The sequence below is a fragment of the Coregonus lavaretus genome (assembly GCF_964263955.1).
Source record: "Coregonus lavaretus genome assembly, chromosome: 19".
NCBI classification, from domain to species: Eukaryota; Metazoa; Chordata; class Actinopteri; order Salmoniformes; family Salmonidae; genus Coregonus; species Coregonus lavaretus.
The window spans coordinates 32,694,777-32,983,134 of NC_140006.1; the positions used below are offsets into that span (position 1 = coordinate 32,694,777).

The 288,358-nt window shown below is 44.4% G+C and overlaps 5 protein-coding genes and 2 pseudogenes across 14 annotated transcripts; 2 read left to right on the forward strand and 5 right to left on the reverse strand.

Annotated features, from left to right (window-relative positions):
- Window positions 1-39,246: 39,246 nt before the first annotated feature.
- LOC311146269 (zona pellucida sperm-binding protein 4-like) lies at window positions 39,247-42,550 on the reverse strand (the record flags this gene model as incomplete). The annotated part of the gene is made up of 8 exons (XM_084182765.1): window positions 39,247-39,329; window positions 39,586-39,661; window positions 39,908-40,055; window positions 40,416-40,608; window positions 40,878-41,035; window positions 41,292-41,389; window positions 41,805-41,992; window positions 42,205-42,550. The coding sequence occupies 8 exons, from the start codon at window positions 42,548-42,550 to the stop codon at window positions 39,247-39,249; spliced, it is 1,290 nt and encodes a 429-aa protein (XP_084038891.1).
- Window positions 42,551-43,360: 810 nt separating this feature from the next.
- On the forward strand, window positions 43,361-100,589 carry LOC311146712 (chloride channel protein 2-like; the record flags this gene model as incomplete). Its single annotated transcript, XM_084183265.1, has 23 exons — window positions 43,361-43,514; window positions 56,524-56,655; window positions 56,901-57,029; window positions 57,420-57,553; window positions 57,892-57,972; window positions 58,509-58,532; window positions 58,848-58,926; window positions 59,039-59,164; window positions 59,631-59,715; window positions 59,839-59,940; window positions 83,465-83,549; window positions 83,843-83,998; window positions 84,464-84,533; window positions 84,627-84,737; window positions 88,176-88,389; window positions 88,575-88,708; window positions 89,615-89,880; window positions 96,374-96,586; window positions 96,891-96,956; window positions 98,236-98,274; window positions 98,756-98,860; window positions 99,476-99,562; window positions 99,995-100,589. The coding sequence occupies 23 exons, from the start codon at window positions 43,361-43,363 to the stop codon at window positions 100,529-100,531; spliced, it is 3,129 nt and encodes a 1,042-aa protein (XP_084039391.1). The 3' UTR covers window positions 100,532-100,589.
- On the forward strand, window positions 65,561-67,550 carry LOC311146700 (E3 ubiquitin-protein ligase TRIM39-like; annotated as a pseudogene). The gene has a single exon. The product of its transcript is annotated as an E3 ubiquitin-protein ligase TRIM39-like (transcript).
- Window positions 100,590-104,002: 3,413 nt separating the features above from the next.
- LOC311146270 lies at window positions 104,003-117,209 on the reverse strand (annotated as a pseudogene). Its single transcript has 5 exons — window positions 117,186-117,209; window positions 109,007-109,168; window positions 104,670-104,795; window positions 104,385-104,470; window positions 104,003-104,191 (listed from the first exon to the last, which is right to left on the reverse strand). The product of its transcript is annotated as an uncharacterized misc_RNA (transcript).
- A 533-nt stretch (window positions 117,210-117,742) lies between these two features.
- On the reverse strand, window positions 117,743-162,057 carry LOC311146691 (eukaryotic translation initiation factor 4 gamma 1-like). Of its 8 annotated transcripts, none has more exons than XM_084183234.1 (32): window positions 161,659-162,057; window positions 159,101-159,219; window positions 158,471-158,557; window positions 156,082-156,114; window positions 155,284-155,304; window positions 154,815-154,985; window positions 152,865-152,964; window positions 148,875-149,029; window positions 145,194-145,280; window positions 144,498-144,576; window positions 143,354-144,346; window positions 143,103-143,191; window positions 138,164-138,344; window positions 136,603-136,736; window positions 136,217-136,363; window positions 134,895-135,296; window positions 134,482-134,628; window positions 133,870-134,103; window positions 133,562-133,666; window positions 130,463-130,786; window positions 129,989-130,118; window positions 129,613-129,712; window positions 128,777-129,072; window positions 128,378-128,502; window positions 128,030-128,202; window positions 127,439-127,564; window positions 121,822-121,903; window positions 120,037-120,135; window positions 119,632-119,769; window positions 119,386-119,467; window positions 118,702-118,842; window positions 117,743-118,173 (listed from the first exon to the last, which is right to left on the reverse strand). In XM_084183234.1, the coding sequence occupies exons 2-32, from the start codon at window positions 159,173-159,175 to the stop codon at window positions 117,992-117,994; spliced, it is 5,238 nt and encodes a 1,745-aa protein (XP_084039360.1). In that variant the 5' UTR covers window positions 159,176-159,219; window positions 161,659-162,057; the 3' UTR covers window positions 117,743-117,991. The 8 variants fall into 8 exon arrangements, with proteins under 8 accessions (XP_084039360.1, XP_084039356.1, XP_084039354.1 ...); XM_084183230.1 differs by having other exon boundaries at window positions 129,613-129,715; XM_084183228.1 differs by having other exon boundaries at window positions 158,471-158,587.
- A 31,453-nt stretch (window positions 162,058-193,510) lies between these two features.
- LOC311146271 (serotransferrin-1-like) lies at window positions 193,511-211,530 on the reverse strand (the record flags this gene model as incomplete). Its single annotated transcript, XM_084182766.1, has 15 exons — window positions 193,511-193,614; window positions 193,761-193,953; window positions 194,276-194,457; window positions 195,502-195,569; window positions 195,740-195,890; window positions 195,993-196,154; window positions 196,318-196,338; window positions 196,455-196,551; window positions 197,144-197,304; window positions 197,396-197,512; window positions 204,327-204,476; window positions 210,243-210,434; window positions 210,621-210,813; window positions 211,228-211,379; window positions 211,491-211,530. The coding sequence occupies 15 exons, from the start codon at window positions 211,528-211,530 to the stop codon at window positions 193,568-193,570; spliced, it is 1,926 nt and encodes a 641-aa protein (XP_084038892.1). The 3' UTR covers window positions 193,511-193,567.
- Window positions 211,531-214,631: 3,101 nt separating this feature from the next.
- LOC311146272 (uncharacterized protein) lies at window positions 214,632-255,827 on the reverse strand. Its single transcript, XM_084182767.1, has 35 exons — window positions 255,717-255,827; window positions 255,454-255,605; window positions 239,642-239,744; window positions 239,174-239,365; window positions 238,722-238,851; window positions 238,458-238,513; window positions 238,113-238,276; window positions 237,206-237,356; window positions 236,808-236,971; window positions 236,387-236,483; window positions 236,250-236,270; window positions 235,925-236,086; window positions 235,660-235,810; window positions 235,422-235,489; window positions 234,949-235,130; window positions 234,452-234,644; window positions 234,291-234,333; window positions 221,717-221,771; window positions 221,253-221,301; window positions 220,990-221,141; window positions 220,497-220,599; window positions 220,029-220,220; window positions 219,577-219,706; window positions 219,313-219,368; window positions 218,968-219,131; window positions 218,061-218,211; window positions 217,685-217,848; window positions 217,264-217,360; window positions 217,127-217,147; window positions 216,802-216,963; window positions 216,531-216,681; window positions 216,293-216,360; window positions 215,740-215,921; window positions 215,243-215,435; window positions 214,632-215,120 (listed from the first exon to the last, which is right to left on the reverse strand). Exons 1-35 carry the CDS (start codon window positions 255,754-255,756, stop codon window positions 215,074-215,076), a joined length of 4,206 nt encoding a protein of 1,401 aa, XP_084038893.1. The 5' UTR covers window positions 255,757-255,827; the 3' UTR covers window positions 214,632-215,073.
- Window positions 255,828-288,358: the final 32,531 nt, after the last annotated feature.

A 288,358-nucleotide genomic window follows, 5' to 3' on the forward strand; every position in this document is an offset into this window, starting at 1 on the left:
TGATGGTCAACAATATCACTAGACAACTAGCCTACAGCTAGACACCAATGCACATCCAATCCATCCAACAAGTAGGCTATATGTTAATGACAGTAGGCCTATAAGGTGACTATTTCGGTTAGAAGAGGTTAACGTTCGGTTAGAAGCATTCCATTTTGCAATGGCATAAGCCTACATTATTTTGGATTTGTGTGCCCATGAGAACTGTTTTCACGCCGAAACATAATGAAATGTTACGTAGGCATAGTTACACCTATAGTGCATTTTCTGAGATCTCCAAGATCATTACCGCTACACAGGCAGTTATGAGTCATTACCGCAGTAAAATTCCACGTGACCGTTGAGTCACGGTAATCTCCTCTTATGCACTCTGGACATGCTTTGGTAGTAGTACCCAACTCACTAACTACCATCAGGTCTTAATGGCCTGGTAGTCAGGGCTCTATTGTCTCTCTAACCAATCTGACATCAATGCAAATGCAATCGAAAATCACATCAAACACTTCATCAAAACAGTATCTTGCTTTTAAAACTGACCTCACTGTGATGATCAATAAAACAAAATTAGTTCAACAGCAGGTTGAATCTGAGTGTAAAACATGTTGTGGATGTTGCTTCAATGCCTAACACAGCGAAATGGACAGTGCTTTCTAAGGTGATGATTAATTCAAAACACCCATACGCATAGGCTTATGAGCCCAAGCCCGAAAAAACTGAATTGAACTGAAAGTTATGATTGTGCGTTATAGAATACTTGTGACATGATGAGGTTGGACCCAGGAGCAGAGAATAGACCAAACGAGGAATCAGTGGTGAAAGTAAACGTAAATTCTTTACTGAGAATAGGTAACAGCAGGATTACAGTAATGCTGAGAAAACAACAAACACTAGAACATTTACTCAGGAGGCAAACACACATGACAAACCAATCAAGCTTCTGCAAAGGGAAACAGAAAACACACCTCTCTTAAAGGGGAACTCATAATTAGAAAATAAAAAAACACCTGAGTGTCATAATAGTCTCTAGGATGGTCTCTGTCCCTCTGGTGACAGGTGGAACCATGACAGTACCCTGCCTTCTAGAAGCGGCTCCAGCCGCAGAGCCAGGGCGACCACCAAAGAGTTGGTTGAAATCCCGAACCAGTCCCGGATTCAAGATGTCCCAGGCAGGCACCCACGCCCGCTCCTCTGGTCCGTAACCCTCCCAGTCCACCAGGTACTGCAGGGCACCACGGACCCGACGAGCCTCCAACAGACGCCAGACAGTGTAGGCCGGGTGGCCATCAATAAGTCGAGGAGGCGGAGGGGCAGGTGTGGGGGGGGAGAAGGGACTGGTTCTTACCAGCTTGTGTTGGGAGACATGGAAGGATGGACAGACCTTCATAGACCTGGGAAGCTGGAGACGGTAGGTGACCGGGTTGATGCGACTCAGGATCTTGAATGGTCCAACGTAGCGCGGAGCGAGCTTCAGCGAGTTCACCTTTAAAGTAAGATCACGGGTGGACAGCCATACCTGTTGACCCGGTCGGAGGAGCCCAAGAGGCCTTCGGTGTCGGTTTGCCTGGTGTTGATGTCGGACAGAGGAGCGGAGCAAGGTGGATCACGCTCTGATCCAGGTCCGGCGACATCGCAGAATGAACGCCTCGGCTGATGGCTCCCCCACTTCAGCCTCCTGTTCAGGAAACGGGGGGAGGGGCAAACCCGAACTGACACATGAACAGCGACAGTCCAGTGGATGAGTTCGGCAGTGTGTTGTGAGCATACTCCGCCCAGACGAGGAACTTGCTCCAGTTGACGGCCTGAGAAGAGATAAAACAGCGGAGGAACTTCTCCAGCTCCTGGTTGACCCGCTCAGTCTGCCCATTCGACTGTGGGTGGAAACCCGAGGAGAGACTCACCGAAGCCCCCAACAGGGAGAGAGCAGAAGGCTTTCCAATACCGCGCTACGAATTCGGGCACACGATCCAAGACAATGTCCTGGGGAAGTCCGGGTAGTCGAAAGACATGGGTAATCAAGAGATTAGCGGTCTCCCTCGCTGAGGGCAACTTGGGCAAAGCGATGAAATGGGCTGCTTTGGAGAACCGATCGACGACCACCGGGATAGTGGTCAGCCCTTGGGAAAGAGGTAACCCTGTGATAAAGTCTACAGACAGGTGGGACCAGGGCCGGCTGGGGATGGGCAGAGGTTGGAGCAATACAGCCGGTCGCTGTCGTGAAGATTTACTTTTGGCACAGGTGGAGCAGGCCGTCACGAAGGACCTCACATCCTCAGTCATGTTGGGCCACCAGAATCTCCGCCTCAGGAACTCCAGTGTCCGATTATCCCCTGGGTGCCTAGACAATTTAGAGGTGTGTCCCCATTGTAGTACTTGGGAGCCTGTTAGTGGGACCCTCACAGGGGTCAGGTTCTCGGCTCTGGGCTTGTCGGACCGAGGTCTCAATACTCCACATCACAGGGCCACGATGAGGGAACTGGGGATGATGGGCTCAGAGTCCCTCTCCTCGTTAGAAACATCGTGCTGACGGGACAGGGTGTCTGCCTTCTGATTTTTGGATCCCGGGCGATAGGCTAGTGTGAAGTTGAGCCTGTTAAAAAACAGAGCCCACCTAGCCTGGCGAGCGTTCAACTTCTTGGCTTCTTGAATGGAGACCAAGTTCTTATGGTCCGTCCAGATCACGAAAGGATGAGGTGCCCCCTCCAACCAATGTCTCAATCCTTCAAGAGCCCACTTTACTGCCAAGAGCTCCCGGTTTCCTACATCGTAGTTGTGTTCCACTGGTGAGAACCGCTTGGAGAGGAAGTCGCATGGGTGCAGTTTCATGTCCTCCTCATTCCTGCTCCGGTGTCTGAGGCGTCCACCTCGGCGAGGGTGCAGAACTCAATGGTGAAGTCAACCATAGGTCTGGCCCATTGGCGGAGTCTGAACAGTCAGCTTGCTGCTTCTCGTCCGCCGACTGGGTGGTCGAAGACTCGTCGCAACTCGGCAGTGAAGGCCAATATGGAGCTGCAGAATGGTGGCTGCTGTTTCCACACCGCCATAGCCCACGCCAGAGCCTTGCCCGAGAGTAGAGAGATGATGTAGGCGATCATGGCTCGATCGGTGTGGAACGAGGAGGACTGTAACTTGAACACCAGAGCGCACTGAGTAAGGAACCCCTTGCGTCCTCCCGGGTGACCATCGTACCGCTCGGGGGGCAGGGATCTTGGGTTCCCGGTGAAGGTTCCCTGGAGGAACTATGGCGACGCCTGTAGTACTGGGCAATGAGACTTGGGCATTTGCTCCTCCTGGGTTGGGGTTGGGCTGTGGTCGGAGGGAGTCGGTAAGTGCTCCTTGGTGGGTTATAACATTCTTGATGAGGGTGATCTCTGCTGGGTTCATGTTGGTGGCAGAAGCTTGCTGTGACATGATGAGGTTGGACCCAGGAGCAGAGAATAGACCAAACGAGGAATCAGTGGTAAAAGTAAACGTAAATACTTTACTGAGAATAGGTAACAGCAGGATTACAGTAATGCTGAGAAAACAACAAACACTAGAACACTTACTCAGGAGGCAAACACACATGACAAACGAATCAAGCTTCTGCAAATGGAAACAGAAAACACACCTCTCTTAAAGGGGAACTCATAATTACAAAATAGAAAACACCTGAGTGTCTTAATAGTCTTTAGGACGGTCTCTGTCGCCCTCTGGTGACAGGTGGAACCATGACAAGACATAGCCTACCGCATATTACGCATGTCAGAAAAACATAAAACTGATTTAAGATGTCTTTGGTACATAATTGGTCTAGCCTATACTCAAATTAAACACATTTGAGTAATCGCCTTTGCGTGTGGACTGTATTATTATGCATACTCCAAAATTTCTATCCAGGAGTCTGGGAGAAAACGTATAGCCCTAGGTCCTAGGGTGATGCTGTTGGTTCATTGATTGTGCAGGGCGGCTTACAGTTAGCCTACAATTATAGTGAATTTTTATTTGATTTTGAATAGTCTAGTAATAGGGAATTTTCATAATTAATTGGGTGACACATTACCTTTAGCTATACAGAATATCTCATCCCACCACCATGCGTTTCCATCTCCTCTCTCTCTTCTTTATTCCTTTCTTGAGCGCAGTTTAGTGAAATATGTTTGGTTGCAAAAACATGTTACTATCTATGTTCCCGAACAGATATCACTTGGTTTCCCAAATTAAGCACTGGGTAGCTGCAGGAACAGGGTTGGAGAGTCCATGGCATACAGAGTTTGTGTCACGAACGTCGTATGAAGGAGTGGACCAAAGCGCAGCGTTAGTTGCGAACATCCTTGCTTTATTTAATTAAAGCATACACACGAAATAACAAAACAATAAACGACTCGTGAAGTCCTCAGTGACAATGACCGAACACGGAACAAAAACCCACAAACACAGTTAAATATGGCTCCCAATCAGAGACAACCAGCACACAGCTGACACTCGTTGCCTCTGATTGGGAGTCACTCAGTCAAACATAGAAAATGACGAACTAGAAACACCCAACATAGAAACAGAACACATAGAATGAACACACCCTGGCTCAACATATAGAGTCCCAGAGCCAGGGTGTGACAGTTTGGGTGGAATATCATGTGTTGCGGAGCGAGAGCATGCTCCTCAAACAGTGGTTGATGCGTGGAGTGAAATAAGTGTTCTTATATTTATTTCTCAGCAGCTCATATTAAGCACATGCTCCGCTATAAAACCGAAGTAGCCTACCCAGCATCATTTAAAAACGGACCGGAGGGAAAGTGTGCAGCCTCCATTCGCTATTCTAGTGCATACAGATTATGTATTTTTTTCCCCTACCCCTGTTCCTGCCCATTTGATAATGGGCCATTCTAAATCTAAACTAAATTTAGCCTACATGTTAGTAAAGACAAGATTAAATTGAGAATAGTCTGATGGGTGAAAATATGATCACTCGATGAGAGAACAGCTGTGCAGCCTGAGGCAAGGAACAGAGCGCAAGCTTTTTTTGCAGACTTTCTCAAATCCATATATGTTTTGACAGGTTTGTATCATTCATACAGTCGTCCGGAACAGCTGGTGCTGTCACGCATAGTTCAGTGTTGCTTTCCTCTAAGCGAGTATAGAAGGCATAGTCCTGTATTGACGCTTTGCATGTTTGATGATTTGTCAGCGGGCGTAGTGAGATTTCTTATAAGCATCCGGATTAGTATCCTGCTCCTTGAAAGCAGAACACTGCTTTCAAACTCAGTGTTGCCTGTAATCTATGGCTTCTGATTAGGATATGTACATATGGTCACTGTGGGGACAACGTCGTCGATGCACTTATTAATGAAGCCGGTGCCTGATGTGGTTAACTCCTCAATGCCATCGGATGAATCCCGTAATATATTCCAGTCTATGTTAGCGTAACAGTCCTGTAGCTTAGTGTAAGCTTCATCTGACCCCTTTCGTATTTGTATGCATCACTGGTACTTTCTGTTTGAGTTTTTACTGTAAGCATTAATCAGGAGGATAGAGTTATGGTCCAATTTGTCAAGGGCGGAGGAGAGCTTTGTATGCGTCTCTGTGTGTGGAGTAAAGGTGATCTAGAGTTTTTATCCCTCTATTTACACAGGTGACTGGTAGAAATGAGGTAAAACCTATTTCAGTTTTCCTGCATTAAAATCACCGGCCACTAGGAGCGCCGCCCCTGCATGAGCATTTTCTTGTTTGCTTATGGCCCTATACAGCTCATTGAGTGCGGTTTTAGTGCCAGCAGCGGTTGTGGTGGTAAATAGACAGCTACGAAAAATACAGATGAAAACTCTCTTGGTAATTAGTATGTTCTACCGCTTATTATGAGGTATTCTAACTCAGGCAAGCAGAACCTCGAGATTTCCTTAATATTAGAGTTTGCGCACCAGCTGTTGTTAATAAAGAGACACACACAACCCCACCTGATCTCACCGGACTCTGTCGTTCTGTCCTCCCGATGCATAGAAAAACCAGCTAGATGTATATTATCCATGTCCTTGATCAGCCATGACTCAGAGAAGCATAGTATATTACAGTTCTTAATGTCCTGTTGATAGGATAGTCTCGAACGGAGCTCGTCCAGTTTATTCTCCAGCGATTGCACATTGGCCAATAGAACAGAGGGTAGAGGCGATTTATTCATTCGCCGCCATAGTCTCACCAGGGTGCCCACGCGCCAGCATTTATAGCGCCGTCTTCGCCTCCTTCAAGTGTCGGGGATTAGGGCCTGGTCCAGGATAATCACATATGAGCCTCTGACTCATTGAAGTAGAAGTCCTCATCCAAATCGAGGTAGTGATAGCTGTTCTGATGTCTAGAAGCTCTTTTCGGTCATAGGAAACGATGGCAGAAACATTATGTACAAAAAAAAGTTCAGATCAGAGCAAAAAAATACACAAAATAGCTAAATTGGTCAGGAGCCCGTAACACGGCCGTCCTTACCCTCCACCGCCATTCTGTCATTAATGTAAGGAAATAAAGGTAGTGTTTTACGTCACACGATCTGTGAAGACTCCAAGCATCATCTCATGAATTATGGACAACTCATGAACTAGGGTGTAAAACACAGGGACGCAAATTTCACTGGAATGTGATACAAAACGAGGCAACGGTGTGCTTTAGGACCATGTGGACGCTTCCGAGCGGTCGTATAGGCTGTTTGGAGTGTTTATCCGACTGGATAAAAAAAGAAATATAATAACTTTTTTAACCAAAGTTGCGTAAAACATGTTTTGATTCAACTCATGTATTAGGCCTATTTTTAATGTAGGCTACCTGTTCTGCGTTTGTTCATGTGTGTAAAATTGCCTCGGCTGAGAGGGTAGGCTACCGGAAGTGGTGTAGGCCTAGTGGAGGGTAAACATCACAATTTTTTTTACCGCAACCGGCAATCAGAGTTTACCCACCAATTTGTTTTACCACTACATTACTGGCTACCGGTAGGCCTATTTGAAGTTCATGGTAATACACATTGCAGCCTAGTCTAGTAAGTTGACCGTGTGTGTTAGGGTGACATCCCGTTTTTCCCGGGACAGTTTCAGCCCCATTTCAGGTGTCCCGACTTTTCAGGCTGCAAAAAATGTCAATTTGTCAGCAAGACGCATCAATTAATGTCGGCCTAATCAATGGCAAATTGCCGAATGTCATTATGCACACTTTTCTGTGTTTTGTAACAGATGTCTATTTCCATTCGTCAAATGGAGCGAGTATACATGCAGTTTAGATGCCAGAATTATTTTGGAGTGGACGAACATGCACAGGTAGCCTACTTTTTGAAGTGATTTGTATGACAATCAGATGGAAATATCATGACTGGTTGTGTTCATGCCACATTAAAAGGTAATTCATTTTGACCGTTTAAATTATGTCTTTATTATTAGGCCCAAATGTTTTTTTCTTCCCAATAGAGACCTCCGAATGTCATGGTGTAATTCACACTCTGGTTATAAGGATAATTTAGTTGCTAATGGCAGCCTGCAGTACCCCGGTCGGCCTTCAACTTGAGTTACTTAATGAGAGAGGGCAGCACTGAGCTAGCCTGCAACATCACTTCCTGGAGTAGCTCAAACGGCGCGTGTTATGTCTCCATAGACGGGTTGGTTGTTTAGCAACAAAACCAATGTGTGCGCAACTATGGGGCAAAACACACAGGGTTGGCTTAGATTGTCATGTAAACTATATTTCGTCTCCAATGTTTATCGAAAACAAATACATTTATACAATGAGCACTTGTTGTCTCTCAAATACATTGTTACAGTTGTTGATTAGCTAGCTAGCGAATTTTTGCTGTATGAGCATAGACATGACAACAGTCAAAACACCTCAAAACAAGACATGGTATCAAGAACAAGATAAAACTAGCTGAAACAAGCCACCTACGATTCCTCACATGGCAGCTTCTTTTCATAGTTGCTAGCTATCTAGCCATTCAGAATCATAACAACACACAGACTTCTGCCCCATTGAAGCGTGCACATTGTTTTCGTGACTTTGTCAGCTAACCCGTCTGATACGCCATCTTTACTGACGTCATTTGGCTTCAATGCGCTATTGATTCTTCACTTAGGAATGAATGGTGTCACTTGATTGATGGCTTTGTCCATTCAAATATACAGTCATTGGTATGTGTGCAGGCCTGTGGTTCTGTTGGCCTGTGGTTCTGTTGTTCTATTACCATGAGCCAGAGCCATGTATTCAGAGAGTTGGGCCAACTTTTAGAATTTTTTATATTGTTCTTATTCTAGACATTCAGTTACATAGTTAAGTGATAATGCCCGAGAAGCCATGGTTTGGAGGACATATTGGCATGGGTGTTGTTTGGCCCAAGACGACATTGGTTACCAACATATTCCATAAATGATTGACATATTTTCATAAAAAACGTTATTTTGATGAATGCATTTCGCTGTCATAGCCGGTGGTAGTCGTGAAATACACACCGGCTTGAACACGGTTTTAATCAATCAACATCGAGGATTAGACCCACCTGTTGTATAACATTATTTTTAATATTACCCATGTAATGTTAATGGGGCGCTGCCACCGCTACCATAAAATGTTGTAGTGCCATGTAAATGCAACATAATGCAGAAATCTCAATGGCCCAACTCTCTAAAGACCTGTTTCCATTGGCACTTTGAAGTGAACCCAGGATGGGCTGGCCTTGGTGGGCTAGCTCACATTGCGTTTCCACTTCCTCCAGAAATTAGAAATGATGTCATGTTGCTAGGTAGCCAATGTGTGACTGCAGCTGGCTTTGCTAATGTTGCAAGATGTTGCTAGCTAGCAAGATGTTGAAGTATTTAATTCACCCTCACCATGCTTTAACTAAAGTTACCCTATACTCCTGCCAGTGCCAGCCAGACTCAGAGCCATATATTTAGCTTGCTGAAGTTAGCTAGCTAGCTAAACAGTTAGCATCATCGCTAGCATAACAGGCTAGCTAGCTATCTTAATTCCTACCTTGCTTGTCGTGGCATTGGCTATTAGCTAGCTAGCTAACCAAGCAAACCAGATGATAGGTTCGATATGATGTAGCTAGCTAGCTATCTAGCTTTCAATACGACCTGGCCAGCTAAAATTCCTGCCAGCTCACGTTAGCTAGCTAGCTTGTTTCAACTCTGATTTGCTAGCTAACGTTAGGTAGCTAGTGTTTGAGGGCTGACTGTTCTCATAAAAGTTTATTGTGTAGTGCAAAAATGTATGAAGGATCCAGCTATGGTGGTAATTTGTGTCATGTCTGACAACCGCAGTACTGCTTGTCCATGTGCTAGCTAACAGCAACAAGCCCAGACGAGCTAGCTAACATTGTGTCAGCATCCAGCAGTGATCAGCTTGGTGGTTGCATAGTAAGGGCGTCACCAGCCCAAATTCTAATCGAGCTGGCACCAGTTGTGAAATTTGAGAATTCCATTCGAGCCAGGTCAAATTTGTCCCTAATTTTAAGTGTCAGTGTAAACAGGGCTTAAATACATGGCTCTGCCATGAGCCAATTCCATTACCGTGCCAACAGCCTATCAACAGCCTCAACACTGCAGTGGAATTCTTCTGTCCGCCTCAACACTGCAGTGGGATTCTTCTGTCAGCCAATGAGGCTCTTTCTCTCAGGGGAATTCAGTCTTTCATCTCATAAAAGATCAAAGCCACTGATACCCGAAGGCCCTAAAGGCCTGGAGCTAAACTGCACAACATACAGTATATACAGTGGGGAGAACAAGTATTTGATACACTGCCGATTTTGCAGGTTTTCCTACTTACAAAGCATGTCTCTACATGTAATTTTTTATCATAGGTACACTTCAACTGTGAGAGACGGAATCTAAAACAAAAATCCAGAAAATCACATTGTATGATTTTTAAGTAATTCATTTGCATTCTATTGCATGACATAAGTATTTGATCACCTACCAACCAGTAAGAATTCCAGGTCTCACACACCTGTTCGTTTTTCTTTAAGAAGCCCTCCTGTTCTCCACTCATTACCTGTATTAATTGCACCTGTTTGAACTCATTACCTGTATAAAAGACACCTGTCCACACACTCAATCAAACAGACTCCAACCTCTCCACAATGGCCAAGACCAGAGAGCTGTGTAAGGACATCAGGGATGAAATTGTAGACCTGCACAAGGCTGGGATGGGCTACAGGACAATAGGCAAGCAGCTTGGTGAGAAGGCAACAACTGTTGGCGCAATTATTAGAAAATGGAAGAAGATCAAGATGACGTCAATCACCCTTGGTTTGGGGCTCCATGCAAGATCTCACCTCGTGGGATTATGAGGAAGGTGAGGGATCAGCCCAGAACTACACAGCAGGACCTGGTCAATGACCTGAAGAGAGCTGGGACCACAGTCTCAAAGAAAACCATTAGTAACACACTACGCCGTCATGGATTAAAATCCTGCAGCACACGCAAGGTCCCCCTGCTCAAGCCAGCGCATGTTCAGGCCCGTCTGAAGTTTGCCAATGACCATCTGGATGATCCAGAGGAGGAATGGGAGAAGGTCATGTGGTCTGATGAGACAAAAATAGAGCTTTTTGGTCTAAACTCCACTCGCCGTGTTTGGAGGAAGAAGAAGGATGAGTACAACCCCAAGAACACCATCTCAACCGTGAAGCATGGAGGTGGAAACATCATTCTTTGGGGATGCTTTTCTGCAAAGGGGACAGGACGACTGCACCGTATTGAGGGGAGGATGGATGGGGCCATGTATCGCGAGATCTTGGCCAACAACCACCTTCCCTCAGTAAGAGCATTGAAGATGGGTCGTGGCTGGGTCTTCCAGCATGACAACGACCCGAAACACACAGCCAGGGCAACTAAGGAGTGGCTCCGTAAGAAGCATCTCAAGGTCTTGGAGTGGCCTAGCCAGTCTCCAGACCTGAACCCAATAGAAAATCTTTGGAGGGAGCTGAAAGTCCTTATTGCCCAGCGACAGCCCCGAAACCTGAAGGATCTGGAGAAGGTCTGTATGGAGGAGTGGGCCAAAATCCCTGCTGCAGTGTGTGCAAACCTGGTCAAGACCTACAGGAAACGTATGATCTCTGTAATTGCAAACAAAGGTTTCTGTACCAAATATTAAGTTCTGCTTTTCTGATGTATCAAATACTTATGTCATGCAATAAAATGCAAATTAATTACTTAAAAATCATACAATGTGATTGTCTGGATTTTTGTTTTAGATTCCGTCTCTCACAGTTGAAGTGTACCTATGATAAAAATTACAGACCTCTACATGCTTTGTAAGTAGGACAACCTGCAAAATCGGCAGTGTATCAAATACTTGATCTCCCCACTGTAGCTATATTTAGTATGCTAGTTGAAAACCACAACATGTAATATTAATAAGGAAACAAATGCAGTGATCGATTGCCCAGTTTTGTACGCTGCAGATTGGGTGAGTGAAAGGTCAATGTTGAGTATCTTCAAAAGTTGACAAATTCGGTTTTGAATATAATAATAATAATATGCCATTTAGCAGACACTTTTATCCAAAGCGACTTACAGTCATGTGCGCATACATTTTTACGTATGGGTGGTCCCGGGGATCGAACCCACTACCCTGGCGTTACAAGCGCCATGCTCTACCAATTGAGCTACAGTGGACCACGATGGGGTATGACATCACATTGTCCTTCAGCAGATTGAGTTTTCCGTATTCTGTCTTGTTCTAAGGGCAGTTCGAACGAATGTGATTGGTTGAAGCTCAACGGTCAGTGGGCAGAGCTAGCGCTAGGTGGAATGTTGATGGTGGATGTGGGGCGGAACACGCAGGTTGCTAAACATGCTATACAGGGTTGCTGGTTCAAATTCCACCCCAACTCTAAACTAAATAAATTGGAATTACTTGCCTAAACTTAACCAATCAAATGTCAAGGAAAACTCCACGGAGCATTCATGAATGTCTTGAAACTTGGTTCAACCTGTTCAAATCTCCCATTGCACTCATCTCTTGCGCTCGACAGAAAAGAAAAGCCTTTTACTCCCTGTTTATCTTTAGCACTAAATTATCCATTCATCTTCAAAATGGCCTCATGTCAAAAAGTGCCTTTTGATTGTTCGTCTTGACATCTCTTTTCACTCTGATTGACTCACTGACTCTGCGACGATGGATGACGACGTATACAAAGCAGTACTGTAAATTAACGCTGTAGCTTTAGTGGGTGATTCAAAACACTGCATAGACTCAATGGGCTAGTATTATATGACCCTGCATAGCTACCAGCATAGCAACTAATCTACAATCCATTTAAATTACAGTGCCTTTACTTTATTAGGTGAAACAGAGCTGAGGGCTCTTATTCCAGCCCTGGTCCCCCAAGCACTTATCTACCCCTATTCCCCACTAATCCATTGTGGAGAGACTCTGGTTCTAAATGCTGTTATTGGGATTGTACTACAGTCTCCTTTTCCCTGAGCACTCAGTGTGTTAAAAGCATAGCTGTGTGATCTGTATGGCTACTGTGCTGTACATCTGAGAGATACTTTGGCGTATAGACAGGCCATGGTTAGTCAGTGCTCCTAGACCCGGACATCGCTTATCTGAGCTGAGATCCAATTTTTACCACACATGCAGACAACAGAGGCTAAAGTGTAGCTTTATGTATCAGGGGAAGCCATGGACTATGCATGTCATTTGGATGTGGCTATACAGACAGTATCTCCTGTGTATATTATAGGCTGAGAATGAGTAATGGCGAGTATATGTGTGGAAACCGCCCTCAGCAAGGACAATTGTCCAGAAGAGAGAGCATGTTCCATTCTTTTTGCCATCCTCCTGAGAGATAAGTGGATGTTTTCGCTATTAAATAAATAGAAAATCCTCAGCAATCTACACACAATACCCCATAATGACAAAGTGAAAACAAGGTGTAGAAATATTTGCAAATGTATTAAAAATAAAAAACAGAAATACCTTATTTACATAAGTGTTTAGACCCTTTGCTATGAGACTCAAAATTGAGCTCAGGTGTATCCTGTTTCCATTTATCATCCTTGAGATGTTTCTACAACTTGATTGGAGTACACCTGTGGTAAATTCAATTGATTGGACATGATTTGGAAAGGCACACACCTGTCTATATAAGGTCCCACAGTTGACAGTGCATGTCAGAGCAAAAGCCAAGCCATGAGGTCGAAGGAATTGTCCGTAGAGCTCAGAGACAGGATTGTGTCGAGGCACAGATCTGGGGAAGGGTACTAAAACATTTATGCAGCCTTGAAGGTCCCCAAGAACACAGTGGCCTCCATCATTCTTAAATGGAAGAAGTTTGGAACCACCATGACTCTTTCAAGAGCTGGCCGCCCGGCCAAACTGAGCAATCGGGGGAGAAGGGCCTTGGTCAGGGAGGTGACCAAGAACCCGATGGTCACTCTGACAGAGCTCTACAGTTCTTCTGTGGAGATGGGAGAACCTTCCAGAAGGACAACAATCTCTGCAGCACTCCACCAATCAAGCCTTTATGGTAGAGTGACCAGTCGGAAGCCACTCCTCAGTAAAAGGCACATGGCAGCCCGCTTGGAGTTTGCCAAAAGGCACCTAAAGGACTCTCAGACCATGCAAATCAAGATTCTCTGATCTGATTAAACCAAGATTGAACTCTTTGGCCTGAATGCCAAGTGTCACGTCTGGAGGAAACCTTGCACCATCCCTACGGTGAAGCATGGTGGTGGCAGCTTCATGCTGTGGGGATGTTTTTCAGCGGCAGGGACTGGGAAACTAGTCAGGATCGAGGCAAAGATGAACGGAGCTAAGTACAGAGAGATCCTTGATGAAAACCTGCTCCAGATCGCTCAGGACCTCAGACTGGAGCGAAGGTTCACCTTCCAACAGGACAACGACCCTAAGCACACAGCCAAGACAACGCAGGAGTGGCTTCGGGACAAGTCTCTGACAGAGCTTGAGAGGATCTGCAAAGAAGAAACTCCCCAAATACAGGTGTGCCAAGCTTGTAGCGTCATACCCAAGAAGACTTGATGCTGTAATCCCTGCCAAAGGTGCTTCAACAAAGTACTGAATAAAGGGTCTGACTACTTATGTAAATGTCATATTTCCGTTTTTTTATTTTTTATAAATTAGCAAAAAATTCTACAAATGTGTTTTTGCTTTGTCATTGTGGGGTATTGTGTGTAGATTGATGAGGGGGGGGGAAAACAATTTAATTAATTTTAGAATAAGGCTGTAACGTAACAAAATGTGGAAAACGTCAAGGGGTCTGAATACTTTCCGAAGGCACTTCAGCAGGCCTTCCTGCAGCCACAGCTCCATACACAACTAGCCTGTCTTGCGTCTTCATTCATTTGGGTCTGTGAGACTTGCGTGGTGCTGTTCAGCGGCAGAGGTGCTGAAATCGTCGATCAACTGTCTTCTGTTTAATTGCCGCTGATTGTGGTGTTCTCCATGGTGCTGAATGCTAGTACGCCAGTATTAGGGCACAAACAGGAATTCCTGCAGGCCAGTTTAGATGTCTTCATTTATTTTCAGCTTTTTCCAGAAACTGTAGTTAGGCCATCAGCCAGTTTGACAGTCCCTTACTAGGACTATTCTGGATTAATTAGCACTTTTGTGATTATTTTGTTTTAATCGACAAGATAGTGGACTAATCTTTATACAGAAAGTCACAAGTTGCATATATTCCAGGAGTCCCTAATACATAGTTAATTGGTGATCATGAAGTCAATTACCTCTTAATTAACTGAGCCTAAATTAAGCATACCTACTCTCCTGACCTGAGGTAGGATGAAATTGCTTCTTGACAATGATTTAAGATCAGTTTAGTGTTTTTCTGGCCAGTATAAACTATGTACTGTTCTTTAAACAAGTGTAGCCAATGTTATTTATTACCAAACCTCAATGATGACTCATCAGTTCTCACCTGCAGGCAAAAGAACACCAGAGCGCCGATGGATAGATTCAAGGAGAAACAGATGAGGTATTGGAACTAATACAATACGTCATTGTAAGGTCATTGTGCTTGGACCCTGCACCACCCCTGCAAAACACAAAACATTAACTCTGCTCCCTGCGAACTCCGCTGGGATCGACTGTACCAACGAGTGGAGGAGGGAATCGGGGTTGAAACAACCCGCATATGCGGCTACTCATCTGACACAGATCGCACTAGTTATTCAGTAGCAGCGGGGGGATTAGGCTATGATAATAACCTCTTACACAGCACATGTATCGATGGCTATAGCTGTCTAAAGGCCAGGAAATTCACCTGCTGAGTGACAAATGAATGCGCACCGTGGATAGGTCATATGGATGAGGATTTTGCGACGATGCCCGCAAAGGACAAAGCCGAGAATCAGTCGCTCCAGTACCAGCAAACTTTGGTGAGTTTTTGTGGGATAAGCCCTAACCCTTCATTATTTGTTCATGTAAAGTTATGAGTGTAAATCACGTGCCGATATGCACCATGAATTTTAAATCCCGGGACACAGTCATTGCTGAAGTGACGGTCAGTTTCAGAACAATGTCATTCACAGAACATTGGATTCCCAGAGAGTCTGATGGTGCTTTTTCCTCTGTATAATTGTTGTGACTGGGCTGCTGCGCTGCTTGAGAAAATATGTGGCAGCGACAAATAGATTCAAGACAAACATCCATTTCAGAAGCCGGGCACCGGCATTGTGTGTGTGTGTGTGTATGCGTGTATGCGTGTGTGTGTGTTTGATTGCATGTGTGTGTGTGCGCATGTGACAGTGATTTGTGGTTTGTATTCCAGTGTGAAATGTTGATCTCAACCCACTGGGCACAGAGGTCAATTAAACATCTATTCCACGTTGGTTCAACGTCATTTATTTGCAATGACGAGGAAACAACGTTGATTCAACCAGTGGCTAGTTGGACTTAAGAGGCTGGTTGTCAATAACGCACTCAGTCGTGACCATCCACCGTTTAGCACGCTATTTTGAGGCCTGCGCGCTCTGGAGTGGAGCACAGCATGAAAGGTGTTTGCCAGGTTTCACTGATTTATTAAGTGATTGACTGGTTGGCTGTTTTTTAGAATTCACCCATGCATAAGGTAGGGTAGTGTATATAGAGCTAGGCTATATCACTGCAGAGGCCGACTCGCTTTCTCTCTATCCTCCTCTCCTTTTCCACCATCCTCTCACTCTCTCCAACCTATTTTCCCCACTTTCCTCTCCCCAACTCATCTTCCTTCCCTCTTTTCCACTTAATCTTCCTTTCCCCCCCTCACTCCTTCCTTTGCTTGTTCACTCTGCCCCTCAATTATTCCACCTGTGTGTACATATTTCAACCAAAATCTCAACTGCCCCTCCATCCCCCCCCCCCCCCCCCCCCCACTCCTTCCCTGCTCGATCTGCCCATCTACACATTAACTAAAAGTGTATCTGATCTCAATAATAATTGCTTCATGCATCAGTTAAACCCACTTATGTGATTGACAGATGTAGCCTGGAGCACTTATAGGGATATCTATAGATGGAGAGGGAGGGATGGAGGGGAGGAGGGGAGGGAGGGAGGGAGGGAGGGAAGGAGGGAGAGAGAGATATTATTTTACTCAAGTCCAGCCTTTTGTGTGTCTGTGTGAGAGGGAGAGAAACACTGCAATCTGTTCCTCTGTCTGCTTCATCCGACTGCGTTCCTTTATCTATATGAGACTGCAGTAGTTGTCTGTCTCTGTGGCTCCTATGAGTGTGAGAGAGAAAAAGAGAGGGAGAGGGGGCCCTCGATGCATTTCTAGGAGGTTTTGTGCTATTTGTGCTCAGTAGTTAGGCGTCAAGTGGCAACAGAACACCCGGACAACATGCTAGTGGTGTATATGTGGGAGTGTCTCGTATATGTGTGAGAGAATCTGTGTATTTTTTGTCTCTTCATGTTTTGTGTCTATAGGTTTTTTTTTTGTGCACATTAGTGTTCAAGAGTATGTGCATTCACTGGTGTGTGTGTGCATGTGTTAATGTGTGATGGTCTGTGCCCCTGCCTCTGCACATGTATGTAGCGTGCTGCATATGAGACAGAGGGCTATTTTCAGTCTCTACGGGTGTTGAGATCCATGTATGTTATGTGTCTTAGTGAGGCGTTCAATAGTAATGTAAAATGGCGGTCGGAGTCTCTCCGCTACGTGTTGTCTGGTCTGCGCTTGTCTTCTCCTCAGACCGCTATCCAACAGCACCATGATTGATGGCCTCATCCTTCACTAGCTCTGAACCTCCAGTTCATTACAGAGAAATAGATGGCCTATACAATTGCATGTGTAACGTGTGTATGCTTGTGTGCCTGCATGTATGTGTGTGTGTGATGTATGGTGTGTGTACATACATGTGTGTGATGTGTGGGAATGTATGTCTCAAACTCTGATCGCAGCCTGTGCTTTCTATACATTAAACTCCCTTCATTTGAAATGGAGGCCTTTTTTCTCCTCAGGGAGAATTGATTGACAGATGGCTCATATTTCAGATATTAATCCAAACATGTGAGAGAGCTAGCTGACATTTACTTTGAAGCCAGCGGGCCCAGTACCTTTTGAAAACACATGTAAAAATCTAATATGGGGTTTAAGTTTGACAGATGCCTCTGCTGTGTATTGGTTTTTAAACAGAGCCTGGAGCTCGGCGTTACAGATGGGGCTGAAACCGAAAATATCTCTTGTTTTACTAGACCAAGGGTGGGCTGTTTTACACTGTCAGGGCTGGTATCCATCAGTGATGTAGTGAAATACACATATACACCATTTATATCCTTTGGAGAATAGCCTAGCATTTAAAATGAACCAATAATGGAACAAAAATGACCTTTGTTACCATTAGCGTTTAGCGTTGTTTACCCACCTTTCTCTTTACCACTACATTACTGCAAGTGTGGGTGCAGGCGTTTGCTCCATCCAGGCAGTAACACAGTCAACTAATCATAATCAATCTAGCCTTTGATGAGTTATAGTCCCCTGTAGCTCAGTTGGTAGAGCATGGCGCTTGCAACGCCAGGGTTGTGGGTTCGTTTCCCACGGGGGGCCAGTATGAAAATGTATGCACTCACTAACTGTAAGTCGCTCTGGATAAGAGTGTCTGACTAAAATGTAAAATGAGTTGAATCAGGTGTGTTGCTGCTTGGCTGCAACAAAACCCTGCATCCATACCGACCCTTGCAGGGTAAGATTTTCAAGACCGTTTCTCCCACTTAGGGAGTGCAGGAATAGTGTTGGATGGGATGTGGGAAACACATAGAGCGTAGTTCAGACAGAGTACAGTAAAGATCTTTATGAAAACATATACATACATATATACAGTGGGGAGAACAAGTATTTGATACACTGCCGATTTTGCAGGTTTTCCTACTTACAAAGCATGTAGAGGTCTGTAATTTTTATCATAGGTACACTTCAACTGTGAGAGACGGAATCTAAAACAAAAACCCAGAAAATCACATTGTATGATTTTTAAGTAATTAATTAGCATTTTATTGCATGACATAAGTATTTGATCACCTACCAACCAGTAAGAATTCCGGCTCTCACACACCTGTTCATTTTTCTTTAAGAAGCCCTCCTGTTCTCCACTCATTACCTGTATTAACTGCACCTGATTGAACTCGTTACCTGTATAAAAGACACCTGTCCACACACTCAATCAAACAGACTCCATCCTCTCCACAATGGACAAGACCAGAGAGCTGTGTAAGGACATCAGGGATAAAATTGTAGACCTGCACAAGGCTGGGATGGGCTACAGGACAATAGGCAAGCAGCTTGGTGAGAAGGCAACAACTGTTGGTGCAATTATTAGAAAATGGAAGAAGTTCAAGATGACGGTCAATCACCCTTGGTCTGGGGCTCCATGCAAGATCTCACCTCGTGGGGCATCAATGATCATGAGGAAGGTGAGGGATCAGCCCAGAACTACACGGCAGGACCTGGTCAATGACCTGAAGAGAGCTGGGACCACAGTCTCAAAGAAAACCATTAGTAACACACTACGCCGTCATGGATTAAAATCCTGCAGCGCACGCAAGGTCCCCCTGCTCAAGCCAGCGCATGTCCAGGCCCGTCTGAAGTTTGCCAATGACCATCTGGATGATCCAGAGGAGGAATGGGAGAAGGTCATGTGGTCTGATGAGACAAAAATATAGCCTTTTGGTCTAAACTCCACTCGCCTTGTTTGGAGGAAGAAGAAGGATGAGTACAACCCCAAGAACACCATCCCAACCGTGAAGCATGGAGGTGGAAACATCATTCTTTGGGGATGCTTTTCTGCAAAGGGGACAGGACGACTGCACCGTACTGAGGGGAGGATGGATGGGGCCATGTATCGCAAGATCTTGGCCAACAACCTCCTTCCCTCAGTAAGAGCATTGAAGATGGGTCGTGGCTGGGTCTTCCAGCATGACAATGACCCGAAACACACAGCCAGGGCAACTAAGGTGTGGCTCCGTAAGAAGCATCTCAAGGTCCTGGAGTGGCCTAGCCAGTCTCCAGACCTGAACCCAATAGAACATCTTTGGAGGGAGCTGAAAGTCAGTATTGCCCAGCGACAGCCCCGAAACCTGAAGGATCTGGAGAAGGTCTGTATGGAGGAGTGGGCCAAAATCCCTGCTGCAGTGTGTGCAAACCTGGTCAAGACCTACAGGAAACGTATGATCTCTGTACCAAATATTAAGTTCTGCTTTTCTAATGTATCAAATACTTATGTCATGCAATAAAATGCAAATTAATTACTTAAAAATCATACAATGTGATTTTCTGGATTTTTGTTTTAGATTCTGTCTCTCACAGTTGAAGTGTACCTATGATAAAAATTACAGACCTCTACATGCTTTGTAAGTAGGAAAACCTGCTAAATCAGCAGTGTATCAAATACTTGTTCTCCCCACTGTATATATACACATATCCTTTAAAAATATATATTTTCCTTTATTACTTTCCAACCCTAGCACCCCTCCCCTAATTGGAGTAAACTAGTGAACAACAACGCTTAGGCCTCTACTTCCAGCTTATACATACTATATACATTTTATGGACACAGTCAATTTTACAATAGTTATATTTTGTTTGTTTTTACTCTTGAACTTCCTCTACCCTCAACCTCTCCGATCATTTTCATGATGTCCATCCGGTTTGCTTCTATATGCCATATCTTTTAAACTGTGCTCTTTCACATAAGTTCTTAACCTATAACCTATATACTTATTATGGACACAGTATTTTTTACATTAGTTATCTTGTTGTTATTATTTGTTATTAGTCCCAACCTTCAGCTCCATTCAACCCCTCCCATCTATCTCTTAACACCATCCATATTGGATTTCTATTTGCCATATATTTTTCAACTGTACTGTGATGTTTCACAAAAGTTCTGAACCCTTCTATTCTCATTGTTTCCACAGATTGTACATTGAAATTTTTTTTTTTTGCTAAAAGTATTATTATATTGTTGATCGATTGACTATGACTTTTCAGATCACCCAGTAGTGCTATCTGCACAACTAGTATTGCTTTAGAGCCTACTACTACTGTTCAAGTGTACAAAAACGAATCTGAAATGTAGCCGTACACAACAACCATCGCTTAATATAATAACACAAGAAAGATATGAGCCCCACTACAACGTGTGTATCTGAAATGCAGCCGTAGCTACAGTAGGCCTAGGCTACACATAACTTGCGCCTGCCAACACACACAGATCACCTCAACAGGATGAGCGCCACTAGCTTATCAAAGATTCTTACAGGCTTCATAACTTAAACTTCAATAATTAGATCTATAGGCTACGTTCCTGTCGAATTTGTGACACTACGCAATGAGCGTAACCAAGCCACCACTTCTCCAGGTGTGGGAGAGTTTCAGAAATCTAACTACAGTGGGGAAAAAAAGTATTTAGTCAGCCACCAATTGTGCAAGTTCTTCCACTTAAAAAGATGAGAGAGGCCTGTAATTTTCATCATAGGTACACGTCAACTATGACAGACAAAATGAGAAAAACTAATCCAGAAAATCACATTGTAGGATTTTTAATGTATTTATTTGCAAATTATGGTGGAAAATAAGTATTTGGTCACCTACAAACAAGCAAGATTTCTGGCTCTCACAGACCTGTAACTTCTTCTTTAAGAGGCTCCTCTATCTTCCACTCATTACCTGTATTAATGGCACCTGTTTGAACTTGTTATCAGTATAAAAGACACCTGTCCACAACCTCAAACAGTCACACTCCAAACTCCACTATGGCCAAGACCAAAGAGCTGTCAAAGGACACCAGAAACAAAATTGTAGACCTGCACCAGGCTGGGAAGACTGAATCTGCAATAGGTAAGCAGCTTGGTTTGAAGAAATCAACTGTGGGAGCAATTATTAGGAAATGGAAGACATACAAGACCACTGATAATCTCCCTCGATCTGGGGCTCCACGCAAGATCTCACCCCGTGGGGTCAAAATGATCACAAGAACGGTGAGCAAAAATCCCAGAACCACACGGGGGGACCTAGTGAATGACCTGCAGAGAGCTGGGACCAAAGTAACAAAGCCTACCATCAGTAACACACTACGCCGCCAGGGACTCAAATCCTGCAGTGCCAGACGTGTCCCCCTGCTTAAGCCAGTACATGTCCAGGCCCGTCTGAAGTTTGCTAGAGTGCATTTGGATGATCCAGAAGAGGATTGGGAGAATGTCATATGGTCAGATGAAACCAAAATAGAACTTTTTGGTAAAAACTCAACTCGTCGTGTTTGGAGGACAAAGAATGCTGAGTTGCATCCAAAGAACACCATACCTACTGGGAAGCATGGGGGTGGAAACATCATGCTTTGGGGCTGTTTTTCTGCAAAGGGACCAGGACGACTGATCCGTGTAAAGGAAAGAATGAATGGGGCCATGTATCGTGAGATTTTGAGTGAAAACCTCCTTCCATCAGCAAGGGCATTGAAGATGAAACGTGGCTGGGTCTTTCAGCATGACAATGATCCCAAACACACCGCCCGGGCAACGAAGGAGTGGCTTCAAGGTCAAGCATTTCAAGGTCCTGGAGTGGCCTAGCCAGTCTCCAGATCTCAACCCAATAGAAAATCTTTGGAGGGAGTTGAAAGTCCGTGTTGCCCAGCGACAGCCCCAAAACATCACTGCTCTAGAGGAGATCTGCATGGAGGAATGGGCCAAAATACCAGCAACAGTGTGTGAAAACCTTGTGAAGACTTACAGAAAACGTTTGACCTGTGTCATTGCCAACAAAGGGTATATAACAAAGTATTGAGAAACTTTTGTTATTGACCAAATACTTATTTTCCACCATAATTTGCAAATAAATTCATTAAAAATCCTACAATGTGATTTTCTGGATTTTTTTTCTCATTTTGTCTGACATAGTTGACGTGTACCTATGATGGAAATTACAGGCCTCTCTCATCTTTTTAAGTGGGAGAACTTGCACAATTGTTGGCTGACTAAATACTTTTTTCCCCCACTGTAAGTCGAACTAAGTGCATAGCTGATGTGAAATGTCCTACATGGCAGTAGCTAATTTGAATCTGCCTCGAATAAGAGTAAATACCCATTCCGAGAGCAACACACACACACACACACACACAGTATAGCAAGAGAGCAGGTAGGGAGCGAAAAAGTAGGCCATGTGTCGTTTTCATAGTATTGACATCACTTTTACATAGGGCTGTCCCCGACTAAAAAAAATCTTGGTCGACCGAGAGGTGTCTGTTCTTTCGACCAATCAACTGTATGTACTGAGCTTGATTAAATAATTAAGACAAACATATGACTACAGGGAATCCAACTGCAATTGATTTGATTGTGCCGGGCGGGGCTCAGACTTGCTGAGCTGTTTAAAAAAATAAATAAAATGACAGCGAGTGGCTGTGTGACTAGCACTCGTTCTCTCTCTCTCCTCCCTGCTGCAGCGACCACCACAGCACATCAACAGGGTTGTCGCGCTGTCCGTTTTGCTGAAGCTGCAACATAATTACAGCCATTTCTGACTGAAAAGTTCTGGTACCGAAATCCCTCATTTGTTTAGGAAAACCATTCCCTAATCCCTCAACCCTTGCTCTCTTTATGTGATGCATGTATGCATCGCATACACGTGACCAATAACACCTGAGCTATAGTATATCATAATCACATCAATAAATTGGTTATAACAAACTCAGAACGCCGTAACAAATGTGAAAGCAAAATGGATGCAGAGGACGTGACAAATAAACTTGAAATGGGAGAATGTTTACTGGTTGCTCAGGAGGTAAAGGGGAAGTCAGATGTGTGGAATAAATTGGACTAGTTGTGGAAAATACTGGTGATCAAGAAAAGGAAGGTAAGGAGCAAGCGATGCGTGCATATTATGTGTGCCAAACAGGGGCTGTTAGATTACAATATCATTTTTCTGACCGTTTGGAACAATGTAAACAACACAAAATAAATTGTAAGTGTACCAGAGAGTTTGTTGTAATTTTTTTTCTTTTTTTATAAAGCCTTTATTACAGCAAAGACTAAAACAGTTGCATGCATTCGTGAATACAATTGCCGAAATAGAATGGTTTATTTATTATTTAGGCTAATCATTCAAGGGTTGCTTTCCTATTTTAAAACTAAAATACTTCATTGCATTTAAAATCATGAATGACTCATATGCTGCGTGATGACATGAACGAAGATAGCCTAAGTAAGTTACGGTATTAAGACTAAACAGGATGTGCTCTTACGCCTACAGCTCGATGGTGGCTGCTATACTAAGCCTACTAATGCTAATAACATGACTTATTATTATAATGATGATCATAATAATAATAGTAACAATAACAATAAGAAGGAGATCAAGAAAAAGGAGCGTTATTATTATTATTATTATTATTATTATAAATATTATTTCCCGGAAAATTTGGGAACAGTGTAAACAACACAAAATAAACGATAAGTAATACCAGAAAGGCTGATCTAACGAACATAAGTGTAAAGCCTTTATTACAGCACAGCAAAGATTAAAAACAGACGCATTTGCTTGGTGCTCACGGAATCAGTAGAATATTAAACAAACACTCAAACAGGCAACAGAAGCAGAATCTATCTTATTTCTGCAGATATATATGGATGATTCATAAAGCCAGGAACATTTAACAGTTAGGCTATTGATTATAGACCTAATTAAGTTGGGGTTTCCTCTCTCCTCACTTTCTTAGATAATTAAGGCAAGGGCTGTTTTCTCGTCTCCTAACTCCGCTGCTGCCTCCATTGCATTTTTCTCAACAGCAATAACTATTATGCACATAGCAACATGGTCTAGGAAAAGGCACCTGTTCAACAGCGCACTGATATTTAAGAACTGCGGACAGCAACCGCTAACAAACAAGGGAGAAAGCGCATTTGTAATAAAATATTTTTGTTATTAGTGTTGCACTATTGTCCTTAACCATATTCAATTTCAGTAGCACATGTCTTAGAGTGATGTACTGTGCCATCCTCACAGGGCCTCCACAATGGATCAGTCCACTCAGACTGGCGCGAATCAGACTGGTGTCTTGTACATTATTTTGTTTTTGCTACTTTTTATTTTTATTTTATTTCACCTTTATTTAACCAGGTAAGCCAGTTGAGAACAAGTTCTCATTTACAACTGCGACCTGGCCAAGATAAAGCAAAGCAGTGCGATAAAAACAACAACACAGAGTTACATATGGGGTAAACAAAACATAAAGTCAAAAAAACAAACAGAAAATATATATACAGTGTGTGCGAATGTAGTAAGTTATGGAGGTAAGGCAATAAATAGGCCATAGTGCAAAATAGTTACAATTTCGTATTAACACTGGAATGATAGATGTGCAAAAGATGATGTGCAAATAGAGATACTGGGGTGCAAATTAGCAAAATAAATAACAATATGGGGATGAGGTACAGGTGCAGTGATCGGTAAGCTGCTCTGACAACTGATGCTTAAAGTTAGTGAGGGAGATAAGAGTCTCCAGCTTCAGAGATTTTTGCAGTTCGTTCCAGTCATTGGCAGCAGAGAACTGGAAGGAATGGCGGCCAAAGGAGGTGTTGGCTTTGGGGATGACCAGTGAGATATACCTGCTGGAGCGCAGAATACGGGTGGGTGTTGCTATGGTGACCAGTGAGCTAAGGTAAGACGGGGATTTGCCTAGCAGTGATTTATAGATTACCTGGAGCCAGTGGGTTTGGCGACGAATATGTAGTGAGGGCCAGCCAACAAGAGTGTACAGGTCACAATGGTGGGTAGTATATGGGGCTTTGGTGACAAAACGGATGGCACTGTGATAGACTACATCCAATTTGCTGAGTAGAGTGTTGGAGGCTATTTTGTAAATGACATCGCCGAAGTCCAGGATCGGTAGGATAGTCAGTTTTACGAGGGCATGTTTGGCAGCATGAGTGAAGGAGGCTTTGTTGCGAAATAGGAAGCCGATTCTAGATCTAACTTTGGATTGGAGATGCTTAATGTGAGTCTGGAAGGAGAGTTTACAGTCTAACCAGACACCTAGGTATTTGTAGTTGTCCACATACTCTAGGTCAGACCCGCCGAGAGTAGTGATTCTAGTCGGGTGGGCGGGTGCAAGCAGCGTTCGGTTGAAGAGCATGCATTTAGTTTTGCTAGTGTTTAAGAGCAGTTGGAGGCTACGGAAGGAGTGTTGTATGGTGTTGAAGCTCGTTTGGAGGTTTGTTAACACAGTGTCCAATGAAGGGCCAGATGTATACAAAATGGTGTCGTCCACATAGAGGTGGATCCAAGCTTCACCAGCAGCAAGAGCAACATCATTGATATACACAGAGAATAGAGTCGGCCCGAGAATTGAACCCTGTGGTACCCCCATAGAGGCGGCCAGAGGTCCAGACAACAGGCCCTCCGATTTGACACATTGAACTCTATCTGAGAAGTAGTTGGTGAACCAGGTGAGGCAGTCATTAGAGAAACCAAGGCTATTTAGTCTGCCAATAAGAATGCGGTGGTTGACAGAGTCGAAAGCCTTGGCCAGGTCGATGAAGACGGCTGCACAGTACTGTCTTTTATCGATCTCGGTTATAATATTGTTTAGGACCTTAAGCGTGGCTGAGGTGCACCCATGACCAGCTCGGAAAACGGATTGCATAGCGGAGAAGGAACGGTGGGATTCGAAATGGTCGGTGATCTGTTTGTTAACTAGGCTTTCAAATACTTTCGAAAGGCAGGGCAGGATGGATATAGGTCTATAACAGTTTGGATCTAGAGTGTCACCCCCTTTGAAGAGGGGGATGACCTCGGCAGCTTTCCAATCTCTTGGGATCTCAGACGTTTATGAAAGAGAGGTTGAACAGGCTAGAAATAGGGGTTGCAACAATTTCGGCGGCTAATTTTAGAAAGAAAGGGTCCAGATTGTCTAGCCCAGCTGATTTGTAGGGGTCCAGATTTTTCTGGGGGGGGGGGGGGGGGGCATGGGCAAGTTGCAGCGGAGGGTGCAGAGCTGGTGGCCGGGGTAGTGGTAGCCAGGTGGAAAGCATGGCCAGCCATAGCAAAATGCTTGTTGAAATTCTCGATTATTGTAGATTTATCGGTGGTGACAGTGTTTCCTAGTCTCAGTGCAGTGGGCAGCTGGGAGGGGGTGCTCTTATTTTCCATGGACTTTACAGTGTCCCAAAACCTTTTAGAGTTAGTGCTACAGGATGCAAATTTCTGTTTGAAAAAGCTAGCCTTTGCTTTCCTAACTGATTGTGTATATTGGTTCCTGACTTCCCTGAAAAGTTGCATATCGCGGGGGCTGTTCAATGCTAATGCAGTACGCCACAGGATGTTTTGTGCTGGTCAAGGGCAGTCAAGTCTGAGGAGAACCAGGGGCTATATCTGTTCTTAGTTCTGAATTTTTTGAATGGGGCATGCTTATTTAAGATTGAGAGGAAAGCACTTTTAAAGAACAACCAGGCATCCTCTACTGACGGAATGAGGTCAATATCCATCCAGATACCCGGGCCAGGTCAATTAGAAAGTCCTGCTCGCTAAAGTGTTTTAGGGAGCGTTTGACAGTGATGAGGGGTGGTCTTTGACCGCGGACCCATTAAGGACGCAGGCAATAAGGCAGTGATCGCTGAGATCCTGGTTGAAGACAGCGGAGGTGTATTTAGAGGGTAAATTTGTCAGGATGATGTCTATGAGGGTGCCCATGTTTACAGATGTAGGGTTGTACCTGGTAGGTTCGTTGATAATTTGTGTGAGATTGAGGGCATCTAGTTTAGATTGTAGGTTGGCCGGGGTGTTAAGCATATCCCAGTTTAGGTCACCAAACTGTACGAACTCTGAGGATAGATGGGGGGCAATCAGTTCACATATGGTGTCCAGGGCACAGCTCGGGGCTGAGGGGGGTCTGTAGCAAGCGGCAACAGTGAGAGACTTATTTCTGGAAAGGTGGATTTTTAGAAGTAGAAGCTCAAACTCTTTGGGCACAGACCTGGATAGTACGATAGAGCTCTGCAGGCTATCTCTACAGTAGATTGCAACCCCACCCCCTTTGGCAGTTCTATCGAGACGGAAAATGTTGTAGTTGGGGATGGGCATTTCTGAATTTTTGGTGGCCTTCCTAAGCCAGGATTCAGACACTGCTAGGACATCAGGGTTGGCGGAGTGTGCTAACGCAGTGAATAACTCAAACTTAGGGAGGAGGCTTCGGATGTTAACGTGCAAGAAACCAATGCTTTTACGGTTACAGAAGTCAACAAATGATAACGCCTGGGGAGTAGGAGTGATACTGGGGGCTACAGAGCCTGGGTTAACCTCTACATCACCAGAGGAACAGAGGAGGAGTAGAATAAGGATACGGTTAAAGGCTTTAAGTACTGGTCTTCTAGTGCGTTGGGTACAGAGAAAAAAAGGGGCAGGTTTCCGGGCGTTGTAGAATAGATTCAGGGCATTATGTACAGAAAAGGATATGGAAGGATATGAGTACAGTGGAGGTAAACCTAAGCGTTGGGTAACGTTGAAAGAGATAGCATCACTGGAGGCACCGATTGAGTCGGTCTCCGCGTGTATGGGGGGTGGGACAAAGGCGCTATCTATGGCAGGTTGAGCTGGGCTGGGGGATCTACAGTGAAATAGTACAATAAGAAATAACCGAAACAGCAATAAGCAAGGCATATTGAAATGGGAGAGAGGCATAAAGCAATCACAGGTGTTATTCGAGAGCTAAGACAACAGCTGGTAATGGCGACAAAGTTTGGGCTGAGGCTAAACATAAACAGGATGCGGTACCGTATAAAGGAACAGTCCAGCAGGCATCAGCTGTATAGCTGAGTTATCATAAGGTCCGGTGAACAGCAATAGGAGAGTTCGGAGGTAGTTCGGGGGCTGCTATAGCACTAGCAAGCAAGAGGCCACGGCTAGCGTGTGCTAGCAGGCCGGGGCTAGCAGATGGATCTTCGTGGTCGACGTCGTAACGGGAAACCTGTTGTAATCACATCAGACTATTTCGTCGGCAGACTAGTCGTGTTGGATCGGCGGGGCTCCTTGTCAACACTAGAAATATGTTCTGGGTCGATAACGCGCTTTGCAGACAGTGCAGACTGGCGGATAATAGTCCAGGCTAGAGCTGGCTGGTAGGTAGTGCAGGCCACGGACAATGGTGAGAAACCGCTAGCGGTGGCTAATGGCAAGTAGCGAGTTAGCTGGCTACTCCCGTCCGGTAGACAGAGAGGTAGATAGCCGGGATATGGGCCTGGCTCAAGGCTAACTGGTGCTTGCTTCAGGGGCGGTGGTGATTAGCCAAACAGCAACATCCAATTCGGTTGCGGCTAGCTAGTTGCGATCCGGTGTTAATGTTAATCTGATGTTCTGGGTGAAAACCGCTAACGGTGGCTAATAGCAAGTAGCTAGTTAGCTGGCTAGCTGGTATCAACTGGAGATTGTAGATAAAAGGTAAGTCAATAATAGAATCCGTTCCACATTGAGTGAGGCGGGTTGCAGGAAAGTATATTTTGTAGAAGGATGAAAAGTGTGATAGGGAAATATGTACGAAAAATAAAAAAAATAACGCAAAGCTGTATATCTATCAATAGCAATTACACCCACTAAAGCAAGCACTGACATTAAGAATCACAGAAAAATATGCCAAACAACCAGTAGGCTTACGAGGGATAACCAATGAATTAATCATTCTGGCACGGCGGTCAGGGCCATTTAGACGAGTTGCAGCCTCCTCCATGCTGTGTTGAACCTCATAAGAAATTCTGATTCCATTCTCCTTCCTGGCGAAATGTACTTGTCAGGTCCCTCTCAAATGCCAGCTGGACAAGCTGGGCTTTCGTTGATGTAACACTGAATACGTTCTTCAGAGTGGAGAAGGAATTTTCACACATTGCTGTAGATGTCCCAAATGTTAATCCAAATTCATGTTTCAGTGCCAACAGCACAGTCGGCATCGCAGACAAAGGCCCGCCATATCTTTGAAGAACACTTATTGGGGTCCATTTGTTGTTGCTGGCTGTGACTGCAAAAATCAATAAACTCTGCTTCCACTGGTTCAGTTTTTGTTAGATCCAACAGGTCGTCAGGTGCTAGTGGGTGGGGTAACAGAGTTGCAAGTGCTTGTTGTGATGTTACCCTTGACCTGTTGGCACTACCTGGCTCTTCTCAATCTTATTGATCAGCAGGCAGTGTGGGGGGTGGGCGGGTATTACATTTGCTGCTAGGCTCCTCAATCTTGATGGTCAGGCCAGCAGGCTGCTGGGTGAGCTCAACATCGCACTCGACATGGTGGTCCTCCATTTTTTTGCTCTTGGCAGTGCCCAGCCATTTTCGGATATCCATTTTGATTAGCTAGCTATAATTATTCCGCTCGCCGCTACCAAAACGTAATGACGCTAGTAGCTACTAGCTAGCCTATTATTAGCTGTAGCTGTCTGGAAAAATTAAAAACCTTTTTTCCCTCTCTGTGCGAAAAAAAACGTTACATTTGACCCCGCCCTGGGTGGGATCCAATGAGCTTCCTAAACAAGGTAATGAAGGCGGTACCTTATGACGTTGCATGGCTAGGTGCCCAATTTTAACTACTAAATACACTACTGTATATGTACAAAAGGATATGGACACCTCTTCAAATTAGTGGATTCGGCTACTTCAGCCACACCCGTTGATGACAGGTGTATAAAATCGAGCACACAGCCATGCAACCTCCATAGACAAACATTGGTAGTAGAATGGCCTCACTGAAGAGCTCAGTGACTTTCAACGTGGCACCGTCATAGGATGCCACCTTTCCAACAAGTCAGTTCGTCCCTGCTAGTGCTGCCCCGATTAACTGCAAGTGCTGTTATTGTGAAGTGGAAACGTCTAGGTGCAACAATGGCTCAGCCGTGAAGTGGTAGGCCATACAAGCTCACAAAAAGGGACCGCCGAGTGCTGAAGCACATAGCGCATAAAAATCGTCTGTCCTCGGTTGCAACACTCACTACCGAGTTCCAAACTGCTTCTGGAAGCAACGTCAGCACAATAACTGTTCATCTGGAGCTTCATGGCCGAGCAGCCGCACACTAGCCTAAGATCACCATGCGCAATGCCAAGTGTCGGCTGGAGTGATGTATAGCTTGCCACCATTGGACTCTGGAGCAGTGGAAACGCGTTCTCTTGAGTGATGAATCACGCTTCACCATCTGGCAGTCTGATGGATGAATCTGGGTTTGGTGGATGCCAGAAGAACGCTACCTGCCCCAATGCATAGTGCCAACTTTAAAGTTTGGTGGAGGATGGGGCTGTTTTTCATGGTTTGGACTAGGCCCCCTAGTTCCAGTGAAGGGAAATGTTAATGCTACAGCATACAATGATATTCTAGACGATTCTGTGCTTCCAACTTTGTGGCAACAGTTTGGAGAAGGCCCTTTCCTGTTTCAGCATGACAATGCCCCTGTGCACAAAGCGAGGTCCATGCAGAAATGGTTTGTCGAGATCGGTGTGGAAGAACTTGACAGAGCCCTGACCCCCCCATCGAAAACTTTTGGGATAAATTGGAATGCCGACTGCGAGCCAGGTCTAATCGCCCAACATCAGTGCCCGACCTCATTAATGCTCTTGTGGCTGAATGGAAGCAATTCCCCGCAGCAGTGTTCCAACATCTAGTGAAAAGCCTTCCCAGAAGAGTGGAGGCTGTTATAGCAGCAAAGTTATAGCACCATATTAATGCCCATGATTTTGGAATGAGATGTTTGACGAGCAGGTGTCCACATACCTTTGGTCATGTAATGTATTACATTATTATTGGACCCTGATGGTGCTTGTTTGGTCATGTGACCCCAAGGTGACATCTGCAGTGCAACTTGAGACAGGTGTCTGTGTCAGCGAGTTCTGGAACTCTTGTCTGGTGCAATGCATGCTGGGACAGCTGGCTGCCACTGTCACCATCTGCCTCCTGTATGACTCATGGGATGGTTAGAGGGATGGATGGATAGAGGGATGAATGGATAGAGGGATGGATGGATAGAGGGATGGTTAGACAGATGGTGTCTTGAAGTGTTATAACATTCCTTCTCATGTGTGTGGAAAGCCTCTGTCAGAACAAATGTTAGACGTAGCATGCTCATGTACTTATGGCCAGCGGGGGTTCAGGAGGATATCCTGCTGCTGCACGGCTCAAAGTCATGTACAACCTGAACTGGAGAAACACCCCGCAGAGAACTGCAGATGCATCCGAATACGATCTGCGTGTGTGTGTGCGTGGATGTCTGTGAGTTTGTGTTTGTGTGTGCAAGGTGTGTGTGTGCACATTAATAGGTGTATGAGAAAGAGCAAGTGTGTGCTGTGTGTGTGTGCAAGGTGTGTGTGTACCGTGTGGTGTGCGTATGCATGTGTGGGTGTTCATGTGTGTGATCGCACTATTGCCAGTGATTAGAGCATTAGCAGGAGATGTGCCCCAGAGAAAAACACCTCTAAATCCCTTTGTGTCACACATGCACACACACAAACACACACACACACACACACACACACACACACACACACTATTTTTCTCTTCACGGGGATCTACCTTCTCATAGTCAGCATTCCTGTCTCTGCACACACACAGAGGTGGGCTCAGTTCCACTCTAGCTCCTGCCAGAATAAAGCTACCTGCTCCCCCTCCCCCACTCCCCACTCTCTCTCTCTGCACACCTGACCCGATGATGAAATACTGCAGGTGTGAAGGAGGGACAAAGAATGATACAATCTCTTCAGACACCAGAGGAGGCAGGTGGGAGGAGCTATAGGAGGACGGGCTCATTGTAATGGCTGTAATGGAATAGATGGAACGGAGTCAAACATGGTTTCCATATGTTTGATGTGTTTGATACTGTTCCATTTAATTCCATTCCAGCCATTACAATGAGCCTGTCCTCCTATAGCTCCTCCCACCAGTCTCCTCAGTCGGACATGTTGGAAAGAAAGAGTTGATGCAACACTGCGTATTGCACAATCAGCATGCTTCAATTATACATTTGGGTTTGATTGAGTGTCAGTTAAATTTGATCCAGGAAATTGATTCCTGAAATGACTGGAATGGCCATTTCTGGCACACACCACAGGTTAGAGGTCAAATGCCTTAGGTCCAAGGATTAGAACCAATCCAGGGAACAGAACCGAAAACCGGAAAATAATGAAATTATTAGAGGAACAGAATCCGAACCGGAAGCGAAAGTGATCTATACTGTTCTGGAACAGAACCGTTATTTTAAAAGCATGGGAACCGGTGAATAACGTTCTTTTAAGTTCCGGTCATTTTTTTCCAGTCCCACAAAAATCACAACAAAGCACCTATGCAAAGCCCTCACTCTATCAGTCAGAAACTTATTCCAGTGTCTGCCTGCCAGCTGGAAATATTTGCCAGTGTGTGTGTGTGTGTGTGTGTAGGCTACCTGCCCCTACCCCTCTGAAGCATAGGTTCCTGTAGCCTACTGATGACAAAATTAGGGAGAGAAATGTTTCATTAGAAAATAATGGATTAACTTTTTCAAAGCTAGTTAAGGATACTATAATTATCACATTTAACATACAAAAAGGTAAGAAGTGTTTTTCATTGTAGTGTTGCTCTGCACACACAAGTCCAACATTAAGCCAACTCGGAAGTTCAAAGACATTAAAAGTTCCTCCATAGAATCCGCTCCTCCGTAGGTATAATTCTGTGGGCCTAATTCACATAATACATGTCATAACAAGATGCCCAGTGCTTCAAAGCAAGCTTCCCAACCAGCAGAACTTCTGTTGCATATCACGCCCTACGCTGGTTTGTCTATAGTGACTGGCAGCAGAGTGTGTTAGTTTGTCTTTCATTATGATTAAACCATGCTGTTACGGCAAAATACAATTTGCTCTTAACGACTTTCCTATACAGATTAAATTGCTTACCCGCTCCATAGCAAGCTACTCTATCCACACTAATTGGTGAAGTAATTTAATGTTGAACTAAATGTAAAAAAAAAATGTATTTCAGAGGTAAAAAAATGAACAGAAAGGAAACAAAAAAGTTCAGAACTTTCTTTTGCTGGTCGTAACAGTGGAACGACACAGAAAAAATAATGGTTCTGTTCAGATCGAAACGATTGGAAAATAATTTAAGTTTCAACTTCCTGCTTAGGTCATTCTATGGGGCTGTGTTGTGTTTTCGTAGGTCATTTGTAAGACCTGGCCCAGGCTCAGATTTTGTGACTTGGTTAAAGATGGTATCCACATTAGGGGAAACAGCGGCACTGTCCGCCCCAGCACCTTTGTTATTGTTTTTGTTTTGTGGACGAAACAGTGGAGAGGTGCGTCGAGCAGTGTGGTCCCAAATAAATCTGTACATATTCTGCTGTTGCGCGTGCAGTGATGTCTGAGGGAAGAAAAACAGTGTTAGTTGCTTGCAGTAACTACTTTGTTGTTGAAATATCCCAAACGGACGTGGAAATTTCACATTCACCATTAGGGATTCCAGCTTTAAGGCTCAAAATCAAATCAAATCAAATGTATTGGTCACATACACTTGGTTAGCAGATGTTATTGCGAGTGTAGCGAAATGCTTGTGCTTCTAGTTCCGACAGTGCAGTAATATCTAGCAAGTAATATCTAACAGTTCCACAACAAATATCTAATAAACACAAATCTAAGTAAAGGAATGGAATAATAATATATAAATATATGGATGAGCAATGTCATTGTCAGAGCGGCATAGGCTAAGATGCAATGGATAGTATAGATGACAGTATATACATATGAGATGAGTAATGCAAGATATGTAAACATTATTAAAGTGGCATTATTAAAGTGACTAGTGATTTTCAAGTCTGTATGTAGGCAGCAGTCTGATGACCTTGAGATAGAAGCTGTTTTTCAGTCTCTTGGCCCCAGCTTTGATGCACCTGTACTGACCTCGCCTTCTGGATGACATTGGGTGCTGCAGGTGTCCTGGAGGGCAGGTAGTTTGCCCCTGTGATGCGTTGTGTAGACATCACCACCCTCTGGAGAGCCCTGCGGTTGTGGGCGGTGCAGTTGCCGTACCAGGCGGTGATACAGCCCGACAGGATGCTCTCAATTGTGCATCTGTAAAAGTTAGTGAGGGTTTTAGGTGACAGGCCAAATTTCTTCAGCCTCCTGAGGTTGAAGAGACGCTGTTGCACCTTCTTCACCACACTGTCTGTGTGGGTGGACCATTTCAGTTTGTCAGTGATATATACGCCAAGGAACTTAAAACGTTCCACCTTCTCCACTGCTGTCCCGTCAATGTGGATAGGGGGGTACTCCCTCTACTGTTTCCTGAAGTCCACGATCATCTCCTTTGTTTTGTTGACGTTGAGTGAGAGGTTATTCTCCTGACACCACACTCCGAGAGCCCTCACCTCCTCCCTGTAGGCTGTCTCATCGATGTTGGTAATCAAGCCTACTACTGTTGTGTCGTCTGCAAACTTGATGATTGAGTTGGAGGCGTGGATGGCTAGGCAGTCATGGGTGAACAGGTAGTACAGGATTGTATTGCAGAATTCATACAAATCAAATCAAATCAAATTTTATTGGTCACATGCGCCGAATACAACAGGTGCAGACATTACAGTGAAATGCTTACTTACAGCCCTTAACCAACAGTGCATTTATTTTTAACAAAAAAAGTAAAAATAAAACAACAACAAAAAAAGTGTTGAGAAAAAAAGAGCAGAAGTAAAATCAAATAACAGTAGGGAGGCTATATATACACAGGGGGGTACCGGTGCAGAGTCAATGTGCGGGGGCACCGGCTAGTTGAGATAGTTGAAGTAATATGTACATGTGGGTAGAGTTAAAGTGACTATGCATAAATAATTAACAGAGTAGCAGCAGCGTAAAAAGGATGGGGTGGGGGGGCAGTGCAAATAGTCCGGGTAGCCATGATTAGCTGTTCAGGAGTCTTATGGCTTGGGGGTAGAAGCTGTTGAGAAGTCTTTTGGACCTAGACTTGGCACTCCGGTACCGCTTGCCGTGCGGTAGCAGGGAGAACAGTCTATGACTATGGTGGCTGGAGTCTTTGACAATTTTGAGGGCCTTCCTCTGACACCGCCTGGTATAGAGGTCCTGGATGGCAGGAAGCTTGGCCCCAGTGATGTACTGGGCCGTACGCACTACCCTCTGTAGTGCCTTGCGGTCGGAGGCCAAGCAGTTGCCATACCAGGCGATGATGCAACCAGTCAGGATGCTCTCGATGGTGCAGCTGTAGAATTTTTTGAGGATCTGAGGACCCATGCCAAATCTTTTCAGTCTCCTGAGGGGGAATAGGCTTTGTCGTGCCCTCTTCACGACTGTCTTGGTGTGTTTGGCCATGATAGTTCGTTGGTGATGTGGACACCAAGGAACTTGAAGCTCTCAACCTGCTCCACTACAGCCCCGTCGATGAGAATGGGGGCGTGCTCAGTCCTCTTTTTTTTTCCTGTAGTCCACAATCATCTCCTTTGTCTTGGTCACGTTGAGGGAGAGGTTGTTGTCCTGGCACCACACGGCCAGGTCTCTGACCTCCTCCCTATAGGCTGTTTCATCGTTGTCGGTGATCAGGCCTACCACTGTTGTGTCGTCGGCAAACTTAATGATGGTGTTGGAGTCGTGCCTGGCCATGCAGTCATGGGTGAACAGAGAGTACAGGAGGGGACTGAGCACGCACCCCTGAGGGGCCCCCGTGTTGAGGATCAGTGTGGCAGATGTGTTGTTACCTACCCTTACCACCTGGGGGCGGCCCGTCCGGAAGTCCAGGATCCAGTTGCAGAGGGAGGTGTTTAGTCCCAGGATCCTTAGCTTAGTGATGAGCTTAGAGGGCACTATGGTGTTGAATGCTGAGCTATAGTCAATGAATAGCATTCTCACGTAGGTGTTCCTCTTGTCCAGGTGGGAAAGGGCAGTGTGGAGTGCAATAGAGATTGCATCATCTGTGGATCTGTTGGGGCGGTATGCAAATTGGAGTGGGTCTAGGGTTTCTGGGATAATGCTGTTGATGTGAGCCATGACCAGCCTTTCAAAGCACTTCATGGCTACAGAGACCGAAACTCAAGGTGCTGTACATAATAAAATACAAATAGACAAAGAAGCATGGTAAATAGTATAAGCAGCATAGAATAATACAAAATATGTGCAAAATAAGAAATAAGACTGCTAGCCAGACTAATTAATAGCCAAGCTAAAAAGGTGAGGGGGGGGACCTGTTCCTAATGCAATGATGCTTTCCTGGAGTGTTTTAGATTATGGAAATGAGAACCCCCCACAGGTAAACTCGTGACGGCATGACAGTCTCCCAGTTGGATTTTTCAATCTCTCTGACAACATTCCTGGCCTCATGGTTGGAGTGCAGAACCACTAATAGGATGATGGGATGTGTGTGTAAGTGTATGCTGATGGTATGCTCGTGTGTGTACATGCATGTGTGGGTTTGTGTGTGTGTGACTATCCGTGCATGTGTGTTCACTCTAGCTGACTCATATGATAACTACAGTACTCCAACACCAGCCTCCATTACCTATATTAAAGCAGATCTTCAGACAGATGAGTCAAATCTCTCTCCTCCTACTAATTCGATTTCCCAAGCCTGTCCCTCGAGCCCTGAGGGTTTTGGATAAGCTGCACTGCTCTGAGTTTCAGTACTTCGTAATACGTAGGTGTGTTTGGTGATTATATTACAGCAGTGGAATGTCATTTTAGTGTCGTTTCTGCTCTTTGACGCACCCATATTGTGTGCAGGGTTTTGTTCAAGCCAAGTACTAACACTCCCGATTCAACTAATCAAAAGGGACATAACTACTGTAGTCAATCTAGTCAAGGGGGCCTGATGAGTAATAGATGAGTTGAACCAGGTGTGCACCTTGCCAAAGTAACGGTAGAGGAAGCACTGCTGTGGTGTTGCCAGTAATCTTAAAGTTGCTATATCATTGTTTTTTAACCTGATGACAATGAGACAGATAATCTCTGTGGTAACCTGAGTGGTGACCACAGTTCTTCCAGATCATCTGCCGCTATCCCAGGGGGCCGTGCTCCAGATGGCCTCTGATTGGCCACTAACAGGCAATATTAAGATCACGTGTGCGGTACTGGAGGTGTGTTCTTGTGCACATGGAGTTCATTATCATTTAGCCTACATATTCATATCACGTATGTGTGTTTCCACAAACATCAGCCAGTGTGTGTCCTTTCAGGATGTAACTGGCTGTCTACACAGTAGTGGTGGCTGGGATGTTGAGTGGTTGGATGAGGTATTGCAGAATGTGATCGGTGGAGCTGCCTTGGTTAAATGGGTGCTATGGGGAAAGGCAGATGATAGTAAAGTGATGTGAGATGGGCTGTTGAACACATTCAATGGGCTTTATTGGCATGGGAAACATGCTTACATTGACAAAGCAGGTGAAATAGATAAAATGAAATACTCTCCCTATCATTCAGACAGAAGCCATGGCTGTTCAGTTTCCCTCTGTACCTCAGCTGCTCAAGCGTGCAGAAAGAGAGAGTCTGGAGGAATTGTGATGCCCATCTCAATAGAGTGGTAGAGAGGGAGATGAGAGGGAGGGGTATAAGGGAAGTGATGGTAGCTGAAGAGAGCAGATAAAGGGATGGTAGAGGAGTGTGTCTGGGGGAGGCGTTATGCTCATCTCAATGCACCTCTGGCTTCTCAGATCACAGCACTGTACTTAAAGGGGGAGGGAGAGAGTAGAGAGGAAGAGGAGGAAGGAGAGCAGAGAGATGAAGGCACTGCGCTGACCCTATGAACTGGTGTTTACACAGGTTTCAGAGAGATGGTATTTTATTAGGATCCCCTTAGCTGTTGCGAAAGCAGCAGCTACTCTAAGTGGGCTACACACATTACAGAACACCTGAATGGACAGAACTACAGCAATTTAAAGCACACATACAAACTAGGTCAAAGGGAGTCTTTGCTTTATGAAACCAGGTTTGCTGTTCATTTGAGCAATGAGAAGGTCCATGCAATAATGGCTCTATATAATACTGAAAGGGACTGCACTGACCCCATGAACTGGTGTAGAGAACACGTCAAAATATTACCAAGCACGTTTGAAACTCCATGCAATTGAAGGATGACATTTAGGTGCAGTCATGTGAGATTAGCGCGTGCTGAGTCAGTGGTTGGGTACAGGTGCCCAAGCCAGATGCTAGGGAAGGTACAGTAAGTTGGCAGATGGTCCACAGCTGGCTCTCCGTAGACATCCCTTTCAAGACACACATTACCCTAATATTATACTCTGCAGGATCTTTCAGACATGCCACCTCTGCTATACTGAACCACAGCCATGTCACTGATGCATTACTCAGGCTGCAAGTATACTCTGTCCTTTTAGCACATTCCCTCTGCTTGTTCAGCCGATGCTGGGACGCAGAGCACATGTGAAGCTACCCTCCATATGCACTGTAGGTCAGTGGTTACAGAACATTAACTAGTGTCGCTTCCATTCATCATCTTAACTCCTGTAGTCAAGGCATTGACAAATTACCCTTATTTGAGAAGCTAAATGTTAGTGGCATGTAGGTGTCAAAATACCTGGTTGAAAGTCCAAGCCAGTGTGTTGCTTTAGTAACCTTCCACTGAGAGGGGGAGTCTTAAGAACCAAGCAGCCAGCCAAGGTTATTGAAAGGGTGCCAAAAACAGTATTCTTAGCGCAACAACCCTGCACCCAAAATGTTGATAGAGTTCTAGTAAAGGCACTAAGCTTTCAGACAAATACATTTTGAAGAATTTTATTAAACAAGCCAATGGATTACAAGTCACAATATGCGACAAGGTCAACAAGTGATGCATTCATCCCAAGCTGAAGTACTTCTCAGGCCTGGACAGGCGGAAGGAGTTATGGTCGGCTCAGAATGAGCTCCCCACTGGACACCACTGTAGTCTCTCCATCCACAGAAGTAACTGTAGCCACATCTCTCCCTAAAGGAGCAACAGAAGATCATGAGGCACACAAACCGGCTTGACGCCAAGGCCCTAAATCCCAACTTGAAAGTCACAAAATATCTTTAGCATTTACGTCAGTCGCCAAATAAAGGTTGAGCTATTGCGTGCTGGGGCCGGAGCCAAGGCATACACAGCCCTCTAGGACCAGGGTTGATGACAGCTTTACAAAATTAGGCTAGATGAACAGTACTTCAACCCTAACTGGAAGATTTAAAAAAAATATACATCTTACTTTGCCGGTTGCAGCTCTGTTGACAAGAGTGGGTCCTAGTAGGGTGGCACACCTCTGTACTACAGTGGATGTACACCTGGATAGAAAGCAAACTACGGTTAGCATGGTATCAACTACATTAGCCATTTAAACTGTAAGGTCATTTCAAACTGGTCTGAGGTCCGCAGCACTGCTTTCCAACATATTGACTGAGTCAGACTTGTTAAAGAGGAGCATGGACTCTGGCAAGTCAGTCAACCATCAGGGAGGGGAAAAACCCAGCAGTCCTGCAGACCATGAGACCCAGATTCGAGTACACCTGCTATAATAGAGTAAGGAGTACCCTGTCCTTCAGAGGGGCCAGAGTGTCGGCATCCACAAATGTGAACATCTTGACCACAAAGCGTTTGTAGTGGGTCGGGAACTCAAGGCCAGAGGAGCCATCCACAGGGATCACGTTGGTCAGGTATCGGTCATCCAGGTACGGACACCTGGAAAGAGTCATTGTTAGGAATAGGTTGGGACAATTGCAGAAGCAATCCCAAAATGCCCAGGTTTCAGAAATCCTGATTGGAAGATGCCAGTTAGTTTACAAGCTTCACGTGTAAGCACAGATTCAAAATTAAATTCAAACACATGAAGCAAAGGATCTTAGTCCATGTCGCTCTGCCATTGCTTGTCCATATATGTATACATTCCAGTCCTTACTATATATACACTGAAATAAATTGTTAGATATTACGGCACTGTCAGAGCTAGATGCACAAGAAAGTCACTACGCCCACAATAACATGTGACAAAATTTGATTTGAAATCAAGCAGCAAGGCAACCATCTTGGTTCTCTAGTTACCCATCAACCAGGAGGTCCCACTTGGGCAAGCTGAAGGGACTGGGGGTGGAGGTGGCCCAGCAGTACTCCAGATTCAGGACCAGGTTAGAATCTGTCCTCCCCAGGATGTGAACCCCTGCATACACTGGCTCCTTCAGGAGCTTTGCGACTGGGTAGTCTGCCTCACTGTAGTATGACCTGTAGGCTTCCACTTCTGTGGAGAAAGAGTAGAGTTCACACAAAACTGAAGTGTAGAACTTTCAAAACAGTGCTAGCCATAGAGAATGTTGGAACAAGCATTTGTTCCACCCAAGTAGTAACCCATCTGATGCAACTAAGTCTTAATTGAAAACTAGGATTCATAGAATCAGGTGTTAGTTCGCTTTTAATGAAAGCCTGCACCCACCCCCTTGTATGCCACAAAGCAACGTAGCATCACAGCAAGATTTGATTCTTCTAACACCAACCATTTCTCCAGCTTACCTTCCACACATCCCTTATTGTAACATTGTCCGCTGGCCAGTTGGAGCTCCACTCGGACAGGTCCAGGAGCAGCGACTGGAGCAGGTGGAGGAACAGCGTTCACCTCAACAACCAAAAACTCCACCGCAGTGTCAGAGTACTTGCACTGGAACTGCAGCCTAGAAGAATGAACATTTTGACACAAGTACTTTAGGCCAGTACTGAGTCTCCACATTGGGTAGGCTAGTACATTTAGGGTATTCTCACTCAAGCTGTGAATCAAGGAGACTAACAGAAAATGACTTTAGAAATATTTCAAGGCATGAAAATAAACATATCTGTAAGTAGTTAAATGGCCAGTTCAGTTAAGCCTTGAGTGGAATTGGCTGAAGGGAACTTTGTAGTTTTACACCACTTCATGGAGAGAAGACTCACTCAAAATGGCTGTCTCTGGTGATTGAGCCTCGAGGTCCAATCCCTACTTCATAGGAAGACATCATACTGTTCCCATAGACCACATAGCCACTTTCCTCCTGCAAGGGACAACACAGCATTCAGCATAAGCCAATGGTATATAACAGGCTTTAAATTAATGCAGGGCCCAGTTTTATCTATCAGATAGTATTAAATGCATAGAACAGAAAAAATTGACTTGAATGGGACAACCTTCATATTTAGTCTATGCATTTCATCCTAAAATCTAGACATTTTCCAGAACTGGGCCCTGGTGTTAATTGGGGACTAATTCAGAGGAAGAAAATTACATCAAGCACACCAGGTGAGAGGACTCAATCAATTAACTACCAGGCAGAATAGAACCCCAGCAGTGTTGACCTCAAGCCCTAAATATGAACCCACTGGAAGCAATTGATTGGATTCATAAAGCACTTTCCTAGATGCTCAATAGATTTACATTGCATGGCACATTAAGAGAAAGTATCTACCCACCATCAGAGTGGTGCCACAGGCAGTGACAGGAAACTGGTATATGGCAAAGGCTTTCGTGGTGCCAACAGGCTTACAGGGGGCATCTTGTGGTCCTAGCAGACTGATTGAGTCAAGGTCCAGGTTGGGCAGAGTGGCATCCCTGGCCACCACCACAACAAACTGACCATCTCTGGTACACTGCACAGTCACTTGGGAAGGAGTGGGCACAGAGGAGATTAATTATAGCTCATGCGCCATTCTGGAAAGGTATGGCATGATAGTGCCAACATTTAATTCACTACCTTTATGTTGACACTAATATAACTCTAAATAGTCATCTTACAAGATAGGCAGGGACAAGCGCAAAGAATTAAGCAAATTGTAAAATTAACTTAAGGGAGAGCCAAAACAGTTGACACACCTGCTTTCCCATAGTAGCACCGCCGCCCATCAAAGCAGCAGTTGATCACCTCACATTTAGCAAGAGTAAGATCCGGGGCTCCACAAGTAATCCGCTCTTCCTCCTTTACTTGGCATTTCTCAATAGGAGTTGTGGCTACTGGTCCCTGGGTAACCTGCTGAGGCAGCCACTGGGGCTGCGGTTTCAGCTTCTTGGCCTGCTGGTCATAAGTTACTGGCCTCGATTGTCTCACCTTCTGAACTACTTGAGCCTGGGGCTTCTGTTGTAGCATTCCCCAAGTATGTGCACTAGTGTAGCACACAAACACAGCCAGCAACACAACTACACACCTCCCTGATGACACCATAGTTCAACACAATTGTATCCACAGTACTTGCTGAGCGCTCGCTGAGGCTTTTATACCTAATTGGGCGCTTTTGTTTGGCAGGAGCCCCGCCCCTCCTCGTTAAGAGTCGAGCTGTCACCATCCCTGGGTAGTTAATCAGGCAGGGCCTGGCAGGTGCAGCTCATTGATGGCTCGTTTGGCTCAACGGAGCGATCGTCACCTAGGGATTGTTTCTATCGAATGGAACCATTTGAATACTTTGAAATTGATTAATGGTATACTCCTCCTCTTTGAATCCATCTCAGTAGTCTAAAGTTGCTTCCTATTCTTGTCCCCTCTCTTTCATAAAAAAATAAAGAATCAACACCTTTTAGATATTCCTTTAGACCACATGTGTCAAACTCATTCCATGGTGGACCAAATGTCTGCAGGTTTTCGCTCCTCCCTTGTACTTGATTGATGAATTACCCTCACTGATTAGTAACGGGCTCCCCTCACCTGGTTGTCTAGGTCTTAATTGAAAGGAAAAAATTAAAACCCGCAGACACTCGGCCGTCCGTGGAATGAGTTTGACACCTCTGCTTTTTTTATACTATTGAAATGTAGCTGCTATTTCTCCTTCCTTCCCCTTCCATCTCTCCCTCTCTAATTTTCTCTTGACCTCCCCCTCTTCTCCCCCCTCTATCCTTCTCTCTTCCATGGATTAATGGATTATATTAAACAGAACTCAGGAGCTGGTTGTGTATGATGAGGGTCACTTTGAATACTTGAAAATGAGCTAATATTCTGTCTCCCTCCCCACCTCTCCATCCCCCCTTCCGTCTTATTCAGATGTATGGGCGTTACACACAGGAGCTCGGTGTGTACGCCAAGGAGGAGGCGGCTCGCCTGCGTGATGGCGGGGGGCTGCGGAGATCCACCAGCGTTCGCAACAGGTCGGCAGAGCTGCTGGAGTATGAGAAAGACCCCTGCGCCAAGTGTCATGGTGAGTGACCGACTGACCTCAACATGACCACTCATATTTACTAACCTGTCTAATGAGCTCGACATGACCACTCATATTTACTGACGTGTAATGACCTCAATATGACCACTCATATTTACTGACGTGTAACGACCTCAATATGACCACTCATATTTACTGACGTGTAATGACCTCAATATAACCACTCATATTTACTGACGTGTAATGATCTCAATATGACTACTCATATTTACTGACGTGTAATGACCTCAATATGACCACTCATATTTACTGACCTGTGTAACGACCTCAATATGACCACTCATATTTACTGACGTGTAATGACCTCAATATGACCACTCATATTTACTGACGTGTAATGACCTCAATATGACCACTCATATTTACTGACGTGTGTAATGACCTCAATATGACCACTCATATTTACTGACCTGTGTAATGACCTCAATATGACCACTCATATTTACTGACGTGTAATGACCTCAATATGACTACTCATATTTACTGACCTGTGTAATGAGTGAGTGATCACAGTGATCCAATGACCTCTCCTATGAGTGCACCACAACCGCTGAACTGACAGCGTCGACCTACGCTGAGTGTACAAAACATTAAGGACACCGGCTCTTTCCATGACATAGACTGACCAGGTGAATCCAGGTGAAAGCTATGATCCCTTATTGATGTCCACTTCAATCAGTGTAGATGAAGGGGAGGAGACAGGTTAAATAAGGATTTGTATGCTTTGAGACAATTGAGAAATTGATTGTTTATGTGTGCCATTCATAGGGTGAATGGGAAAGACACAATATTTAAGTGCCTTTGACTGGGGTATGGTAGTAGGTGCCAGGCGCACCGGTTTGTGTCAAGAACTGCAACGCTGCTGGGTTTTTCACGCACAACAGTTTCCCATGTGTATCAAGAATGGTCCACCACCCAAAGGACATCCAGCCAACTTGACACAACTCTGGGAAGCATTGGAGTCAATATCAGCCAGCATCCCTGTGGAACTCTTTCGACACCTTGTAGAGTCCATGCCCCGACGAATTGAAGCTGTTCTGAGGGCAGAAGAGGCAGGTGCAACACAATATTAGGAAGGTGTCCTTAATGTTTTGTACACTCAGTGTATGTTGCACTTAACCACCACACTGACCATAACCTGACCTGACCTAACCTGACCATAACCTTACCCTGACCTAACCTGACCCTAACCTGACCGCTCTACTGTATTGAACACAGAACACATTCTTATATTAGTAGTGCACCCTATCAGCCTCTAGTGTGATAGATGGGTAAAGTTGGAGTTTATGAATATGATACAGTATAATCCTGTGCTGTGATGTCGAGGGTGACAACACTGCGCCTCTGTCAATGTCAGAACAGCCCCCTCTGCTGGTGATTAATGGTAATTTAGTGCAGGACCGAGTTTGGGAAACCTTGACTTAGTTTGTGGATGTGTTATGGTGATGGCTGCTGTTGTGCATGTCAATAGGTCCTCTGTCTCTATGGGAGATTCTTAATTGGTTTGCTCAACTCCGCCATCCTCTTCTCGCCTCCTTTTGAAAAAGGTCAAAGGTAACCGAGGACAGGAGGGGAGTAGAGGAAATGTGGAAACAAATGTGTTTGTATGAAATGAGACTGTCCTTCTTCACTCGCGCATCATTATGCAAATGACGTTTACAGGGGTGGAATCCTATTAAATGTTTAAAGTAGTGAAAATACATTTAGCCAGTTGTGTAAGCCTTTTTATAGATTCAAGAATAAGTGTCCCGTGTGGCTCAGTAGGTAGAGCATGGCGCTTGCAATACCAGGGTTGTGGGTTTGATTCCCATGGGGGACAAGTATGAAAGTGTATTCAGTTTCTCTGGATAAGACTGTGTAATAAGTAGCATATAGTTTTTAAATACATGCTTTTCTCCTCTGAGTTAACAACAGCTGATTTGGGGGGGGGGTTATTGAGGAGGCGAGGACACTTCTCCAGAGAGAGAGAGAGAGAGCCCAAGGAGGCTAAAATAACAACGGGTGAAAGTTCACAGTGCGATATATATAAAACTATATCGCACTGTGAGCCCAGCCATCCTCCCACCTACACCACAATACCTCATAGGAGTAGGATGAGTGTGTGCCTTTGTTCTGTATACGTGGGTGTGTGTAGGAGTGTTCTACTCCAAATCCAGAGGGTTTTAGAGCCCAGCCTACACACTCTGTCAAAAGGCTGAGTGGCTCATCGTGACGGTTAGCTTTAGAGAGTGAGAGCGGGTTAGCTTGGAGGGAGAACTCGCTAACATGCTAGGCTAACGTGTAATTCAGTGTGACTGACTCCTCTCACTCACCACCATCGGCCATCTACTGTGTATTTATTTTCCCATTTGTACTTTAACTATTTGCACATTGCTACAACACTGTATATACAGTTGAAGTTGGAAATTTACATACACTTAGGTTGGAGTCATTAAAACGTGTTTTTCAACCACTCCACACATTTCTTGTTAACAAACTATAGTTTTGGCATGTCGGTTAGGACATCTACAGTGGGGAAAAAAAGTATTTAGTCAGCCACCAATTGTGCAAGTTCTCCCACTTAAAAAGATGAGAGAGGCCTGTAATTTTCATCATAGGTACACGTCAACTATGACAGACAAAAGAAAATCCAGAAAATCACATTGTAGGATTTTTTATGAATTTATTTGCAAATTATGGTGGAAAATAAGTATTTGGTCAATATCAAAAGTTTCTCAATACTTTGTTATATACCCTTTGTTGGCAATGACACAGGTCAAACGTTTTCTGTAAGTCTTCACAAGGTTTTCACACACTGTTGCTGGTATTTTGGCCCATTCCTCCATGCAGATCTCCTCTAGAGCAGTGATGTTTTGGGGCTGTCGCTGGGCAACACGGACTTTCAACTCCCTCCAAAGATTTTCTATGGGGTTGAGATCTGGAGACTGGCTAGGCCACTCCAGGACCTTGAAATGCTTCTTACGAAGCCACTCCTTCGTTGCCCGGGCGGTGTGTTTGGGATCATTGTCATGCTGAAAGACCCAGCCACGTTTCATCTTCAATGCCCTTGCTGATGGAAGGAGGTTTTAACTCAAAATCTCACGATACATGGCCCCATTCATTCTTTCCTTTACACGGATCAGTCGTCCTGGTCCCTTTGCAGAAAAACAGCCCCAAAGCATGATGTTTCCACCCCCATGCTTCACAGTAGGTATGGTGTTCTTTGGATGCAACTCAGCATTCTTTGTCCTCCAAACACGACGAGTTGAGTTTTTACCAAAAAGTTCTATTTTGGTTTCATCTGACCATATGACATTCTCCCAATCCTCTTCTGGATCATCCAAATGCACTCTAGCAAACTTTAGACGGGCCTGGACATGTACTGGCTTAAGCAGGGGGACACGTCTTGCACTGCAGGATTTGAGTCCCTGGCAGCGTAGTGTGTTACTGATGGTAGGCTTTGTTACTTTGGTCCCAGCTCTCTGCAGGTCATTCACTAGGTCCCCCCGTGTGGTTCTGGGATTTTTGCTCACCGTTCTTGTGATCATTTTGACCCCACGGGGTGAGATCTTGCGTGGAGCCCCAGATCGAGGGAGATTATCAGTGGTCTTGTATGACTTCCATTTCCTAATAATTGCTCCCACAGTTGATTTCTTCAAACCAAGCTGCTTACCTATTGCAGATTCAGTCTTCCCAGCCTGGTGCAGGTCTACAATTTTGTTTCTGGTGTCCTTTGACAGCTCTTTGGTCTTGGCCATAGTGGAGTTTGGAGTGTGACTGTTTGAGGTTGTGGACAGGTGTCTTTTATACTGATAACAAGTTCAAACAGGTGCTATTAATACAGATAATGAGTGGAGGACAGAGGAGCCTATTAAAGAAGAAGTTACAGGTCTGTGAGAGCCAGAAATCTTGCTTGTTTGTAGGTGACCAAATACTTATTTTCCACCATAATTTGCAAATCAATTCATAAAAAATCCTACAATGTGATTTTCTGGATTTTTTTTCTTCTCAATTTGTCTGTCATAGTTGACGTGTACCTATGATGAAAATTACAGGCCTCTCTCATCTTTTTAAGTGGGAGAACTTGCACAATTGGTGGCTGACTAAATACTTTTTTCCCCCACTGTACTTTGTGCATGACACAAGTAATTTTTCAAACAATTATTTACAGACAGATGAATTCACTTATAATTCACTGTATCACTATTCCAGTGGGTCCGGAGTTTACATACACTAAGTTGACTGTGCCTTTAAACAGCTTGGAAAATTCCAGAAAATGATGTAATGGCTTTAGAAGCTTCTGATAGGCTAATTGACATAATTTGAGTCAATTGGAGGTGTACTTGTGGATGTATTTCAAGGCCTACCTTCAAACTCAGTGCCTCTGCTTGACATCATGGGAAAATCAAAAGAAATCAGCCAAGACCTCAGAAAACAATTGTTGACCTCCACAAGTCTGCTTCATCCTTGGGAGCAATTTCCAAACGCCTGAAGGTACCACGTTCATCTGTACAAACAATAGTACTCAAGTATAAACACCATGGGACCACGCAGCCGTCATACCGCTCAGGAAGGAGATGCGTTCTGTCTCCTAGAGATGAACGTACTTTGGTGCGAAAAGTGCAAATCAATCCCAGAACAACATCAAAGGACCTTGTGAAGATGCTGGAGGAAACGGGTATAAAAGTATCTATATCCACAGTAAAACGAGTCCTATATCAACATAACCTGAAAGGCCGCTCAGCAAGGAAGAAGCCACTTCTCCAAAACCGGCATAAAAAAGCCAGACTACGGTTTGCAACTGCACATGGAGACAAAGATTGTACTTTTTGGAGAAATGTCCTCTGGTTTGATTAAACAAAAGTAGAACTGTTTTACCATAATGACCATCATTATGTTTGGAGGAAAATGGGGGCGCTTGCAAGCCGAAGAACAACATCCCAACCATGAAGTACAGGGGTGGTAGCATCATGCTGTGGGGTTGCTTTGCTGCAGGAGGGACTGGTGCACTTCACAAAATAGATGGCATCATGAGGTAGGAAAATTATGTGGATATATTGAAGCGACATCAGTCAGGAAGTTAAAGCTTGGTCGCAAATGGGTCTTCCAAATGGACAATGACCCCAAGCATACTTCCAAAGTTGTGGCAAAATGGCTTAAGGACAACAAAGTCAAGGTTTTGGAGTGGCCATCACAAAGCTCTGACCTCAATCCTATAGAACATTTGTGGGCAGAACTAAAAAAGCGTGTGCGAGCAGGGAGGCCTACAAACCTGACTCAGTTACACCACCTCTGTCAGGAGGAATGGGCCAAAATTCACCCAACTTATTGTGGGAAGCTTGTGGAAGGCTACCCTGAATGTTTGACCCAAGTTAAACAATTTAAAGGCAATGCTACCAAGTACTAATTGAGTGTATGTAAACTTCTGACCCACTGGGAATGTGATGAAAGAAATAAAAGCTGAAATAAATCATTCTCTCTACTATTATTCTGGAATTTCACATTCTTAAAATAAAGTGGTGATCCTAACTGACCTAAGACAGGGCTTTTTTACTAGGATTAAATGTCAGGAATTGTGAAAAACTGAGTTTAAATGTATTTGGCTAAGGTGTATGTAAACTTCCGACTTCAACTGTAGTACAATGAGCTTAAACTGAGTGTACAAAACATTAAGAACACCTTCCTAATATTGAGTTGCACCAGTGGAGGCTGTTGAGGGAAGGACGGCTCATAATAATGTCTGGAACAGAGCAAATGGAAACCATGTGTTTTCTGTATTTGCTACCATTCAACTAATTCCGCTCCAGCCATTACCACGAGCCTGTCCTCCCCAATTAAGTTGCCACCAACCTACTGTGAGTTGTCTCAAGGCTTAAAAATCCTTCTTTAACCTGTCTCCTCCCCTTCGTCTACACTGATTGAAGTGGATTTAACAAGTGACATCAATAAGGGATCATAGCTTTCACCTGGATTCACCTGGTCAGTCTGTCATGGAAAGCGAAAGTGTTCCTAATGTTTTGTATTCTCAGTGAATGTGTAGGCTTACTGCTTTTTGTGTGATGATCTATGTGCATTTCAAATTAACTTCCATAGACTGTGTTTACTGTTTATATACAGTATATACCAGAAAAAACATTTGTACAAACTGGAGTTGTGTGGTAAAGACTTGAACCCAGATAACAGGTTGTGATTTCCAAAACGTTTCCAGTAAGTTAGGGGATATCGCTCCTCCAATCTCTATTCATCCTGTTCGAAGTGTTCTTCAAGACTTTATTTGAGATGAGGCAGTGCTTTGTCATAAAATAGGCTTTTCCCATTTTGCGCACTACTTGCTAGTGACTGTTCTGCTGAGGGACTTTACACTCACATTTGTTTTGATATCTTTGGCCTACATGTAATTATATAATTTACAGTATGTTTGTACGATTCATATTCCGAAATACAGAATGAGCAATTCATTACGCAGTGATAAAAATGTGTATCTGGCAGACTGTCTGTGTTTTGGCTTTTGGGTTGAAAAGAAGACTGGAGACTGTCACGCTACTGTGGCTGCGGATATAAGGAGGGGCCAAGTTGCCCATGGAAGCACTGGGCAGAGGGCCACCCACCACATGCCAAACTAGTGTGTGTGTGTGTTCATGTGTGCATGCATGTATGTGTGTGCGTGTGTACAGTATGCCTGTGTGTGTGACCATCTGCGTGCGTGCTTGTGTGTGTGTATGTGCGTGTGCATTCCCATGCGCAGGTGTGGGCGAGGTGCCATTCAGCAGGTGGGTCATCTGGCCTTGTCATGCTGGCACGAACACAGTTGTGCTCCACTACTGCCCCCTGGGGGGACCTCAATGTCCCTGTGTAACCTTTCCTCTCAACCCCATCACTGTCTGTCTATCAGCTGCTCTCTCCGTCTCTACGCCTGTCTGTCTCTCTTGCTCCACTCCACTGTCAACTGCAGTTTTGACTGTCTTGATTTATTGTTTCTTTCTCTCTTCTCTATCTATTTCCTTTCCCACCTCTCCCTCTATCTTCCTATCTGACATGTCCATCTCTCTCTCCCTCCCTACATCAATCTTTCTCTCTCTATCTCACTCCAAGATAAGAAATGTTTGAATTTCAAATCAGGAGTATGTCTATCTAAGGAAAAAATAACATGTACACTACCGGTCAAATGTTTTAGAACACCTACTCATTCAAGGGTTTTTCTTTATTTTTACTATTTCCTACATTGTAGAATAATAGTGAAGACATCAAAACTATGAAATAACACATATGGAATCATGCAGTAACCAAAAAAGTGTTAAACAAATCAAAATACACTGCTCAAAAAAATAAAGGGAACACTAAAATAACACATCCTAGATCTGAATGAATGAAATAATCTTATTAAATACTTTTTTCTTTACATAGTTGAATGTGCTGACAACAAAATCACACAAAAATTATCAATGGAAATCAAATTTATCAACCCATGGAGGTCTGGATTTGGAGTCACACTCAAAATTAAAGTGGAAAACCACACTACAGGCTGATCCAACTTTGATGTAATGTCCTTAAAACAAGTAGTCAAAATGAGGCTCAGTAGTGTGTGTGGCCTCCACTTGCCTGTATGACCTCCCTACAATGTCTGGTCATGCTCCTGATGAGGTGGCGGATGGTCTCCTGAGGGATCTCCTCCCAGACCTGGACTAAAGCATCCGCCAACTCCTGGACAGTCTGTGGTGCAACTTGGCGTTGGTGGATGGAGCGAGACATGATGTCCCAGATGTGCTCAATTGGATTCAGGTCTGGGGAACGGGCGGGCCAGTCCATAGCATCAATGCCTTCCTCTTGCAGGAACTGCTGACACACTCCAGCCACATGAGGTCTAGCATTGTCTTGCATTAGGAGGAACCCAGGGCCAACCGCACCAGCATATGGTCTCACAAGGGGTCTGAGGATCTCATCTCGGTACCTAATGGCAGTCAGGCTACCTCTGGCGAGCACATGGTGGGCTGTGCGGCCCCCCAAAGAAATGCCACCCCACACCATGACTGACCCACCGCCAAACCGGTCATGCTGGAGGATGTTGCAGGCAGCAGAACGTTCTCTACGGCGTCTCCAGACTCTGTCACGTCTGTCACATGTGCTCAGTGTGAACCTGCTTTAATCTGTGAAGAGCACAGGGCGCCAGTGGCGAATTTGCCAATCTTGGTGTTCTCTGCCAAACGTCCTGCACGGTGTTGGGCTGTAAGCACAACCCCCACCTGTGGACGTCGAGCCCTCATACCACCCTCATGGAGTCTGTTTCTGACCGTTTGAGCAGACACATGCACATTTGTGGCCTGCTGGAGGTCATTTTGCAGGGCTCTGGCAGTGCTCCTCCTGCTCCTCCTTGCACAAAGGAGGAGGTAGCGGTCCTGCTGCTGGGTTGTTGCCCTCCTACGGCCTCCTCCACGTCTCCTGATGTACTGGCCTGTCTCCTGGTAGCGCCTCCATGCTCTGGACACTACGCTGACAGACACAGCAAACCTTCTTGCCACAGCTCGCATTGATGTGCCATCCTGGATGAGCTGCACTACCTGAGCCACTTGTGTGGGTTGTAGACTCTGTCTCATGCTACCACTAGAGTGAAAGCACCGCCAGCATTCAAAAGTGACCAAAACATCAGCCAGGAAGCATAGGAACTGAGAAGTGGTCTGTGGTCACCACCTGCAGAACCACTCCTTTATTGGGGGTGTCTTGCTAATTGCCTATAATTTCCACATGTTGTCTATTCCATTTGCACAACAGCATGTGACATTTATTGTCAATCAGTGTTGCTTCCTAAGTGGACAGTTTGATTTCACAGAAGTGTGATTGACTTGGAGTTACATTGTGTTGTTTAAGTGTTCCCTTAATTTTTTTGAGCAGTGTATATTTTCAAATAGCAACCCTTTGCCTTTGTGACAGCTTTGCACACTCTTGGCATTCTCTCAACCAGCTTCACCTGGAATGCTTTTCCAACAGTCTTGAAGGAGTTCCCACATATTCTGAGCACTTGTTGGCTGCTTTTCCTTCACTCTGGGATGGCGTATCACTGCAGAATGCTGTGGTAGCCATGCTGGTTAAGTGTGCCTTGAATTCTAAATAAATCATAGACAGTGTCACCAGCAAAGCACCCCCACACCATAACACCTCCTCCTTCATGCTTTACGATGGGAAATACACATGCGGAAATCATCCTTTCAACCACACCACATCTCACAAAGACACGGCGGTTGGAAACAAAAATCTCAAATTTGGACTCCAGACCAAGTCCAATGTCCATTGCTCGTGTTTCTTGGCCCAAGCAAGTCCCTTCTTATTATTGGTGTCCTTTAGAAGTGGTTTCTTTGCAGCAATTCAACCATGAAGGTTTGATTCACGCAGTCTCCTCTGAACAGTTGATGTTGAGATGTGTCTGTTACTAGAACTCTGTGAAGCATTTATTTGGGCTTCAATTTCTGAGACTGGTAACTCTAATGAACCTATCCTGTGCAGCAGAGGTAACTCTGGGTCTTCCATTCCTGTGGCGGTCCTCTTGAGAGCCAGTTTCATCACAGCGCATGATTGTTTTTGTGACTGCACTTGAAGAAACTTGACTGACCTTCATGTCTTAAAGTAATGATGGACTGTCGTTTCTCTTTGCTTATTTGAGCTGTTCTTGCCATAATATGGACTTGGTCTTATACCAAATAGGGCTTTCTTCTGTATACCCCCCTACCTTGTCACAACACAACTGATTGACTCAAACGCATTCAGAAGGAAAGAAATTCCACAAATTAACTTTTAAGAAGGCAAACCTGTTAATTGAAATTCATTCCAGGTGACGACCTCATGAAGCTGGTTGAGAGAATGCCAAGAGTGTGCAAAGCTGTCATCAAGGCAAACGGTGGCTATTTGAAGAATCTAAAATATATTTTGATTTGTTTAACACTTTTTTGATATTCACTATTATTCTACAATTTAGAAAATAGTACAAATAAAGAAAAAACCTTGAATGAGTAGGTGTTCTAAAACTTTTGACCGGTAGTGTATATCTCTGTGGCAGTGAAGGGACATTGGTTGAATACAGAAAATGTACAGCAACTGTGTCAGTAGAAGCAATTGCTTTTTGTTTAGTAATTATTATTATAATTTTTATTTTTTGGGGGTGGAGGGTAGATCAGCTTTAATATTGCAGATAGAGTGTAGGTTCTAAAAATGGAATTGTTTTGCATAATTTCTAACCCCCCTTATTTATTTATTTATTTAATAAAAAAATGTATCTATACTTTTCCCCCCTATCCTACCACCCCTACCCTAATTGGAGTAAACTAATGGACAACAATACAGTTCCTTGCAAAAGTATTCATCCCCCTTGGCGTTTTTCCTATTTTGTTGCATTACAACCTGTAATTTAAATTGATTTTTATTTGGATTTCATGTAATGGACATACACAAAACAGTCCAAATTGGTGAAGTTCCACCTGTGTGCAATCGAAGTGTCACATGATCTGTCACATAATTTCAGTATATATACACCTGTTCTGAAAGGCCCCAGAGTCTGCAACACCACTAAGCAAGGGGCACCACCAAGCAAGCGGCACCATGAAGACTAAGGAGCTTTCCAAACAAGTCAGGGACAAAGTTGTGGAGAAGTACAGATCAGGGTTGGGTTATAAAAAATGATCAGAAACTTTGAACATCCCACAGAGCACCATTTAAATCCATTGTAAATTTTTTTTTAAAGAATATGGCACCACAACAAACCTGCCAAGAGAGGGCCGCCCACCAAAACTCACGGCCCAGGCAAGGAGGGCATTAATCAGAGAGGCAACAAAGAGACCAAAGATAACCCTGAAGGAGCTGCAAAGCTCCACAGCGGAGATTGGAGTATCTGTCCATAGGACCACTTTAAGCCGTACACTCCACAGAGCTGGGCTTTACGGAAGAGTGGCCAGAAAAAAGCCATTGCTTAAAGAAAAAAATAAGCAAACATGTTTGGTGTTTGCCAAAAGGCATGTGGGAGACTCCCCAAGCATATGGAACAAGGTACTCTGGTCAGATGAGACTAAAATTGAGCTTTTTGGCCATCAAGAAAAACGCTATGTCTGGCGCAAACCCAACACCTCTCATCACCCCGAGAACACCATCCCCACAGTGAAGCATGGTGGTGGCAGCACCATGCTGTGGGGATGTTTTTCATCGGCAGGGACTGGGAAACTGGTCAGAATTGAAGGAATGATGGCTGGCGCTAAATACAGGGAATTCTTGAGGGAAACCTGTTTCAGTCTTCCAGAGATTTGAGACTGGGACAGAGGTTCACCTTCCAGCAGGATGATGACCCTAAGCATACTGCTAAAGCAACACTCGAGTGGTTTAAGGGGAAACATTTAAATGTCTTGGAATGGCCTAGTCAAGGCCCAGACTTCAATCCAATTGAGAATCTGTGGTATGACTTAAAGATTGCTGTACACCAGCGGAACCCATCCAACTTGAAGGAGCTGGAGCAGTTTTGCCTTGAAGAATGGGCAAAAATCCCAGTGGCTAGATCTGCCAAGCTCATAGAGACATACCCCAAGAGACTTGCAGCTGTAATTGCTGCAAAAGGTGGCTCTACAAAGTATTAACTTTGGGGGGTTATGTACGCTCAAGTTTTTTGTCTTATGTCTTGTTTGTTTCACAATAACAAATATTTTGCATCTTCAAAATGGTAGGCATGTTGTGTAAATTAAATGATACAAACCCCCCCAAAAATCCATTTTAATTCCAGGTTGTAAGGCAACAAAATAGGAAAAATGCCAAGGGGGGTAAATACCTTCGCAATCCACTGTAAGTCCCCAATCAATACTTTAAATTGCATGAATGGCACGAGAACATCAAGATTAATTGTATTTCAAATTTTGTTCCACCAATACGGTGCATTAAAACTAAAAGCAGATTTACCTAGCTCGTTGGAGACCCTAGGAACCTCGAGTTAACCAATCCTGTGACCGGGTTAGGCAACTCAGGTGTCTATACTTCAACACAAAGTTGGATAATATGGACGTTTACGAAGTAGGGTCTTGTAAACAATAAGGGAATAATGTAGAGCTCTATGGGTCTTTAGTGATGTCTAGCCAACCTTTTGATACAGAATGCAGTGATGAGTATCAAAACTGTCACATGTAACAAAATGAAGGGCACTATGGTAGATGGCATCCCAAGGTTTAAGAGTAGTAGCAGCTGCACTTTCATAAATATCACCATATTCAAGAACAGATAAACAGGTTGACTGAATAATCTGCTTCCTACTGCTTAGAGAATGGCATAATCTGTTTCTGTAGTGCACTACTTTTGACCAGGGCCCGTTGTGCACTATATAGGGAATAGGGTGCCATTTGGGACATAGCCTTTGAGAGGCTATTGGCTGATACTGTATGTCTGTGTAGTAAGACAAAGACAGACATATAGAGCACCCAAGAGAATCATGAAAGAAACAATGTTAGGTCAGCTAAAAGAGGCTTAATTGGACCCAATTTATTCTCATTTTTCTGTGAACTGGCAAAGTCTGGAATTCCACCGGTTCAGTATCTAGAGCATTCATATACTGTGTCCCTCAAGACACTCAGTGTTCTCCTCAATGTTTGATTGTGTCCTAAGGGACATCCAGTTCCTCCTATTTCCGTCCACCTTTCCTCCCTCTCTCAATACATCCCTATTATCTCTCCATCACTCGCTTCCTGTGTCTCTCTTTCCACCGATCTCTAAGTCCACTCATTCCCTTATTCATTCATTCAGCTCAACAAGTTGTAATGCATTTCTGTCCGTCTCTCCATCCCACTGGCTTTTCACACAGTGTTCCTTCTGTCTCCATTTCTCATCACTCCATATCTGTCTTTTTTTTACGTGCTCTCTCTCTCTCTCTCTCTGTCTTGTTACACTGACTATTTCTCTCTTATTTTATGCTGTTGTCTTTTTAATCTTCCTCTCTCCTCTCTCCTCTCTCCCACCCCCTCTCCTCTCTCTCCCTCTCCTCTCTTTCTCTCTCCAGTGTGTAAGTCTCGCTGTCAGAAGTTCCTGATCTCTCGTGTGGGTGAGGACTGGATCTTTCTCATCCTCCTGGGTCTGGTCATGGCCCTGGTCAGCTGGGTGATGGACTACGCTATAGCCTTCTGTCAACAAGGTGAGAGGGAGGAAGGGAAGGAGAGTGAGGGAGAGATATTCCTGGGTCTACTCATGACCCTGGTAATGGTGGTCAGCTGGGTAATGGACTACACCATAGGGGAGGGAGGGAGGGAGGGATATTCCTAGCTCCACTAGTGTAAAAAGTTCTGGAATGTGCCCTTTAATAGGTTTTGTTTGTGTGTGTGTGTGTGTGTGTGTGTGTGTGTGTGTGTGTGTGTGTGTGTGTGTGTGTCTGCACTGTAGCTCAGAAGTGGATGTACGGGGGACTGGACAGTAACATGCTCCTTCAGTACCTAGCCTGGGTCACCTACCCTGTGGTGCTCATCACTTTCTCAGCAGGGTTCACACAGATACTTGCCCCGCAGGCTGTGGGTAAGATACTCACACACACACGCACACACACTCTCATTCAATTTAATCTTACACCTACATTTATTCCTAATCATGCACACTCTCACTCTCATATATTTAAATAGCTCATTTGCATACAGAATAAAACACTGTGCATGATTATTTAAAGGTCACAGATGTATGGAGTGGACTCAGTCCACATGGGTAGTTGACAGAAGTTTTACAACTTCAGGACATCCTTGACTATATCCTTGAAACCACTAGTACTGACTGCCTTGAATTCATACATAATCTTGAAGTTGACCAATGAATATACATTTTACCACACTCTACGTCCTCCCCCTCCTCCTCTCCCACCTCCCTCCCTCTCCTCTCCTCCACCCCCCTCTCTCATCTCCTCCTCTTCCTCAGGTTCGGGTATCCCAGAGATGAAGACCATTCTTAGAGGCGTGGTACTGAAGGAGTATCTCACCTTTAAAACCTTTGTGGCCAAGGTTATCGGGCTGACCTGTGCTCTGGGCAGTGGCATGCCCCTGGGAAAGGAGGTGGGAAACCCCTAGTGGACTGTTAAGGAATAAAAGTGAAATGTTTGAAATTCCTGGGCTCTTATTTAGTGCTGATCTAGGAGCAGTTTTGCCTTTACATCATCATGAATACGGTTATATGGACAGGGGGGACCTGATTCTAGATCAGCACTCCTACTCTGAGACTCTTTATGAATACGGGTCTGAAATTGGTTTAGTTCTGCCTTCTTTCCCCCTCCTTTATTACTAACTCTGCATTTCCATATTCTTTCTCTCCCTCATCCTCTGACCCCTACCACTACATCTCTCTCTCTCTCTCCCCTCCAATCTCTCTCTCTCTCCTCCGATCTCTCGCTCAGGGCCCGTTTGTTCATGTGGCCAGTCTGTGTGCAGCTCTCCTGAGTAAATTCATGGCTGCCTTGTTTGGTGGGATTTACATGGTGAGAGACAGCACCACACACCACACACACACACACTTACTCCCACTCAATTTGGTTTTAGTATCTGTGTGATATCTGTCTGAACAGCCTGCCACCCCTCCAGGACACACTCTCACCCCCACTCACCTGAGCCCGACCCTGGGCTCCAGCACACAGTACGACTCCTGTCTATGGCTCTCAGTCTGCCAAGAGATTACTCTCTCTGCCATACACCACCCAAGAACTGGAGGAGGAGGAGGAGGTGGAGGCGGGAGAGGATGAGGATGAGGAGGAAAAGGGAGATGGAGGAAGAAAATGTCAAGTCAGCAAGCATCAAATCAGACTGTCTACTTTAGAACAATTCCATATTGATCAGGGTTGAGGTTCATCCTATTTGAACCCATTCACTATAGGAGATTGAATGCATCTTCTGTCCAAAAACAAAGCAATGATGCGATAAAGAGAATATCTCCCAGCAGATTTTCGTCTCTGCTTTTCTTCATTTGAACTCTTAGGTACTCACTCAGATTTCTGTCTTTTCCCACTTACTGCTTAAGGAAGAGCCCTTTGAGGGAAACAAGGTACGAGTGCACGTGTGTCTAAGTATGTGCACGTCTCAGAGTGTCCACTTGTTTCATGTTTGTTGGGTCGTCATGTGAGCGCCATTCCATTTCAATCAAGGATTTATGTTCTGTTCTATGTGAATGCTATCATGACACATAAGACAAACAGTACATGACATCTCCCTTTACTTCATGTTATTCAGTTAATTTAAATTCCAACATTCCTATCTGTGATTCCATTATGTATTTGTATGTGTGTGTACTATGTGTGCTTGCACATATGTGTTTGTGTGTTGGTCTGTGTGTGTGGGTGTGTGTATGTTCCTATTACAGAATGAGTTGAGGAACACAGAGATGCTATCAGCAGCGTGTGCAGTAGGGGTGGGATGCTGCTTCGCTGCCCCTATTGGAGGTACGTAACCATGGGAAGTCCATGTACATTACAATACATGAGGGGGAGAAATACAGTAAGTGAGGAATGGTTTTACTGCAACAGTGATTGTGCGTGTGTGTGTGTGTTGCAGGTGTGCTCTTCAGCATTGAGGTAACGTCAACATTCTTTGCGGTGAGGAACTACTGGAGGGGCTTTTTTGCTGCCACCTTCAGCGCCTTCATCTTCAGAGTACTGGCTGTGTGGAACCAGGACGAAGGTGAGGAGGTGTGTGTGTGCCGGGGGGGGGGGGGGGGGACGTTGGTAACCAGTTTATAATAGCAATAAGGCACCTCAGGGGTTTGTGATATATGGCCAATATACCACGGCTAAGCGCTGTATCCAGACACTCCACGTTGCGTCGTGCATAAGAACAGCCCTTTGCCATGGTATATTGGCCATATACCACACCCCCTGGTGCCTTATTGCTCAAATGCACCATGAGCATCTCTTTGTACTATTTTCATTTAAACAATCTAACAGTAACACACGTCTTGACTCCTGCAGAACACAGGTCAGAGAGGACACCCTCTCACCCTCCCAACCTCCTTCCCATCTGAGCTTGGCTAGTGGATATCTGTGGGTCTGTGTCACTGAGCCAATAGTTAGTCAGAGCTGACTGATGTTATTCTCTCTCTCTCTTCTCTCTGTGTCTGTCTCTGTCTTTCTCTCTCTCTCTCTCTCAGAGACCATCACGGCTCTCTTTAAGACACGTTTCCGTCTGGACTTCCCCTTTGACCTCCAGGAGTTGCCAGCCTTCGCCATCCTGGGGTACGTGTGTGTGTTTCCTGTGTCCTGTGTGTTCTACACACCCTGCTCAAACTCCTCAGTATGGTCCCTGTAAATGGCTGTTAACCTAGAACTGTGTGTGACTCTGTCCCCTGTCCTCCTCAGGATTGCGTGTGGGTTTGGTGGGGCCCTGTTTGTCTTCCTGAACAGACTGATAGTAGAGTGTATGAGGAAACAGAAGACAATCAACAAGTTCCTGCTTAGGAAGTGAGTCTCTGAATATTATACTATTGAACTGTTATACACTGCTCAAAAAAATTAAGGGAACACTAAAATAACACATCCTAGATCTGAATGAATGAAATAATCTTATTAAATACTTTTTTCTTTACATAGTTGAATGTGCTGACAACAAAATCACACAAAAATTATCAATGGAAATCAAATGTATCAACCCATGGAGGTCTGGATTTGGAGTCACCCTCAAAATTAAAGTGGAAAACCACACTACAGGCTCCCAGCAGATAAGTGGACAGTTTGATTTCACAGAAGTGTGATTGACTTGGAGTTACATTGTGTTGTGTAAGTGTTCCCTTTATTTTTTTGAGCAGTGTATATTGTACACACACATATGGAGGACCAAATCTGCTGTAATTCGAAATAAATAAATGCACATATAAATAGATAAATAAACAAATGCACACGAATAGATCAATCATAATTTTAATAATTATTCCCACTTTCTTTCATTTTATTCATTTATATTATTTCTTAATATATTTATCTCTGTATGTCTTCCTCCAATATGATAATGAGGAGGTGTCAAGCAAACGTATGTGGGTGGTATCTAACACACCATTGGTGGATCAATGCCAATGCGCGTTTCTCGATTGCACTTCCCTGGGCTGCGTTCAGTATAACGGATTAGCACCCCCCAAACAATAATGTGTAGCGCATATAGCTATGTATCAATATGATATATCACTGTTTTTTTGGTGGATGTTGGAGATAAAATCGATTATATGCTGCTGTGACACACGTGCACCATAAAAACACACAAAAAGAACAGTCCTTCCTTGACGTAGAAGCAGGTAAACAGTTTTGGAACACTGAGCCATTGACTGCACCATGTGGCTGTGTTATGAGTGGGTTGCTTTTGACAACAAGGCACCGGACTTTAGCCAAATAGTTTTGAACCTAGAAGAAGACCAAGAGATGGGAGTAGGCAAGAAGGGGTTGACCGGGATTGCCCAGAAAATCACTCACTGTAAACTAACGTTACTGCGTGAGTATCAAGCTAGCTAGTATGGCTACAAATGATGAAGTCGAGTTGGCTAGCTAGCTGCGTTTTACAGCCAGACTCACACTTAGCTAGCTAATGAACTAAACTGGAATTATTATAAATCATTATTATCTAGCTAGCTACGGTACCTAAAGATCTGTCGGATGTAAAGCAAGCAAAAAAACTGCTGACTAGGCAGTAACTAGCTAGTCTTTCAAATACAGCTTCCAATTATATAGTTAATTGTTATTTTCTACAAACCTAGCTACAGTGAACTGATGGTGGGAGTAAACTAACGTTAGCTAGTTTGGCCCCAGCAGTTTCAAGATAGCTGGCCAGTTAATGGCATTTTTTTAAATCAACTTTATCAATCGGATGAATAGCTAACAAAGATATTCGTTCACGTATGTGTCCCTTGTAACAGCTAGTTGACCCGAGTTTTCGATGCATGCCTCCACACGGAAAGCAGGAAATCTGGAGATTCGTCGTTTTCAGCAGCGGCCAGCACTGCCAAAACAACCCATGTGAAGGTAGCCCCAATAACGTTTAGCCACAATAGAGGAATTTGCGGTTCGCTTCAAAATAAAAGCCCTGCATTGAAATTGACGCAAACGGATACAAATAGTGGAATCATGCCGTATTTGGACTAGTTAATGCATACAAGTTTCGAATATGTTCGGGATAAACCTCAACGTTCTGTACATTACCTTGGAAATAATGGACGACGCAATAAATCAATAATAAAGCATACATTTACCCGTACAAATATATATATTTAGTTTATTTTCATTTTAAAGCAAATTCATACTTTCTCATCTTTTGGTTGATAGAGACGCGACCCAGTCGTTCGTTCGATATTAATGTTCCGTTGCCATGCTCAGTGGCAAGGTTCTTATCCCTTGCTTGCTAGCTAGCCAACTTGGCCAGGTCTCCCTTGAAAAAGAGACTCTGGGTCTCAATGGGCTTTTCCTGGTTAAATAAAGGTTAAATAACAAATATTTTTAAAAAGCTAACGTTACAGCTGCACAGTCACGACCTCTGTAGCCAGAATAACAGCAAAATGTATTGCGCTGCATTTGTTTAAGCTGTTTATCCTGCTTATATCACAGTTGCCAAAGAAAAGAATGCTAAGCACACATTTACCAGTAAAATAAAAATCGTAATATATATGTATAAGCAAATTCAGACTTTCAACTTTTGGTTGCTAGAGACGCAACCCAGTCGTTCCTTAGATATTTATGGACGCTACCCAGTCGTTTGTTCTTTATGTTCCATTGCCATGCTCACTGGCAACGTTCTTATCCCTTGCTAGCTAGCCAGCAAGCTACGGCTAACACAGTCACAACCTCTGCAGCCAGAATAACAGCAAAGCAGCTGTTTGGATACATCCATAGAAATGAGCTGATAATGCCCGATTTTGTCTGGCATAGCTTGAAAAGTTTGCATTCTCGTCAGGACACTCGACACTGTTCATTATGAGGAGATTGCACTCTCCCGAGTGGCGCAGTGGTCTAAGGCGCTGCATCGCAGTGCTAGCTGTGCCACTAGAGATCCTGGTTCGAATCCAGGCTCTGTCGTAGCCGGCCGCGACCGGGAGACCCATGGGGCGGCGCACAATTGGCCCAGCGTCGTCCAGGGTAGGGGAGGGAATGGCCGGCAGGGATGTAGCTCAGTTGGTAGAGCATGGCGTTTGCAATGCCAGGGTTGTGGGTTTGATTTGATTTGACAGCAGAGCGCCACTTGCGTCATGACTGCAACATAGGGACCAGAGGAATGTACAGTGAGGGGAAAAAAGTATTTGATCCCCTGCTGATTTTGTACGTTTGCCCACTGACAAAGACATGATCAGTCTATAATTTTAATGGTAGGTTTATTTGAACAGTGAGAGACAGAATAACAACAACAAAAATCCAGAAAAACGCATGTCAAAAATGTTATAAATTGATTTCCATTTTAATGAGGGAAATAAGTATTTGACCCTTCTGCAAAACATTACTTAGTACTTGTTGGCAAAACCGTTGTTGGCAATCACAGAGGTCAGACGTTTCTTGTAGTTGGCCACCAGGTTTGCACACATCTCAGGAGGGATTTTGTCCCACTCCTCTTTGCAGATCTTCTCCAAGTCATTAAGGTTTCGAGGCTGACGTTTGGCAACTCGAACCTTCAGCTCCCTCCACAGATTTTCTATGGGATTAAGGTCCGGAGACTGGCTAGGCCACTCCAGGACCTTAATGTGCTTCTTCTTGAACCACTCCTTTGTTGCCTTGGCCGTGTGTTTTGGGTCATTGTCATGCTGGAATACCCATCCACGACCCATTTTCAATGCCCTGGCTGAGGGAAGGAGGTTCTCACCCAAGATTTGATGGTACATGGCCCCGTCCATCGTCCCTTTGATGCAGTGAAGTTGTCCTGTCCCCTTAGCAGAAAAACACCCCCAAAGCATAATGTTTCCACCTCCATGTTTGACGGTGGGGATGGTGTTCTTGGGGTCATAGGCAGCATTCCTCCTCCTCCAAACACAGCGAGTTGAGTTGATGCCAAAGAGCTCGATTTTGGTCTCATCTGACCACAACACTTTCACCCAGTTCTCCTCTGAATCATTCAGATGTTCATTGGCAAACTTCAGACGGGCCTGTATATGTGCTTTCTTGAGCAGGGGGACCTTGCGGGCGCTGCAGGATTTCAGTCCTTCACGGCGTAGTGTGTTACCAATTGTTTTCTTGGTGACTATGGTCCCAGCTGCCTTGAGATCATTGACAAGATCCTCCCGTGTAGTTCTGGGCTGATTCCTCACCGTTCTCATGATCATTGCAACTCCACGAGGTGAGATCTTGCATGGAGCCCCAGGCCGAGGGAGATTGTCAGTTCTTTTGTGTTTCTTCCATTTGCGAATAATCGCACCAACTGTTGTCACCTTCTCACCAAGCTGCTTGGCGATGGTCTTGTAGGTCTACAATCTTGTCCCTGACATCGTTGGAGAGCTCTTTGGTCTTGGCCATGGTGGAGAGTTTGGAATCTGATTGATTGATTGCTGCTGTGGACAGGTGTCTTTTATACAGGTAACAAACTGAGATTAGGAGCACTCCCTTTAAGAGTGTGCTCCTAATCTCAGCTCGTTACCTGTATAAAAGACACCTGGGAGCCAGAAATCTTTCTGATTGAGAGGGGGTCAAATACTTATTTCCCTCATTAAAATGCAAATCAATTTATAAAATTTTTGACATGCGTTTTTCTGGATTTTGTTGTTGTTATTCTGTCTCTCACTGTTCAAATAAACAAAAAATTATAGACTGATCATTTCTTTGTCAGTGGGCAAATGTACAAAATCAGCAGGGGATCAAATACTTTTTTCCCTCACTGTATGTTTGTCACTCACCACGTTGGGTCATCAGATGCTCCAAAAAAATAAGTCCCTGCAAAAACAAAACAATGCCAGCTAGCTGCTAGGTTTTTCCTCGTTGGAGCTGCGTTTACAATGTATCCCATTTCAGTTTGTGTGGTTGTTGGTTTAACTTTCTGTAACTTTGTATCAAGTACGGTCTGCATGTTTAGGTGCATATTGCGTCATGTAGCTCAGTTGGTAGAGCATGGCGCTTGGAACGCCAGGGTTGTGGGTTCGTTTCCCACGGGGGGCCAGTATGAAAATGTATGCACTCACTAACTGTAAAGTCGCTCTGGATAAGAGTGTCTGCTAAATGACTAAAATGTAAAATGTAATGATTGCAAGGTGTCCCGATATCTTTTCCAACTGTCCCGTTATCTGGTTTTAATGTCTATTCTAGAATGCCCTTCTAGCCAATCAGAAACGAGTATTCAACAATGTAATGGTATAATTAAGCAATAGGCAAAAGATCAGAGGAAGTGTGGTATATGGCCAATATACCACGGCTAAGGGCTGTTCTTAGGCATGAAGAAATGAACTAACGTTCTCTCAAGTCCTGTTTTTGGTCCATTTAACAGGTTTGTTGCAAGGTATCGTCTCTATAATTTCGCTAGAGGCCTGAGTTCTTTCATACATGAACAGCAGTGTATTATAGAGAAGAGAAACACTGTAGAACAGAATGGGAGAGCCAAGTTGTAAAAAGTGGACACCATTCCTTTAAGAGCAGACGTGTCAGTAGGCAGGGAGGATCTTAGTCACATTGATGAAGTGAAACCAAACTGGAAACCTGCATGTTATGAACAGGAACAATCCTTTAGACTTATTCACAAAGCTACATCTACTCTCCAGTCACTCTTTACCTTTTTTCTAACCATAAGAAGAGAAAGAACAAGTCAACACACGCTGAGGTGAGTAGAAAGTAAGAAGAGAGAATAATGTGATAATTGTTTGATTTGATGTGACATGATAAAACAGTATATAAAACAGTGTATTATTATATTGTTCACACTGAGAAACCAATTTAATTATTTAAAAAAAGATAGAATGACTGATTTCAGAGGGGCTATGACAGATTTTGTTTTCTTTGGTCTGTTCCCAGAAATGGCTTCCTTCGCCAATCTCTTGTGTGAAGAGCAGCTCCAGTGTTCTATCTGTCGAGATGTGTTCACTGAGCCTGTCACCACTCCCTGTGGACACAACTTCTGCAAGGCCTGTATCAGTGGATACTTGGATAGCACTAACGTGTGCCAGTGTCCCACATGTAAAAATACATTTGATAAGAGACCAGATCCCTTTGTCAATACTTTCATTTCTGAGATGGCTGCTCAGCTCAAGAAGTTAGCTCCAGTTCATGTCACACCCATCACCCCAGGACAAACCCAAACCATAACCCTTGACAAACCTGCAGAAGGACCATGTGACGTCTGCACTGAGACAAAGCACATAGCCCTGAAGTCCTGTCTGGTGTGTCTGACCTCTTATTGTGAGACTCACCTGGAGCATCATCGGATAGTGGCGTCTTTAAAGAAACACAAGCTGATCGACCCTGTGGAGAACCTGGAAGACAAGGTGTGTAAGAAGCATGAGAGACCCCTGGAGCTGTTCTGTAAGAGAGACCAGGCATGTGTGTGTCAGTTCTGCACCGAGACAGACCACAAGACAAATAAGACTGTCCCCATAGAGGAAGAGTGTGGAGAGAGGAATGCTCAGATGGGGAAGAGTAAAGGTACATTTCAGAAGATGATCCAGGAGAGACTGAAGAAGGTTAAGGAGATCGAACAGGCAGTAGAGCTCAGCAAGAGAGATGCAGAGAGAGAGATAGCAGACAGTGTGCAGGTCTTCACTGCTCTGCTTCGCTCCATTGAGAGAAGCCAGGCTGAGCTCATTGAGGTGGTTGAGGAGAAGCAGAAAGCAGCAGAGAGACAGGCTGAAGGGCTCATTGAAGAACTGGAGCAAGAAATCACTGAACTAAAGAGGAGAAGCACTGAGCTGGAGCAGCTCTCAGATATTAAGGACCACCTCCACCTCCTTCAGATCCACACATCCCTCTATACCACCCTTCCACCTACCAAGAACTGGTCTGAGATCAGTGTTCACAGTGACCTGTGTGTTGGGACTGTGAGGAGAGCTGTGTCTCAACTGGAGGAGACACTCAATAAAGAGATGGAGATGTTTCCTCAAATCAAGCTGAAGAGGATGCAGCAGTGTGCAGTGGATGTGACGCTGGACCCTGACACAGCATTTCCTTATCTTATCCTGTCTGAGGACAGGAAAGAAGTGAGATATGGAGCCATAAAGTAGGAACTCCCTGACAACCCAGAGAGGTTTGATTGTCATCCCTGTGTATTAGGAATGGAGGGATTCTCCTCAAGGAAATTCTACTATGAGGGACAGGTGAAGGAGAAGACTTGGTGGGCTTTAGGAGTGGCAAGAGAGTCCATCAACAGGAAGGGGATGAATTTACTGAGTCCTGTATTTGGAGCCTGGACTATAGAGCTGAGGAGTAGGAATGCGTATGGAGCTCGCACTGAGCTTGTAGTTCCCCTCTCCATGAGAGAGAAGCCCCAGAAAGTGGGGGTGTTTGTAGATTATGAGAAGGGTCACGTCTCATTTTACGATGTGGAGGCCAGGTCCCATATCTACTCTTTCACTGGCTGCACCTTCACTGAGAGACTCTACCCACTGTTGTCTTCACCAGATCCTTCTGGTGATAACTCAGCTCCACTTATCTTCTCTCCCATCAAGTCTGACTGAGTTTAGTCAACAGGAAATTCAGTCACAGGAAAGCACAGCAATGTGCCTTAATGAATGTGTTGATATCGATTTTGTTATTTATGATTGTATAATTAAGCAGTAAGGCCCGAGGAGGTGTGGTTTATTGGCAAATATTTTTTTCTTATTTACAATTTTATTTATTTATTTCACCTTTATTTAACCAGGTAGGCCAGTTGAAAACAAGTTCTCATTTACAACTGCGACCTGGCCAAGATAAAGCAAAGCAGTGCGGTAAAAACAACAACAACACAGAGTTACATATGGAATAAACAAAACGAACAGTCAATAACACAATAGAAAATCTATATACAGTGTGTGCAAATGTAGTAAGTTATGGAGGTAAGGCAATAAATAGGCCATAGTGCAAAATAATTACAATTATAATTTAGTATTAACACTGGAGTGATAGATGTGCAGAAGATGATGTGCAAATAGAGATACTGGGGTGCAAATGAGAAAAAATAAATAACAATGCAAATAACAATATGGGGATGAGGTAGTTGGGTGGGCTAATTACAGATGGGCTGTGTACAGGTGCAGTGATCGGTAAGCTGCTCTGACAACTGATGCTTAAAGATTGTGAGGGAGATAAGTGTCTCCAGCTTCAGAGATTTTTGCAGTACGTTCCAGTCATTAGCAGCAGAGAACTGGAAGGAATGGCGACCAAAGGAGGTGTTGGCTTTGGGGATGACCAGTGAGATATACCTGCTGGAACGCATACTACGGGTGGGTGTTGCTATGGTGACCAATGAGCTAAAATAAGGCGGGGATTTGCCTAGAAGTGATTTATAGATGACCTGGAGCCAGTGGGTTTGGCGATTTAATATGTAGTGAGGGCCAGCCAACAAGAGCGTACAGGTCACAATGGTGGGTAGTATATGGGGCTTTGGTGACAAAACGGATGGCACTGTGATAGACTACATCCAATTTGCTGAGTAGAGTGTTGGAAGCTACAGTGGGGAGAACAAGTATTTGATACACTGCCGATTTTGGTTTTCTTTGAGACTGTGGTCCCAGCTCTCTTCAGGTCATTGACCAGATCCTGCCGTGTAGTTCCGGGCTGATCCCTCACCTTCCTCATGATCATTGATGCCCCACGAGGTGAGATCTTGCATGGAGCCCCAGACAGAGGGTGATTGACCGTCATCTTGAACTTCTTCCATTTTCTAATAATTGCACCAACAGTTGTTGCCTTCTCACCAAGCTGCTTGCCTATTGTCCTGTAGCCCATCCCAGCCTTGTGCAGGTCTACAATTTTATCCCTGATGTCCTTACACAGCTCTCTGGTCTTGGCCATTGTGGAGAGGTTGGAGTCTGTTTGATTGAGTGTGTGGACAGGTGTCTTTTATACAGGTAACGAGTTCAAACAGGTGCAGTTAATACAGGTAATGAGTGGAGAACAGGAGGGCTTCTTAAAGAAAAACTAACAGGTCTGTGAGAGCCGGAATTCTTACTGGTTGGTAGGTGATCAAATACTTATGTCATGCAATAAAATGCAAATTAATTATTAAAAATCATACAATGTGATTTTCTGGATTTTTGTTTTAGATTCCGTCTCTCACAGTTGAAGTGTACCTATGATAAAAAATTACAGACCTCTACATGCTTTGTAAGTAGGAAACACTGCTGATTTTCAGGTTATCAAATACTTGTTCTCCCCACTGTATTTTGTAAATGACATCGCCGAAGTCAAGGATCGGTAGGATAGTCAGTTTTACGAGGGCATGTATAGCAGCATGAGTGAAGGAGGCTTTTTTACGAAATAGGAAGCCGATTCTAGATTTAACTTTGGATTGGAGATGCTTAATGTGAGTCTGGAAGGAGAGTTTACAGTCTAACCAGACACCTAGGTATTTGTAGTTGTCCACATATTCTAAGTCAGACCCGCCGAGAGTAGTGATTCTAGTCGGGCAGGCGGGTGCAAGCAGCGTTCGATTGAAGAGCATGCATTTAGTTTTACTAGCGTTTAAGAGAAGTTGGAGGCCACGGAAGGAGTGTTGTATGGCATTGAAGCTCGTTTGGAGGTTTGTTAACACAGTGTCCAATGAAGGGCCAGATGTATACAAAACGGTGTCGTCTGCGTAGAGGTGGATCTGAGAGTCACCAGCAGCAAGAGCGACATCATTGATATACACAGAGAATAGAGTCGGCCCGAGAATTGAACCCTGTGGCACCCCCATAGAGACTGCCAGAGGTCCAGACAACAGGCCCTCCGATTTGACACGTTGAACTGTCGTAGAAATATTTGACTCAAAAAGTAGTCAACTTATGAATTTAGACTTTTATTATTTGCATAACAAAGCCGAGCTTGCTCCATGGAGCAACAACTGTCTCTCTTTGGCTTAGAGCTCCCTTTTATACACACAAATGCATAATCATGTTACATAGCATATACAGTCCCTCCCCTTAGGGCAAATGATTAACTTATTTTAGTGCCACTCTACCCTTATCTTTCAACGTCCAAATGTCACATGTGGTTTACTCCAAAAGGTCATGGGCGCTTTTCCACAGGAAGCCTCTTCCCTAATCTCATTATATTGGTAGCAGACCCTTTCCCTAATCTCATTATATGTTTGCAGACCCTTTCTTTACAAATAATACACGTACATACATTAAGGCATTTATCATTTACCATCCTCCCTGGCCCTTGAGATTATGTGCATGTGGCCATGTGTCAGGTCATAGGGTCATAAGCAAAACAAATGATAACACTAGGTCCATTGTTACTCCAATCTCCACACAGCCATCACATGTCATTGACATACCCAGACCAGCTGCAGGGAGTTTATGAAAAACACATAAATGTCTCTGCTCTGTATTAACCCTTCAACTGGTTCTCAATCCATAAACATTTTAAGGCATATAGGTGTTTAATTCTACAACATATGTACTTGAAAATCATCCATATATTCTCCCCTTTGGGACATTCCAATAATGTCCCAATAATACAAAGATAATTTTTTTAAATGAATGTAAGCCTGTGCATTTACTTATTCTTAGCCTTGCCATATGTGGTTACTTTTCATATACATATATTTAAACCAATATATATTCCTCATTGTTTGACCTATCCTGATGAGGACCCAGAGCCCAGTCAGGTATTGGATACAAGTTTGGAAGGTTTTCCTCTAAACTAACCTCCAAGTTTTTCTATTAGGCTTTGTAACCATGGCAGGCCCATCTACCCCCAGGAACAACTTCATACAAACATTCAGGATTCCCAAATTCCCAAAATGTCCCATATTCATTTACCTACTGTCATGGCGCTCCCTGAACTGGGTGTATTTCTTTATAAACAATGCTCCCCACTTTTGTTTAGTTATAGCATTTCCCATATATGTGTTAGTATCCTATCACATCAACATATGCAACTTTGTCTTAACAATAATATCTATGACATGTTTAAGAATGGTGTCAACATCTTTAGCTTACATAACCTTTTTTACCCATATCACAATTATTATAACAATCAAAAGAATCAATATCAATATCTAATCCATTAATTGCAATGTCAACATCATTAGTTATTAACATATTAATAACTTATTCAAATCAATCAGTCACCTTATAATTCATAGTCATAATAACTATCATAATTCTAGAATTAACTTCCTCATAACAAGAATTACAACAGATCATTATCTTAATACATTCCTAGTCTAAATTACTATAAATTTAGCAGTGTATAATACCTCCTTAATCAACATACTACCTTAACTAACACTCCCTTACTCTACCGGCACTCAATCTTCTGGCGTCTTCATTATGTTCTTCAGATAGCTTCATAGTTCATCTTGGATTGCCCATGGCAATATCCCAATTCCAATGTCACACCTGAGCCGCCCCACCTCCACCATCATTCTGTTTTGTCAATTTGCAAACCAGTATACCCTATGAAGAACGTTGCATTTGCATAGACCTCTCACTTCCTGCTCATTCCACATAGACTCCTGTCACATTCCTGAGAGAAAAGGCACAAAAGAGAAGGCAATTGATTGCCTTGATTTGATGCTGGATTCAGGTCTCCTGGCAGAGGTGGTGTCGGACAGGAACGTTTTCAACGCCTTTGTTGTTCCTCTTCAGCTGGGTAGAGGTCTTTTGGTTTTTATTGTGGTTCACACCGCTCTGGACCAAATTATTTCTACTATGCATTATAACACCATCTGTAATAACATCTTGAATGTCTGGAATCTCTCGGTGGTCTGGAATCTCTCGGCGGTCTGGAAGGTCTTGGAAGTCTCGGTGGTCTCCTAGTCATCAGTTCCCTCACTCTGGTACAATGGTTTAGATGATACCCGATCACACTCCCCTCTATCCGTACCGCTGTTGGTGTAACTGGGACGATGATGTATGGTCACCTTTAGCTGTTAACCTTCTCCCATCACTAGTGTCTCCGGATCAGCCAGAGTCCCTCTCAATCTATCGACATCGGTCTGCGATGAGTGTCCTTCTATCAGCCTACCCATAGGGAAGCTCGGAGTTACTGCTGCAAAGACACAAGCACAGACACACACAAAAGACAACAATGCTACCCAATGGCTGAGGTTGGAACACTCCTATAGTGGGAAACATGGATCTAAGCATCTGTCTCCACCACTTTTACCATCATTAAGGTAGCCAACAACACCTGGTACAGGCCCCTCCACATAGGGTCTTTCCAGCTCTTTCTTCTGTAGTCTTTTGCCATCACATAGTCTCCAGGGCACAGAAAATACTCAGATTCTCCTACTCAGTTGGGCAGAGTTATCTTCACCCATGAAAAGAAAATCTTAGGAACATTGTTAGGTTAGGTGAGACACAGTATGCTACTTATGTCCTCTCATCCGTCAAGAGAAGCCTTGAAATTATGAAGCACACCTTCTTCCAGCTTGTTGTAGTCCACTTATTTCATGCCTCCTATCACAAAAACAAAAAAGATTTAACCTAACCCATAACACATTATTACTACTGCTCATATCCTTAATACACCCTGCATATTTCCCCACAAAACCATTATAAAACATTAAAACCTCCCTTGGACACATGCATCACATCGTGATTCATGTGTTCAAAAAACAATACAACAACAATATTGCCTATTAAACCAAAAATAATAACTAAACTGAAAATGACAACCCTTGAGCATATCTTTACTTAACTGTATCCCATAACACTATTCAAGGAATACCTCTCCTTCAGGACTAACTCTCTCACTTCATCCTTGTCCTGTTTGGACTAATATATATAAATATATAGGATTTTGTCCAAATTATAAACTTCTTCACAATTATCCTTATTATATCTAACCCCCTAATACAGCATGCCTCTAGAATTTATAGTGCGGGTGATCAGGTCACACTATAAAGCCAGGACAGATTTCAGAGGTCATTGAAATCATTCAATTAATTGTTTCATCCAATAGTATACTACTCATTAATAACCATCAAAACATTTCATAAATGTTCTATCCCGAGTGTACAGTAAGTCCTTAGTACAGCTCTTTTCAAAATAAATCACACATATTTACTTATCACTCAGTAAATAAAACCCAAATTACATGCGTATGCCCCTTTAAGATATTTCACTTCCATCCTGTCAAAAAACCCAAAATAGAAATAAAAATCCTATACAGCTAACATTTCATACTAAGTAGTTTGTTTGTGGTTATTCGAACACCATATAGTAAAACAATAAACAAACAAAAATGGCCAGGCCTTATTTATTTTGGTAGCTCCCTATGACAACCTAAAAATAAAACTACTTAATTTTACTAACTAGTTCCACCCTAGCCTACAGACTTTTTTAACCTCCCAATAAAGAAATCCCCATGTTCCTGGAAGAGAAAGTATACATGTCGTTAACATATAATCAACAATCCAAAGATAGTAATTACACACAAAACATCATACATGTATCCCCAGTCCTATCTCATCAACAATCATTAACCCCAGCATCGATTTAAAATTGTTTGAAACGTCGTGTCCTACTTTACCCCTAACATAATATTATAGGAGACTCCCATCAATCCTTAAAAGAAAACTCCCACTTAGAAGACACTAGATAATAACACCATTTTATTAAGTTAACTACACCTTCCACTATAAACCTATAACCCCTTTTTAGTAATTTAAACGTCGCAAACTGTTGCATTGATGTTTTTTTAAAAATATAAACTTATTTCATAATCCAAAACCCATAAAAAGATGTCTACTTAATCCATCAAGCCAACAGCAACAACTACCTCCCAAGGTTCAATGTACTATAAACAAATTATCGTTATCTGAAGTAATAAAACATCATCATAACTCACTGCTGTTTAAACAAACTATATAATGTCATAATAAAATGATCAATTATAAAATATCGTTCCTTATTCAACTATCGAGACATGTTCTTCATTAGTAAATCGTCTCCACAAAGCAATACTACCTAATAACATATTCTCATTCTCCTAAATATAAATAATTACTTTTATTAAACAATCCCATTCAACATCAAGTCAACCTGTCTCATCACCCAATTAACTTATTTTTTAAACCCTCTACAATATCTATCATACTCTACCGCTAATTTCCCTTATAACGGTGCCTCAAAAGATGACAAATAATGTTATATTTATAGTAAAAACCAATAAAACATCCAATTCATCAATATGCAATTTTAATTACTATGTTATCCAATCCAACATGGATTGGTAGGACAACATCTTTCCTATAATGTTATCAATGAAACCAGTAATTCACATCAATAACATCAATGTAAAAGATTTGCTTTCTGTCCCTTACTGGATTCGAACCATGGACCCTCTGCACACATCGACAACATTCACCATCGAAGCACCGTTACCCGTCGCTCCACCAATGCCACACAAAGCATCTACTTCCAGTTCATAGAGCAAGTGACGTCACCCAACGAAAACCGCACTAGCTCTCTCCGCTAACTAGCTAGCAATTTCCTGCCGATAATATTCAACCTTCTACGACTTCCTACAAAATACGCGATCCTTGTACACCTAATTTAACCCATAATGTCCCTTATAGCGCTCTCGCGTTTCAGCAAGCCCCAATGTTTAACACCCACAGACAAAAATGGAAATTCTTCAATTTTACTAGCAGACCTAATAAAACACACTTTCAAACAGCGTTCTGCATTTACCTCTATCATAGGGTTTAAAAACGAACTTAACAACATTAACCATGCTAAATTTCCATAGTAACGTCATGTTTGGTTCAGTTGATCTATTACCATATAAGACATTCACTTCTCCATGCGTCGTAAACTATATCCTATTTCTCTTGTAATCAACTAAAATCATAGCCACGCAATTAAACCATCACTCCGCCATTATCAGAATGAATTAACTATCCTTTCTAAGTAAGCTACAAGTAACACCAAACACTTGCTGTAGTTTACCATCATATATTGAAATCATCCATTTGTTACAATCCAATTTATTTATAGACATATTCCACCATTGTCACTCGTTTAATCTAGCAAAACCTTATTCAATGACTAAAAATTACTACCACGCACTCTTCTCTCCATACCGGTTAGGATTTTTACATGTTAGTCATTTAGCAGATGCTCTTATTCCAAGCGACGCACAATTAGTGAGCTCATACATTTTTATAAGTAAACTAGCCCCCCTTGGGAATCGAACACTCAACCCTGGCGTTGCAAGCACCGTGCTCTACCAACTGAGCTACAGAGGACCACAGATGAGCGTATAGTGCCTTTTTCTGATAATGTTATAATTGTAGCCTATTGCATTACTTTAGTTTAAAATATAAGTTTATTTATTCAACAAATCTAGAACCCACTCTAAATTGGTGCTATTCACTCAGCATAATAGCCAAAGCTCCTTGCATCCCCTAGTTCACGTAACGAAAATACATTATCATTCTAGAATTCATCTATTCGCATACATCACTAGTGTCACGCAAACTATAGAATAAAGTAATAACAATTAGAATGTGTCAAATAAATGTTTTCCATCCAACTATTCAAACTTGCTTCAAATATCTCTTTCAGCTCGATACAGTCAAGCAAGTATGACTCTCTTTTAACCGGAAACTAGTTCATGTCATTAGTAAAGTCTATTCACATCCCAACAATAACTAATAATACATTTATATTCATATTATTAAAAGACCTTACTTTCATTCCAGTCTACCTAAACAATTCAAATTATGGCCATAACTCTATCGCAATTACCAGTCCGCTATTCAAATGTATGTAACTGTCCTTTCTGATTTAGACTATAGACACTCCTCCTTCTTTCCCGTTGAATAAGAATAAATTCAGTCTGAAAAGACTCAGGCTGCTAAATCTTCCAATCTTATCCTGACTGTTCCTTCAATCTAAACAACCCACAACTATAGCTAAACTATACTTAGAAAACCTAGACTCTGTTCAGCGATGCAGAATCTATGCTTTATTGAAATGACAAGTTAATCCTCCTTTATTCCAATGATAATGGTCAGTAGTTATAGTATCTGGCACATACCACACCTTATCAGAAAATAGCTTTGAAGGACACAGATCTCACACGCTCAACGTATACAATTTAACAGTCAACGAGTCAAACCCCACATTCATTGATTTGGCACCAGATCTAACGACCTAACCAAATGAATTATATTTTCCCCTAATATACTAAAATTCCTTGACTATCTTACCTCTGCTTCTGAAATAATAGATAGTTTATTATAATGCTTAATTCTACCACGTCCTATGTACTCTCTCCCATTTCCACGTACGTCTACGTGTTTGGGCAAGTCAACACCTATAATTTTATCCAATCCCTCGTATTAAATCACACTCACATAAAATTCATTATATTCCAATATATTCATATCTACCAAACCATTCATGTTTCTAATTATTCTTTATTGCCACAAATCAGTTAATCACCATCTAGTGTCAGCGGAACAAACAACAAATTACCCAAATCCTTTCCCTCAGTCATAGAATCCTCCTAGAATCATATATGCTGGTCACTATTCCCTGATCTTACAAAATTCTATGACAGGCATTGTTGTACGAAACTCCAAGATATAATTTACAAGAAAAGCTTATTATTCCAACGTATATATAATTATCAAACACACCTCTATATCTCATCATTCAAACTTCAGAGTGCGACTAATTTACACCATTATACCACTCTTATTCCATATTTATACAATGTTGTTCTCAAACGCCCTTAATTACTATTTGTATAACCTACAGGAATATTTTATTCTATCAAAGGGCCCAAATTTGGAATGTTAACCCTATCCTAGTTATTATTTTACTGTAGTCAATTTATCATAATACTACATCACCTCTAAAGTTTCTAAATATAATGTCAGAAACATACCCTAAAAGATTTATCAAAATACAATGCATAGACGTCATATGACCACACCGGTACACGTGACCTGTTCCTCCAACAGGATTTATTCTACGCCTCCTGGTAACGTGAATTTTCTACACTCAGTTGGTCAATGAATATCCACGCACCATTCACTCTTCCTCTCTTGGTGTGAGACCGGGTGCGTCCTTCCTACCAGGTTATACTCAAACAACGGTCCAGGAAAGGTGCGCCAACCTTTCTCCACCAAACACCGACACTTCAAACGACCTCAAACACAGCTTCTCTCCTCAACACAGAAAATAAGCTGTTATCTGCAGGATTTCTTATTATTCTCATTCATACAGATGAGCAGCCACTTGTGCCCAAATGAATCAGACAGTTGAATGACTCACAGCCGCCCAAGCAACCCATTCACCCATACGAGATGAGCAGACCTACTCTATTTAACACTTTCTCAATATTTTGAAGCCCTTGTAGCTATTTAACCCGTTCACCTACTCAGGATGACCGGTGTTACTCCAATTTATGCTGTCACCTACGCTGGATGACCTAACTTTTTTACCTGATCGACCCTACCTAATTTTGGCATCACCACAACACAGGATGATGCCCTACCTACCCGAGCAGACCTCTAACAATGAATTCCTCATTAGAGCGGTACCGTAGGTCCCAAATTTAGCTAGCCACCTGCCCATTCAGACCTCTGGAGTGCTAATTTTAGCTCTCCAAAGTGGTATCCACAGGATTTCTATTTATTTAGCCCAGGTGTTACACTTCCTCTACACACCTGGACTTCTACTACGCTTTCCTAAGCGACCTGTAAATTCGGCCCTCTTTCTCTGATACACTTTCACGACACAGAGCGTTATTGCACAGGATTTCGCCTACCTAAGCAGTCCTCAAGACGATTCACTTCCACTACACGTCTAGAGCGGTATCTGTAGGTCTTTTTAACATGTTATTGTCTGATCGCTCAACCAGCTGGACAGCCGCCCGTGTCGAAATGACCCAGACAGAGCGATCAGCAAGATGAATCAAATGAATCAAATCAATTGAACAGACGGTTCAGACAAACAACAGAGTGACATCGACATGTATTCTTAAATTCAAAAGCTCCTAGCCTCTAATGTTCTGGTTCTTAAATTTGGAGAGACCTACTTTGGTATTTCTTTAGATGTTGCCGAGCCCCGGATCGGACCACACAAACGTTATACTATATAAGTAAGAACTTGGCTTACCTGTTAAAAGCGGCCGCTTTTGTTTGTATGGTCCGTCCAAGCCGTTTCACAACTGCAGATGTATACCGTCTCTGGTCCCTATTTTTCAACTCCTGGCAAAGCTCGCCAATTATGTCGTAGAAATATTTGACTCAAAAAGTAGTCAACTTAAAAATATTTCTCAAGAGACTGGAACTTGTGAATTTAGACTTTTATTATTTGCATAACAAAGCCGAGCTTGCTCCATGGAGCAACAACTGTCTCTCTTTGGCTTAGAGCTCCCTTTTATACACACAAATGCATAATCATGTTACATAGCATATACAGTCCCTCCCCTTAGGGCAAATGATTAACTTATTTTAGTGCCACTCTACCCTTATCTTTCAACGTCCAAATGTCACATGTGGTTTACTCCAAAAGGTCATGGGCGCTTTTCCACAGGAAGCCTCTTCCCTAATCTCATTATATTGGTAGCAGACCCTTTCCCTAATCTCATTATATGTTTGCAGACCCTTTCTTTACAAATAATACACGTACATACATTAAGGCATTTATCATTTACCATCCTCCCTGGCCCTTGAGATTATGTGCATGTGGCCATGTGTCAGGTCATAGGGTCATAAGCAAAACAAATGATAACACTAGGTCCATTGTTACTCCAATCTCCACACAGCCATCACATGTCATTGACATACCCAGACCAGCTGCAGGGAGTTTATGAAAAACACATAAATGTCTCTGCTCTGTATTAACCCTTCAACTGGTTCTCAATCCATAAACATTTTAAGGCATATAGGTGTTTAATTCTACAACATATGTACTTGAAAATCGAACTCTATCTGAGAAGTAGTTGGTGAACCAGGCGAGGCAGTCATTTGAGAAACCAAGGCTATATAGTCTGCCGATAAGAATGCGGTGATTGACAGAGTCGAAAGCCTTGGCCAGGTCAATGAAGACGGCTGCACAGTACCGTCTTTTATCGATCGTGGTCCTCTGTAGCTCAGCTGGTAGAGCACGGCGCTTGTAACGCCAAGGTAGTGGGTTCGATCCCCGGGACCACCCATACACAAAAAATATATATGCACGCATGACTGTAAGTCGCTTTGGATAAAAGCGTCTGCTAAATGGCATATTATTATTATTATTATTATTATATCGTTTAGGACCTTGAGCGTGGCTGAGGTACACCCACGACCAGCTCGGAAACCAGATTGCATAGCGGAGAAGGTACGGTGGGATTCGAAATGGTCGGTGATCTGTTTGTTAACTTGGCTTTCAAATACTTTCGAAAGGCATGGCAGGATGGATATAGGTCTGTAACAGTTTGGATCTAGAGTGTTACCCCCTTTGAAGAGGGGGATGACTGCGGCAGCTTTCCAATCTCTGGGGATCTCAGACATTTACATTACATTTTAGTCATTTAGCAGACGCTCTTATCCAGAGCGACTTACAGTTAGTGAATACATTTTTTTTTTTTTTTTCGGCGGCTAATTTTAGAAAGAAAGGGTCCAGATTGTCTAGCCTAGCTGATTTGTAGGGGTCCAGATTTTGCAGCTCTTTCAGAAGAGGTAGGGTGGAAAGCATGGCCAGCCGTAGCAAAATGCTTGTTGAAATTTTCGATTATCGTACATTTATCGGTAGTGACAGTGTTTCCTAGCCTCAGTGCAGTGGGCAGCTGGGAGGAAGTGCTCTTATTCTCCATGGACTTTACAGTGTCCCAAAACCTTTTGGAGTTAGTGCTACAGGATGCACATTTCTGTTTGAAAAAGTTAGCCTTTGCTTTCCTAACTGATTGTATATATTGGTTCCTGACTTCCCTGAAAAGTTGCATATCGCGGGGGCTGTTCGATGCTAATGCAGTACGCCACAGGATGTTTTTGTGCTGGTCAAGGGCAGTCAAGTCTGGGGTGAACCAGGGGCTATCTCTGTTCTTTGTTCGGAATTTTTTGAATGGGGCATGCTTATTTAAGATGGAAAGGAAAGCACTTTTAAAGAACAACCAGGCATCCTCTACTGACGGAATGAGGTCAATATCCATCCAGGATACCCGGGCCAGGTCAATTAGAAAGGCATGCTCACTGAAGTGTTTTAGGGAGCGTTTGACAGTGATGAGGGGTGGTCGTTTGACCGCGGACCCATTACAGACGCAGGCAATGAGGCAGTGATCGCTGAGATCCTGGTTGAAGACAGCGGAGGTGTATTTAGAGGGTAAATTAGGTAGGATGATATCTATGAGGGTGCCCATGTTAACGGATTTAGGGTTGTACCTGGTAGGTTCCTTGATAATTTGTGTGAGATTGAGGGCATCTAGTTTAGATTGTAGGACGGCCGGGGTGTTAAGCATATCCCAGTTTAGGTCACCAAGCAATACAAACTCTGAGGATAGATGGGGGGCAATCAATTCACATATGGTGTTCAGGGCACAGCTGGGGGCTGAGGGGGTCTGTAGCAAGCAGCAACAGTGAGATACTTATTTCTGGAAAGGTGGAGTAGTTTTAGATGACAACCTGTCAAACACATCAATAAACAACACTTACACTATACATACTGTATCTACACTACCGGTCAAAAGTTTGGACACACCTACTCATTCAAGGGTTTTTCTTTATTTTTACTATTTTTTACATTGTAGAATAATAGTGAAGGCATCAAAACTATGAAATAACACATATGGAATCATGTAGTAATGAAAAAAGGTTTAAGCGAATCACAATATATTTTATATTTGAGATTCTTCAAATAGCCACCCTTTGCGTTGATGACATTTTTGCACACTCTTGGCATTCTCTCAACCAGCTTCATGAGGTAGTACCTGGAATGCATTTAAATTAACAGGTGTGCCTTCTTAAAAGTTAATTTGTGGAATTTCTTTCCTTCTTAATGCGTTTGAGCCAATCAGTTGTGTTGTGACAAGGTAGGGGTGGTATACAGAAGATAGCCCTATTTGGTAAAAGACCAAGTCCATATTATGGCAAGAACCGCTCAAATAAGCAAAGAGAAACAAAAGTCCATCATACTTTAAGACATAAAGGTCAATATGGAACATTTCAAGAACTTTGAACGTTTCTTAAAGTGCAGTCGCAAAAACCGTCAAGCGCTATGATGAAACTGGCTCTCATGAGGACCGCCACAGGAATGGAAGACCCAGAGTTACCTCTGCTGCAGAGGATAAGTTCATTACAGTTAACTGTACCTCAGAAATTGCAGCCCAAATAAATGCTTCACAGAGTTCAAGTCACAGACACATCTCAACATCAACTGTTCAGAGGGGACTGTGTGAATCAGGCCTTCATGGTCGAATTGCTGCAAAGAAACCATTACTAAAGGACACCAATAAAAAGGAGAGACCTGCTTGGGCCAAGAAACACGAGCAATGGACATTAGACTGGCCGAAATTTGTCCTTTGGTCTGGAGTCCAAATTGGAGATTTTTGGTTCCAATCGCTGTGTCTTTGTGAGACGCGGTGTGGGTGAACGGATGATCTCCGCATATGTAGTTCCCAACATAAAGCACGGAGGAGGAGGTGTTATGGTGTGGGGGTGCTTTGCTGATGACACTGTCTGTGATTTATTTAGAATTCAAGGCACACTTAACCAGCATGGCTACCACAACATTCTGCAGCGATACGCCATCCCATCTGGTTTGTGCTTAGTGGGACTATCATTTGTTTTTCAACAGGACAATGACCCAGGTGAAGCTGGTTGAGAGAACGCCAAGAGTGTGTAAAGCTGTCATCAAGGCAAAGGGTGGCTATTTGAAGAATCTCAAATATAAAATACATTTTGATTTGTTTAACACTTTTTTGGTTACTACATGATTCCATATGTGTTATTTCATAGTTTTGATGTCTTCACTATTATTCTACAATGTAGAAATAGTAAAAATAAAGAAAAACCCTTGAATGAGTAGGTGTGTCCAAACTTTTGACTGGTACTGTATATACACATCAATAACACAATACATGAAAAACAAACACAAAAAGCAAAACACAATCATATGAAACAAACACATTCTTCAGTAAAACATACTGATACAGCCCTTAGCAGTGGTATATTTGCCATATACCAAAAGGGAAAGGCGATACCTAGTCAGTTGCACAACTGAATGCATTCAACATACATTTTTCAGCATTTAACCCAACACCTCTGAATCAGTCCACGTTATCAGCGCCCGGGGAGCAGTTATTGTGGGGGTTAATTGCCTTGTTCAAGGGCAGAACTGCAGATTTTTTCCAGCTTCCCGGCTCGAGGTGACTTATTGCTATTATAAACCGGTTACCAACATAAATATAATAGTAAACAAGTATTCTTGCATCATACCTGTGGTATATTGTAAGATATACACACAGCTGGAATGCTGTTTCAGCCAATCAGCATCCAGGACCCAAACTTCCCGGTTTATAATGATGGATGCTTCTCTGATGTCTTAACTGTATAATGCTATGAAAAAATAAAAATGTTGTCTCTAGTCCATGTGCCATTATTTTCTTCCTGTATGATTTACAATATATGTATGCCCTTCATCCCTCCTCTCATTGTATAAAGAGTCAGTGCCAGCTCGCCTTACCGCTAGGGGGGCTCCCAATTAAGAAAGTTATAGTAGTTTGAATTGCACAATGTGCAATTTCGGAATTTGGTAGTGCATCAGCTTCTTATGTCAGTAACTGAGGCAGCATTTTCACAGGCAGCCCAATTATACTATTTTTCCAAAAATTGGTCTTTTGGCCAATCAGATCAGCTCTTTTTCCAAGAATTGGGCAAAATATCAGAATTGGGCTGCCTGTGTAAACGTCACAAGGGTCGTTAGGTGGGGGGCAGGGCAACCAAATCTTGCTTGGTGCCGCTGAAAAGGCTAGAGCTGGCCACACACACACATTAATGAACCCACAGCTGAAAAGGCTAGAGCTGGCCACACACACACATTAATGAACCCACAGCTGAAAAGGCTAGAGCTGGCCACACACACACATTAATGAACCCACAGCTGAAAAGGCTAGAGCTGGCCACACACACACATTAATGAACCCACAGCTGAAAAGGTTAGAGCTGGCCACACACACACATTAATGAACCCACAGCTGAAAAGGCTAGAGCTGGCCACACACACACATTAATGAACCCACAGCTGAAAAGGCTAGAGCTGGCCACACACACACATTAATGAACCCACAGCTGAAAAGGCTAGAGCTGGCCACACACACATTAATGAACCCACAGCTGAAAAGGCTAGAGCTGGCCACACACACACATTAATGAACCCACAGCTGAAAAGGCTAGAGCTGGCCACACACACACATTAATGAACCCACAGCTGAAAAGGCTAGAGCTGGCCACACACACACATTAATGAACCCACAGCTGAAAAGGCTAGAGCTGGCCACACACACACATTAATGAACCCACAGCTGAAAAGGCTAGAGCTGGCCACACACACACATTAATGAACCCACAGCTGAAAAGGCTAGAGCTGGCCACACACACACATTAATGAACCCACAGCTGAAAAGGCTAGAGCTGGCCACACACACACATTAATGAACCCACAGCTGAAAAGGCTAGAGCTGGCCACACACACACATTAATGAACCCACAGCTGAAAAGGCTAGAGCTGGCCACACACACATTAATGAACCCACAGCTGAAAAGGCTAGAGCTGGCCACACACACACATTAATGAACCCACAGCTGAAAAGGCTAGAGCTGGCCACACACACACATTAATGAACCCACAGCTGAAAAGGCTAGAGCTGGCCACACACACACATTAATGAACCCACAGCTCCTCTCTCTCCCTGTCAGACGTCTGGTGTTTCCTGCCATGGTCACCTTGATCATCTCAACCCTCACCTTCCCCCCTGGGTTTGGACAGTTCATGGCTGGACAGGTCAGTAGTTCCATTTTTTTATATATCTGCGTCTGTCAACAACAATGTGTATGATACACCTTTCAAAGTATTGAAACAGAGATGCATTTCAATTGTCTAAAGCAGCCTCCTCTCCTCGTCCCCTTCCCTTCATTTTCTCTTTTGTGAATGGACCTGTCCTGTGTTGTCTTCACCTATCCTAACCTCTTAGATCAGCGAAGGGAAGGAGATAAGGAAAGGAAGCCAATTTAGACTATTGAGATTGATACAGTATATCCCAGTCCTAACAGTTGTGTCTCTCCTTGTCTCCTCAGCTGACGCAGCATGAGTCCCTGGTGGCGTTGTTGGACAACCGCACATGGTGTCGCCAGGGTGTTGCCGAGGAGTTTGACTACATCAGCCACTCCCACGCCTGGAAACACCCCCAGGTCAATGTCTTCATCACTCTCATCTTCTTCATCGTGATGAAGGTACGTGTGTGTTGTTTTAAAATGGAGAGTGTTTTTGTGCGTGGGTTTAGGAGAGGCGAGTCTGATTTGTTTGTGATTGTCTGATTGTGTTGGTGTGAAAATTAGGATATTATGCCTCTTCTGTGTCTATTCTCAGTTTCCTCTACCAAACTTCTCTCTCACACACTCTTTCTCTCTCTCTCTCTTTCTTTCTTTCTTCCGCTCTCTTTCTTTCTTTCTTTCCCTCTCGCTTTCTCTCGCTTTCTCTCTCTCTCTCTCTCGCTTTCTCTCTCTCTCGCTCTCTCTCTCTCTCTCTCTCTCTCTCTCTCTCTCTCTCTCTCTCTCTCTCTCTCTCTCTCTCTCTCTCTCTCTCTCTCTCTCTCTCTCTCTCTCTCTCTCTCTCTCTCTCTCTCTCTCTCTCTCTCTCTCTCTCTCTCTCTCTCTCTCTCTCTCTCTCTCTCTCTCTCTCTCTCTCTCTCTCTCTAGTTCTGGATGTCTGCAGTAGCTACCACCATGCCTGTACCATGTGGGGCCTTCATGCCAGTTTTCCTCATTGGTAAGTCACTTGCTGTGTGCGAATGTATGTATTTAGCCATGCACACTAAAAACACCTGCATGTACACAAACAATTTATTTGTGTGATGTGCAGGTGCAGCATTTGGGCGTCTCGTAGGAGAGACCATGGCAGTCATGTTCCCTGATGGCATCCATGCCGATGGCAGTGTCTATCCCATAGTGCCTGGCGGCTATGCTGTAGTGGGTGAGTAGTGGATGTCTCTGTATCTCACTCCACCAGTTGCATTCAAACTAACCTGTTTTGTTTTCTTTAGGCTCCATTACGGCTCTAACGTGTCCGCTTATCACTGAAACCAAATGTGAGACTGAACTTCTTCATAGGCTCTATCTTGGCTCTTTCTGTTCTCTGAAGTGATCGAAACTGGAGGCTGGTGTGATGCCAAAGCTATTTTTGTCAATTGTGCTATCTTATTGAATGTGACTGATGAAAATGAATTCTGCTACGATAGAAAAGTCAGCAGGTTTTGGGTTGAAATAAAAAAAAATCAGGTTCTCATTGATTTCTTGTTTAGTGGGCCATAAGCGATACATGACCTTGAACAATCCATTAAAAATGTTGGACATGAAAGACTTGTTGGATAAATGTGACTAGTGCAATCACAAATCACTAGCTTGTGCTTTCATTTGTTTTGTTGTTTAGAACAGTGAAGATAACAAATACACTTGAAATATGCATTAACAAGTTTGGACACACCTACTCATTCAAGGGTTTTTCTTTATTTTTACTATTTTACACATACAGTGCTATGAAAAAGTATTTGCCCCTTTTCTAATTTTCTCTATCATATTTGTGATACTAAATGTTATCAGATCTTCAACCCAAACCTAATATTAGATCAAGGGAACATAAGTGAACAAATAACACAACAATTACATATTTATTTCATTTATTTCATAAACAAAGTTATGCAACACCCAATTCCCCTGTGTGAAAAAGTAATTGCCCCCTTACACTCAATAACTGGTTGTGCCACCTTTAGCTGCAATGACTCCAATCAAATGCTTCCTGTAGTTGTTGATCAGTCTCTCACGTCGCTGTGGGGGAATTTTGGCCCACTCTTCCATGCAGAACTGCTTTAACTCAGTGACGTGTGGATTTTCAAGCATGAACTGCTCGTTTCAAGTCCTGCCACAACATCTCAATTGGGATTGGGTCTGGACTTTGACTAGGCCATTCCAAAACTTCCAATTTGTTGCTTTTTAGCAATTTTCATGTAGACTTGATTGTGTGTTTTGGATCATTGTCTTGCTGCATGACCCAGCTGCGCTTCAGCTTCAGCTCACAGACGGATGGTCTGACGTTCTCCTGTAGAATTCTCTGATACAGAGCAGAATTCATGGTTCCTTCTATTAAGGCAAGTCGTCCAGGTCCTGAGGCAGCAAAGCATCCCCAAACCATCACACCACCACCACCATGCTTGACCTTTGGTATGATGTTCTTACTGTGGAATGCAGAGTTTGGTTTTCGCACTTGAAGAAACTTTCAAAGTTCTTGAAATGTTCCGTATTTGCCTGACCTTCATGTCTTAAAGTAATGATGGACTGTCGTTTCTCTTTGCTTATTTGAGTTGTTCTTACCATAATATGGACTTGGTCTTTTACCAAATAAGGCTATCTTCTGTACCTTGTCATAACATAACTGATTGGAAGGAAAGAAAGAAATTCCACAAATTAACTTTTAAGAAGGCAAACCTGTTAATTGAAATGCATTCCAGGTGACTACCTCATGACGCTGGTTGAGAGAATGCCAAGAGTGTGCAAAGCTGTCATCAAGGAAAAGGGTGGCTATTTGAAGAATCTCAAATATAAAATATAGTGTTATTTAATAGTTTTGATGTCTTCACTATTATTCTACAATGTAAAAATAAAGAAAAACCCTTGAATGAGTAGGTGTGTCCAAACTTTCTGTAGTTGTATGTATGTCTAGGGAGGCTGTGGAAAGCAAAAAGAGTGGGGAAAAAAAATATTTAGTCAGCCACCAATTGTGCAAGTTCTCCCACTTAAAAAGATGAGAGAGGCCTGTAGTTTTCATCATAGGTACACGTCAACTATGACAGACAAAATGAGAATTTTTTTTCCAGAAAATCACATTGTAGGATTTCTAATGAATTTATTTGCAAATTATGGTGGAAAATAAGTATTTGGTCAATAACAAAAGTTTCTCAATACTTTGTTATATACCCTTTGTTGGCAATGACACAGGTCAAACGTTTTCTGTAAGTCTTCACAAGGTTTTCACACACTGTTGCTGGTATTTTGGCCCATTCCTCCATGCAGATCTCCTCTAGAGCAGTGATGTTTTGGGGCTGTCGCTGGGCAACACAGACTTTCAACTCCCTCCAAAGATTTTCTATGGGGTTGAGATCTGGAGACTGGCTAGGCCACTCCAGGACCTTGAAATGCTTCTTACGAAGCCACTCGGTGTGTTTGGGATCATTGTCATGCTGAAAGACCCAGCCACGTTTCATCTTCAATGCCCTTGCTGATGGAAGGAGGTTTTCACTCAAAATCTCACGATACATGGCCCCATTCATTCTTTCCTTTACACGGATCAGTCGTCCTGGTCCCTTTGCAGAAAAACAGCCCCAAAGCATGATGTTTCCACCCCCATGCTTCACAGTAGGTATGGTGTTCTTTGGATGCAACTCAGCATTCTTTGTCCTCCAAACACGACGAGTTGAGTTTTTACCAAAAAGTTATATTTTGGTTTCATCTGACCATATGACATTCTCCCAATCCTCTTCTGGGTCATCCAAATGCACTCTAGCAAACTTCAGACGGGCCTGGACATGTACTGGCTTAAGCAGGGGGACACGTCTGGCACTGCAGGATTTGAGTCCCTGGCGGCGTAGTGTGTTACTGATGGTAGGCTTTGTTACTTTGGTCCCAGCTCTCTGCAGGTCATTCACTAGGTCCCCCCGTGTGGTTCTGGGATTTTTGCTCACCGTTCTTGTGATCATTTTGACCCCACGGGGTGAGATCTTGCGTGGAGCCCCAGATCGAGGGAGATTATCAGTGGTCTTGTATGTCTTCCATTTCCTAATAATTGCTTCCACAGTTGATTTCTTCAAACCAAGCTGCTTACCTATTTCAGATTCAGTCTTCCCAGCCTGGTGCAGGTCTACAATTTAGTTTCTGGTGTCCTTTGACAGCTCTTTGGTCTTGGCCATAGTGGAGTTTGGAGTGTGACTGTTTGAGGTTGTGGACAGGTGTCTTTTATACTGATAACAAGTTCAAACAGGTGCCATTAATACAGGTAACGAGTGGAGGACAGAGGTGCCTCTTAAAGAAGAAGTTACAGGTCTGTGAGAGCCAGAAATATTGCTTGTTTGTAGGTGACCAAATACTTATTTTCCACCATAATTTGCAAATAAATTCATAAAAAATCCTACAATGTGATTTTCTGGAGAAAAAAAATCTCAATTTGTCTGTCATAGTTGACGTGTACCTATGATGAAAATTACAGGCCTCTCTCATCTTTTTAAGTGGGAGAACTTGCACAATTGGTGGCTGACTAAATACTTTTTTCCCCCACTGTAAATGTCACTTTCCACCACATTGGACAATAAAAGCCATATTCATCATCGTCATCATCCAGACTCTGTGTATTCCTCCTCCCCAGGTGCGGCGGCGTTGTCGGGGGCGGTGACTCACACGGTGTCGACGGCGGTCATCGTGTTTGAGCTGACGGGTCAGATCAGCCACATCCTGCCGGTGATGATAGCGGTGATCCTGGCCAACGCCGTAGCCCAGTCCCTCCAGCCCTCGCTATATGACTCTATCATCAGGATCAAGAAACTACCCTACCTCCCTGAGCTGGGTATGGGGCACCACGAGTGAGTCTGTCTTTCCATCTGTTTGTGTCTCAATCTCCCTCACTTGATATTATACTCCCTCTATTCTTTCTTATTTCTTTTCAACTTCCGGACATTATTTATTTTCCTGTTTTTCCCCATTTTCCTCCTTTATCTCCTCTTTCATTCTTACCCTACCCCCCTCTTCTCCTCCCCTGCTCCTTCAGGAAGTATAACGTCCGTGTGGAGGACATCATGGTTAGAGACGTGCGTTACATCACTCTCTCCTCCTCTTATCGTGACATACAGGAGGTCCTGCTGACTGGACAGCTCAAAACACTGGCCCTGGTCGAGTCCACGGGTAAGGGTGTGTGTATAGTCTGCTATAATTTAAAGATGCATCCTTCCTCCATTACACATTGTCACTCTACTGCTTCCCTTCTTCTCTCCCATGTCTTTCACTTCTTCCAGCTTTTTGACTTTGTGTCCTATTCCATCTATTCTGTATTCTGCTTAGTACTCTCCCTTACTGTTTCCTCTTTCGCTCTTCTCTTTTCTCTTCCCTATCCCCTGCACCCCTTTTCTCTTCCTCTGTCTCCTCTCCCTTGTTCTCCTTTGCTCTTTTCTCTCCTCTTTCCCTCTCTATCTCTTTCTTTTTCCCTCTTTATCATCCTATCCCTCTCTCCCCTCCCTCTCCCCTCCCTCCCTCTCTCCCCTCCCTCTCTCTGTCTCCCCCTCTCTCCCCCTCCCTCTCTCTATCTCCCCCTCTCTCCCCCTCCCTCTCTCCCCCTTCCTCTCTCTCCCCCTTCCTCTCTCCCTCACCCCCTCTCTCCCCTTCCCTCTCTCTCCCCCTTCCTCTTTCTCGCCCTCCCCCTCTCTCACCCTCTCTCACCCTCCCTCTCTCTCCCCCTCTCTCCCTCTCTCCCCTCCCTCTCACTCCCCCTTCCTCTCTCTCGCCCTCCCCCTCTCTCCCCCTCTCTCCCCATCCCTCTCTCTCCCCCTCCCCCTCTCTCCCCCTCTCTCCCTCTCTCCCCCTCCCTCTCTCTCCCCCTTCCTCTCTCTCCCCCTCCATCCCTCTCCCCCTCTCTTCCCCTCCCTCTCTCTCCCCCTCTCTCCTCCTCCCTCTCTCCCCCTCCATCTCTCTCCCCCTCCCCCTCCCTCTCTCTCTCTCCCCCTTCATCCCTCTCCCCCTCCCTCTCTCTCCCCCTTCCTCTCTCTCCACCTCCCTCTCTCCCTCTTTCTCTTTCTCTTTCTCTCTGTCCTCCAGACTCTATGATCCTGTTGGGTTCTATAGAGCGCTCCCAGCTCCAGTCACTCCTGTCCCTCCAGCTGGGTCCATTGCGCAGGCTAGACCACCTCCAGAGGCACGCCCAGGACAATGGCACACACACACACACACTGGACATACACACACACCTGGCCAGCCTGGGCACCATGGACAATCCCCTAAGCCCACCCTGCACACACACACACACCAATGCCTCCAATACCAGCGCACACCATGGGGTCCGCTTTCTGGTGAGTGTTACGGAGGTGAGTCGGACTCACGCTCGCGTGATGAGGTAGCACTGCCTGCGACTTAAAGTCACTGTCACCCTCGAGGGTGGGGGGTAGGTAGGGAAGTTATGTGTGAAGTTCATTACATGTAATGTGTGGATATGTGTTGGGATGGACTTACATTGGTTACAGTAAATGTGTGAGTGAAGTAAGTGTTTTAGGGGTATTACAGAGTGTGGTGTGGGTTGGTTTGGTGTATTTGGTAGGGGACGTCTGTGAAGTTTGTCTGATTTCAGTATGTGGGGGATCTTCAGTACTTCAGCATGCCTTCTACTGTCTACAGTACCTCTAACCACTGTGTATGTGTGCTGTGTGTGTGTTTGTGTTTGTGTGCGTACGTCTGTGCCTGTACGTGTGCGTGCATGCATGTATCATGTGTAGAGCTGTGGTGGTCATTACATTTTGTCAGCCGGTTATTGTCATGTTAATGCCTGCCGGTCTCACGGTAAATTACTGATAATTAACTAACACGTTTGGCATCTCAGGCCTCCAGGCATACAAGCCGCTGATACGTGCCTTTGGAACATCTACATTTAAAAAAAGTATAATAAATCCAGTTAATGTACACCATCACAATAAATCAATTATTTATTTTAGGCAGGTCTAAACAAACATGATATTGTCGTGACGTGACTTACTTTAATGTATGACTGTTATTTATCGAATCAACTAACTATGTTTAATTGTCACTCGATTCAATTAATCATGTAACAATTAACTCATTAGGAATTTGGGGCTCCACGGAAGAAGTTGTTTAACGAGTTACCATCTCCCGAATTAAACTCTTAGAAGATATATGTTATATATCATTTACATTTTAGTCATTTAGCAGACGCTCTTATCCAGAGCGACTTACAGTTAGTGATTACATATATATATATTTTTTATACTGGCCCCCCGTGGGAATCGAACCCATAACCCTGGCGTTGCAAACGCCATGCTCTATCAACTGAGCTACATCCCTGCCGGCCATTCCCTCCCCTACCCTGGACGACGCTGGGACAATTGTGCGCCACCCATGAGTCTCCCGGTCGCGGCCGGCTGCGACAGAGCCTGGATTCGAACCAGGATCTCTAGTGGCACAGTTAGCACTGCGATGCAGTGCCTTAGACCACTGCGCCACTCAGGAGTTCATATCGATAACAGTCACTAATTAAATAATTACCTCTTATCAGTCTCATTCTGAACGTTGCATAATCCTTGAACCTGCAAGAACCCTAACCTTATTGATGAATCAGCAATACACAAATTGTCTTAAATATTTATTTACTAACTAACTAAATAATAACACCGAATACACACACACACAGGTTATTGATTACTAACGTAATACAATGAGAACAGGACCCTAGTGGACTGGACGAACAATAGCATGAATGATTGGGTAGAAGGAGGGTCAGAGTGGAAGGGAGAGACAGAGATTCAAACTATCGTTGTTACTTTGGAAACTACACTCACGGAAATACAAATGCTTAGAACCCTAATAACCGCTCATTCGGATTAGAAATGCAACTTGTATTTACGTGTAGCTGTCTTCGATAGTTGAGTTGATGATGTAGGACTCTCGTTTGCCCACCAGAGATCCCAATGTCCATGGTAGAGTTTCTGGTCGTAGTGGTGATTAGAATGGATACTTCAGCGTACCCTGTAGTTCGTAGAGTTGATAGAATAGATACTTCAGATGTACCAACGGTTGTCTGAGAGGGATTGTCCTTCCCAACTTGTGTCTTTAGTGAAAGTTCTCTAGATGACTATACATGCCAGCTGCAGACTGAGATGATAAGGTCTAGTGTGTTGTCTTCTTCTTCACCTCGTGTAGAGGTTGAGAGTTTCAGAGTTTCATCATTTTGCCATATTCAGCTCGCACTGTATGTCGGCTGGTCTGTAGAGTACCAACCATTTTAAGCCGTGGGGCTTCCTGGTCTAATGTTAATTTGTTTTTCAAGGCTTTTTATGCCCTCGGGGTAAAAGGGGTGTTCCATCATGTTTGTGCTCATCTGGGCGTGGCCATTGACTGAGAACAAATCAATATGGAAAACAGTCATCTCATCTAGAATGCTACAATCACATTGTTATCTTCACAAAAGTTGTATTATACTTAATCATTAGTTTTATACAACAATTAGATGCAAACCTCATAACTGGGAAGTGTACACCCCCAGAGATACAGTTATGTTGTTCCAACGTCTTTAATGACATCACAACATAGTAACGAATTTGACATGATTGTTCTTTAAGTCCCCACCGACCATTTCCCAGATGTTCTTTAAAAGCGCTTTCCTCTCCATCTTAAATAAGCATGCCCCATTCAAAAAATGTAGAACTAAGAACAGATATAGCCCCTGGCTCACCCCAGACTTGACTGCCCTTGACCAGCACAAAAACATCCTGTGACGTACTGCATTAGCATCGAACAGCCCCCGCGATATGCAACTTTTCAGGGAAGTCAGGAACCAATATACACAATCAGTTAGGAAAGCAAAGGCTAGCTTTTTCAAACAGAAATGTGCATCCTGTAGCACTAACTCCAAAAGGTTTTGGGTCACTGTAAAGTCCATGGAGAATAAGAGCACCTCCTCCCAGCTGCCCACTGCACTGAGGCTAGGAAACACTGTCACCACAGATAAATCTACGAAATCGAGAATTTCAATAAGCATTTTGCTACGGCTGGCCATGCTTTCCACCTGGCTACCCCTACCCCGGCCACCAGCTCTGCACCCGCCGCTGCAACTTGCCCATGCCCACCCCGCTTCTCCTTCACCCAAATTCAGATAGCTGATGTTCTGAAAGAGCTGCAAAATCTGGACCCATACAAATCAGCTGGGCTAGACAATCTGGACCCTTTCTTTTTAAAATTAGCCGCCAAAATTGTAGCAACCCCTATTACTAGCCTGTTCAACCTCTCTTTCGTATCATCTGAGATCCCCAGAGATTTGAAAGCTGCCGCGGTCATCCCCCTCTTCAAAGGGGGTGACACTCTAGATCCAAACCGTTACAGCCCTATATCCATCCTGCCCTGCCTTTCGAAAGTATTTGAAAGCCAAGTTAACAAACAGATCACCGACCATTTCGAATCCCACCGTACCTTCTCCGCTATGCAATCTGGTTTCCGAGCTGGTCATGGGTGCACCTCAGCCACGCTCAAGGTACTAAACGATATTATAACCGCGACCGATAAAAGACAGTACTGTGCAGCCGTCTTCATCGACCTGGCCAAGGCTTTCGACTCTGTCAATCACTGCATTCTTATTGGCAGACTAAATAGCCTTGGTTTCTCAAATGACTGCCTCGCCTGGTTCACCAACTACTTCTCAGATAGAGTTCAATGTGTCAAATCGGAGGGCCTGTTGTCTGGACCTCTGGCAGTCTCTATGGGGGTGCCACAGGGTTCAATTCTCGGGCCGACTCTATTATCTGTGTATATCAATGATGTCGCTCTTGCTGCTGGTGACTCTCAGATCCACCTCTACGCAGACGACACCATTTTGTATACATCTGGCCCTTCATTGGACACTGGTTAACAAACCTCCAAACGAGCTTCAATGCCATACAACACTCCTTCCGTAGCCTCCAACTGCTCTTAAACGCTAGTAAAACTAAATGCATGCTCTTCAATCGAACGCTGCTTGCACCCGCCCGCCCGACCAGAATCACTACTCTAGGCGGGTCTGACTTAGAATATGTGGACAACTACAAATACCTAGGTGTCTCTCCTTCCAGACTCACATTAAGCATCTCCAATCCAAAGTTAAATCTAGAATCGCCTTCCTATTTCGCAACAAAGCCTCCTTCACTCATGCTGCCAAACATGCCCTCGTAAAACTGACTATCCTACCAATCCTTGACTTCGGCGATGTCATTTACAAAATAGCCTCCAACACTCTACTCAGCAAATTGGATGTAGTCTATCGCCATCCGTTTTGTCATCAAAGCCCCATATACTACCCACCATTGTGACCTGTACACTCTTGTTGTTTGGCCCTCACTACATATTAGTCGGCAAACCAACTGGCTCCAGGTCATCTATAAATCACTGCTAGGCAAATCCCGCCTTATTTTAGCTCATTGGTCACCATAGCAACACCCACCCGTAGTCTGCGCTCCAGCAGGTATATCTCACTGGTCATCCCCAAAGCCAACACCTCCTTTGGCCGCCATTCCTTCCAGTTCTCTGCTGCTAATGACTGGAACGAACTGCAAAAATCTCTGAAGCTGGAGACTCTTATCTCCCTCACTAACCTTAAGCATCAGTTGTCAGAGCAGCTTACCGATCACTGCACCTGTACACAGCCCATCTGTAATTAGCCCACCGAACTACCTCATCCCCATAGTGTTATTTATTTTGCTTATTTGCACCCAAGTATCTATTTTTGCACATCATCTTCTGCACATCTATCACTCCAGTGTTAATACTAAATTGTAATTATTTTGCACTATGGCCTATTTATTGCCTTACCTCCATAACTTACTACATTTGCACACACTGTACAGTGGGGAAAAAAAGTATTTAGTCAGCCACCAATTGTGCAAGTTCTCCTACTTAAAAAGATGAGAGAGGCCTGTAATTTTCATCATTGGTACACGTCAACTATGACAGACAAATTGAGCATTTTTTTCCCAGAAAATCACATTGTAGGATTTTTAATGAATTTATTTGCAAATTATGGTGGAAAATAAGTATTTGGTCAATAACAAAAGTTTCTCAATACTTTGTTATATACCCTTTGTTGGCAATGACACAGGTCAAACGTTTTCTGTAAGTCTTCACAAGGTTTTCACACACTGTTGCTGGTATTTTGGCCCATTCCTCCATGCAGATCTCCTCTAGAGCAGTGATGTTTTGGGGCTGTCGCTGGGCAACACAGACTTTCAACTCCCTCCAAAGATTTTCTATGGGGTTGAGATCTGGAGACTGGCTAGGCCACTCCAGGACCTTGAAATGCTTCTTACGAAGCCACTCCTTCGTTGCCCGGGCGGTGTGTTTGGGATCATTGTCATGCTGAAAGACCCAGCCACGTTTCATCTTCAATGCCCTTGCTGATGGAAGGAGGTTTTCACTCAAAATCTCACGATACATGGCCCCATTCATTCTTTCCTTTACACGGATCGGTCGTCCTGGTCCCTTTGCAGAAAAACAGCCCCAAAGCATGATGTTTCCACCCCCATGCTTCACAGTAGGTATGGTGTTCTTTGGATGCAACTCAGCATTCTTTGTCCTCCAAACACGACGAGTTGAGTTTTTACCAAAAAGTTATATTTTGGTTTCATCTGACCATATGACATTCTCCCAATCCTCTTCTGGATCATCCAAATGCACTCTAGCAAACTTCAGACGAGCCTGGACATGTACTGGCTTAAGCAAGGGGACATGTCTTGCACTGCAGGATTTGAGTCCCTGGCGGCGTAGTGTGTTACTGATGGTAGGCTTTGTTACTTTGGTCCCAGCTCTCTGCAGGTCATTCACTAGGTGTGTTTCTGGGATTTTTGCTCACCGTTCTTGTGATCATTTTGACCCCATGGGGTGAGATCTTGCGTAGTGCCCCAGATCGAGGGAGATTATCAGTGGTCTTGTATGTCTTCCATTTCCTAATAATTGCTCCCACAGTTGATTTCTTCAAACCAAGCTGCTTACCTATTGCAGATTCAGTCTTCCCAGCCTGGTGCAGGTCTACAATTTTGTTTCTGGTGTCCTTTGACAGCTCTTTGGTCTTGGCCATAGTGGAGTTTGGAGTGTGACTGTTTGAGGTTGTGGACAGGTGTCTTTTATACTGATAACAAGTTCAAACAGGTGCCATTAATACAGGTAACGAGTGGAGGACAGAGGAGCCTCTTAAAGAAGAAGTTACAGGTCTGTGAGAGCCAGAATTCTTGCTTGTTTGTAGGTGACCAAATACTTATTTTCCACCATAATTTGCAAATAAATTCATAAAAAATCCTACAATGTGATTTTCTGGATTTTTTTCCCCTCAATTTGTCTGTCATAGTTGACGTGTACCTATGATGAAAATTACAGGCCTCTCTCATCTTTTTAAGTGGGAGAACTTGCACAATTGGTGGCTGACTAAATACTTTTTTCCCCACTGTATATAGATTGTCTATTGTGTTATTGACTAATTGTTTTGTTTATCCCATGTGTAACTCTGTGTTGTTGTTGTTTTTATCGCACTGCTTTGCTTTATCTTGGCCAGGTCGCAGTTGTAAATGAGAACTTGTTCTCAACTGGCCTACCTGGTTAAATAAAGGTGAAATAAAAAATATGAAAAAATCTGGATATGTGCCATGCCATAGGCTGTAGCCTTGTTCATTTAGCAGACAAGATATGCTTATAAGTCCCATGCCATTATCTTATATTAATGATTTTATAGAAGAATATAAATGACCTTTGAGTAATAGTTTGACTGTGGTCATGACTGCCGCTGTGGCGGTAATACGGTCACTGCAACAGCCCTAATCATGTTTCTCTACCTAGATCTCAACAGAAGAGTCCTCCTTCAGCCAAGCTGGGTCCAACTCTCAGCTGCCACTCAAGTCTGCTATGAAAACTGTCCCTACTACTCACAACACAGAGGCACCCAACAGCATGCACACTCTTTCAATTAATAGAGACACGCCGACTCTGTCTCCTCTCTCAGGCTCTCAGCAGACACTCTCCTGTGGTGACCCTGAGAGAGTGCTACTCGAGGTGAGTCTATGCTTGTATCCTCATATTCTACAACAACCACTTTCTCCTCAGAGAATCTTTAGTAACTATAAGCCCCAGCGTTGCTGTAGCGTAAACAGAGAAGCATAACAAGCTATATGTGTTGCAGTAATATTGTATTAATATTTTTAAATATCCATTATCCGTCTTCTCTCTCTTTATCAGCTGCTATGCCCATTATAGAGTATAACGTTGCTGTAACGTTGTTTTTTAGGTTGTGCTAACGTTGTGTTAACTTTATCCTAACATTGTGCTAACGATGTGTTTGTTATTCTCTTCCTATAAGAGCCTGGCAGAGCCGGAGGCTCCTGAAAGCAGGGGGCCCAAACGCGTCAGGATCTCCATGGCGACGGTAAGACTGCCACCCTCCTTAGAGACAGTTGCTAAGTAACCGTTGCCTAGCGACCTAGCATTGAGCAAGAGACCAACCAAAATCATTTTGGGTACTTCTACCAACCCAAAATATACTGTAGCTAATAGCACTTGTGGGAGCGAGGGAATGAGTAATGAAGGGAGAGACTGATGTAGGAAAGGAGAGAAAGCGAGGGAAAAAAGGAGAGAAGAAGGCAAAGTTGACCAAACCTGAGTTGAAACCGGAGTCATTTTAGTGATTCATCTGATTATTTACAGTGAGTAGTTACAGGGGCAGAAGCATGCACTTCTGAATGTGGTTATGTGTTAGTCTTTCATTCTCCTATGCAGTGGTGGTATGTTAATTAAGGAAATATTGAATATGTGTGCATGTGCCGGGTAACATAGATATAGTTAGAGGATGCAATATTATATCTGTCCCATTATGGCGTCTGTGAGAGCATGGGCAGTGCAATTGAAGTCATCTCCATAGAGCTCACCAGCTTGTAGTTCTAAAAAACGGAAATTAGTATTTTCTACCGTTGGCCATTCCAATGGGGGAAATTAATGGGGAAATAATGTTTTTGGGGGGGAATATACGCCGAAAATAAGGTCTGAGGTTAACACAGGCTTAGGAGATCTTATACGTTTTGTTCTATGAGATAATATCAGTCAGTTAACATGCCGTTATTTCCGGCATTTATTTTAAAAAACACATTAATTTCCCCATAGGCTTTGGCCAACGAGCCATGGCGGAGTTAGCCTCCGTTAGTGCCCACAAAAAGATGCCATTACTATTGCTCTCTATTTTGAAGTAGTCCATTTTCTTCTTCTACTACTTCTATATGTTTTTATTTAGTATTTATTAGGGATCCCCATTAGCTGTTGCCAAGGCAGCAGCTACTCTTCCTGGGGTCCAAACAAATTAAGGCACTTATATTACAAATAAAACAAAAGACAAAACAGTACATCATAGTTGGTAAACAAACTGAAAGGGTGCATAATGCTACCTGGAGTGTGTTGTTTGAACAGGTATAAAGCCAAGGTTTGTGATTTACTGCCTCCTGCAGTTAAGGAATGTTTGCTCACAAGTACAATTCATTGGCTGATCCCTCCTGAGGACCTGGATGGAATTCTTCCTTAAGGAAGTCCCACCCAGTTGACTACTTAAAAATGGTGAAAGTCCTCAATGGCGCTGCCCATGTTAAAACTGGCTTTGGGGCACTAGAGTCCTCTATCTACCTCTATGGGGTGTAACTACTGTCTCTCTTTGTTTTCAGGAGTCTCCTGAAGTAGAGGATGACATGACCACAAACGAAGTAAGACTGAACTCTAATTGGTTAACTGTCATGTCAGTCAATAACTTAAAAATGCAGTGATTGGTGTAAGTGTTGTAAGAGTTGTTAGACGGTCATCATTGAGGGATTTTGTCAGCAAGGCAGCATGGTGCATCGTCCAGAATCGTACAACATCTCTTTTCCATAAAATAAATGTTAGAATTCTCTAACAAATTTTCATTGGGAAGGCAGATAAAGCATTTTTTTATCTAAAGCAATCCCTTTAGCATGGGAAAACACAGAATCCTACAAAATACTACACGTGCTTAATCATGTCACTTTTGTTTTGAGCCGGCTTCGCCATCGGACAGAGTGGGGCACAATGGCTCACGCCCGGCAGGCAACACGGGTTCCAAATCGAATGTAAACAAATTTCATCCGGTGCAAAACACACCAACACGGGCGCCCGGCGAAGTTAATCTAACACCCTCATTGGTTGAGAGTTCTGAATCCCCTCCCACAGATAGCGGAGTGGGAGGAGCAACAGTTGGACGAGCCAGTGGATTTCAACAACTGCAAGATTGACCCTGCCCCTTTTCAGCTGGTGGAGCGGACGTCTCTGCACAAGGTGTGTCATCATCAGTTCACCTGTCAATCAACCTGTCCCTTGTCAATCTGCACAACCAACCTAGCTGTCATCTGTTATTTTGGAGGAACGCTTTACTTGTAATGCTTAAGTGTCATTGAATCCACTGGATAAGAGTGTCTGCTAAATGACTCAAATCTAAAAATGTAACCATGCAACAAGTGCAGACAATGGCTGAGTTCCATCCCTAAAACATGATGTTCTCTTCCCTCTGCCCTTGATGACATCCCTTTAAATTGATGGTGTTGGTGACAGAAATGTGATGGCACGCAGCTCCACTAGACCAAGGCTCTGCACTAGACTGTGTGATTGTTTTAATAGACAATTTGTTCTCAATTACATTTTAATGGATGTCATCTATCGTTCTTTCTACCCACGCTCTCTCTCATTTTCTCTTTGTCTCCATCTCCCCCATGTCAATGTAGCTACCATGTAAATACAGCACATAGATTTTATAGGCCACTGAACCTAAAGTGGGACCCTCCTTTCTCTTTCCTCTCTCTCCTTTGCTTTATCCCTCTATCTTGTCATGTTGTTCCTTCTGATCTGCTCTCTTGACTGCAGTCCTCTACCCTCTCTCTCATTCTTTTTCTTCAGACTCACACCATATTCTCTCTGCTGGGGCTGGACCATGCCTATGTGACCAGTATTGGACGACTGGTGGGAGTGGTCTCCCTCAGGGAGGTGGGTGTTCCCGTGCACTAGAACTCTGATGTCACTGTGATGTCATGTAGTTTGTGTAGTTTGTATTTTCAACACTGATGTCATCATGCTATGAGTGATTTAGGGCAGTTCATCTTAAAATCCCCACAAGCACATCACAGGAAACCTTCCTGTTTACTTTGGCTGTGATTGTGTTTGAATATTGCCATCACCTTAGATCAGTCCTAAGGACAATATTGCGCTTAATGGATCAGCAGTAATCTCAGGCTAATCAATTTGCTCATTACAGAAATTGCTGCAGATTGAGGTTGCCTTGGCAACAACCCTGTGAGTTTGGAGATCTGTAATATGAATCACCACGTTGTTTACTCCAAAGTGACTCCATAATGTTCCATCCTTGCTCCCTATTTTATTCCTCCATCTCTCCCTCTCCTCTCTCTGTCCAACGTCTAGCTTCGCAAGGCCATAGAAGGCTCAGTGACTGTGACAGGGGTGAAAGTTCGCCCCCCACTGGCCAGTTTCCGTGACAGCGGCAACAACACCACCAGTGTTTCGGAGGTGACAGAGCTACACAAGCTTTGGAACCGCCACAGAGGCCTCTCGTTACCACAGGAACCCACCCCGCCTGACATGGAGGACCAATTGGACGATATGTATGAGGAGAGTCCTGTCCACTTCACACAGGACCAATCAGATTTGGAGTTTGAAACCAGCCCCGCTGACAATACGGACCCGCCATCGGAATTGGTTATTCAGGAATGCCTCTCACTAACAGAGGACCAAACAGAAGAGTTTATCTTAGAGTGCAGCCCTTCCCACACTGACGAATCAGAGCTGGCCTGTGATTTTGACCCCCCCCACCTCCCTGAGATTTGCCAATCGGAGACGGCGAAGGAACATGGAACCCTGCCCGAGAACATACAGCAAATGGACCAATCAGAACTGCAGTGTGAGCGAAGTCCCACCCGCACTGAGGACCAATCAGAATGACAGAAGGGGTGACGGAAAATTAGGAGATGATTCATGGTTCGTTGAGGTTTCTATAACCTTACAGGTCATTTTCACCTCAATCTTCAAGCTGGTGTGTGTGCGTGTGCGTGTGTGTGTGTTGGTGTGAATGAGCTTGTATTCCTGTGTGAGTGATAGAATAAGTGAATGAATGTGACAACATGATTCTTTAAGAGAGTGTTTTGGGGTGTATGTGTATGCGTGAATGTGTGAATTGGTGGAACCTTGCCCATGCACCCATCTGGTGCTGACACTTCTACTTTCACCCAAATGAGTGAGTGAGTGAGTGAATGAATGAATGAATGAATGAATGAATGAATGAATGAATGAATGAGTGAGTGAGTGAGAGTGAGATTAAGTGAGACTGAGTGAGAGTAAGTGAGTGTGTGTGTGAGAGAGAGAGAGCAGATCAGAAGGAACAACATGACAAGATAGAGGGATAAAGCAAAGGAGAGAGAGGAAAGAGAAAGGAGGGTCCCACTTTAGATTCAGTGGCCTATAAAATCTATGTGCTGTATTTACATGGTAGCTACATTCATATCTGAGGTGGGGACTTTAAAGTGGGACGGAAAAGGGATATTTTTGATGAAATTATAAGTAACTACCCAAAGGCAGCTGAGAAAAGACCAACGCATTGACATCGCTCAGTCATAAAATGGCACCCCACAGGGTTAAGAACATTTGTGAAGCACATTGTAATTAACATGCATTTAACTCAAAGTACAAGTAGCCTTGTCTGGCATTAAGGTAGTAGGGCGGATGTTAGAGAGAGAGTTTCTTGTAACAGGGTGTTTTGGTCACAGTACATTTTGTATCATTACATTTCTTGCGATTGGTAACGATTATTCACACATCTACTGTACTGAGTGTTAAACATGTCTCTGGAATGATTTTAGTGTTAATGACAACAGTGAAACTCAGAATACATAGAAGTTAAGCACGCACACACATACACACTGACACATAGTAATACATATTTGTTAACCAACATACACAATATTATCCCTAAGACATAGCACACACACACACACTGAACATTATTTATACAGTCTTCCTGGCCTCAAAACCATTTTAGAAATAAGTACTACCAACTTAGAAGCACAGTCATAACTCTCCCAAGTCCACAGACAAGCAATAAAAGCCTCGATAGAAAATTAAACAACTGTCTGTTGTAGAGAAAGTGTGTGTGACTGTTCTCCACTGTCTCATTATAAAATGGGTTCATTCAAGACGGATGTTAAATCATTAATCACTTCAATAACGCCATTGACAGTTTTGAGCCATAATATATTTCAATTCTATGTAAAACCATTGCATCACAACTTTGGTTCATTTCCGTCTTTTAAAAAAATCAGTTGTGCAATAAGTTGTCTTACTTTTGTATGCAGATAGAATGTGAAGTAGTGCTCGCCATATAAAATATAATGTAAAAGAGTTTAATGTAGAGAGTGTATAAGCTAATTAACAGCGCATCTAGTTAAGCAATAAGTCTGCCGTTTCTCCCTTTATATTGCCCTGGCCTGTATATGCGTTGGACATAGGAAATCTAAGCACACCCTGTTGTGTATAGGGTTAGGGCATAGGAGAATATGCATTTGAGATGAACGGCCATTGTTATTTTTCAGAGAACATGACCATTTGTTTTTTGTACATCAGTAATGGATTAAATTTCAACAAAAACTTTGAGATGCAAATCTGTTTTTCAAAACTCTGTTCTGTGTGTGTGGTGTGCGTGCTTGTGTTGGGCAATTTCTCCTCCTTCTTGTCTCCTACCAGAGATGAGTAAAATGATCAAAGAGTGAAAATCATATTTTTTAAATCATGTTTATTTGTCCAGGACAAACCCATTACATGACTTCACAGCATGGTCCAACAACACGAACAATCCATAGAAAACCAATGAAATAAGAACATAAATCTACACAGAAATGTACAAAACTTTTCTCAGTTTGAACAACACGGTACTCAGTAATCCAGTTTCAACTCTCCAATACAGAGTAACATCAGCAGAAATGGCGAGAAAGTGGGAGCAGTAAGAGAAAACGCAGAGACAAAGAGAAGAAAGGTACAGGGTAGGGGAAGCGGGGAGACAAGAGCTGAGACAAAAGGAAGGAAGGATTGTAGGAAGGAAATAAAGAAGGAAGAATGGAAGGAAGATGGGTAAAGGCTATACATCACTAAGTTCTCCCTCTGTCCCTCCCCTCCCGGAGGACCTGAGTCCTAGGTCCATGCCTCAGGACTATCTGGCCTGATCACTCCTTGCTGTCCCCAGTCCACCTGGTTGTGCTGCTGCTCCTGTTTCAACTCTTCTACCTGCGGCTATGGAACCCTGACCTGTTCATAGGACATGCTACCTTGTCCCAGACCTGCTGTTTTCAACTCTCTCTCTACCACACCTGCTATTTCAACCTATAAATGCCCGGCTATGAAAAGCCAAGTGACATTTACTCCTGATGTACTGACCTGTTGCAACCTCTACAACCACTGTGATTATTATTTGACCCTGCTGGTCATCTATGAACGTTTGAACATCTTGGAGAAAAATCTGGACTTAATGGCCATGTACTGTTATAATCTCCACCCGGCACAGCCAGAAGGGCCACCCCTCAGAGCCTGGTTCCTCTCTAGGTTTCTGCCTTTCTAGGGAGTTTTTCCTAGCCACCGTGCTTCTACATCTGCATTACTTGCTGTTTGGTGTTTTAGGCTGGGTTTCTGTATAGCACTTTGTGACATCTGCTGATGTAAAACTGGCTTTATAAATCAATTGGATTGATTGATTGACATAGTGTCTTCAGAAAGTATTCATACCCCTTGACTTATTCCACATTTTGTTGTGTTACAGCCTGAATTCAAAATGGATTAAATGGACACCTGTATCTTGGTAGTGACTGGGTGTTGATACACCATCGAAAGTGTAATTAATAACTTCACCATATTCAAAGGGATATTCAATGTCTGCTTTTATATTTTTACCCATCTACCAATAGGTGCCCTTCTTTGCGGGGCAATGGAAAACCTCCCTGGTCTTTCTGGTTGAATCTGCTTTTGAAATTCACTGCTCGACTGAGGGACCTTACAATTATCTGTATGTGTGGGGTACAGAGATTAAGTAGTCATTCAAAAATCATGTTAAACACTATTATTGCACACAGAGTGAGTCCATGCAACTTATGTGACTTGTTAAGCAGATTCGTACTCCTTGCCATAACAAAGGGATTGAATACTTACTGATTCAAGACATTTCAGCTTTTCATTTTTAATTAATTTGTAAAAAGATTCTAAAAACATAATTCCACTTTGACATTATGGGGTATTGTGTGTAGGCCAGTGACAATCTATATTTAATCAATTTTAAATTCAGGCTGTAACACAAAATGTGGAATAAGTCAAGGGATGTGAGTAACTTCAGAAGACACTGTAACTAAGAGTAGACAGACTATCCAAGGGGTACACCTACAAGACAAAACAACACATCACATTTAAATGCTCTCTCTTCCTCTCCTCCTCCCCCTCTTTTTCCTCCACCTCCTTCTCATCTTCTTCATCGAACGAAGCCACGCCTGACGAGCCTCTGTCGGAGAACAAGCTTCTCTGGCAGGAGTGCCTCTCTCTACCCTCCTGAAACACACTCCTATCCTCTTCCTCCTCTCCAAGAGAGGTTGAATAGCAGGAGTCATACCTACTGCTTCTGATTCTCGGCCTCCAGTCAGACTTGTGGACGATACAGACTTGCAGTGGTACAGGCTGATCCTCACCATCCACTAGTTCCCCCTCTGTGGGCTAGCCCGGTCACTCTCTGGAGTGGGCGGGTCGTTCTGAGATGTGGGCCTATCACAGTGCAGGCTGTTGCTGCTAGAACTTCGAAGCTGTCAGTCTCAGCCTGGAATAGCACTCGGGGCTCGTGCTTGGACGCTGCGGTGTCTGAGGGAGAAGCAAAGAGTCAGAACACCTGGAGATGGATGAGGAGAGAGAGATGGGTGGATGAGGAGAGGGTGAGTAACGGAGGAGGGAAAAAAAGAAGAGAGAGATTTTGGGGCATAGCACAGTCTAGGTGGCACACACAATGAGTATGACAAAGGTACGCAATATTGGGTGATGTTTACTGTATGCATGTGTTTACCTGAGCTATGGGTAGAGTGTGTTTTGTTGTTCTGGAGGAACTCTTCGTCATCTTCTTCCTCGTCATCATCCACAGAGGCCCAGGATTTCAGCTTTGCTTCAGCGATAGCAAACTGCTCTGCCACTCCTGGAGAAGAACACACACTTGTCAGAAAAACACACACACACAAACCTTACAGGTGGTTATCAAACACACCAAGCACAGGAAAGAGTGACAGACAGTAGCCTCAGAGATAGTTAGGGAGTGAACAGGAGAGAGGCTGTATCACTATGGGGACAGTGAAGTGACAGTCTCTAATTGGCTACCATCTGTTGGGCTCTCATAGGACAGGCCGCCATCGCCTAGGTGACAGCAGGAGGGGGTGGGGCACAGATCTGAGCTGTGACATGCAGGGGTTAGAGAGGAGCTATGGGGCAGGTGTAGGGATGAGAGAGGGGGGTCAGGACACACACGTACAGTGAGGGAAAAAAGTATTTGATCCCCTGCTGATTTTATACGTTTGCCCACTGACTAAGAAATGATCAGTCTATAATTTTAATGGTAGGTTTATTTGAACAGTGAGAGACAGAATAACAACAAAATTCAGAAAAACGCATGTCAAAAATGTTATAAATTGATTTGCATTTTAATGAGGGAAATAAGTATTTGACCCCCTCTCAATCAGAAAGATTTCTGGCTCCCAGGTGTCTTTTATACAGGTAACACACTCTTAAAGGGAGTGCTCCTAATCTCAGTTTGTTACCTGTATAAAAGACACCTGTCCACAGAAGCAATCAATCAATCAGATTCCAAACTCTCCACCATGGCCAAGACCAAAGAGCTCTCCAAGGATGTCAGGGACAAGAATGTAGACCTACACAAGGCTGGAATGGGCTACAAGACCATCGCCAAGCAGCTTGGTGAGAAGGTGACAACAGTTGGTGCGATTATTCGCAAATGGAAGAAACACAAAAGAACTGACAATCTCCCTCGGCCTGGGGCTCCATGCAAGATCTCACCTTGTGGAGTTGCAATGATCATGAGAACGGTGAGGAATCAGCCCAGAACTACACAGGAGGATCTTGTCAATGATCTCAAGGCAGCTGGGACCATTGTCACCAAGAAAACAATTGGTAACACACTATGCCATGAAGGACTGAAATCCTGCAGCGCCCGCAACGTCCCCCTGCTCAAGAAAGCACATATACAGTGGGGAAAATAAGTATTTAGTCAGCCACCAATTGTGCAAGTTCTCCCACTTAAAAAGATGAGAGGCCTGTAATTTTCATCATAGGTACACGTCAACTATGACAGACAAAATGAGAAAAAAAAATCCAGAAAATCACATTGTAGGATTTTTAATGAATTTATTTGCAAATTATGGTGGAAAATAAGTATTTGGTCAATAACAAAAGTTTCTCAATACTTTGTTATATACCCTTTGTTGGCAATGACACAGGTCAAACGTTTTCTGTAAGTCTTCACAAGGTTTTCACACACTGTTGCTGGTATTTTGGCCCATTCCTCCATGCAGATCTCCTCTAGAGTAGTGATGTTTTGGGGCTGTCGCTGGGCAACACAGACTTTCAACTCCCTCCAAAGATTTTCTATGGGGTTGAGATCTGGAGACTGGCTAGGCCACTCCAGGACCTTGAAATGCTTCTTATGAAGCCACTCCTTCGTTGCCCGGGCGGTGTGTTTGGGATCATTGTCATGCTGAAAGACCCAGCCACGTTTCATCTTCAATGCCCTTGCTGATGGAAGGAGGTTTTCACTCAAAATCTCACGATACATGGCCCCATTAATTCTTTCCTTTACACGGATCAGTCGTCCTGGTCCCTTTGCAGAAAAACAGCCCCAAAGCATGATGTTTCCACCCCATGCTTCACAGTAGGTATGGTGTTCTTTGGATGCAACTCAGCATTCTTTGTCCTCCAAACACGACGAGTTGAGTTTTTACCAAAAAGTTATATTTTGGTTTCATCTGACCATATGACATTCTCCCAATCCTCTTCTGGATCATCCAAATGCACTCTAGCAAACTTCAGACGGGCCTGGACATGTACTGGCTTAAGCAGGGGGACACGTCTGGCACTGCAGGATTTGAGTCCCTGGCGGCGTAGTGTGTTACTGATGGTAGGCTTTGTTACTTTGGTCCCAGCTCTCTGCAGGTCATTCACTAGGTCCCCCCGTGTGGTTCTGGGATTTTTGCTCACCGTTCTTGTGATCATTTTGACCCCACGGGGTGAGATCTTGCGTGGAGCCCCAGATCGAGGGAGATTATCAGTGGTCTTGTATGTCTTCCATTTCCTAATAATTGCTCCCACAGTTGATTTCTTCAAACCAAGCTGCTTACCTATTGCAGATTCAGTCTTCCCAGCCTGGTGCAGGTCTACAATTTTGTTTCAGGTGTCCTTTGACAGCTCTTTGGTCTTGGCCATAGTGGAGTTTGGAGTGTGACTGTTTGAGGTTGTGGACAGGTGTCTTTTATAATGATAACAAGTTCAAACAGGTGCCATTAATACAGGTAATGAGTGGAGGACAGAGGAGCCTCTTAAAGAAGAAGTTACAGTTCTGTGAGAGCCAGAAATCTTGCTTGTTTGTAGGTGACCAAATACTTATTTTCCACCATAATTTGCAAATAAATTCATAAAAAAATCCTACAATGTGATTTTCTGGATTTTGTCTGTCATAGTTGACGTGTACCTATGATGAAAATTACAGGCCTCTCTCATCTTTTTAAGTGGGAGAACTTGCACAATTGGTGGCTGACTAAATACTTTTTTCCCCCACTGTACATGCCCGTCTGAAGTTTGCCAATGAACATCTGAATGATTCAGAGGAGAACTGGGTGAAAGTGTTGTGGTCAGAAGAGACCAAAATCGAGCTCTTTGGCATCAACTCAACTCGCCGTGTTTGGAGGAGGAGGAATGCTGCCTATGACCCCAAGAACACCATCCCCACCGTCAAACATGGAGGTGGAAACATTATGCTTTGGGGGTGTTTTTCTGCTAAGGGGACAGGACAACTTCACCGCATCAAAGGGACGATGGACGGGGCCATGTACCGTCAAATCTTGGATGACAACCTCCTTCCCTCAGCCAGGGCATTGAAAATGGATTGTGGATGGCTATTCCAGCATGACAATTACCCAAAACACACGGCCAAGGCAACAAAGGAGTGGCTCAAGAAGAAGCACATTAAGGTCCTGGAGTGGCCTAGCCAGTCTCCAGACCTTAATCCCATAGAAAATGGGACTTGGAGAAGATCTGCAAAGAGGAGTGGGACAAAATCCCTCCTGAGATGTGTGCAAACATGGTGGCCAACTACAAGAAACGTACTAAGTCATGTTTTGCAGAGAGGTCAAATACTTATTTCCCTCATGTAAAGCGGACCACCACTATGTGTGCAAATCAATTTAGAACATTATTCTGTCTCTCACTGTTCAAATAAACCTACCATTAAAATTATAGACTGATCATTTCTTTGTCAGTGGGCAAACGTACAAAATCAGCATGGGATCAAATACTTTTTTCCCTCACTGTATGCAGGTACGTACGTACGCACACAAACACATAGTGGTGGTCCGCTTTACATTTGACCCAATTGACCCACAAATCATATGCTAATGATTCTAAAATCCACAGAGTGAATTAGCCCACTGCCAGCAGCGTACCACCCTGCATCCCACTGCTGGCTTTCCTCTGAAGCTAAGCAGGGTTGGTCCTGGTCGGTCCCTGGATGGAATACCAGATGCTGCTGGAAGTGGTGTAGGAGGCACTCTTTCCTCTGGTCTAAAAAAATATCCCAATGCCCCAGGGCAGTGATTGGGGACATTGCCCTGTGTATGGTGCCGTATTTCAGATGGATGTTAAACAGGTGTCCTGACTCTGTGGTCACTAAAGATCCCATGGCACTTATCGTAAGAGTAGGGGTGTTAACCCTGGTGTTCAGGCTAAAGTCCCAATCTGGCCCTCATACCATCATGGCTACCTAATCATCCCCAGCTTCCAATTGGCTCATTCATCCCCCTTACTATTCCCCAGGTCAATGCTGTAAATTAGAATGTGTTCTCAGTCAACTTACCTGGTAAAATAAGGGTAAAATAAATACCAAAAATTAAACTGCCTTGGACACATTTCTGCTAAGATCCTTTCTGAGCTATTGACTAAAAACAAATTGATCACAGAATTTGTTGGACAATAGAAACAACACCAAGGTGTAAACATCACTCTAAAAATATAAACTAGATGAGATAAAATATATTAAAAGAGGACAACATTCAATTACTATTCATTGGTCTGTATCACCTGACACCAGCTCTACTTCACTAGCTGAGCTGGCAGAGGGACACACACCTGCGGCGAAGCTAGCTTCCTGTTCTCCCTCCGTGAGGTGGCAGTAGGAGTTGTAGTGTGTGGAGGGGGGTCGGTGGGTTTGGGCCAACCCTTCCACTCTATGAGATGGACGACCCTGCCACCCTGCAGGGATGTTGGCTTGGTCACATGGTCCTTCATCGTCTGGAGAGAGAAAAGTAGGAGGCCTGGGTTAGATAGATGGTCTATGTGTGTGTCTTTCTGACCGTTATCATTTAAGAAGGATCTGGCCAGAACAGCAATCTCATGGATGCTGACTGCCTTTCTTGAGTCTGACGCTTTTCTTGACTTTGAGATCATTTCAGAGTCCTCAAATTTAACCTGGAAAAAAAGCAGTCATGCTCAGTATGTCAGTAACACCACAGCGCTTGAGTGTTTTCAATATTGGTGTGGTGGGCAATCGGCCTCAAATGTTGCTCAGAGCCCAGTTAGATATTATGAAATCGATGTGTGAATAGCGAAAAAAACAGAGACAATCCTGCGTGAGTTTCAGCATCTGGACACTTGACAGCTCCCCAGAGCACGTGATGGTGCAGGTCTAGCCGTTGATAATAACTCTCAGTTCCATTCCATTAGACATAAGAGCCATTGGATGAAGGCATCTTCTGTAGGGGGGAGTTTTGTTAAGAGCCGCAACGCTCAGTCTGAACATTAACACGCATCGCTTGTGGTACATTTTTGGAAGTACAAGGACCTTATCTATCATATCAGCGACAAATTATTAAAAAAAAATTTTTTAAATAAAAGGATAAATTGATACACACCTTTATAGGGTTAGGGGTTCCCAAACGGCCATATTTCCATGTTACAGCGCAGAAGCCAAATTGGACTACCTGTGCTAATTAGCTATCTGTCTCCGAACACCAGTGTGTAAACAGAAGACATGTGCATAGGACAGCTCCACCCTACCTTCTCTCGCTGTCGCCCCCCTCTTTCTCCCCACCGAGAAGTTAACAGCATCTTTGACATGAAGAGAAGACATACAGTATCAGCGCCAAACGCATGAACCAACCCCATAGATTGTATCTGCGAGTTAACGCCACTAACGACTATGGCCACGACCGATGCCAAATCTACGGTAAGCCGGTGAAACCATTTGGCTCAAATGGTTCAACGGTGGGCGTCCACGAGACCAGACAAACATATAGCCGAGGCGAAATCAAAAGGCTACTGCTGCATAAGCAGCTCAAGAACCCTATTTGCTCATCCTACTGTGAAAGGCTACGGTCCTCATTAAAATAGAGATGCAGGCTACGTGTGCTTCACTAGGTCAGTGTCCAGGGATAGGCCCTATTAGACAAAGAATACCTATCATGAACGGGACTAGGAATTGGCTGGAAATCAGTCGGTCCTGATGTAGGCTACATGTGCATGACATGACCACGCTAATACCAAACAGATTGGCGCTTATACCGCTAACAGAAAAGCTGCCACTATGGAGACCATGCATTGTATAATGACGTCCATGCTGACGATTTCTGGGTGAAATGCAAAGTGGACCACGACCACCATGGCCATGACCTGTGTGTGCGTGTGTGTTGGGCCTATGGAAAGAGAGAAAAATATAGACCATAGGCTAAAAGCCTATAGGCCTACATAGAGCACATACATTTAGAACCACAGCCATTTATACTGAACAAAAATATAAACGCATCATGCCACAATGTCAACGATTTTACTGAGTTACAGTTCATATAAGAAATTAATCAATTGAAATAAATTCATTAGGCACTAATCTACGGATTTCACATGGTTGGGCAGGGGCACAGCCATGGGTGGGCTTGGGAGGGCCTAGGCCAACCCACTTGGGAGCCAGGCCAACCCACTGGGAGCCAGGCCCAGCCAATCAGAATATTTGTTCCTAACAAAAGGGCTTTATTACAGACAGAAACTCTTCAGTTTTATCAGCTGTCCACGTGGCTGGTCTCAGACGATCCTGCAAGCGGAGAAGCCTGATGTGGAGGTCCTGGGCTGGCGTGGTTACATGTGGTCTGTGGTTGTGAGGCCGGTTGGACGTACTGCCAAATTCTCTAAAATGACAGCTTAAGGTAGAGAAATAAACATTCAATTCTCTGGCAACAGCTCTGGTTGACATTCTTGCAGTCAGCATGCCAATTGCACGCTCCCTCAAAACATAAGACATCTGTGGCATTGTTATGTGTGACAAAACTGCACATTTTAGAGTGGCCTTTTATTGTCCCCAGCACAAGATGCACCTGTGTAATGATCATGCTGTTTAATCAGCTTCTTGATATGCCACACCTGTCAGGTGGATGGATTATCTTGGCAAAGGAGAAATGGTCACTAACAGGGATGTAAACACATTTTTGGCCAAAAGTTGAGAGAAATAAGCTTTTTGTGCGTTTGGAAAATGTCTGGGATCTTTTATTTCAGCTCATGAAACATGGGACCAACACTTTACATGTTGTGTTTATATTTTTGTTCAGTATAGAACATATGCCATTTATAGAATATAGCCAAAAGGATGAAATGGAGCATTCAAACAAATAACCTAATACAACAGACATGGTTGCCCATGTTGATTGGTGCTGTAGCCTCTCTATAGAAGAGATGAACTATAATCTTGGATAAACATGAGCCATAAGGTCTACTTGGCATAGAGAGAGAAGCAGCAAAGGATGGCAATATGCGACCTCCCACGCGCCTTTTCAGCACCCGGACAGCTCCAGTGAAAACCCACTTCTCTGAGTGTCATGACGGTTCGGAAGCTGGTTCCACCATTGGTGTGCCAGGACAGAGAAGAGCTTGGACTGGGCTGAGGGGAGATGCTGCCCTCCCGTAGGGCTTGGGAGAGTCAAGAGACCAGAGGTGGCAGAACGAAGTGCTCGGGTTGGCGTGTAGGGTTTGAGCATAGCCTGAAGGTAGGGAGGGGCAGTTCCTCTTGCTGCTCCGCAGACATGTACCATTCTCTTGTAGTGGATGCCAGCTTCGACTGGAAGCCATTGGAGTGTGCGGAGGAGCGGGGTGACATGGGAGAACTTGGGAAGGTTGAACACCAGGCGGGCTGCAGCGTTCTGGATGAGTTGCAGGGGTTTGATGGCACAAGTGGGGAGCTCAGCCAACAGCGAGTTGCAGTAGTCCAGACGGGAGATGACCAGCGCCTGGATTAGGACCTGCGCCGCTTCCTGTGTGAGGTAGGTTCGTAATCTTAATGATGTTGTAGACTAGAGCATGAACCTACAGGAGCGAGTGACTGCTTTGATGTTTGCAGAGCATGACAAGGTGTTTCCCCTCTCCCCTTCCTAAAAACACAATTAAAGAAAAGTATAGAATACCGATCGCTGTCCATGGTGCTAAAATTGCGACATCGATGCGGCTGCATGTATATCGAATCGATGAGAGGCTTTCTGTGGTGCCAGGGCATAGCTTTGCTTTAGCTAATGGATACATGTTTATTGCTAGGCCTATTTGGTTGTCATCTTCTCAGGTTAAACCTAACATTTCATGAAGCTATACACGGTGTAGCAATGCTGCCATTTTTAGTCTGCTGGCTGGTGGAAATAATGTAATTACTTTTTCAGTAATTACAGTTGGAAATTCAACATTGCAGATTGTCAAATACTTTTTCGATACAACAGCATACTAATCCGCTTTTATATATATATCAACAACTGTTCTATATAGGCTACCTGAACCTGCATGACATAATTCGTCCTCGCGCTCTCTCCCAGCTTGAATAGAAAGTTGTGCGTAAAACCAAATAATAGTCAGTCCACCCTCAAAACAGTAGCTTACTAGGGATTGTTTCATTACGCAGTGTACCATCTATAGCTATATTCGGTATTTAGCTGCTATGTATAAACGTTTTATAAAAATGACATATCAAATAGCCTATGAGGGAAAGGGTAGTTGGCTTGAGCATAAATTCAGTCACTATTTATTGTTAAACTTAGCGGGTTTTGTCTGGCTAATAGCCTACACAAATGGGCTGCAACATTGTAGGAAAATTCAATTAAATCAAGTTAAATTCAACTTGAGACTCCCCTGGTGTGCTAAAGTCCTCCTTTTTGTGTGCAAATGTTTTCACCACGGCCTGTAGGTCCAGGTTGTGGTCCGACTGTTTTCTATACTGAGTATTGCCAGGCCAGACTTTCCTGAGACATTGTGAATTATGTCTATTGCGCTGCACACAATTTAAACTAAGTCTTGAATGATTCATGCCAAGATATACCAGAGATAAGGAACTGTTGATATTGCAACCACACAACTCAAACGCCTGTTCACCAGTTTGAACGAAATTGCAGACAGCTTTTTTTGTTCAAGCCCTCAAGAACTGTTGTCTGCTAAAGATGATAATCTATTTGCGTCTGCCAATTTATTGCCTGTCCAGTATCCAGACGACCTGTCCCCAGAGCTTCCTATGCAGTTAATCTCTTTCCGTAACATGTTGAGGCCGGCAGTTAAAGAGAATGAGAGGCTCAATTAAATATGTTACAGAACTGCTGTATTTGAAGCACAACTCCCTTATGCCCAGTTTCCCTGACGTTGCTATGGCAATCAAGCTGCTTTTACCATCCCTGTAACTGTCGCTTCTGCGGAGAGATCGTTTTCTAAACTAAAACTCATAAAGAACTACCTAAGGAGCATTAGGCTCTCGGTCTGATATGGCTTTGAACACCTGAGTAAGCTCCACTCATTGCACTGGCGGCATAGTAGCCTTGACCATGGCATTTGTTCACTTATATTTTTATTTAACTAGGCAAGTCAGTTAAGAACAAATTCTTATTTACAATGACGGCCTACCCCGGCCAAACCCGGACCACGCTGGGCCAATTGTGCGCCGCCGTATGGGACTCCCAACCAAGGCCGGATTGTGATACAGCCTGGAATTGAACCAGGGTCTGATATCCCCTTGTACTTTCAATCAGTATTTTTTTCTTTTTCAGTCACATTCCTGAATCCCAAGAAACAAAAACTTAGTTTCCTAGTACTTTTGGAAATTAAAAAGGTTTATGAATGACTTGGAGGTTTACTGTCAAAATGACCTATTCAACAATCACTCATAGGGACACTACTTCACAGCAAAATCTACAGGTGGAGCTCGAAAATTCAAGCCCCTTTGGTGCTGCCATAGATTTAGATTAGAAGTGCCCATCCAATAAGGCTCAAGGTCATTGGCCACAGATAAAATGAAGTCAAATCATGTTATATCTACCGTAGCTTTGATTGAACTGATCTAGTCAACATCATACTTTCAAAATCTTAGCTAGCAAGCTAGACAAGCAGTCAACATCATGCATCAAGTTGGCAATCTACTGGAAAATCATTTTCAATCCTTGTCATATGAAGCAAAATTATAGATAAAACTTATTGGAGCTCATCGGCCATTGGACATAAACATTACACAAGTTGGAAATCGCAAATTCAACAATGAGTGCTAAGGCGCCCCTGCAGACCCCGGGTTTGATCCAAGGCTGTGTAAAGGCCGGCCGTGACCGGGAGACCCATGGGAAGGTGCACAATTCGACAGGGTTTCCTCCTACACATTGGTGCGGCTGGCTTCCAGGTTAAGCGAGCAGTGTGTCAAGAAGCAATGCGGCTTGGCTCTCGACCTTCGCCGAGTCCGTAGGGGAATTGCAGCGATGAGACAAGATCTTAACTACCAATTGGATATCACGAAAAAGAGGGTAATGCCACGGGCCAGAATAGTTTGAATACATTGGCCATGCTGTCAATCCAGCATGACTTCTGCCACATTCAAAACAACTGGAAACTCTGAAATCTCAGACTTCAGTGAGTTCAAGACAACTGGGAATTCGGATAAAACTAGCTCGACTAGGAAAATACGAAAAATAATTTTGACAGGTCATCCAACTCGGAATTCCAAGTCGGAATTTCGGGCCTCTTTCTAGAGCCCACAAGAAGGACCGCCACGCCACCTTCCTGTTCAAGTGAGCACAGCACAAGGTCAGTCCAAAAATGTTTTGTATGCTGCTGCATAAATTATGTAATATGCCAGGGAGATATGTATACTGTAGCTAAGAAAGTAATACTAAGTGTATGTTGTGTACTAAGCTGTTAGTAGCCCATGTGCCTCACCCTAATAATTTGCTCCCTTTTCACCTTATAACTTAGCCTACTGTTCTGACTTGATGGTGTACATTTAGCCTACAGCCTGTTTTAGAGAAATGTCATCATCAAATATTGTAAGAGCTTTCATTGTCTGCTTATATGCCCCCTTTATTTATCCTACGTTTCTAACTTGGTGTGCAGGGAGAACACTGTAAGAACGGTCCATGTTCTGAATTCTGTCGCTGTACATTTCAAAAGTGCAGAACAAATAGTTATTGACTACATCCCTCCTCGCTCGTTCATTGTCTTAATCGAAATTACGTATTGCCTCTTATCCGCTCGTCGTCCCCTTATGCCATAGTTTGTACATCTTAATTGTCAGTAGAAACCACATTTGTTTAAGCAAGTCAGCCATGTTTTATTTTTAAAGGGCAGTAAATGAGTTTGAATGAACTGTTTCGCTGCCAGACAAGGCTCGGCTGATAGCCAGGTATAGCAGGTGTTGGGACTGTTGGGAGCTTTATGTAGGCCCTAACAGTTTGTTGGTACCGTTTGTCACCGTTATAGGCCTAGTGCAATTAATGTATTGTTTAGTGTTGTGGCTTTGCATTCATCCTTAAAAAAAAAAAAAAAAAAAATGTTTTGCCCCACCAAGATTTAAATGCTAAAATCGCCACTGCCTGTAAACCGAATGGAGGTGGTGGCACCGTCGAGCGTCGCACATGATCACAATGCGCTTGTCTCAAATCCCATCAACAGACGCTAATATGGTGCCCTGTGCGGTTTTGTTCCCCCGGTACTAAAACACTGTCTTGTTGTGAAAAACGTCCAGCTTTCACACTTCAAGTATACGCACTCTGTCAAAATGGTTCGCTCTGATGTTGGCAGGCGTCATCGACGCAAGCGTTGTCATAACCAATTCTGTTCCCCCCATTGATAACTTCTTGCAAATGTTTTGTTGTTGCCTACTATTACTTGTGGTAAGTCGGTCGTCTGTCAATGTAGGCTACCTAGTCGACATCTACAGTACATTTGTAAAGTATTCAGACCCCTTGATTTTCCCCCCACATTTTGTTACATTACAGCCTTTTTCTAAAATGGATTAAATAGTTTTTTTTCCCGCAATACTTTCCGAATGCACTGTAATTGGAGACTAAATTAGGCTATTAATCATTATAGGCTACCATTATCATAACCAACTGCAAACCTTTAAACCCGATGGTTGATTGACCTACATTTCCCAAGTCCCAACATGTGCACCACCTGATGCAACAGTCATCCCTGTTATTCCCACAGGGAATGAGAAAGCTACCCATGCAAAAAACAGATTTAGTATTTTCTGTCAATAATGGAGTGCTTGAGCCTTTGATAAACCCCTGAGGTGGCTCTCTGCTAGACATTTCAAGCCTATACGTAACTGCTACACCTAGTGGGCATGTACAATCCTTCACACAGGCTAACCTAGAGAAGCAAAATAAGTATACTAGTGACCATACAAACACTATTTCTTCCACAAACTCCACTCAGGTATTTTATTTGCAATGTTCTGTTTCCTCATCTTTTCCAGTTTCCGATGCAAAAAGAAGCAGTTATTCCTTAAATAATAAAGTAGAGGAAAATATATTTACAAAATTCCAATAAAACGAATCAATGGAACACCTAAAGTAGCCCTTCCTGCATCTGGTCAATCTGCCACTTTTGTTGGAAAAAGATACATGGCATTTTAAAGTTTACCGTACATCAGCAATTTATTTTTATTATTTCTGAAAAATAAACCAGACAACAAAAAAAAGTGTAATATATATATGTATAGAACGCTCCTGAAATGTGATTCTACTTAAGAGTAGAAAAAGCTTTCAGATCATTTCTGTCATTTATTCTATTTCATCAAGTTGTTTTCTGTAGCTTTCAAGTTTTAAATGGTGATCTTGTCATTAAGTTTCCTCTAGTTAGGGGTTTCTTTACACATACCACAGGGGTCTCGAGAGAGAAAGCACCCAACAGTTCATCATGTAAGTACAAGAGAGGTAAAAGATGCAGAATCTCAGTCAGGGTTGACTACTGGGGTTGGAAGTGAAAGGATGGGTTTAAAGAAGCATACAGAAGACCCCCCCCCACCCCCACCTACCTCTTTCCCTCCCCCAGTAGCCATGGTCAAAGGTCACAATCAGTCCTCCATTTTGTTTCTCTGTCCTCACACAGGTCCTAGTACTGAGGTAAACTGGAAGTGAAAAAAAAAAGAGGAAAAGACCACATTCGCTCAGAACTCCATTCAGCGTCTCCATAGTCGGCCACATACATTTGATGTCAGCTGATCAGCAAACATACCACGTCCGTTGCTGCTGCTTCTCCGCCTTTCCCCCCATTTTTATCATCAATAGAAACACTTCAACCATGCTGCACTCTCCAAAAAAACAAGATAGAAGAGCTCGGTGTTCGATCGGACGTCACGCACACGCAGCATGATACCCCACTCCTGGGGAAAACCATGCTACATGACACCTCTACCATTGTCTCTATGCGTTTGCCTGTCATATAGTATGTTGCATAATAGAATTGTGTCTAGAACCATAAAAAGAGCAGCGTGGTGGCTTATGTTTTTCAAGAACAAAAAGTCAAAAGGGTTTTATATGCAATGACCGTAGTAGTTATTCCACACGTTTACACAAGCAAAATCCAGCAGAATCATTTTTCAGGTTTATTTCATTTTCGGCGGACACTCGCCATCACAAAACAGGGAAAAGAGAGAGAATGACGAAGCGAGAGATAGAGGAAAAGAGAGAAAGTGATTGTATATCCCTCTCTCAATAGCCTCGTTGAGGATTGGTATCAGTCCGCAACATTAAAGGGCCATAGAGTCCAAATCTCTCCTTGGCCCCCCTTGCAATACCCCTCCCTGGCCATAGAGGGGTGGTGATTTTAGAGTGAGGCCGTTTAGTCTTTGTCGGACTCTTCTTCGGCCTCACGGAGCCAGGTGAAGAAGGCGGTGACCGACTTGAGGGCCACGCCCTTTCCAGTCTGCTCGGCTGGGTCTTTGCTGGACTCCCACTTGTAAAAGGCCTCCTCTTTGATCACGTCCTCGTCGTAGAGCGTGTCAAAGAACATCCTCAGCAGATCTGGTGGAGGGAGAGTGACACAGGAAGAGGTGGTGGTTAAACTTCATAATCATGACTCCTGAACGATGATCGAGAATAGCCACAACACATCAGATAGGCCGAGAAATGCAAATAAATATATACTCCCTCCACCCCATTTTTTATTCACACAAACTACCAAAGCTCATCTTTAAAAAATAAAATAAAATAAAAATAATTGGTTTTGTGTAACAAGACTGGAGACAAGACAGTTGGCCGGAATGTGAAAGACAATCAATCAAACTCTACACAGAATGTGAAGAAACTGCAGCGATGTGGATATTCACAATAAGAAAACATTAAAATGGAGGTTCTGTATCTGAGCTGGTGACTGGCTGGGCCACAAGGGACTACAGCCAATGAATAGGCAAAGATGTTTACTCTGCGAGTCCTCTAGTGCACCAGGTTAATGGGGTTGGAAAGGCGTGACTCTAGCCTCGCTATCCACAATCATACACACCCTCAGAACTGAGGTGACACACACACACTGCGGTGCTGTACTGTACTCACTGGCCGGTTGCTCCATGTGCACCATGAGGGCCTGAAGGGCGTACAGGGCCTGCAGCTCCTTCTGCTCCTCACTTAGGTACCGCTGCAGCAGCTTGGCCCTCTGGGTAATCTGTTCCACGTCCACCTTGTACGGGTTCTCACCTGGACGGAGGGAAGCAAGGAGAGAGGAAGTGAGTGACTAGAAACAGATAGAGGGGGACAGAGAAACAAAGAGATTCTGAGAGTTTAATAGTCACATGTACAGGGTTGCAGTTGTGATTGCAGGGTACAGTGAAACTCTTAGGCGCCGAGCTCCAACATGCAGGACTAAGTGATATACAAAGGGAGGGGGAAAGGATGGATGGGTTTTCCTCTCTTTCTTCTTACAACGTACCGTCTCCAACCAGTTAACCCTATTCTTAGGGATATTAACCCAAAGTTATTAGACTTGCACGAACTACCAACACTCATTCTACACTCAACTTGATACCCTCATTGCCAATCAGACGTAGATATCAGCGACTGAGGATAGAACCAGAAAATGGGAACGTTCTGGCACCGAAGACATAGCACTGGACTTCATATCCCTCCATAACACACACATACCAGTACAGGAAGACAGCGTGCATACCAAGAAAGGAGGTTGGGATTTTTAAGCTATGCAAACAGAAGGGCCAGAGATAGGGGCTCGGACTGCATACTCACATATAACGGCTGACTGGCAAATGGATGTCATTAGAGTGCGCACAAACTGGTTAGAGGCCGCCTGCTGTTCGCCCAGGTTGGCCTGTAGATGAGATGATAGTTACCACACAGAGCCTGGTTTCCCAAGAGTAAAATGGTCTAGAACGCAAATCAAACTCATTCAATTGACCTGTTGATACTCAGACAGTTGCATACGCACACACCACACGCGGACACACACACACACACACGCACGAGAAGACGGACCTCGACCCAGTCTCTGATGCGCTGGTTGTTAGCCTTGTCCTGGATCAGTCTGTCAAGCTGTTTGCTAAGCTCCTCCCCACTCATGGGCTTCTTCTGAATAGTCTCCTCTGACTCCTCCCCCAGGGTAAATGCAATTTTCTGGACAGAGAGAACACACCATAGAATTACATTAAGAACACTATCTCTATGGAACACAAACTCAGATCACACTCATAGAACGACAGTAAACCCATCAACTTTTCTTTACCAAAAAATAAATAAATTCCTCGTTTATAAAGGACAGTCACATGTTCAGTCGTCCAATCTTAAATCTTACATGGCAGTCAGATTGCGTGGCCCTAACTAACCATTTCATTAGCAAATATTTACAACAAATAAGTGATTGACCCATTCTCCCCCACTGACCTGTTCAGTCACAAACTTGTTGATGTCCTCGTCCTCTGGCAGAAAGTCTCTCCAGTTGAGCCCCGCCTCCGTCCACAGACTGCCCACCTTCTTATGGGTCTAACACAGAAACACACAGAAATTATATTTATATATACACTGAGTATACAAAACATTAGGAACACCTCTTTCCATGACAGGTGAAAGCTATGATCGCTTATTGATGTCACTTGTTAAATCCACTTCAAATCAGTGTAGATGAAGGGGAGGAGAAAGGTTAATTAAGGATTTTTAAGCCTTGAGACAATTAAGACATGGATTGTGTATATGTGCCATTCAGAGGGTTAATGGTCAAGACAAAATATTTAAGTGCCATTGAACGGGGTATGGTAGTAGGTGCCAGGCGCACCGGTTAGACTGTGTCAAGAACTGCAACGCAGCTGGATTTTTCACACTCAACAGTTTCCCGTGTATATCAAGAATGGCCCACCAAACAACTATTCTTGCCATAGATTTTCAAGCAGATTTAAGTCAAAACTGTAGCTCGGCCACATTCAGTCTTCTTCGTAAGCAACTCCAGTGTAGATTTGGCCTTGTGTTTAGGTTATTGTCCCGCTGAAAGGTGAATTCATCTCCCAGTGTCTAGTGGAAAGCAGACAACCAGGTTTTCCTCTAGGATTTTGCCTGTGCTTAGCTCCATTCAGTTTATTTTTTATCCTGAAAAACTCCCCAGTCCTTAACGATTACAAGCATACCCATAACACATTTTTGTATTGTGGAGTAACTATGTTGTTGAACCATCCTCCGTTCTCCCATCACAGCCATCAAACTCTAACTGTTTTAAAGTCACCATTGATCTCCTGGTGAAATCCCTGAGCGGTTTCCTTCCTCTCCGGCAACTGAGTTAGGAAGGACGCCTGTATCTTTATAGTGACTGGGTGTATTGATACACCATCCAAAGTGAAATTAATAACTTCACCATGCTTTTATTTGTTTTTTACCCGCCTACCAATAGGTGCCCTTCTTTGCGAGGCATTGGAAAACCTCCATGGTGTTTGTGGTTATATCTGTTTGAAATTCACTGCTCGACTGAGGGACCTTACAGATAATTGTATGTGTGGGGTACAGAGATCAGGTAGTCATTCAAATATCATGTTAAACACTATTGCACACAGAGTCAATGCAACTTATGTGACTTACATTTACTTCTTAAACAAATGTTTTACTCCTGAACTTATTTAGACTTGCCATAACAAAAGGTGTAGAATACTTAGACTCAAGGCATTTTAACTTTACATTTTTAATTAATTTGTAAAAACAACAAAAACGAACATAATTCCACTTTCACATTATGGGTATTGTGTGTAGGCCAGTGACTAAAATCTCAATTTAGTCCATTTTTCATTCAGGCTGTAACACCAAAATGTGGAAAAAGTCAAGGGGTGTGAATACTTTCTGATCTACACATACAGACAACTGTGCACCATTCATTGACATGTTCACAAGTATACACACTCATTTCAAACATATACAATTCATATACATACAAAGTTGAACAAAACCACACCATCTATCTGGTACAGGGTTCTCCAACCCTGTTCTTTCAGAGCTACCGTCCTGTAGGTTTTCACTCCAACCCTAATCTAGCGCACTGAATTCTAATAATTAATTAGCTGGTTGATAAGCTGAATGAGGTTAGTTACAACTGGGGCTGGATTGAAAACCTACAGGAGCGTAGCTCTCCAGGAACAGTGTTGAAGAGTCCTCATCTAGTATAATACACATGGCGTTCATACAGACACTCACCATTCCTTTGCAGAGTAAGTTGAGGATGTGCACCAGCAGCACACCGGCCTTACCCAGGGGAATCAGGGGCTTGGAGATCTCCCTGTAGTCACACATACAGTGTCAAGGTTATTGAGGGTTCTCTAAAGTGGAACTGACAGTGTTTTAACTACTTTGCAGATATGAAACACAGACAATCATAATATCAGTCAAAAATATAAAATTCCCAGTTTATGCTACAAAACCAACTTCGTAAGAGGTTTTAAAAACAGGTTATATTTGATTTAAAATTCCATGACGTACAGTAAGGCATTGTTGGCAGAATAGATGCTGTTGAATGCATAATTAATATAATTCACCAATAAATGTCTTGATAGTCCAACAATTATTGGAGCCTAACGTTAGCTAGCTAACTGCTGGGAGGATGTTGTCATTGGACGAGTGGCCGACTTTTCCCCCCATATCATTTTTCTGTGGCTACAGCTAGAGATGCAGGTGCCATGTGGTTTCCTAGCAAGAAATGTGAATCACTTATCTAGTTATACTGAATTTGAACGTTTGTACAATCTACGGCAATTACACTTTATTTTTGTGAGACGGAATCTAAAACAAAAATCCAGAAAATCACATTGTATGATTTTTAAGTAATTAATTTGCATTTTATTGCATGACATAAGTATTTGATCACCTACCAACCAGTAAGAATTCCGGCTCTCACAAACCTGTTAGTTTTTCTTTAAGAAGCCCTGCTGTTCTCCACTCATTACCTGTATAAAAGACACCTGTCCACACACTCAATCAAACAAACAGACTCCAACCTCTCCACAATGGCCAAGACCAGAGAGCTGTGTAAGGACATCAGGGATAAAATTGTAGACCTGCACAAGACTGGGATGGGCTACAGGACAATAGGTAAGCAGCTTGGTGAGAAGGCAACAACTGTTGGTGCAATTATTAGAAAATGGATGAAGTTCAAGATGACGGTCAATCACTCTCGGTCTGGGGCTCCATGCAAGATCTCACCTCGTGGGCCATCAATGATCATGAGGAAGGTGAGGGATCAGCCCAGAACTACACGGCAGGACCTGGTCAATGACCTGAAGAGAACTGGGACTACAGTCTCAAAGAAAACCATTAGTAACACACTACGCCGTCATGGATTAAAATCCTGCAGCGCACGCAAGGTCCCCCTGCTCAAGCCAGCGCATGTCCAGGCCCGTCTGAAGTTTACCAATGACCATCTGGATGATCCAGAGGAGGAATGGGAGAAGGTCATGTGGTCTGATGAGACAAAAATAGAGCTTTTTGGTCTAAACTCCACTCGCCGTGTTTGGAGGAAGAAGAAGGATGAGTACAACCCCAAGAACACCATCCCAACCGTGAAGCATGGAGGTGGAAACATCATTCTTTGGGGATGCTTTTCTGCAAAGGGGACAGGACGACTGCACCGTATTGAGGGGAGGATGGATGGGGCCATGTATCGTGATATCTTGGCCAACAACCTCCTTCCCTCAGTAAGAGCATTGAAGATGGGTCGTGGCTGGGTTTTCCAGCATGACAACGACCCGAAACACACAGCCAGGGCAACTAAGGAGTGGCTCCGTAAGAAGCATCTCAAGGTCCTGGAGTGGCCTAGCCAGTCTCCAGACCTGAACCTAATAGAAAATCTTTGGAGGGAGCTGAAAGTCCATATTGCCCAGCGACAGCCCCGAAACCTGAAGGATCTGGAGAAGGTCTGTATGGAGGAGTGGGCCAAAATCCCTGCTGCAGTGTGTGCAAACCTGGTCAAGACCTACAGGAAACGTATGATCTCTGTAATTGCAAACAAAGGTTTCTGTACCAAATATTAAGTTCTGCTTTTCTGATGTATCAAATACTTATGTCATGCAATAAAATGCAAATGAATTACGGTGCGGCTAATCTATGGATTTTTACAGCTAATGGCCACTAGAAGACCTCCTAAATCTATGGATTTTACAGGTTACAGTCCACCAACTTTAACTCTATGGGCTCTATGACCGGTCCGCGCCACCCACCTTTAAGCGCCGGGCTCCGGCAGGAAAAGCTGGAGGCCGGAAAAGAGTGAGACAGGTAGCGCGCAAAAGTAAAAGTGGAACCGAGAGAGAGAACGAGAGACAGAACGAGAGCAAGACAGACAGACATTACGAGAGCGAGACAGTTTGTCTCTTTCCCGACAATCCCCTCTGTGCACGAACCCTTACATATGGTAATTAAACATTAAAACACCTGCGGCTTATAGTCCAGTGCGGCTTATATATGTACACATCATTCAATATCATTCAATTTAGCTGCTGCGGCTTATACTCCGATGCGCCTTATAGTGCGGAAAATACGGTACTTAAAAATCATACAATGTGATTTTCTGGATTTTTGTTTTAGATTCCGTCTCTCACAGTTGAAGTGTACCTATGATAAAAATTACAGACCTCTACATGCTTTGTAAGTAGGAAAACCTGCAAAATCGGCAGTGTATCAAATACTTGTTCTCCCCACTGTATATCTGCACAATCTACAGTAATTATATTTGTATTATTTAACTTTGGCTATTTTCTATGACTTATTTCATTATATGTCAAAAATATTGCCTTAGATTGTATTGACGATGTTCCTGAACCAATAACAGTTGGTTGAATTCATGCAAGTGATATGGGGTGGAAGCTATTGAAGTATTATTTATACATTACGCAAATATTTTTTTTAGAAAACAGCCAAAGTAAAAACATACTAACGTAATTGCCGTAGATTGGACAGGCGAGGTCCCTGAACCGATAACATTTGGTTGTACTCATGCAAGTCCTATGGGGTATAGCTAGATAAGTGATTCACATTTCTCTGTAAAGTGATTAAAAAAAAGAAAAAAAGTTTAACTTAACAAATTGCTGTGGATTCGAGAGAAGAGGTCTCTGAACAATGTCAAATTTATTTGAGAGCTATATGTCATGTGATTGAGAAGCTATTGACATTAACCTGCAAAAGTAGGCATTGCAGTTTTAAGACGGTCCCTTAACCCTCTGAGTGGAGGACAGCAACGTTTTAGCTACATTTCACCTCCAAAAAGAAAATGACACCAAATTGCAAAAAACAAGGGATGTAACTTGTTCGCTATCGACAGACGATTCAGAATATGTCATTTATATCATTCTTGTACTTTCTGTTAGAGGTATTAACGAGCAATGTCCGAATATTTAATATACAACTACACCACACTTTGGCAGGCAAGGTGCAGAATGGCGAGCAGGCTACTATTCCCCATCGTTCATCAGTGCAATTTTGATGTCCAACTACAAGCTGAAAACATTTGATAGGGTTTATCTACTGTCCCTTGGTAGATTTTAGCTCATCTCGCTCTGGCTAACAGTTGTTGATCTTGTTGATGTGCAAGGCAACTGAGGGAGAGAGCCTACCTTTTCATGGTTAATTGATCAATAGGACTGTAAAGTTCCCAAATGTAAGAGGACTCCCTGTGGGATTTACATATTCATTCAAATCCATTCAGGTGTATTTTGTGGCTTTTGGCAAATGCTTTCTAATGATCTAAAGTCACGCTGTTGCTACTGCCTGTAAACACACAGTCCAGTTCAAAGTGAATGATGGCAACTACTTCTCAGATAGAGTTCAATGTGTCAAATCGGAGGGCCTGTTGTCTGGACCTATGGCAGTCTCTATGGGGGTGCCACAGGGTTAAATTCTTGGGCCGACTCTTTTCTCCGTGTATATCAATGATGTCGCTCTTGCTGCTGGTGACTCTCAGATCCACCTCTACGCAGACGGCACCATTTTGTATACATCTGGCCCTTCATTGGACACTGTTAACAATCCTCCAAACGAGCTTCAATGCCATACAACACTCCTTCCGTAGCCTCCAACTGCTCTTAAACACAAGTAAAACTAAATGCATGCTCTTCAATCGAACGCTGCTGGCACCCGCCCACCCGACTAGAATCACTACTCTCGACAGGTCTGACCTAGAGTATGTGGACAACTACAAATACCTAGGTGTCTGGTTAGACTGTAAACTCTCCTTCCAGACTCACATTAAGCATCTCCAAAACAAAATTAAATCCAGAATCGGCTTCCTATTTCGCAACAAAGCCTCCTTCACTCATGCTGCCAAACATGCCCTTGTAAAACTGACTATCCTACCGATCCTCGACTTCGGCGATGTCATTTACAAAATAGCCTCCAACACTCTACTCAGCAAATTGGATGTAGTCTATCACAGTGCCATCCGTTTTGTCACCAAAGCCCCATATACTGCCCACCACTGTGACCTGTACGCTCTTGTTGGCTGGTCCTCACTACATATTCGTCGCCAAACCCACTGGCTCCAGGCCATCTATAAATCACTGCTAGGCAAATCCCTGCCTTATCTTAGCTCATTGGTCACCATAGCAACACCCACCCGTAGTATGCGCTCCAGCAGGTATATCTCACTGGTCATCCCCAAAGCCAACACCTCCTTTGGCTGCCATTCCTTCCAGTTCTCTGCTGCCAATGACTGGAACGAACTGCAAAAATCTCTGAAGCTGGAGACTCTTATATCCCTCACTAACTTTAAGCATCAGTTGTCAGAGCACCTTACCGATCACTGCACCTGTACACAGCCCATCTGAAATTAGCCCACCCAACTACCTCATCCCCATATTGTTATTTATTTTGCTCATTTGCACCCCAGTATCTCTATTTGCACATCTCTTGCACATCTATCATTCCAGTGTTAATACTAATTGTAATTATTTTGCACTATGGCCTATTTATTGCCTTACCTCCATAACCTGCTACATTTGCACACAATGTATATATATTTTCTATTTTCTGTTGTATTTTTGACTTTATGTTTTGTCTACCCCATATGTAACTCTGTGTTGTTGTTTTTATCGCACTGCTTTGCTTTATCTTGGCCAGGTCGCAGTTGTAAATGAGAACTTGTTCTCAACTGGCTTACCTGGTTAAATAAAGGTTACATTTAAAATGTTAAATTAAAAAAATGCCTGTGTAAGTAGCTGAATTTGTCACTTGAGTCTTTTACCAATAGAAGCCGCTGGAGGGGTCTGAAAACTTGCTAAATATTCTAGGCAACACTGCCTGTGTGGCAAACGGCTTATTAGCATATAAACCTACTGTAGCTCTGATTGACTATGGTGTGGTCTGTGTAGACTCCGGTCCTGGACAAGACAGATGTTTTTATTAGGTTTTATTTACTGCAGTGTCTAATAATTGTCCAAATACAGGGCCACTTTCTCACTCTATATTGATATAGAATTTCCTCAAATGCATTTCTATACGTCATTCCCAAACATTCTATGAATTTATGAATTTTTTATTACCATCTCTCTCGTCAGATATTGTAAAAAAAAAAAGTGTCATTCTTCCTGGGGGTGTATATGAACAGATTCTCATGTTGCTAAAATGCTGTCAGTTCCGCTTTAAAGTTCTCATTCATTAAAGTTCTTAATTAATATATCTATTACATCAGTCAAATTGAGACTGAGTTTGCCCATCACTTCTTAACTATTCATCCATAAGTGAAGCATCAGTCAAAGCCTTTCTGGCATCAACACTATGACAATGACCTCCAGAGTTGGAACCGAGGCAGCCTATAGAGCCTGGGCCTCACCTGAAGAGCTGTCCCATGGGGATGCCTCCCTCGTGGAGCATGGGGTTGATGAGCTCAGCCAGGTATTGCCAGATGTGGGGGATGTCTATGGCCATGTCCTCAGCCACCTCCAGGATCTCTTGGAGCCTATGATAAAAAACACACAACCAGGTAAAAAACCTTACTCATAGCATACACACTAACAGTGAACAAAGCAAACTAATAATTTATTTGGAAAACTATCTTGTGTGGAGGATTCTCTCGCTCTCCGCCTCCCGACTCTCTCTCCCTACCCCTCGCTCCTCCCTCGTGCTCTCCCTACCTCTCGCTCTTCCCCCCTCTCCCCTCTTTCCATATAGCCCTCTCTTGCTCCCCCCACCCCTCTCTACCCCTCCCCACCCATCCCTCTCGCCCCAGAGCCATCTCTCTCGCTCCCCCCCACCCTCTCTCTACCCCTCTCTCCCTCCCCATAGCCCTCTCTCTCTCCCTACCCCTCGCTCTCTCACCCTTCTCCGACCCTCTCTCGCCCTTCCCCCTCTCTCCCGTGTCTGTCTCTCCCTCCTAGCACACAACCTGGTCTACAGGGAAGTACTACACACACACCCCCCTTACCCTTTGTAGTACTCTGTTGTGGGCAGGGAGCCAGCCTTGATGAGCTGGTGCAGTAGCAGGCCCATGCGTTCTCTGGCGATGGCGCTGCGCTCCAGAGTGTTCTCCAGACCGTTCCGCACAAACACAAAGAGCAGCGAGGCGCTGTTCAGCTCCACTACACACTGCAGTGCCTCCTACAGGGCCGGACGGGGAACGACAGGGGTTTAGTATAGGGCAGTTAGCTTTGCTAAGGCCTCCGAATGTGTGTGTATCTTTGTCATGAAACGGATGTGTGTGTGTGTGTGTGCGCGCATGTCATTGATATGGGTGTGTGTATACCGTCATGTCATTGCTGTGGCCTGTGTGTACCTTCATGTCGTTGAGGTGGAGGTACTCCTCGATGATGGCGTTGGACTTCTTCTCCAGCTCCTCCTCGGTCATGGTCGGTTTGGTCAGAGCAGTGGGGGGAGGAGTGGGGGCTGTCTCACGCTTCACTGCACAGATACAACACACACATTATAGATATAAAGTAACACACTAGTATATACTAACAGACAATTATACACTAACACATATCATACACTAAGTGTGTGTGTGTGTGTGTGCGCGTGCGTGCATCCAATGTGTGTGTTGCAGCATGTGTGTGTATGCACTGTGTGTGTGTGTGTGTGTGTCTGAATGCAGTGTGTGTGTGTGTGTGTGTGTGTGTGTGTGTGTCTGAATGCAGTGTGTGTGTGTGTGTGTGTGTGTGTGTGTATAGTCTCCTACCAACAGCCTCCTTGCTGGGAGCCCTGTCCCGGCTACCGCTGCCTCCCCGGTCTCTGCTGCCTCGGTCTCTGCTGCCTCGGTCCCTGTCGTCAGTCATGCTGGCTATGTGCCGGACAGGGGGTTCCGTAGGGGTGCGACTATCGCTCCTACGCTCCTCTGTCTCACGGCTGAAGCTGCGCTTGGTGATAGAGGGGTGGGTGTCGCGACTGCCGCCACGCTCATCACGACTGCTGTCGCGCCGCTCGAAGCGGTCAAACCTGTCCCGGTCCCCGCCGCGGTCACGACTGGAGCTGGACCTACAGAGGGTTAGAAGAGGGGGAGATATGAGAGAGAGGAGGAGGAGAGAGGAGAGTTATGAGAGAGGAGGAGAGTTATGAGAGAGGAGGAGAGTTATGAGAGAGGAGGAGAGTTATGAGAGAGGAGGAGAGAGTTATGAGAGAGGAGGAGGAGAGAGGAGAGAGTTATGAGAGAGGAGGAGAGTTATGAGAGAGGATGAGAGTTATGAGAGAGGAGGAGAGAGTTATGAGAGAGGAGGAGAGAGTTATGAGAGAGGAGGAAGAGAGAGGAGAGAGTTTTGAGAGAGGAGGAGAGAGTTATGAGAGAGGAGGAAGTGAGAGGAGAGAGGAGAGAGTTATGAGAGAGGAGGAGAGAGATTATTGAGAGGAGAAAGAGGAAATAGGAGAGAGAGAGAGAGGGAGGAGGAGAAAGATATGAAAGAGGAACAAGGGAGAGAAAGAGAAGAGAGTGGGGAGAGAGAGAGAGAAAGGGGTAGAAAGTAGATGTGTGAGTGGGTCGGGCAGAGAGAAGAGGAGTGGAGATAAAGATCAGGAAGATACCTCTGGGGTACCCTGCGGTCAGCGTCTGAGGAGGATGCTGGGGGTGCAGACTGCTGCAGGGCAGAGAAACGGTTGCCGGTGGCCGGACGGCCAGTCTCCGCTGCTAGAGAACAGACCAAGAGAGAGAGAAAGAGAGAGAGAGAACGAGAGGTCAATACACACATAATACAAATGGTAGGTGTTAACTGTCTGTGTATAGGTGTGTGTGTGTGTGCGTGTTAAGAGTGTATAGGTGTGCCATTTCTGTTGAGGTTTTTCCCTTATGTGAGGGATATCTGTGTGTGTTTGAGGTTTGTATGAAGTAGGCCTCTACCCGACTCCATGTTAAGTCTTGCCCGTGTGTTAAGCGTGTTTGAACGTCCGTATGTGTCCCTACCTGGTTCAGCTCCGGCAGCAGGCTTGGCTCCTGTGGTGCCTCCACTGCTGCCCTTGCCCCAGCTGCCCCACATGCCTTTACCCCCGAGCTGGGGCGCAAGGAGCTGGTTGCTGAAGTCCAGAGCACCAGGCTAGTGGGGGAGAGCTCAAAAAGGTTAAGAGCGCAGAGGTGATATACCAAAACGATATCCATCTCAGTTGGACTTGACTTGGTATAAAAATTGATGAAAAATGTCTAATAAAGTGAAGAAAGTTCACCAGGATGACATCTAGGCAATAGCATTGACAACACAACTCTTCACCTTGTCATGCTCTAAATGACAAATACAAAAAGCATCCTTGTGATCCACAAAAAGGCAATATGTACTCTTTTGTTTACATTCTCCCCCCAGAATTAGGAACCCCATGTGTTCGTAATGTAGTCAAAACACAGGTTCCTTTAGTAGTTCTAAACATTAAGAAACTCTCCCCTCACCTTGGTGATCTTGCTGAGCCGGCTGGTATCGATAGGTCTGTTCTTGGTGGAGATGGGCACTGTGTTCCAGCCCTCGTCCTGGGGCTGGCTGCCCCTTCCCCCCTGGCCCCCGCGGCCCCCCTGATCCCTTCCTCCTCTGTCTCTGTCTCCCCCCCTCCCGTCTCTTCCTCCACCACCACCTCCTCCTCGTCCACCTCCGTCGTTCCTTGACATGAGCTGCTGCTGAACCTTGATCTGCTGCATTTGTTCCTCCTGCTCAGCCTCCTTGTGGATCTGGTCAATGGTCTTAGGGCCCTGCTCCCCTCGCCGGGGCACCCAGCCACTCTGGAGGGAGGGAGAGAGAGAGGGGGTGTGAGAGATGACTCTTTAAAGTCTAAGATAAGCAGGGGGGGGGGGGGGGGGGGGCGTTAGAGCCATATGGTAAATTACTATGGTAACTACTGTGATGCCATGACGTTAATGATACTATTGCACAGAAGACAAATAAAGGGAAGAAGGAAAAGTGAAAGAAAGCTAGAGAGTTAGAGAGAGAGAGAGAGAGAGAGAGAGAGAGATACTTGAATCAGTTCTAGAACACATAGCCCTTTACAGTTGTGAGGTCTGGGGTCTACTCACCAACCAATTCACTAAATGGGACAAACACCAAATTGAGACTCTGCATGCAGAATTCAGCAAAAATATCCTCAGTGTACAACGTAAAACACCAAATAATGCATGCAGAGCAGAAAATCCAGAAAAGAGCTGTTAAATTCTACAACCACCTAAAAGGATGCGATTCCCAAACCTTCCATTACAAAGCCATCACCTACAGAGAGATGAACCTGTAGAAGGGTCCCCTAAGCAAGCTGGTCCTGGGGCTCTGTTCACAAACATACCCCACAGAGCCCCAGGACAGCAACACAATAAGACCAAACCAAATCATGAGAAAACAAAAAGATAATTACTTGACACATTGGAAAGAATTTACAAAAAAACTAGCAAACTGGAATGCTATTTGGCCCTAAACAGAGAGTACACAGTGGCAGAATACCTGACCACTGTGACTGACCCAAAATGAAGGAAAGCTTTGACTATATACAGACTCAGTGAGCATAGCCTTGCTATTGAGAAAGTCCGCTGTAGGCAGACCTGGCTCTCAATTGAAGACAGGCTATGTGCACACTGCCCACAAAGTGAGGTGGAAACTGAGCTGCACTTCCTAACCTCAAATGTATGACCATATTAGAGACAGATATTTCCCTCAGATTACACAGATCAAAGAATTAGAAAACAAATCCAATTTTGATAAACCCATATACAGTGGGGAAAAAAAGTATTTAGTCAGCCACCAATTGTGCAAGTTCTCCCACTTAAAAAGATGAGAGAGGCCTGTAATTTTCATCATAGGTACACGTCAACTATGACAGACAAAATTAGAAAAGAAATTCCAGAAAATCACATTGTAGGATTTTTAATGAATTTATTTGCATATTATGGTGGAAAATAAGTATTTGGTCAATAACAAAAGTTTCTCAATACTTTGTTATATACCCTTTGTTGGCAATGACACAGGTCAAACGTTTTCTGTAAGTCTTCACAAGGTTTTCACACACTGTTGCTGGTATTTTGGCCCATTCCTCCATGCAGATCTCCTCTAGAGCAGTGATGTTTTGGGGCTGTCGCTGGGCAACACGGATTTTCAACTCCCTCCAAAGATTTTCTATGGGGTTGAGATCTGGAGACTGGCTAGGCCACTCCAGGACCTTGAAATGCTTCTTACGAAGCCACTCCTTCGTTGCCCGGGCGGTGTGTTTGGGATCATTGTCATGCTGAAAGACCCAGCCACGTTTCATCTTCAATGCCCTTGCTGATGGAAGGAGGTTTTCACTCAAAATCTCACGATACATGGCCCCATTCATTCTTTCCTTTACACGGATCAGTCGTCCTGGTCCCTTTGCAGAAAAACAGCCCCAAAGCATGATGTTTCCACACCCATGCTTCACAGTAGGTATGGTGTTCTTTGGATGCAACTCAGCATTCTTTGTACTCCAAACACGACGAGTTGAGTTTTTACCAAAAAGTTATATTTTGGTTTCATCTGACCATATGACATTCTCCCAATCCTCTTCTGGATCATCCAAATGCACTCTAGCAAACTTCAGACTGGCCTGGACATGTACTGGCTTAAGCAGGGGGACACAGCAGGATTTGAGTCCCTGGCGGCGTAGTGTGTTACTGATGGTAGGCTTTGTTACTTTGGTCCCAGCTCTCTGCAGGTCATTCACTAGGTCCCCCCGTGTGGTTCTGGGATTTTTGCTCACCGTTCTTGTGATCATTTTGACCCCACGGGGTGAGATCTTGCGTGGAGCCCCAGATCAAGGGAGATTATCAGTGGTGTTGTATGTCTTCCATTTCCTAATAATTGCTCCCACAGTTGATTTCTTCAAACCAAGCTGCTTACCTATTGCAGATTCAGTCTTCCCAGCCTGGTGCAGGTCTACAATTTTGTTTCTGGTGTCCTTTGACAGCTCTTTGGTCTTGGCCATAGTGGAGTTTGGAGTGTGACTGTTTGAGGTTGTGGACAGGTGTATTTTATACTGATAACAAGTTCAAACAGGTGCCATTAATACAGGTAACGAGGGGAGGACAGAGGAGCCTCTTAAAGAAGAAGTTACAGGTCTGTGAGAGCCAGAAATCTTGCTTGTTTGTAGGTGACCAAATACTAATTTTCCACCATAATTTGCAAATAAATTCATTAAAAATCCTACAATGTGATTTTCTGGATTTTTTTTTCTCAATTTGTCTGTCATGGTTGACGTGTACCTATGATGAAAATTACAGGCATCTCTCATCTTTTCAAGTGGGAGAACTTGCACAATTGGTGGCTGACTAAATACTTTTTTTCCCCACTGTATGTATGTATATATATATATATAGCCCTTTGAATTGAATGAGAGATAGTGAGAGAGGGCGAGAGATAGTGAGAGAGAGAGAGGGGCGAGAGAGGTAGAGAGAGAGTAAGAGAGAGAGGGGTAGAGAGATAGTGAGAGAGGTAGAGCGAGGAAGATACAGAAAGAGGGAGAACATTGTATAGAGGGATGGAGGGAGGTGTAGTTGTACCCGTCTGAGGTCGATGACGTCCTGCAACATGAAGCGGATCCTAGACGAGGTCTTCTTCTCCTTGATGATCTTGTCCATCTGGGTAAAGTACTGGTCCATACGGGGCTGGGGGGGACAGAGGGACAGTCAGACTGGGGGTGGGTGTATGTGTGTGGCCATTCTCATTTCTGCAAAGGAAATTATGTCAGTGTGAGTGCATGTTTGTTTCTGTGTGTGTGTCCCTGTGTATTAGTGAGTGTGCGTGCCTGTGTCCATCTAACTGTGTGTGTGTATGTGTGTGTGTGTGTGCGTCTCTCTCTTCTACATACCTTGGCTTTCTCAAAGTCCAGGTCCTTGCCGATTGTGGACAGCAGTCTACAGAGGCACTCTATCGACTCCTCGTCGTGGTTCTTCAGCAGCTTGACGATGCAGTCGTGCATGATGGCCTCCGTCAGCATCTTCAGCTTGAACAGCTCGCCGATGAACTTGATGTTGCCCAGCGACCGCCGCCGCGCCTTGTCTTTGGCCTCCTCCAGCTCCGCCTTCAGACCGGCTTTCTCCTCCTGGGAGAAGAGAGGTCCGAGGTTAGTTTGAAAGTTCACAAAGCTTTATTGTGCATGGAGGGTGAAACGGAATGGAAACGGATCTATTACACAGGTTGTCTATCAAACTAGCTTGTCGAATCTTGAATTTTTAAAAAGGAATGCCTGCATCGATTTTCAATATTACATATTGAATCCCCCCCCACCAAAAAAAAGCCACTTCTCTTTTCCCACTAGTACTGATTTTGATGATAAATATTTTGAGGAAAAATTTACTTGATATGATTGTGATGTGTTCTCACCTTGCCATCTTAAGATGAATGCACTAATTGTATGTCGCTCTGGATAAGAGCGTCTGCTAAATTACTAAAATGTAATGTGAAATTAATCATCCCCTACCTCTTTGGCGGCTTCCATCTCCTTCTGTTTGGCCTCAAAGATCACGTCATCATCCTGGTCCTTCTCAAACTCCTTCTGACAACGGTTGAGCAGCAGCTTGCGGAAGTTTACCGTCACTCCTGGTTTGTCTGTGGTGGGCACTTTCAACTGGGAAGAGACAATGAAAGGAAACAAGGAAAAATACAAGTTTAGTTCAAGGTCTGTTTGGTTTATGTCCAGTAGGATGACGACAGAAGCAAATATGCAAGAGAGTGCGAACAGGAAAGAAAGAGGGCTTGTCCTCAGCTCCTTGAGTTCTTAAAGTCCATCACTATACTGCAGTGGTCCTAACACACGAGAGAGAGAGCGAGAGCGAGACTGGACAGAAAAAGACTAACATGGAACGCCCAAACAACGTTGGTCGCTTCACTCACCCCCATAAGGCAGCGGCACATGTTGGCGTAGGCCACAGAGAAGTTGGGCTCGGAGATGGCCTTCTCAAAGATCAGGTCGATCACTCCCTTCAGCCTCTCCTCCGTGTCGATGGTCAGCTCTGTGACCTGCTTCATCAGCTGCTGGAACATCTGAGGGGTCAGCTTGTTGAGGATGGAGCGGACCCTCTTGAACAGCTCCTGGGTCTTGGCCTGCTCGGGGTTGTCGCTCTCCTCATCCTCGGGGGCAGCCCCACGGCCCTGGGTCACCGCCTTCTTCACTGTGGGCTTCCAGGCCTTCTCCGCCTTGTTGAGCTCCACGTCGCCGCCTAGCGATGAGGAGATTGTGATGATCTTGCGGGGCTCCTTACGCTGGCCCTGCTGGGAGCGCCGCGGTCCGGGGGGCTGGGGGAGGTGGAGAAGAGGAGAGATGAATTGTAAGGGGAGAGAGAGGGAGGGGAGGGGGAGGAGTGGGAAGGGGGAGGGAGGGAGACGGGGGGGGGGGGGGGGGGGTGTAAGGAGGGAGAAAGGAGGAGGGAAAAAGCAAGAGAGGTGTGGGTGAGAGGGGTAGAGAGAGATAAGAGAGACAGAAAGGACAGGTCAGGACCTCATGTAGAGGAGATGAGGTCTATGAACTCTACAAACACACAGGGCTGTCAATCATTCACTACCAGAGCACAGCTTTAGACAGCAACAAGGTAGAGAGCAGGGCCAGTTCCACTCAATGGCAGTGTCAGAACAGTATTCAATTGAATGGTTATCTTTAGATGCTCACAATAAATCATTGGTTGATGATCAAATCAAATAATTTGTTTGAAAGAAACACGTGACAAAAGGGTGAATGCAATGATATCTCCTTTCTCCTGAAGTCACTCATTCCCTACTTCCCACAAATATAATAGCATTGGATTGGTGGAGGCATGGGCTAGTGGGAGTTTCCACCATATTTATTACACCAGTCATTTCCTTCCAAATCAGTGAACACTTTGGGAGGAAGGATAGATAGACATTTGGAGAGTGACATACTATGATGTACTATGAACTATGACTAATGCTTTCCAAGAGACACACCAACAGCCCACATACCTAACAAATACACAAAACACACTCTGAACACACACAACACACTGAATCAACAGAAATAAATAGAACACTATATGGGCATCTTTATTACTTTGACCAAACAATCGTCCATCTTGGTCTTGAATTATAGGATATCTATGCACTGACCATAGAGTTAGACACTGGATGGCTATAACCTGTTTTAGCAAAGATGAGTCCTCTAATTATGCACTGACACACACCCAACACACTGCCATACTCACTCCCATATGGTCCCTTCCAGGGCCTCGTGGTCCCCCTCCTCCGGAGGACTGTCTGCCCAGGTTACCCATGAAGGCGGGGGTGAAGTCTGGCCCGGCGTTCATCATGTTGCGACCAGGCTCTGCTGGGCGCATGGGGGTCTTATTTGCCTACATAGAGAAACAGAGAATTAAGTACTTATGATTTTGACATTGAAATTAACATTGGGACAGAGATAGTAGAAAAGCACCTGATTGAGATATGGGATGTGTTAAAATTTGCACTAGAGCATAATCGCTTTTATTTCAAAGCACCGTTATTAGTTGTGAATAATACATTTCTAACTGGATGCCTATAAAAAGTCACCATACTGGATCATAAAATGAATTGATTTGATGGTATAGCTTACCTTCTCTAGCACCACGTCGCTGATGACAGGTAGGCCCTCTGGCTTGTTCATGCTGGCACTAATGAACTGGCAGCCCAGCAGGAACACTCTGTCGTACCTCTTCTTCTCCTCTGGGTCGATAGGCTTCCATTGCTCTGTTCGGAGGAAAAGGGAGTGTGAGAGTTTGAATGGTTGAATTTGCTACGAAGGACTCTATACTGCTTAGCTGTTGTTGTAACACACCCAACCAAATCTATAAGACTACTCTTGAAGAGACATGTATTTCATTAGGGATAACGCTGGCCGTACACATGAGTAAATGGGGGTCTTTGACAGTAGCTAGGTTTCCATCCAATTTGCGATAGATTTTCAAGCGAATATTATAATATCTGCATTAACAAACTGTCCATTTTCCCACCAGAGGTTTGTTTCCAGATAAAAGGCTGGGCGATGACCTAGTGCACATAGAACACTTTTGCGCTAAAGTTCTCATGCACCGAATAAAAAAACAAGTTCAATGCGTTTCCATTGCATTTTCCACTCTATCGATGGTTTAGTCACAAAAACTGTTGCGATAAATGGCAAACTTGCCCAATCTGGTTTTTGCGCATGCTCTCTAGACAACAGTTCGCTAATAAAGTGGACATGTTAGGTTTTATGATGAGATGGATAATAGCAAGATCATTCATTTGTTAACTGGCAGCGATCATCATGTCACAAGACCCTCAATATTTATTGGAAAGGAGCATCAAGCTCTTCACTGTGTACTTTCACCACCCTGTGAAGTTCATCATCATTTATTTAATCTGTAGCCCTTTAAACTGTGCCTGCTTTTCCAAGTCATAGTGGGAGGACCACACAACATAGCATCGCATGACTGCAAATTTACCTCGGCATTATAGTTATTCTATCAACAATCACACAATAAATTGTTTCCACCGCAATTTGTCGCATAATTCATTTTACCGACAAAAAGATCCCACCATTTCAAACGAACATATTGTCTGTCGATAACAGCTGTGTTTCCATCACTGCTGTTGCGATTTATTTTTATACGCTATGACTTGACTCGCATAAAATCCGTGGTTATAGAAACAGACAGTTCATTGCACATTTCAACGATGAGACATTTCAAGTGAGGGGAAAAATTAGGATACCTCTCACAAAGAATCAATCAACGAATATTAGCTATTCATTGTCACATTTACATTTTAGTCATTTAGCAGACGCTCTTATCCAGAGCGACTTACAGTTAGTGAGTGCATACATTTTTTTAATTATTTTTTTTCCATACTGGCCCCCTGTGGGAATCGAACCCACAACCCTGGCGTTGCAAACGCCATGCTCTACCAACTGAGCTACATCCCTGCCGGCCATTCCCTCCCCTACCCTGGATGACGCTGGGCCAATTGTGCGCCGCCCCATGGGTCTCCCGGTCGCGGCCGGTTACGACAGAGCCTGGATTCGAACCAGGATCTCTAGTGGCACAGCTAGTACTGCGATGCAGTGCCTTAGACCACTGCGCCACTCGGGAGGCCATGACTTGACTGCTATCTTCAGTAATTTCTAAGGGGCCACCCACCTCCTTTGTACTGGTACTTGAGGTCGCCCGGTTTGAGCGGGGGCGTGTCGGCGTTATGCTTGTCCTCCTTCTCTTCCCACGTCTCGTCTGGAGCTTCAGCGGGCGCCACGGAGGGAGGGGCCACAGGGCTGGGCTTTGCCGGAGTTGACGAGGGCTCGGGGGCGGGTGCCGCCTCCTTCTCCTGTATGGACGAGAGAGGGGAGAAGGGACAGGAAGATTGAAGGGTAAGAGAGTAGAAGGAAGTTGAGACCCCTACATGCTGACCTCAAGTCAGTTTTGTGGTTAAGGTTAGGGGATTTGGGGTGAGTAACCAGTGTTTTCCACAAGCACATGGAGTAGCCAGCCAAATAGAAAAAGTAGCCAGCCAGGCTCCCCTGGGCTGGGTTATGACATTTTTGCAGAACAAGCTCTATTTGTGGCCTCTAGTTCATTCCAATGCCTTGATTCCATCCAAAATACACAGTGAAATTGTTGAATACTTTATTGATTTTACGTCCCAGATTGGAATAATTTGTTGTGGTATTGTGTTTACAATTTAAATTACTGAAAATGTATGAATTCAGTGTATTGTTAGTTGTTTTGGATATTGTCTAGGCCAATATGACCTTTAACCTGCCTTCTCTTGAGATTAAAGTATTTTATTGCAAGATATGAATTGCCACAATTATGTTTGTTCTTCAAATTATGTAATTTACCTTGAAAAAAAGGTATTAAAGGTTCAATTTTAAAATTACATTTTACATTACATTTTCATCATTTAGCAGACGCTCTTATCCAGAGCGACTTACAAAATCAAACAAATTGTGTAATGGGCAATTTTTCTAATGAATAAATGGGTCTAAAATAAACAGAACAGATGCTCAATTAAGTTCTGGGTCCATACGTATTAAGAGAAGAGTTAGAACGACAATTCTGAATTGCAGCATGTCATCTATAAATAAAATATTTGTTTAGCAACTGACCCACAGAAGTACAGGCTTCAAGCTTCCTTTTAAGAGGCATTTTCTCAGCTATCTGCAATACAGGTATGATTGAAAAATGAAGCAGGTACCTACAGTGAGGGAAAAAAGTATTTGATCCCCTGCTGATATTGTAAGTTTGCCCACTGACAAAGAAATGATCAGTCTATAATTTTAATGGTAGGTTTATTTGAACAGTGAGAGACAGAATAACAACAAAAACATCCAGAAAAACACATGTCAAAAATGTTATGAATTGATTTGCATTTTAAATGAGGGAAATAAGTATTTGACCCCCTCTCAATCAGAAAGATTTCTGGCTCCCAGGTGTCTTTTATACTTTATACTGGGCTACAAGACCATCGCCAAGCAGCTTGGTGAGAAGGTGACAACAGTTGGTGCGATTATTTGCAAATGGAAGAAACACAAAAGAACTGACAATCTCCCTCGGCCTGGGGCTCCATGCAAGATCTCGCCTTGTGGAGTTGCAATGATCATGAGAACTTTGAGGAATCAGCCCAGAACTACACGGGAGGATCTTGTCAATGATCTCAAGGCAGCTGGGACCATAGTCACCAAGAAAACAATTGGTAACACACTACGCCGTGAAGGACTGAAATCCTGCAGCGCCCGCAAGGTCCACCTGCTCAAGAAAGCACATATACAGGCCCGTCTGAAGTTTGCCAATGAACATCTGAATGATTCAGAGGAGAACTGGGTGAAAGTGTTGTGGTCAGATGAGACCAAAATGGAGCTCTTTGGCATCAACTCAACTCGCTGTGTTTGGAGGAGAAGGAATGCTGCCTATGACCCAAAGAACACCATCCCCACCGTCAAACATGGAGGTGGAAACATTATGCTTTGGGGGTGTTTTTCTGCTAAGGGGACAGGACAACTTCACCGCATCAAAGGGACGATGGACGGGGCCATGTACCGTCAAATCTTGGGTGAGAACCTCCTTCCCTCAGCCAGGGCATTGAAAATGGGTCGTATTCCAGCATGACAATGACCCAAAACACACAGCCAAGGCAACAAAGGAGTGGCTCAAGAAGAAGCACATTAAGGTCCTGGAGTGGCCTAGCCAGTCTCCAGACCTTAATCCCATAGAAAATGGGACTTGGAGAAGATCTGCAAAGAGGAGTGGAACAAAATCCCTCCTGAGACGTGTGCAAACCTGGTGGCCAACTACAAGAAACGTCTGACCTCTGATTGCCAACAAGGGTTTTCCCACCAAGTACTAAGTCATGTTTTGCAGAGGGGTCAAATACTTATTTCCCTCATTAAAATGCAAATCAATTTATAAAATTTTTGACATGCGTTTCTCTGGATTTTTTGTTGTTATTCTGTCTCTCACTGTTCAAATAAACCTACCATTAAAATTATAGACTGATCATGACTTTGTCAGTGGGCAAACGTACAAAATCAGCAGGGGATCAAATACTTTTTTCCTCCACTGTATATGGTATTCACAATCTTAGTCTAATGTTTTCATAATTTAATCCACAAATAATTGCCAAAAACACTACCAGTATGCAAATTAGGGAGCCAACTGAACGTCTCTCTTACCGATGCGATTGGCTACTGACGAGTCATTCACTTTAACGTCACTGTCTGGCAAGTCCTGATGGACTTCATATCGAAAATACAAACGAGATCTTTAGTTTACGATGCGATACCATGGATATAATACACTGACTGTACAAAACATTAGGAACACCTTCCTAATATTGAGTAGCACCCCCTTTTGCCCTCAGAACAGCCTCAATTCGTTGGGGCATGGACTTTACAAGGTGTCGAAAGCGTTCCACAGGGATGCTGGCCCATGTTGACTCCAATGCTTCCCACAGTTGACAAGTTGGCTGGATATCCTTTGGGTGGTGGGCCATTCTTGACACACACTGGAAACTGTTGAGCGTGAAAAATCCAGCAGCGTTGTAGTTGTTGACACACTCAAACCAGTGCGCCTTGCACCCACTACCACACCCCGTTCAAAAGGCACTTAAATCGTTTGTCTTGCTCATTCACCCTCTGAATGACACATACACAATCCACGTCTCAATTGTCTCAAGGCTTAAAAATCCTTCTTTAACCGGTCTCACCCCCTTCATCTACACTGATTCAAATGGATTTAACAAGTGGCATCAATAAGGGATCCTAGCTTTCACCTGGTCAGTCTATGGCATGGAAAGAGCAGGTGTTCCTAATGTTTTGTACACTCAGTGTAACTTTGTTCTATGATTTATGAATGGCAAGGATACGAGATCGACTTTATTCAGTCAGTTCGACACCTTTAATAAACTAGTCAAGCTTATTGCTAGTCAATAAATCAAAGCACAGTAAATATCCCATGCGCCACCCCTCTGTGGCTGCATATGAAACAAGCTAAAGAAAATAAATGAATGTGCCAGTAAATAGGTTAAGTGGATTTCGATTCATTATTACCACATTATATTGGATGTGCAAATTCAATCACAGAGACGAAGGAGCATCATGCCCTCTCCCTCCGTGTAAAGAAATGTGACTGCAACCACAGCGCACACACCCAGGTACCGAGAGGCAGGACAGACGGCAGACTGTCAAACCAGCAGTGTTTCCCTGTCAGCGCTCACTTTGTGACTGACAGGAGTCTGTCCTATCAATAGATCGCTAGAAGATGCATATCGTTCATGAGGGCTCGGCAGACTTTTTTCTGACTATCAAATTGAAAAGTAGCCTAGTTAATTCAAGTGGAAAAAGGAGCCGGCTGAAAATGAGTCTAATCGGCCATTTAGCCGACGCTAGTGGAAAACACTGCTGAGTAACAGTCCTTTTTCCCCCTTCTTCTCTTTTGAAGATACAAGTTTCAATTAGCAAATCGGACGCTTACTGATAAACTTGCTGGGAAGTGAAATGTTTGTCTCGACAGACATACCAGGGCTCCAGGCACAGAGACATGGAGACCAACGATGCCATATGCAGAGTTGCTCTTGCACTGACTAACGAACAGTAGGCTTGGGCAGTATACCGTATACCGGGGTATTTGGAAATAGCCACGGGATGGTTTTTCAATACATTTGAAACTATTTATTTTAAGTTGAATAAATTGTTATATTTGTAGCTACTTTAAGTAATTACCTGCAGTCAACTTGTGCAATACGTTAGGATATGAAGCCGATGGCGTTCTTAATTTCACTCAGTTATATTACATTGTGCATCTTACCGTAGTTCCCCAGAACAGTTGAGCCAGTCACGTGTTTGTTTGGAAATAGCACAACGGGAGAAACCGGTAAAAGGTGAGTTCAGCGATTAATTTTGTTTAACTTGCTAGTTATCTAAGTAAGTGGCTGAATTAATAAAGAGACGGGCCTCATATAGTGTAGCTTTCTGCCGTGTTTGAGAAGTCAAAGCGCTTTGGATGAGTTCTGTACAGCTGCCAGTGCTATCCTGATTTCCTTGCGTTTGTTCTCCTCTTGGTTCTTGGCCCTGTCTGCTTCTACCCATATTCAGTGCATTCGGAAAGTATTCAGACCCCTTCATTTTTTCCACATTTTGTTACGTTACAGCTTATTCTAAAATGGATTAAATCGTTTTTGCCACTAATCAACCTACACACAATCCCCCATAATGACAAAGCAAAAACATGTATTACAAATAAAAATCTTGGTCTGAAAATAGCTGTGCAGCAATGCTCCCCATCCAACCTGACAGAGCTTGAGAGGATTTGCAGAGAAGAATGGGAGAAACTCCACAAATACAGGTGTGCCAAGCTTGTAACGTCATACCCAAGAAGATCCCGGGATAAGAGAAGGACGGTAAGACTATATGAAAATGTGGATACCGCCCAACCCTAATGAACAGTCCAACCGGAGTAGCGGCTGGCTGCAGATACACGTTTTCAAGCTTTACTACTGGTGCACCTTGAAAGGTGGTCACGGACAACTGTTTAGGATAGTTTCTGACTTCATAAGGCCGCTCTATTCAATGCACGAACGCAGACACACCTCTTTGAAGGCATCCAACATGTCTCCGATGGCTTCCTTCTTGTTCAGCTCCTTCATGTTCCTCTTCTTCTTTGGCACAGACACAGCAGCTAGAAGAGAGAAGACAGGAGCATTACATTAAAGTTCTTACATCAAAACCTGAAGCCACACCACGAAGAACCTCTGGGTGCCTCAGCCAAACCAAAACCTTGGTGCACATGCTAGTTTTTCCTGACCAAGTGACCTGACCAGAAAGAAAACGTCCCTCTTACCTTGCATAGACGTGTCCTCTGAAGGGCTGCTGGACGAGGGCACTGGGGATGCATCCTCCTCCTCCTCTGCCACTGCAGCAGCCGCAGGGTTAGAAGTTTCCTGAGGTGGGGGAGTGGCAGGCTCTGTGATTGCCGTTGCGGTAGGCTCTAGTGCAGCCACGGGGGCGTCTACCTCGTCGGGGTCCTCCTGGGGGAGGCCGTTGGACAGGGGCGGCTGCTCCACCTTTTGGGCCACGGCAGGCTCCACCTCCGGGACAGAGGGAGTGGCGGCAGGAGCGGGGGCAGAGACGGGCTCAGTCACGGGAACAGCGGCTTTCTGTTTAGGCGCTGGCGGCAACACCACGCTGTCAGTTTTAGTGGGAGCTTCCACAGCCGCCACCAACTTCAAGGACGGGGCGAAATCGTTGACCGTTGCCATAGCGATGGGGGTCACAGGTCGTGGAGCAGGTTTAGTGTCTTCTTTTGCGAACGCCACCGCAACAGCCGCCACTACCTCTGGATTGGTGTTAACTGCAGGCTCCTCCTTGACCTTTTCTACCTTCTTCTCCACCACTACCTCCTCCACTACCCGGGCAGGAGGCTTCTCCACAGATGCTGGGGCAGCCAGAGGCTCGACCTGTGTGGAAGGACCTTCGGGGGTCACTACCATCACCGCGGGGGTCATACCAGTGCCCACCGTGTGGCTGGCCTGAGCGATGGTGGTGGCGGGGGGTGGAGTCTGTACCTCTGCAGGGGGAGGGGAGGTAGAAGCTGCCAGGGGGGAGGGGGCAGGGGCCTGGTCTTCCCTTGGTGGGATGGGCACCTCGGCCCTCATTCCCGCCATGGGGGCAGCTGATTCGCTGACGACCTGTTCAGTAGGCGGGGCAACCTGGCCATCGGTTTCCTGTTTGTCCTCCAGTGGGACAGTGGCGGTGGCAGGCTCTGGAGTTGCCGACACTGGAGGCGGGGTTTCGGCGGCCGTCGCTGTGCAAACCGCGGGTTCTGCGTTTTCATCTGCAACAAAGAAGGAAATCAGTTGGGAACTGTTTTGGACCTTTAACGTACTGCAATCAATCCCTGACGATCAAGTTAGTTTTTCAATTCATGCTGGCAAAATGTGGCTGTAAAGACATTGTAGTACCACAAGACCTGAGAGGAGGCTCACCTGTTCTCGTCACGATGGTGACGGGTTTAGTAACTTCTCCGTTGGTCTGGGCAGGACCTTCTTCCTCTGTGGTGAAGGACTAGCGGCAGAAAACAGGAAGCAACGTCAAAACTAGCTTTGCAAAAATATACTAGATACAAAATACTAACAGTTTTTTTCTAATGCTATCCCATTGCCTGGTTGATCAAAACCAGCCGAGTTGAGAGTTGGCGACAACACACAACAACCGTAAAAATAAACACTAACTGCATGGAACTGTTTTGGAACATCTGGCTTCCATTCCAAACTTCCTGGTTTCCTCTATGACATCATCGCTGTGGAATCATCTCAAAGCCACAGGATTCCAAACTTGCATTTTGAGCTCATCACTGGGAATGATTCCAATGAGGAGGAGAAATCAGGGGATGTATTGAGTGATGTGAAACACTTAACGTTGAATGTATTGAACTAGAATGTATAGAGCTGACACGATTCCCTGTTCTATCTGACTGACAATCATATCGGTTCCATATGATACATTTCTGCTTTTTTTTTTTTTATAGTTTGATGATGATGTCCTCATATGATAAATACCAAATCACAAAGTTTCAGGATGTTAACAGCAAGAAATCTAATAATTGGACAACAATGTTCCTATCTGTGCATTCTGTAACGTTACATGCTCCTGAACAGGCCCCAGTGGGTTGTGATACGTACCTGTGGGGGGGTGGAAGAAGCCCTTCCCCCGGACATTATCTCCTCTGTGATGTCACGGCCCCCCTGGTTGGGGTCTCGTATTCTGATCTAGGAGGGGTGAGAAGGGGGGGCAGGATGAGGTTAAACAGTCTATACTGTAGTTCTAAAAATTACTTTATAGTATTAAGACAATTACATCGCCCCAAGCGGTCATTGCAAATATAAATGTGCTATTAACTGACTAGCCTGGGTCTTATTCACTAGGCGCCAAACAGAAGAAAACTGACCGAAACTGGGAGGGACTGAACTTTCAATATGCATGAAATGCTAGTTTTCATTTCCTGTTGCAAAACGTTTTGCACCGATGACACTGGTTAAATAGGCCTAAATAAAGTCCCATTCTCTTCTCCCGTCACCCCTCCTACCGTCTAAACTAGTCCTACACTGGCCCAGTCTGAGCCCATGTCAGTGTAGGTATTTTTTGGCTCATATGGTGCTTTCTCATTGAGATTTATCCCCACACCAGTGGGCCTCCAGTGTTTTATGTGAAATGTAAGCTCTAGTGTTATTGTGTTTCCGTAAGTAGTGTTAAACTTAAGACATTAAATCGGCCGATATGAACCTTTCACAGAAACATTTGTATCTGTCTTTATTCCACCAATAACGCGCCAATATTATATACATAGAATTAACAAATACGTGTGCTCATTTGCGGTCATTTTTGGAATTTTCAATGGTTGCCTGAAGAGGGCGCTCTACAAACTGCTCATTGAACATCATTCAGCCCATAAGTCAACAGCGTATTTGAATAAGTAAATAATCACAAGTACACTTCACCAAACAAGTAGCCCTGTCATCACATGCTCACTTGATTAACGTTAGCTGGCTAGCTGGCTAGCTAACCAGCAATGTAGTTAGGCTCCATCTAGCCAACAAGTTACTTAGCCTAGCTAGCAAAGCAAGCAATCTGTGCTGTTTATGCGCAAACACTGGATTGGAGCCAAAGTGAACACAGACTCATCCTTGATACAAAAAGAACACTTACTGTCTGGCCTATTATGTTAGTGGTTTACTTAGTTGGTACAGATCTATTATTCAGGCCATATGCTTACACTCATGATGAGATGAGATAAGATTGTTAGCTAGCTAAATTAGAACGTGTGTGGCTAAAACCAGTGCGGCAAGCTTTTTCCTGCATTAACATTCAGTCATCAGCGCATGCCATTTGCAGCTGAAATATATAGCCAATAGATTGTCAGTCAGATTGCATCGTCTATTTGCGCCTCTACCGGATGGAAACTACAAGTGTAACGGCTGTGCTCAATGCAATGGCACTTACAAATGTAGATCCTTCAAACACCCCCAAACAGGGAAACAGATCCCAATCAAAGGTGTTATTACGTGTTCCACTAAGGCAGTTATTTATCTTATAACTTGTCCTTGTGGTAAAAATTATGTGGGTAAAACAAAGCGCGAATTAAAAGTACGAATCTCGGAGCATCGTAGCACCATTAGGTGCCAAAACTCGACATACCCAGTCGCTGCCCACTTTTTGGAATCGAACCACTCGATTTCTTCCCTACGTTATATCAGCATCGAACATGTCACCCTCCCTAGGAGAGGGGGTGACCTCGACAACTTATTGTTAAAACGAGAGGCTGCCTGGATCCTTAATTTAAAGACCCTTGCTCCCTTCGGTCTCAACGTAGACTTTGATTTGAAGCCATTCTTGTGATTTAGCTATTCATTGTAAATGTTGTGGGCCTATGTAGCTATGTATCTATGATCATATGCTATCCATGTTTTTTGTATGTTGTTTTTATCTGTGAATTGGCCAATGCTATTAGGCCACACCCGGCCATGATTACAGACACCTGCGTGTGTCCTTTGACACTATATAAACCAGTGACCCGCAGTGTTTGTCATTATACCCTGATGAAGACAGCTTGTCTGTCGAAACGTTGGTTATTAAGATATTAAATTATTGCATCTGAGCTCCTAGAGTGTGCGGCTTTCCTTTTCTTTTTGAAGTGTTTTACGCCGTCAGCCAGCACCTCGCCTAAATAGGTGTGCGTTTCTTTCACCTTTATCTACATCTTTAAGTTGTACCTAAGAAGGTAAACTGAACAAGTGTTTTGTATTTACTTTCTGATTTAGAGGATATATCGTTGCTTTTTGGTGGATATCATGTAAACCACAAATAAAATGTTCTAAAATTATTTAGTTAAGAAATCATCAGAGTATCTGTTAATCCTTTGGAGCAGAACTTCTGAAAAAAATACATACTTATGCAAATATACCGGTAAACGGTGACTGTTGCCTCCCTAAAAATCGGTATCGGACCCAGAAATCCCATATCGGTCAGGCTCTAGTAAATGCCAGCTGAAAAGTACCCAGGGCCTTGCTTCCAAACTAGAGCAGGTCCACCGGAGCCATGGCCCAGTGAGACACGGGTGATAGTCCGCGTAGACGGAGACAGAAAAGTCTGAGCATTTTGGGTAAAACATTGGGGTAAATCCTCAGTGGAAATGCGCAAATAATATACTTAGTGGAAACTAAGGATGCCGACTAACTGACCCTCATTAACCGTTTAACAAACGGTTAAATGACTTCCAAACAGTAAAATACTATCAGAGATCTGCTCTAATAATGGTAGTCGTCCCAAGGCTGGAAGGCAGGCGACATAGAAACGCATTGGGCTTGTTTTAGACTGATTTTGGCGAGAGGTCTCGCTTCTGTTCTTCCTCTCTGATACTATGCATGCATACAAGGACCAGACATTTTTCATGAAGCGCTTAATGGAAACATGCAATGATAGCAAGCCTATCGTTTTACAGTCAAAAGGCTACAGCCAAAATGCAATTCTCTGGAAAACACCAGTCTAAACAGCGCACCTAATGCGAGCGGTTCCATATGTGACAGAGATTATCAGTTAGAAACTTAGAAAGAGGGGGAATCTATAACAACAACTAGGATGGGTTGCTAATATAACTAGGATTGTGCCTTCGGCTTCTGGACAATGAAAGAAAGTTGATATGAAAACAAATAGAACAGGAGACAAAAGCTGGTTAATGGCATCAGGAACTCTTTATAAAATAATTGTCTCCACGTTTCTATGGATGGATTTTCGCAAGGCTACTTTGAAGCAAGGTAAGACATGCCTCATTATTTGAAGTAAAGTAAAACGTTCAGCTTTCAGACAATTACTGCCTCAAGCTCACATTGCAAAGAGGTGGGTGACGCGCTGATAGCCTGCATACCGTTGACTATAGCCTATGCACTCGAATGGCGAATGGGAAGCGCCCTTTAATTTACGAGTTGATTGACAAATAAAAATAGCTCCATTTAAATAGTGGCCATCAAAGTTTAACACGCGATTGCATTTAGAATTTGTTGCGCAATGACTGGGCTTACAAAAGCACATTTCACTCCAGTGAGGAGCTACTCTCGCACTGTCTGACAGGTGATAGGATATTCCACTCCTCAAACTAGGCTCTGTATGCTGTGCGCATGTGATAAATAACATGCATGACTACTAACGAAAATACACACTCGCCAATTTAATTCCGCTAAATTATGCAAATTGCCCGATAAGCATGACCGGTCAAATGTATTTTCGGCGGCTAACATCCCTAGTGGAAACTCAAAAGTCTGAGTGTTTAGGCCAAACACCGGGGTATAGTCTCAGTGGAAATGCAGTACCGTTACACGCTCCCTCTTGGGTGCAGGTGGTTGGGTCGGCGTCGGCTGAGGGGGCAGGGCCTGCTGCTGGGGCTGGGCGGGGCTTATCATGACGGGCGCGGTCTGGACAGGGGGTGTGTGGCTGTACTGGGGCTGGGCCGGGTAGTAGGCACCTGCTGTAGAGGGGAGGGGGGAGGGAGAAAGGGAGGGAAGTAAAACACACCGCATGGAACGCTACACACCCTAAAAAAAGAGCCACAGACATTCACAGCCTAAAAAAAAGAGCCACAGACATTCACAGCCTAAAAAAAAAGAGCCACAGACATTCACAGCCTAAAAAAAAGAGCCACAGACATTCACAGCCTAAAAAAAAGAGCCACAGACATTCACACCATAAAAGAGCCAAAGACATTCACACCCTAAAAGAGCCACAGACATTCATACCCTAAAAGAGCCACAGACATTCATACCCTGAAAGAGCCACAGACATACCATACAGACTAAACACGCATTGAAATAACCACACGCTAAAATAACCACATGCATCCGCAACAAAACACAAGGGGAAAGAACCTCTACAAACCAAACAAAAACACCTACTATGTGCTGGGCAGACAAAGATGCAGCCCAGCACATACTGAGCAACACACACATGCGTACACACACACACGCAAATACACACACACTTACTCACACACACGCAAATACACACACACTTACTCACCGGGGTAGCGCTGGGAGGTGAGAGGAGCACCGTGGAGAGAGAGACGCCCGTTCTCTCGCCCGCCCCCTCTCCTCTCCCTCGCAGCCAGAGAGGGCTCTGAACACAACATGACAGGGGGAGGAGAGGGAGATAGGGAAGGAATATGAAAGGGGGAGGACAGGAAGAGACCAATGCAGAGTGAGTGAAGGAGAAGGGAACCAGAGGTAAGCAGGGTGTTAAGGCAGTAAGAAGCAGCAGGTGAGAAGAATGATAGACTGAACCAAAGCCATAACCCATTCATACATACATATAGCCTTGGATCCTAAAGAGAGAACAGAGACCACCATACACACACACACTGCCAGGCCAAACCACCACACACAACCAGCAAGGCCACACAGCAATGAATCAACTGTAAGATCAACTGACTGGCCAACCGTAAGATCAACTGACTGGCCAACCGTAAGATCAACTGACTGGCCAACCGTAAGATCAACTGACTGGCCAACCGTAAGATCAACTACAAGTGCAACTACAAGAGCAATTGTAAGATCAACTAGTGGTCCTTTGTAGCTCAGTTGGTAGAGCATGGCGTTTGTAACGCCAGGGAAGTGGGTTCGATTCCCGGGACCACCCATACGTAAAATATAGCCACGCATGACTAAGTCGCTTTGGATAAAAGAGTCTGCTAAATTGCATTTATTATTAACTGATCGACCAACTGTAAGAGCTGGTTACCACCTGGTACTCAACCCTGCACCTTAGAGACTGCTGCACTATGTACATACTCACTGAACACCGGTCACTTTAATAATGTTTACATAGTGTTTTACCCACTTCATAAGTATACTGTATTCTAGTCAAGGCTCATCCTATATAACTACTGCTGTACACACCTTTTCTATTCATATACTGTCCATACACACCATTATACAGTGCATTCGGAAAGTATTCAGACCCCTTCCATTTTTCCACATTGTTACGTTACAGCCTTATTCTAAAATGGATTAAATAAAATGTATTTACGCATCAATCTACCTACACACAATACTCCATAATGACAAATCGAAAACAGGTTTTTAGAAATGTTTGCAAATGTATTAAAAATAAACAGAAATATTTTATTTACATTCAGACCCTTTGCTATGGGAATCGAAATTGAGCTCAGGTGCATCCTGTTTCAGATCCTTTGCTATGAGAATCGAAATTGAGCTCAGGTGCATCCTGTTTCCATTGATCATCCTTGAGATGCTTCTACAACTTGGAGTCCAACTGTGATCAATTAAATTGATTGGACATGATTTGGAAAGGCACACACCTGTCTATATAAGGTCCCACAGTTGACAGTGCATGTCAGAGCAAAAACCAAGCCATGAGGTTGAAGGAATTGTCCGTAGAGCTCCAAGACAGGATTGTGTTGAGGCACAGATCTGGGGAAGGGTACCAAAACATTTCTGCAGCATTGAAGGTCCCCAAGAACACAGGGACCTCCATCATTCTTAAAACGGAAGAAGTTTGGAACCACCAAGACTCTTCCTAGAGCTGGCAGCCCTGCCAAACTGAGCAATCAGGGGAGATGGGCCTTGGTCAGGGAGGTGACCAAGAACCAGATGGTCACTGACAGAGCTCCAGAGTTCCTCTGTGGAGATGGGAGAACCTTACAGAAGGTCAACCATCTCTGCAGCACTCCACCAATCAGGCCTTTATGGTAGAGTGGCCAGACGGAAGCCACTCCTCAGTAAAAGGCACATGACAGCCCGCTTGGGGTTTGCCAAAAGGCACCTAAAGGACTCTCAGACCATGAGAAACAAGATTCTCTGGTCTGATGAAACCAAGATTGAACTCTTTGGCCGGAATGCCAATCGTCACGTCTGGAGGAAACCTGGCACCATCCCGGTGAAGCATGGTGGTGGCAGTATCATGCTGTGAGAATGTTTTTCAGCGGCAGGGACTGGGAAAGATGAAAGGAGCAAAGTACAGAGAAATCCTTGATGAAAACTTGCTCCAGAGCGCTCAGGACCTCAATTGGGGCGAAGGTTCACCTTCCAACAGGACAACAACCCTAAGCACACAGCCAAGACAACGCAGGAGTGGCTTCGGGACAAGTCTCTGAATGTCCTTGAGTGGCCCAGCCAGAGCCCGGACTTGAACCCGATCAAACATCTCTGGAGAAACCTGAAAATAGCTGTGCAGTGAAACTCCCCATCCAACCTGACAGAGCTTGAGAGGATCTGCAGAAACGAATGGGAGAAACTCCCCAAATACAGGTGTGCCAAGCTTGTAGCGTCATACCCAAGAAGATTCAAGGCTGTAATCGCTGCCAAAGGTGCTATAACAAAGTACTGAGGAAAGGGTCTGAATACTTATGTAAATGTGATATTTCCGTTCTTTACTAGTAATACATTTGCAAACATTTCTAAAAACCTGTTTTTGCTTTGTCATTATGGGGTATTGTGGGTAGATTGATGAGGAAAATAACAATTTAATCAATTTTAGAATAAGGCTGTAACATACCAAAATGTGTAAAAAGTCAAGGGGTCTGAATACTTTCCGAATGCACTATATATATATATATATATATATATATATATATATATATATATATATATATATATATATATATATATATATATATATATATATATATATATATATATATATATATACACACATATACATATACATACATACATACATATACATACACAGGACTCTGACATTGCTAGTTTTTACTTAATGTCTTTTTTTTGGAGGGGAGGGGGATTTGTGTGTATTGTTAGGTATTACTGCACTGTTGGAGCTAGAAACATAAGCATTTCGCTGCACCTGCGATAACTGCAAAATATGTGTACGCGACAATAACATTTGATTTGATCAACTGACTGACCAACTAAGATCAACCGTAAGAGCAACTAACCAACCGACTGTAAGATCAATTGACTGACTGATCAACTCTAAGATCCACCGACTGCAAGATCCACCGACTGCAAGATCCACCGACTGCAAGATCCACCGACTGACCGGCTGTAAAATCAACTGACTGAAGATATCTCTGGGTGCATGTGGCCCCAGTTCTTATCATGGATGTGGTTTTGGTTGTATTTACAGTTATGGTCCTGGGTAAGGTTGTGGTTTGATATAGTCTAGCCATGGTTGTGGTTCTAGCGGTCATTGCGGTTCAATACTAGGTTGAGGTTTGAGGTCCAGCTGCTGATCTAGTCATGCCTGTGGTTCTAATCAAGATTGTGGTTGTGGTCATGGTGGTTGTGCTTGGCAGGTGGGGTCCGGCCCAGAGGGGAGCCTCTTACCATAGGTGGGGTATTCAGCCGGGCTGGTTCCTGGGTAGAAGCCTGCTGTCCCACTTGTCACAGGGTACTGTGGACTGGGTGGCATGTAGGGAGTCCGGTACTACAGAGAGAGAGGGGGGCAGAGAGGACACTTAGAACTGTGTTAATGTTTAGGACAGTGAGTTACAGTGAAGGAAAAAAGTATTTGATCCCCTGCTGATTTTGCACGTTTGCCCACTGAGAAAGACATGATCAGTCTATAATTTTAATGGTAGGTTTATTTGAACAGTGAGAGACAGAATAACAACAAAAACATCCAGAAAAACACATGTCAAAAACATTTTAATGAGGGAAATAAGTATTTGACCCCTCTGCAAAACATGACTTAGTACTTGGTGGCAAAACCCTTGTTGGCAATCACAGAGGTCAGACGTTTCTTGTAGTTGGCCACCAGGTTTGCACACAACTCAGGAGGGATTTTGTCCCACTCCTCTTTGCAGATCTTCTCCAAGTCATTAAGGTTTCGAGCCTGACGTTTGGCAACTCGAACCTTCAGCTCCATCCACAGATTTTCTATGGGATTAAAGGTCTGGAGACTGGCTAGGCCACTCCAGGACCTTAATGTGCTTCTTCTTGAGCAACTCCTTTGTTGCCTTGGCCGTGTGTTTTGGGTCATTGTCATGCTGGAATACCCATCCACGACCCATTTTCAATGCCCAGGCTGAGGGAAGGAGGTTCTCAACCAAGATTTGACAGTATATGGCCCCGTCCATCGTCCCTTTGATGCAGTGAAGTTGTCCTGTCCCCTTAGCAGAAAAACACCCCCAAAGCATAATGTTTCCACCTCCATGTTTGACGGTGGGGATGGTGTTCTTGGGGTCATAGGCAGCATTCCTCCTCCTCCAAACACGGCGAGTTGAGTTGATGCCAAAGAGCTCGATTTTGGTCTCATCTGACCACAACACTTTCACCCAGTTCTCCTCTGAATCATTCAGATGTTCATTGGCAAACTTCAGACGGGCCTGTATATGTGCTTTCTTGAGCAGGGGGACCTTGCGTGCGCTGCAGGATTTCAGTCCTTCACGGCGTAGTGTGTTACCAATTGTTTTCTTGGTGACTATGGTCCCAGCTGCCTTGAGATCATTGACAAGATCCTCCCGTGTAGTTCTGGGCTGATTCCTCACTGTTCTCATGATCATTGCAACTCCACGAGGTGAGATCTTGCATGGAGCCCCAGGCCGAGGGAGATTGACAGTTATTTTGTGTTTCTTCCATTTGCGAATAATCGCACCAACTGTTGTCACCTTCTCACCAAGCTGCTTGGCGATGGTCTTGTAGCCCATTCCAGCCTTGTGTAGGTCTACAATCTTGTCCCTGACATCCTTGGAGAGCTCTTTGGTCTTGGCCATGGTGGGGAGTTTGGAATCTGATTGATTGCTTCTGTGGACAGGTGTCTTTTATACAGGTAACAAACTGAGATTAGGAGCACTCCCTTTAAGAGTGTGCTCCTAATCTCAGCTCGTTACCTGTATAAAAGACACCTGGGAGCCAGAAATCTTTCTGATTGAGAGGGGGTCAAATACTTATTTCCCTCATTAAAATGCAAATCAATTTATAAAAAATTTTGACATGCGTTTTACTGGATTTTGTTGTTGTTATTCTGTCTCTCACTGTTAAAATAAACCTACCATTAAAATTATAGACTGATCATTTATTTGTCAGTGGGCAAAAATCAGCAGGGGATCAAATACTTTTTTCCCTCACTGTACCTGTCCTAAAGGGATCAAGCTTCCCATTTGCTATGTTTAGGTATAGCTACAATAGTATGTAACTACTCTTGACTTTAGACTTTTTGGGCTGGAATACTGCATGAGCGGTGTTATACAATTAGGATTGCAAAATTTTTACATAACTTTCCAGAAATTCCCAGGTTTTTCAGAAACATAACATGATGATGACCAGTTGTGGTACCTGTCCAGGGGGGATGAAGTAGCCCTGAGGGGATCCAGCAAAGGACAGCTGCTGCCCAGGGATCATCATCATCTGGGAGCCGGGCTGGTAGATGTGGGTGGGACCCACCGGACGAGGCCCGCTGCTGGTCTGGACCCGGGGGGCACTGATGGGCCTGTTGGCATAGTAAGGCTAGAGAAGGATGGGGGGAGGGACAGAAACTGTCAGAATATATACAGTATATTTGTGTATGTGTGTGTGTGTGCGTGCTGCATGGCTAAAATGTCAGATGGTTGAGGTAGGTTGATACTACACAGAGCTGAACACACGATGACTGCCAGGGGTTTTTACAAGCCTGTGTGGTGGGCAACTGGACACTTCATAGTTGATACGGTTCTCGTAGCATTCAACCCTCAGGTTCTATAGACTCAGGTGGAACTACGGTTAGGTTAGACGGAAAGAGGATGAGAAGGAAGAGAGAAGCTGTTACCTGCAGTGCCCTGTATCCACCCTTCAGCCGGACAACACACGAGCAGAGAACGGGGGGGTGACAGAAGGGCAAGAGAAAAATAGGAAGAAGATAAGAGAGTACGGTAATTAAAAAAGAGAGCAGAAGGAATGTGAGAGAGAATATAAGAAGCAGCAGTAAATCACTCAGACATTACAGTTAGCAGTGCAAAACATAAGTCTTTCACATGCAGCTGACCATCAGAAAATATGAAGACATCGCAGAAATATAAAGCTGGAGATGGGGTAACAGCCTTAAATTCACAAGGGACTAGCATATGTCTTCTAGTTTCATCCAAGCCTCTGATTGCAGGCCTAGCCAGTGGTTTGGCCAGCACTTTGCTTGATTGGGGTAACCAATTTAAACATGTACAGGTGAAATGTAAAACCGGCAGACCATGCTGCTGCGGTGCCTAGTACCTTTACTGAACTGCCCTACTGCGGGTGGTGTCATAACAGGTGTTATCATGGGTAGCCTATGGGGTTACCAGCCTGAACGTCTTCACTGTGGAAACCCCTGGTCCCGGAGATCCACAAAAGGCTGAGGGACAGATTCTAGCACAGCACACAACTACTACTCATGGTCTTAAATTGATCCATTTTTTTTTATATATTTCATTCAAATCAGGTGGTTTTGGGTGTAGTTACAGCTGGAGCTGGTCAGAACTAGAATGGTTCTTTAGCCTCATCCTTCTCTAAAGTAAAATGTGCATTCATGCACTACTGTCTACTGTCCTATTGAGATGGAAGCCATTTTGGGGAAGGTAAGGGGAGTTAGTACCTGTTGGTGTAAAGCACGGGGCCCGGTGGCAAACTGGAAGGGAGGACAGAAAAAGACAGCAAGAGGTCAAGGTTGGTAGCCAGAGAGAGGGGAGAGGGACTTAAACACACACACGTTAAACCAAAGCGGTTAAGCAGAAAGACTGTTACACACAGGTTGGACGAAAATGTTACAGTTGAGCAAGAGTTGGAGTTAAAAGGCCCAGTGCGGCCAAAAACATGATTTGTGTTTTTATTTTATTTATATATACAGTACCAGTCAAACGTTTGGACACACCTACTTCATTCAAGGGTTTTTATTTATTTTTTTACTATTTTCTACATTGTAGAATAATAGGGAAGACATCAAAACTATGAAATAACACATATGGAATCATGTAGTAACCAAAAATGTGTTAAACAAATCTAAATATATTTTATATTTGAGATTCTTCAAAGTAGCCACCCTTTGCCTTGATAAGAGCTTTGCACACTCTTGGCATTCTCTCAACCAGATTCACCTGGAATGCGTTTCCAACAGTCTTGAAGGAGTTCCCACATAAGCTGAGCACTTGTTGGCTGCTTTTCCTTCACTCTGCGGTCCGACTCATCCCAAACCATTTCAATTGGGTTGAGGTCGGGTGATTATGGAGGCCAGGTCATCTGATGCAGCACTCCATCACTCTCCTTCTTGGTTAAATAGCCCTTACACAGCATGGAGGTGTGTTGAGTCATTGTCCTGTGGAAAAACAAATGATAGTCCTAATAAGCGCAAACCAGATGGAGAGCGTATCACTGCACAATGCTGTGGTAGCCATGCTGGTTAAGTGTGCCTTGAATTCTAAATAACTCACTGACAGTGTCACCAGCAAAGCACCCCCACACCATCACACCTCCTCCTCCATGCTTCACGGTGGGAACCACACATGCGGAGATCATCCGTTCACCTACTCCGCTTCTCACAAAGACACAGCGGTTGTAACCAAAATCCTCAAATTTGGACTCATCAGACCAAAGGACAGATTTCCACCGGTCTAATTAATGTCCATTGCACGTGTTTCTTGGCCCAAGAAAGTCTCTTCTTCTTATTGGTGTCCTTTAGTAGTGGTTTCTTTACTGCAATTCGACCATGAAGGCCTGATTCACGCAGTCTCCTCTGAACAGTTGATGTTGAGATGTGTCTGTTACTTGAACTCTGTGAAGCATTTATTTGGGCTGCAATCTGAGGCTGGTAACTCTAATGAACTTATCCTCTGCAGCAGAGGTAACTCTGGGTCTTCCTTTCCTGTGGCAGTCCTCATGAGAGCCATTATCATCATAGCGCTTGATGGTTTTTGCGACTGCACTTGAAGAAACTTTCAAAGCTCTTGAAATGTTCTGTATTGACTGACCTTCATGTCTTAAAGTAATGATGGACTGTCTTTTCTATTTGCTTATTTGAGCTGTTCTTGCCATAATAGGGACTTGGTATTTTACCAAATAGGGCTATCTTCTGTATACCCCCCCCCCACCTTGTCACAACACATCTGATTGGCTCAAACGCATTAAGAAGGAAAGAAATTCCACAAATTAACTTTTAAGAAGGCACACCTGTTAATTGAAATGCATTCCAGGTGACAACCTCATGAAGCTGGTTGAGAGAATGCCAAGAGTGCGCAAAGCTGTCATCAAGGCGAAGGGTGGCTATTTGAAGAATCTCAAATATAAAATATATGTTGATTTGTTTAACACTTTTTTGGTTACTACATGATTCCATGTGTTATTTCATAGTTTTGATGTCTTCACTATTATTTTACAATGTAAAGAAAATTGTATAAATAAAGAAAAACCCTTGAATGAGTAGGTGTGTCCAAACTTTTGACTGGTGGTAATATATATATATATATATATATATATATGCACTTTTAGAGTAAGAGCTGTTTTAAAAGACAGGCTGAAATGTCGACCTGTTTTGGTGGGATGGTGTTTTGGCCTGCCTGGCGACGCTGTTTTGGTGGGATGGTCTTTTGGCCTGCCTGGCGACGTCACCAGGCGGTATAACTTTATAGACCAATAATAATGAGTTTCAAACCTCTTTGCCAATAACAGCTAGTTTTCAGGTTACATATCCCTCCCATTAGGTTCATCCAATTAGGCCCCTCACTCAGACAGTCCTAGCAAAACTCTTGCTTGAGTAACGCTATTATTTTTTCTTTTTGACCATTTTAATTGAAAACAATCACAGTAAGATACTTAATTGTTACCCAGAAATAATTTGATATTTAGATAAAAACAGCTGCATTGGACGTTTAAGAATTTAAGTAGGGGTCTTACACTCAGCAGTACATAGAAGCTTGGACATTGAAAGAGTGTTGGCAAAAGAGCGGAAAATAGAAGGAGAGAGATGGAGTAGCAGAAGTAGAGAGCAGTACCTGTCGTGGCTGAGGTGCAGAGTTCATTTGTTGTGGTGTTGGGGTGGCGAAGATGAGAGAAGTGGGCTGTCCAGGGGCATAGGCAGCCTGGGAGAGAGGGGAGGCAGAGAAACACAACTACGTTAGTCGGCTAACTTGCTGCCAAAGACGGGTTGTGTTCAGTAGGATACAATGTAGCAAAACACTTCAGAAAGGAAAACAAAAATGATCATCCTTATTGGACAAGTTCAGGGGTGTATTTATTAGTCACAGGCTGCAGCAAAACATTTAGGCTGTTGCAAAACGTTTTGCAACGGAAAACATTTTGCAGCGCAGAAATGCAGTTAGGCCCATCCCCGTTTTGTTTCGTTTGGTTTCTGGAGTAAACGGTTTAATCTGTGTATTCATGAAGAACCAAACGGAACCAAACTGATGCAAACTAGATGAAACAGGGAGGGACCTATCGGAATTTGTCCAATAGAAACTCCGGTTTTTGGTGCAAAACATTTTGCAACTGTTTGCTATGGTCTTTGTGTAATGAATAAAACCCAGGTAGCATCTCCCGGTTTCAAAACATTTTCTCACGTTTTTTGCCTAATTAACGCTACTCTGATCTGTCAGAGCGAGCTGGGTCTTGTCATTGCCTCTCACCTGTGTCAGGCCAGGGGAGGGGGAGGGGTGTGGGACAGAGGTGGGTCCCGTTATAGGCTGCAGTGGTTTGTTCATTTCACGTCGTTCTGCATCAGGGTGGCGCTGACTTGCCAGCCGATCTGAGGAAGAATTAGTTACCAAAAGAGCAAAAAATGTAAATCAATGAAAAACCCTCCAAGACAATTCTAATCTCCATATTGATACTGGGTCAGCTGGACTAGGCTAGGCTGAGTACACTAGATGTAAAATAATCACCTGGACACCATGCCCAGTGAGCGTCAGAGCAGAAAGATCAGAAAGCCAACAGGGGAAATCCCTGTCTCAACCCCCTAAGAAGTTAACTTGAGGCTGCCCTCACGAAGCTACAGTACCCAATGACACATTCATGAGAAACCCTGAGTGTTTGTCTGCTGTAGTAGGTCATGGCAGTAAGGCCTAGTGCCAAACAACCCAACACTGGTCACAAGTTTGTGTTACAAAGTAGGAAACGTTACAGTAGATAGGTTAGACCTTGGGTTAGAACACCATTTTATGGGCTTCCACTAAGTTGTGAGTCTAAATATGCCATTCCAGTGACACAATGTCTTTGAGCAGAGTTCCAAAATACCCCTAAACCGCTATTTAGGCCTGAAACAAAAGACACAAAATCACTCCTGAGAGTGCATTGGATTAAGGGCAGTTCCCACATCATCACTACAGGGGCAGTTCCACTATGCTACATTCCTGTCACAACAGACGCATATAGTTAAGCCATTGGCAGAACTATCTATTGATCCTCCATGCAGATGGGGCCAATAAAAAACACCATGACTATCATCATCTCGAGACATTAGCTAACATTTCCTTTCAGAATAAGAGCCACTATTTGGGGGGACAGATTGTGATGGGGAGCTGAATTTGGCATGACAAGTCTGTGAATTTGAAATTGCACAAAAAAAACATGTTGTGGGTTTCAAATCTCTTCTCTGCATCCATTCCATGCATCATTGAAGATTAGGTTCACGCCAGCCTGAGCTGGTACATCTCACTCACTGTTTTTTACTGATGCTCAATTGAACTAACTAGTTATTTAGTATCAGAGAATGTATTTTTCATGTCAAAGTTCATTTGCCAGTAGCCTCCATTTGCTTGTAACATATTGTCTCTGTATTGTGGACATGTGCTGGTTACAATGTTTCAGATTCCTCAGAGATATCCATATAACATCAAATGACTACACATTTAAATAACATTTATAATTTTACTGGGAAGCAATATACTCCACTTCCACATTTGAGGAACATGGGTTGTAGACAAGCATGCGATCAGGGTGCATGCATACTGCGGCCTTTATGATGTTTCAGCAATTTCCAGACAGTGTTTTTGACATGCCATTAATTCAAGCATGAAAATAAATAGTGTCAATCTGATATCACATGGTCTAAAGAGGACATCTCACATTAGGAAGACGTGTCATATGGCTAGCTAGCTAAGCAGCCGGTGTTAGCCACTATAGTTAGCAACCTAGTTAGCTACCTGCCATATGTTATCCCATCTACGGCTAGCCCACTCAGTTTTTGGTGCTAAATAAAACGAAAGACCATGAAATAACCGTAAGATAACTAACATGATCAGTCTGTGGGTAGATTAGTTATAACATTAGTTACTGATGGATCAAATTGCAAGCAAGGCCTTCTAGCGTGTTAATAATACCGGGGAGGACCACTGATGGTGGATGTCACACACCGTTAGCTAGCCTGTAGTAACCTACGTGTCTCATAGTAATGAGTGAGTGAACTTGACTAGCTACAGTAGTTAGCCAATTTCAAAGTCCACCTGAAATTCTGAAGTGACATGTCTACACATATATAAGTTGTGGATTGTAATATTAAATATCACTTTATTTGTACCTAACTGAAATAGTTGGATTCAATCACATGCTAATTTTCAAGCTAGTCTTCTAAGGAGTATTCATTCTAGGCCCGACTAAGACACACATTGAAAACCCAGCATGAAAATTGCTTTAGCTACCTAGATTTATGGGCAGGTTAACCAACGTTAGCTAGCCATTATAAAGCTGTGTGATAAAGAAACTTAGTTACGAGTAAATTGCCAGATTGGCATCTTGAAGTAAACCATGAATCTAGACAATTTGTTTCGATGGGAACTGTCAAATTGAGGGAAGATTTGCAAAATGGCATTACCTAGCTAACATTCTAGACTAGCGTTAGCTCGCTAGCTAATTTAACAACAACAATAAATTCACCAACTTAAAATACAGACATGAGCTGGCTGGCTAACTAACTTCAATAATGAAACGCTCGAGATGAGTTCAAACCCAATTTCATGCAAAGGTTAGCTAGCTAACAAGCCTCGTTTTGACGAGCACAGAGAAACACAGTGAAAGCCAATATTATTTATAGCAGCTAACTAACATTAGCTAGCTAGTTATTCTTCTGAAAGCTAGCTATTTAGCCAAATTAGCAAACCTTGTAAAATGGACTGACAAGGCAGGGCCTTCATCCGTGCGTTATTCTTTCAAAGTAATCGCAGGTATCTAGCTAGTACAATATGCTTACCGTTTCTTTGAGGGATCTGAGGGAAGACTTGAATCAACAATCGAAAAAATATAGTATTTTAAAACCTATTGTCCGTTACTTAAAATTGTAGCTATTGTATTTTCTTGTCCTCTCCTCCAAATGGAAAGTGTGCCCTTATTGACTTAGCAGCTAGCTAGGTGAGTGCTGTCACTTGGTCTTTAAATCCCCGGAGCGTGCAAAAGTGACAGGGCACAAAATGTATTAATATCACACTTGAAGGTTACTATTGACAACTCCAATGCCTCCTAAAAAAGCCTCTGGACCGGAGGTCCATGATCAAGGCGCCGATGGTGACGGATTGCCGGTAAAATACACACTACTGGGGGTTTCGTTCGGTTTACAGCGAGGACATGGTGCGATGCATTAACGTCCGCTGGAGCCGGCCGGACGGTGCGCCTGGTACGCATGGGTACTTCCGGGAAAATTATTATTTGATGCCACCTCCTCGGTCATGTGACAGTGGACACTAAAATGCACATTTTGCACTTTTCTACACAAACATCATATGAATGTTTTATCAATTATTTTATTGGACTTATGGGGGACTGTGTGAAATATTAGGGCTTGACATTATTTTTTTAATGACTACCCCTTCCTCAGTCCCCCATAAGTACAACATCTGTAAGGTCCCTCAGTCAAGTATTGAATTTCAAGAACAGATTCAACTATCAAATCAAATCAAATTTTATTGGCCACATGCGCCGAATACAACAGGTGCAGACATTACAGTGAAATGCTTACTTACTTACAAAGACCAGGGAGGTTGTCGAATACCTCATAAAGAAGGGCAGCGATTGGTAGATGGGTAACAATAACAAATCAGACATTGAATATCTACTGAACAAAAATATAAATGCAACATGTAAAGTGTTGGTCCCATGTTTCATGAACTGAAATAAAATATCCCAGAAATGTTCCATATGCACAAAAGCTTCTTTATCTCAAATGTTGTGCACACATTTGCATACATCCCTGTTAGTGAGGATTTCTTCTTTGCCAAGAGAATCCATCCACATGACAGGTGTGGCATAACAAGAAGCTGATTAAACAGCATGATCATTACACAGGTGCACCTTAATGTGCAGTTTTGTCACACAACATAATGCCACAGATGTCTCAAGTTTTGAGGGAGGATGCAATTGGCCTGCTGACTGCTGGAATGTCCACCAGAGTTGTTGCCAGAGAATTACATGTTCATTTCTCTACCATAAGACGTCTTAGAGAATTTGGCAGTACGTCCAACTGGCCTCACTACACCACGCCAGCCCTCCACATCCGGCTTCTTCACCTGCGGAATCATCTGAGACCAGCCACCCGGACAGCTGATGAAGCTGAGGAGTATTTCTGTCTGTAATAAAGCCTTTTTGTGGGTAAAAACTCATTCTGATTGGCTGCGCCCCTGCCCAGTCAATTGACTGATTTCCTTATTATGAATTGTAATTCAGCAAATTCTTTGAAATTGTTGCATGTTGCATTTATATTTTTGTTCAGTATAAAAATGTTACATTTACCATCAATATAGCATGAAAAATATTTTTCCAGATTGCATTTTGGCAACAATTTTTTTTATATCGTATCGCAACTGAGACAACCAGGCACAGTTTGGGTCACGAGGCAAAACCAGTTGAGAACCATTGTTTTTAAGCATGGTCAAGTTAATAATTATGCGTTGGATTATGTATTAATCCACCCAGACACATCTGAGAAGCAGTCATCCTTCTGAACAGATGCAGGACAGGAAGGACACTGCTTAGGGATTTCACCATGAGGCGATTGCTGATTTTAAAACAGCTACAGAATTCAATGGCTGTGATGGGAGAAAACTTTAGATGGATCAACAACATTCTAGTGATGCCACAATCATGACCTAAATGACAAACCAGCACGATTTCCAACCTGGCCCCAACACCAACCCAGGTTTTCCCTGTACCAGCCCTAACACCAGCACCAACCCTGGACACAGCACCGACCAACCACAACTGCTACCTTCATCCACAACTGCAGCTCAGACCCCACCCCTTCCCCTCCCCCAACACAAAGACACAAACACTGTCAACCACTCCACCAGACCATGACTGACCTACTGACTAACAAATTGACGGACTGATAATTGTTAATTGGTAAATGTTATTTGATTGAACGCATTCGTTTTTTTATAGTTTTTTTTTTGGTAATTGTTTGTTTTTCTTTTGATTTGATTAACCTAAGTTATATTGATTATTTATTGTTTGAATTGTTTATTATTTGGAAGTTTAACTAAATTTGATTTGAAATTTTAACATGTAATGAATTTTGGAATAACCAAATAAATTGACCTAAATGTCAGAGTGAAAAGAAGAATACAAATATACAGAATACAAATATTCAAAAACATGCATATGTATGCAACAAGGCACTAAAGTAATACTGCAAAAAACACAGCAAAGGAATACACTTTTTGGCCTAAATGCAAAGCCTTATGTTAGGGACAATTCCAACGCAACACATCACTGAGTAACTGCCTCCATATTTTCAAGCATGGTGGTGGCTGCATCATGGTATGGGTATGCTTGATATCGGCTGTCACGAATTCTGCCGGGACTGCTCCTCCTCCTTGCTCGGGCAGGCTTCGGCGTTCGTCGTCCCCGGAGTACTAGCTGCCACCGTTGAATGTTTCGATGTTCGTTTGGTTGGGTCTGTCTGTTACACCTGTGTATGTTTGGGTCTGATTATGTGCCCTATAAGTGTCCTGTGTTGTTTTCGTTTGTTTGTGTGTTATTTTCCGCCTGTCCGTTGGTGTCACCTGTGCAGTACTCTGGACTTTGTTTTTTGTGACGCACTGTGTTGCGTTGTCGCTCGCCTCCTTGTTTTGAGGTCCTTTATTTTGTATTGTTTATACAGTTAGTAAAGTCTTGTTTGACTCAGCCTATGTGTCCTGCGTCTGACTCCTCAACCGCATCCACATCAACACTGACAGAATAACACACCCGCTATGGAGTCAGCAGGAGCAGCGGCGGCACCCAAGTCGCTGGAGGAACGGATCAGCGATCAAGACACCATGATCCGGCAACTTGGGGCCGCCATGAACGAGGTGTCCAACACTCTGCGCCGTTTGGTCACCGGAGAGGTGCCCACACCTTCGCACACCTTACCATCACCATCGGCCAGTCCTCCTCTCCCAGCACCGGAACCCAGTGGCATTCGGCTCTCGCTCCCGAGGGCATGTGATGGTACCGCAGCCGGGTGTCAGGGGTTCCTCCTGCAGGTGGAACTATACCTGGCCACCATACACCCGGCGCCCTCGGGATACGAGAGCATCTCAGCCCTCATCTCCTGTCTCTCCGGCAAGGCGTTGGAGTGGGCCAACGCCGAATGGAGGGGAATAGACGCCGCCACCATCACCTACGCGGAGTTCTCCTACCGCTTCAGGGCAGTGTTCGATCATCCACCTGAGGGGAAGGCGGCGGGGGAGCGTCTGTTCCACCTCCGACAGGGGAAGAGGAGTGCACAGGAGTTCGCCCTGGAGTTCCGGACTCTAGCGGCGGATGTGGGGTGGAATGAGAGGGCCCTCATCGACGACTATCGGTGCAGCCTACGAGAGGACGTTCGTCGTGAGCTGGCCTGCAGGGACACCAACCTATCCTTCGACCAGTTGGTGGACATTTCCATCCGTCTCGACACCCTGCTGGCTACCCGCGGACGTCCCGAATGGGGGTCGTCCATTCCATCCTCCAGCACCTCCGAGCCGATTCCCATGGAGCTCGGGGGTGCTGGCGCTAGGGAGAGGAGGAGAGAGAACCCGAGGGGGGCCGTCCCCTGCACCAACTGTGGCCATGGAGGGCACACTGCGGCTAGGTGCTGGGGAGGGTCTCCTGGGAGAGGGGACAACAGGTCACGCACTGGGGAGTCATTTCAGGTGAGTAGGCGCCCCACTTACCCAGAGCTCTCTGTTGGTCACCTGTGTATACCTGTGAGATTTCCACAGGTGGCACCTCATTCCCAGCATAAGGCGCTAGTAGATTCAGGCGCAGCTGGGAATTTTGTTGATCGTGAATTTTGTTCTAGGTTAGGAATTCCCCTTCGGCCGGTGGAAGCCCCCTTCCCTGTTCATGCCCTAGACCGCCGGCCGCTGGGTTCGGGGTTGATTAGAGAAGTCACAGCACCACTTAAGATGACTACGCAGGGGGGTCATGAGGAGATCATTCAGTTTTATCTGATCGACTCTCCTGCGTATCCCGTGGTGCTGGGGCTTCCCTGGTTAAGCGCCCATGATCCTACCATTGCGTGGCAACAGAGGGCTCTTATGGAGTGGTCTGCCCAGTGTGTAGGGAGATGTCTAGGTGTTTCCGTAGGGGCGACCTCGGTGGAGAGTCCGAACCAAGTGCCCGCAATGCGCATTCCCCCTGAATATGAGGATTTAGCACTTGTGTTCAGCAAGACTAGGGCAACACGGTTGCCACCTCATAGACAGGGGGATTGTGCGATAGATCTCCAAACAGGAGCGGCACTTCCGCGGAGCCGTGTGTATCCCCTGTCTCAAGAGGAGACAGCGGCTATGGAGACTTACATAGCAGAGTCCTTGGAACAGGGATACATACGGTCCTCCACTTCCCCGGTTTCCTCGAGTTTCTTCTTTGTGAAGAAGAAGGACGGGGGTTTGCGCCCGTGTATTGATTACCGTAGTCTCAATCAGATCACGGTTAAGTACAGTTATCCTCTTCCTCTGATTGCGACTATGACTGAATCATTACGCGGAGCGCGGTTCTTCACAAAGTTGGATCTCAGGAGCGCGTACAATCTGGTGCGCATTAGGGAGGGAGATGAATGGAAAACAGCATTTAGCACCACCTCGGGTCATTACGAGTATCTCGTCATGCCATACGGGTTAATGAATGCTCCTTCAGTCTTCCAATCCTTTGTGGACGAGATTTTCCGGGACATGCATGGGCAGGGTGTGGTAGTGTACATCGACGACATCCTAGTGTACTCTTCTACACGAGCCGAGCATGTAGCCCTGGTGCGCCGAGTGTTGAGGAGGCTGTTGGAGCATGACTTGTATGTCAAGGCAGAGAAATGCTTGTTTTTCCAGGAGTCCATCTCCTTTTTGGGTTATCGATTGTCCGCATCTGGTGTGAATATAGAGGTTGACCGTGTGTCTGCCATGCGTAATTGGCAAACTCCAACCACTGTAAAAGAGGTGCAGCAGTTTTTGGGTTTTGCTAATTACTACCGGAGGTTTATCCGGGGCTTTGGACAGGTGGCAGCTCCCATTACGTCCCTGCTGAAGGGGGGCCCGGTGCGTTTGCAGTGGTCAGCTGAAGCGGACAGGGCATTTGTTAAACTGAAGAACCTGTTCACTTCGGCTCCGGTGCTGGCGCATCCGGACCCCGTTTTACCATTCCAAGTTGAGGTAGACGCGTCAGAGGCCGGTATTGGGGCAGTTCTGTCGCAACGGTCCGGCACGCCACTTAAACTCCGCCCCTGTGCGTTCTATTCTAAGAAGCTCAGCCCGGCGTAGCGTAATTATGACGTAGGGGACAGGGAGCTGTTAGCCGTGGTTCAGGCCCTAAAGGTGTGGAGGCATTGGCTTGAGGGGGCTCAACACCCTTTCCTCATTCTGACTGACCACCGTAACCTGGAGTACATCCGGGCAGCTAGGAGATTAAACCCTCGTCAGGCTAGGTGGAACATGCTCCTGACCCGGTTTGTTTTTAAGATCACGTACATCCCAGGGTCCCAGAATGGTAAGGCAGACGCCCTGTCCCGGCGGTATGACACAGAGGAGAGGTCCATTGAGCCTACTCCCATACTGCCGGAGTCTTGTCTGGTGGCTCCGGTGGTGTGGGAGGTCGATGCGGAGATCGAGCGGGCGTTACGTACCGACCCTACTCCCCCAGAGTGTCCTGTGGGGCGGACGTACGTTCCGCTCGAGGTTCGTGATCGTCTTATTTATTGGGCTCATACATCACCCTCCTCTGGACATCCAGGTATTGGCCGGACAGTGCACTGCCTTAGCGTGAAATACTGGTGGCCAACGTTAGCTAGGGATGTGAGGGTTTATGTCTCCTCCTGCTCGGTGTGCGCCCAGACCTATAAGTGTCCTGTGTTATTTTCCGCCTGTCCGTTGGTGTCACCTGTGCAGTACTCTGGACTTTGTTTTTTGTGACGCACTGTGTTGCGTTGTCGCTCGCCTCCTTGTTTTGAGGTCCTTTATTTTGTATTGTTTATACAGTTAGTAAAGTCTTGTTTGACTCAGCCTATGCGTCCTGCGTCTGACTCCTCAACCGCATCCACATCAACACTGACATCGGCAAAGACTGGGGAGTTTTTCAGAATGAAAAGAAACAGGATGGAGCTAAGCACAGGCAAAATTCTAGAGGAAAACTGATGTGGAAAATTATCACTATACTTTATTAAAAATCAAAGTTCTTCCAGAGTTTTTGTAGAATCAAGATATACTTTTATTACACAAAGTAACGTAAGCCGAGATGATCTGCAGAGTACCTCCCCTCTACCTCCCAGCTCCCCGTTTATATAGTCATACACACATACATCCTAGTTTAAAGCCCCTCCCTCTTGGGTTCCCCAACCACCAATCTGGTTTCCCTCTCTTTACCGCTCAGCCCACTTCCTTAGTCTATGATAGCAGCTAAATTTGACTTTTAGTATCCTGCAAAAACACTCATGTTCAGTTTAAACTCTGTTCAACCCCTGCTCTCCCTGGCTTGACCTGAAGATTGATTGTTGGACATGACAGGTCCATCCTTAATCTTTCAAACATACCCAAAACCAACCCCGTCATGCTGTAATCAATCAAGAAGATAGCCAAGGAGAGACAAAGGGTTTAGCCTGAACTCTGTTCAACCCTGGCTCGTTCCAGGGATATGCCTAAGGAAAGCCACAGGGTCTTAGTCTGGTTGCAGTCACAGATAAGATAAGACAACTGTAGAATTTGATCCAATGACAGGTCAGATGCCCATTTTACACACACACAAACCTAGTGAGAGGAACCACTCAAGTTCTTGCCTAGCAACAGAGAATCCTGACAACATGTTCATCACGTCTGTGATTTAACTTTGTCTATCCAATAGTTTACTAAAAAATGCCCATCAAAACCTGCTTCAGTCTGATTTACAGCATACACTGGGAGAGGAATTCACCTTTCAGCAGGACAATAACCTACAACACAAAGCCAAATCTACACTGGAGTTGCTTACCAAGCTGACAGTGAATGTTCATGAGTGGCCAAGTTACAGTGTTGACTTAAATCTGCTTGAAAATATATGGCAAGACTTGAAAATTGCTGTCTTGCCATGATCCCCAACACCTTGACAGAGCTTGAACAATAGAGGTGTGCAAAGCTCTTATGAGACTTACCCAAGAAGACTCAAAGCTGTAATCACTGCCAAAGGTGTTTCTAACATGTTTTGACTCAGGGGTTGAATACTTACCTAATCAAGGTATAGTATATTAGTGTTTTATTTTTCATTAATCTTCAAAAAATGATAGATTTTCCCCTCCACTTTGACATTACAGATGTCCTATGGGGACAGCTGAAGAACCCTTTTGGAACCCTTTTTTCTAAGAGTGTAGTGGTAAAAAAAAAAAATGGTGGGTAAACCCTGATCGCCAGTCACTATGAAAAAAGTAATGTTCCCTATATTTACAATGCATTTTTCAGCAAAAGGTGGGTAAATTGTTGGGGGAGTTTACTTGCGTTTCCCATCCACAACACCACTGGTTCAGAGACTAAGAGGCAGATTGGTATGCTTAGATGATAATGTAAAAGCATATCTTTAAATTATAATTGTGCATTACAAGTACTTTTATTTGGTCACAAATGAGTGTAAAATCAAATAAGTCATGGCAATAATAAAATAAATTCTAACATTCATATTGAGAAACCATAGCTGGGTACTATGTCTGACAAACTAATAAAACCTATTACTTTGTAGATATACAGTACCAGTCAAAAGTTTGGATACACCTACTCATTCAAGGGGTTTTCTTTATTTTTACTATTTTCTACATTGTAGAATAATAGTGAAGACATCAAAACTATGAAATAACATATATGGAATCATGTACTAACCGAAAAAGTGTTAAACAAATCAAAATATATTTTATATTTGAGATTCTTCAAAAGTAGCCACCCTTTGCCTTGATGACAGCTTTGCACACTCTTGGCATTCTCTCAACCAGCTTCACCTAGAATGCTTTTCCAACAGTCTTGAAAGGGGTTCCCACATATACTGAGCACTTGTTGGCTGCTTTTCCTTCACTCTGAGGTCCAACTCATCTTAAACCATCTCAATTGGGTTGAGGTCGGGTGATTGCGGATGCCAGGTCATCTGATGCAGCACTCCATCACTCTCCTTCTTGGTCAAATAGCCCTTACACAGCCTGGAGGTGTGTTGGGTCATTGTCCCACTAAGCGCAGATGGGATGGCGTATCGCTGCAGAATGCTGTGGTACCCATGCTGGTTAAGTGTGCCTTGAATTCTAAATAAATCACAGATAGTGTCACCAGCAAAGCACCCCCACACCATCACATCTCCTCCTCCAAGCTTCACGTGGGAGCCACACATGCGGAGATCATCCTTCACCTACTCTGTGTCTCACAAAGACACAGCGGTTGGAACCAAAAATCTCACATTTGGACTCATCAGACCAAAGGACAGATTTCCACCGGTCTAATGTCCATTGCGCTTGTTTCTTGGCCCAAGCAAATCTCTTCTTCTTATTGGTGTCCTTTAGTAGTGGTTGTTTTGCAGCAATTCGACCATGAAGGCCTGTTTCACGCAGTCTCCTCTGAACAGTTGATGTTGAGATGTGTCTGTTACTTGAACTCTGAAGGATTTATTTGGGCTGCACTTTGAGGCAGGTAACTCTGCTGAACTGATCGGTCTTTCTTTCCTGTGGCGGTCCTCATGAGAGCCATTATCATCATAGTGCTTGATGGTTTTTGCGACTGCACTTGAAGAAACTTTCAAAGTTCTTGAAATATTCTGTATTGACTGACCTTCATGTCTTAAAGTAATGGTGGACTATCGTTTCTCTTTGCTAATTTGAGATGTTCTTGCCATAATATGGACTTGGTCTTTTACCAAATAGGGCTATCTTCTGTATACCACCCCTACCTTGTCAATACACAACTGATTGGCTCAAATGCATTAAGGAAAGAAATTCCACAAATTAACTTAACAAGGCACGCCTGTTAATTGAAATGCATTCCAGATGACTCCCTCAAAGCTGGTTGAGAGAATGCCAAGAGTGTGCAAAGCTGTCATCAAGGCAAAGGGTGGCTATTTGAAGAATCTCAAATATATTTTGATTTGTTTAACACTTTTTTGGTTACTACATGATTCCATGTGTGTTAATTAATAGTTTTGATGTCTTCACTATTATTCTACAATGTAGAAAACAGTAAAAATAAAGTGAAAACCCTGGAATGAGTAGGTGCGTCCAGACTGTACATCAATAAACATTCTTGCAAAAGAGTGCTTGTGAAAAAGGGTACACTTTATTTCAGTTGGCCAATTCATTGAATAATCAAATCAAATATAGCAGTAACAAAACAAACATAACAGCCTAAACAAATGTGAATTTGACCTCTGTGTTTGGTTGAACTGCAACTTGACAGAGAATTAAAAAATGTTTTTAATTTCCTAGAAATACTCCCATTACCAGTTCTTGTGTGGTTCACAGTTCAACTACATGGCAAAACAGTAGTAGTAATTAAGAGTAATAAAACACATTCTCAACTGAATTCAGTTTAATCTACAGTTACTGCTTGGTTGCTTGAACGTTGAGGGGGTTGGGTGAAGGAGTGTGTGTTTGCCACAAAGGTTATCTCCACTACTTATTCTGCTAGCAGGAATGGAAAGTGCATGCCTTCTCCAAATCTTAGGGGAAATGGGAGAACAGGTTTTAGTTTCAAATGCAGATATGTCCTTTATACATGGTGTGTGTGAGTGCATGCGTGTGTGTGTGTCCAAGTGTGTACTAATTGTGCGTGGGTAAGCTGTTTGTTCACCCGCACTCGCCAGCAATTGCTAGTAACTCATCCGCCACCGCCCGACTATGTGATAAAGTGAAAATCTGAGGCCTGTGACAGAAACTAACAAATATAGAAAATGCGTTATACAGTCAAAGATAGCGGAGCAATTTTTTGACAGGCCTTTTTAGATAGGCCTATGTTTCTGCTTATAACTTCCGACATTTTGGTAGGCTATTTGTTAGTCAACTTTTCTATAATTAGATACATGCAGCTTCTCTTCTGTCACTAGCCGACTTGTTTCCTTAGAATGGTAAATAAACCTTTGCACACCAGAATAATGTCATAAATGATAGAATGAACACTTCAATGTAGTTGACATCGGTAAAATTATTTTTATTTCATCTCTGCTTCTGTCATGCAGCAAAGACGTTTTCTGTGCAAAATGCCCAAATGACATCAGTTTAACTGGTGTTAAGAAAATTAATAGCTGTGAAAACTACCCAACATGTTTGTAAGATTTCAGTTCGGCTTGGATGCATATTTTATGCTGTTGAAATATACTATAATCTTTTATGCAACGTGGTCTCAGAGCATTCTTATTCTGTACATAAATCCGAGTCACTCCATTTAGTATGATATGTTACGTTTTTTTGTATTCATTTGTGGATGTCCCATCATCCATTTTTATGATATGTTACAAACCGCAATTCGTACAATATGTTACCAGTTTGTAAAACATACAATATGTTATACATTTGCAAAACTTGTTTCGATATCCAATTTTTTGTGGCTAATGTTAGCTAGGTGGCTAATGCTAACGTTAGCTAGCTGGCTAATATTAGCTCTATGGGTTAGGGGTTAAGGTTAGGAGTTAGGTTAAAGGGTTAAGGAAAGGGTTAGCTAACATGCTAAGTAGTTGCTAATTAGCTAAAATGCTAGAGTTGTCCGTGATGAGATTCGAACGCAACCTTTGGGTTGCTAGACATTCGCGTTATATTGCTGTGTATCTGGCGAGCATACAAGTTAGACCCTAAAGCTTAGGCTACACACTAATGCCAGATAAAAATTATGAAAGAAATACCTGACTCTAGCCTATAGATATGAATTGCACAAGAATTAGGGTACTAGGGGGTAACTAGCCACCCCAAAGAACAATGTCCAATTGCTTTTTTAAAGTACCGGGCTAACCCACCCGCCCCACGGATATAACTGTAGGACTGCGGGTTATGAGTCAACCTGCGCATCATTAGCACACATTTGTGTAAGGAAGGTAATCAGGTACTGGGAATCTACCTGATGCACTGTCGGGGCACATCCTGAGAGAGTTTATTAAGATTATGTACTCCTTCCCAAGAAAATCCTGGAATTTGGTGCCGCTTGAGATCTCCTTGAGGCACTTTGTGGAGTCCTGGAATAGCAGGTTCCTTCCCCCGTCTGACTGGAACATTTGAAATGAGGGATCACTGCCGTAGGAGCCGAACTTGGTCTAAGGATTTACATTTTACATTTTAGTCATTTAGCAGACACTCTTATCCAGAGCGACTTACAGTTAGTGAATAAATCTTTTTTATACTGGCCCCCCGTGGGAATCGAACCCACAACCCTGGCGTTGCAAACGCCATGCTCTATCAACTGAGCTACATCCCTGCCGGCCATTCCCTCCCCTACCCTGGGCCAATTGTGCGCCGCCCATGAGTCTCCCGGTCGCGGCCGGCTGCGACAGAGCCTGGATTCGAACCAGGATCTCTAGTGGCACAGTTAGCACTGCGATGCAGTGCCTTAGACCACTGCGCCACTCAGTAAGCACAGGGATATGTTTTTTTACTTGGTGGTAAGATCAATGATAAACCTTAAATGCTTTTTCAGACATTATTTCTTACACTATCTGATAATTTAATGAACCCCCACTGAACATCAAAACTTCTCTTAGATCAGTGCTTGAGTATTCTGTTCCAAGACCATCCAGACCACTGCACTTCATCAATCCATATAGAGAAACAGAATGTAAGCTTGCGATACTTCAGGATGGTTGTACGAGGCTAGTGCTTGGGGAGCTTGGGCGGAAAATTGGCGGACCACAGGCTTATGTTCTAGGCTGAGTCAAAACCTTAAACTCTGTAACCTAGTACTGGAGTTGCTCATCCTTGACTAAACTGACTAAGGAGTTGTCTTAAGCAGAAACAGATCTGGCTATAAGTCTTAACACCCACCTGCTGGTCCTGAAGGATTGGCTTGTCGTCATAGCGTGGGCGAGCACCTATGCCAGGTGGCACACACAGAACTTGGTCATTGGCTGGGCAGGACCGTCCTGGAAGAGTAGTTCAAAGTCAGTGGACTTCAGGTCCTTTGCCTAAGCTGGACCATTACCTACAGGGAAGGATGGAGAGAGAGAAAGAGAGAGTTTAATATTTTGGTTTCAGATACAGAGAGCCACAGATACAGAGAGCCACAGACACAGAGAACATCTGTATGTGGATAAGAAACACACTTACCATCGCTGTTCTCTGGTACAATAGTGTGTTTGATGAAGGCAACATCTCCAGCTCCTTCAACCAGACATCTGGAAGAAGACACCAAGACAGACCATTAGCTTGACTGATTGACTAGTTGCCAGTAAAAAAAAAACACATACAGTTGAAGTCGGAAGTTTACATACACTTTAGCCAAATACATTTAAACTCTGTTTTTCACAATTTAATCCAAGTAACAATTCCCTGTCTTAGGTCAGTTAGAATCACCACTTTATTTTAAGAATGTGAAATGTCAGAATAAATAGTAGAGAATGATTTATTTCAGCTTTTGTTTATTTAATCACATTCCCAGTGGGTCAGAAGTTTACATACTGTTACGGATACAGGTATCCTGTGTCCTGTGTTTTCCTCTCCTTCTACCCTAATCACAGGTGTCCTGTATGTTCCTGATTGGTGGTCGTTGAGATGTCTGCTGATTGCCAAGGTGGACCAATCAGTGAACATTCCTTTGCATTGCACCACCTGTTGCTGGTTTTTCAATCACACATCCCATTATATAAAAACTAGTCAGTTATGTTTGTTGAGAGAGAAAAAGACTGTTTCCGTCTGTGAGTATGGATACTGTGGTATCCTGTGTATTGTGTACTCACTAAGTTTGGTTACTCTGTTTGGTAATTTTGTTAGAGACTATTTCCGTATGTGAGTATGGATACTGTGGTATCCTGTGTATTGTGTACTCACTAATTTGCTGATTACTCTGTTTGGTAACTTTGTGTGTTTCTGGGAAAAGGGGAGTTTAAGCAAGTTGCCCTTGGGCGTACATTACCCGTAGGAAGAAATCTGTCTAAAAACACTAGTTAGACCTGAGCGGACCACCCACTGTACTTTTGTATGACTAGCAGTAGCTTAGCGGTTCTTGAGGCAGGCAAGATCAGTTTAGGGGTGTTTTACACTATTGTTTCATTTCTTGGGTCCAGCTCAGCCCTTTTTCCCAAACCTTTACCGTGTGTTCAGCAATAAACCTTTTATGTTTGACGGTAGTTTATGGTTGTCGTGTAGTTTTTCGTTCTCACTGTTCCATGTCACACTTATAATTTGCATGAATTATGTTACGGGTCTCATGTCCATCACCCTAGACGTTTAAAGCCACGGGGTTCGTAACACATACACTCAATTAGTATTTGGTAGCATTGCCTTTAAATTGTTTAACTTGGGTCAAATGTTCAGGGTAGCCTTCCACAAGCTTCCCACAATAAGTTGGGTGAATTTTGGCCCATTGCTCCTGACAGAGCTGGTTTAACTGAGTCAGGTTTGAAGGCCTCCTTGCTCGCACATGCTTTTTCAGTTCTGCCCACATATTTTCTATAAGATTGAGGTCAGGGCTTTGTGGTGGCCACTCCAATACCTTGACTTTGTTGTCCTTAAGCCATTTTGCCACAACTTTGGAAGTATGCTTGGGGTCATTATCCATTTGGAAGACCCATTTGTGACCAAGCTTTAACTTCCTGACTGATGTTGCTTCAATATATCCACATCATTTTCCTTCCTCATGATGCAATCTATTTTGTGAAGTGCACCAGTCCCTCCTGCAGCAAAGCACCCCCACAGCATGATGCTGCCACCCCCGTGCTTCACGGTTTGGATGGTGTTCTTCGGGGCGCAAGCCCACCCCCTTTTTCCTCCAAACATAACGATGGTCATTATGGCCAAACAGTTCTATTTTTGTTTCATCAGACCAGAAGACATTTCTCCAAAAAGTACAATCTTTGTCCCCATGTGCAGTTGCAAACCGTAGTCTGGCTTTTTTATGGCGGTTTTGGAGCAGTGGCTTCTTCCTTGCTGAGCGGCCTTTCAGGTTATGTCGATATAGGACTCGTTTTACTGTGGATATAGATACATTTGTACTGGTTTCCTCTAGCATCTTCACAAGGTCCTTTGCTGTTGTTCTGGGATTGATTTACACTTTCCGCACCAAAGTACGTTCATCTCTAGGAGACAGAACGCGTCTCCTTCCTGAGCGGTATGACAGCTGTGTGGTCCCATGTTGTTTATACTTGCGTACTATTGTTTGTACAGATGAACGTGGTACCTTCAGGCATTTGGAAATTGCTCCCAATGATGAACCAGGCTTGTGGAGGGCTACAATTATTTTCTGAGGTCTTGGCTGATTTCTTTTGATTTTCCTATGATGTCAAGCAAAGAGGCACTGAGTTTGAAGGTAGGCCTTGAAATACATCCACAGGTACACCTCCAATTGACTCAAATTATGTCAATTAGCCTATCAGAAGCTTCTAAAGCCATGACATAATTTTCTGGAACTTTCCAAGCTATTCAAAGGCACAGTCAATTTAGTGTATGTAAACTTCTGACCCACTGGAATTGTGATACAGTGAATTATAAGTGAAATAATCTGTCGGTAAACAATTGTTGGAAAATTACTTGTGTCATGCACAAAGTAGATGTCCTAACTGACTTGCCAAAACTTTTGTTTGTTAACAAGAAATTTGTGGAGTGGTTGAAAATCAAGTTTTAATGACTCCAACCTAAGTGTATGTAAACTTCTGATTTCAACTGTAGTACATACCTTTTAAAAACTTGACAGGGATAACACAAAAAGGCTGGAGACTTCTTTCCATTTTGGTCCCTAACTTTCCATTATGGTCCACTGGTCTCTAAGATATATATATATAATAGAGTGAGAAATAGGCCAGCAAAGATAGCCACAAAGGGATATTACAATGAGCACTTTTGCCGAAATACACTAAATGACCATAAGTATGTGGTACTGCTCATCGAACATCTCATTCATGGGCATTAATATGGAGTTGGTCCCCTTTTTGCTGCTATAACAGCCTCCACTCTTCTGGGAAGACTTTCCACTAGATGTTGGAACATTGCTGCGGGGAATTGCTTCCATTCAGCCACAATAGCATTAGTGAGGTCGGGCACTGATGCGATTAGGCCTGGCTCGCAGTCAGCGTTCTAATTCATCCCAAAGGTGTTCGATGGGGTTGAGGTCAGGCCTCTGTGCAGGCCAGTCAAGTTCTTCCACACCAATCTCGACAAACCATTTCTGCATGGACCTCGCTTTGTGCACAGGGGCATTGTCCTGCTGAAACAGGAAACCGTTTCCACAAATTTGGAAGCACAGTATTGACTAGAATGTCAATGCATGCTGTAGCATTAAGATTTCTTTAGCTTGAACCATGAAACCTAGCTCGAACCATGAAAAGCAGCCCCAGACTATTATTCCTCCTCCGCCTAACTTTACAGTTGGCACTATGCATTCGGGCAGCTAGCGTTCTCCTGGCATCTGCCAAACCCAGATTCGTCCATCGGACTGCCAGATGGTGAAGCGTGATTCATCACTCCAGAGAACGCGTTTCCACTGCTCAAGAGTCCAATGGCGGCGAGCTTTACACCACTCCAGCCAACGCTTGGCATTGCGCATGATGATCTTAGGCTTGTGTGCGGCTGCTCGGCCATGGAAACCCATTTCATGAAGCTCAGACGAACAGTTCTTATGCTGATGTTGCTTCTAGAAGCAGTTTGGAACTCGGTAGTGAGTGTTGCAACCGAGGACAGACCATTTTTACGTGTTACGCGCTTCAGCACTTGTCGGTCCTGTTCTGTGAGCTTGTGTGGCCTACCACTTCATGGCTGAACCGTTGTTGCTCCTAGATGTTTCCACTTCACAATAACAGCACTTACAGTTGACCGGGGCAGCTCTAGCAGGGCAGAAATTTTACGAATTGACTTGTTGGAAAGGTGGCATCCTATGACGGTGCCACGTTGAAAGTCACTGAGCTCTTCAATAAGGTCATTCTATTGCCAATGTTTGTCTTTGGAGATTGCATGGCTGTGTGCTCGATTTTATACACCTGTCAGCAACGGGTGTCGCTGAAATAGCCGAATCCACTAATTTGAAGGGGTGTCCACATACTTTTGTATATATAGTGTAAGTACAATGACACCTGCAAGATCTGATGCTCTTTCTTATACAGAAGAGCAGGGGCAGAACATTATACTTCCACATTCACTCTTCCAAGACTCATCGAGCCAATCAAACCCAATATTGACATTGACAAATTAACCACAGATTTGGAAGAACAGAGAAAGAAAGAGACTCCCCTATTATCTGAGTATTAGAGGGAGAAACGTATCCCTCCTGTGCTTAGAATTAACAAAGCCTCTGCTTTTGGCTTAGAAGACAGTAATTTTATGCAGAGATGGGAGAATGTTTTGAACAAATGCTCTCTAGATCTCATGTTGCTTGTCATTGAAAAGACTATGGATATGTTTGCCACATTAACAGAGAAAATCACCACCTCATTGCCACCTTTCAAAAAGAACTGAAGAGGCACACACTGGAGAAAAACCAGAGGGATACTGATGACTACTCCAAGGGCACCGTCTATGACTGGCATGGTGCCAGATCCAGGTACCAATCCAAGTTCAGCCCTACGTGGTCCTAGAGGAACCGAGACACCAACTACTCATCTGTCAGCGAGAGGGAAACCTCTGATGCGTGCGGCGCTGACGTCACACAGAGTGATGATTCTCAGCCTTTTTTGGTCAAGTGAGAATTCCTACCCCTTTCAAAAATAAGTCTACCTTTTCACCATTCTCTAATCTGAGCCCTTCTATTACCACATTCAGCCGCCTGGTTGAAAATGACCTTCGAGAAGTTGTCAGTAAGCATACATACTCTAAAGGTAACCTCAGTGCAGAAGAGGTTGTGGTAGCACAACTGTTATCTTGTAATTTGCCCTGCTGATAAGGAGGGCGCTGTGGTGGTACAAAGTAATTAACAATATTACAAGGGCATTATGAGTCATCTGAACAATAGAGAATTCTATGTCCCCTTACCTGCAAACCCTACGGATCATATTAAGAGTGAAATTGATGCATATATTAACACTGCTTTAGACCAGTGGTCGACAGGGGGGCCGCGGGAGTCCCCCTCCCCCCCCAAAAAAAGTTATTTTTTATTTTGTAAAGGAACTCAGTCCAGCTTTAAACTTACTCTTGAAAGTTGTAATAGTAGAATGCACAATGTGCAATTTTGAAATTGGGTAGTGCATCATCAGTTCCTCTTGTCATGTTAGTCATTGCATACCTTAGAGAGGCCAGATCAACTAGCCCATGTCAGCTAACGGTTTTCTATTTACATTTTTTTAGCCTATATATACTGTTGTAATTTTTTTGTCTCTCAAATATCACATGAATACACATTAGACATGACAAAATGTATAGAATTGCAGGAAATAAACTTTAAACCTGGGGAGTGCGTGATGCTCTCCAATGCTGGAAGGGGGACCCCGAGTGAAACAGTTTGGGAACACCTGCTTTAGACCAAGGTTGAATTACTGAAAAGGAGAGGGATTTCCTCATCACCCCTCACCCAGTATGTGCAGCTTACTATGGCCTACCTAAGATTCACAAGAATCAATCTGATCCTCCTCTGAGGCCTATAGCCTCTGGTAATGACAGCATCACGGAACCCCTATACCAATTTGTAGATTTTTTCATTAAAAAATGGGTTCCTTCCCTCCCAGCATTCTTGGGTGACACCACTGATGTGCTAAAGATCTTTGAGAATGTCAAAGTTGAATCTAATTATATACTTAAGCAATAAGGCCCAAGGAGGTGTGGTATATGGCCAATATAACACGGCTAAGGGCTGTTCTTATGTACGACGCAACGCGGAGTGCCTGGATACAGCCCTTAACCGTGGTATATTGGTCATATTCCACAAACCTTTGAGGTGCCTTAATGCTATTATAAACTGGTTACCAACCAAACTTCAAGAAACTATTCCTCAAAATAATATGTAAACTACGACATGCTAAATTAAATGCTCTCATTACATTACTGTGCATAACCATGCGCAGGCCTACACCTTGCCATCCGATCCTTGTTTGTTAAGTCAAATGACACTGCTGGTCCTGCTCACACTGCCCTACCCTATGCTTTGACTTCTTTCTCCCCTCTCTCTCCAGATAAAATCTTGTGACTTGTGACGGCCGGCCGCCCAACAACCTGCCCGCTTGACCCTATCCCCTCCTCTCTTCTCCAGACCATCTCTGGTGACCTTCTCCCTTACCTCACCTCGCTGATCAACTCATCCTTGACCGCTGGCTATGTCTCTTCCGTCTTCAAGAGAGCGAGAGTTGCACCCCTTCTCAAAAAACCAACACTCGATCCCTCTGATGTCAACAACTACAGACCAGTATCCCTTCTTTCTTTTCTCTCCAAAACTATTGAGCGTGCCGTCTTTAGCCAACTCTCTTGCTATCTCTCTCAGAATGACCTTCTTGATCCAAACCAGTCAGGTTTCAAGACTGGTCATTCAACTGAGACTGCTCTTCTCTGTGTCACGGAGGCTCTCCGCACTGCTAAAGCTAACTCTCTCTCCTCTGCTCTTGTCCTTCTAGACCTGTCTGCTGCCTTTGATACTGTGAACCATCAGATCCTCCTCTCCACCCTCTCCGAGCTGGGCATCTCCGGCGCGGTTCACTCTTGGATTGCGTCCTACCTGACCGGTCGCTCCAACCAAGTGGCGTGGCGAGAAGCTGTCTCCGCACCACGTGCTCTCACCACTGGTGTCCCCCAGGGCTCAGTTCTAGGCCCTCTCCTATTCTCGCTATACACCAAGTCACTTGGCTCTGTCATATCCTCACATGGCCTCTCCTATCATTGCTACGCAGACGACACACAACTAATCTTCTCTTTTCACCTGATAACCAGGTGGCGAATCGCATCTCTGCATGTCTGGCAGACATATCAGTATGGATGACGGATCACCACCTCAAGCTGAACCTTGGCAAGACGGAGCTGCTCTTCCTCCCGGGGAAGGACTGCCCGTTCCATGATCTCGCCATCACGGTTGACAACTCCGTTGTGTCCTCCTCCCAGAGTGCGAAGAGCCTTGGCGTGACCCTGGACAACACCCTGTCGTTCTCCGCTAACATCAAGGCGGTGACCCGATCCTGTAGGTTCATGCTCTACTACATTCGGAGAGTACGACCCTGCCTTACACAGGAAGCGGCACAGGTCCTAATCCAGGCACTTGTCATCTCCCGTCTGGATTACTGCAACTCGCTGTTGGCTGGGCTCCCTGCCTGTGCCATTAAACCCCTACAACTCATCCAGAATGCCGCAGCCCGTCTGGTGTTCAACCTTCCCAAGTTCTCTCACGTCACCCCGCTCCTCCGCACACTCCACTGGCTTCCAGTTGAAGCTCGCATCTGCTACAAGACCATGGTGCTTGCCTACGGAGCTGTGAGGGGAACGGCACCTCCGTACCTTCAGGCTCTGATCAGTCCCTACACCCAAACGAGGGCATTGCGTTCATCCACCTCTGGCCTGCTGGCTCCCCTACCTCTGCCTAAGCACAGTTCCCGCTCAGCCCAGTCAAAACTGTTCGCTGCTCTGGCACCCCAATGGTGGAACAAGCTCCCTCACAACGCCAGGACAGTGGAGTCACTCACCACCTTCCGGAGACATTTGAAACCCCACCTCTTTAAGGAACACCTGGAATAGGATAAAGTAATCCTTCTAACCCCCCCCCCCCCCCCAAAAAAAAGTGCTTATCCCACTGGCTATAAGGTGAATACACCAATTTGTAAGTCGCTCTGGATAAGAGCGTCTGCTAAATTACGTAAATGTAACGTAAATGTACTGGTCAGGTTGTGGTACTACTTCTACACTGTCAGGGAAACAAAGATGACTAAACTACATGAATAAAGGTACCTTGATTACAAATAATAGAGGCTGCATATCCCTTATATAAGTAAGTAGATGCATTTATTTGACACTTTTCAATATAACAACTGATCACATACCTAAACTGTGGCAAATTTAACATAATTAACCTTTGGTTTTCAGATGTAAGAAGGTTTTTTTAAACCTCCTCACCTTAGCATTGAAATGTCAGATTGGATTACCAAATCCTTATCCATATCAGGATCAGAATAACATTTTTCAGTTTTGAAAAACCCAATTCTAACATTTCATCCTATCCGATTGCCGAAATCTGATCAGATAACTTTTGAAAAACTGGACCCACGGTGCCGATGGGAAAGTTCCAGCCTGCAGACTTGCCCAGCACAGTGTGGCGGGACTTCTTGATACGGAGATCGTTGAACCCGAAGCCAGTCTCCAAGTCAACAACTCACAGAGTTTGTTTAGGGTTTTCCAATAGGCTACATGGAGCACTCCATTAAGGTCCTGCACGACTCCGGACAGATAATTGCCGACTCCTCCCACTCCGGTCACCTCCTCTTCCAAAGACTTCTCTGGCATGCGGTTCAGGTCAATCACGACCAAAACTTCCCGCCACCTGAACAGCTTCTTCCCCCCAAGCCGTGGCCCTCACCAACAGGCCACCTGGTCCACGATTACAGTGCCTTCAGAAAGTATTCATACCCCCTGAATTATTCCACATTTTGTTGTGTTACAGCCTGATTTCAAAATGTCATAAATATATTTTTATTTTCACCGAGCTACACACAATACCCCATAATGACAAAGTGAAAACATGTTTTTTGAAATCTTAGCAAATGTATTGAAAATGAAATACAAAAATAACTCATTTACATAAGTATTCACACCCCTAAGTCAATACTTTGTAGAAGCACCTTTGGCAGCGATTACAGCTGTGAGTCTTTCTGGCTAAGTCTCAAAGAGCTTTCCATACCTAGATTAGCTCCATTCCATTTATTTTTTATCCTGGAAAACTCCCCAGTCCTTTACAAGTATACCCATTACATGATGCAGACACCACTATGGTTGATAATATGGAGAGTGGTAATCAGTAATGTGTTGTATTGGATTTGCCCCGAACATAACACTTTGTATTCAGGACAAAAAGTGAATTGCTTTGCTATATTTTGTACAGTACTACTTTAGTGCCTTGTTGCAAACAGGCATGTTTTGGAATATTTTTATTCTGTACAGGATTCCTTCTTTTCACTCTGTCAATTAGGTTAGTATTGTTGTTGATCTATCCTCAGTTTTGTCCTATCACAGCCATTAAACTCTATAACTGTTTTAAAGTCACCATTGGCCTCATGGTGATATCCCTGATGGGTTTCCTTCCTCTCCAGCAACTGAGTTAGGACATTATGGGGTACTGTGTGAAGGCCAGTGACAAATTTGATAAATTTTAAATTTAGGCTGTACCACAACAAAATGTGGAAAAAGTCAAGGGGTGTGAGTACTTTCTGAACGCACTGTATGTCCTCATTCATGGACTATGCACTCTGCACTATACATCCACAGATTATATTGCACCCTGCACTATACATCCACAGACTATATTGCACTCTGCACTATACATCCACAGACTATATTGCACCCTGCACTATACATCCACAGACTATATTGCACCCTGCACTATACATCCACAGACTATATTGCACCCTGTACTATACACCCACAGACTATATTGCACTCTGCACTATCATCCTAAAACTGGACATTGCACCATGCTCTTTGCACTCTCTGCACATCATGTATGCACCTGCCAATTTGCACTCTGACACAGTCTGACTCTTACATAAATATCTCCCGCATTGCACATACACCTTCACATGCATATTTTATAGTGTAGATATAGCTTTACAGTGTAGCCTGTGGTTTTTTGTTTACAAAAATAAGTGGATAAGTGCTTATCCCACTGGCTATAAGGTGAATGCACCAATTTGTAAGTCGCTCTGGATAAGAGCGTCTGCTAAATTATGTAAATGTAACGTAAATGTACTGGTCAGGTTGTGGTACTACTTCTACACTGTCAGGGAAACAAAGATGACTAAACTACATGAATAAAGGTACCTTGATTACAAATAATAGAGGCTGCATATCCCTTATATAAGTAAGTAGATGCATTTATTTGACACTTCTCAATATAACAACTGATCACATACCTAAACTGTGGCAAATTTAACATAATTAACCTTTGGTTTTCAGATGTAAGAAGGTTTTTTTAAACCTCCTCACCTTAGCATTGAAATGTCAGATTGGATTACCAAATCCTTATCCATATCAGGATCAGAATAACATTTTTCAGTTTTGAAAAACCCAATTCTAACATTTCATCCTATCCGATTGCCGAAATCCGATCAGATAACTTTTGAAAAACTGGACCCACGGTGCCGATGGGAAAGTTCCAGCCTGCAGACTTGCCCAGCACAGTGTGGCGGGACTTCTTGACACGGAGATCGTTGAACCCGAAGCCAGTCTCCAAGTCAACAACTCACAGAGTTTGTTTAGGGTTTTCCAATAGGCTACATGGAGCACTCCATTAAGGTCCTGCACGACTCCGGACAGATAATTGCCGACTCCTCCCACTCCGGTCACCTCCTCTTCCAAAGACTTCTCTGGCATGCGGTTCAGGTCAATCACGACCAAAACATCCCGCCACCTGAACAGCTTCTTCCCCCCAAGCCGTGGCCCTCACCAACAGGCCACCTGGTCCACGATTACAGTGCCTTCAGAAAGTATTCATACCCCCTGAATTATTCCACATTTTGTTGTGTTACAGCCTGATTTCAAAATGTCATAAATATATTTTTATTTTCACCGAGCTACACACAATACCCCATAATGACAAAGTGAAAACATGTTTTTTGAAATCTTAGCAAATGTATTGAAAATGAAATACAGAAATAACTCATTTACATAAGTATTCACACCCCTAAGTCAATACTTTGTAGAAGCACCTTTGGCAGCGATTATAGCTGTGAGTCTTTCTGGCTAAGTCTCAAAGAGCTTTCCATACCTAGATTAGCTCCATTCCATTTATTTTTTATCCTGGAAAACTCCCCAGTCCTTTACAATTACAAGTATACCCATTACATGATGCAGACACCACTATGGTTGATAATATGGAGAGTGGTAATCAGTAATGTGTTGTATTGGATTTGCCCCAAACATAACACTTTGTATTCAGGACAAAAAGTGAATTGCTTTGCTATATTTTGTACAGTACTACTTTAGTGCCTTGTTGCAAACAGGCATGTTTTGGAATATTTTTATTCTGTACAGGATTCCTTCTTTTCACTCTGTCAATTAGGTTATTATTGTTGTTGATCTATCCTCAGTTTTGTCCTATCACAGCCATTAAACTCTATAACTGTTTTAAAGTCACCATTGACCTCATGGTGATATCCCTGAGGGGTTTCCTTCCTCTCCAGCAACTGAGTTAGGACATTATGGGGTACTGTGTGAAGGCCAGTGACAAATTTGATAAATTTTAAATTTAGGCTGTACCACAACAAAATGTGGAAAAAGTCAAGGGGTGTGAGTACTTTCTGAACGCACTGTATGTCCTCATTCATGGACTATGCACTCTGCACTATACATCCACAGACTATATTGCACCCTGCACTATACATCCACAGACTATATTGCACTCTGCACTATACATCCACAGACTATATTGCACCCTGCACTATACATCCACAGACTATATTGCACCCTGCACTATACATCCACAGACTATATTGCACCCTGTACTATACACCCACAGACTATATTGCACTCTGCACTATCATCCTAAAACTGGACATTGCACCATGCTCTTTGCACTCTCTGCACATCATGTATGCACCTGCCAATTTTCACTCTGACACAGTCTGACTCTTACATAAATATCTCCCGCATTGCACATACACCTTCACATGCATATTTTATAGTGTAGATATAGCTTTACAGTGTAGCCTGTGGTTTTTTGTTTACAGAGTAGTGTAGTATACGTTGTATGTTATTCGTGTAAATTCATTGTTTATACTGTGAGAGTTCAGTGACCAGCCGGAGGAAGACAACACATTTACATTTACATTTACGTCATTTAGCAGACGCTCTTATCCAGAGCGACTTACAAATTGGAGCGACTACAAACAGCACCCTCCTCAGGGGATAGGTACTCAGTGTAAAGCCAATTAGTACACAGCTGGAGCCACTAATTGCTTTGTGTGTTCCTTTTGGTCAACGACTTAGTTTATGTTTATTTGTTTTGTTACGCTGGTGTCTCAGCGTTGGACATTACCCTGTACTGGAGTTATTTTGTAGGGCGAAAGAAGACCAGTTTGGTAAACAATACAAAAATAAAAAGAACCACCACCACTGCCACTGGTCTGTTCATTTAATGCCTCCCGCCTGTGTTAGGGTGTTTCGGACAAGCTGATCCGTTCACAATACATACTGTCTGGATATTCCGTTTATTGTGTACACTCTGTTTATCGTGTGTATTATGTTTATTGTGGCAGCTCCATTTCACCAGGTTAAATTCCTGGTACTTGGCGAATAAAGGGGATTCTGTTTCTGATAATGGAAATTCTCATACGAAAAATAGGCCTACATGAAGCAATACCTGTGTATTTGCACTATAGTGTTTGCAGCTTAGTCATCATCACCAATCAAAATATTACCTCTTGACCAATGTGTATGTGCACTTCAGGCATAAATGGCACTGGTGTAAAATGCACTGGTAAAACCGGACCCTAAATCAGCCCTCTTACTCTGAAAGGCTTGATACGGCCCAGACCACACATGTTTCTTGAGACACCCATACAGGTTTGATTCCTCAAAATCACTTTCATCTTCAGAGGAGCTCATACAACGTTCTGAGATTATGAGTCAGATGGAGATAATTAGATTTAAAATCTTCGCTAGGGGGTATCTTTAAATGTGCATTTGTATTGAGTATTTTGGGTCACAAAAGTGTTGGAAATCAAATGAATCATGGCAATAATAGAATAAACTCTAACATTCATATACACCACCAGTCAAAAGTTTGAACACACCTACTCATTCAAGGGTTTTCTCTATTTTGTAAAATAAATTACATTGTAGAATAATGGTGAAGCCATCAATCTATGAAATGAAATAACATATGGAATCATGTAGTAACCAAAAAAGTGTTAAACAAATCAAAGTATATTTTATATTTGAGATTCTTCAAATAGCCACCGTTTGCCTTGATGACAGCTTTGCACACTCTTGGCATTCTCTCAACCAGCTTCATGAGGTCGTCACCTGGAATGCATTTCAATTAACAGGTGTGCCTTCTTAAAAGATAATTTGTGGAATTTATTTCCTTCTTAATTGAGCCAATCAGTTGTGTTGTGACAAGGTAGGGGGGGTATACAGAAGATAGCCCTATTTGGTAAAAGACTAAGTCCCTATTATGGCAAGAACAGCTCAAGTGCTATGATGAAACTGGCTCTCACGAGGACCGCCATAGGCATGGAAGACCCAGAGTTAATTCTGCTGTAGAGGATAAGTTCATTAGAGTTACCGGCTTCAGAAATTGCAGCCCAAATAAATGCTTTACAGAGTTCAAGTCACAGACACATCTCAACATCAACTGTTCAGAGGGGACTGTGTGAATCAGGCCTTCATGGTCGAATTGCTGCAAAGAAACCACTACTAAAGGACACCAATAAGAAGAAGAGACCTGCCTGGGCCAAGAAACATGTGCAATGGACATTAGACCGGTGGAAATGTGTCCTTCGGTCTGGAGTCCAAATGTGAGATTTTTGGTTCAAACAGCCGTGTCTTTGTGAGACGCGGTGTGGGTGAACGGATGATCTCTGCATGTGTGGTTCCCACCGTAAAGGATTTCACCCCAAATACAGTATAAATGTGTGAGGTGTTAGAGTTATAATGTAGTGTCAACCCACTAACAGAGGGGGGAAGTTAGAAACTGTTGAGAAAGCATTCCAGGGTGAAGGGGACTAAGAAACGGTTTAAAGGTGGGCGGAGCAAAGTGCCTTTGTGTGTCAAGCGATATAAAAGCTGTATGTATGTTTTTTGGCGCCAGAGCTCTCCATGATTAAAAATACAGATAATTCTTGCTGGTTGCGGACCTTTGTTTAATTCATGATTAAACCAGAGAATTTACACCCTCTGGGAATTATTCAGAGCATTACGTTTGATTAATTAGAGATCGAAATTCTCGTGACAAATGGTCCTTCGGGCGGAACTCAAAATACGTCTTTATCGTTCTGAGGACACCGAAAACCGTGCACGGGCGGATGATAGCTTCCGTATAGAATAGACCTGGCCTTCGACGTTAAGGTTATAAACAGGCCGGTGATGAATCTTATGAACGATAAAGACGTTAACGAGATTGAAAAAGCATTTAAATCCGAACTGCAAGGAGAAGGTCAGTCATTTTTATTCATGGATTTTTGTATGGGAATAGTAATTATTGAGGGGGGCAGAGAATAGTTACCAAAAGAAATTGAATAGCGAACTGAAATGGCGATAGAGCTGTGAAAATTTAGTTGAGGACAAAGGAGAATAATTTATGGCTCTGGTTAGTGGGGAAAAAATAGAGACAGTCCAGCGAGTAAGATTGAGCTGTAAGATTTCAAGTAGAGGTCTAAATACTTGACTGGAAGGCAGTGCTTTGATAAATTCTAATGGTTATTACTTTATTGTATAGGTTGGGTAACACCAGTGGTGTATGAAAATAAGTGGTGAATTCTAAAACGATAATTTGGTTTCGTTACGTGAACAATGGGATATCGTTTTTACTATTAGGGTGATGGATTCAATAAACATTGGTTATAAGTATGAAGTTATTAAACAATAGGTTTATATTTTAAAAACATCAATGCAACAGGTTGCAATGATTAAATTAATAGAAAGGGTTTATAGGGTTATATTAGAAGGTGTAGTGAACTTAATGAAACGTGGTATTATATAGTGTCTTCCAGGATTGATGGAAGTCTCCTATAGCATTATGTTAAGGGAATGCCTGTGATAAAATATAATGTCTTACTTACACGGAGTATGTGATTGTATTGGCTAATTAATTAAATATGACATTTACAGGGGCGAAAGGAACAATAGAAGGGGAGACAGATTTTCCTATGGTGTTGGTAAAATAATTGATAATGGATCATTTGAGATGAGATCACATGGAGCAGATTTAGGGGTTCAATAATCATTGTGAGATTAGTTATGAGGAATTAGATTGATACAAACGATTATTGATGAGTTAGGACTGGGGATATCTGTATCATGTTTTGTGTGTACTTACCATCTTTAGATTACAGATGGTAATGGAAGGTTGACAAAATGTATAACCAGGAGAAAGAGATTAGCTTATCTCATTGGATTGTTGCCCAGGGCTAAGGGGAGCAGTAGTGAAGTTAGGCAGTATTTAGGTCGTAATAGGGAGCTACCAAATTAAGTGGGGCCTGGCTATCTTTGATTGTTGTTTTTCAATTGGGTTTTTCAAATAAAAAACAACACACCTAGTATGATGTTTATAAAGGGTTGTTATGTTGAATTTAGGGGATTTTCAACAGTTCATAGGTGGTGTTTACTATGCTGTGGGATGGAACGGTTTGTTGGGTGATTTCAATGGCCTCTGGGCTCTGTTTTGACTTTCTGGTGTTGATTGGTCATCCACACTGGTGGTTCTGGGGGCATGAGAGGAGGACTTTGGGATGGTTTATTTGATCAAATTAAGGGTAATTTATAGTGCTGTGAAAAGTGTGAAGAAGATTATAATTTGGTAATAATAGGATTTGAAACATTAAAATAACAGAAGAGGGAGAGAGCTTTCCCTGAATGAAAGATACCTGTTGCTAGTCAATTGTACTAATCTTGGATTACTTTTACCGGATAGAAGTAAGTTGAGATATTATCAAATGTTGTCATCTACATTTCATTTTTATTATGCTTTAATAAACAACAAGTTGGTATTTGAGTGGCGCAGTGGTCTAAGGCACTGCATCGCAGTGCTAACTGTACCACTAGAGATCCTGGTTCGAATCCAGGCTCTGTCGCAGCCGGCCGCAACCGGGAGACTCATGGGCGGCGCACAATTGGCCCAGCGTTGTCCAGGGTAGGGGAGGGAATGGCCGGCAGGGATGTAGCTCAGTTGATAGAGCATGGCGTTTGCAACGCCAGGGTTGTGGGTTCGATTCCCACGGGGGGCCAGTATAAAGAAATATGTATTCACTAACTGTAAGTCGCTCTGGATAAGAACGTCTGCTAAATGACTAAAAATGTAAATGTAAATGTATTTGAAACTAAATTAATGCAATGAGCTGCAGTAATCAGAGGAAGGCACAATCTAATGCGAAACAGCTATTGCCTAGATCATTGATTTAGTAATAAGATCAGGAAGATAGTAATAATAGGAAGCTGGATAGAATAATTTAAGATAGGGACTAGCTGTCCAGAAATAGATGAAGAATTATGAGCTTTTGGGGAATGATAGACTGCTATAAAGCTTGGGTACTCCATTATGTACTGCATACTGGTAAATTAAGTGATCTTATCTATGGGAAGGCAATGGCAGCCCATGGTAAAATCATTTGGAACTCTGAGGAGGAAGAACAATTTATGAAGAGAAAAAAGTTGCTCACTTCCCAAACAGTCTTATCTTTTCCGACATATAACAGGGATTTTACCCAAATGGTAGAGAGTAAAGAGGGATATATGACATTGGTCGTGATTTAAAGATGGTGATGAGGGAGTTTTTTTTAGTGGGTTATTAGATATAACTGGGTTAATCACGAACATAGTTTTTTTTATTCTTTGTTGCTAGGCAGAAGACTTAGGTGACCTAGGGTCGAAGTGCTTGCTCTTACATCAATCCATGGCTGTCTTTTGGTCTCTCTTCAAACATTGTGAAGGGAGCGGCACCAGGGTTGAGCAGAGTTCAGGCTAAAACCTGTCTCTCCTTTGCTATCTTCTTGATTGATTACAGCATGAAGGGGGGGTTTGTGTTAGGTTTGAAAGATTTAAGTATGGACCTGTCATGTCCAACCATCAGTCTTCAGGTCAAGCCCGGGAGAGCCGGGGTAGAACAGAGTTTGAACTAAACATGAGTGTTTTTACAAGATAAGAGATTGATTGATTGGATTACGATTGATTCTGAACTGAATGAAAGTCGAATTTAGCCACCATAAAATACAAAGGAAGTGGGAGGAGCAATAAAGAAGCAAGGGACAGTCTCAAAAATAAATAAGGGATGGCAATTGGATGATAAATTACCAATATTACCTAAGTGATTGTTTAGGTAGGTGGTAATATTGACACATGAGTCAAGAGGGGGGGAAGAGGCTAGTGGTAGGATTAAATAATTTACGAAGGAGAGGACAAAATACTTTTAAAAAAACATTTTTTTTTAGATACAGTCTAGAAGAGAATACTGATGTGAGCGGTATGTCAGAGGTTTTGTGCCCCACAGGTGAACTAAAGGAGAAGGTGACCCACTCTATCTAACCAGGTGACTGGTGAGCATCTAGTCCCTAAAGAAGAAAGACTGGAAGCAGGCCTGTTGGGAAGGGCCCTATCAGGATATATTGGTCACTGCCTTTGCCATTAGAATAGCAGAAAGAGCAACCTGGGTCCATGTTACCCACTGCAAAAAGGTAAGAACACATACAAGCACCACTGAACACACGCAGAGTTAGAGAGAAGAACTGGACCAATAGGGTCTGGGGATCACCTCTGTTAACGAAGATCTCCTACCCCGACCTATCATCACTGTAGTGTGTTCTCAGGGTGTGAGTATGGGGTGATACCAAGCAGAAAGACTGAGGACAGGAGAGGGTTGGCGGTTTTTGGGAATAGGGGTAACTTGAGCTGCATCATAGTCTCGGCAATGGTCTTGATATGTCAAGATCCACCACCAATTACGCTATGCCCTTACCATTGTTAAGAAGTAAAAGAGAAGAGAAGCGACCCGACATACTGACCGTCAAGGACGAGTGGCCTACAAAATGGAAGTCAGAGAAGGGCAGACTGTCGGATTCAAAATAAGGGTTAGGGACGTAGCCAATGGGTGGGGTACATGTCAATAAGCAATTTGGGATTATAAAATCCCATTATATTAGTGTTCGGCCCCCACGGCGGATTGTTCCTAGACACAAGTGTTTAAACACACTTTGGGACGGGAATATGAGACCGAGCGGGACTGAACATCCAGATGGGGGGTAAAGAGAAACAAAGACATCACCAATTATCAATTGGAGATAGTAGTAATGTGATTGACTGGAGTTCAGAAGCACAGGAGAGAATTCTGAACCTTACAGCCCCTGTAACCGATGTGTGGTGGGCGTGTGCCAGTAAAGGCAGTATAAGGCAGAGAATACCAAAATGGTGGCTGGATACGTGCACCCTGGTTCTACTGATTCAGCTAGTTAGAACTAGTCTCCAGGAACCAAGGAAAGGGTTAAACAGACATAGGAGGAGTTTTAACAAGAAGGAGAATAGCCCTATTTAGATGGATGCGATTGGGATACCAAGGGGGGGTATCGGATGGATAACAAGCTATGAAAGAATTAGGGGAAGGGTTTACTACCACGTTCTTTTGGTAGGTGACAATAAACAAAATTGTGAAGTGGATTAATTATATATATTACGACCAACAACGATTTATTGGCGGGACTAGGGATGCAGTAAAAGGGATTTCTGAAATGATCCGCCATCCCACTCATGTCTTAGTAAAAGAGGTTGGCTCTAGATCAGGCAGAAAGGGCCGGTGTCTATAGAATGATAAGCCATTGTTGCACATTTATCCCTAACAACACCACACTGGATGGGACAGTCACCAGAGCTCTTGCAGAATTAACTGCACTAAGTGAAGAATGAACTGAGAACTCAGAAGTTAGTACATCGTGGATAGGGTGGTTTGATGAAATGTTTGGTAAATAGAAAACCATAGCAGCCACCATCTTAGGGGCGGTCAATGTTTGTATGGGTATTCTTGTATTATGTGGTTGTTGTCTTGTTCCCTGTGTCTGAGGATTGGTGAGTAAGGCGTTGGTGAAATGCAGTATCTCAACTATGATGAGAGATGGACCGACTCCGGACTCTGACCAGGGGAATGTGAAAAACGATCCTCCAGGCTTGGTAGATGACGAGGATTTTGACCCTGAAAGACCGCCATTGGATGTAATGTTTATTAGTTCTGACGTAATCTCTGAGATTAATCATGCTTGTAAATACATTTATCCTGAATGTGAAAACATTTAGTGGATTGATAGATTAATTTGTATTTTAAGAATAATGACTAAAGGATTTCACCCCAAATATAGTATAAATGTGTGAGGTGTTAGAGTTATAATGTAGTGTCAACCCACTAACAGAGGGGGGAAGTTAGAAACTGTTGAGAAAGCATTCCAGGGTGAAGGGGACTAAGAAACGGTTTAAAGGTGGGCGGAGCAAAGTGCCTTTGTGTGTCAAGGGATATAAAAGCTGTATGTATGTTTTTTGGCGCCAGAGCTCTCCATGATTAAAAATACAGATCATTCTTGCTGGTTGCGGACCTTTGTTTAATTCATGATTAAACCAGAGAATTTACACCCTCTGGGAATTATTCAGAGCATTAAATTTGATTAATTAGAGATAGAAATTCTCGTGACAGAGAGCGAGTGTGTGTTTGCCACAAAGGTGAGCTCCACTACTGCTTCTGCTGGCAGGAATGGAAAGTGGATGACTTCTCCAGATCTGAGAGGGAATGGGAGAACAGGTTTTAGCTTTAGATGCAGATATGTCATTTATACAGTGTGTGTGTGTGTGTGTGTGTGTGTGTGTGTGTGTGCACATGTGTGTCTAAGGTTGTCACGTAAGGTTGTCACGTAATGGGACTGTACCTGAGGTACTGTCAGAGCACTTCCTGAGTGATTGCATGGCGATCATGTACTCTTCCCCAAGGAAATCCTGGTAGTTGCGTTCTCTTGGGATCTCCTGGAGACACTTTGTATTATCCTTGAAGAGCAGGTTCATTCCATTGTACGACTGGAACATCTTAAATGAGGGATCGCTGCCACTAGAGCCGAACTTGGCCTAAACACAGGGAGAAAATATTTACTTGGTGGTTAGATTAATGATAAACCTTTAAAAAATTATATTTTAGACTTTCTTACACTAAATGTGTATTTAATAGATCCCCAAAACTGATCTTAGATCAGCTTGGAGAGCATGGGTGGAAATGGGAAAAATGGAAGGCCACAGTATGTGCAGGCTTATGTTCCAGTGTGTTAGTGCTGGGCTGGGACAAAACCTTACAAACTGTAGCCTTCTAGTACTGGAGTTGCTTATCCTTGGCTAAACTGACTAATGAGTTGTCTTAAGCAGCTAGCTGCTGGCTATAAGTCTTAACACCCACCTGCTGCTCCAGAAGGAAGGACACCACCATTCCGCGGGTCTCTGGGCATGTTATCACGGCGTGGGCGGGCACCTTGGCCAGGTGGCAATCACGGAAATTTGTGATTGGCTGGGTAGTACCGTCCTGGCAGAGTAGTTCAAAGTCAGTGGACTTAAGGCCCTTTGCCCAAGTTGGACCATTACCTACAGGGAAGGATGGAGGGCGAGAGAGAGAGAGAAAGGAGGGAGTTGAAGACTTCCTTTTCAGATACAGAGAGCCACAGATACAGAGAACCACAGATACAGAGAACCACAGATACAGAGATACAGAGAACCACAGATACAGAGAACCACAGATACAGACAACCACAGATACAGACAACCACAGATACAGAGAGCCACAGAAAATAACGATGAGTACAGATTCATCTATAGGAGAGAGAGAAGATCAAAAGAGGAGGAGTGAAGTTCAGGAGGATGAGACACACAGACAGACAGACAGACAGACAGACAGACAGAGAGACAGAGAGAGAGCAGTAGGACGTGTAAAGCAGACACACTTACCATCGCTGTTCAGATACAGAGAGCCACAGATACAGAGAACCACAGATACAGAGAGCCACAGATACAGAGAGCCACAGATACAGAGAGCCACAGATACAGAGAGCCACAGAAAATGTGTGATAGAGAAATAACGATGAGTACAGATTCATCTATAGGAGAGAGAGAAGATCAAAAGAGGAGGAGTGAAATTCAGGAGGATGAGACAGACAGACAGACAGACAGACAGACAGACAGACAGACAGACAGACAGACAGACAGACAGACAGACAGACAGACAGACAGACAGAGAGACAGAGAGAGAGCAGTAGGACGTGTAAAGCAGACACACTTACCATCGCTGTTCAGATACAGAGAGCCACAGATACAGAGAACCACAGATACAGAGAGCCACAGATACAGAGAGCCACAGATACAGAGAGCCACAGATACAGAGAGCCACAGAAAATGTGTGATAGAGAAATAACGATGAGTACAGATTCATCTATAGGAGAGAGAGAAGATCAAAAGAGGAGGAGTGAAATTCAGGAGGATGAGACAGACAGACAGACAGACAGACAGACAGACAGACAGACAGACAGACAGACAGACAGACAGACAGACAGACAGACAGACAGACAGACAGACAGACAGAGAGACAGAGAGACAGAGAGAGAGCAGTAGGACGTGTAAAGCAGACACACTTACCATCGCTGTTCTCTGGTACAATAGTGTGTTTTATGAAGGCAACATCTCCAGCATTTTCAACCAGACATCTGGAAGGAGATATCAAGACAGACCATTAGATATTTAAGATAGTGAGAAATGTACTATAGGTCAACAAATATATTTTCTATAGTCCGCCATCACTATTACAATAGATCCTGGTGAAGGACTCAACTATCAGCTCCACTATTGACTCCACCATTGTGGTGGCGCCCCCTACCTGAAGGCTCCAGCGTAGCCGTAGTACTGCTCATCAGCATTAGCTTTGCACTTGTCCTCATCTCCCACGGCCTTCCCACTGCCCTTACACTGGGCACAGAAGGGAGACCTCTTCTCAAATCCAGGAGCACAGCCCTTACTGAAGTACTTAGCTGAATACAGGAAGAAGGAGATATACTACATTCATAGACATACTGGTACACAAGTATAGAATGAGACATATTATAAACTCTCTCACACACACACACACTCACTGAAGTCGCAGTTGTTAGTCTTGTTGTGGATGAGACCCATGGGTATGTTCCAGTCTGCGGTTCTGCCCAAGCCGGTGTGGCATGACCTCTTGCCCTTCAGGTTGTTCCAGTTCACCCCAGAGCCCTTCTTTGCCACTGCCACCGCATAGTAGGATGAATCCTCTGAGAGGACACACATAGAGGGAGGAGGTTAAAGAGAACAGTCCATCACTAGGCTTGATCGGTGTCCGGGAAACCGGCCCAATACATCTTACTGTAGCAATACTGTAGAATTATAGTATGGTGTATGTTTTGTGAGGAAGTAGGTGTAAGCATGTGTACTTACCACCAGGGGTGCTGCACAGAGCTGTGAGGAGAAAAAGAGAAATTCAGCATGTTAACATTGTTGAGACAGAGCAGGAGGGGGAGAGAAAGGGAGAAGGGAAGACAAATCGATGATATTAGCGTGTGTGTGTGTTATACCTGCATCATACTGCTCCACCATGACAGGGACCAGACCACATTTTCCAGCAGTGTACACCTGCCCACCATCCACCGTTATGGCATCTGCCTCTTTACGCTGTGGAAAGAGAAAACAAAATATAAATAGAGAAAGAAAGAAAGAAAGAAAGAAAGAAAGAAAGAAAGAAAGAAAGAAAGAAAGAAAGAAAGAAAGAAAGAAAGAAAGAAAGAAAGAAAGAAAGAAAGAAAGAAAGAAAGAAAGAAAGAAAGAAAGAAAGAAAGAAAGAAAGAAAGAAAGAAAGAAAGAAAGAAAGAAAGAAAGAAAGAAAGAAAGAAAGAAAGAAAGAAAGAAAGAAAGAAAGAAAGAAAGAAAGAAAGAAAGAAAGAAAGAAAGAAAGAAAGAAAGAAAGAAAGAAAGAAAGAAAGAAAGAAAGAAAGAAATGAGATTAAGGGAATTACTCTCGAAAGAAAAAACTATAAAGTGCACATCACACCTTGCTAATAAAACGTTTTCTCCACCCCCACCTTCTAATAAAAATATATACAATTTAGCAGACGCTTTTATCCAAAGTGACTTAGTCATGCGTGCATAAATTGTTTACGTATGGCTGGTCCCTGGAAATGAACCCACTATCCTGTGTTGCAAGAGCCATGCTCTACCAACTGAGCTATAGAGAACACAGTGGACCTCTCTTCTCCCATAGCCTTACCATGATCTTCTTGATGCATTCCTCCACTGTGGGTGCGTCCTGGCATTCAATCATGGATCCACCGTTTCCTTCGCTGTTGATTGTCCAGGCATCACACTTGGTCTTCTCGGTATGGCCCACGGCACACCATTTCATGGCCCTGGAGATGGAACCTGTGGCCGCTGCGCTGAAAAGCAAATGTTGGGGAGATTGCAATGACCTAACAGCCTAAGACATGAGTGGGTGTGGGTGTGTGTGTGTGTGTGGCCTCACCTTTCGTCAGGGAGCGGATGGTGCTCATGTACTCAGCTCCCAGGTAGAGGAAGGAGTCAGTGTTCATGGGCAGCTGCACTAGTTTCTTGGTGGAGTCCTTGAACATCAGGTTCTTGGCTGCATAACCATCGGAAGAGAACAGGTTGAAGCCGTGTTTGAGCACAAATGAGTTAGCACACATTTTTGTGTGATTTTGTTGATGTTCATCCTGGTGTATCTGTCAGTGTCAGGTGTGATGTTTAGGGCCCAGAGTTAATCCTGAACATGTGACCTGAGGAGGAAACACTCTGGGTGTCACGGGTTACAAAGCCAGAACCCAGAAGCAGACCAGGACAAGGTGAGTAGATACGAAGGTGGGTATTTATTGAACAGATTCAAAAGTGATGCTGAATAATCCAGGGAACAGACCGGGCGGCGGAGATGAGTTGGTGGGAGTTCAGTGGCAGGTCCAATAATGGCTCGGCAGCCGCCGACCACCAGGCAGGGGTTGGGTGAAGGTTCCGGGTGAGTGACTGCAGATAGAACAAAACGGAGGTAAGTACACAGCAAGCCAACAAGGTGCAAAACAACAGAACTAACGCTAGAAGCTCCAAGGCTGATACACTGATAAACATACTGTTCATGGCTAACGATCCGGCAGGGAATGGATGTCAGGTCAGAGCCTAAAAAGGGTGATGATCAGGACCAGGTGTGCAGATCGCTGATGGGATCCAGGTGCGGAAAATCAGGAGAGCTCCCGCCTAGCAACGTCGCCCGGCAACCAGGCAGGGAGCGTTCCAGAACCCTCGGGAAACTGGAGATCCCGAGCAGAAAAATGACAACACAGGCAGGAACCGACTCAGGATGCAGGGTTCATGACAGTACCCCCCCTCCGACGAACGCCACCGGGCGGACTACCCGGAGCGCCAGGATGGAGGCGGTAGAAGTCACGAAGGAGGTCAGCATCAAGGATCTGTCGCCGAGGAATCCAACTCCTCTCTTCAGGACCATACCCCTCCCAGTCCACGAGATACTGGAAACCCCGGCCCCGCCGTCTGGAATCCATAATGCGTCGCACCGTGTAGGCAGGACCACCTCCGATCATCCGAGGGGGAGGAGGAGGAGGCGGAGGGGGCAACAGAGGACTGAGGAGAACAGGCTTGAGGCAGGAGACATGAAAGGTGGGATGGACTCTGAGCGTTCTCGGTAACTTGAGTCGAACTGCAACAGGATTGATCACCTTCTCCACCACAAACGGACCAATGAACTTCGGTGACAGCTTCCTAGACTCAGTCCGTAGAGGAAGATCCCGTGTGGCCAACCAGACCCTATCTCCGATGGTATAGGTGGGAGCGGGAATCCGGCGACGATTCGCCTGGAGCTGATACCGGTCAGAAACTCTAAGGAGGGACTTTCTGGCCCGATGCCAGGTCCGGTGGCAACGACGAATGTGGGCCTGAACAGAGGGCACTGAGAGATCCTTCTCCTGAGAAGGAAACAAGGGAGGTTGGTAGCCATACAGGCACTGGAAGGGAGACATCCCAGTGGCAGATGTAGGGAGAGTATTGTGGGCATACTCAACCCAAGGCAGCTGAGAGACCCAGGAGGTGGGGTTGGAGGAGACAAGGCAGCATAGCGTGGATTCCATCTTCTGGTTGGCTCTCTCCGCCTGACCATTAGATTGGGGGTGAAAACCAGATGTGAGACTGACTGTAGCTCCAATGGCCAAACAGAAGGACTTCCAGACAGCAGAGGTAAACTGAGGACCACGGTCGGAAACGATGTCACTGGGCAACCCGTGGCCCTGAAAACCTCCCTAACCAGGATCTCGGACGTCTCAGAGGCAGAGGGAAGCTTGGAAATGGGCACAAAGTGGGCGAACTTGCTGAATCTGTCCACGATAGTCAGAACGACCGTGTTCCCCTCAGAAGAGGGCAACCCAGTGACAAAGTCCAGGGCCAGATGCGACCATGGTCGCCGGGGAATAGGGAGGGGGTGAAGTAGTCCAGAGCTGGGCCGATTGGCACTCTTATTCTGCGCACACACTGGACAGGCAGCAACAAACCTCCGAGTATCCTCTCCCATGCAAGGCCACCAAAATCGTCTGCGAAGAAACGCCATCGTCCGAGCCACGCCAGGGTGACAAGCCATCTTGCTGGCGTGGGATCATTGGAGGACAGCAGAACGAACCGACTCAGGCACAAACAACCGACCGGGTGGACCGTTACCGGGACCGGGCTGCGTCCGAAGGGCCGCCATAACCTCCTCCTCAATCTTCCACATAACTGCTCCCACGACACAGTTCCGGGGAAGAATCGTCTCGGTCTTGGCCCCACTCTCCTCCGTCTTGGAGAACATCCGGGACAAGGCGTCCGCCTTGCCGTTCTTAGATCCAGGTCGGAACGTCAGGGAAAAATTAAAGCGTCCGAAAAACAAAGCCCACCTGGCCTGACGGGAGTTGAGACGTCTAGCGGATTGCACGTAAGCAAGATTCTTGTGGTCAGTCCAGACAATAAACGGTTGCTCCGCCCCCTCCAACCAGTGGCGCCACTCCTCCAAGGCAAGCTTCACCGCGAGAAGCTCCCGGTTACCCACATCGTAGTTCCTCTCCGCAGACGAAAGATGACGAGAGTAGTAGGCGCAGGGATGGAGTTTACCGTCAGTGGAGCATCGCTGGGACAGGATGGCGCCAACCCCCACATCAGACGCATCCACTTCAACGACGAACTGACGGGCCGTGTCAGGTTGAGAGAGAATCGGTGCGTTGGTGAATCGCCTCTTCAAATCCAGGAACGCTCGGTCCGCCTCCGGATTCCAATTGAAGGTCCTGGTACTGGAAGTCAGGGCAGTTAACGGAGCGGCCACACGGCTGTAATCCCGGATGAATCTGCGGTAGAAATTCGCAAACCCCAGAAACCTCTGGAGCTGCAATCTCGTACCGGGCTGGGCCCATTCCAGAACCGCCCTAACCTTCTCCTGGTCCATCCTAATCTCTCCCCTGGAGATGATGTACCCGAGGAAGGATGTAGTGTGGGTGTGAAATTCGCACTTCTCGGCCTTCACGAACAGGCGATTCTCCAACAATCGCTGCAGAACCTGCCTGACATGCTGGACGTGGTTGGAAGGTTCCTTCGAGAAGATCAGAATGTCATCCAGGTAAACAAACACAAAGAGACCGATCATATCTCTCAGGACGTCATTCACCATACTCTGGAATACAGCTGGAGCATTGGTCAGTCCAAACGGCATCACCTGATACTCGAAGTGACCCATCGGTGTATTGAAACCCGTCAACCACTCGTCCCCCTCTCTGATCCGGACCAGGTGATACGCATTGCGTAGGTCTAGCTTGGTGAACACAGTAGCACCCTGTAAGGAGTCGAAGGCAGAGCTCATCAAGGGCAGGGGATACTTGTTCTTGACCGTGATATCATTCAACCCCCGATAATCAATACACGGTCGAAGAGAGCCATCCTTCTTACCCACAAAGAAGAATCCTGCCCCCAGGGGTGATGACGAGGGACGAATGAGGCCAGCAGCTAGGGACTCCTTGATGTAGGTCTCCAAAGCCTCACGTTCAGGTCGGGAGATACTGTATAACCGTCCCTTGGGATAGACAGCTCCAGGGAACAGGTTGATGGCACAATCATATGGTCGGTGGGGAGGGAGTGACAGAGCCCTCTGCTTACTGAACACTTCCCCCAAATCGTGATATGTCTCGGGAACCAGGGACAAATCTGGGGGTTTAGCCTCAATCACCTGACTGGGAACCGAATGGGAACAGGCAGTCTTGAGACAGTTAGCATGACAATCAAGGCTCCAACTAGTTAACTTGCCCGTCACCCAATCGAACGTGGGATTGTGTTCCTTCAGCCAGGGGTATCCAAGGACCAGAGGAACATGGGAAGAAGGCAGAATGAAGAATGAGATCACCTCAGAATGATTCCCTGACAACAGCATCTTAACCGGTTCAGTCCTCATCATGATACGTGCCAGACTACTGCCGTTCAGAGTGGTAGCTTCAATGGCTTCCGGTAATTGCTCCTTGGAAAGCCCCAGCTGTTCCACCACTTCGGCATCAATAAAGCTTCCATCGGCACCTGAATCGACAAAAGCGTTAATCGCTAAGCTCTGATTCCTGTTCATGAGGGTAGCCGGGAAACGGGGTCTGACAGAGGTATTGAGAGGTTGAAACTGGCTCGCTAAAAGTCCTCCCAACTTTAGCGAGCCGAGCAGTTTGACGACCGCCGGGAACAAGTGGAGATGTAATGTCCCGAACTACCACAGTAGAGACAGCAGTTGGTCTTACGTCTATGTTGGCGCTCCTCCTTGGTTAACCCGTGCCGCCCCACTTGCATGGGTTCAGAATCGGAAGGCAGGACCTCTCCACTAATCCTGTGTGGAGGACAATGATCGACGAATTCTGGTCCACCCCCCGACCCGACTGGGAACTGAGAAGCTGATCGATTGGACGGGCCCCATTGCTTCTCCCTCCTTCGCTCTCGAACTCGGTTATCCACCCGAATAGACAAGGCTACCAAGCTGTCCAGGTCACTAGGCTCCGGATAGGAGATCAACTCATCCTTGAGCTGCTCCGACAGGCCCTGGTAAAAGGCCGCTTGCAGAGACTCCTCATTCCACCCACTCTCCACAGCCAACGTCCTGAACTCGATCACGAAGTCGGCAACGCTGCGAGTTCCTTGGCGAAGCGAAAACAGGCGCCTAGCTGCGTCCATACCTCGGACGGAATGGTCGAATAGCTTCCTCATCTCGGCCGTGAACCCCTGGTATGAAGCCATGCAGGTGTCCTGTCGTTCCCAAACGGCTGAAGCCCACTCCAGCGCTCGACCACGCAGCAACTCAATAACAAAGGCTATCCTAGCCTTGTCTGTGGCATAAGAGTAGGGCTGTAGATCGAACACTAATCCACACTGCATAAGGAAAGAACGGCATCTTCCCAGCTCCCCCTCATATTTATCCGGCGTCGGAACCTTGGGCTCACGGAAGGACACAGCTCCAGAAGCGGCAGGCGAGATGGGTGAAACCGGTAGTGGATTCTCCACCGGAAAACTGCGCTGGACCTGGATCTCCGTCAGACTGGTAGAAAGGTTCCGAACTGACAACGCTATCTCCTGTAGTGCCGTGCTATGATGTCCCAACATCTTCTCCTGATGGGTAATGGCATGGCGAACAGAGTCCAGGTCCGCTGGGTTCATTACTGGCCGGATCGTTCTGTCACGGGTTACAAAGCCAGAACCCAGAAGCAGACCAGGACAAGGTGAGTAGATACGAAGGTGGGTATTTATTGAACAGATTCAAAAGTGATGCTGAATAATCCAGGGAACAGACCGGGCGGCGGAGATGAGTTGGTGGGAGTTCAGTGGCAGGTCCAATAATGGCTCGGCAGCCGCCGACCACCAGGCAGGGGTTGGGTGAAGGTTCCGGGTGAGTGACTGCAGATAGAACAAAACGGAGGTAAGTACACAGCAAGCCAACAAGGTGCAAAACAACAGAACTAACGCTAGAAGCTCCAAGGCTGATACACTGATAAACATACTGTTCATGGCTAACGATCCGGCAGGGAATGGATGTCAGGTCAGAGCCTAAAAAGGGTGATGATCAGGACCAGGTGTGCAGATCGCTGATGGGATGCAGGTGCGGAAAATCAGGAGAGCTCCCGCCTAGCAACGTCGCCCGGCAACCAGGCAGGGAGCGTTCCAGAACCCTCGGGAAACTGGAGATCCCGAGCAGAAAAATGACAACACAGGCAGGAACCGACTCAGGATGCAGGGTTCATGACACTGGGCCCACAGGTCACATTGTCAGAAGAAACTCCCGGGCCCATATTCAGAATAATCTCAGAGTAGGAGTTCTAATTTGGGACCTGATTTATCAACCGTGTGTAAATGTCTCACTAAATTCTGGTGTACCTGGAGCTTCTAGGATTTGTGTGTGCAACAAAGTATTGGAATTTATCAAACATAAAGCATGTTTTCATTTATAAATCAGAGCCATACTATATTTGTGCGCTCGTAAACAAGCGTTACAACCCCGCCTGGAAAATGCCCTCCATTCACCTTTGACGGTAACAAAAACGCCCTCAGTTGCTGTATGACTTGGAGATGTTGGAACTGAGCCATGAACGTTTCTAAAGCGCAATGGCAAATTTGATCACATTTCTGTACAGGTGTGGGCAGAATGTTTTCAACTTTTGCTGTGACTAATGCTGTCAAATACTGGCCGCACATCCTGCGCAGACGGATTGTTTATTGAACAATTTAAAAGTAAATGCTGCCTACATCAGACACTTCTATAAAAAATATGAATAGTTGTTCAATATTTTGTTAATAAATACATGATTAAGTTTCTATCTCCTGCCTTAGTATAGTCTCTGAGATTAAATAGGCTATTAATGTCGCGCTCCTTTCGCACAGCAATACCGTAGCCTACCTATACTGTCATAGGCTACCGGTCTATTTACTTTCGAGCATGGTTGGCTATTGAATGAGCGATGGATAAATGGTAGCCTAATAGTTGTTGTGTAGCGGGAATAAACCAGTCATGTCAGAAAAGGAGAGACATGCCCTGCAATATGATTAGGATTTAGGACTATATAATAAAAGTAGAATACATTTATTAGGCGACATGCTGCTATACACTCTTCTTACCAACGGCACATGCATCCGTTTTATCATTAGGCCTACGTTTTAATGTTTTTATTAACCTACCATTATAATAGTTCCAGAGCAACAAACACTTCCATTTCCCCAAAATAACAATATTTGCTAGCAAATTGCAATACAATTGATAAACAACTAGAAGTTGTGCATAAGCATGGTTTGAGATTAGCGTGGAGATAAGATCACTTTCCCTTCAAGTTCAAAATTGATGAATACCATCCTTTGCAGGAAAACTGGCACACTCAATTTTAGTATTTTTTGTGCACAGCCACCTTGATAAATGAAGGCCCCCTGGAAGGCCCCGGCGTAGTCATAGTAGGGCTCCTTGTGAGACTTGGAGCAGTCTCCCTTACACAGCTGGCACAGTTTAGAACCCTTAGGGGCTCCTGGAGCACAGCTGGCATTGAAGAAGTCACTCACCGCTGCAAAACAAAAACACACACATGAGAAATCAAATCAAATAGTATTTGCCACATGCGCCGAATACAACAGGTGTAGTAGACCTTACAGTAGAGTTAAAGTGACTATGCATAGATAATAAACAGAGTAGCAGCAGCGTAAAAGAGGGGGTGGGGTGTGGTGGTTGTGGACAATGCAAATAGTCCGGGTAGCCATGATTAGCTGTTCAGGAGTCTTATGGCTTGGGGGTAGAAGCTGTTAAGAAGCCTTTTGGACCTAGACTTGGCACTCCAGTACCGCTTGCCGTGCGGTAGCAGAGAGCACAGTCTATGACTAGGGTGGCTGGAGTCTTTGACAATTTTTAGGGCCTTCCTTGAACACCGCCTGGTATAGAGGTCCTGGATGGCAGGAAGCTTGGCCCCAGTGATGTACTGGGCCGTACGCACTGCCCTCTGTAGTGCCTTGCAGTCGGAGGCCGAGCAGTTGCCATACCAGGCAGTGATGCAACCAGTCAGCATTCTCTCGATGATGCAGCTGTAGAACTTTTTGAGGATCTGAGGACCCATGTCAACTCTTTTCAGTGTCCTGAGGGGGAATAGGCTTTGTTGTGCCCTCTTCACAACTGTTTTGGTGTGTTTGGACCATGATAGTTTGTTGGTAATGTGGACACCAAGGAACTTGAAGCTCTCAACCTGTTCAACTACAGCCCTGTCGATGAGAATGGGGGCGTGCTCAGTCCTCATTTTTTTCCTGTAGTCCACAATCATCTCCTTTGTCTTGATCACGTTGTGGGAGGCTTGTTATCCTGGCACCATACGGCCAGGTCTCTGACCTCCTCCCTATAGACTGTTTCATCGTTGTCAGTGATCAGGCCTACCACTGTTGTGTCGTCGGCAAACTTAATGATGGTTTCTGGGATAATGGTGTTGATGTGAGCCATGACCAGCCTTTCAAAGCACTTCATGGCTACAGACGTGAGTGCTATGGGTCGGTAGTCATTTAGGCAGGTTATCTTAGTGTTCTTGGGCACAGGGCCTATTGTGGTCTGCTTGAAACATGTTGGTATTACAGACTCAGTCAGGGACATGTTGAAAATGTCAGTGAAGATACTTGCCAGTTGGTCAGCGCATGCTCGGAGTACACATCCTGGTAATCCGTCTGGCCCTGCGGCCTTGTGAATGTTGACCTGCTTAAAAGTCTTACTCACATCGGCTACTGAAAGTGTGATCACATAGTCATCCGGAACAGCTGATGCTCTCTTGAATGCTTCAGTGTTGCTTGCCTCGAAGCGAGCATAGAAGTGATTTAGCTCGTCTGGTAGGCTCGTGTCACTGGACAGCTCACGGCTGTGCTTCCCTTTGTAGTCTGTAATAGTTTGCAAGCCCTGCCACATCTGACGAGCGTCGGAGCCGGTGTAGTACGATTCAATCTTAGTCCAGTATTTACTCTTTGCCTGTTTGATGGTTCATCGGAGGGCATAGCGGGATTTCTTATAAGCGTCCGGGTTAGAGTCCCGCTCCTTGAAAGCGGCAGCTCTACCCTTTGGCTCAGTGTGGATGTTGCCTGTAATCCATGGCTTCTGGTTAGAGTATATACGTACGGTCACTGTGGGGACGACGTCATCGATGCACTTGTTGATGAAGCCAGTGACTGATGTGGTATACTCCGCAATATTCCAGTCTGTGCTAGCAAAACAGTCCTGTAGCTTAGCATCTGCGTCATCTGACCACTTCCTTTTTAACCGAGTCACTGGTGCTTCCTGCTTTATTTTTGCTTATAAGCTGGAATCAGGAGGATAGAATTATGGTCAGATTTGCCTAATGGAGGGCGAGGGAGAGCTTTGTATGCGTCTCTGTGTGTGGAGTAAAGGTGGTCTAGAGTTGTTTTTCCTCTGGTTGTACATTTAACATGCTGGTAGAAATTAGGTAGAACGGATTTAAGTTTCCGTATTAAAGTCCCCGGCCACTAGGAGCGCTGTCTCTGGATGAGCGTTTTCATGTTTGCTTATGGCCTTATACAGCTCATTGAATGCAATCTTAGTGCCAGCATCGGTTTGTGGTGGTAAATAGACAGCCACAAAAAATATAGAAGATCTTATCATGAGATACTCTACCTCAGGCGAGCAAAACCTCGAGACTTCCTTAGTATTAGATTTCGTGCACCAGCTGTTGTTTACAAATATACACAGACCGCCACCCCTTGTCTTACTGGAGAGCCGTTCTATCCTGCCGATGTAGCGTATATCCCGCCAGCTGTATGTTATCCATGTCATCGTTCAGCTACGACTCGGTGAAACATAAGATACAGTTTTTAATATCTTGTTGGTAGAAAATCCTTGATCTAAGGTCGTCCATTTTGTTTTACAATTATTGTACGTTGGCTAATAGGCAGATGACTTGCTCGCCATCGGATCCTTACAAGGTACCCCGACCTACGTCCACAATACCTCTGTCTCTTTCTCATGCGAATGACGAGGATTTGGGCCTTGTCGGGTGTCTGTAGAACATCCTTCGCATCCGACTTGTTGAAGAAAAAATATTTGTCCAATACGAGGTGAGTAACCGCTGTCCTGATATCCAGAAGCTCTTTTTGGTCATAAGAGACGGTGGCAGAAACATTATGTACAGAATAAATTACAAATAACACAAAAAAAACACACATAATAGCACAATTGGTTAGGGGGCCGTAAAACGGCAGCCATCTCCTCCATTGTCATGGAATCCAGGAACAAATCAAATCAAATCAAATCAAATTTTATTGGTCACATGCGCCGAATACAACAGGTGCAGACATTACAGTGAAATGCTTACTTACAGCCCTTAACCAACAGTGCATTTATTTTAAACAAAAAAGTAAGAATAAAACAACAACAAAAAAGTGTTGAGAAAAAAAGAGCAGAAGTAAAATAAAGTGACAGTAGGGAGGCTATATATACAGTAAAATAAAGTGACAGTAGGGAGGCTATATATACAGGGGGGTACCGTTGCATAGTCAATGTGCGGGGGCACCGGCTAGTTGAGGTAGTTGAGGTAATATGTACATGTGGGTAGAGTTAAAGTGACTATGCATAAATACTTAACAGAGTAGCAGCAGCGTAAAAAGGATGGGGTGGGGGGGCAGTGCAAATAGTCCGGGTAGCCATGATTAGCTGTTCAGGAGTCTTATGGCTTGGGGGTAGAAGCTGTTGAGAAGTCTTTTGGACCTAGACTTGGCACTCCGGTACCGCTTGCCGTGCGGTAGCAGAGAGAACAGTCTATGACTAGGGTGGCTGGAGTCTTTGACAATTTTGAGGGCCTTCCTCTGACACCGCCTGGTATAGAGGTCCTGGATGGCAGGGAGCTTTGCCCCAGTGATGTACTGGGCCGTACGCACTACCCTCTGTAGTGCCTTGCGGTCAGAGGCCAAGCAGTTGCCATACCAGGCGGTGATGCAACCAGTCAGGATGCTCTCGATGGTGCAGCTGTAGAATTTTTTGAGGATCTGAGGACCCATGCCAAATCTTTTTAGTCTCCTGAGGGGGAATAGGCTTTGTCGTGCCCTCTTCACGACTGTCTTGGTGTGTTTGGACCATGATAGTTCGTTGGTGATGTGGACACCAAGGAACTTGAAGCTCTCAACCTGTTCCACTACAGCCCCGTCGATGAGAATGGGGGCGTGCTCAGTCCTCTTTTTTTTCCTGTAGTCCACAATCATCTCCTTTGTCTTGGTCACGTTGAGGGAGAGGTTGTTGTCCTGGCACCACACGGCCAGATCTCTGACCTCCTCCCTATAGGCTGTCTCATCGTTGTCGGTGATCAGGCCTACCACTGTTGTGTCGTCGGCAAACTTAATGATGGTGTTGGAGTCGTGCCTGGCCATGCAGTCATGGGTGAACAGAGAGTACAGGAGGGGACTGAGCACGCACCCCTGAGGGGCCCCCGTGTTGAGGATCAGTGTGGCAGATGTGTTGTTACCTACCCTTACCACCTGGGGGCGGCCCGTCAGGAAGTCCAGGATCCAGTTGCAGAGGGAGGTGTTTAGTCCCAGGATCCTTAGCTTAGTGATGAGCTTAGAGGGCACTATGGTGTTGAATGCTGAGCTGTAGTCAATGAATAGCATTCTCACGTAGGTGTTCCTCTTGTCCAGGTGGGAAAGGGCAGTGTGGAGTGCGATAGAGATTGCATCATCTGTGGATCTGTTGGGGCGGTATGCAAATTGGAGTGGGTCTAGGGTTTCTGGGATTATGCTGTTGATGTGAGCCATGACCAGTCTTTCAAAGCACTTCATGGCTACAGACGTCAGTGCTACGGGTCGGTAGTCATTTAGGCAGGTTATCTTAGAGTTCTTGGGCACGGGGACTATGGTGGTCTGCTTGAAACATGTTGGTATTACAGACTCAGTCAGGGACATGTTGAAAATGTCAGTGAAGACACTTGCCAGTTGGTCAGCACATGCTCGGAGTACACGTCCTGGTAATCCGTCTGGCCCTGCGGCCTTGTGAATGTTGACCTGCTTAAAAGTCTTACTCACATCGGCTACGGAGAGCGTGATCACATAGTCGTCCGGAACAGCTGGTGCTCTCGTGCATGCTTCAGTGTTGCTTGCCTCGAAGCGAGCATAGAAGTGGTTTAGCTCGTCTGGTAGGCTTGTGTCACTGGGCAGCTCGCGGCTGTGCTTCCCTTTGTAGTCTGTAATAGTTTTCAAGCCCTGCCACATCCGACGAGCGTCAGAGCCAGTGTAGTATGATTCAATCTTATGATTCAAGACTCTTTGCCTGTTTGATGGTTCGTCGGAGGTCATAGCGGGATTTCTTATAAGCGTCCGGGTTAGAGTCCCGTTCCTTGAAAGCGGCAGCTCTACCCTTTAGCTCAGTGCGGATGTTTCCTGTAATCCATGGCTTCTGGTTGGGGTATGTACGTACGGTCACTGTGGGGACGACATCATCGATGCACTTATTGATGAAGCCAGTGACTGATGTGGTGTACTCCTCAATGCTGTCTGAAGAATCCCGGAACATGTTCCAGTCTGTGCTAGCAAAACAGTCCTGTAGCTTAGCATCTGCGTCATCTGACCACTTTTTTATTAGCCGAATCACTGGTGCTTCCTGCTTCAGTTTTTGCTTATAAGCAGGAATCAGGAGGATAGAGTTATGGTCAGATTTGCCAAATGGAGGGCGAGGGAGAGCTTTGTATGCGTCTTTGTGTGTGGAGTAAAGGTGGTCTAGAGTTTTTTCCCCTCTGGTTGCACATTTAACATGCTGGTAGAAATGAGGTAGAACGGATTTAAGTTTCCCTGCATTAAAGTCCCCGGCTACTAGGAGCGCTGCATCTGGATGAGCGTTTTCCTGTTGATTAATGGCCTTGTACAACTCATTCAGTGCAATCTTAATGCCAGCATTGGTTTGTGGTGGTAAATAGACAGCTATGAAAAATATAGATGAAAACTCTCTTGGTAAATAGTGTGGTCTACAGCTTATCATAAGATACTCTACCTCAGGCGAGCAAAACCTCGAGACTTCCTTAGTATGACTATGAAAACTCTATGATAGGATTAAGCATACCAGCACACAGTCCCTGTACAGTATGTTCAGAACATACAGTATATACAACACATATTTTACCCACACAACTGACAGAGGAATAAACACATCAACAATCCAAACATTCCCCACTGGGTAACAATTGACTACGGCAACTGTTTAGATAACTCTGTCAAGTCTCAGTTATGTTTGAGATGTTGATTATTATGCATAATAGTCCCTGCTAGATTAATGAAATGAATAAATACCCCAAAGCAGTGCAGCCACTCACCCGACTCCACAGGTTTGTCATCGATGCCGGCCCATTTGATCTGGCCCTCAGTCACCAGGGCACCGATGGGAATGTTCCAGCCTGCTGACATGCCAAAGCCGGTGTGGCAGGACTTCTTGCCACAGAGGTTGTTGAACCCAAAGTCAGTGCCCTTCTTGGCCACGGCCACGGCATAATTGCAGATGTCAGAGTCTGATGGACAGGAGAGGAGCCATCAATACAACGGCCAGAAACCAGATTCAGACAGAAACCATTTGATCCGGTTCAAAGTACAGAATCATCAACTTTCTGTTGGCTTATCTGTTCAACTGAAGTGCTAAGGGCCATTGTATACCCAGTCTCTTTCATTCACCAATAGACATAGATTCAACATTTCGCCAAGCCTTATAGAGAAAAATATGTATAACATATTCAATTTAACAGAAAAAGACTTCAAGGAAATCTTGAACTTGGTATTGAGATGCTTACCCTCACCATAGTCCTCTGCAATGATGGGCTGCAGGTTGTGGGGGTGGAGGCCAGCTATGTAAATATCTCCTCCATCCAGAGTGATGGCATCAGCCTCACCCCCCTGTCAGGGACACAGAGAGAGACATCGGTGAAGGAGAAAGACAGAAAAAACTCCAACAATAGACCTGTGCCTCACAAGGTTGTTTATGCAAGTGGCTCAACTGGTGCAGGCTGGAAATTAAGCATGGGCTGCTATCTATTCTACATGAGACTAGTAGTTTCAAAATGTTGTTGAACTTCAAAAAACTATCCCTCAAAATAATATAAACTACGTGCATAAATGAAACGCTCTCTTTACGTTGCTGTGAGTCACCATGCATGTACAATGTGCGTAACCATTCAAATGCATGGAGTTTTGTATTTAATTACCGCAAAGGTAAAACGCACAAGAACACGTACAAGTCAGAAATGACAAAAGTCTAATTTAAATACTGTTTGATAGTAGAGATTCTGATATAAGTAGTTAGTCTCTCACCTTGATGGCTTTGATGCATTCAAAAGAATCGTCCCTCTTTACGCATGAAAACTGGGCCGCCTTTGCTTCAAGATCCTTGCATTTCTGCAACTCTTGGTTCGACGTTACGCACCATTTCACATTTCTCTCAGCTGGGGCAGCATACGCTGTAGCTGAGGACAGCAGAAATGCAATGATAAAATGGTGAAATAGAAATTAAAGCAATCACTTGCTATTGGTATTTTTCCATGTGTAATTGTCATTGCATGGATAAGCCCACTTACCGAGGCACCCCAGAAGCGCTGAGACGAGAAGCAGTTTCATGTTGTCGAAGTCTCCAAGTCAACATTTCCCGGAGTGAAAAAGCAGGCCGTTTTAGAAGACAACTCTGGGTTTTATAGAAAACTGTCAAAGTTGCGTCAATTCAAATCTGGTATTAGGAACAAAAGAGGTCAACACGACTTCTAAGATATACTAGTATTTTAATTAATGTAAAACCTTCAATGGTAAATTTGACGTTCGTATATATGGGCTCCTTGAAATACCTCGCAGGGCACTCAGAGAACTAATCCATTGTTTCAGATTGTTCTTCAAATACTCTTGACAGTTCTCAGTTCCCGCTCTCTGCTGGCCAATCAGAGTAGAGGCTGAGCGTGGTTTAGACTTACTCAGCCTATCCGTTGACGCACGGGCTAGTCCCAGGCCCTTGGTGCATCCCGGTTGCCAGGCATAAGTTTATCATAACAACCTGTCATGGTGAGAAGAGCCAGCTCCCCTAGACACCATTCCTACGTCCAAGGATGGTTCACAGATCACAAAGAACCAGTATAGTCTAGTATTTGGAGACACAAATTATTATCTTATCTTACCCCCTAAAACAGCTCTTCACATCAATCACAGCTTGCCAGGTGACACAACCTACATCAGCACAGTCCAGAATGCATTCTTTCTAAGTTAGTCATCCCATCAATTATGAGAATAATAAATCCCCCACAAAACCAATAGGCTGGAATCCATGGTGGGCTGACTTAGCTGAAAATAGTTTGTATAGAGTTTCCCAATATGCTACATGGTGCGCTTAATTTTTCACAGGCAGTGTGGCAGGGGGAGCGCGTGTCTGTATCTCACTCTCTCTCTCTCTCTGTGTGTGTGTGTGTGTGTGGTTGTGTGTGTACTCAGACTTCAGACATTTCCACATAATTGAAATTCACAAAATGAATAGTCCTACATTAAACAATATCTCATGTTTTTCAACTGTTATTTGAAAGCAGTCTTCCAATCTACAAGTGTTTGCAGCTTAGTCATCATCACTAATCAAAATATTACCTCTTGACCAATGTGTATGTGCACTTCAGGCACAAATGGCACTGGTGTAAAATGCACTGGTGAAACTGGACCCTAAATCAGCACTCTTACTCTTAAAGGCTTGATACATATGGCCCCAGAACGTTTCTTGAGACACCCATACAAGTTTGATTCCTTAAAATCACTTTCATCATCTTCAGAGGAGCTCATACAACGTTCTGAGATTATGAGTCAGATGGAGATAATTAGATTTAAAAGCTTCGCTAGGGGGTATCTTTAAATGTGCATTTGTATTGAGTATTTTGGGTCACAAAAGTGTTGGAAATCAAATGAATCATGGCAATAACAGAATAAATTCTAACATTCATATACAGTTGAAGTCGGAAGTTTACATACACCTTAGCCAAATACATTTAAACTCAGTTTTTCACAATTCCTGACATTTAAACCTAGTAAAAATTCCCTGTCTTAGGTCAGTTAGGATCACCACTTTATTTTAAGAATGTGAAATGTCAGAATAATTGTAGAGAGAATGATTTATTTCAGCTTTTATTTCTTTCATCACATTCCCAGTGGGTCAGAAGTTTACATACACTCAATTAGTATTTGGTAGCATTGCCTTTACATTTTTTAACTTGGGTCAAACGTTTCGGGTAGCCTTCCACAAGCTTCCAACAATAAGTTGGGTGAATTTTGGCCCATTCCTCCTGACAGAGCTGGTGTAACTGAGTCAGTTTTGTAGTCCTCCTTGCTCGCACACGCTTTTTCAGTTCTGCCCACAAATTTTCTATGGGATTGAGGTCAGGGATTTGTGATGACCACTCCAATACCTTGACTTTGTTGTCCTTAAGCCATTTTGCCACAACTTTGGAAGTATGCTTGGGGTCATTGTCCATTTGGAAGAGCCATTTGCGACCAAGCTTTAACTTTCTGACTGATGTCTTGAGATGTTGCTTCAATATATTCACATAATTTTCCTTCCTCATGATGCCATCTATTTTGTGAAGTGCACCAGTCCCTCCTGCAGCAAAGCACCCCCACAGAATGATGCTGCCACCCCTGTACTTCACAGTTGGGATGGTGTTCTTCGGCTTGCAAGTCCCCCCTTTTTCCTCGAAACATAACGATGGTCATTATATGCCAAACAGCTCTATTTCTGTTTCATCAGACCAGAAGACATTTCTCCAAAAAGTACGATCTTTGTCCCCATGTGCAGTTGCAAACCGTAGTCTACCTTTTTTATGGCGGTTTTGTAGCAGTAGCTTCTTCCTTGCTGAGCAGCCTTTCAGGTTATGTCAATATAGGACTTGTTTTACTGTGGATATAGATACCTTTGTACCTGTTTATTCCAGCATCTTCACAAGGTCCTTTGATGTTGTTCTGGGATTGATTTGTACTTTTCGCACCAAAGTACGTTCATCTCTAGGAGACAGAACGCGTCTCCTTTCTGAGCGGTATGACGGCTGCGTGGTCCCATGGTGTTTATACTTGAGTACTATTGTTTGTACAGATGAACGTGGTACCTTCAGGCATTTGGAAATTGCTCCCAAGGATGAACCAGACTTGTGGAGGTCTACCATTTTTTTCTGAGGTCTTGGCTGATTTCTTTTGATTTTCCCATGATGTCAAGCAAAGAGGCACTGAGTTTGAAGGTAGGCCTTGAAATTCATCCACAGGTACACCTCCAATTGACTCAAATGATGTCAGTTAGCCTATCAGAAGCTTCTAAAACCATGACATCATTTTCTGGAATTTTCCAAGCTGTTTAAGGCACAGTCAACTTAGTGTATGTAAACTTCTGACCCACTGGAATTGTGATACAGTGAATTATAAGTGAAATAATCTGTCTGTAAACAATTGTTGGAAAGATTACTTGTGTCATGCACAAAGTAGATGTCCTAACCGACTTGCCAAAACTATAGTTTGTTAACAAGAAATGTGTGGAGTGGTTGAAAAATGAGTTTTAATGACTCCAACCTAAGTGTATGTAAACTTACGACTTCAACTGTATATTTTCATGAATATTCATGAGAAACTATAGCTGGGTGCCATGTCTACCAAACTAATAACACCTATTACTTTATAAATATACATCAATAAATATTCTCGCAAAAGAGAGCTTGTGAAAAAGCATACACTTTATTTCAAGAAAGTAAGACAAAGCAGTTTGCCAATTCATTGAACAACAGCCAAAACAAATGTGAATTGGACCTCAGTGTTTGGTTTGGTGGGACTGCAACTTATGAGCAGGAAGGAGAATAAAAAAGCTGATTTTCTTATTTCAGAAAACTGTTATCTCCTAGAAATACTACCATAACCAGTTCTTGTGTGGTTAAGAGTTCAACTACAAGGCAAAACATTATTAGTAATTTAGCGTAATTCATTTAACACTTGTTTTATCAAAGTAATGTAAAGCACAGTTTCATACAAGATTGTCTTGTTGTTTTGTACGAAACACATTCTCAAATGAATTCACAGTTTCATCTACAGTTACTGCTTAGGTTTCTTGAGCGTTGAGGGGTTGGGAGAGCGAGTGTGTGTTTGCCACAAAGGTGAGCTCCACTACTGCTTCTGCTGGCAGGAATGGAAAGTGCATGACTTCTCCAGATCTGAGAGGGAATGGGAGAACAGGTTAAAGCTTTAGATGCAGATATGTCCTTTATACAGTGTTTGTTTGTTTGTTCGTTTGTTTGTTTGTGTGTGTGTGTGTGCGTAAGTAATGGGACTCTACCTGAGGTACTGTCAGAGCACTTCCTGAGTGATTTCATGACGATCATGTACTCTTCCCCAAGGAAATCCTGGTAGTTGCGTGCTTTTGGGATCTCCTGGAGACACTTTGTATTATCCTTGAAGAGCAGGTTCTTTCCATTTTCCGACTGGAACATTTTAAATGAGGGATCGCTGCCACTAGAGCCGAACAAGGCCTAAACACAGGGAGAAAATATTTACTTGGAGGTTAGATTAATGATAAACCTTAAAAATGATATTTTAGACTTTATTTCTTACACTAAATCTGTATTTAGATCAGCTTGGGGAGCATGGGTGGAAATTGAAAAACTGGAGGGCCACAGTATGCACAGGCTTATGTTCCAGTGTGTTAGTGCTGGGCTGGGACAAAACCTTACAAACTCTGTAGCCCTCTAGTACTGGTGTTGCTTATCCTTGGCTAAACTGACTAATGAGTTGTCTTAAGCAGAAACAGATCTGGCTATAAGTCTTAAAACCCACCTGCTGCTCCAGAAGAATGGACAACACATCGTTGCGCTTCTCTGGGCGTGTTATCACGGCGTGGGCGGGCACCTTGGCCAGGTGGCAATCACGGAAATTGGTGATTGGCTGGGTAGTACCGTCCAGGCAGAGTAGTTCAAAGTCAGTGGACTTAAGGCCGTTTGCCCAAGTTGGACCTTCACCTACAGGGAATTATGGAGGGCGAGAGAGAGAGAGAAAGGAGGGAGTTGAATACTTCCTTTTCAGATACAGAGAGCCACAGATACAGAGAACCACAGATACAGAGAGCCACAGATACAGAGAGCCACAGATACAGAGAGCCACAGATACAGAGAGCCACAGAAAATGTGTGATAGAGAAATAACGATGAGTACAGATTCATCTATAGGAGAGAGAGAAGATCAAAAGAGGAGGAGTGAAATTCAGGAGGATGAGACAGACAGACAGACAGACAGACAGACAGACAGACAGACAGACAGACAGACAGACAGAGAGACAGAGAGACAGAGAGACAGAGAGAGAGCAGTAGGACGTGTAAAGCAGACACACTTACCATCGCTGTTCTCTGGTACAATAGTGTGTTTTATGAAGGCAACATCTCCAGCATTTTCAACCAGACATCTGGAAGGAGATATCAAGACAGACCATTAGATATTTAAGATAGTGAGAAATGTACTATAGGTCAACAAATATATTTTCTATAGTCCGCCATCACTATTACAATAGATCCTGGTGAAGGACTCAACTATCAGCTCCACTATTGACTCCACCATTGTGGTGGCGCCCCCTACCTGAAGGCTCCAGCGTAGCCGTAGTACTGCTCGTTAGCATTAGCTTTGCACTTGTCCTCATCTCCCACGTTCTTCCCACTGCCGTTACACTGGTCACAGAAGGGAGAGCTCTTCTCAGATCCAGGAGCACAGCCCTTACTGAAGTACTTAGCTGAATACAGGAAGAAGGAGATAGAATGAGATATACTACATTCATAGACATACTGGTACACAAGTATATAATGAGACATATTATAAACTCTCACACACACACACACACACACACACTCACTGAAGTCGCAGTTGTTAGTCTTGTTGTAGATGAGACCCATGGGTATGTTCCAGCCTGCGGTTCTGCCCAAGCCGGTGTGGCATGACCTCTTGCCCTTCAGGTTGTTCCAGTTCACCCCAGAGCCCTTCTTTGCCACCGCCACCGCATAGTAGGATGAATCCTCTGAGAGGACACACATAGAGGGAGGAGGTTAAAGAGAACAGTCCATCACTAGGCTTGATCGGTGTCCGGGAAACCGGCCCAATACATCTTACTGTAGCAATACTGTAGAATTATAGTATGGTGTATGTTTTGTGAGGAAGTAGGTATAAGCATGTGTACTTACCACCAGGGGTGCTGCACAGAGCTGTGAGGAGAGAAAGAGAAATTCAGCATGTTAACATTGTTGAGACAGAGCAGGAGGGGGAGAGAAAGGGAGAAGGGAAGACAAATCGATGATATTAGCGTGTGTGTGTGTTATACCTGCATCATACTGCTCCACCATGACAGGGACCAGACCACATTTTCCAGCAGTGTACACCTGCCCACCATCCACCGTTATGGCATCTGCCTCTTTACGCTGTGGAAAGAGAAAACAAAATATAAATAGTGGAAGGAGGGAAAGAAAGAAAGAAAATTAGATTAAGGGAATTACTCTCGAAAAAAAACTATAAAGTGCACATCACACCTTGCTAATAAAACGTTTTCTCCACCCCCACCTTCTAATAAAAATATATACAATTTAGCAGACGCTTTTATCCAAAGTGACTTAGTCATGCGTGCATAAATTGTTTACGTATGGGTGGTCCCTGGAAATGAACCCACTATCCTGTGTTGCAAGAGCCATGCTCTACCAACTGAGCTATAGAGAACACAGTGGACCTCTCTTCTCCCATAGCCTTACCATGATCTTCTTGATGCATTCCTCCACTGTGGGTGCGTCCTGGCATTCGATCATGGATCCACCGTTTCCTTCGCTGTTGATTGTCCAGGCATCACACTTGGTCTTCTCGGCATGGCCCACGGCACACCATTTCATGGACCTGGAGATGGAACCTGTGGCCTGCGCTGAAAAGCAAATGTTGGGGAGATTGCAATGACCTAACAGCCTAAGACATGAGTGGGTGTGGGTGTGTGTTTGTGTGTGTGTGTGTGTTTGACTGTGTGTGTGTGTGTGTGTGTGTGTTTGTTGCGTAAAGTACATGTGTGTGCTTGCATGTGTGTGTGTGTGTGTGTGTGTGTGCGTGCGTGCGAGCATTTGCGTGCATGTGTGGCCTCACCTCTCGTCAGGGAGCGGATGGTGCTCATGTACTCAGCTCCCAGGTAGAGGAAGGAGTCAGTGGTCATGGGAAGCTGCACTAGTTTCTTGGTGGAGTCCTTGAACATCAGGTTCTTCGCTGCATAACCATCGGAAGAGAACAGGTTGAATCCCTGTTTGGGCACAAATGAGTTAGCACACATTTCTGTATGATTTTGTTGATGTGCATCCTGGTGTATCTGTCAGTGTCAGGTGTGATATTTAGGGCCCAGAGTTTATCCTGAACATGTGACCTGAGGTGGAAACACTCTGGGCCCCCAGGTCACATGGTCAGAAAAATCTCAGAGTAGGAGTTCTAATTTGGGACCTGGGGCCTCATTTATCAACCGTGTGTACATTTCTCACTAAATTCTGGTGTGCGTGGAGCTTCTAGGATTTATTTGTACAACAAAGTATTGGGATTTATCAAACATATGGCATGTTTTCATTGATAAATCAGAGCCATACTATATTTTTGGGCTCGTAAACGAGCGTTACAACCCCGCCTGGAAAATGCCCTCCATTCACCTTTGATGGTAACAAAAACGCCCTCATTTGCTGTATGACTTGGAGATGTTGGAACTGAGCCATGACCGTTTTTAAAGCACAATGGGAAATTTGATCACATTTCTGTACAGGTGTTGGCAGAATGTTTTAAACTTTTGCTGTAAAAAATTCATGCCGCCTAGAGCGAGTGTCAAACACTGGCCGCACATTCTGCAAGACTGATTGTTTATTGAACAATTTAAAAGTAAATGCTGCTAAATGCTTGATAAATGAGGGCCCTGGTTCCCCGTATGCGATCTTATTCGTAATGCTCTATAAGGCTCAACTGATCTTAGATCAGTACTCAGGTGACAGTGATGACAGGTGACAGTGATGTCCAGTACCTTGACGGCCACCAGGGTGTTGTAGATGCGATTGGCCAGGTCAGGGTCCTTGCGGCTGACCACAGCGTGGGCGGGTACTCTGACAAAGTGGCAGGTCTTGAAGCTGTCGATGGGAGCTCTGGTGCCATCCTTGCATAGTAGCTCGTAGTTGGCCTTCTCTGCGGCTGCAAGCAGGTAATAGGAGGTTGCATAGTAGGTGACGTGTGAGCGGTTTGGACATTTGCACTGTAAGCATTAACAAAGTTTGCCACAATTGTAATTGTAATTCTAGATGCAGAGTTTGCATTTTACAGTTGTAATTCAATATCGGTATGCAGTATGCTAGCTAATGCTTTAAAAACTCACCAGGTACAGCCAGGTGCTTGATGAAGGCCACATCTCCAGCTCCATCCTTCAGGCACCTGGTGGGGGGAAGAGACACACAGTTAGTGACCAATCCAGAGCAGGTAGAGGGAGATAGAGAGTACTGATAGAATGAGAAAGGAGAAGGTTGGAAAATATCTGCCGATTCCAAATGGGTAGATTGAGAGGTATGGGTGTACAGAGCATGGAGTTATTCAGAGATGCTAATGGTGTATCTAGGAGGGGTAAGAAGAGACTGGTACTCACTGGAAGGCCCCGGCGTAGTCATAGTAGGGCTCACTGTGAGACTTGGAGCAGTCTCCCTTACACAGCTTGCACAGTTTAGAACCCTTAGGGGCTCCTGGAGCACAGCTGGAATTGAAGAAGTCGCTCACCGCTGCAAAACAAATACACACACATGAGAAACACACGCTGACTATGAAAACCCTATGATATGATTAAGCATACCAGCACACAGTCCCTGTACAGTATGTTCAGAACATACAGTATATACAACACATATTTTACCCACACAACTGACAGAGGAATAAACACATCAACAATCCAAACATTCCCCACTGTGTAACAATTGACTACGGCAACTGTTTAGTTAACTCTATCAAGTCTCAGTTATGTTTGAGATGTTGATTATTATGCATAATAGTCCCTGCTAGATTAATGAAATTAAAAAAGCACCCCAAAGCAGTGCAGCCACTCACCCGACTCCACAGGTTTGTCATCGATGCCGTCCCATTTGATCTGGCTCTCAGTCACCAGGGTACCGATGGGAATGTTCCAGCCTGCTGACTTGCCAAAGCCGGTGTGGCAGGATTTCTTGCCACGGAGGTCGTTGAACCCAAAGTCAGTGCCCTTCTTGGCCACGGCCACGGCATAATAGCAGGTATCAGAGTCTGATGGACAGGAGAGGAGCCATCAATACAACGGCCAGAAACCAGATTCAGACAGAAACCATTTGATCCGATTCAAAGTACAAAATCATCAACTTTCTGTTTGCTTATCTGTGCAACTGAAGTGCTAAGGGCCATTGTATACCCAGTCTCTTCCATTCACCAATAGACATAGATTCAACATTTCTCCAAGCCTTATAGTGAACAATATGTATAACATATTCAATTTAACAGAAAAATACTTCAAGGAAATCTTGAACTTGGTATTGAGATGCTTACCCTCACCATAGTCCTCTGCAATGATGGGCTGCAGGTTGTGGGGGTGGAGGCCAGCTATGTAAATATCTCCTCCATCCAGAGTGATGGCATCAGCCTCACCCCCCTGTCAGGGACACAGAGAGAGACATCGTTGAAGGAGAAAGACAGAAAAAACTCCAACAATAGACCTGTGCCTCACAAGGTTGTTTATGCAAGTGGCTCAACTGGTGCTGGCTGGAAATTACACATGGGCTGCTATCTATTCTATATGAGACCAGTAATTTGAACCTTTTGTCGAACTAGGTACATAAATCCATAAATGAAACGCTCTCTTTACATGACCATGCATGTAACATGTGCGTAACGATGCAACTCCATGGAGTTTTGTATTCACTGACCTTGCTGGCGCTAAGGTAAAACGCACAAGAACACGCACAAGTCAGATATGACAAAAGTCATACATTAAAATACTGTTCGATAGTAGAGGTTCTGATATAAGTAGTTAGTCTCTCACCTTGATGGCTTTGATGCATTCAAAAGAATCGTCCTTCTTTACGCATGAAAACTGCGCCGCCTTGGCTGCGAGGTCGTTGCATTTCTTCAACTCTTGGTTCGACGTTACGCACCATTTCACATTTCTATCAGCTGGGGCAGCATACGCCGTAGCTGAGGACAGAAGAAATGCAATGATAAAATTGTGAAATATAAATTAAAGCAATCACTTGCTATTGATATTTGTCCATGCGTAATTGTCTTTGCATGGATAAGCCCACTTACCGAGGCACCCCAGCAGCGCTGAGACGATAAGCAGTTTCATGTTGTCGACCTCTCCAAGTCAACAATTCCCGGAGTGAAAAAGCAGGCCGTTTTAGAAGACAACTCTGGGTTTTATAGAAAACCAATAGGCTGGAATCCATGGTGGGCTGACTTAGCTGAAAATAGTTTGTTTAGAGTTTCCCAATATGCTACATGGCGCGTTTAAATTATCACAGGCGGTGTGGGCGGGTGGGAGCGCGTGGGTGTATCTCAATCTCTCTCTGTGTGTGTGCGTGTGTTGTATGTGTGTGTGTGTGTTTGTGGTTGTGTGTTAACTCAGACTTCAGACATTTCCACATAATGGAAATTCACAAAATAAATAGTCCTACATTAAGCAATATCTCATGTTCCAACTGTTATTTCAAAGCAGTCTTCCAATCTACAAGTGTTTGCAGCATAGTCATGGTCACTCATCAACATGTTACCTCTTGAGCAATGTGTACGTGTAGTTCAGGCATAAAAGGCACAGGTGTATCTTTTCTTGAGAATTAGGGCAAGTCAAGATGAGATGAAATAAAGAGAAAACAACCAGGGGGTTGTTGAGTTCCCAAAAGCTTCTTGGCACTAAAATCAAGTTGGCACTAAATCCTCACTCCAGAGGATTAGCCTTTTCTTATCCAGGTGTTTCAGACTGGTGAGGTACAGCATGTCGACGTGGATACACAGACCCACGAGCAACTGCAGCCCCTCATGATGAGTTCATATTTTTTGTGGGCCCCACCCCCATCAAAGTTGCCCATCCCTGATCTACATGTAGGCTACCTGCCAGATGGACTCCATATACAGTACACCAGGTGCTATAGCTGAAAAATCTGTGTCTCAAGCAGCAGTTTAGCTTCCCCCATAGATAGCACCTGCCCATAATATAGCACTGAACAAATAACATGTACAGTAGTCTTGTGTTACCCCGAGTCATGCTCATGGCATCTCTTTTATATGTCATGTCATGAATGGTAGTTGTCAAGCAAGCACAGCAGATAGCACAAATGCATGGTTGCACCTTTGCTGTCGGCAGTTGATTGTTCAGTTTCATATCTCCACTCTGTATTCTACCATATAAGTGACTTACTATGCCACTACTGTTTATCTTGGATTGAGCTGAAATTCCCTACAGCCCAACTCGACTCAAAGGAAAGTAAAAATGTTCGTCAAAAGAGCTTCCAAGACGCATATACAGTGGGGAAAAAAAGTATTTAGTCAGTCACCAATTGTGCAAGTTCTCCCACTTAAAAAGATGAGAGAGGCCTGTAATTTTCATCATAGGTACACGTCAACTATGACAGACAAAATGAGGAAAAGAAATCCAGAAAATCACATTGTAGGATTTTTTATGAATTATTTGCAAATTATGGTGGAAAATAAGTATTTGGTCAATAACAAAAGTTTCTCAATACTTTGTTATATACCCTTTGTTGGCAATGACACAGGTCAAACGTTTTTTGTAAGTCTTCACAAGATTTTCACACACCGTTGCTGCTATTTTGGCCCATTCCTCCATGCAGATCTCCTCTAGAGCAGTGATGTTTTGGGGCTGTCGCTGGGCAATACAGACTTTCAACTCCCTCCAAAGATTTTCTATGGGGTTGAGATCTGGAGACTGGCTAGGCCACTCCAGGACCTTGAAATGCTTCTTACGAAGCCACTCCTTCGTTGCCCGGGCGGTGTGTTTGGGATCATTGTCATGCTGAAAGACCCAGCCACGTTTCATCTTCAATGCCCTTGCTGATGGAAGGAGGTTTTCACTCAAAATCTCACGATACATGGCCCCATTCATTCTTTCCTTTACACGGTCGTCCTGGTCCCTTTGCAGAAAAACAGCCCCAAAGCATGATGTTTCCACCCCCATGCTTCACAGTAGGTATGGTGTTCTTTGGATGCAACTCAGCATTCTTTGTCCTCCAAACACGACGAGTTGAGTTTCTACCAAAAAGTTATATTTTGGTTTCATCTGACCATATGACATTCTCCCAATCCTCTTCTGGATCATCCAAATGCACTCTAGCAAACTTCAGACGGGCCTGGACATGTACTGGCTTAAGCAGGGGGACACATCTGGCACTGCAGGATTTGAGTCCCTGGCGGCGTAGTGTGTTACTGATGGTAGGCTTTGTTACTTTGGTCCCAGCTCTCTGCAGGTCATTCACTAGGTCCCCCCGTGTGGTTCTGGAATTTTTGCTCACCGTTCTTGTGATCATTTTGACCCCACGGGGTGAGATCTTGCGTGGAGCCCCAGATCGAGGGAGATTATCAGTGGTCTTGTATGTCTTCCATTTCCTAATAATTGCTCCCACAGTTGATTTCTTCAAACCAAGCTGCTTACCTATTGCAGATTCAGTCTTCCCAGCCTGGTGCAGGTCTACAATTTTGTTTCTGGTGTCATTTGACAGCTCTTTGGTCTTGGCCATAGTGGAGTTTGGAGTGTGACTGTTTGAGGTTGTGGACAGGTGTATTTTATACTGATAACAAGTTCAAACAGGTGCCATTAATACAGGTAACGAGTGGTGGACAGAGGAGCCTCTTAAAGAAGTTACAGGTATGTGAGAGCCAGAAATCTTGCTTGTTTGTAGGTGACCAAATACTTATTTTCCACCATAATTTGCAAATAATTTCATGACAAATCCTACAATGTGATTTTCTGGATATTTTTTTCTCAATTTGTCTGTCATAGTTGACGTGTACCTATGATGAAAATTACAGGCCTCTCTCATCTTTTTAAGTGGGAGAACTTGCACAATTGGTGGCTGACTAAATACTTTTTTTCCCCACTGTAAGAGTTTTGCAATACTTAGAACAATATTTTTTAAGCATTGGACTTGACTTGAACTCTTGGTAGTACTATAAATATGGCTCTCATATGTAAAATACGCTTAAAAGAAAAGTTATCATACCGATAAGAGGATATTAACATAATTGATTCATCAATTGATTAATCACTCAATCGTATGAAATATGATTGACAGAAACGCTAAGCTGGTATAGAGAATTTTCTATTTTTGACAGTTTAACTGCCAAGCAAACATATTTGACTGGTGTTTGCACAGTCAACATTACCCAACACAGGAGTTAAAGTACAGACCGCTCTCTGAATGAGACCTAGCAGAGAGCACAAGAGATTAGCCTGCCTTTGTTAATGTTACTTGTGCTTTTCAACCAACACGTACCTATTAAAATCTAATATTATTTTAATCCTTTCATGATGAGTCACTGTTATTGTAGCCTCCACTGACTGGAAGTAATGTTATTTCCCTGATCTTTACCGTAAGAACGTAAGGGAGTGTATTGGGAGGGGTTGGAATGGTGACATTTTGGAATCTCCAAGTCATGTGATTTTGAGGTAGTCTGCAGCCCAAAGATAGAAATAACATAATTCTCCATGCACTGTAATTTACAACTTGATAAGAGCTATTGATAAGAGCTAGGTAAATTAGTAATCCGTTTGGATAAGAGAATTGTTGTCAATGGGGCTGATGTGGATGCGGAGTTGGAGTCAGGCGCAGGACACAGAAGCTCAGTCAAACAGACTTTACTAGTCAAATATACAATACAAAAATAAACGGACCTCAAACACTGGAGGCGAGAGATTACGCAAGCAGTGCGTAAAACACTAACTAAATGAGCACAAAACTCTGACATCAACGGACAACAACACACAAACTCACATACACAAAGCAGAAAACTTATAGGACACATAATTAGACACAAACGGACACAGGTGCAACAGACAGACCAAACCAAACAAACATCGAAACATCCAACGGTGGTAGCTAGTACTCCGGGGACGACAAACGCCGAAGCCTGCCCGAGCAAGGAGGAGGAGCAGCCTCGGCAGAATCCGTGACAGTACCCCCCCTTGACGCGCGGCTCCAGCCGTGCGCCGACCCCGGCCTCGGGACGACCAGGAGGACGCGGAGCAGGGCGCGTGGGATGACCACGGTGGAACTCAGTCAGGAGGGATGGATCTAGGATATCCCTCCTAGGCACCCAGCACCGTTCCTCCGGGCCGTACCCCTCCCACTCCACGAGATACTGGAGACCCCCCATCCGACGTCTCGAATCCAAGATGGTCCGGACCGTGTACGCCGGAGCTCCCTCGATGTCCAGTGGGGGCGGGGGGGTCTCTCCTATCTCACCTTCCTGGAGTGGACCAGCTACCACCGGCCTGAGAAGAGACACATGGAACGAGGGGTTAATATTCTTATAATCAATAGGCAGTTGTAACCTGTAACACACCTCGTTCAATCTCCTCAGGACTTTAAAAGGCCCCACAAACCGCAGACCCAGCTTCCGGCAGGGCAGGCGGAGGGGCAGGTTTCGAGTCGAGAGCCAGACTCGATCTCCCGGTGCGTACACAGGGCCCTCACTGCGGTGGAGATCAGCGCTCGCCTTCTGTCGACGGATGGCCCGCTGCAGATGGACGTGTGCAGCGTTCCACGTCTCCTCCGAGCGCCGAACCCACTCATCCACCACAGGAGCCTCGATCTGGCTCTGGTGCCATGGTGCCAGAACCGGCTGATACCCTAACACACACTGGAAAGGGGTTAGATTGGTGGAGGAGTGGCGGAGAGAGTTCTGTGCCATCTCTCCCCAGGGGATATACCTTGACCACTCCTCCGGCCGGCCCTGGCAATAGGACCTCAGAAACCTACCCACATCCTGGTTAACTCATTCTACCTGCCCATTGCTCTCTGGGTGGTAACCCGAGGTAAGGCTCACCGAGACCTTCAAGCGTTCCATGAACGCCCTCCAGACTCTGGAGGTGAACTGGGGACCTCGGTCAGACACTATATCCTCGGGAACCCCGTAGTGCCGGAAGACGTGGGTAAATAGTGCCTCAGCGGTCTGTAGGGCAGTAGGGAGACCCGGCATTGGGAGGAGACGACAGGCCTTGGAAAACCGATCCACAACGACCAAAATGGTGGTATTCCCCTGGGAGTGGGGAAGGTCAGTCACAAAATCCACCGAGAGGTGGGACCATGGTCGTTGTGGAATGGCAGGGGATGTAACTTCCCCCTGGGCAGGTGTCTAGGCGCCTTACACTGGGCGCACACCAAGCAGGAGGAGACATAAACCCTCACATCCCTAGCTAACGTAGGCCACCAGTATTTCACGCTAAGGCAGTGCACTGTCCGGCCAATACCTGGATGTCCAGAGGAGGGTGATGTATGAGCCCAATAAATAAGGCGATCACGAACCTCGAGCGGAACGTACGTCCGCCCCACAGGACACTCTGGGGGAGTAGGGTCGGTACGTAACGCCCGCTCGATCTTCGCATCGACCTCCCACACCACCGGAGCCACCAGACAAGACTCCGGCAGTATGGGAGTAGGCTCAATGGACCTCTCCTCTGTGTCATACCGCCGGGACAGGGCGTCTGCCTTACCGTTCTGGGACCCTGGGATGTACGTGATCTTAAAAACAAACCGGGTCAGGAACATGTTCCACCTAGCCTGACGAGGGTTTAATCTCCTAGCTGCCCGGATGTACTCCAGGTTACGGTGGTCAGTCAGAATGAGGAAAGGGTGTTGAGCCCCCTCAAGCCAATGCCTCCACACCTTTAGGGCCTGAACCATGGCTAACAGCTCCCTGTCCCCTACGTCATAATTTCGCTCCGCCGGGCTGAGCTTCTTAGAATAGAACGCACAGGGGCGGAGTTTAGGTGGCGTGCCGGACCGTTGCAACAGTACTGCCCCAATACCGGCCTCTGACGCATCCACCTCTACTTGGAATGGTAAAGCGGGGTCCGGATGCGCCAGCACCGGAGCCGAAGTGAACAGGTTCTTCAGTTTAACAAATGCCCTGTCCGCTTCAGCTGACCACTGCAAACGCACCAGACCCCCCTTCAGCAGGGACGTAATGGGAGCTGACACCTGTCCAAAGCCCCAGATAAACCTCCGGTAGTAATTAGCAAAACCCCAAAACTGCTGCACCTCTTTAACAGTGGTTGGAGTTTGCCAATTACGCACGGCAGACACACGGTCAACCTCAATCTTCACCCCTGACGCGGACAACAGATAACCCAAAAAGGAGATGGACTCCTGGAAAACAAACATTTCTCTGCCTTGACATACAAGTCATGCTCCAACAGCCTCCCCAACACTCGGTGCACCAGGGCTACATGCTCGGCTCGTGTAGAAGAGTACACTAGGATGTCGTCGATGTACACCACAACACCCTGCCCATGCATGTCACGGAAGATCTCGTCCACAAAGGATTGGAAGACTGAAGGAGCATTCATTAACCCATATGGCATGACGAGATACTCGTAATGACCCGAGGTGGTGCTAAATGCTGTTTTCCATTCATCTCCCTCCCTAATGCGCACCAGGTTGTACGCGCTCCTGAGATCCAACTTTGTGAAGAACCGCGCTCCGCGTAATGATTCAGTCATACTCGCAATCAGAGGAAGAGGATAACTGTATTTAACCGTGATCTGATTGAGACTACGGTAATCAATACACGGGTGCAAACCCCCATCCTTCTTCTTCACAAAGAAGAAACTCGAGGACACCGGGGAAGTGGAGGTCCGTATGTATCCCTGTCTCAAGGACTCGGCTATGTAAGTCTCCATAGCCACTGTCTCCTCTTGAGACAGAGGATACACATGGCTCCGCGGGAGTGCTGCTCCTGTTTGGAGGTCTATCGCACAATCCCCCTGTCTATGAGGTGGCAACCGTGTCACCCTTGTTTTGCTGAACACGAGTGCTAAATCCTCATACTCAGGGGGAATGTACATTGCGGGCACTTGGTTCGGACTCTCCACCGAGGTCGCCCCCACGGAAACACCTAGACATCTCCCTACACACTGGGCAGACCACTCCATGAGAGCCCTCTGTTGCCACGAAATGGTAGGACCATGGGCGATTAACCAGGGAAGCCCCAGCACCACGGGATACGCAGGAGAGTCGATCAGATATAACTGAATGGTCTCCTCATGATCCCCCTGCGTATTCATCTTAAGTGGTGCTGTGACTTCTCTAATCAACCCCGATCCCAGCGGCCGGCTATCTAGGGCATGGACAGGGTAGGGAGCATCAACAGGCAGGAGGGGAATCCCTAACCTTAAACAAAATTCCCAGCTGCGCCTGAATCGACTAGCGCCTTATGCTGGGAATGAGGTGCCACCTGTGGAAATCTTACAGGTATACACATGTGAACAACAGAGAGCTCTGGGTAAGTGGGGCGCCTACTCACCTGAAATGACTCCCCAGTGCGTGACCTGTTGTTCCCTCTCCCTGGAGACCCTCCCCAGCACCTAGCCGCAGTGTGCCCTCCACGGCCACAGTTGGTGCAGGGGACGGCCCCCCTCGGGTTCTCTCTCCTCCTCTCTCTAGCGCCAGCACCCCCGAGCTCCATAGGGATCGGCTCGGAGGTGCTGGAGGATGGAATGGACGACCCCCATTCGGGACGTCCGCGGGTAGCCAGCAGGGTATCGAGAAGAATGGACATGTCCACCAACTGGTCGAAAGATAGGTTGGTGTCCCTGCAGGCCAGCTCACGACGAACGTCCTCACTAAGACTGCATCTATAGTGGTCGATGAGGGCCCTCTCATTCCACCCTGCATCCGCCGCTAGAGTCCGGAACTCCAGGGCGAACTCCTGTGTGCTCCTCTTCCCCTGTCGGAGGTGGAACAGACGCTCCCCCGCCGCTTTCCCCTCAGGTGGATGGTCGAAAACTGCCCTGAAGCGGCGGGAGAACTCCGCGTAGGTGATGGTGGCGGCGTCTATTCCCCTCCATTCGGCGCTGGCCCACTCCAACGCCTTGCCGGAGAGACAGGAGATGAGGGCGGAGACGCTCTCGTATCCCGAGGGCGCCGGGTGTATGGTGGCCAGGTAGAGTTCCACCTGCAGGAGGAACCCCTGACACCCGGCTGCGGTGCCATCATACGCCCTCGGGAGCGAGAGCCGAATTCCACTGGGTTCCGGTGCTGGGATGGGAGGACTGGCCGATGGTGATGGTAAGGTGGGCGGAGGTGTGGGCACCTCTCTAGTTACCAATCGGCGCAGAGTGTTCGTCACCTCATTCATAGCGGACCCGAGTTGCCGGATCATGGCGTCTTGCTCGCTGATCCGATCCTCCAGCGACTTGGGTGCCGCCGCTGCTCCTGCTGACTCCATGAAAGGTGTGTTGTTCTGTCAATGGGGCTGATGTGGATGCGGAGTCGGAGTCAGGCGCATGACACAGAAGCTCAGTCAAACAGACTTTACTAGTCAAATATACAATACAAAAATAAACAGACCTCAAACACTGGAGGCGAGAGATTACGCAAGCAGTGCGTAAAACACTAACTAAATGAGCACAAAACTCTGACATCAACGGACAGGCGGAGAACAACACACAAACTCACATACACAAAGCAGAAAACTTATAGGACACATAATTATACACAAACGGACACAGGTGCAACAGACAGACCAAACCAAACAAACATCGAAACATCCAACGGTGGTAGCTAGTACTCCGGGGACGACGAACGCCGAAGCCTGCCCGAGCAAGGAGGAGGAGCAGCCTCGGCAGAATCCGTGACAATTGTAAATAGAAATGACACTTGTTTTAGATATATTTTACCTTATAATCGCTGGAGACAAATGTGAAACCAGCATATCAACATATCAACTTTCCCATAGTAAAGTTGATGAAATGCTGTGCCATTATGCAGAATTTAAATTGTACAGCCTTTTAACTTGCAGGGATGGGCAATATCAAATGTCTTAAATATAGGCTACCCCGACTTTCTGATAGGCTACCCCCACTATCAGTATCGACAATCATTATGTCCTAATAACCAAACATATTCAACTGCCAATTTACTGTTAGTTCCCTTCAGTTGGTATAACTACGTTATCATTCTATTGAATTACATTATTTCGTTTACCTTCATTTGCTTCCTCTGTAAACGCCATCACGGCCATGTGGTTGTTGCTCAGGATCATTAGTAACAGTTGATAACATAAAAAAAAAACATGTAGGCTAATTAAATCGTTATGGAACAGAGCGCAGACCAAGCCGTACCCCACACATGGCACAGTACCTGTCTGTGTCATCACACAGTTCCATGGTTAGTGCAGGCAATAGATGAGGGTATAGCCTATTATTGTACACTATTTTCCCTATTATAATTCTATATATACACACTAATCATCCAACATTACCATGGGTTAAAGAACTGAATGTGGTAATTTTCAGAATTAATCAAACCACTGTATTTTTGATTAATCAATATATTTACTGCATAAAGGCTCTTCAAACCTGTTTTTTTTGTATGATTCATACATTCTTTCCTAACCCCAAAATGTGCCTAAATAATCTATAAGATCCGAGTATTTTTAAATCTATCAGTTGGTGTTGAAACGGAGACGAATATGCACATAATTAGATATTTTTCTTCTATTGATCCCTATTTTTGGAACCCGTTCTCTCTATGTATTCTAGTCTGTCAACAACATTCTAATTAAAGATACAACATATTTAAAGGGATGGTTTAAGATAAATGTACTGAAAACCCGATTGAATGAAAACTCCATGAGAAAATCTGTTGGCCAGCAAGTAGGAGGGCTTTCAGTGTGCAAGGGAACCACGCCTGCAAATCTCGTTACGAGCCTTCATAAGGTAGGTCTGAATACCAACAACTGAGAAGTCCGTAGGAAAGGCGTGCATAGGAAAGGCATAAATTCATAAGTCTAAATCGGGTCCAAAGAGTCTCATAGTAGGAGTGCTAATATAGTATCAGTTTTACCTTTTAGATTAGAATGAATAGAATTATCTGGGCTTGGGGGACCTGGTCCTAGATCAGCACCCTATGGGCCCTGAAATGAGACAGGGCGTCCTGCTTTCCATTCTGGCCTCAGAACAATGGAGGCGAGTTTCATTCAAACAACTGGTACATCTTAATAATCCAATCCAAGTGGCCAGTAGCAATGGATATTTATTTACCCATGCCCTACTTCCTGATTCATGCAGAGAACTGGACAGTTAAGGGCCTATTACAAAATTAGAGCGGTCCAGGAATCTTTAGAGTAAGGTAGTGGAAAGGTTAGAGGCGGACCACCAATCAGACATTTGCCAGATGCCAAGGGTTGTTGTGCAGAACTGCACCCTGTGCACTGCACTGTGACTGTACTCCAACCTCTCCATGGGTTTGTTTCTCAGGGGGTTGGGATAACAGAGTGTACGCAGTGCACTCTGAGCATTTGACAAAGAAACACTGAAACTAACAAACATTCCGATAAGGACATGACCATTGATTTGAATCAGGTGGCTGGTCATATGCATAACCACAGCTGGACACACACACCCACAAACACACACTCTCTATCTCTGACACACACGCAATCACAGTATCATTTGAACTTTGACCCCGTGATCTGAGTCAGTAGTGTCAGAGTGCAGTAACAGCTCCTGATACACAGCCAGTGATAAAGACTGTTACGTTTGTTGCTGGGCCAAGTTGCACAAGTTCACACCATTATTGGTGCTCTGGGTCAACATAGAGAACAGCCTTTACATTTATGTAACCAGATAATCAGTGGAGCCATTTACAGGATCTTCTTTCTTGGTCCGTGTATCATCCTTTCATTGGTTATTCCATTCAAATCAAGAAGTGGAAAAATGGGAAATAGCTCATGTATTGTGTATAGTTTCAGAATTTTATGAACGAAAATTGAAAATTGGATATCAACTCATTTTATCGTTTATGGGTTAAACCAAAGTTAAAAACCAAGTGAAGGGTCGTTCCTCCTTTATTTTATTTGAATCTGAAATCAAACCACACATCAACAGTTTTGTTATTTTCATTGTCTAAAGGAACTACAGTTGAAGTCGGAAGTTGACATACACCTTAGCCAAATACATTTACGTTCAGTTTTTCACAATTCCTGACATTTAATCTGAGTACAAATTCCCTGTCTTAGGTCAGTTAGGATCACCACTTTATTTTAAGAATGTGAAATGTCAGAATAATAGTAGAGAGAATTATTTCTTTCAGCTTTTATTTCTTTCATCACATTCCCAGTGGGTCAGAAATGTACATACACTCAATTAGTATTTGGTAGCATTGCCTTTAAATTGTTTAACTTGGGTCAAAACGTTTCGGGTAGCCTTCCACAAGCTTCCCACAATAAGTTGGGTGAATTTTGGCCCATTCCTCCTGACAGAGCTGGTGTAACTGAGTCAGGTTTGTAGGCCTCCTTGCTCGCACACGCTCAGTTCTGCCCACAAATGTTCTATAGGATTGAGGTCAGGGCTTTGTGATGGCCACTCCAAAACCTTGACTTTGTTGTCCTTAAGCCATTTTGCCACAACTTTGGAAGTATGCTTGGGGTCATTGTCCATTTGGAAGAGCCATTTGCGACCAAGCTTTAACTTTCTGACTGATGTCTTGAGATGTTGCTTCAATATATTCACATAATTTTCCTTCCTCATGATGCCATCTATTTTGTGAAGTGCACCAGTCCCTCCTGCAGCAAAGCACCCCCACAGAATGATGCTGCCACCCCTGTACTTCACAGTTGGGATGGTGTTCTTCGGCTTGCAAGTCCCCCCTTTTTCCTCGAAACATAACGATGGTCATTATATGCCAAACAGTTCTATTTCTGTTTCATCAGACCAGAGGACATTTCTCCAAAAAGTACGATCTTTGTCCCCATGTGCAGTTGCAAACCGTAGTCTACCTTTTTTATGGCGGTTTTGTAGCAGTAGCTTCTTCCTTGCTGAGCAGCCTTTCAGGTTATGTCAATATAGGACTTGTTTTACTGTGGATATAGATACCTTTGTACCTGTTTATTCCAGCATCTTCACAAGGTCCTTTGATGTTGTTCTGGGATTGATTTGTACTTTTCGCACCAAAGTACGTTCATCTCTAGGAGACAGAACGCGTCTCCTTTCTGAGCGGTATGACGGCTGTGTGGTCCCATGGTGTTTATACTTGAGTACTATTGTTTGTACAGATGAACGTGGTACCTTCAGGCATTTGGAAATTGCTCCCAAGGATGAACCAGACTTGTGGAGGTCTACCATTTTTTTCTGAGGTCTTGGCTGATTTCTTTTGATTTTCCCATGATGTCAAGCAAAGAGGCACTGAGTTTGAAGGTAGGCCTTGAAATTCATCCACAGGTACACCTCCAATTGACTCAAATGATGTCAGTTAGCCTATCAGAAGCTTCTAAAACCATGACATCATTTTCTGGAATTTTCCAAGCTGTTTAAGGCACAGTCAACTTAGTGTATGTAAACTTCTGACCCACTGGAATTGTGATACAGTGAATTATAAGTGAAATAATCTGTCTGTAAACAATTGTTGGAAAGATTACTTGTGTCATGCACAAAGTAGATGTCCTAACCGACTTGCCAAAACTATAGTTTGTTAACAAGAAATGTGTGGAGTGGTTGAAAAATGAGTTTTAATGACTCCAACCTAAGTGTATGTAAACTTCCGACTTCAACTGTATATTTTCATGAATATTCATGAGAAACTATAGCTGGGTGCCATGTCTACCAAACTAATAACACCTATTACTTTATAAATATACATCAATAAATATTCTCGCAAAAGAGAGCTTGTGAAAAAGCATACACTTTATTTCAAGAAAGTAAGACAAAGCAGTTTGCCAATTCATTGAACAACAGCCAAAACAAATGTGAATTGGACCTCAGTGTTTGGTTTGGTGGGACTGCAACTTATGAGCAGGAAGGAGAATAAAAAAGCTGATTTTCTTATTTCAGAAAACTGTTATCTCCTAGAAATACTACCATAACCAGTTCTTGTGTGGTTAAGAGTTCAACTACAAGGCAAAACATTATTAGTAATTTAGCGTAATTAATTTAACACTTGTTTTATCAAAGTAATGTAAAGCACAGTTTCATACAAGATTGTCTTGTTGTTTTGTACGAAACACATTCTCAAATGAATTCACAGTTTCATCTACAGTTACTGCTTAGGTTTCTTGAGCGTTGAGGGGTTGGGAGAGCGAGTGTGTGTTTGCCACAAAGGTGAGCTCCACTACTGCTTCTGCTGGCAGGAATGGAAAGTGCATGACTTCTCCAGATCTGAGAGGGAATGGGAGAACAGGTTAAAGCTTTAGATGCAGATATGTCCTTTATACAGTGTTTGTTTGTTTGTTTGTTTGTTTGTGTGTGTGTGTGTGCGTAAGTAATGGGACTCTACCTGAGGTACTGTCAGAGCACTTCCTGAGTGATTGTATGACGATCATGTACTCTTCCCCAAGGAAATCCTGGTAGTTGCATGCTTTTGGGATCTCCTGGAGACACTTTGTATTATCCTTGAAGAGCAGGTTCTTTCCATTTTCCGACTGGAACATTTTAAATGAGGGATCGCTGCCACTAGAGCCGAACATGGCCTAAACACAGGGAGAAAATATTTACTTGGAGGTTAGATTAATGATAAACCTTAAAAATGATATTTTAGACTTTATTTCTTACACTAAATCTGTATTTAGATCAGCTTGGGGAGCATGGGTGGAAATTGAAAAACTGGAGGGCCACAGTATGCACAGGCTTATGTTCCAGTGTGTTAGTGCTGGGCTGGGACAAAACCTTACAAACTCTGTAGCCCTCTAGTACTGGTGTTGCTTATCCTTGGCTAAACTGACTAATGAGTTGTCTTAAGCAGAAACAGATCTGGCTATAAGTCTTAAAACCCACCTGCTGCTCCAGAAGAAAGGACAACACCTCGTTGCGCTTCTCTGGGCGTGTTATCACGGCTTGGGCGGGCACCTTGGCCAGGTGGCAATCACGGAAATTGGTGATTGGCTGGGTAGTACCGTCCAGGCAGAGTAGTTCAAAGTCAGTGGACCTAAGGCCGTTTGCCCAAGTTGGACCTTCACCTACAGGGAATTATGGAGGGCGAGAGAGAGAGAGAAAGGAGGGAGTTGAAGACTTCCTTTTCAGATACAGAGAGCCACAGATACAGAGAGCCACAGATACAGAGAGCCACAGAAAATGTGTGATAGAGAAATAACGATGAGTACAGATTCATCTATAGGAGAGAGAGAAGATCAAAAGAGGAGGAGTGAAATTCAGGAGGATGAGACAGACAGACAGACAGACAGACAGACAGAGAGACAGACAGAGAGACAGAGAGAGAGCAGTAGGACGTGTAAAGCAGACACACTTACCATCGCTGTTCTCTGGTACAATAGTGTGTTTTATGAAGGCAACATCTCCAGCATTTTCAACCAGACATCTGGAAGGAGATATCAAGACAGACCATTAGATATTTAAGATAGTGAGAAATGTACTATAGGCCAACAAAGATATTTTCTATAGTCCGCCATCACTATTACAATAGATCCTGGTGAAGGACTCAACTATCAGCTCCACTATTGACTCCACCATTGTGGTGGCGCCCCCTACCTGAAGGCTCCAGCGTAGCCGTAGTACTGCTCGTCAGCATTAGCTTTGCACTTGTCCTCATCTCCCACGACCTTCCCACTGCCCTTACACTGGTCACAGAAGGGAGAGCTCTTCTCAGATCCAGGAGCACAGCCCTTACTGAAGTACTTAGCTGAATACAGGAAGAAGGAGATAGAATGAGATATACTACATTCATAGACATACTGGTACACAAGTATAGAATGAGACATATTATAAACTCTCACACACACACACACACACTCACTGAAGTTGCAGTTGTTAGTCTTGCTGTAGATGAGACCCATGGGTATGTTCCAGCCTGCGGTTCTGCCCAAGCCGGTGTGGCATGACCTCTTGCCCTTCAGGTTGTTCCAGTTCACCCCAGAGTCCTTCTTTGCCACCGCCACCGCATAGTAGGATGAATCCTCTGAGAGGACACACATAGAGGGAGGAGGTTAAAGAGAACAGTCCATCACTAGGCTTGATCGGTGTCCGGGAAACCGGCCCAATACATCTTACTGTAGCAATACTGTAGAATTATAGTATGGTGTATGTTTTGTGAGGAAGTAGGTGTAAGCATGTGTACTTACCACCAGGGGTGCTGCACAGAGCTGTGAGGAGAGAAAGAGAAATTCAGCATGTTAACATTGTTGAGACAGAGCAGGAGGGGGAGAGAAAGGGAGAAGGGAAGACAAATCGATGATATTAGCGTGTGTGTGTGTTATACCTGCATCATACTGCTCCACCATGACAGGGACCAGACCACATTTTCCAGCAGTGTACACCTGCCCACTATCCACCATTATGGCATCTGCCTCTTTACGCTGTGGAAAGAGAAAACAAAATATAAATAGTGGAAGGAGGGAAAGAAAGAAAGAAAATTAGATTAAAGGAATTACTCTCGAAAAAAAACTATAAAGTGCACATCACACCTTGCTATTAAAACGTTTTCTCCACCCCCACCTTCTAATAAAAATATATACAATTTAGCAGACGCTTTTATCCAAAGTGACTTAGTCATGCGTGCATAAATTGTTTACGTATGGGAGGTCCCTGGAAATGAACCCACTATCCTGTGTTGCAAGAGCCATGCTCTACCAACTGAGCTATAGAGAACACAGTGGACCTCTCTTCTCCCATAGCCTTACCATGATCTTCTTGATGCATTCCTCCACTGTGGGTGCGTCCTGGCATTCAATCATGGATCCACCGTTTCCTTCGCTGTTGATTGTCCAGGCATCACACTTGGTCTTCTCGGTATGGCCCAAGGCACACCATTTCATGGCCCTGGAGATGGAACCTGTGGCCTGCGCTGAAAAGCAAATGTTGGGGAGATTGCAATGACCTAACAGCCTAAGACATGAGTGGGTGTGGGTGTGTGTTTGTGTGTGTGTGTGTGTGTGTGTGTGTGTGTTTGAGTGTGTGTGTGTGTGTGTGTGTGTTTGTTGCGTAAAGTACATGTGTGTGCTTGCATGTGTGTGTGTGTGTGTGTGTGTGTGTGTGTGTGTGCGTGCGTGCGAGCATTTGCGTGCATGTGTGGCCTCACCTCTCGTCAGGGAGCGGATGGTGCTCATGTACTCAGCTCCCAGGTAGAGGAAGGAGTCAGTGGTCATGGGAAGCTGCACTAGTTTCTTGGTGGAGTCCTTGAACATCAGGTTCTTCGCTGCATAACCATCGGAAGAGAACAGGTTGAATCCCTGTTTGGGCACAAATGAGTTAGCACACATTTCTGTATGATTTTGTTGATGTGCATCCTGGTGTATCTGTCAGTGTCAGGTGTGATATTTAGGGCCCAGAGTTTATCCTGAACATGTGACCTGAGGTGGAAACACTCTGGGCCCCCAGGTCACATGGTCAGAAAAATCTCAGAGTAGGAGTTCTAATTTGGGACCTGGGGCCTCATTTATCAACCGTGTGTACATTTCTCACTAAATTCTGGTGTGCATGGAGCTTCTAGGATTTATTTGTACAACAAAGTATTGGGATTTATCAAACATATGGCATGTTTTCATTGATAAATCAGAGCCATACTATATTTTTGGGCTCGTAAACGAGCGTTACAACCCCGCCTGGAAAATGCCCTCCATTCACCTTTGATGGTAACAAAAACGCCCTCATTTGCTGTATGACTTGGAGATGTTGGAACTGAGCCATGACCGTTTTTAAAGCACAATGGGAAATTTGATCACATTTCTGTACAGGTGTTGGCAGAATGTTTTAAACTTTTGCTGTAAAAAATTCATGCCGCCTAGAGCGAGTGTCAAACACTGGCCGCACATTCTGCAAGACTGATTGTTTATTGAACAATTTAAAAGTAAATGCTGCTAAATGCTTGATAAATGAGGGCCCTGGTTCCCCGTATGCGATCTTATTCGTAATGCTCTATAAGGCTCAACTGATCTTAGATCAGTACTCAGGTGACAGTGATGACAGGTGACAGTGATGTCCAGTACCTTGACGGCCACCAGGGTGTTGTAGATGCGATTGGCCAGGTCAGGGTCCTTGCGGCTGACCACAGCGTGGGCGGGTACTCTGACAAAGTGGCAGGTCTTGTAGCTGTCGATGGGAGCTCTGGTGCCATCCTTGCATAGTAGCTCGTAGTTGGCCTTCTCTGCGGCTGCAAGCAGGTAATAGGAGGTTGCATAGTAGGTGACGTGTGAGCGGTTTGGACATTTGCACTGTAAGCATTAACATAGTTTGCCACAATTGTAATTGTAATTCTAGATGCAGAGTTTGCATTTTACAGTTGTAATTCAATATCGGTATGCAGTATGCTAGCTAATGCTTTAAAAACTCACCAGGTACAGCCAGGTGCTTGATGAAGGCCACGTCTCCAGCTCCATCCTTCAGGCACCTGGTGGGGGGAAGAGACACACAGTTAGTGACCAATCCAGAGCAGGTAGAGGGAGATAGAGAGTACTGATAGAATGAGAAAGGAGAAGGTTGGAAAATATCTGCCGATTCCAAATGGGTAGATTGAGAGGTATGGGTGTACAGAGCATGGAGTTATTCAGAGATGCTAATGGTGTATCTAGGAGGGGTAAGAAGAGACTGGTACTCACTGGAAGGCCCCGGCGTAGTCATAGTAGGGCTCACTGTGAGACTTGGAGCAGTCTCCCTTACACAGCTTGCACAGTTTAGAACCCTTAGGGGCTCCTGGAGCACAGCTGGCATTGAAGAAGTCGCTCACCGCTGCAAAACAAATACACACACATGAGAAACACACGCTGACTATGAAAACCCTATGATAGGATTAAGCATACCAGCACACAGTCCCTGTACAGTATGTTCAGAACATACAGTATATACAACACATATTTTACCCACACAACTGACAGAGGAATAAACACATCAACAATCCAAACATTCCCCACTGGGTAACAATTGACTACGGCAACTGTTTAGATAACTCTATCAAGTCTCAGTTATGTTTGAGATGTTGATTATTATGCATAATAGTCCCTGCTAGATTAATGAAATTAAAAAAGTACCCCAAAGCAGTGCAGCCACTCACCCGACTCCACAGGTTTGTCATCGATGCCGTCCCATTTGATCTGGCCCTCAGTCACCAGGGTACCGATGGGAATGTTCCAGCCTGCTGACATGCCAAAGCCGGTGTGGCAGGATTTCTTGCCACGGAGGTCGTTGAACCCAAAGTCAGTGCCCTTCTTGGCCACGGCCACGGCATAATAGCAGGTATCAGAGTCTGATGGACAGGAGAGGAGCCATCAATACAACGGCCAGAAACCAGATTCAGACAGAAACCATTTGATCCGATTCAAAGTACAAAATCATCAACTTTCTGTTTGCTTATCTGTGCAACTGAAGTGCTAAGGGCCATTGTATACCCAGTCTCTTCCATTCACCAATAGACATAGATTCAACATTTCTCCAAGCCTTATAGTGAACAATATGTATAACATATTCAATTTAACAGAAAAAGACTTCAAGGAAATCTTGAACTTGGTATTGAGATGCTTACCCTCACCATAGTCCTCTGCAATGATGGGCTGCAGGTTGTGGGGGTGGAGGCCAGCTATGTAAATATCTTCTGCATCCAGAGTGATGGCATCAGCCTCACCCCCCTGTCAGGGACACAGAGAGAGACATCGGTGAAGGAGAAAGACAGAAAAAACTCCAACAATAGACCTGTGCCTCACAAGGTTGTTTATGCAAGTGGCTCAACTGGTGCTGGCTGGAAATTACACATGGGCTGCTATCTATTCTATATGAGACCAGTAATTTGAACCTTTTGTCGAACTAGGTGCATAAATCCATAAATGAAACGCTCTCTTTACATGACCATGCATGTAACATGTGTGTAACGATGCAACTCCATGGAGTTTTGTATTCACTGACCTTGCTGGCGCTAAGGTAAAACGCACAAGAACACGCACAAGTCAGATATGACAAAAGTCATACATTAAAATACTGTAGTGTATTGACAATATGATGGTGTTAAATGTTTTAAATGGAACTGAAAGAATGTTCATTTTTGGTATCAAGAGGGAAGGTTTTAGCGTGACGCCACATATGACAGACAGGAAGTGGGTTGTAAGATACGGGGATTGAACAGTAGAGGGAGTCATTCAACTCTTGGAAGGCTATATAAAGGGGGGAAGAACGGCGAAGAGTTAGAATGCAGAAAGATTTATTTGGGTCTGGTTCTCCGGACATCGCGAGTCTGTACTTACGCTGTAACCTCGTGGTCTTAATAAAAGTCTCTAAAACACGATACAGCCTAAGGGGATTCTTTGATCGACAGCAATACCCACCAGCATTCGACACGATACCACAAATGGAGGTCCTACCGAGATTCTGACTGCATTGTTCTGGTTCCTGCCTGAGACGCGAGGTGACTACTGTCCAAGCCGGCTTTAAAGGTGAGATTACTCACAAAATTTGGGCATTAGTGATTTCGTTGATTGGGGAGAGGGCATTGAAGGTGTACAGATTAAAAATACTTGGATCGTTGTTGATGTGGGGTGTTGCGGTCGATTACGGGTCTTTAAAAATATTCTAAAATTTATATTTCATTGGTAACTGGGGGCAATGACAAATTTAGAGCAAAAGGAACGGTATAAGATTATTTCATTGGTAACGATAGACAATGAGGATTTAGAGCATTAAAATGTTAGTTCATTGGTAACGAGTGGCAATGAGAAATTTAGGGGAAAAAGGATAAGATTATTTCATTGGTAACGTTGGGCAATGATGAGGTTATTTCATTGGTAACGTTGGGCAATGATGAGGTTATTTCATTGGTAACTATGTGCAAGGATACGGTTATATTTTAAGGGAAGCGCCGGATGTGTGATTGTGTCGTAGGCCGCAGTTAGCTAGAGGCTAAGGCTAAGGCTGGATTGTTTTGGGCCACGTGGTGCCTCGTGGCTAATGCTTGATTGTTTCAGGCCACGTGGTACATCGTTGCTAAGGCTAATTTTTTTAATGCTAGAGTGTGAATCATGCTATATTCTACATGGTGGCTGAGGTAAATGCTAATGCTAATTGTGTTGTGTGCTACATGCTAACGTATCCTTAGAGGGCCATTGCGATGGATTTAAGCCTCTTAAATTTGTTTGCATTTGGGTGGAATTCAGAGTTCTACGCAAATGTAAGGTTTGTTTTGTAATTGTCTGATTGTAAGTGTAAAATAGAGAAACTGAGGTAGGATGCTGGCGTTCTATTGGCGTTCTATTGTGTGGTAAGCATGGGCTTGAATGGATGTGCGCATGTACGTGATTTTACAGGGCTAAAACTACGACATGTGGCCGTGCTGAGCATACAAAACAAAATGGTGGCTTTGGGGTTTCGTTGGGGTTTCCTTACAGGGGTTTAATAGCTACCAAGAAGCAAAGTGGACACGAATCTTTTAAAATCCTTAAAGTAACTGTTATTGGAACGTTAAACTATTGGTTGAGATGTAGTAAATTTATAAATTAAATATATGTTGACGAAGTATAATGCATTGAATTAAATGACGGATTAAAATAAAATTAAAATGTTTTGAGCGATCTATTTAGTCTTGGGTTCAGGTTTTAAAATGTTTTGAGCGATCTATTTATTCCTGGGTTCCGGTTGGTAGCAAATATGAGTGGGGAATATTGAATGTGAATAACTTGGTTAAGTGTAAACTTTAAATGCTTGGCTGTATTGTTTTCTTCCCTTGTTATATGAGGCTATAGAACGGAGCAAAGGAGAGAGAGGGGGCTAACGTGTGCGTGACGTGACGTGACAAGGTGTGACGCAGGCAGAGGATCATTCAAAATCAGGCTAGTACTTTTTTGTCTACAAAATCTTTCCATAGGATGTTGGATGCAATGACACTCTCTTAGACGCTTGGCAACGGACTGATCAGTGAATAAAAGTTACAGTTTTGGGTCTCTGTGCATTACTGGGCCTGACTGGGGGATTCGGTTGGAAAGCAGGTACTGACATTATTCTGTGATATTAAAATATTTGGGTTCATATTAAACAATGGAATTTATTGGTGTGGTATTGTTGTAGATTGGAAGTCCCTTATTCTGTGATATTGAAATATTTGGGTTCATATTAAACAAGGGAATTTATTGGTGGGGTATTGTTGTAGATTGGAAGTTCTGTATTCTGTGATATTAAAATACTTGGGTGCATATTAAACAATGGAATTTATTGGGGTGATAATGTTGTAGATTGGAATTCCATGTTCTTTGGATTTCTGTGGAAGTTGACTACTGGTATTCACTTTCCGGAGGGGTTAAGGTAAGTGGGTCCTAAATTGGTAAAATAGGTGTAGAAATAAAAATTGGTCTTAATTATTCATAACTATTCATAGTTGTTAATTAAAATTTTAATTGAATAATTTAATTGTTTTTTTTTTTTAGGGGGGTTTATTTTTAATTAAATTTTTAATATTCATATTTTTAATTTTTTTAATTCATATTTTTCTAATTTTTTTAATATTCATATTTTTTTTTTTAATTTTTAATATTCATATTTTTTTGGGGGGGAAAATTTTAATATTCATATTTTTGAGATTTTTACTATTCATATTTTTTAAATTTTTACTATTCATATTTTCTTTTTTTTAAATTTAATTAAAAAAAAAAAAAAAAAAAAAAAAAAACATCTTTGTTTTCTCTCGGGTTGTTTAGGTTATATTAATAATTAAAGGGGGGGGAGCCATAGGCTATATAGGCTAAAATAAAATAGTTAAGATAAAAGAGTACTTACAATGGGGAGAAAGGATAGCAAGGCTATGAAAGTTATTACACCGGTTAATATAGTGGAACATAGTAATCCTTTAGTTAAGGGTATTGCGACATTATCCGGCAAATGGAACAAACGTTGGCCTGACATTGAACAACCCTGGCCAGTGGAAGGGACTCTTAATCCGGATGTTATCAACATCATGAAAGTGCTTCTGTCGATTTACAAGGCAGATCAGAAGAAGGGACAACAAAAGGAACGACGTAAAGAGAAGAGACAAAGGGAGCTGGGTGTTCTTAAATTGTTTGAAGATGAAGGACAAAAACTGATGAAAGATACCAACGACAAGGGAAGTAAAGGTATGGAGAAAAGGCTAAAGGAAGAGACGTCGACAGAGAAACTGAGGGTAGAGGTTGGTATACCTTTCGCACATATGGATTCGGCGAGAAGACCCCCACCTTATGAGAAGGAAGTCGAGCTTAGGGATGCTTATCCTCAGCTTCCAGTGATCCTTCAGCAAGGTGATTATTACATCAGAGATGAAGATGAACAAATAATAGAGAGGGGACAAGCAGAAACGACCGTAAAAATGCATCCAAGCACCAAAGGTGGAAAGAAAACGAGAAGTCTGAAAACTAAGGGTGGTATGAGGTTAAGTAGGAGGGAACTGGATGAGGACGATGATGATCAGAGTGATTTAGAGGGGATCATGGGTGGATATGATCCTGTCATCAAACGGAGGTTGGCCAGAACGGAGAGAAGGGGTAAGGAAGGTTTGAAGAAGAAGGATACAAGATATGACAGTGCTGAGGAAGATGCGAAGAAGAAGGATACAATATATTCGAGTGTTGAGGGAAGCAAAGATGAAGACAGCGATAAAGAGAAGACTGAAGGTGCTGCGTATTCGAAAGGAGTTTATCCTGCAAAGACTGTCGCAGAAGAAATAGACGGAGATATAGACCAATGCTTATCAGAACTGAAGAGTGCAAGGACTGCAGGAGAAGTAAGAGAGTTACAGGACGAACTCCAGACGCTGACCATACGGAAGGAGAGACAGCTGAGAAGAGAATCTGGGAAAGATGAGACAAAATATGCATTAAGGTCAAGGAAAGATACCCCGAGCAAAATGGTACCAGTTATCATTCGAGGTCAAAACTTTGAATATAAGCCGTTGCAAAATACCGATATGTCGAACATACTTGAGAAGCTGCCTATTCTTCAGAATGGGGCTTATCCTTGGATTTCGAAATTGGAAGAAATTACGGTGGGAACACAGTCTGCCATAGGAGACGTTAAAAGACTGTTGGCTAATCTCATTGGGATTCCAGATATGGAAGAAGTCTTCCAGAGGGCTGGACTCATGAGATATGTTGGGACGGCAGTGAACGATCCTGAATTGTTGGCTGCAAGTAGGAATCGTCTGTGGAGAGCATTGAAAGATACATTTCCAACAAATGTGCATCCTGATAATATTCTGATTGACCCACTAGGCCAACAAGAAAATCCGAGAGCCTATGTGTCAAGAGTTCATCAAGTGTGGAGAAATATTACTGGAAATGATCCAGATGTGAGTCAAATTGAGCAGTCAATTTTGAGAGCTAAACTGCAAATGGGACTGCCCGCACCAGTAAGAAACAAACTGGCAGAAGTGGTTGGACTTGGAAGCATGACAAAAGGTGTCTATACCGATCACATAGCTCATCAAGTGGATCTGTACAGGAAAAAGGAACTCAACCAGAAAGAGCAGGACGAAGAAACTCTCAGGAAACTCAATCAACTACAATTGGGGGAGAATAAAAAGGATAAGAAACAAGCTGTGGTGATGCAGAGTCAGTATGCACCAAACCAACAATCACTGCCACAGCTTCAATCAGAACAGTTCCAACCGCAAGTGTATCAGCCACCAAGGACGGCACCAGTTGATTCATATTCACAGCCAATTTCTGGACAGACACAAAATTGGAGAGGAAGAGGACGAGAAGGATTTGAAGAAAGAGGAAGGTTTCAACCACACTTCCAGCAATCTCAAGATGTGTGTTATAATTGTGGACAGGATGGTCACTATGCCAGGCACTGCAATTGGTCAGGAGGAAACATCAGAGGGAATTTCAGAGGAAGATACAGGGGCCAGTCAAAATCATCTGGAGGACCGGTGAACCCCTACAGGGGTCCGGAGCCAGGATTCTAGAGGTGCCTAGATGATTCGAAAGGGGGGTGTCAGCTGGTAGCGTCAGGATCGGAAAAAGATCCAACAATTGAGGTGAAAATAAACAACCGACCATTGGAAGTAATGGCGGATAGCGGAGCAGCGTTCACCTGTGTTCGACCTGAAGATGCTACACATCTCCCTATGTCCAATCAACTCGTTAGGACAATCGGATTTGAGGGAGTAAAACAGCTGATTCCTCTTACGGAACCAATTGAGTTATGCTATAAAGATCAAAAAATTACAATACCCATACTGGTATCAGAACATACACCTGTGGCATTATTGGGAAGAGATGCATTGTGTAAGTTGAACTGTACAATCAGATGTACACCAGACGGCTGTCTGATAGAAATGCCAAAGGAAAAGGTTTACCAATTGTCAATGATGACGGAGATGGATTCGTCTTCAGTATTCTGGATTGGAAATCTCAGTGAAGATTTTATGAAGCAGGCTAAGATATGGGAAGAATTTATTGTTGCAAATATGCCGGAGGCGAAGCTTCCGGAATATCCATTCCATTGTACGCTTAAGTATTTCAAGAAGGCGGCTCAACCACACTCAGAGGAATGGTTGAGTCATCAACCGAAGAATGTTCAACTTAGCTCAAGTTGCATTATTTTAGGACCACAAGGAGCAGCTATGAAGATAAACACAGACGATTATCTGAATAGAGAATTTGATATTGAGAAGAGTGTGCCACATGTTACCTTGTTGGTTTCAGAAGGCTATGAGCAAAAGCAAATGGGAGAAATGATGACAGAAGCAGAGAAACTTAGTTTCAGACCAACGAAAGAAAATTTGGCGATCTGGAGAAGTGAAGATCAACGATTTCTTAAAATAATGATTTCGGCTCAAGGACAAGGAGAGCCACAGGCTGTAGGAATGACACATGAATCTATTTGCAATATGAAGATTGATTCAGACCCTATGAAAGAGGAGATGTTGCAACAAGTTCCAGAAGGGTTGTGGTCTCAGCATAGTACGGATATTGGACTTGTGAAATCAGCCCAACCTGTGAAGGTTGAACTTCGACCAGGAGCCAAACCTCCATGGAAAAATCAGTATCCATTGAAAGAGGAGGCAATCAAAGGAATTGAACCACAAATTGATGGACTTTCGACAGCAGGGGTTTTAAAGACAACAAAAAACCCTCGGAGTAACACGCCTTTGTGGCCTGTAAAAAAACCAGATGGAAGTTATCGTGTAGCTCATGATTTGAGAGCAGTAAATGAGATAGTGATTGACTTTCCAGCAGAAGTGCCAGATCCTCATACCTTGTTAGCTCAAGTTCCTCCGGATGCGACACATTTTACAGTACTGGACTTATGTGGAGCATTTTTCAGTGTTCCACTTAGTGTAGAGAGTCAGGATTTATTTGGGTTCACCTATAAGGGACAGTTTTATGAGTACAATAGAATGCCACAGGGGTACCGGCATTCGCCGCACATCTTCAATAAAGTACTGAAGGAAGATTTGGTAGGGATAGATCAGATATTGCAGAGCACTGTCATTCAATACGTGGATGATATAATGGTTTGCTCACAAAATAAGGAAACATGTCATAGGGACTCAATTAAATTACTACAGGTATTGGCAGAAAAGGGACACAAGGTGTCACAGAAAAAGCTGCAATATTGTCAGGAGAAAGTTGTATATTTAGGTCAAAACATAACTCATGGTCACAGAAACATTTCGGACAAGCAGGTGGAAACTATTCGTAAGGCTCCAAAGCCTAGAACAGTCAGAGAAATGATGACATTTCTGGGTATTGCTGGTTATTCCTCAGCTTGGGTAGAGGATTATACTAGTTTGAGGGCTATGGTGAGGGGTACTGAGAGTGGTCAACTTCATAGCAATCTTTCCTGGACACAGGAAGGTCATGTGGCATTTGAAACGATCAAACAGAGGTTGCAGGAGGCACCTGCACTTGCACTACCAGATTACTCAAAGAACTTTTTGCTATATGTGTCTACTTCTACTGGAGGTAGATATGCGTGTGCGGTTCTTTGTCAACCGACAGGCATGGGGACGAATCCTCAGCCTATTTCCTACTACTCTACTGCTTATTCAGAGGTAGAACTAGGGTTACCACTGTGCTACAGAGCAATGGTGGGGGTATATTCAATGTATGACAAAGCATCATCGGTCACGATGGGCTACCCCGTGACAATTCTTACCCATCATAGTCTCAGAAATCTTCTGAACTATGGGAAGTATACATTGACTATGCCTAGGCTCAGAGACTATCATAGACTCTTAGAGCAGGAGGATGTCACCCTGGTCAGATGTGATACAGTAAATCCAGCCGAGAGTTTACCAACTTCCGAGGATGGTGAGCCACATGATTGTGTCCAGGAAGCAGAGAGATATTCGAGGCTTCGATCAGATTTACAAGCCTTTCCATTACGTGAGGCAGACCTGGAGTATTGGACGGATGGGTCTTGCTATCGGGTGGGAGATAAATTATTTGCTGGGTATGCAGTAGTTAGAGGCAGAGGGACGGGATTTGTTGTTGAAAAGGCTGAAGTAATACCACAGCCTGCATCTGCACAACTTGCTGAACTTGTGGGGCTAACAGAAGCATGTTTGTTAGCAGAAGGAAAGCGAGTAACCATATACACTGATTCAGCATATGCACATAGTGTATGTCATTTGTTTGGGGCGGTATGGAAAGGTCGAGGGTTCAAGAAAACGGATGGTTCTCCGATACAACATCATGCACAAATAATGAAACTGTTGCATGCTATGATGAAGCCTACAGAGATAGCGATAGCTAAGTGTGCAGCTCACAAGACAGATATGTCAAGAGTGACACAAGGGAACAAAGCTGCTGATGAAGCTGCAAAGGCCGTCGCAGGAGCTGATAAATTGGGGAAAGTTTTGCTGGTGACACATGTAGTGGACTTGGAAGACAAAATTACGCTTCGAGATGTAATTTTGATGCAAGAAACCGCTTCTATGATTGACAAACAGCTATGGCTAGACCGAGGAGCGGTCAAAGATGCTACTGGTCTGTGGAGAAACCATGAGGGGTTGATAGTAGCGCCTCTAGACCTTCTAGGTCTGATGATTCAAGAAGCACATGGGTTAGCTCATGTTGCGAGGGGGGAGGTTCACAGAAAGATCACAAAGGAATATGGTTTTTGGGCTCCATATTTGTTTGAACAAATTGATTATTTGATAGGAAGATGCACTATCTGTCTTAAAAATAATGTTCGAAGAGGGATACCTGTTCATCCAGGTTACATTCCTACACCAAGGGGTCCTATGCGTGAGTTGGTCATTGACTTTGTTGATATGATACAACCAGTTGATGGGAAAAGATACATGTTGGTGGTTGTAGATAGATTTTCACGATGGACGGAAGCTTGTCCAACCAAGCGTAAGGATGCTCAGTCGGTTGCCAAGTTCTTATGTAGAGAAGTCATAAGCAGGTGGGGATTACCCGATCGAATATCCTCAGACAATGGAAGAGAATTTGTGGATAAATCAGTAAAATTGATGTTGCAAAAATTGGGAATTAAGCAACGTCTTGGAGCAGTTTATCACCCACAAAGTCAGGGGATGTGTGAAAGAATGAACGGTGTCTTGAAAAATCGCATTGTGAAGATTTGTCAACATACAGGTCTAAACTGGATAGCGGCGCTTCCTTTAGCACTAATGGTGTGTCGCTCAAGTGAGTTACGTGATCTACGTATGACACCCCATGAGTTGGTAACCGGAAGAAGGATGCCAACGCCTTGTTTGCGAACAAGCGGAAAGGGTCCAAGCTTGGCCCTGTTGGAAGATGAAATGAGAGCGTACGTTACATATATGGCCAATTTTCATAAAAAGTTGTCCACATATGTTTCTGACAGGCAAAGACAAGAAGGGGTGCAGAAGGCGCCTGAGGAGGATAAGAGGAATACAGTACAACCGGGAGACAAAGTATTCGTAAAGGTATTCAGAAGGAAGTGGTATAACGAACGTCGTGAAGGACCATTTGAAGTGGTTCGTAGTACTGGAACAGCTGTCCAGGTTAAGGGGTCTCCTACGTGGTATCATTTGTCACATTGTGTTAAAGCACCTACAGAAGAGGTGCTACGCGCAGAGAGAGAGGATGGAGATAGGGGAGAACAGGAAGAGGGAGAGATTGTCAATGTTGGGGTTAACGTTTATAATGGTGACACTTCTGATAATACCAGAGATGACTATGCAGGGGGTGGAAAGGAAGGAGGATTTGGGGAAATTGATTTTCAATACGTCCCAGAAGCAACAGGGAATATTTCAGTGGGAGGTGAAGCAGCAGAAACCGCCAAGGGCAACTCTGTTAAAGGAGAAGCTAGTTATTCGGTTGGACAAAATAGGCCTAGACCAGTTAGGAGAAAAGTCAGACCAAAACGTTACGAAAACTAGGAATGAAGTAACAACAATAACACCAACACGTCAGTCTGTTAGAACAACAGTGGGAAGCAATTTAACTCTTTCAACATTGACAGTTGGTAAAGCCATAAATATATCGCATTTGATTACAAGGGATCCAATAGTGTCAGCACCAATGTTAGAACAAAAGACATTAACTACTTTAATGGTAACTTTGGAAGGATTTGGGGGTACGACGGCAATAACAAATGTAGGAGGTATGATACCGACACCAACAACAACTTTTCTAAAAGTAAACGATGTCACGGAAATGACTCAGCAAATAGTCATCGGAAACAATATAGGTTCATTGTCACGATCGTCAAAAGGAGGAGACCAAAGCGCAGCGTGTTGAGCGAACATCGTAGACTTTATTATAAAGAAACCACGATCAAAACAACAAACCAAATATGACGAAAGTGAAGTTCAATACTGATAATGACTAACAGCAACAAGGAAACAAAAACCCACAAAACCAAGGTGAAACCACACAGTATAAATATGGCTCCCAATCAGAGATAACGAGCCGACAGCTGACACTCGTTACCTCCGATTGGGAGTCATATGACTAAATCAACATGAAAACCAAACATAGAAATGAAACAACTAGATCCCACATAGAACTACACCCAAACGAAAATGACAACCCTGGCTCACTACCAAGAGTCCCGGAGCCAGAACGTCACAGTACCCCCCCCTAAAGGCGCGGACTGCGACCGCGCCTCACAACCCCACAATAGGGGAGGGCTGGGTGGGTGTTGCTCCCCGGAGGCGGTTCCGGCTCCGGGCTTGACCACCACCCCACTATAGTTACTACCCGCTTTCTTAACCTCCTCCCAATGACCACCCTCCACTTAAACCCACCTGGATTAAGGGGCAGCACCGGACTAAGAGGCAGCACCAGGCTGAGGGACAGCACCGGACTACGGGGCAGCACTGGACTAAGGGGCAGCACTGGACTAAGGGGCAGCACCTGACTAAATGGCGGATCCTGGCTGGCTGGCTCTGGCGGATCCTGGCTGGACGGCTCTGGCGGATCCTGGCTGGACGGCTCTGGCGGATCCTGGCTGGACGGCTCATGGCTGGCTGACGGATCTGGCTGCTCATGGCTGGCTGACGGATCTGGCTGCTCATGGCTGGCTGACGGATCTGGCTGCTCATGGCAGGCGGAAGGCTCTGGCTGATCCCGTCTGGCGGAAGGCTCTGGCTGATCCCGTCTGGCGGAAGGCTCTGGCTGATCCGGTCTGACGGAAGGCTCTGGCTGCTCCTGTCTGGCGGAAGGCTCTGGCTGATCCTGTCTGGCGGAAGGCTCTGGCTGATCCTGTCTGGCGGAAGGCTCTGGCTGATCCTGTCTGGCGGAAGGCTCTGGCTGATCCTGTCTGGCGGACGGCTCTGAAGGCTCATGGCAGACGGGCGGCTTTGCAGGCTCAGTACAGACGGGCAGTTCAGACGGCGTTGGGCAGACGGACAGTTCAGACGGCGTTGGGCAGCCGGGCAGTTCAGGCACCGTTGGGCAGACGGGCAGTTCAGACGGCGTTGGGCAGACGGACAGTTCAGGCCCCGTTGGGCAGACGGCAGACTCTGGCCGTCTGAGGCGCACCGTAGGCCTGGTGCGTGGTGCCGGAACTGGAGGTACCGGGCTGAGGACACGCATCTCAGGGCTAGTGCGGGGAGAAGCAACAGGGCATGCTTGGCCCTGGGGACGCACCGTAGGCCTGATGCGTGGTGCCGGAACTGGAGGTACCGGGCTGAGGACACGCATCTCAGGGCTAGTGCGGGAAGCAGCAACAGGGCATGCTTGGCCCTGGGGACGCACATAAGGCCTAGTGCGGAGAGCAGCAACAGGGCATGCTGGACCCTGGGGACGCACATGAGGCCTAGTGCGGAGAGCAGGAACAGGCCGGGCTGGGCTGGCGACGCGCACCGTATCTCTGGTGCGAGAGGCCGGAACAGGCCGGGCCGGGCTGGCGAAGCGCACCGTATCCCTGGTGCGTGGAGTAGGAACAGGCCGGGCTGGGCTGGCGACGCGCACCGTATCCCTGGTGCGAGTGGCCGGAACAGGCCGGGCCGGGCTGGCGAAGCGCACCGTATCCCTGGTGCGTGGAGTAGGAACAGGCTGGGCTGGGCTGGCGACGCGCACCGTAGGCTTCGTATGAGGCTCAGGAACAGGCCGGGCTGGGCTGGCGACGCGCACCGTACACTTAGTGCGAGGGGCCGGAACAGGCCGTACCGTACTGGGGACACACACTACTGACTGTACCTCGGGATTAGGAACGGGCCGGACCGGACTGGTTACACACCCCAGTACCTCTCGCCGTGCCTCTACACCTTCCTTCCCTGCTTTTCCCAGTAGCCCCCTTAACCTGGTAGCCTCCTGAATCCGTCCCTTCTCTGCCTCCGTCAGCCCCCTTAACCTGGTAGCCTTCTGAATCTGCCTTGTGGCAGCCTCCTGCTGCTCAGTCGCCCCAGCCATGTGCCCCCCCCCAAAAACTTTTTGGGGTTGCCTCTCGTCCTTCCGACGATGGCCCTGCCGATGCCGTTGCTCCTCTCGCCGTCGCCTCTCCACCGTCTCGTTCCATGGTCGGCGATCCATACCATCCAGGATCTCCTCCCAAGTCCAGGACCCTTTACCGTCCAACAGTTCCATCCATGTCCAGACCCTTTGCTCCTGGACGCGCTGCTTGGTCCTTTTATGGTGGGTTTTTCTGTCACGATCGTCAAAAGGAGGAGACCAAAGCGCAGCGTGTTGAGCGAACATCGTAGACTTTATTATAAAGAAACCACGATCAAAACAACAAACCAAATATGACGAAAGTGAAGTTCAATACTGATAATGACTAACAGCAACAAGGAAACAAAAACCCACAAAACCAAGGTGAAACCACACAGTATAAATATGGCTCCCAATCAGAGATAACGAGCCGACAGCTGACACTCGTTACCTCCGATTGGGAGTCATATGACTAAATCAACATGAAAACCAAACATAGAAATGAAACAACTAGATCCCACATAGAACTACACCCAAACGAAAATGACAACCCTGGCTCACTACTAAGAGTCCCGGAGCCAGAACGTCACATTCATCTGAAATAGTATATGATAATATCATGGAAGAACAGGATGGGTTCTTTGGGTTCAACTTAACATCAGAAGATACATCTGATCAATCCCGCTCGGTAGGGAAAAGAGACGCTAAATGGAAAGCATATGGATTTGATTCGGCGGTTTTGAAAATTAAAGATCAATGGGCAGGGAGAAATCTTTGGTTCCAGCAATTAACTCATGCTGTAAGATCAGTGAGGAATCTTGAGGGTCCATGTCTGTTGAGAATTCCAGCACCAGAGACGTGGGGTTCAATTTTACAGACGGTCGCTCAACCATTGGCGGGTGGGTGTCAGGCCTATGCGTTGAGATGGCTGTTGTATCATCAACGAGCATTGACAGATAAAGACATGTCGTTGTCACACCATTTGTATAAGCCTAGTTATAAGTGTTCTTGGTTAAATGAATTTCCCTATGTGAATATGTTAGATGGTAAAGAAAGTCAGGTGACAGTGATCCCTGAAGCATTTGAGGTGAGAGCAGTGAGAGCTAAAAGTTGTATTTGTTCTAATAATACAGATGAGGTAAATGGTATGTTCATGGGAATATCAGATTGTGATGAGTATATGTTGACTTTGGGTAAACACGGACGAAAGGGTAAAGGTGACCAATATAATGTAACTTTTTATGCACCAGGTAGTAAGAAGGGCAGGACTTTGATGGTGACGGATCAATTTTTCCCTATCAATGCAACTATTGGGAATTTTAGAGATATTTGGTGGGTTTGTGGTGATAAAGCATATATATTTTTACCCTATGGATGGAAAGGGTGTTGTTACATGTCAACGTTGAAGTTGCCATATGAGGTTTTTACAATTAGAAGAGGAGCAGCACCGAACCCAGATCAATCTGAAACTACTGTTGAAAATAGGGTTAAAAGAGACATGGCTAAATTTACTAATCTTGAAGCCTACCATTGGAGAATAAGTCTGGGAGAGAAGTGGGGACTTGGTCTTTTTCCATGGTATGGTGTAACATTCTTAGCAGATCATATTGATAATATTACATATACGTTGCAGGGCTTTGCAAATGAAACAATAAGAGGGTTTCACCTTCTGTCAAATGCTCAAAGAAGTCACAGACTGACGTTGTTGAAACATGACATGGCTCTTGATTATATTTTGGCAAGACAAGGTGGCTTATGTTTGGCTATGAATCTGACGGGGGATGATTGTTATACTTTGATCCCAGATAGTTCCGATAATATCACGAGTGTTATAGATGCCTTGAAGAATATAAGGGATGCATTTGGGAGATCTGAGAAAGCTGGATGGTCAGCGAAGTCTTGGTTGCAAGATCAGTTAGGCCCAATAGGAGCAGTGATGGTTCAGATTTTAGTCGCAGCTCTGATAGCGTTGTGTGTCATGTTTTGCTTTTGTACTTTGTTACTGACCTTTGCAAAAGCTATGATATTAAGATGGGTTGGTGTTGTGATGCCTGGAGACAACACTCAGATGCCGTTGTTGATTGTTCCTGATCTGGACGAAGATGGACGAGGAGGTCTAGATGGACTACTGATGGATAAATATCCTTTTTGATTATTTGATCATTTTTCAATTTTTTTCAATATTAGTGTGATTTTTAGTATGATTTTTATGAATCAAGGGGGGAATGGGTTTATGTGATTCATATATCATTTATATATCATTTTTTTAGATTGTTAGTGGATATTGATGTTTAATTTCAAAATGTTGTTTTGCAAAAGATACTGTTGGGGTTTTTTCTTTTCTTCCAGAAGCATGTGGGGGAACATGGGAAGGGACAATATGACTGGAGGAGATGAAACAAGGAGGGTGTGGCCGATTTCATCAACAAATCCATTGGAAGAGGACACTACAGGGAGATGAAGTGTAGTGGACTACATTCCAGTGTTTGCAATGAAATATAGACATGTGTAATACATAATTGTGTCATATTTTTAGGTATTAATTTTTGTAGAATGATGTTTGATGTTATTGACTACATGTAAGGATCTTAGATGTTTTTGTTTATTTCGGTGAATGCTTAGGGACAGAAAGTCTAGGTAGGGAGAGGTCCACTTTTGAGGTCCAATGGGTTGACCAGCCTTTAGAGTGGATGTTTTTGGATAGGATTTTGTTTGCAGGGGCTTACATGTGTATTTAGTAGCATCATACTTTCAAATGCATTTACATGAGTTATGAGGTTATCTGGAGTACCGAATGGTGGTTGCCTGGGGCAGAGGGACCGTGAGAGAATTTTACTGTCTTGATTGATGGATGGATATCTGAAAAGATGGCTGCCGGACAGTTTTTCGCTCTTACACTCCATAGAGATTTCTTCATATGTCATAGTAATGTATTCCCACTTCATAAACAGTTATTACATAGAAAAGTATTTACACTCTAGAGAAGAATGTTTTTGGTTTAATGTTAAAGATACTCAATAAGATAAATTGTTACTTGTGATAATCCTATTCTGTTTGGTTTCGAGACGTTTAGGTTGTCTCGAAAGGGGGGAATGTAGTGTATTGACAATATGATGGTGTTAAATGTTTTAAATGGAACTGAAAGAATGTTCATTTTTGGTATCAAGAGGGAAGGTTTTAGCGTGACGCCACATATGACAGACAGGAAGTGGGTTGTAAGATACGGGGATTGAACAGTAGAGGGAGTCATTCAACTCTTGGAAGGCTATATAAAGGGGGGAAGAACGGCGAAGAGTTAGAATGCAGAAAGATTTATTTGGGTCTGGTTCTCCGGACATCGCGAGTCTGTACTTACGCTGTAACCTCGTGGTCTTAATAAAAGTCTCTAAAACACGATACAGCCTAAGGGGATTCTTTGATCGACAGCAATACCCACCAGCATTCGACACGATACCACAATACTGTTCGATAGTAGAGGTTCTGATATAAGTAGTTAGTCTCTCACCTTGATGGCTTTGATGCATTCAAAAGAATCGTCCCTCTCTACGCATGAAAACTGCGCCGCCTTTGCTTCAAGATCCTTGCATTTCTTCAACTCTTGGTTCGACGTTACGCACCATTTCACATTTCTATCAGCTGGGGCAGCATACGCCGTAGCTGAGGACAGAAGAAATGCAATGATAAAATTGTGAAATATAAATTAAAGCAATCACTTGCTATTGATATTTGTCCATACGTAATTGTCTTTGCATGGATAAGCCCACTTACCGAGGCACCCCAGCAGCGCTGAGACGATAAGCAGTTTCATGTTGTCGACCTCTCCAAGTCAACAATTCCCGGAGTGAAAAAGCAGGCCGTTTTAGAAGACAACTCTGGGTTTTATAGAAAACCAATAGGCTGGAATCCATGGTGGGCTGACTTAGCTGAAAATAGTTTGTTTAGAGTTTCCCAATATGCTACATGGCGCGTTTAAATTATCACAGGTGGTGTGGGCGGGTGGGAGCGCGTGGGTGTATCTCAATCTCTCTCTGTGTGTGTGCGTGTGTTGTATGTGTGTGTGTGTGTTTGTGGTTGTGTGTGAACTCAGACTTCAGACATTTCCACATAATGGAAATTCACAAAATAAATAGTCCTACATTAAGCAATATCTCATGTTCCAACTGTTATTTCAAAGCAGTCTTCCAATCTACAAGTGTTTGCAGCATAGTCATGGTCACTCATCAACATGTTACCTCTTGAGCAATGTGTACGTGTAGTTCAGGCATAAAAGGCACAGGTGTATCTTTTCTTGAGAATTAGGGCAAGTCAAGATGAGATGAAATAAAGAGAAAACAACCAGGGGGTTGTTGAGTTCCCAAAAGCTTCTTGGCACTAAAATCAAGTTGGCACTAAATCCTCACTCCAGAGGATTAGCCTTTTCTTATCCAGGTGTTTCAGACTGGTGAGGTACAGCATGTCGACGTGGATACACAGACCCACGAGCAACTGCAGCCCCTCATGATGAGTTCATATTTTTTGTGGCCCCTACCCCCATCAAAGTTGCCCATCCCTGATCTACATGTAGGCTACCTGCCAGATGGACTCCATATACAGTACACCAGGTGCTATAGCTGAAAAATCTGTGTCTCAAGCAGCAGTTTAGCTTCCCCCATAGATAGCACCTGCCCATAATATAGCACTGAACAAATAACATGTACAGTAGTCTTGTGTTACCCCGAGTCATGCTCATGGCATCTCTTTTATATGTCATGTCATGAATGGTAGTTGTCAAGCAAGCACAGCAGATAGCACAAATGCATGGTTGCACCTTTGCTGTCGGCAGTTGATTGTTCAGTTTCATATCTTCACTCTGTATTCTACCATATAAGTGACTTACTATGCCACTACTGTTTATCTTGGATTGAGCTGAAATTCCCTACAGCCCAACTCGACTCAAAGGAAAGTAAAAATGTTCGTCAAAAGAGCTGCCAAGACGCATATACAGTGGGGAAAAAAAGTATTTAGTCAGTCACCAATTGTGCAAGTTCTCCCACTTAAAAAGATGAGAGAGGCCTGTAATTTTCATCATAGGTACACGTCAACTATGACAGACAAAATGAGGAAAAGAAATCCAGAAAATCACATTGTAGGATTTTTAATGAATTATTTGCAAATTATGGTGGAAAATAAGTATTTGGTCAATAACAAAAGTGTCTCAATACTTTGTTATATACCCTTTGTTGGCAATGACACAGGTCAAACGTTTTCTGTAAGTCTTCACAAGGTTTTCACACACCGTTGCTGGTATTTTGGCCCATTCCTCCATGCAGATCTCCTCTAGAGCAGTGATGTTTTGGGGCTGTCGCTGGGCAATACAGACTTTCAACTCCCTCCAAAGATTTTCTATGGGGTTGAGATCTGGAGACTGGCTAGGCCACTCCAGGACCTTGAAATGCTTCTTACGAAGCCACTCCTTCGTTGCCCGGGCGGTGTGTTTGGGATCATTGTCATGCTGAAAGACCCAGCCACGTTTCATCTTCAATGCCCTTGCTGATGGAAGGAGGTTTTCACTCAAAATCTCACGATACATGGCCCCATTCATTCTTTCCTTTACACGGATCAGTCGTCCTGGTCCCTTTGCAGAAAAACAGCCCCAAAGCATGATGTTTCCACCCCCATGCTTCACAGTAGGTATGGTGTTCTTTGGATGCAACTCAGCATTCTTTGTCCTCCAAACACGACGAGTTGAGTTTCTACCAAAAAGTTATATTTTGGTTTCATCTGACCATATGACATTCTCCCAATCCTCTTCTGGATCATCCAAATGCACTCTAGCAAACTTCAGACGGGCCTGGACATGTACTGGCTTAAGCAGGGGGACACGTCTGGCACTGCAGGATTTGAGTCCCTGGCGGCGTAGTGTGTTACTGATGGTAGGCTTTGTTACTTTGGTCCCAGCTCTCTGCAGGTCATTCACTAGGTCCCCCCGTGTGGTTCTGGGATTTTTGCTCACCGTTCTTGTGATCATTTTGACCCCACGGGGTGAGATCTTGCGTGGAGCCCCAGATCGAGGGAGATTATCAGTGGTCTTGTATGTCTTCCATTTCCTAATAATTGCTCCCACAGTTGATTTCTTCAAACCAAGCTGCTTACCTATTGCAGATTCAGTCTTCCCAGCCTGGTGCAGGTCTACAATTTTGTTTCTGGTGTCCTTTGACAGCTCTTTGGTCTTGGCCATAGTGGAGTTTGGAGTGTGACTGTTTGAGGTTGTGGACAGGTGTCTTTTATACTGATAACAAGTTCAAACAGGTTCCATTAATACAGGTAACGAGTGGAGGACAGAGGAGCCTCTTAAAGAAGAAGTTACAGGTCTGTGAGAGCCAGAAATCTTGCTTGTTTGTAGGTGACCAAATACTTATTTTCCACCATAATTTGCAAATAAATTCATGACAAATCCTACAATGTGATTTTCTGGATATTTTTTTCTCAATTTGTCTGTCATAGTTGATATTTTTTAAGCATTGGACTTGACTTGAACTCTTGGTAGTACTATAAATATGGCTCTCATATGTAAAATACGCTTAAAAGAAAAGTTATCATACCGATAAGAGGATATTAACATAATTGATTAATCAATTGATTAATCACTCAATCGTATGAAATATGATTGACAGAAACGCTAAGCGGGTATAGAGAATTTTCTATTTTTGACAGTTTAACTGCCAAGCAAACATATTTGACTGGTGTTTGCACAGTCAACATTACCCAACACAGGAGTTAATGTACAGACCGCTCTCTGAATGAGACCTAGCAGAGAGCACAAGAGATTAGCCTGCCTTTGTTAATGTTACTTGTCCTTTTCAACCAACACGTACGTATTAAAATCAAATATTATTTTAATCCTTTCATAATGAGTCACTGTTATTGTAGCCTCCACTGACTGGAAGTAATGTTATTTCCCTGATCTTTACCGTAAGAACGTATGGGAGTGTATTGGGAGGGGATGGAATGGTGAAATTTTGGAATCTCCAAGTCATGTGATTTTGAGGTAGTCTGCGGCCCAAAGATAGAAATAACATAATTCTCCATGCACTGTAATTTACAACTTGATAAGAGCTATTGATAAGAGCTAGGTAAATTAGTAATCCGTTTGGATAAGAGAATTGTTGTCAATGGGGCTGATGTGGATGCGGAGTCGGAGTCAGGCGCAGGACACAGAAGCTCAGTCAAACAGACTTTACTAGTCAAATATACAATACAAAAATAAACGGACCTCAAACACTGGAGGCGAGAGATTACGCAAGCAGTGCGTAAAACACTAACTAAATGAGCACAAAACTCTGACATCAACGGACAGGCGGACAACAACACACAAACTCACATACACAAAGCAGAAAACTTATAGGACACATAATTAGACACAAACGGACACAGGTGCAACAGACAGACCAAACCAAACAAACATCGAAACATCCAACGGTGGTAGCTAGTACTCCGGGGACGACGAACGCCGAAGCCTGCCCGAGCAAGGAGGAGGAGCAGCCTCGGCAGAATCCGTGACAGTACCCCCCCCTTGACGCGCGGCCCAACCGTGCGCCGACCCCGGCCTCGGGGACGACCAGGAGGACGCGGAGCAGGGCGCGTGGGATGACCACGGTGGAACTCAGTCAGGAGGGATGGATCTAGGATATCCCTCCTAGGCACCCAGCACCGTTCCTCCGGGCCGTACCCCTCCCACTCCACGAGATACTGGAGACCCCCCATCCGACGTCTCGAATCCAAGATGGTCCGGACCGTGTACGCCGGAGCTCCCTCGATGTCCAGTGGGGGCGGGGGGGTCTCTCTTATCTCACCTTCCTGGAGTGGACCAGCTACCACCGGCCTGAGAAGAGACACATGGAACGAGGGGTTAATATTCTTATAATCAATAGGCAGTTGTAACCTGTAACACACCTCGTTCAATCTCCTCAGGACTTTAAAAGGCCCCACAAACCGCCGACCCAGCTTCCGGCAGGGCAGGCGGAGGGGCAGGTTTCGAGTCGAGAGCCAGACTCGATCTCCCGGTGCGTACACCGGGCCCTCACTGCGGTGGAGATCGGCGCCTGCCTTCTGTCGACGGATGGCCCGCTGCAGATGGACGTGTGCAGCGTTCCACGTCTCCTCCGAGCGCCGAACCCACTCATCCACCGCAGGAGCCTCGATCTGGCTCTGGTGCCATGGTGCCAGAACTGGCTGATACCCTAACACACACTGGAAAGGGGTTAGATTGGTGGAGGAGTGGCGGAGAGAGTTCTGTGCCATCTCTCCCCAGGGGGATATACCTTGACCACTCCTCCGGCCGGCCCTGGCAATAGGACCTCAGAAACCTACCCAAATCCTGGTTAACTCGTTCTACCTGCCCATTGCTCTCTGGGTGGTAACCCGAGGTAAGGCTCACCGAGACCCCCAAGCGTTCCATGAACGCCCTCCAGACTCTGGAGGTGAACTGGGGACCTCGGTCAGACACTATATCCTCGGGAACCCCGTAGTGCCGGAAGACGTGGGTAAATAGTGCCTCAGCGGTCTGTAGGGCAGTAGGGAGACCCAGCATTGGGAGGAGACGACAGGCCTTAGAAAAACGATCCACAACGACCAAAATGGTGGTATTCCCCTGGGAGGGGGGAAGGTCGGTCACAAAGTCCACAGAGAGGTGAGACCATGGTCGTTGTGGAACGGGCAGGGGATGTAACTTCCCCCTGGGCAGGTGTCTAGGCGCCTTACACTGGGCGCACACCGAGCAGGAGGAGACATAAACCCTCACATCCCTAGCTAACGTTGGCCACCAGTATTTCACGCTAAGGCAGTGCACTGTCCGGCCAATACCTGGATGTCCAGAGGAGGGTGACGTATGAGCCCAATAAATAAGCCGATCACGAACCTCGAGTGGAACGTACGTCCGCCCCACAGGACATTCTGGGGGAGTAGGGTCTGTACGTAACGCCCGCTCGATCTCCGCATCGACCTCCCACACCACCGGAGCCACCAGACAAGACTCCGGCAGTATGGGAGTGGGCTCAATGGACCTCTCCTCTGTGTCATACCGCCGGGACAGGGCGTCTGCCTTACCGTTCTGGGACCCTGGGATGTACGTTATTTTAAAAATGAACCGGGTTAGAAACATATTCCACCTAGCCTGACGAGGGTTTAATCTCCTAGCTGCCCGGATGTACTCCAGGTTACGGTGGTCAGTCAGAATGAGGAAAGGGTGTTGAGCCCCCTCAAGCCAATGCCTCCACACCTTTAGGGCCTGAACCATGGCTAACAGCTCCCTGTCCCCTACGTCATAATTTCGCTCCGCCGGGCTGAGCTTCTTAGAATAGAACGCACAGGGGCGGCGTTTAGGTGGCGTGCCGGACCGTTGCAACAGTACTGCCCCAATACCGGCCTCTGACGCGTCCACCTCTACTTGGAATGGTAAAGCGGGGTCCGGATGCGCCAGCACCGGAGCCGAAGTGAACAGGTTCTTCAGTTTAACAAATGCCCTGTCCGCTTCAGCTGACCACTGCAAACGCACCGGACCCCCCTTCAGCAGGGACGTAATGGGAGCTGCCACCTGTCCAAAGCCCCAGATAAACCTCCGGTAGTAATTAGCAAAACCCCAAAACTGCTGCACCTCTTTAACAGTGGTTGGAGTTTGCCAATTACGCACGGCAGACACACGGTCAACCTCAATCTTCACCCCTGACGCGGACAACAGATAACCCAAAAAGGAGATGGACTCCTGGAAAACAAACATTTCTCTGCCTTGACATACAAGTCATGCTCCAACAGCCTCCCCAACACTCGGCGCACCAGGGCTACATGCTCGGCTCGTGTAGAAGAGTACACTAGGATGTTGTCGATGTACACCACAACACCCTGCCCATGCATGTCCCGGAAGATCTCGTCCACAAGGGATTGGAAGACTGAAGGAGCATTCATTAACCCGTATGGCATGACGAGATACTCGTAATGACCCGAGGTGGTGCTAAATGCTGTTTTCCATTCATCTCCCTCCCTAATGCGCACCAGGTTGTGCGCGCTCCTGAGATCCAACTTTGTGAAGAACCGCGCTCTGCGTAATGTCAGTCATACTCGCAATCAGAGGAAGAGGATAACTGTATTTAACCGTGATCTGATTGAGACTACGGTAATCAATACACGGGCGCAAACCCCCATCCTTCTTCTTCACAAAGAAGAAACTCGAGGACACCGGGGAAGTGGAGGTCCGTATGTATCCCTGTCTCAAGGACTCGGCTATGTAAGTCTCCATAGCCGCTGTCTCCTCTTGAGACAGAGGATACACATGGCTCCGCGGGAGTGCTGCTCCTGTTTGGAGGTCTATCGCACAATCCCCCTGTCTATGAGGTGGCAACCGTGTCGCCCTTGTTTTGCTGAACATGAGTGCTAAATCCTCATACTCAGGGGGAATGTACATTGCGGGCACTTGGTTCGGACTCTCCACCGAGGTCGCCCCCACGGAAACACCTAGACATCTCCCTACACACTGGGCAGACCACTCCATGAGAGCCCTCTGTTGCCACGAAATGGTAGGATCATGGGCGATTAACCAGGGAAGCCCCAGCACCACGGGATACGCAGGAGAGTCGATCAGATATAACTGAATGGTCTCCTCATGACCCCCCTGCGTATTCATCTTAAGTGGTGCTGTGACTTCTCTAATCAACCCCGATCCCAGCGGCCGGCTATCTAGGGCATGGACAGGGAAGGGAGCATCAACAGGCAGGAGGGGAATCCCTAACCTTAAACAAAATTTACGATCAACAAAATTCCCAGCTGCGCCTGAATCGACTAGCGCCTTATGCTGGGAATGAGGTGCCACCTGTGGAAATCTTACAGGTATACACATGTGAACAACAGAGAGCTCTGGGTAAGTGGGGCGCCTACTCACCTGAAATGACTCCCCAGTGCGTGACCTGTTGTTCCCTCTCCCTGGAGACCCTCCCCAGCACCTAGCCGCAGTGTGCCCTCCACGGCCACAGTTGGTGCAGGGGACGGCCCCCCTCGGGTTCTCTCTCCTCCTCTCTCTAGCGCCAGCACCCCCGAGCTCCATAGGGATCGGCTCGGAGGTGCTGGAGGATGGAATGGACGACCCCCATTCGGGACGTCCGCGGGTAGCCAGCAGGGTATCGAGACGGATGGACATGTCCACCAACTGGTCGAAAGATAGGTTGGTGTCCCTGCAGGCCAGCTCACGACGAACGTCCTCACTAAGACTGCATCGATAGTGGTCGATGAGGGCCCTCTCATTCCACCCTGCATCCGCCGCTAGAGTCCGGAACTCCAGGGCGAACTCCTGTGCGCTCCTCTTCCCCTGTCGGAGGTGGAACAGACGCTCCCCCGCCGCTTTCCCCTCAGTTGGTTGGTCGAAAACTGCCCTGAAGCGGCGGGAGAACTCCGCATAGGTGATGGTGGCGGCGTCTATTCCCCTCCATTCGGCGTTGGCCCACTCCAACGCCTTGCCGGAGAGACAGGAGATGAGGGCGGAGACGCTCTCGTATCCCGAGGGCGCCGGGTGTATGGTGGCCAGGTAGAGTTCCACCTGCAGGAGGAACCCCTGACACCCGGCTGCGGTGCCATCATACGCCCTCGGGAGCGAGAGCCGAATTCCACTGGGTTCCGGTGCTGGGATGGGAGGACTGGCCGATGGTGATGGTAAGGTGGGCGGAGGTGTGGGCACCTCTCTAGTTACCAATCGGCGCAGAGTGTTCGTCACCTCATTCATGGCGGACCCGAGTTGCCGGATCATGGCGTCTTGCTCGCTGATCCGATCCTCCAGCGACTTGGGTGCCGCCGCTGCTCCTGCTGACTCCATGAAAGGTGTGTTGTTCTGTCAATGGGGCTGATGTGGATGCGGAGTCGGAGTCAGGCGCAGGACACAGAAGCTCAGTCAAACAGACTTTACTAGTCAAATATACAATACAAAAATAAACGGACCTCAAACACTGGAGGCGAGAGATTACGCAAGCAGTGCGTAAAACACTAACTAAATGAGCACAAAACTCTGACATCAACGGACAGGCGGACAACAACACACAAACTCACATACACAAAGCAGACAACTTATAGGACACATAATTAGACACAAACGGACACAGGTGCAACAGACAGACCAAACCAAACAAACATCGAAACATCCAACGGTGGTAGCTAGTACTCCGGGGACGACGAACGTCGAAGCCTGCCCGAGCAAGGAGGAGGAGCAGCCTCGGCAGAATCCGTGACAATTGTAAATAGAAATGACACTTGTTTTAGATATATTTTACCTTATAATCGCTGGAGACAAATGTGAAACCAGCATATCAACATATCAACTTTCCCACAGTAAAGTTTATGAAATGCTGTGCCATTATGCAGAATTTAAATTGTACAGCCTTTTAACTTGCAGGGATGGGCAATATCAAATGTCTTAAATATAGGCTACCCCGACTTTCTGATAGGCTACCCCCACTATCAGTATCGACAATCATTATGTCCTAATAACCAAACATATTCAACTGCCAATTTACTGTTAGTTCCCTTCAGTTGGTATAACTACATTATCATTCTATTGAATTACATTATTTCATTTACCTTCATTTGCTTCCTCTGTAAACGCCATCACGGCCATGTGGTTGTTGCTCAGGATCATTAGTAACAGTTGATAAAACAATTTTTTTAAACATGTAGGCTAATTAAATCGTTATGGAGCAGAGCGCAGACCAAGCCGTACCCCACACATGGCACAGTACCTGTCTGTGTCATCACACAGTTCCATGGTTAGTGCAGGCAATAGATGAGGGTATAGCCTATTATTGTACACTATTTTCCCTATTATAATTCTATATATACACACTAATCATCCAACATTACCATGGGTTAAAGAACTGAATGTGGTAATTTTCAGAATTAATCAAACCACTGTATTTTTGATTAATCAATATATTTACTGCATAAAGGCTCTTCAAACCTGTTTTTTTTGTATGATTCATACATTCTTTCCTAACCCCAAAATGTGCCTAAATAATCTATAAGATCCGAGTATTTTTAAATCTATCAGTTGGTGTTGAAACGGAGACGAATATGCACATAATTAGATATTTTTCTTCTATTGATCCCTATTTTTGGAACCCGTTCTCTCTATGTATTCTAGTCTGTCAACAACATTCTAATTAAAGATACAACATATTTAAAGGGATGGTTTAAGATAAATGTACTGAAAACCCTATTGAATGAAAACTCCATGAGAAAATCTGTTGGCCAGCAAGTAGGAGGGTTTTCAGTGTGCAAGGGAACCACGCCTGCAAATCTCGTTACGAGCCTTCATAAGGTAAGTCTGAATACCAACAACTGAGAAGTCCGTAGGAAAGGCGTGCATAGGAAAGGCATAAATTCATAAGTCTAAATCGGGTCCAAAGAGTCTCATAGTAGGAGTGCTAATATAGTATCAGTTTTACCTTTTAGATTAGAATGAATAGAATTATCTGGGCTTGGGGGACCTGGTCCTAGATCAGCACCCTATGGGCCCTGAAATGAGACAGGGCGTCCTGCTTTCCATTCTGGCCTCAGAACAATGGAGGCGAGTTTCATTCAAACAACTGGTACATCTTAATAATCCAATCCAAGTGGCCAGTAGCAATGGATATTTATTTACCCATGCCCTACTTCCTGATTCATGCAGAGAACTGGACAGTTAAGGGCCTATTACAAAATTAGAGCGGTCCAGGAATCTTTAGAGTAAGGTAGTGGAAAGGTTAGAGGCGGACCACCAATCAGACATTTGCCAGATGCCAAGGGTTGTTGTGCAGAACTGCACCCTGTGCACTGCACTGTGACTGTACTCCAACCTCTCCATGGGTTTGTTTCTCAGGGGGTTGGGATAACAGAGTGTACGCAGTGCACTCTGAGCATTTGACAAAGAAACACTGAAACTAACAAACATTCCGATTAGGACATGACCATTGATTTGAATCAGGTGGCTGGTCATATGCATAACCACAGCTGGACACACACACCCACAAACACACACTCTCTATCTCTGACACACACGCAATCACAGTATCATTTGAACTTTGACCCCGTGATCTGAGTCAGTAGTGTCAGAGTGCAGTAACAGCTCCTGATACACAGCCAGTGATAAAGACTGTTACGTTTGTTGCTGGGCCAAGTTGCACAAGTTCACACCATTATTGGTGCTCTGGGTCAACATAGAGAACAGCCTTTACATTTATGTAACCAGATAATCAGTGGAGCCATTTACAGGATCTTCTTTCTTGGTCCGTGTATCATCCTTTCATTGGTTATTCCATTCAAATCAAGAAGTGGAAAAATGGGAAATAGCTCATGTATTGTGTATAGTTTCAGAATTTTATGAACGAAAATCGAAAATTGGATATCAACTCCTTTTATCGTTTATGGGTTAAACCAAAGTTAAAAACCAAGTGAAGGGTCGTTCCTCCTTTATTTTATTTGAATCTGAAATCAAACCACACATCAACAGTTTTGTTATTTTCATTGTCTAAAGGAACTACAGTTGAAGTCGGAAGTTGACATACACCTTAGCCAAATACATTTACGTTCAGTTTTTCACAATTCCTGACATTTAATCTGAGTACAAATTCCCTGTCTTAGGTCAGTTAGGATCACCACTTTATTTTAAGAATGTGAAATGTCAGAATAATAGTAGAGAGAATTATTTCTTTCAGCTTTTATTTCTTTCATCACATTCCCAGTGGGTCAGAAATGTACATACACTCAATTAGTATTTGGTAGCATTGCCTTTAAATTGTTTAACTTGGGTCAAAACGTTTCGGGTAGCCTTCCACAAGCTTCCCACAATAAGTTGGGTGAATTTTGGCCCATTCCTCCTGACAGAGCTGGTGTAACTGAGTCAGGTTTGTAGGCCTCCTTGCTCGCACACGCTCAGTTCTGCCCACAAATGTTCTATAGGATTGAGGTCAGGGCTTTGTGATGGCCACTCCAAAACCTTGACTTTGTTGTCCTTAAGCCATTTTGCCACAACTTTGGAAGTATGCTTGGGGTCATTGTCCATTTGGAAGAGCCATTTGCGACCAAGCTTTAACTTTCTGACTGATGTCTTGAGATGTTGCTTCAATATATTCACATAATTTTCCTTCCTCATGATGCCATCTATTTTGTGAAGTGCACCAGTCCCTCCTGCAGCAAAGCACCCCCACAGAATGATGCTGCCACCCCTGTACTTCACAGTTGGGATGGTGTTCTTCGGCTTGCAAGTCCCCCCTTTTTCCTCGAAACATAACGATGGTCATTATATGCCAAACAGTTCTATTTCTGTTTCATCAGACCAGAGGACATTTCTCCAAAAAGTACGATCTTTGTCCCCATGTGCAGTTGCAAACCATAGCCTGGCTTTTTTATGGCGGTTTTGGAGCAGTGGCTTCTTCCTTGCTGAGCGGCCTTTCAGGTTATGTCGATATAGGACTCGTTTTACTGTGGATATAGATACTTTTGTACCTGTTTCCTCCAGCATCTTCACAAGGTCCTTTGCTGTTGTTCTGGGATTGATTTGCACTTTTCACACCAAAGTACGTTAATCTCTAGGAGACAGAACGCGTCTCCTTCCTGAGAGGTATGACGGCTGCGTGGTCCCATGGTGTTTATACTTGCATACTATTGTTTGTACAGATGAACGTGGTACTTTCAGGCGTTTGGAAATTGCGCCCAAGGATGAACCAGACTTGTGGAGGTCTACAATTTTTTTTCTGAGGTCTTGGCTGATTTCTTTAGATTTTCCCATGATGTCAAGCAAAGAGGCACTGAGTTTGAAGGTAGGCGTTGAAATACATCCACAGGTACACCTCCAATTGACTCAAATGATGTCAATTAGCCTATCAGAAGCTTCTAAAGCCATGACATAATTTACTGGAATTTTCCAAGCTGTTTAAAGGCACAGTCAACTTAGTGTATGTAAACTTCTGACCCACTGGAATTGTGATACAGTGAATTATAAGTGAAATAATCTGTTTGTAAACAACTGTTGGACAAATTACTTGTGTCATGCACAAAGTAGATGTCCTAACCGACTTGCCAAAACTATAGTTTGTTAACAAGAAATTTGTGGAGTGGTTGAAAAACGAGTTTTAATGATTTAACCTAGTGTATGTAAACTTCCGACTTCAACTGTATAAATAATGAGAAACTGAATATTTATCTGATTATTCAAATGTTGTATTTTTAATTATCGGTTCTGGTTTGACCCCTGCATCTTATGTTTTGGCCAATTAACAGTCTTTGCTTCCTGACAACACAAACCATTATAAATGGGTATTTCTAAATGTTTTTGATCTTACATATTATGTAATCCATTAAATAGATTAAAGTTATTTATTTTTTTGTTTGTCATTCCAATGATTTGATGATTGACAGTCACTGTAGTGGGTCATGTGCCCAATCCAAATTGGCCTAGGTCAGTGAGACCGCCACTTCCACAACTTTTACAACCTTAAGCACTTTGACATAATTGTGGATAGGCTCAAAAGCATGCAACTGACAAGCTTCAATGCCTATGAGCTTAGATAACATAACCACTTGATTTTACAGGAAAGCATGAATGTCATTCGATATTGTATGGGCATGCAGCCGCGGTCTGGTGAACTTTGCGGGTCATGACCAATGATATACACAGTGGTTATGACCCATGGAGAACAGTTTCTAGTTCTGCCTATTTCAGGATCTGGACATTTCTGATGAGCCTATAAACTACATCAATAATTAGGTATGATATAAAAACTGAGCTCTGTCCATGGACCTATGAGCATATGATGTGTCCTTTGAAACTCTCAGATGTGCAACCGAGCGTTTAAGACCTGACCTGTCTGGTCTCTCCTGGACTGAGTCACCTTCAGTGACAGTCCCGGGGAAAAGTGCCTCACAATCAAGTTGGAAATGCTATTAGGCTATGGTTTACAATGTGTATTTCTCCAAATATGTGGGCTACTATGCAATTACAATGTAAGGGTGCAGAGCAGCTCACCATCCACGCTTAAAATAAAAGTTATCATACCGATAAGAAGATATTAACATAATTGATTAATCAATTGATTAATCACTCAATTGTATGAAATATGATTGACAGAAACGCTGAGCGGATATAGAGAATTTTCTATTTTTGACAGTTTAACTGCAAAGCAAACATATTTGACTAGTGTTTGCACAGTCAACATTACCCAACACAGGAGTTAAAGTACAGACCGCTCTCCGAATGAGACCTAGCAGAGAGCACAAGAGATTAGCCTGCCTTTGTTAATGTTACTTGTGCTTTTCAACCAACACGTACCTATTAAAATCAAATATTATTTTAATCCTTTCATAATGAGTCACTGTTATTGTAGCCTCCACTGACTGGAAGTAATGTTATTTCCCTCATCGTTACCATAAGAACGTATGGGAGTGTATTGGGAGGGGTTGGAATGGTGAAATTTTGGAATCTCCAAGTCATGTGATTTTGAGGTAGTCTGCAGCCCAAAGATAGAAATAACATAATTCTCCATGCACTGTAATTTACAACTTGATAAGAGCTATTGATAAGAGCTAGGTAAATTAGTAATCCGTTTGGATAAGAGAATTGTAAATAAAAATGACACTATTTTAGATATATTTTACCTTATAATCGCTGGAGACAAATGTGAAACCAGCATATCAACATATCAACTTTCCCATAGTAAAGTTTATGAAATGCTGTGCCATTATGCAGAATTTAAATTGTACAGCCTTTTAACTTGCAGGGATGGGCAATATCGAATGTCTTAAATATAGGCTACCCCGACTTTCTGATAGGCTACCCCCACTATCAGTATCGACAATCATTATGTCCTAATAACCAAACATATTCAACTGCCAATTTACTGTTAGTTCCCTTCAGTTGGTATAACTACATTATCATTCCATTGAATTACATTATTTCGTTTACCTTCATTTGCTTCCTCTGTAAATGTAGTTATACGGCCATGTGGTTGTTGCTCAGGATCATTAGTAACAGTTGATAAAACAATTTTTTTAAACATGTAGGCTAATTAAATCGTTATGGAGCAGAGCGCAGACCAAGCCGTACCCCACACATGGCACAGTACCTGTCTGTGTCATCACACAGTTCCATGGTTAGTGCAGGCAATAGATGAGGGTATAGCCTATTATTGTACACTATTTTCCCTATTATAATTCTATATATACACACTAATCATCCAACATTACCATGGGTTAAAGAACTGAATGTGGTAATTTTCAGAATTAATCAAACCACTGTATTTTTGATTAATCAATATATTTACTGCATAAAGGCTCTTCAAACCTGTTTTTTTTGTATGATTCATACATTCTTTCCTAACCCCAAAATGTGCCTAAATAATCTATAAAATCAGAGTATTTTTTAATCTATCAGTTGGTGTTGAAACGGAGACGAATATGCACATAATTAGATATTTTTCTTCTATTGATCCCTATTTTTGGAACCCGTTCTCTCTATGTATTCTAGTCTAACAACATTCTAATTAAAGTTACACCATATTTAAAGGGATGATTTAAGATAAATGTACTGAAAACCCTATTGAATGAAAACTCCATGAGAAAATCTGTTAGCCAGCAAGTGGGAGGGTTTTCAGTGTGCAAGGGAACCACGCCTGCAAATCTCGTTACGAGCCATCATAAGGTAAGTCTGAATAGCAACAACTGAGAATGCGTAAAAAAGGCGTGCTTAGGAAAGGCATAAATTCATAAGTCTAAATCGGGTCCAAAGTGTCTCATAATAGGAGTGCTAATATAGTATCAGTTTTACCTTTTAGATTAGAATGAATAGGATTATATGGGCTTCGATATTTTATCAGCCGGATGGGGGGCGTCTGATAAATTACTTCCCAGCGATTTCACAGGTTGGTATTTTTGCAGTAGCCTAGCCTTGATTGTCATGGAAATGTTAAGTAGAACTATAGACTACTTTGACTGGACAATTACCCTATGATACGAAAACTACTATTAAATAGGTCAAAAGAATAGCCTATCCATTTAGTGAAATTAATAATTGAGGACGGGTTTATGCAGTATTCCATGTGTCCCTCTCTATACGAAGAACAGCGCCGGAAGAAGATGGCTGCCGTTTTACAGCCCTCTAACCAATTGTACTATTATGTGTGTTTTTCCGCGTTATTTGTAATTTATTTTGTACATAATGTTTATGCCATCGTCTCTTATAACCAAAGAGAGCTTCTGGATATCAGGACAGCGATTACTCACCTCGCGTTGGACGAACCCTTTTTCTTCAACGAGGCGTTCGCGAAGGATATTCTACAGACTCCAGACAAGGCCCAGATCCCCGTCATTCGCGTGAGGAAGAGACGGAGATACCGTGGACGTAGGTCGGGGTGCCTTGTAAAGATCCGACGGCGAACGAGTAAACTGCCTCTCCCATCAATCCTATTAGCCAACGTTCAAGCTTTGGATAATAAAATGGACGATTTAAGATTACGGTTATCCTACCAACGGGACATTAAAAACTGTAATATCTTATGTTTCACGGAGTCGTGGCTGAATGACAACAATGACAACATTCAGCTAGCAGGCTATACGCTACATCGGCAGGACAGAACGGCAGACTCGGGTAAGACGAGGGGTGGCGGTCTCTGTATTTTTGTAAACAACAGCTGGTGCACAAAATCAAATACTAAGGAAGTCTCAAGGTTTTGCTCGCCTGAGGTAGAGTATCTTATGATAAGCTGTAGACCACACTATTTACCAAGAGAGTTTTCATCTATACTTTTCATAGCTGTCTATTTACCACCACAAACCAATGCTGGCATTAAGATTGCACTGAATGAGTTGTACAAGGCCATTAATCAACAGGAAAACGCTCATCCAGATGCAGCGCTCCTAGTAGCAGGGGACTTTAATGCAGGGAAACTGCAAATCCGTTCTACCTCATTTCTACCAGCATGTTAAATGTGCAACCAGAGGGGAAAAAACTCTAGACCACCTTTACTCCACACACAGAGACGCATACAAAGCTCTCCCTCGCCCTCCATTTGGCAAATCTGACCATAACTCTATCCTCCTGATTCCTGCTTATAAGCAAAAACTGAAGCAGGAAGCACCAGTGACTCGGCTAATAAAAAAGTGGTCAGATGACGCAGATGCTAAGCTACAGGACTGTTTTGCTAGCACAGACTGGAACATGTTCAGGGATTCTTCAGACAGCATTGAGGAGTACACCACATCAGTCACTGGCTTCATCAATAAGTGCATCGATGATGTCGTCCCCACAGTGACCGTACGTACATACCCCAACCAGAAGCCATGGATTACAGGAAACATCCGCACTGAGCTAAAGGGTAGAGCTGCCGCTTTCAAGGAACGGGACTCTAACCCGGACGCTTATAAGAAATCCCGCTATGACCTCCGACGAACCATCAAACAGGCAAAGAGTCAATACAGGTCTAAGATTGAATCATACTACACTGGCTCTGACGCTCGTCGGATGTGGCAGGGCTTGAAAACTATTACAGACTACAAAGGGAAGCACAGCCGCGAGCTGCCCAGTGACACAAGCCTACCAGACGAGCTAAACCACTTCTATGCTCGCTTCGAGGCAAGCAACACTGAAGCATGCATGAGAGCACCAGCTGTTCCGGACGACTATGTGATCACGCTCTCCGTAGCCGATGTGAGTAAGACTTTTAAGCAGGTCAACATTCACAAGGCCGCAGGGCCAGACGGATTACCAGGACGTGTACTCCGAGCATGTGCTGACCAACTGGCAAGTGTCTTCACTGACATTTTCAACATGTCCCTGACTGAGTCTGTAATACCAACATGTTTCAAGCAGACCACCATAGTCCCCGTGCCCAAGAACTCTAAGATAACCTGCCTAAATGACTACCGACCCGTGGCACTGACGTCTGTAGCCATGAAGTGCTTTGAAAGACTGGTCATGGCTCACATCAACAGCATAATCCCAGAAACCCTAGACCCACTCCAATTTGCATACCGCCCCAACAGATCCACAGATGATGCAATCTCTATCGCACTCCACACTGCCCTTTCCCACCTGGACAAGAGGAACACCTACGTGAGAATGCTATTCATTGACTACAGCTCAGCATTCAACACCATAGTGCCCTCAAAGCTCATCACTAAGCTAAGGATCCTGGGACTAAACACCTCCCTCTGCAACTGGATCCTGGACTTCCTGACGGGCCGCCCCCAGGTGGTAAGGGTAGGTAACAACACATCTGCCACACTGATCCTCAACACGGGGGCCCCTCAGGGGTGCGTGCTCAGTCCCCTCCTGTACTCTCTGTTCACCCATGACTGCATGGCCAGGCACGACTCCAACACCATCATTAAGTTTGCCGACGACACAACAGTGGTAGGCCTGATCACCGACAACGATGAGACAGCCTATAGGGAGGAGGTCAGAGATCTGGCCGTGTGGTGCCAGGACAACAACCTCTCCCTCAACGTGACCAAGACAAAGGAGATGATTGTGGACTACAGGAAAAAAAAGAGGACTGAGCACGCCCCCATTCTCATCGACGGGGCTGTAGTGGAACAGGTTGAGAGCTTCAAGTTCCTTGGTGTCCACATCACCAACGAACTATCATGGTCCAAACACACCAAGACAGTCGTGAAGAGGGCACGACAAAGCCTATTCCCCCTCAGGAGACTAAAAAGATTTGGCATGGGTCCTCAGATCCTCAAAAAATTCTACAGCTGCACCATCGAGAGCATCCTGACTGGTTGCATCACCGCCTGGTATGGCAACTGCTTGGCCTCTGACCGCAAGGCACTACAGAGGGTAGTGCGTACGGCCCAGTACATCACTGGGGCAAAGCTCCCTGCCATCCAGGACCTCTATACCAGGCGGTGTCAGAGGAAGGCCCTCAAAATTGTCAAAGACTCCAGTCACCCTAGTCATAGACTGTTCTCTCTGCTACCGCACGGCAAGCGGTACCGGAGTGCCAAGTCTAGGTCCAAAAGACTTCTCAACAGCTTCTACCCCCAAGCCATAAGACTCCTGAACAGCTAATCATGGCTACCCGGACTATTTGCACTGCCCCCCCCACCCCATCCTTTTTACGCTGCTGCTACTCTGTTAAGTATTTATGCATAGTCACTTTAACTCTACCCACATGTACATATTACCTCAACTACCTCAACTAGCCGGTGCCCCCGCACATTGACTATGCAACGGTACCCCCCTGTATATATAGCCTCCCTACTGTCACTTTATTCTATTGTATATATAGCCTCCCTACTGTCACTTTATTTTTTACTTCTGCTCTTTTTTTCTCAACACTTTTTTGTTGTTGTTTTATTCTTACTTTTTTGTTTAAAATAAATGCACTGTTGGTTAAGGGCTGTAAGTAAGCATTTCACTGTAATGTCTGCACCTGTTGTATTCGGCGCATGTGACCAATAAAATTTGATTTGATTTGATTTGATTTGATACGAGTGGTGTCCGTCAAGCGGTAATGCGTCCATAGGCCTATTGACAACTGTACATCTGGCCCGCTTGAGGCTGGACTCAAATGCTACTTTGATTTAGGGCCTATGCCTGAACAAAACGTGTGCACTATAGGCTTGCTTATAACCGATTTGTTTATCATCTCAGGCATTGGCGTTTAATTGGCACTGAGCTGTTTAGCCTGTATTCTGACAGATTCAGGATCCTGGACAGCGTTGATAAAAGACGCAGGTGCTGAGAGTTCTGGGACGAGAGGCAACGGGCAAGTCTATTATAGCGTCTCTATTATAGAGACTTAGCCTAAGTAATTGAGATAGGCAGTGCTTGCCACTGAGTGTGCTATTGTTTTGGAGAGCTTGTTCCCTCTGCAGGTCTCGACAAGGAAGTATTGTCACCAGACCTCCACCTGGCGTTTCTACATTGGCTGGTTACCTGCATTAAAAGGCGGCGTTTCGAAACAGAGGCATGCAACTCCGGGGAGGAGAAACATGACCACTGCTCTGAGCCCAGGACGAGAGATACAAGACAAAGCTCTACAGCTCTGCTGTTGAGACATGGTCATTTCCGAACCTACCTACTAATACACTGTGAGTTATTTAGGCTATGTCATACCCGACTTCCTGACAACGCTCTCTAGTCCTGCTAAAAGGGACGATCCCAATTAGGCCTACCTCAAACATTGGCTTGAGTGAGCTTAAGTAGCCTTTGAGTCCATTGGGACAGATGCACAGTGTCAATAGGCCTATGGACGCAATTAGGCCTACAGCTTGACCGACACTACTAGTAGACTATAGAGATGGACACCATGGAATACTGCATAAACCCCGTCCTCAATTATAGGTGTTACGGATACAGGTATCCTGTGTCCTGTGTTTTCCTCTCCTTCTGCCCTAATCACAGGTGTCCTGTATGTTCCTGATTGGTGGTCGTTGAGATGTCTGCTGATTGCTAGGTGGACCAATCAGTGAACATTCCTCTGCATGGCACCACCTGTTGCTGGTTTTTCAATCACACATCCCATTATATAAAAACCAGTCAGTTATGTTTGTTGTGAGAGAGAAAGACTGTTTCCGTATGTGAGTATGGATACTGTGGTATCCTGTGTATTGTGTACTCACTAATTTGCTGATTACTCTGTTTGGTAACTTTGTGTGTTTCTGGGAAAAGGGGAGTTTAAGCAAGTTGCCCTTGGGCGTACATTACCCGTAGGAAGAAATCTGTCTAAAAACACTAGTTAGACCTGAGCGGACCACCCACTGTACATTTGTATGACTAGCAGTAGCTTAGCGGTTCTTGAGGCAGGCAAGATCAGTTTAGGGGTGTTTTACACTATTGTTTCATTTCTTGGGTCCTGCTCAGCCCTTTTTCCCAAAACCTTTACCGTGTGTTCAGCAATAAACCTTTTATGTTTGACGGTAGTTTATGGTTGTCGTGTAGTTTTTCGTTCTCACTGTTCCATGTCACACTTATAATTTGCATGAATTATGTTACGGGTCTCATGTCCATCACCCTAGACGTTTAAAGCCACGGGGTTCGTAACAATAGGCTATAGGCTACCGTAGTCCTATTAATTTACATTTTACATTTTCGTCATTTAGCAGACGCTCTTATTCAGAGCGACTTACAAATTGGTGCATTCACCTTATGATAGCCAGTGGGACAACCACTTTACAATATGTTTTTTTTTTTCTCTTTGGGGTGGGGTAAGGGGGGGTAGAAGGATTACGTTATCCTATCCCAGGTATTCCTTAAAGAGGTGGGGTTTCAAGTGTCTCCGGAAGGTGGTGAGTGACTCCGCTGTCCTGTCGTCGTGAGGGAGCTTGTTCCACCATTGGGGTGCCAGAGCAGCGAACAGTTTTGACTGGGCTGAGCGGGAACTGTGCTTCCGCAGAGGTAGGGGGGCCAGCAGGCCAGAGGTGGATGAACGCAATGCCCTCGTTTGGGTGTAGGGACTGATCAGAGCCTGAAGGTACGGAGGTGCCGTTCCCCTCACAGCTCCGTAGGCAAGCACCATGGTCTTGTAGCAGATGCGAGCTTCAACTGGAAGCCAGTGGAGTGTGTGGAGGAGCGGGGTGACGTGAGAGAACTTGGGAAGGTTGAACACCAGACGGGCTGCGGCGTTCTGGATGAGTTGTAGGGGTTTAATGGCACAGGCAGGGAGCCAAGCCAACAGCGAGTTGCAGTAATCCAGACGGGAGATGACATGTGCCTGGATTAGGACCTGTGCCGCTTCCTGTGTAAGGCAGGGTCGTACTCTGCGAATGTTGTAGAGCATGAACCTACAGGATCGGGTCACCGCCTTGATGTTAGCAGAGAACGACAGGGTGTTGTCCAGGGTCACGCCAAGGCTCTTTGCACTCTGGGAGGAGGACACAACGGAGTTGTCAACCGTGATGGCGAGATCATGGAACGGGCAGTCCTTCCCCGGGAGGAAGAGCAGCTCCGTCTTGCCGAGGTTCAGCTTGAGGTGGTGATCCGTCATCCACACTGATATGTCTGCCAGAAATGCAGAGATGCGATTCGCCACCTGGTTATCAGAAGGGGGAAAGGAGAAGATGAATTGTGTGTCGTCTGCGTAGCAATGATAGGAGAGGCCATGTGAGGATATGACAGAGCCAAGTGACTTGGTGTATAGCGAGAATAGGAGAGGGCCTAGAACTGAGCCCTGGGGGACACCAGTGGTGAGAGCACGTGATGCAGAGACAGATTCTCGCCACGCCACCTGGTAGGAGCGACCTGTCAGGTAGGACGCAATCCAAGAGTGAGCCGCGCCGGAGATGCCCAACTCGGAGAGGGTGGAGAGGAGGATCTGATGGTTCACAGTATCAAAGGCAGCAGATAGGTCTAGAAGGACGAGAGCAGAGGAGAGAGAGTTAGCTTTAGCAGTGCGGAGAGCCTCCGTGACACAGAGAAGAGCAGTCTCAGTTGAATGACCAGTCTTGAAACCTGACTGGTTTGGATCAAGAAGGTCATTCTGAGAGAGATAGCAAGAGAGTTGGCTAAAGACGGCACGCTCGGGGGGATTGGAGGGACGCCATGTGCGACTGACGTGTTTTCCGTTTGCTCCCGTGGTATTTTTAAAGTTTATGTGAATTTTGCAGCAAAACCGTATTTATTTTCATATATTATTTTGGTGATCCCTTCCCGTAAAAACCAAGACTACTTTACTTCCAAATATCAGCATGTCGACGAAACATAAGGCCAAAAGCATGACTTTGAGAAAACCCGGCCTACAAGACACACTCTCATCACCGCCCTCCCCTGAGCCTGACGACCCGGGGACTGATACTCTACCCGGGGGGGCGACTTGGCCTGGCGGCGCTGAAGTGAACATTCTCGAGGCCATCAAACTACTACGCTCTGAGATAGTTGAAATGAAAACGGAGGTGGTTGCTACGATTGAGGCCCGAATAAAGGAGGTTTCTGATACTTTAAAAGCAGATCTAACCATCCTGCGGAACGAGACAGTGCCGGCAATCGCATCACTCAAAACAACAATGGAGTCGCACACTACAACGATTGCAGCACTGGAGACCTTCGCTACAAATGTCTCCGACTTAACTACATCCCTGGAGGCTGACGTGAAACGCCTAGCTGCGGACTTGAAAAAGGTGAAGGAGAGCTGTGTAAGTTTGGAGGGATTCTCTCGCCGCAATAACCTGAGACTTGTATCAGTCCCAGAGTCAGCGGAAATGCCTCGCGCCACGGATTTCGTTTCTGGGCTGCTGAAGGATGTTCTAGCCTTGGATGAAAAGCCCCTGATTGATCGTGCCCACCGGTCGCTGCGCCCAAAGCCCCGGGATGGGGAGAGGCCCCGTGACATAATTCTTCGAGTGCACTTTTTCCATGAGAAGATGGAGATTCTCCGACGAGCCCGCAATCCCACTCTGAGCTTTCAAGGACAGAACTTCTCCATCTACCAGGACTACTCCCCCACTGTTTCCAGGCAGCGCGCAGCTTTCGGACAGGCCAAACGACTACTTCGGGACCATCCAGGTGTGAAGTACGGACTGCGATTCCCGGCCCGTTTATGGCTATCTCATGATGGTAAAGACTACACATTTGAATCTCCGGATGAGGCTCTCTCTCACATTCAACGTCACATCAAGAAGTCTTGAACTTTCTCATAGTTCAGCAACTGTTGCTAGCGAACTGTGGATAGTAAGTAACCCACCTGTGGTACAACTATGTTTAGCTACAACATGCTAATTTTGTATAGTTTGGGGGTTGGCGTACCCATTCAGGCTTATTTGATGTGATCTAATGTTTTGATCATCTAGTGTGCTTGCCTTACAAGCATTCAGTCATTTTAATCTCATTGTATTGCGGTTTTACTATACTCCTGTGTTTTCTAGGCTGTCTTGCTCACCTATTCAGTTTGTTTACATAGTGTCTCAGTGACTCAAAATATTATTGGTTATTTGCTTACTGCATCCGTTTGCATTGACCCAGTAAACAGTAAATGCTTCCCGAGGCGACACGTTTTTTTGGGGTCTTCACTTAAATTTTAAGGCTCAGAGCGTCATTTATGCCCAGCAAGCGTTAAACGTTGCGCACACGTAGTTTTTTGGTCTTGGTTGTAAGCTGTCTCAGCATTCAACTAGACAACTATTAAAATAATAATAATTATTATCATTTTTGATTGTCTTACTACGATTTCCTTACTTCAAATTAGGTTTTCGGCTGAGAGCCGTTACACATTCTATTTATTTTCTTTATTTTCTCTCTCAAATGCCTGTTATAAGACTGGGAATATAATTATATACATCTACAAGTGGTGCTTTTGTAATTTCGTCTGCACAAGGGATTCACCTTAATTTCTTTTATTTAAAAAATGATTATCTCTTTTTGCTGTTTGATCCACTAACAAAACACGACTTTAAAGAGCGGGACTGTGGGTTTAGGTTTAAGACCGCACTCTCACAGACATACTGTGCGAAGAGAACATGCTCTATTTAGGCTTGTACCTCGTTTGGGGAGGTACTGTCTGGGATGGGGGGAGGGGGTGGGGGGAGGGGTTGAATTGTTCAGTTCTAATGTTGTCATTCTGTCTTTTTTGGGTTTTTTTCGGTACTTTTTCTCAACATCTACCACCGTACATTATTACTCTGAGACAAGTTATTCTGGGGTTTCTGGGCGCTCATTGCTTTTCCATTCTATGCTCTAATGACGGGGTTGTATAACGGGAATGCCCAGAGGGGCCGAAACAATGCGATCAAATACATTTCGTGGAACACCAAAGGGGTTAATAACCCAGTGAAACGTAAGAGGGTGTTGACACACTTAAAGGGTTTGAATGCAAATGTTGCATTTCTACAAGAGACTCACTTGAGGACTGGTGAGCACTTTAGGATGCGTAGGGACTGGGTTGGTCAAGTGTTCCACTCTAACTTTCATAGTAAATCAAGAGGGGCTGCCATTTTGGTTGATAAAGTCACTCCCTTTGTAGCTTCTGAGGTTATCACTGATCCTAAGGGACGATACGTCATAGTAACCGGTAAACTGTTTTCTACCCCTCTTGTTTTGGCTAGTGTTTATGCTCCCAATTGGGATGACACAAGTTTCATTTCTTCCTTTTTGTCTGCTATACCCAATTTAGATTCTCATTTATTGATTTTAGGGGGGGATTTCAACTGCAAAATGTCCCCAGTTCTCGACAAGTCCTCACGAACAACTACAGGCCCATCTAAATGTGCCCTACTTATTCAAGCCTTTCTTCAGAAATATGCCATGTTTGAGGCCTGGCGTTTCCTACATCCTACAGATAGACAGTATTCCTTTTATTCTCATGTTCATCAAACATACTCCCGGATTGATTACTTCTTTTTGGACAAAAAACTTTTGCCTAACCTTCGGCAGTGTACTTACAAGAGTATTGTTATTTCGGACCATTCACCATTAGTGCTTGAACTAGAGTTTCCCCAGTGACCTCCTATGTGTTATCAATGGCGTCTTAACCCCATTTTACTCTCAGATAAGGAGTTTGTCAATTTCATTTCTTCTGAAATCACCTTATTCCTAGAAACTAATTCAACACCAGGTATGTCCTGCTCTACCATATGGGAGTCTCTCAAAGCATACCTACGTGGCCAAATTATTTCTTATACAGCCAACCAAAACAGAGTTCGCTCTCAGCGACTTCGGGACCTGAGCGAATCCATAGCCACATTGGATGAGAAGTATGCCACGGTTCCTTCCTCTGATCTGCATAAAGAGCGCCAACTGCTCCAATCTGAATTTGATGAGCTTTCTACCAGGCAAGCTGAACAGCTACTCTTGCGAGCTCGGTACAGAGTGTATGAACAAGGCGACAAGGCCAGTAAACTCCTTGCACATCAGATCCGTAAATCTGAGGCCTCACGTTTAATCCCACAAATAAGGACCCCGTCTGGTGCCACCACAGTTATACATAAAGAGATCAATGATCAATTCAAACAATTTTATTCTGCGCTATACACCTCTGAATCCCCTCAAGACCCTTTGCTGATTGATTCCTTCTTTAATGGCCTGAATATGCCTTCAATTGATACAGACACCCATGACTATCTAGAAGAAGAATTTACACCTGAGGAGATTGCAACAGCAGTGTCCGCAATGAAAAGCGGTAAATCACCGGGTCCGGATGGTTTTCCAACCGAATTTTACAGGACGTTTTCTGGTCTGCTTTGCCCATTCTTGTCTCGACTATTTGCAGAGTGCCTTAATGCCTCAAAGCTACCGCCTAGTCTTTATCAAGCTTCAATTTCATTACTATTAAAGAAAAACAAAGACCCTCTGGAATGTGGATCCTTTCGCCCAATCTCGCTTTTAAACTGTGATTACAAAATCCTAGCCAAGCTTTTAGCCATCCGTATGGAAGGCTCGCTGCATCAAGTAATACACTCTGACCAGACTGGCTTTATGAGAAATAGGCATTTGTTTTTCAATATTAGGCGCCTTATGAATATACTGTACTCCCCTGCGTCGGAGGACCCAGAGGTGGTGGTCTCACTTGATGCAGAAAAAGCGTTTGACCGCGTTGAGTGGGATTACCTAACAGCCACCCTTTATAGATTTGGCTTTGGCCCCAAATTCATTGCGTGGATAAAGATTCTTTATTTTTCCCCCATGGCTTCGGTACGGACTAACAACTTGTCCTCTGACTATTTTCCCTTGCACCGCGGATCCAGACAGGGCTGTCCACTCTCCCCCTTGTTGTTTGCTTTGGCAATCGAACCTCTCGCCATTGCATTACGCTCTAATGATGCCATTCAAGGAATAATCCGGACGGGCTCAGAGCAGAAGGTCTCGCTATATGCGGATGACCTCCTTTTGTTTATCTCTAACCCTGATACCTCATTGCCACGCGCCTTATCTGTTCTTAAAAGGTTTGGATCAATCTCAGGGTACAAGCTGAATCTAGGCAAGAGTGAGCTTTTTCCTGTAAACAAGGCTGCTTTAAAGTGCTCTTTTACAAGCTCTCAGTTTAGGATTGTCCGGGATCAATTCACCTACTTGGGAGTCAAAGTGACAAGGAAATATTCAAATCTGTTTCAGGAAAACTTGGTTGCTCTAGCAGACAGTTTGAAACAATCTTTTGCTTTTTGGAATGCGCTACCTCTTTCTCTTATCGGAAGGATTAATGTCATTAAAATGAGTGTGTTGCCCAAATTTCTATATTTATTTCAATGTCTACCCATTTTTATTCCAAAATCTTTTTTTATTTCACTGGATCAAACATTCATGCATTTTATTTGGGATGGCAAGGTACCACGGATTGGTAGAAAACATTTACAGAAGCCTAAGTCATTGGGGGGTTTAGCTCTACCAAATTTTCAGACATACTATTGGGCTGCAAATTTCAGAGCCCTTCTGTACTGGCTGCAGACTGATCCTACTGGCCCTAGACCAATCTGGGTCCAGATGGAGTCTGAATCGTGTAAACCTGCTGCACTTTCTTCTGTGTTGTGCTCGTCTCTCCCAGTGTCCCTAGGCAAAAGGTGTATCAACCCAATTGTAAAGCAGTCTCTTAAAATTTGGAATCAGTTCCGCTTAGCCTTTGGCCTCCGAGGCTTTTCTCTATCAGGCCCAATCAATCAGAACATTTTATTTCCTCCATCTTTGAATGATGGGGCTTTTGACATCTGGCACTCACTAGGCCTCTCCTCACTAGCCCAATTATTCTTTGATGATACATTTGCCTCTTTTGCTCAGCTACAGGAAAGGTTCAACCTCCCCCAATCCCACTTTTTCCGCTATCTCCAGACTAGGAACTTTGTCAGAGCTAACACACCTGAATTTCCCCATAGGCCTGTGAATACAGCTATAGAGAGCATCCTGGAGCTGAACAAGCTTCCTAGGGGCGCAATTTCAGATGTATATGCAATCATTCATGACTTACAGAACCCTTCTTTGGTGCCTTTAAAGACTCGATGGGAAAAGGATTTGGGGGAGGAACTTGGGGAAGACACCTGGGAATCTGTGCTGCGCAGGGTGCATTCGTCCTCTTTTAGCACTAGACACAGCCTCATTCAATTCAAGGTGGTTCACCGTATCCACTGGTCTGGGGCCAGACTTGGAAGAATATTCTCTGATTTTGATCCTACCTGTGTCAGATGTAAAATTGAACCGGCCACACTGTTGCATATGTTCTGGGGCTGTCATAAACTGTCAGGTTTCTGGGAATTAATATTTAAATGTTTCTCTGATATATATAACACTGTTATAGATCCCTCTCCCCTTACAGCCCTTTTTGGAGTACTGCCCATAAGCACCCCCCTGTCAAGAATCCAGTCGGACACTGTTGCTTATACAACTCTTTTAGCTAGACGGCTAATACTACAGAACTGGAAGATGGCAGCTCCCCCATCTTATAAATATTGGGTGAGAGATGTGTTGTGCTCTCTGAAACTAGAAAAAATTAAATTCAATTCACGTGGGAACCCCAAACTGTTTAATGAGGCTTGGGCTCCATTCCGGTCTTACTTTAAACAGTCCATCCTCTGATAGCATTCCTATTAAAACCAAAATAAGTCTGTATTTGACCCCCCTGTGACTCAGGGGTTGGATGAGCATTTCTCTGTGTTTTTTTTCTGGGGTGGAGGTGGGGGGCATTAAGGCTGATGTGCTTATTGATTGTGACCTGCGGATGCCCTGTTCATCTCGCCCGGGCAGAGACTAAGGTGTGAGCTTGTTTTTCCCAGATATTTTTATTTTTTAAATTCTGTTCACGCCTACATAAAATTATCAATATTCATTTTTTATTTTAAAGCATTGTAACTTTTTATTTTTGGTCCAGTGGATCATTGGTCTGTGGCCTTGACTGTCTGTGAGTGGTTGCATTTCTCCACCCCATCCCTTAACTGTTTACAGGAACAATGGTGAGGTATTTGCTCTGTCCCTATACTATAGATTGCCCTTTAACCTTTTGTAGCCTTCTGCCTGGTGTGTTTAACTTGTCCAAAGTATGGTATCTTTAAAGTTTTTTTTTTTTTTTTTTTTTTTTTTTTTTTTGAGTATATTATTTATATTGCTTTGTCTTGTCTGTGTGTGTGTAAAACTTAATAAACAGAGTTCTCAAAAAAAAAAAAAAGACGGCACGCTCAAGAGTTTTGGAGAGAAAAGAAAGAAGGGATACTGGTCTGTAGTTGTTGACATCGGAGGGATCGAGTGTAGGTTTTTTGAGAAGGGGTGCAACTCTCGCTCTCTTGAAGACGGAAGGGACGTAGCCATGCGGTCAAGGATGAGTTGATGAGCGAGGTGAGGTAAGGGAGAAGGTCTCCGGAAATGGTCTGGAGAAGAGAGGAGGGGATAGGGTCAAGCGGGAAGGTTGTTGGGCGGCCGGCCGTCACAAGTCGCAAGATTTCATCTGGAGAGAGAGGGGAGAAAGAAGTCAAAGCATAGGGTAGGGCAGTGTGAGCAGGACCAGCAGTGTCATTTGACTTAACAAACGAGGATCGGATGTCGTCAACCTTCTTTTCAAAATGGTTGACGAAGTCATCCACAGAGAGGGAGGAGGGGGGAGGGGGAGGAGGATTCAGCAGGGAGGAGAAGGTGGCAAAGAGCTTCCTAGGGTTAGAGGCAGAGGCTTGGAATTTAGAGTGGTAGAAAGTGGCTTTAGCAGCAGAAACAGAGGAAGAAAATGTAGAGAGGAGGGAGTGAAAAGCCACGGAGCAGGAGGGGAGGACCGAGCCGGCCGGGAGGATAGGGGACATAGAGAGTCGAAGAATGCAGAAAGGGAGGAGAGGAGGGTTGAGGAGGCAGAATCAGGAGATTGGAGGGAGAAGGATTGAGCAGAGGGAAGAGATGATAGGATGGAAGAGGAGAGAGTAGCGGGAGAGAGAGAGCGAAGGTTGCGACGGCTTATTACCATCTGAGTAGGGGCAGAGTGAGTAGTGTTGGAGGAGAGCGAGAGAGAAAAGGATACAATGTAGTGGTCGGAGACTTGGAGGGGAGTTACAGTGAGATTAGTAGAAGAACAGCATCTAGTAAAGATGAGGTCAAGCGTATTGCCTGCCTTGTGAGTAGGGAGGGACGGTGAGAGGGTGAGGTCAAAAGAGGAGAGGAGGGGAAAGAAGGAGGCAGAGAGAAATGAGTCAAAGGTAGACGTAGGGAGGTTAAAGTCACCCAGAACTGTGAGGGGTGAGCCATCCTCAGGAAATGAACTTATCAAGGCGTCAATCTCATTGATGAACTCTCCAAGGGAACCTGGAGGGCGATAAATGATAAGGATGTTAAGCTTGAATGGGTTAGTGACTGTGACAGCATGGAATTCAAATGAGGAGATAGACAGATGGGTCAGGGGAGAAAGAGAGAATGTCCACTTGGGAGAGATGAGGATTCCTGTGCCACCACCCCGCTGACCAGATGCTCTCGGGGTATGCGAGAACACATGGTCAGACGAGGAGAGAGCAGTAGGAGTAGCAGTGTTTTCTGTGGTAATCCATGTCTCCGTCAGCGCCAAGAAGTCGAGGGACTGGAGGGTAGCATAGGCTGAGATGAACTCTGCCTTGTTGGCCGCAGAACGGCAGTTCCAGAGGCTGCGGAGACCTGGAACTCCACGTGGGTCGTGCGTGCAAGGACCACCAGGTTAGAGTGGCAGCAGCCACGCGGTGTGAGGCGTTTGTATAGCCTGTGCGGAGAGGAGAGAACAGGGATAGACAGACGCATAGTTGACAGGCTACAGAAAATGGCTACAATAATGCAAAGGAGATCGGAATGAAATGAACTAAACATCTGGGAAAGCGAGAGAGCGGGGCCTCCCTCACTTACGTTTCACTGAAACACTCAAATACACTGCTCAAAAAAATTAAGGGAACACTAAAATAACACATCCTAGATCTGAATGAATGAAATAATCTTATTAAATACTTTTTTCTTTACATAGTTGAATGTGCTGACAACAAAATCACACAAAAATGATCAATGGAAATCAAATGTATCAACCAATGGAGGTCTGGATTTGGAGTCACCCTCAAAATTAAAGTGGAAAACCACACTACAGGCTGATCCAACTTTGATGTAATGTCCTTAAAACAAGTCAAAATGAGGCTCAGTAGTGTGTGTGGCCTCCATGTGCCTGTATGACCTCCCTACAACGCCTGGGCATGCTCCTGATGAGGTGGCGGATGGTCTCCTGAGGGATCTCCTCCCAGACCTTGACTAAAGCATCCGCCAACTCCTGGACAGTCTGTGGTGCAACGTGGTGTTGGTGGATTGAGCAAGACATGATGTCCCAGATGTGCTTAATTGGATTCAGGTCTGGGGAACGGGCGGGCCAGTCCATAGCAATGCCTTCCTCTTGCAGGAACTGCTGACACACTCCAGCCACATGAGGTCTAGCATTGTCTTGCATTAGGAGGAACCCAGGGCCAACCACACCAGCATATGGTCTCACAAGGGGTCTGAGGATCTCATCTCGGTACCTAATGGCAGTCAGGCTACCTCTGGCGAGCACATGGAGGGCTGTGCGGCCCCCCAAAGAAATGCCACCCCACACCATGACTGAACCACCGCCAAACCGGTCATGCTGGAGGATGTTGCAGGCAGCAGAACGTTCTCCACGGCGTCTCCAGACTCTGTCACGTGCTCAGTGTGAACCTGCTTTCATCTGTGAAGAGCACAGGGCGCCAGTGGCGAATTTGCCAATCTTGGTGTTCTCTGGCAAATGCCAAACGTCCTGCACGGTGTTGGGCTGTAAGCACAACCCCCACCTGTGGACGTCGGGCCCTCATACCACCCTCATGGAGTCTGTTTCTGACCGTTTGAGCAGACACACGCACATTTGTGGCCTGCTGGAGGTCATTTTGCAGGGCTCTGGCAGCGCTCCCCCTGCTCCTCCTCGCACAAAGGCGGAGGTAGCAGTCCTGCTGCTGGGTTGTTGCCCTCCTACGGCCTCCTCCACGTCTCCTGATGTACTGGCCTGTCTCCTGGTAGCGCCTCCATGCTCTGGACACTACGCTGACAGACACAGCAAACCTTCTTGCCACAGCTCGCATTGATGTGCCATCCTGGATGAGCTGCACTACCTGAGCCACTTGTGTGGGTTGTAGACTCCGTCTCATGCTACCACTAGAGTGAAAGCACCGCCAGCATTCAAAAGTGACCAAAACATCAGCCAGGAAGCATAGGAACTGAGAAGTGGTCTGTGGTCACCACCTGCAAACCAGTCCTTTATTGGGGGTGTCTTGCTAATTGCCTATAATTTCCACCTGTTGTCTATTCCATTTGCACAACAGCATGTGAAATGTATTGTCAATCAGTGTTGCTTCCTAAGTGGACAGTTTGATTTCACAGAAGTGTGATTGACTTGGAGTTACATTGTGTTGTTTAAGTGTTCCCTTTATTTTTTTGAGCAGTGTATAACTCTCCCAACTTCCACTTTAGAAATTAAAATTGTTGTAAACTACATTGGTTCAATGTTTCTAGGAATAGACTAACTTAGTTTATTCAGCTAGCTAACTTGGTACAGTATTCTTCCGTGAAAACCGTCCAGGGCACCGAATCCTATGACGCCATAGCCAAGTAGCATGCCAGCCTCCAATAACACGGTTTAGCACCAATACTCGGTTACAACAAACCACCAGTGTGTTAACACGCCAAGCAGATCATTCGTGTCCGTGTCTAACGTTGTGTAAAGTTTTGGGTTAGTTTTGACAGTTTGAGCGAGTCCGTCGTCAACTTTTTTGTAGCTTAATCGAATCGTAGGCTACTGTCCAGTCAAAGTAGCCTATATTTCTATAAAACATGTGTCACAGATGTAGGGCTATAGCAAAATCGCTAGAAATTCAGGAAGTGTAGAATTCTAGAAAACAGCTGCTGGTTGAAAATGAAAGTGAAAGTGCAGCGCAGAGAGATGCAGAGGAAAGTCCATTTTAAATTGTTCGATATCCACTTGCAGGCGTAGGCTACTTTTTATCTGTCTTATATGGTCAGCCACTATGTGCCCCTGCAACTGCATCGTAGCCTACATAATTGGACAAATAAACATTGTAAACCATAGCCTAGCCTACCTCATTGCCAATTTGGTTTTCGAAGTGAGGCACTTTTCCCCGGGACTATCTGGAGAACACTGAAGGTGACACAGTCCAGGATAGACTGACGGATCAGGGCCTAGTTTCCCAGTTGTGATGTAACCTAAAGAATATAACTTATAAATGCATCATGAGCTTAGTTCAACTGTCGTACCAGATCAGAACCCAAAATATCTGATTGTTTTACTCCAATGTTTGTAAACAAAACATGTAAACAAATACTATATAGCCTCAAAACATGGTTAAAATCATAATTTGTAAATCATGGATGGTCAATCCTTGCATCCATTGCTCTGTCTATGAATTTGAGAGTGGTATCATTTCTCCAGCCCCATCCCTCAGCTTTTTACCGAACCAGGGGTGGAGAGCCCGCTTTGTTATTGTTTCTACTGCTGATTGCCGCATTAAAC

Excerpts from the sequence above, each read along its gene's own strand:
- LOC311146691 (XM_084183227.1), bottom strand. The coding sequence starts at position 159,175 with ATGAACAAACCACTGCAGCCTATAACGGGACCCACCTCTGTCCCACAC. Across the intron at positions 144,347-144,497 it reads CACCATCGTGACGAGAACAG|ATGAAAACGCAGAACCCGCG; the intron begins GTGAGCCTCCTC and ends TCTTTGTTGCAG. Across the intron at positions 130,787-133,561 it reads ACGTCATCGACCTCAGACGG|AGTGGCTGGGTGCCCCGGCG; the intron begins GTACAACTACAC and ends CCCTCCCTCCAG.
- LOC311146272 (XM_084182767.1), bottom strand. The coding sequence starts at position 255,756 with ATGAAACTGCTTATCGTCTCAGCGCTGCTGGGGTGCCTCG. Across the intron at positions 237,357-238,112 it reads ACACCCTGGTGGCCGTCAAG|GGATTCAACCTGTTCTCTTC; the intron begins GTACTGGACATC and ends GTGCCCAAACAG. Across the intron at positions 219,707-220,028 it reads TGACAAACCTGTGGAGTCGG|CGGTGAGCGACTTCTTCAAT; the intron begins GTGAGTGGCTGC and ends TTTGTTTTGCAG.